The 208,774-nt window shown below is 43.8% G+C and overlaps 4 protein-coding genes across 4 annotated transcripts; 2 read left to right on the top strand and 2 right to left on the bottom strand.

Annotated features, from left to right (window-relative positions):
* Positions 1–263: 263 nt before the first annotated feature.
* On the top strand, positions 264–117,891 carry TMPRSS9 (transmembrane serine protease 9). Its single transcript, XM_083174840.1, has 20 exons — positions 264–434; positions 56,878–57,035; positions 58,971–59,101; positions 61,445–61,512; positions 63,291–63,463; positions 73,583–73,624; positions 75,542–75,655; positions 76,083–76,254; positions 76,752–77,026; positions 79,660–79,796; positions 95,559–95,904; positions 96,506–96,677; positions 97,573–97,844; positions 98,070–98,206; positions 98,281–98,728; positions 100,859–100,972; positions 102,999–103,170; positions 103,334–103,599; positions 115,067–115,203; positions 116,961–117,891. Exons 2-20 carry the CDS (start codon positions 56,891–56,893, stop codon positions 117,120–117,122), a joined length of 3,483 nt encoding a protein of 1,160 aa, XP_083030966.1. The 5' UTR covers positions 264–434; positions 56,878–56,890; the 3' UTR covers positions 117,123–117,891.
* Positions 117,556–123,863, bottom strand: TIMM13 (translocase of inner mitochondrial membrane 13). Its single transcript, XM_083174846.1, has 3 exons — positions 123,559–123,863; positions 121,393–121,461; positions 117,556–118,984 (listed from the first exon to the last, which is right to left on the bottom strand). Exons 1-3 carry the CDS (start codon positions 123,685–123,687, stop codon positions 118,886–118,888), a joined length of 297 nt encoding a protein of 98 aa, XP_083030972.1. The 5' UTR covers positions 123,688–123,863; the 3' UTR covers positions 117,556–118,885.
* Positions 123,864–131,170: 7,307 nt separating this feature from the next.
* LMNB2 (lamin B2) lies at positions 131,171–158,212 on the bottom strand. The gene is made up of 12 exons (XM_083174822.1): positions 157,799–158,212; positions 151,295–151,431; positions 148,479–148,635; positions 146,554–146,679; positions 146,292–146,462; positions 145,465–145,590; positions 145,025–145,245; positions 143,141–143,471; positions 142,345–142,452; positions 142,050–142,169; positions 139,862–139,969; positions 131,171–139,338 (listed from the first exon to the last, which is right to left on the bottom strand). Exons 1-12 carry the CDS (start codon positions 158,024–158,026, stop codon positions 139,297–139,299), a joined length of 1,875 nt encoding a protein of 624 aa, XP_083030948.1. The 5' UTR covers positions 158,027–158,212; the 3' UTR covers positions 131,171–139,296.
* Positions 158,213–198,286: 40,074 nt separating this feature from the next.
* Positions 198,287–202,881, top strand: RPL36 (ribosomal protein L36). The gene is made up of 4 exons (XM_083174815.1): positions 198,287–198,427; positions 200,191–200,284; positions 200,629–200,763; positions 202,743–202,881. Exons 2-4 carry the CDS (start codon positions 200,192–200,194, stop codon positions 202,830–202,832), a joined length of 318 nt encoding a protein of 105 aa, XP_083030941.1. The 5' UTR covers positions 198,287–198,427; position 200,191; the 3' UTR covers positions 202,833–202,881.
* Positions 202,882–208,774: the final 5,893 nt, after the last annotated feature.

Below are 208,774 nucleotides of genomic sequence, written 5' to 3'. Positions count from 1 at the left end.
ACACAGTTTATCATCTACTAGTAAGGAATATACAACAGATGATGACTAATGAACTTAAGCACAGAAGGCAATGTTTGTATACCTTTACCTTTATTTGCTGCACTCCTGAACCTACAGTATAATAACCATTTGTTTTTCTAACAGGCACCTTCTACCTCAGTAGCCCTTGTTCCCAGGACAGCTCCATTCTATCTCTGAATCCAAAAAGATGTGTTCCCATCCAAAGCCAATCCTATGTTGCTCTGAGTTCTGAATATTCATAGACCACAGAGCTTTGTGTCTCCTCCCCTCTTAGCACAAAAAGGATCGACTCAGGTAACGAGTACAGTCTATGCAGCAAGGGAATTTTATGGGACATAGCTGTGGTTTTGGGAACTGTCCTTTTAGGATACAGAAGGACTCCCCTATACAGAGCATAGACTCATCCAGGACAGGTGAGAATGTTATTTTATCTCATTACTGCTGTTTATTGTATGATTGTGTCTCACAGGTTAAATAAGTACTTTTACAATGAGTGACCAGCTCAGTGGTATTGGTTGTCTAGTAAATGTGGCACATCTAAGACTTTTGTGCACGAAGCACAAGGCGCGGAACATACATAGTGGATTTGTGCTTTGTTATACTCCAGACAGTCTGGTTTTGGTTCGCTGGAAAGTAGAATGGAATTTTAGAGCAAGTTTAAGGGGCAGTGATTGTTACACAACCTTTTTTAATTTCATTTAAATGTAACGTATCAATGTGGAATAGGATCATTGGGTCGAACACATGTTGGTCAACAGTCATTAGGTCAACACCGTTGGGTCGACATACTGGAAGGTCGACAGGGGTCTAGGTTGACATGGGACAAAGTCGACAGATGTCAAGGTCGACACAACCATTAGGTGGACATGGGTTAGGTCGACAGTCAAAAGGTCAACATGGTTTAAAAAAAAAAAAAACCGAATGTCGACACAGTCGACATGGACACAATTTTAAGTGCACCGCTTCCCCTCACATGGCTCGCTACGCTTGGCACACTATTTTATTCTCACACCACGCCCTAGTGGATGGTAAGGCATGAAATACCACCTGTCGGCACATGTCGGTTCAAGAAACAGTGAAAAACCCTATGTTGACCTTTTGACTGTCGACCTAACCCATGTCGACCTAACGGTTGTGTCAACCTTGAAACCTGTGGACCTTGTCCCATGTCGACTTAGACCCCTGTCAAACTTGACCCAATTCGACCTAGACCCCTGTCGACCTTCCAGTATGTTGACCATCTTGATATCGACCATATCCCATCAACGTAAACTTTCACTTACAGTATTAATGGGCAAATAGCATAATAGTTCTGCTGGAATAGCAATCAATTTGGGAATAAAAGCCAATAGTGAAATATATACATTGATAAAAACTGAATGTAATAGTAATATAGGGGGAAAAAGAACAATAAAAGGGAAAAAAAGAGAAACATTATACAAGTTTGCACAGAATCTCCTGTATGTAAGTATGAAGAGGGGTCATTCAGTAATTAGTACCTTTTGTAGTTAGGTTTATATAGGATGTGTTTAAGCATATATCTAGAATAATTGGGAACAGATGTATTAAGTCTGGTTAAGTGATAAAGTCGTCGGTGATAACGTAGCAGCCAACCATTTTTCAAACACAACCTGTTCCAGGAGCACAAGGAAAGTTTGCAAGTTATAGTACAATAGTAAACCAAAATAATAAATCTCTCTTCTTTCATGCGTCACTTTTTCTTAGGTATAATCAGGGCAGTAGAGAGCCCAGCAGGGCCCAGGTACTCTTAGGGGGTTTGGCCTAATCATAGGAGGTGTGGCCATGTACCCTAAGAATAAAATGCAGATAAAAAAAATTCTGGATTGAGAAGAGCTGTTGCTGCTTCCACGCTACTTGGGCCCCTCTGCCACACCTTGGCCCAGGTAATTTGTATCTCCAACCCCCTCTCGGCACCACTGGGTATAATAGTAGTCCACTAGATGTGTCGCCATCACCTGTTGCCTCTGCTCAGTTTTGCTTTACTGGTATATTTCAACTCACCCCTGCAGCCCTTTTCATACATTATTTTATATTATTAATAAAAGTTTTCAGTGTCAGTATTAATTTAGGTTGTGTCCTAGCTATTGTATTTTGTGTCTCACCTCCTAGAACCCATTCCCTCACACAGGGCTAGATTAAGAGATAAATGGGCCTGGGGTTGAAAAGGGCCTACTGTAAGAAGCAGAAGGGGTGTTACCATTGTGGTGTGGGTGTGGCATATGGGTGTGGCAAATGTCATCTCCTGTAGCCGATCAAGAATCACACCAGTGTCCAGTGGGTGGGGCTCAAAGGGAGGCCTAGGTTTCCATGGATGATGATGATCCAGTACTGTCGGGGTATAATACAGGCTCATTTCATTATACATCACTTTTATTGTAGAGTGGTATTGAATTAAGAATAGGCTTGTAAATGGCAAATTAATATTAAAGGAGCATCCCTATAGATCAGGGATGGGGAACCTGTGGCCCTCCGGATGTTGTTGAACTACACATTCCAGCATGCCCTGCTACAGTTTTGCTATTTGGCCATGCTAAAACTTACAAAGCATGCTTTATGTGTAGTTAAACAACAGCTGGAGGGCCGGAGGTTCTCCTTCCCTGCTATAGATTGTAAGCTTGCGCGAGAGGGCCCTACTACCTTTTTAACGGTATATAAATACCCGTTTGTTTTATGACTGTTTCCAATTGTAAAATCGCAACAGAATTTGCTGCACTATATAAGCAACCCTTAGTAAATAAATAAATATAATTTGCTGTTATCTGCTAAGGAGTATATGGGGTCAATACATCTGATAGGCGTCTAAGTGGAATTGATTACTGATTGTTATATGTGCGACTTTTTAGTTCTACAATTGGATATATTACTGATATATTAAAAAAGAAAATGATCATGTTAAACAATGTTATTACAATGAAATTCCATCTTCATTTTGTTATATACTATTGTACGTTTTCAAGTGTCAAACAAAGGAAAGCAGGACCTACAGTATCCCTTTATATATGGAATATCATGGGTAGATTTTCTTGCTACACTATGGGGGTTATTCTGCATGCAAATTTGCGTATGTTGTTGTGACTTTATTTAGCCTATTCCCTGGGATTTTATAAAAAATGTATATCAACATTTAAGAAAGACATCCTATCTAGTAAAAGGCTAATGCTGCTCCTCACCTTTTATGGGGGAAATCAAAGTGTTTTGCACACCAGTGGTCACCAGATGAATTCAAGTGTTCTTTTGACATTACTGTTATGGTGTTCCGTCATTTTGATGGGCTGGTAACTAGCGGATACTGTATGTACTGTAATTGCCACGGCAGCTGAAATGTCTTTCTGACTTGTTAATAACTGTAACGACCTTATGGTGGCTACATCAAATCTAAAAGCATGGAGGACAGAATTAAATAAACATAAGTATTGTATCCTCCCACTCAGACAGCAACCTAACCTGTTCCTTTCTACATATTCTCCCACTCTACTTCCTGTTCACAAATTAATTGTTTGCACCCTCATGTGCTTGTTCTCCGCATTTACACCTGTAATCTGTCCATCTCCACTCTTATCTTTCCATCTTTGTTCAAGCACATTTTTATTTAAATTGTGACCCAAATGCTCTCTGACTACTCTTCCATTTCTCAGCTTCCATTTTCCTCCAAGCTCCTTCAGAGGGTTACCTAGATGTGCTTTGCATGCATCCTTTCCCCACACAACCTTGTGGACTTACTTCAGTCAGGCTTCTGTTTCTAACACTCCACAGGGGCAATGTGGGGGATATTTATCAAAGCTTGGAGAGAGATAATATTGAAAGAGATACCAACCAATCAGATTCAGACACAGACTGTGAAATAACAGGAGCGGATTGGATGATAACACTCTCCACTTAATTTCTCCCCAAGCTTTGATAATTCTCACCCATGGTGCTTAGTTATTTGATGGCTGTTACATTAAAAAGACACAATTCTTCATAATATGGACCTATTTGCTTTCTTCTCTGAAACTGTTGACCAATAACCCAATGCTTAATTACCTAGGTTTATGAAACTGCTACATTCATATTATTATTTTCTTGATCAACCTCTTCTCTGTTTTCTCTACCAGTTGAAATAGTTTATATAATTTATAAAGCCAATAATAATGCAACACTGTAAAGCGAGTCAGTGGTGCTCTGAGAGGAGTTAGGGGAGAGGCAGTGCAGTGAGGAGGGTAATGGTGAGGTGGTACTTTAAAGAGGATAATGGGTATAATTCAGGTTGGCTCGCAAAAGCGTAATCTCTATTGGGCAAAACCATATGCACTGCAGGTGGGGCAGATGTAACACGTTCAGAGAGAGTTACATTTGGGTGGGGTGTGTTCAAACTGAATCTAAATTGCAGTGTAAAAATAAATCAGCCAGTATTTACTCTGCACAGAAATATAATAACTACAAATCTAACTCTCTCTGCACAAGTTACATCAGCCCCACCTGAAATGCACATAGTTTTGTCCATTAAAAAAGGAGTTTGCTTTTGCAAACCAACCTGAATCACCCCCAATGTTGAAGTCTAATTTTAGGAGGATAATGACGAGGGGTGGTATAAGCTGGTTATTGGTGAGTTGGTGATATATAGGGTAATGACGTAAGGTTGTTTTTCAGCAGGGGACTTGAAATAAAATATAACTTTTAAAATGATTTTTCATAAGCCAAATATTGCAACATTAAAATATGCAAAAATGTGTGGAAGATAAAGGAATAAGTGTGGGTGTACTAAGGAATATTCCTCCAAAACAATGAAAAATGAAGTATTTGCCCTGACAATCATTAACCTGTAGAAGCCTATGATTTTATCAGGAGAGCTGTCCTTCCAATACTAATTACATATGATAGTACATGTCTTTAGTGTGTATGCGGTAAGTGGTGGAATGCATTGCAGAAGTGATGCCGAATAGTTCCCATTTTCCCCATGTTAAAAATAAGATTTGTTCCAATGTTTGTATTTACGTAGCTTATTGTGTATAGTATGGATGCCTTGATGGGTGTGAGTTTAGGAAAGGCCCTCGGTTTGAGTTGGACGCAAACAAAAATGCAGATGCCTGTTAAGTTCGTGGGTTCTTTGGAGGACCATGCCATGTTCTTATGCCCAAACTAGGTTGTCATCCACAATGATCTCACAATGGCATCCCTTATTGAGATACTCCATGCATCCTTGGATTACTTCCCTGCCATTTGCACATTCATAAGATAGCGTACCTGTAGGTAAGTGTCATGATGTGGTGAACATGGATGATTTCTCATAAATATGTGATTTGACAGAATCCGAGACGGTAAAACTCTGTGCAATAACCATATCAGATCTTAATTGTTCCACAGTCAAATCAGATGCAGACAGAACCATCTGTTTTAGTGCATCAACATAGCACCTATGGGTTGGCTTCTACCACTGGTGCAATGACACCCAATGCTGTTGAAGGATTCATCCCTGCTTTCACTTTGTCCTTCATGGTCAGATGAAAAGGTCTGGAAGCTCATACAATAGGAAAAGCAGCCTCACAAATACCCCTTTCACACCAGCCTAAATTCCTGCAGGTTTGCACCCGCGACCAGCCCGGAATACTGGCCAGTGTGAAAGGTACTTACCCGGCTTCCCGGTCCTGGACGGGAACCTGCTGCTGCTGCCGCCCTTCCCTCTGGGGACATGGAGCTGCCAGCTGCCACCACCCCCTGTCTGCCACTGCCCGTCGCTATGGGGACATGTAGCTGCCAGGTGCCATACCACCCCCCACCGCTGTTAGTACATGGAGCTGCTGGGTTCCCCCGCCCGTTCTCTCCCTCCTCACACCAGAAAATGCAGGTACTAGGCTGGTGTAAAAGGGAATGTCCCTGCATGAGCTGGGGACCATATTCCCAGTAAGTCCCTGCATTTTCTGGTGTGAAAGGGGTATTAAGGGCATGTGACAGGTAACTGGGGCTTTCCCAGTGGTATTACAATTAAACATATCAGTCTTTATTGAATGACATGCACATCAGCACAATGTTATTGACCCCATTTTTATGCTCTCCGGCACACTATCACTGTTATCACTGTCCACTATATGAGACTGCAGCATGAAATTTTGTGGATTGCAGTGAAGCCACATCCATGGTCTTGATTGTCCACCTCACATAAACAATGAAATTCATAGTATGAGAGTAGGTAATAGGTGTTTTGAGTTCTGTGTGCTGGATGAGTTCACGTTACACGACAATACACTTGGCACCAGTGTCATTTTTTTTACTTTGATCACTTATCTGTTATGGCAGTCAATATGTACTTGTCAGCCCTGAGCTTGATTCTCTCACAGTAGAGACCTGTAATTAGTGCGGGTAATGCAAGGTGAATTGTAAGAAGTTCTGGCTGGACGTTACAGTCCTTGCAATGTCCCAAAAACAAAAGCACCACTGCAGCTCAGTCATCTATTCCACTAGTACATGTTATGGATCTTCCTACGCATCTTCCTATGCAACATAGCAATGCCCATAGTGTTGTTGTTATTAGAACATTGCTGATTCTGTGTAGGTCGGCATTAAAATCTTAAACAGTAGCTTGCACTAGTTCCATTCTCCAGAGATTCCATATAGCAGCAGTATAGGGATGGCACACCGAGACAGTCAAGAAACAAAGCATTAAGGAATGTCAGTAGTCTTAAGTCAAAGTTTGAGGGAATCAAGGGTGTGATGGGAAGTTTGAGTGGGCAGAATGGGTAAGGTGGGCAGCAGCTCTGGGACTTTCCTGTTATACCCATTTTACACCAGCTCTGCAAACCCAGGTTTTTGCACAGGAGCGCACAAAATACCAAGTCTGCAGGTGGTGTAAAAGGCCTGACCAGGTCAACCCGGAACACTGTGCCCGAGTCAATGTGACCCAGGACCCGTTCAATGCAATGGAAAAGCCTGCTCTGGGAGATGCTCTCATCTCCCACCGTCAGCTCAGGCCCTGCCTCCAGCCCCACCTCTGGGATGCGGGAGCCCGAGAAAAAAACGTCAAAATCCAAGTCACTCCAGGGAAGCACATAAGTGAAAAACTAAGGTGCTAGGGACAGATGTATCAAGTGGAGAGTAATAAACAACTAGCTAATCAGCTCCTACCTGTCATTTTTCAAACCCAGCCTGTAACTTGGCAGGTGCGAGCTGATTGGCTAGCTATTTATCACTCTCCAATTTATCACTTTGAAGCTTGATACATCTGGCCCATAGTGTGTTAATAAAAAGGAAGCAAAAGCTAAGGGTTAAATATTGGTACAAAACTGAATTTGCTAGATAGTATAATTTTTTGGGGTCCTACACCCCAGATGCAAACTTAGTATTAGGGACCCACCAGAGATACAAGGTCACCTTGATGCTGGTTGGTAGGCAAAAATTTCTTAGCCAATGAATATACTAAAAGCCCCCATTCACTAGTAAGTTTTGGGCCGATTTGGATGTATATGATACCCCCTCCGACCCGATGCGTGGTCCCTTGCGCATCGGGTAGGACCGTACAGATTGAACCTGCTGCAGGTTCAATCTATCAGATCGGACCCATCAGCGGCACATCGCGGGTGATTTTTAGCACCCATAATGTGTTGGGTCCGATCTGTAGGTGTGTGCCAGTGGTCAAGCACCGCTGGCACACACCCATGTGCAGGAGCAGACAATGGTGGGTGCCGCGGATCAGGAAGCGGCAGTGCGGGTAGCGGCTGGGTCTGGGCAGTGGCATGATCCAGGCAGTGGCAGGGAGCTGGTAGCCGCAGGTGCCGGGCAGTGGGAAGCAGCAGCAGCAGAAGAATATATATATATATATATCTATATGTAGATATATATATATCTATATATAGATGTATGCAGTGGTCGAAGTGGGGCGGTATACGGGGGTATGGCATACCCCCACTTTAATCTGAAGATAAAAAAAAAAAAGTTTTTTTTTCCCCCTCAGGATGCTCTCTGATCACTCAGCAGCACATATTGTGCTTTTGTAATACCCCTGTACAACGGGGCAGTCTGGCAGGGGACGTTGATGGACAGGGGGGTGTCCGAAGGTGCGCACTATATTCACTCTTTACTTTTCCATACCCCCACTTCAAAATTTCCATACCCCCACTTCAAAATTTCCACTTCGACCACTGGATGTATGTATATATATATATATGTTGTAAATGCGATGTAATACATTGTTGTAAAAAAAATATTTTATGTATATTACATTTTAGAGATTGTTAAAACCCCTGATGAAGTCTCTCAAGGAGACGAAACGCGTCTGGTTCTGATTGCAGTTATTTTCAAAACAAAAGAATAATACTATTCAGAAAAAAAATTTGCTTTTTTTCCAGCGCGGTTCGCTTTTTTTTTTTTTGCAAGAAGGGCAGTCGTCTCTCCAAAAATAGTCCTCGCCCTATTCAACGCTCCCGTTTTGACAAAAATAAACAGAGAGCTTTGTCCTGTTCGCCGCTTGGGCATCTCTGCTGTTTGCCTTTGCTTTCTTATGGGAAATTTTTTGTACCTCGCCGTTTGTGTATTCAATGCAAAAATGGAGAACGCTGCTCACTTGGTATGGCTATCCGTTTTGCTCTTGGCATCTTTTTTTAGGTGAACTCAACTTACGTACTTTTTTATTGTTTTTTTTTTGGTGTCTACAAATCTATTATTTATTATTTGAAGGATCTATATATATTTTTTTCTTTAGAAGCGCTACATTAATATATTTCATTTTTTTGTGGTATTTATTTCCCCCAAGATGCATTTTTTTTCTCACTGATTATTCTACAAATGATTCACCTCAGTTATTACCCATGATTTACCTCTTCTTCCTCACTTCATTTGGAGATACACAGCTTTTCACACATTAGCTGCTTTGGAATCTTTTTTTTTGCATATCTCTGCAATATTTGAACACTGCCTACAAATGGAGCTATTAACTCCTTGTACGCCGCATTGGTCAATGCTCGCCATCAGGGGCGGCGAGTAGCTGACACATTGAATAGGGTTAGCAGAAGGCATGGCGAGCAGTAGAAAAAATGGAGAATGCACAGCGAACGAAAAATGGAGAACACTGTGCCATGCTCGCTGGAGTATTGAATACACCTGATTGTGTGCTGTGGCACCTTACACTTGCAAGGGTGCCTTGGATTGGAGGTCCAGGGCCAATTCAATGTACATAACAGGCAAAGACAATACTGGTGGCTGCCAATCATGCAATATGTGGACACACAGAAACAGAAACTTTTGTCCTAGGGGTGCCAACAATTTTTATGTATCTGCAATATAACAATGTGTCTAAGCTGGGACAGGTTGTGGCTTGGTAGGTCGGAAGGGGCACTTATGAAGATTAAATTGTCTTATGATGTTTGTGAAGGTATAGTTGCTTGCACTGCAGCATCACCTAATACTGGGAGCTGCCAGCAGAGTTTGAATTTCAGGAATTTCCTAGCCACTACAGATTTGGGGTGTTCTTTGTATATACAGTAGTCTCCAGAAATGTTTGAAGTATAGTAGTGTCCACGTTTTGAATGATTGTCGATTAATGATTGTTAAGTAACTACTGATAATCACAGGTTTTGCCAATGGTGGCAGAACTATTTTTAAATGCAGAGAGTATAGGGGTAATTTTAGGTGACTCACATTACATTACATACTCATTTTTATAAGTTTAAATGCACCACACACAAAAATAAAGCTTTTAATTGACACACACACACACACACACACACACACACACACACACAAATGAATGTTAACCAAACTATACTTAAAATCAATTTTACATGTGACTCATGTTAAATTCTTGTCCTCAGTCATAGGGCTTCAATGTAAATTACTTATACATGTGGAATCAATGTGAATTAATCAAAACAGGCCTGTTTATTTTCCTGATTAAATATGAAGTATTTATACACGCGGTATCTGAAATTGGGATGTGAGAAAAGTGATTGGGCTGTGGTTGAGTAAGGGCCTGTAGGCTGAGGAAGATGAGAAGATGAGAAGATGTGACTAAGGAAGGTGATGCAAGCTTGGCTGAGGAAGTTGATGGGAGCTGTGGCTGAAAAGGTGATGGGCACTGTGGTTGAGAAGTTGATAGGGACTGTGGCTGAGGAATGTGATGGGAGCTTTGACAGAGGAAAGTGATGGCTGCTTTGGTTGAGCAAGGTGGTGGAAGATGTAGCTTAGGAAGCTGATGGGGGCCTAAGGGTGGTGACAAGGGGCTGAGGAACATGATAAGCGGCTAAGGACAGTTGAGGGGCTAGGTGCTGAGGGCCCAGGAATAGAGGGATTGAGGCCAAGTTTGAATCCACTGGCCAGGTCTGGACTTTCTTTGGTAAATAGATTAGCTCTTCAGGTAGAGCAGGGGTGTCCAAACTTTTTGCGACGAGCGCCAGATTTGGTGAAGTGTAAATGTGTGGGGGCCGACCATTCAGCCTGACATTCTTTGAATCATTAATCACATCAGAATGGTCCCCCACTCTGCCCTCATTCACTCTATGTCCCCCAGCCTGCCCCTTCACTGTATTTCCCCCAGCCTGCCCCTCCTTCACTGTATGTCCCTCATTCACTGTATGTTCCCCACACTGCACCCATTCACTTTGTCCCCCAGCCTGCCCCCCTTCTCTTAATGTCCATCCGTGCCTCCATTCATTGTATGTCCCCAAGCCTGACCCTCCACCATATGACTCCCATTCACTGTATGACCCCTATTCACTATGTACCTCACTCTGCCCCCATTCACTGTATGTCCCCTAGCCTGCCCCTGCTTCCCCTTCTCTGAATGGCCATCACTGCCTCCATTCACTGTATGTCCCCCAGCCTGACGCTCCTTCACTGTATGTCCCCCACTCTGCCCCCTCCCTTCTCTGTATATTTCCCAGCTCCTTGTGTGAGCCAGAGGAAGGAGAGGCAAAGCAGGCACTGCAAGGGCAGGAGGTGCTTGGGCTCTCGCTGCTGCCCTCCTCCGCTCTGCATGTTACAGGAGCAAGCTTCCCTCTTGCTGCCCCCCACCCCAAACACTGCTGTCACTGTGATTGTGGAGTAGGGTGATATATACGATTGCAGCAGCAGGGGTAGGACGCCAACACATCTGACTGTGGTGGCCGGCACCTCCTCACTGCCGCAGACAGCGCTCGTCCGGGCCCCACCTTTAGTGTCCTGTGCTTTCCATATCTGATGCTCTGGCCGCTTCCAGCTGGAGGCTGCGGGCCGCTTGAAATGACAGGACGGGACTTTGGACATGCCTGAGCTAGAGTATCTGTGACAGCCCAACAGTTAAGGTCAGTCTTCTGTAGGGGTGGGGGAATCAATATGTTTTCTTTTTTTTTTAGGTATGAATGTGGGTGCAATAAATCGGTGTGTTATTTTTCCCCCCTGTGGAAGGGCAATGTGGGTATGTGTTTTTTTCAACGTAGGACTTTTTTCCCTGTGGGAGCCAATATGTGTGTTTTGATCTGTGGGGACTATTGTTTGTGTTTTTCCCCATGGGGTTCAATGCTTTTTTCCCTGCTTGGGAGAATGTGTGTATTTTTTTGTATATATGGGGGTTGGAACGTTATAAAATGAGATTTCTCAATGCACTATGGGCTCCACGCAACGCCTCTGGGTGATTCTATAGATGATTTCATGCCATCAATGTTACTCATCAATGGCTTCGTTGATGGTTACTCCACCAACACTTGTCCACATTTAATGGTGTTTATCTCTGTATTACATTGCTATACATCAGTCATTAGAACAGGACTGGAATTCTTTCTGTATTGTACAATGGTAATTAGAATGCTATTTCAATACATAATATTTTTTTTTTCTATGAAAAAGGTGTCAGTACTAACATAGAGTTAGAGGTTGATACAAGATTTTTTGTAGTTTCTATTCTGTACAGAAATCTTTAGAGGCATACTTTATTCATTTCTCAAAATATTTCACTGCCTATTGGCCAACTTTCCTGGAATCTCCCAGAATTCCCAGGAGCTCTCCTGGTCTCCTGAAAGAGTTGATCCGTTTCTCACTGTTGCCTGGTTCCCAACTGACGTGAGTAGCCATGGGGCCAAATGTAATAGGGTGAGAGCTTCATAAAGTCAGAGATTTTGGGAGAGTTCTCCCATGTTTTTTAAAGCAGCAATCAATTACATGGCAAAAATCAACCTGGTTTTGCAGTGTAATGGATTGCTGCTTTAAAAAAACTTTAAAGAAAACTCTCCCAAAATCTCTCACTATCTGAAACTCTCACCCTATTACATTTGGCCCTTGGTGTTCAATGATGCAATTCACATAATCATATTATCTTACCCCTGCCTGTAAATGTTATGATTCATGATGCATCCATGAGACAGGGCTGTCCCTTGATTTTACTTATTTTGTTTTTGGAATTTGTTATTTAAAAAAAAAGGATGCCAAGAAAAAGGCACCAGTAATGCATAGCATTGAGTATAATCCAGGAAACAGCACAATCCTTAAGGAGTATTGAAAATTACTGTGTGTTTGTGGTGACACTCCTGTTACACAGATCCAATGTGATCCTTTACAACCAATGTGGTGGCTGACTTCCTACAGCCTAGGGACACAGGAACAGATTCAGAGATGGAGGCAAATTGTACAGCAGCTGCATTAAGAGGCATCATGTGTAAATAGATTATTTCTGCATGCTTGTGTGATCTGAAGAAACACTGCATGGCTAGGCTTAACTTGCTCTACCACTGCTCCACTTCTGCCACTTCCCTTCAACAAAATCTGCACTGGGTCCCATTCCCCCACAGCATTCTCTTCAAACTTCCTCACCTTCACATACAAGACCATCTCCAATTCTGCATACAGCTCCAACCTCATCTACCTTCATATTCGTTCCCACCCTCTACAGTCGGCCGATGACCTCTCATCTACCCTGATGAGGTGTCCTCTCATCTACCCTGACCACTGCTTCCCATGCTCGAGTTCAAGATTTTTCTCATTCTGCACACCTTTAGTGGAACACGCTCCCTTACTTCATTAGACTCTCCCCGACCTTGCAAAGCTTTAAATGGAAAACTTACCTATTTATCATAGAATACCCTTTTGCTGCATAACCTAGTTCTGAGGCTACTCCTCCAACCCTCTGCCTCATGCCTTGACTGTCTCTGCTTTGCTTACATCCTGCCATCAGGCCAACCCACGCTTGCTTGCACCACATGTCATCTGTCTGTTACCCCTTACCAATAGATTGTTAGCTCTTCAAAGCAGGGCCCTCTTCCCTCTTGCTGTCAAATTCCACTTCTCCTTACATTTCACTTACAGCTCTCTCCGTCTCAGTGACCATCTTGCTTACAAACTTTGCTGTTGGCCTGATGCAAGCAATGTTGCCTATCTGGAACCAACTAGATTGCGCCAGAGCTTGGATGTGGGGTACAAAGAGTGAAACCCAAATAGTTGAGTTGGGAAATGGGGGAGATGATGGTGTTGTCAACAGTGATAGAGATATCAATAGGGGGTGTTACTCTGGCTTGGGGAAAGAAAAGGACGTCGCCGAAGACGTTGAGAGCGGCGGACACGGAGAAGATCTGAAGATGCCAGGATGAAGCCAGAAGATCCTTTAAGGCCCGTGGCCCTTGTCAGGCGGGTCCTCCTGACCCATTGTCATTAGATCCAGGGCCCCCAGGGTCAAGGCCTACTCAATTACGCAGTAGGCCTGGGGCACAGGATAACCAGACAGCAGGCACAGCCACGGTGGCTACCATGGTATGGCCGTGGGCAGCCAGAGGGAGGTAAGCTCTCCTTGGCCCCAGGTTGCATGTGCATGAGGCCCCAGGTTGTGTGGGCGCTTTGCCCCAGGCTGCACAGGCGCTAGGCCCCAGGATGCCATCTTATAATTATGGAACGATACTTATATGTTTATTGCAGTCATTAATATAAGTGATTAAAAAATGAAAGGGGTAATTAGATTTTTTATTTTATTTTCCTCCAAGTACTAGTCATTTTACTCTGTGGGGAGCACATCCACCCGAGTTCAGATGTACCAAAGCCCATTCCAATTATTGTGGACCGATAAAAACAGTTCTGTGATTTTGATCCTTGAATTAATTGCGACAGGCTTGGAATTCTCCCAATTACCCCAACTCCCTCCCATACTACAGGTTGTGAAAACATCTGATTTTTTTTTTTTAAATCACATTTTTATTTCAATTGGATTTTTATAAAACTGAACAATGGGCCTTATTCTAATTCATACGCCTCCTGCGCGTTCGAATGAGAGAGCGATGTTTTCTGCTCATGTGCATACGTTGGATGCTAGCAGGCACAGCAAACTGGTAGTTCGCTGTCCCATTCTCACCTATTAGTGAGGCCGTGATGCGTCGATGTTCAGTGACCATCGAATGATTTGGGTACTTGTGTACTTTCACGGCTCCTATGATGTGCGTCGTACAGGGAAAAATCGCATCGCATGTGATCTTATGCGATGCGATGTCATTTTTCTCAGAAATTATGGACATGAGTTGAAATCATGTAAAATGCACCCCAAATGTCATTTTTCACACTGTACCACCCCCACTATCAACGCCAACCTGAAGCGTGGCGAGTGCAGCGAGCCCGCGAGGGGCGGCGGTACGCGTCCTACGACCTTTCGATACCCCCACTATCCACGTCGGCGTGGAGTTGAGAATAGAAAGTGTGGCGAGCGCAGCGAGCCACCGAGCCCGAAGCGTGGCGAGCGGACACGGATACCTGTGAAGCCCGCGAGGGGACACGGACACCTGTGAAGGTATCCGCGTCCCCTCGCGGGGCTCGCTGCGCTCGCCACGCTTCGGGTTCGGTGGCTCGCTGTGCTCGCCACACTATTCTATTCTCAACTCCACGCCGACGTGGATAGTGGGGGTATGAAAAGGTCGTAGGACGCGTACCGCCGCCCCTCGCGGGCTTGCTGCGCTTGCCACGCTTCGTGTTGGCGTTGATAGTGGGGGTGGTACAGTGTGAAAAATGACATTTGGGGTGCATTTTACATGATGTCAACTCATGTCCATAATTTCTGTGAAAAATGACATCGCATCGCATGAGATCGCATGCGATCTCATGCGATTTTATCAAAAATGCATAAAAACACGGGAAAATCGCATCGCATGCCATCGCATGCCACCATATATGGCATGCGATGGGAGCCGTGAAAGTACACAAGTACCATGATTTGGCCCCCACACCCAAGGTTGTGAATGGATGTTTATGCAAAACATTCATTCGCAGCCACGTGGGGGAATCTGCCGAGCAGGGTGGGGGGCGTTTTATCCACACGCAACGCTGCGAATTTTGTAGTATTGCATGTGGACCAGAATAAGGCCTAGTAATACAAAGTTATTTTAAAATACTGTAACTTTAATATATTTAATTTAAATGACCTGTTAGTATCACTATGAATCATGGCATTGCACAGCATACTACGGTACACACAAATTGCAAAAGGAAAGACAAGCAATTATGTTAAAAGTTACAATATATGACACTTCCCTTGCCTGATTTGTGTGATTTTTGTCAGTCTTCGCATATGTGCAAGTGCTAGTCTGCATGCATGAGCAATTAAACTGCAGGCACATCCCGACCGCAGTTTAAGGAGTGACAGGGGCCGGCAACAATGCAGTGGGGTGCAGCCAGCAATGGGGTGGCAACTGACCGACCATTGGGGGGTTGGTGACCAAGAGTTTGCGGGCCACATTTTAGCCAATGCAGGCATGTCTGGTCAGCACAGGGGGTGCAGTGGTTGCATGATGTTACACACAGTTGATGTGCCTGTTTATGCAGCCACGGGGCGTCTTGTAATGTGCAAAGCGCTCGCATAATAACAATGTACCTCACATGGGGGAAATTTACTAAGAATACGAATAAGATTGTTTGTATTCTTAATACAAATGAATACGACTGCATACGGCTGTTTTAGCCGTATGCAAATTCGTATTCCGGAGGGGAATTTACAAAGCAGTCAAATACGACTGCTTTGTAATCCCCGATGTCGTATTAAATCGTATTAGCGGCCGTATATACGCCGCTAATACGAATTCGTCTAGGGCCTAGGCAGTCTGCACGGATCAGTCAGATCCGTGCAGGCTGCGATGTTTAACAAAAAATAGAAAAATAAATACATTTAAAAAACGGCATGGGGTTCTCCCCCCCCCCCCCCCCCCCCCCATGGGTGTAACCAGCACCAGGCTCAAAGTTTGTTAAAAAATCAGGGAACAATTGACATAGGGCTGTGATGACTTTTTAAAACCAGCCCCAGGCTCCAGGGCTGTAGCTGGTTCCCAAAATACGGGGGACAAAATTAATAGGGGTCCCCCGTATTATAAGAACCAGGCCCAACCAGCCAGCAGGGTAATGCCACAGCTGGGGGGAGACCTTTATACAAGTCCCCCCGGCCAAAGCATTAACCCTACCGACCAGTCAGCCTGGCCAAGGGTCCTGGGGAAGTGGGGACCCCCCCAATAAAGGGTCCCCCTCCAGGAATTACCTGGCCAGGCTGAAGCTTGGTGCTGTCCCTGGTACCCTTGGGCAGTGGGTACCAGGCTGAAAAAGTGTCAAAAAAATAGAAGAAACTATTGGGTTTTGTTGTGGAACAAAGAGTCCCAGCAAGCCTGGAATGCATACTGGGACTTGGAGAACCACAAGTCCCAGCATGTGGCCCATTAATGGGCTTGCTGGGACTCTTAGTTCCACATCAAAACCCAATGGTTTCTTCTGTTTTTATTTCAATTGGATTTTTATAATAGTCCTGTCTTGCTGCAGTCATTGGCTAGGTGAGATGCAGCGTTGTTCCTGACTGCTGCTGTTTGTGTTCACATGCACATGTTTAATAATGTGCCTGTTTATATGTTTACTGTTGGGGACAGCTGTCTATTTTGTCAGTCCTGGAGCCCACAAATTCTATTGGCATCCCTGCATACAAGACCCTCTCTAAGGAGCTTATTCTGATCGTAGCGGCCAAACGTGCGTACGTTCCACAACAACGTACGCTCTCCGTACGCGGCCGTTGGGGTTAAGTCCACCCACAAGTCAGCCGCATACGTACGGCCAGAAACAACGTCAAAGGGGAGTGGCGTACAATTGAGCGTACGCCAACGTACACGGACGGGCCAGCCCTTACACTCCGACAACTGGCGTACAACTGAGCGTACGCCACCGTTTACGGACGTCTCTCGTCCATCTTCCCGCCGACTTCTTGCGGAAATCTGAGCGTACGCCAGCTTGCACGGACGGGTCGCTATTGTTTTCAATGGAAAACTCAGCTTATGTCACCGCTCGTGAGAGTGAGCGTACGTCCGTGTACGCTGGCATACCCTTCACATATATGGACCTGCAAATCTTGCCTTTCAACTACAATTCTGACAATTAATTAATTATTCTATTTGTTATTCAATTATTGTTTTCTATTAACTCAATTGTCTACCTTAATAAAGACCATAATAAAACAACATTTTAACCCTCATTACATGTATATTTGTTATGTTCTAATGTGGCATTTTAATCACTATCTATGTGTCCCCATATTGCTGTTACTTTTAAATCAAGTTATGTTGGTGTTTCTGTATATGTACTAAATTATGTCCATAATTAGTTTGTCCAAAATGTGTAACATGTATACCTACCCTGATGTTATGTGTGATGTTTTAATCGAACAACATTAAACATTCATGCATTTTCACTATGTGTTATTTTACTCAAAAACACACACATTCACACATCAATCACTACCCCTCACCTCAAATTACAAATATAACTTACATTACACATCTGTATGTACCTACCCTTACAAGCCCTCTAACATATTTATTATTAAAAACACAGGCAATTTATAACAGAATATAAACTTTTATTTTTAACAAACATAATAAGGGGGGGGGATAAAAATAAATTAAATGCGGGCCTCCAGTTGGGAAAAAAGGATGCTCAAATACAGGAGGGTCAGGAATATCTCCCGCATTATTGCTGCCACCTCCTCCTGGTGCTGTTCAGTGTCTGTAGTGAAGGGATAAAAAAAAAAATTAATATATAACATACACAAATGTTTGTTGTATTTGTACATAATAAAAAGTTGTGAGTTATGTGTGAAGGCCACATACATTTTTAAACTACATTGAAGATGGGTCTGCTGTAAACACAGTACTAAAAAATAATATGTTAACACACACATACTGTACATAGTAAATAACATTAATTAAATTACTCCTTCTTGGATGAATGTATGCTGTATCCCAATTGGTAGTTTGTTTTTGGGGGACTCTCCTCTAACCTCACAATTAGGCTGTGCTATTTAAGGGTTATGACATTGTTGCGGCTTAAGCACTCCTTACTATTTTAAATTTAGGACATTGCTGTACAAATTATAGGCCTAAAGCTATGTTTGTAAAGCATGCATCCGCATGGCCTCACACACTATTAACAAAACAATCTATAAATTTATGTTGCACATCATGCTGGGAAGTGGAGTTACCCAACACCTGGAGCCACATAACTACAACACCACTAATGTCGGATATCTCATTGGATGTACTGTTATGTCAATTATTCAAGGGGTGAGGCATGGCCACACTCCAAAAAACCACCAAGGGGACCCTTGTTCCTGGAGAAGGACAGGCCACACCTCATGGTCGCCCTGCAGTGATATGTTGCAACTAATGTTGATGTTGGATACACATATGTGGTTGTTGTGATTGTTTATGTGTAGAAATGTGTAGGTAAACATTAGACACATTATTTACTTACGGCTACTTGAGCCATCCTGGTCGCCGCTGGTTGGGTGTGCGGTGGTTGGGGGGGTCAGGAGCAAGGGGGATGGGATTGGACTTTGGATGCTGGTAGTGGGTGTGAGTGGGGATTGGAGAGGTTTGGGGGTGGGTGGTGGAGAGGTGTAGGGGGGTTGGAAATGGGGTGGGGAGGGGGTGGGGGGAGGGGTGTGGGTGGGAGTTGGGGAGGGGGTGGGGGTTGGGAAGGGGGTGGGGGTAGGGGTGTGGGTGGTGGTTGGGGAGGGGGTGGGGGAAGGGGATGGGGAAATTTGGTGGGTCCCAGCTTGACCCATTGTCTCCTCGTCTTCCTCCTCCTCTTCCTCCTCCTCTTCCTCCTCCTCTTCCTCCTCCTCTTCCGGCTGCTCCTGGGCTGCCTGCTCCTGGGCTGCCTGGTCCCGGGCTGCCTGCTCCCGGGCTTTTATGCGGGCTCTTGCCCGTGCTGAAATGTTCATGTTGATGGCATAGAAATCGAAGATTGGGTTTCATAAAAAAGGGGGAACGAAAAATTCACATTAGTCATGCTCATAACCTTCCAAATTATCATTGCTGTTATATTTCAGACATTTATCATGCAAACTAATTGATATGCTACACCCAAAAACTGAGCAACTACTTAAACCCCCCCTATACACCCCCTATACACCCCCTATACACCCCCTATACACCCATATACACCCCCTATACACCCCCTATACACCCCCTATACACCCCATATACACCCATATACACCCATATACACCCCCTATACACCCATATACACCCATATACACCCCCTATACACCCCATATACACCCCATATACACCCATATACACCCCCTATACACCCATATACACCCCCTATACACCCCCTATACACCCCCTATACACCCATATACACCCATATACACCCCCTATACACCCCCTATACACCCATATACACCCATATACACCCCATATACACCCCATATACACCCCATATACACCCCATATACACCCCCATACTCAGGAACATATTTATAAAAAGTACAGAAAACATTGCAAAAAAACGCAGTCATACTAGTAAATAAAAACTTACATCGGGCAATATGGCGGCGAAGTGAGGATAGCAACACTGGCTGCCGCCGGCGCAGGTCAGACCAGCGCCGCTCAAGTTGGCCCAGGTTTCTGTCGATGCCGGTCCGGGCGAAGATTAGCCGGCGGGCAGCATTATATGCCCGCCGCTTGTCAATATTGGACACATAAGGGCCCCTGGGCCCCAGGCGCCGGTCCATGACCTCAACCAAGGCCAATAGCTCCTGGGTAGAAAACGCCCTAGCCCTGGTTGAAGTCATAGTGGCAATGGCGCAGTTATTAATTGCAGGTACATATATCACTTTTGGTGCTTGCTGATTGGTGTAAAAAATTGTTTGTTTAGTATTAACTTTATTAATCCTTCTTACATGAACAAACTGGATGCGAATAGAAACTTACGCGGACCGTTCCGATATACACACACCATAACCAACAGCATGCATTCAATGTATAGAGAGGAACTGTATATACAGTGTGCGTAAAAGAATACACGCAAGCGTCTACTAATAAATACGCTGCTAAAAGGGCACAATGCAACATGTTGGTGTATGACAATTTCAGACTCATTACATATGTAAGGAAAGCATTATAACGTGATGTTTTGAAATGTGACTCACAAAGCATACACGAACTCCAACAGATACCAGCTGACAACACTCATCATTGGAATGACAGGTGCACACATTTCACGATGTAGCACGCAATGCTCCACAACCTGTGTATGTGCATATACAGGTGATTGATCAGGTGCGTGGAGACCTGCGTAATTTAAGCGGCAATTATCGGCGGGAAATATCGGCGTAAATTAGCAAGTACATTGCGGGGAAAAATATACGCCCCCTTGTTCATGGCGGGAGATTAACATATAAATATTCAGTCAGATGCAGGCCAGAATTGCTGCAAACATGTCTAACTCAGACGATTCCGCAGCTGAGGACGCTCTACAGAGAGCACAAGCAGAATCCCTGCTTGAAGCTTTACAGAAGAGGGAACAGGAGCGGAGAAGGAGGGCTCAAGAGAGAAGTAGCCTGCAAGACCAAGCGGGCCCCTCACTAACAGGCCCTGTTCAACCTCCACCAGCTTCACAAGGGCCAAGCAACCAGCCAGAACAAGAGGTTGCATCTCTCCAAACAGGTGTGACCCAGCAGGTGCATGGTGAGAGAACTGGGGCCACCAGAAAACGAGCTGCAACATCTAGGGTGAGGACTGAGCAGGATACCACCACCAAAAAGAGAAACCCTGCATTTGTAGAGGCAGAATTAAGAATTTTAGTGCCCAGAGCACGTGAATGGATAGAATTGCCAATCAGGAAGCCGGGTGCCAGTGCAAGGAGAAACCTTTGGGACAAGATAACAGAGGAAGTGAACCAGGTGTCACCAGTGGTCAGAGATTGGCTATCGGTGAAGAAAAGGCAAGTGTGTTTGTCCCCCTGATAATGTCCTATGTGTGTACATATGTTACATGTATGTTTTGAGAATAATAGAAAGGTGTGTTTGTAGATAGTGCTACACTTCAATGTCACATGTGAACACAACCATGTCTAATAACCCACATTGATATATGAAACATGCACCATTGGTGTGATGTGAGGTTATGGGCACAGTTCTGCTCATGTGAAGTATGTGAAGTATGTGATGGGACAAGAGAAAGTGTGTTTTGGAAAGAGTTGTTGTAAAGGTGCCCATACACGTTACAATTATTGTATACAATATTGTATACAATATCGCATCTCATAGCATATCGGTTTAGCGATGAGTACAAAAAGTATGTGCAGCACATACTTTTTGTACTAGATCTCATCTAATCTGATCTCATCGCAAAACCGATATGCTATGAGATGCAATATTGTATACAATAATTGTAACGTGTATGGCCACCTTTACATGTTCCATATGATGCAACTGAAACAAGAATGAGCAAACTGTGCACATGTAGCTGGTGAGAAACTACACATCCCAGTATGCCATCCCATAGTTAAATGACTCCATAATAACCACACTGTCAAGCTATGGTGGAATGTGTAGTTTCACAACAGGTGGAGGTGCCTAATTTGGCCATGGATGATGTCATTTCTGCATAGTGATCTATGTATGTGCATTTAGTGGCCTAATGAATGAGATGAGACACTGAAATGCCTCCTAATGGAGACATTAATGTGTGTGTGGGACACATATGGCTAAAAAACATAAGATCACCCACACTAGGAAATGTCACGTAGTCATGATGTTCACTAGCACAGTGGTGCACATATCTCATGGTGATATTTGTATTTTTAAACTTGTAGGTGGACAGACTTCAAAAGTACACTGAAGAGGAAGATGACTGACCGGTACAACCACAGCATGTCCACCGGGAGAGGTCCTATGCCCGATACTTTGGAGTATACCCCCCTGGAGCAAGACGCCTTGGACGTCATTGATGTGGCCAGGGACGTGCAGTCAGGGGAGGCAGGGGAGGCAGTGCCTCCCCTGTCATAATGATGTGAATAATAAAAAGAAGATATTTATATATCTTCTTTTATTATTTTCATCATTTCTACCTCTCCCCCTGCCTCCTACCATCTTACACTGCTGCATTTGAGGGTGGGAGGCAGCGGGAGAGGTGCCTCCCGCTGTTAACATTAAAACACCAGGCAGCGGGGGGCGGGTAGGGGAGGGCAGGGGGCAGGGTGCAGCAATGGGCTGTAAAAGCCCATTGAAAATGAATGGGGAAGCGGCGCTCATACTGGTGCCGCAATGACAGGGGCACCAGTATGAATGCACGCCCCCAGATGTGATTGGGTCAGCGGATCCAGTGATGGATCCGCTGTCCAATCACACACATGCAGGGCCCACCTGCATAGGATGCAGCAGCGCGACAGCGTGGAGTCCGGCGCCGCTGTCACCGCCGAGGAGAGGTGAGTCCGCCGGGGGAGGGGGGCGCATGTACGCCCTGCTGCCTGTGCCCGGCCGCTGCATATACCATATAGCATGGTATGCGGGTGGGCGGGCGAGGGGGGGGGGGTCCCGTGCGGGGAGATCAGTGCCTCCCCAGGCAATGACCTCACCGCACGTCACTGGATGTGGCCGAGGTCAGGGGGATCTCCAATATGGACAGTGAGCTCCCGGCGGAGGTCTTTGATGCTGCTTTTGATGGTAAGTCACAGTAATGCATTGTATTTTGAAAGATATTTTTTAGTGCGTATGTGATGGTGACATTGTTTTCAATTATTATCCTAGCAGAAGCAGAAACCCAGGATGTACCGGCAGCATCTTCCTCTGCAGAGCCACAGGTGGAGCAAGTGGTCCAGCCTCCACCAAGAAGACACCCCCAGCCCCAGCCACAGGAGACATGGGATGAGAGCATGATGGTGATGCTGGAGAGGATCGAGCAGCAAGGGGTGGATGCTGCGCTCCGTCAGCAGCAGATTGGGGAATTTTTGGAGGATTGGAAGGCCACAAACAGGCAGCAGTGTGAGGCCTTCAACCGCATGAATGACACTCTGGCGGCTGGCATGCAAAGCATTGGCCAACACCTCAGCCGCCAGAATGACATTCTTGCGGAGCTGCTGACCACCGCCAGGTCCCTAAGGGACAATCCCCCATCTGCTGGCCCACCCCAAGCTGCTCCCCAACCTTCCACCTCTGCTGACCCTCCTGTGTCCACTAGGGGAAGACGCCGCAAGCCATCTGAGCCAAAGGCCCCTGTCCCCAAGGCCCCATCTAAAAGGGGGAAAAAAGGGCCCAAATAATGAGACCTGGTTCACTTCCTCTGTGGTTGGACCCCAAATGTTTAAATTGCACTGGACATCCACTTCCTGAGTTGGCCATCGATCCATTTTCGTGCCATGGGCATTAAAGTTCTTATTTTGACCTCTACAAATGCAGGATACATTTTTGGTGGTGTGTATCTTGCTTAGTATTCACCCTGGTTGTTGCAGTACGCATTCTGGTGTCCCCATTTCTTTCACCATTGCATTTGCAGGGTAACACATGTTTGGAGATATGCAACCTCTTGTTCTGGCTGTTTTTTTATTTTTGTGTCTATTTTATTTGTTTATTTGATTTATGACATGAAAGTGTCTACTAAGCTGTGATGCTGAACAGCAAATAAATTTATTTTACCAATTAAAACAAAATTGTTGTATGTGTAATTTCTTGTGTGAAACAAATACTAGATTTATGTGTACTTACTGACCAGGGTATTTTTGAACATTTGTTGAAGTGTGGTCGAAGTTTCCCATGTGTAACCCTCTCCATGGCCATTCCCATGTTCCTATCCAACTTTTCCCTGCTAATTAGTTTGTGTCAGCACATGTGCAGAGCAACTTAATAGGTGAGAAAGCAGTTTGTGTGCAGGTGAGGTAGCTCCTACAGTAGTAGGTAAAAGCAGGTCCAGAACAATGCTTTCCTCATGGAGTGGGTGAGGCAGACAAACAAGGGTCAAAAGGTACATTTGTGTAGGAATGCATATGTGTCCTCCCTAAAAAAAGATGTGTGAATCGGCCAAACATGATAAAATTGCTTGTGAACAAACATGTATAAGTTTTTAAATATATATGATTTTACAGTGTCATAAGCAGATGTAGGAATCCTTTGTTGGAGAGATGTGAGTGCAATAATGTGATTGGTGGCATCTTACATCCAGAGTGTAGTCAAATCCAATTCATAGCAGATCAGATAGTGGTACAGTTCTGTATTTTGGGTACTATACAAAGATTGTGTGCAAAATAGTGGGCATGGGCTTAAAACATTGCTGAAACATCCTTTGTAGGTGTTAGATGTGGTTTATGTTATTGTATCATAAATACAAAACCTATGTTTGTATTAGAGTGAACACGTTGACACATGTCGACTTGTGTAGATTGAGTGTGCTACTGTGTAAAGTCTATGAAAGCACGTAGTGAATGTGTCTAACTGTTTAGCAAATAGCTACCTTAGCATATATAAGCAGGTCTTAAAAAGATTCTTACCTTAAATTAAACAAACCTTTAAATGTCGAGAAGTATAGAAAGATAAGCTTCCAATGTGTTTGAGTGCTGTGTGTGGCTTGCAGGTAATGAAATCATGGTTTGGACTTAATAGACTGCAGCATTGCTTATTACATTCAGGTGTATGTGTTTGAGTAGTAATCAGCGTTAATTAGCAAACCCAGGCGCACGCTGGCATGCGGTATCTGTAGGGGTGGTTTGAGATGGCGGTTGGCGGCCGCCTGTTTTGTGTCCGAAATGAACGGTGCCTTAGTCGATCGTGCGGTAGTAGCACCGCTCATTTTTGGTGCACACCCCCGTGTACGCCCATATTTACACCCATTTTCCCTCATTATTTCGGCCGCTCCCCTCATCACGCCCCTATGCCGCCCCCAATGCCCGTACACTCGCGTATAGGTTTTTTCGCACGTAGAGACCCGTCCGTAAGCGTTGTGGAGTGTTCGCGCCTGCGCATTAGCGAATGTACGCATGCGCAGATCATAAAAAACCCCGGGACGTACGCGTACGGCCCGGCCGCACCAACCAGAATAAGGCCCTAAATCCACTGTTCTTTACATCTCCCATCCTCTCTAGTTAGCCAGTGACCATTGATGCTCCACTGCATCTCATATGGTTATCCAAGATCTTATACATGCTGCCCCCCTTTATTTCAATGAGCTCCTTCCCTTTATTAGACTCTCCCTGATCTTGCAAAGATTCAAACAGCCACTGAAAACCTACCTGTTTTTCAAAGCATACCCTTCCACATAACCTATTACCGAGGCTTCTCGTCGCACCTGCTGTCTGATGTCTGCCATCCTTGTCATGCTCACTTCATGCCTTCAGGTCTCCTTGCCTGCACCTCATGTCACCTGTCTAACTTCAAATCCCTCTAGATTCTAAGCTCTTTGGAGCAAGGCCCTCTTCACTCCTTATCTTACAGCCCTCTTCTCTCGCACTTCAATTACAGCTCTCTCCTACTCAGCATCCGTCTATACCCACATCTCACTTCTTCTCCTTTTCAAAGGGCAGCTAGCCACTACAATTAGGCATAAAACCCATTGCTTCCTACATATTAGCTGTATTGCGTACTGTGGTATTGTGGTGCTAACTGTTACCTGTGCTCTGTTTTAGCATTTTAGTTTCTGTAATGTCAAGTTCTGTGTACCTTGTATTGATTTAATGGGTGCCCTGTGTACGGTGCTGCGAACCACATGTGACACCTTATAAATAAAATGTAGCACTCGCAAAAAAAAAAAATTTGAAGCAAAAAAAAGGAAACACAAACCAAGTGATGCTGCCAGAAATATGCAATATTACTCCAAAGTTTCGGTCCAGTTAGATTGACCTTTGTCACGGATGGACCTCTGAAAATGTTGCCTTATGTTGGACGCTTAACTCTTCTGATAAGTTTCTCCTTGGCAAAGATCTATCTAACTGGATGGAAAAATTGGAGTAATATTGCATATTTTTGGCAGCATCACTTGGTATGTGTTTGTCCTTTTTTTGCTTGAAAATACAAAATGTTTTGCCTGTTTTAAATTGCCTATATTGGGGATCTGTGGTATATATTTGGCACACCCTGGTACGGCCTTTGTAGAGCACTCCCCTGTTGTCATATGGTGAGTTCAGGTTCTTGAGTTTTATTTATATATATAGCCAGAAGTCCATAAATAGAGACAGTAGGTGGCACTCTTTGGCCTTAAACCTCTGTATTAAATAGGTGTATAACATATATATATATATATATATATATATATATATATATATATATATATATATATATATATTACTTTATGAGATGATGGCAACTTGTTAAATAAAAAATGTTATTTTCACCATATTGCATAGTCTCCAGAGTGCAACTGCCAACGAACATCTCTATCTGAACCATAGCGGAGGACACCGAAGCAGTTGATTTAGTAAGCAGAGTGCCAGACCACCCCACAGAGCTATAGATAATTGTTATCATTGTTATTATTACTATTATATTGTATTTATAAGGTTCCACAAGTGCTTTGCAGGCCCCACTGCTGGTTTCAGTGGATTGAACCAGGGACACCTCCCTGCACATATCTGCTCCCCTTCACTGTCACTAACAATCAGTGCAGCCCCTTTTATCTTGTTCTCTCCCATGAGCCTCTACTTCTTGCAGGTACCTCCAAGTGCTGACACTGCCCACTTTTACAATGTAACTAATATAAATGAAGCATGCACAGGACATATTATACACTATTGCTTTAAATAAATACACATGAACAGTTGTGGGGTGCCACAAGGTAATAATAATAACCATAGTTCAATTCCGAGCTACACAAATGCGGCTTAACTGAACCTGGACACAGTTGTCTCTTGTGCAGCCATTTTCCTCACTAATCTCGGTAAATGTTTCACAAACTGCAATAGTTAAATTATCCCGCAAAAGAGGAGTTCCCATGGGTTTTCAGTTCTCTCATTGTTTTCAGACAAAAGCATTTGCTGCTGAAAGGATCAAGATTATAATATGGCAGCAACAGATCCTGCCTCATCCTTTTGTCTGATGATATTTAGCTTCAAGGTCTTTTTTTTATCTGAAAATAGCTTTTATTTCACACTCCCTCCCACACAGCTGAGATACAGACACAAGGAGCAGTGTCCTACCCTTATGATAAAGGGGTCACTCTTACTAAGTGACCTACCAAATGTTTAATAGTGTGCTTCCTTTTAGAAACATAGCATGATGCATGACAATACTTACATTTTTTGGTACTTATGTAGTAGCCGGGCGCCCAATTAATACATACGCTTGCGCAAGGAAATCGCATCGCATGTCCCGTCTTAGTGCCGTGTGAACCATGCGATCTCAGTAGTTTATATGGATGGAGTATGGATGGACGTTTGTCAGTTACCATAGCTATGCTTTCAGAATAAGCTTAAGCTACGGAAATAACATAGTCACTCAGAACTTGCGTAAGAGTAACCGGTCACTGTCAGAAACATTCTGAGGTGATTAGCTGACAGTGATGGCTGCTTCAGTCAGTACCCAGAATGTGACAGGCGTGGCAGGTGAACAACTGGCCATGTTCACCTTGCTAATTCTGAGGTGTTTTTCCAGCGACACCAGCTGCTGCCCGTCGCGCAGAATTGCGTGAACAGCCATCCAATGCGGCTGTCCATGAAGGAAAGCACGTGCCGCTGCCACATAAAGTCATGCAGGAAAAAGGTCAGTCTTCGAGCAGCCCACTGTTTCCCGGGGTGCCGGTTACCCTTCTTGACCCTGGTCCGGTTCATATACTCCTGGGCAGAGGAGATGACCAGTGTACTGTACTGGAAAAGGGAGCTGCAGATGTCCATAAAAACAACTGTGCAGTACAATAGTACAACTGTGTGCCAACATGGATAGTGGGGGTATGAAAAAGTCGGGAGGACGCGTTCCGCCGCCACTCGCCACGCTTCGTGGTGGCGTGGATAGTGGGGGCTCGCAATGCTTTGGGGTGGCGTGGATAGTGGGGGGGTGGCTAAAAATTGTAGTACAATTAATGCCATCGCACCCTAAAAAAATCGCATGCAGTCGTATGCAATTTTGCATGAGGTACAATGGCATGCGATGCGATGAGCCCGCAGCAAAAGAGCAGTGAATAAATTACTACTTTTAGTGCATCGTATGGCACTAAAACGGGCCATGCAATGCGATGTGATTTCCTTACGCAAAATAGCCCACTAAGCAAATAGCCCACTAAGCAAAAAATGGGTACATAAGTACCCATTTTTTTATACGTTTTATGAACAGAATAAATGCCAGTACGCAAAATGGAGATAGGGTTGCTAGGTTGATAATATGAAGGATGGCATACATTAGGTCAACCACTAAAGGTGGACAGGCCTTAGTTCGACACATGAAATAGGTCAACATGGTTAAGGTGGACAGGGTCGGAAGGTCGACAATGGGCCAAACCCCTGTTTTCCTCACTGTGGGGTCAATGAGATGCATGTGATTTGCTCAATGTCTTGTACAGTTGTTACCATTTTGCAGTGTATGGGTCATAGGGTTGACACTAAAGGTCGACATACATTAAGACAATCACTAAAGGTCGACAATGGGAAGGTCAAAAGGTCCACATGAGTTTTTCACTTTTTTTCTCCAAAAAGGCGATATTTCATACCCTACCATCTACTAGGGCGTGGAGGGAAAATATAACAGGGTGGCCTAGAGCATCAACGCACCTTGCCCAAGCAAGGGGATGTGGTACACTGATACGGTGTTCATGTTTCCTTATGTCGAAATTCGGGACAAAAAAAATATGAAAAACTCATTTACCTCATTGTCGACCTTTAGTGATTGAGCTAATGTATGTGGACCTTCAGTGTCGTCCCTATGACCCATACACTGCAAAATGGTAACAACTGAACAAGACAATAAGCAAATCACATGCATCTCATTGACCCCCGTCCCCCACAGTGAGGAAAACAGGGGTTTGGACCGTGAGGCCATGCTCCATTTACAGTGTAAACCTTCACTGTGCAGACGTGCCCTACTGAGTGTCCAAACAGGTAGGAATGCCGCTGCACTGCAGCTAAGGTATATATATATTTATTAGTTGGCTAAAAAAATGAAACGCCTTGGAAATGGTCTCCATGGAAAGACTATTTTACATAAACCATTTGCATTAAATTTGAGCATACTTGGCTCATTAAGTATTCCATATACATAGGCGTTGTATAATGAATGCAATATGTATGGTGCACATGGGCCCCTGAGCACAGGGGGGCCCACACCGCACACACTGAACCCATATTTTAATACTCACCACTCCAAAGTCCCCTGCTGGGTGCTACTGTACATCCATGGCAAAAATTGTCACCAAAATGGGGTGCCTCGCATTTGCAATAGTGAATGTAGTCTCCAGAACATGGCAGGGCCATGTTATTGGAGACCTGTGCATGCACTGTAGACAGTGGCACAATGCCAGAGTCTATGGAACTGCAGAGAGGAGGGGAAGGGAAGGTTAGAGGGGCAGGAGGAAGGTATGTATACTGTCCTTTTCGGGATTCCCTCTATTAGGATGCCAGGGTCGGTATTGGTACCAACAGCATTTTGTCATCCGGTCATCTGCATGTATTCCCTGGGAGTAATGGCTGCTCGAACATACATGGACAGCAGACCAAGCAGTTTTTATTCCAATAATGGAACCCCAATGGGGTTTTACATTGCAAAAAAGATCAGTTATAGTATAGCTGTAGCATAGTTTTGTTGATTTGAACAGTTTTTCTAAATATGTTCATATTAACATGTTTGAACATCAAAGATATTCTTCTGACTGTTGACAATCCAACCCTATATGTGACTGTGAAAAGTCTAAATAATTATTGCCCCAACCATCCCTATATGTTATATTCAGAGGTTTCATTGTATCAGTATTGTGACTAGCACAGGGGTTCCCAATCTTTTTTGAATCATGGCACCCTAGAGAGTATCGGAGTTTTTTCACGGCACCCCTATGCCTCCAAAAAATGAATTAGATTGGGTTAATATGTGACCCTTAGGGTCAGTTATGTGGTAAAGGGCAGGATTAGCATCTGTTTGTACACATATTATGATTGGCAGCCACCAGCACTGGTTTTGCCCATAAAAAATTAACCATAAATAATTTGAATTGGTCCTGGACCACCAACCTGGGGCACCCCTGCAAGTGTCCTGAGGCACCCCAGGGAGCCACGGCACACAGTTTGGGAACCACTGGACTAGCAGGAACCTAAATCTGGAGGCCCAGATTATCTATACACAATAGAACAATGTTAATGAAGGATTGAACAAACACTAACATGCAGGGTGTCGCTATCTATGTTGTCAGGTATGATGTGCAGAACATTAAACCTGATGTTGTCCTATGCAATTGCGGCAATTCACATATCGCAGTCCACTGATCCACTGATCAGATGGCATGTCGCTCAGTTTTTACTTAGCTTAACGTTCTTTATTTTTTACTAAGCTGTTTTTGGACACTTTTTGGACACTCTGATGGCTAATACAGTGCTACTGTTGTCCTGTACATACCTACATTGGTCATTGGTGATTGTTGTCATTTCTCATAGGAGATTTTGAAAGTTCTAGCGTTGTATTTAACTGACAACATATTACTTCATTTTACACATTGATCATGGGATAGTCCAGGGCCAGATTAAGGGCCTAATGGGCCTGGAGCTAGAAATGTTCAAGGGCCTGTTATGAGAAGCGGAGGAGGTGACGCCAATGCCATGTAGAACCTATACACTATTAGCCAAAAATATAGGGGTGCAGCATCACGGGGAAGGGGTGTCATCACATAATAGTACCAATAATGCAGACAGGAGAAGTACCCCTTACACACATAATGCCCACAGGACTAGCCTCGATTGATTGTGTAATGCCCAAAGGAGTAGTGTCCCCCTTCCCCCCCCCCCCCCCCCCAGTGTCAGCCCTGTCTCCCTTGTGTCACATACCATTTTTTGGGGCTGCCAGTGCCCACTGCTGCCTCCTCTCCTCACTCCTCTACACTACAGCCAGTGACAGCACGTCCCCTCTGCACTGCACTATGTTCCCCAGCTCGCTGCTCCCATCCTCAGTCAATCACTGCCATGGGCAGATACAGGGGGAGATTCTCTGAACTAAAAATGCGGTAAAAACCCCGTTATCGGGTTTTTACCGCATTTTGGGATGCTCTAAGCATCCCCTGCCGGGTTACCGCGGCGGGGGGGCATCGTGAGCAAAATCTGACGATGCCCCATAGAAGCCTATGGGCTTCTAACGCGATCACTCGCCGACCCGAACCGACCCACCTCCGCCCCGCACCGACCCCCGCCACCCCGCACTGACCCCCCCTCACCTGTGTTCTGGCAGCACAGAGCTGTGCTGCCCAGACCTGTGACCTCCTTCTCCCTGCATTGTACATCGTCTTCCGGGTGCAGGGAGGAGGAGAGCCAGCACCCCGGGTAAGAGAGGGAGGGGGAGGCGCCGGAACCCGCCGCTCATCGCTGGGTCAACGCAAAAGACAGCTCTTAACGCAAGAGCTGTCTTTTGTGATAATTATCGCATATGTTAGATCATATGCGATAATTATGTTTGCGGTAGCCGGCGATGGGCGGCGGTAAGGGGGCGCGGATGTAAGAGCATCCCCCCCTAAGAACTAAAAGTTGTCCTGGAAAAATTTCTAGAAGTGGCTTTACCTTTATGCTGCTGTGACAATCCACAAACCTCCACATTTCATATAAAACACACTTCCTCCCACTGAGACTGACCCCAGACCCCAAAACCTCCATCAAGCAGATAAACAACTCATTACCATAACCCCCCAAATATCATAAATATACCCCCCACACGCGCCACGTCTAGGACACAGACGGGAGTGCTGATCAGTATCAGCACAGCGCTTTCCCTCTGTGTCACATTGCATAAATGCAGGGACGGATTTTAGCGCCAGGCCGCCCCTAGGCACCAACATTTTTGCCGCCCCCCCCCCCCCCCACACACACACCTATTAGGGGCTGTAAGGGGGTGAGGTGATGGGGGAGCAAGCTGACAGGGAGTGAGGTTACTGGGCGAGCTGACAGGGGGTATGAGGGGATGATCAGACTAGAGTTAGAGTGGTTGGTGAGGTGACAAGTGGAAGCGGAGAGGGTGGGGAGAGGAAGGGGTCTCATTCTTACTCGATAGCTCCCCAGCCCCCACTAGCTCTCCTTTCCTGCTCCGCTGCTGCTGCCTGGTTGCCGCTGGTCTCCTGCTTGTCAGCCGCTGCTCTCCTGTGCTCCACGTGTTAGTCGCGCTGTGGTTGCTGCTGCTGCTCTTTGGACCTCGGATACTACCACTGCTCTCCCGTAGGTACTTTCGCTCCTCTCTGCCGCTGCAGCCGACTGCGGCTATTACTCAGCCGCATAACTGGCCAGGGTAATGGAAGGCCGTCCCTGCACCCAGTAATCCTCACTACTCACCGGGCGTCCTCCCCTTCAGGTGAAATACGAACTTTGCTGCGCATGCAATGAGAAAGGGGATACATTGCCGCCCCCAGCAGGTGCCGCCCATAGGCCCGTGCCTCACTATTGGGAAATCCGGCCCTGCATAAATGTGTCAATTAGGAATGCAATTTTAATACTTATGATTTATGGCCAACCGTGTGACCAGCTGGTGTCTGCCTGGTAAATATCATGCTTTCATGACAGTGGGCCTATTTTTATGTGGAGGCCTGGAGCTGCAGCACCATCTGCCCCATTGTTAATCTGGCCCTGGGATTGCCCAATGCTTAGAGTGATTTTTTTTTCTTTATCCTTTAAAAACATCCACACTGTCTTAAACATAGGTTAATAGGTTATTTTGCTACTGGCTTACACCTGACCCTTACCTCTATTAAACATGCCACAGTCATTAGATCACTTGACAATTGTATGGCAAGAAGCTCCTGCATTGGAAACTGTTTTACTTTTATCTACAATCAACAAAGCCAGAAGTTAGGTTTCATTAAGGGTTCATTTCACGCTGAGCGCAGAGATCATGTGTTTTACTGCATCTGTGAAATGTTATACTTCTCGGCATCTATCTGCTTATTCACAACTTTCCAGTACAACAAACTTAACAAAGATGGTATTTGTGTTCCTTATCCTGGATATTTCAGACACCCCAGCTTAAGATTGCAGCAAAAAGCATATTCTAATATTAATTTTTAACCAATCCCACACATACTATGTTATTTTTAAAGTTTGGTACTTTTCAAGCTTTTACTGTTTTAACCATAAGGTCAGAGTTTTTTAAGAATTTCTTTCAAGTACTTCAAATGAGTTGTTTTATTTTATGATGAAGAGTTTGCTATTTTCTACTAGGGATGTTTGTGATTTTTGACAAATTAATAGCAACTCAAAAGCGTTACCAAGTCGCTGCAATGAGGCTTTATTGTGAGTAATATTCTCTCTGATGTCTTTTTTTTTTTTTTACCTGTTTTGATTCTCTTACTCTCTTTTCCGCCACCTATTATATTCCTGGAAATCGGGTCACAGAAATCATGTCAGGCCTCCCATAATTCCGGTGGGTATCTGTGGGACCAAATGACATGAATTGTGTCACTGTAGCCCCGCCCACTACTGTGCAATGCCTGAAGTACCAGGCAATACATATCATACCTATTTAGCTCCGCCCACAACCTGACCCTTTCCCAACCTGACAGTGGCCCCGCCCCCCTGCCTCAAAGAACTGGCTGCCCTCTCATGGAGAGGGCAGCCCAAAAGTTTGCAACCCTGCCATAGATGCTGACAATAAGACAGGGAATGGCTTCCTACAGATAGCCAGCTCTCTGCTAGTTTCAAACAAGAAATAAATAATATCCCTAAATAATATATGTTCTTTATTTCTTATTTATTTATTGTTGGTTCTTCATATATTGTGAACCTTACACCCTCCCTTATACAGCAGCTATAACTGTATCACTGGTTCTGCTCTTCCTTATCTCTGCTAGTCGCAGCCTGGTCAGTCCTAGAGGGAGGAAACACCTCCCAATGAGAGTGCCTTTTACTAGGAAGTCTGCAACCCTGCAGCCAATAGCTAAAATCTGCCACTGGTCCCATGTAAAATGAAAACAGAGAAGGATGCAAATATAAAACTGTAATTTTTAACATTTACCATAAAACACATATCTGATGCCTTCACCTCTACAAGCTGACTAGGAAACATGCTTTATAAATGCGAGCCGGTCACTGATTTTACTGTAATAGATCAACCCCAATTAATTTGCTCTATATTTCGAGATGTTACAAAATACTTGGAATTAATAACATAGTAACATACTGACACACCTCTTTCTATAAAAATAGTAACATAGTGATTAAGGCATAAAAAAGACGCTAGTCCATTGAGTTCAACCTATCTAACTTGTAACTACTGACTTGAGGAAGTCATATCTATAGGATATCTATAGGATTCTCTTAGTGGCCAAAAATGTATCCAGTTTTTATTTAAATTCATTAACAGTAGTTGCTGTAATTACCCCCACCGGCAATGAGTTTTAGAATGCCTCAGTACATGCCCACATGTCCTAAGTATTGGCATCCCTTGAATTCATTCCCCTTTTAATGCATGCCAGTGTCTGGTTTGCTTTTGCTGCTGCACTTGAGCAATGTGCACTATTACCCAATTTTTCATCTATTCATTTTTGTTCCTATAATGCAGTGGTTCCCAACCTGGGGTACTAGTACCCTCTGGGGATACTCTGCAGACCAGTTGGGGGTACTTGAAAATAATATTGGTAATGGCTGACAATGAGAAGGTCTTTTGATGGCTGAAGAAGACCCGTTGCCATGGAGTCAAATCATGTTGGAGGTTATTCTGGTTGGTGCGTAAATGTCCGAATTCTTTCGGAGCGGACATCGTACGAAGAAACGCCCACCGGTCCTCCGCATTCGGACGGACTCACACTTTAAGAAGAGGGCGTGTTTACGGACGACATCCAAATCTTGCGTGTGCGATGGACACACACACATATTCTGCACGGTCTTACAGCGTCTGCACGGTCTTCCCGCGTCAGAACGGACGGGAACCTGGCTGTACGCACCAATGCGAGGTATTTCTGCAAAACATACTACTATCATCGGAACTCATACATCACACACATGACACACTTATGCAGTTAGGCTACCTCATTAAAAAGGGATTGTTTTAATGGTCATCTATTAATTCTCAAATTGATAATTAAACACTTTACTACCACTTTAGATTAACCCTGACATGTGCCAAAGAACATGCTTTTAAAATCTTATGTTTTCCCTAACTGCAATAAATTTTTCTTTTGATCCCCAAATGTGTGCTGTTATTGGTGAATGTAAAAGTGACATGTATATTTATATTAGTGATAGCAAGTTCTGTCCATTGCTTGCAAATGCAAAAAGTGTAAATGTGTGTAAAAAATGCAGCCGTGCTTTCAGCATAGATTTGTGTGTTTTGTAATGGTCCATTTAAGCTGCAATGGTTCCAATTGAAGCAATGAAAAGAGTGTAATTAATGAGTAATGAGTAAAGGAGTGGATTGTATTGTGTTCAGCTGACATTGGTTCAGGTGCGGGTGTACTGATTGGGCGTTCCGAATGCCTAGCGCATGACCGAGTGGTGTCCGCAAAGCAATACTTGCTTATGGAGACCGCATATTTCCTGCCTTTTGGTTGGTTTGCAGTCGGTGTTCTGTCCGAATGCACGCCTACCAGAATTAGTGCACTCCCTCGTGTATGCCCATGTTTACGCCCAGTTTAGCCCACTTTGAAACTACGCCCCTGTGTACTTCCGAATGACGCCCATATTACGCCCATATTTCCCGAGTGAATGCGGTGCACCTTTCTGTACGGTATTAGTGAGAACGAGTACGGAGACCTTGCGTGGCACATGCGCATAGCGTTGCACACGCATGCGCAGATGGCTAAAAAACGCCATCCGAAAGAATTCGGAAAATTACGCATCGACCAGAATAAGGCCCATTGTGTCATATGCCTGACCAGCAATCCACTGGGAGCTTCCCATGCTGCCCTCAGACATCAGCAGTCATCTGTCCAGCACTGGCAAAGGTGGAGGAAGCAGCGACGTTAATCCTACCAGTGTTAGCGGGAATCCTGGAGATAATACACAACCAGTGTCTAGACACAGAAGGGCATGATTCCTTGCTGTATACTACTCCTCCGCTCCTCCTTAATATAAGGACATGCATAAGGATCTGCATACCGCTAAGTACTGTCCATATTTCCAAAGGAAAGGAGGGGGTTCTTATCAATGAAAAGGCTAATCAAGGGGTACGAGAGAGAAAAAAGGTTGGGAACCACTGCTATAATGAGTTACTTTACATTTATCAACGTTAAACTGCATTTTCCACCTTTCTGCCCACCTTTCCCGTTTAATTAAATCACTTTGTAGTGTGTTCACAGCCTCTCCTGAGTTAATTTCATTACTCAATTTTGTGTCGTCCGCAAATATTGCAATTTTACTCACTATGTCACTTCCTATATCATTAATGAATACATTAAACAAGGTGGGTCCCAATATTGAACCTTGCGGGACTCCACTTTGTACCTGACCCCATCTGAAATATATGCCATTTACCACCACTCTCTGTCCCCGACTGTGCAACCAGTTTTTGATCCAATTACAAATGTTATCTCCTAACCCCAAATTACCTAGTTTCATTAATAACCTTTTATGAAGCACCATGTCAAAAGCTTTAGCAAAATCAAGCAGTATTACATCAACAGATTTCCCTAAGTCCCGCCCCCTTCTGACTTCCTCGTAGAAGCTAATTCAATTAGTCAGACATGATCTATTTTTGACTAACCCATGCTGAGCCTTACTTATCACTTTCTCCTGTTCTAAGAAATTTTGGTTACTATCTCTTATTATTCCTTCTAATATTTTCCCCCCAATGGCTGTAAGGCTGACCGGTCTTTAATTTTCAAGGTCTACTAACCATTAGGTGAAAGGATAGATTCTCAAACAATGTTTCAAAAATAAAAATATATCTTTATGTAACCACACCAAATAAATACAAAAATTCCTATTCATTATCATTTAATATCATTTAATCATTTTGGTCTAATAAGCAGGCATACAAGAAAACCATTGGTTTGTGATTAGTATTAAAAAGCTCATGCTGTACATAAACGTATCTAATGGGTATGCTGTCCACATTAAATTCTTTGGTAGTTAAGCTGGCCACACATTAGGGCAACTACTCTGAGGGGAGAATTTACCCGTGATCCCCCTAAAGCCACCCAGGAACCAGGGCCACATAGGATAAACCATATGCGGTCCTTTGTGCATTCGATGTATCGTATGTGATCCCAGACAAGTCTGTCTGACTTGGGTGTGATGCAGCATATCTCTCCTGCAGCCCATGCGATCCTCAGGTTCCTGTGCTGTGCGCACAAGACCATGCTTCGCATCGAACCTGATGTCAAATACATGCGATTTGGATGCTTTTAATGTGATTTATTGCTGCAATAATAAGTAACCAAAATGCTTGTATATCACTGGTGTATGGGCAACTTTAGTGTCTCTTATATTAATAGTTTAAACCCACTATTGACGTCCCAGTAAGGGTTAACCTGCCTCAATCATAAGAGTTATGGGGAGAGATGTACTAAGCCTTGAAAAGTGATAAAAGGGAGAGTGATAAACCACCAACCAATCAGCTCCTACCTGTCATTTTGTAAACACAACTGTGACATGGTACATAGGACCTGATTGGCTGGTGGCTTATCACTCTACATTTTATCACTTTTCAAGCTTAGTACATCTGGCCCATGGTGTGTACACATGGTGGGATCAAATCGCACGGAAAGCCAAAACGCGTGCATTCAATTTTGACTATATATTACAGATCTGCACTGTATAGTCATTGCTGCACTATTTGGCTATTTGATTTGAGCTGAACGAGAGCACGCATCGTCATCGAAACAGGATCGAAAGGTTAAAAACGTGTTCGATCTCCATTCGAAGTCTATGTGATCCCGATTCGATTTTGACTATATAGTCCAAATCGAATGGCAAATTGTATAGTGTGTACACACAATTAGAGTGACACAATTAATATCGCCTTTTTAAAGAGGTTGGTTAGTATATTAGACAATAGCAGTAAAATGATTCCAGTAATTTAGACCTTTATAGAATTTGATCATTACCATTTGTATCAATCCCAACGTGTATAAGTGTGGGCTACCTTGTAATATCCTAGCAGTGCATTGAAATCTTCTAATGCAACATTAGTGGGTGTGCACAGTATACCAATTCAGTGTCCAGCTCGCAGGGATCCCCCAAAACTGCATTTCCCTTGACCCCAGACCTCCAGCCCACTACTACACATTTCCTTGCATTCGTGGTAGTTCGAGGTGGGGTGGGGCTAATATGACACAAATTGCATAATTTTTATGTAATTTTAGACCCATGCCCTCTCAAATGAGCTGTGAAACATGCCATTTGGTTGCAATGGGGGTAGGGCATAATCATCCGCTCCGTCCGTCCGTCCCCCCTTTCCCCCTTCGAATTGGATCTTAGTGCCTCCTCCCCGGCTTCTCCACAGAGGAGCACACAAAAGTAGGCAAGCATGTAGTGTGTGTGTGTGTATATATATGTGTATATATATATATATATATATATATATACATACTGTAGTGGCCCGCAGCTTCCTGCAAACACCCCCCCCCCCCCCCCCACATGAATGTTGCAAAGCAGGGGGAACAGCCACAATAACGCATAGTCACCTCTCTACTCCAGGGCTGCCCCATTTTACTGAGCCCCGTCCCCTGTTAAGCCGACTTGGCTGCTCCCTCTCGGAGAGAGCAGCCAGACAGTTGGCAGGTATGAAGTACCTCTGCTAAGCAAGTATCCCCACATAGAATGTGTGCTAAGTAATATGACAGAATATAAAACATCATCAAAAATCTTGGTAACAATAGTTGCATAAATGAAATCAGATGATTCCGTGAACTGTACACAACCTTTTAATTAACTATGTTAACAATCACTTTTGTATATTCTGGTAATATTGTGAGCCAAAAAAAAATCTTTATTGAGGAAAAAAGGCAGCTTTGTGTCAAAGATTAAAATTCCCATTTACGTTGGGCAGAATTCAAGTCATAAGCGTACACACTTTCATGCTTGACATTAATAGCTTAATAGTTTAGCACTATCACTACTTAGGACTCAGTGTTCTGTACAGAAAATAACAGACTGATGGACAATGTAAACAGAAGATAATACAGGACATTGTCCCGGCAGGTTGAGGTTAAGAAGGAGGAGTTTATCATAGAGCAGATTTTACAAAACACTTTGGGGTAGATGTATCAAGCCTTGGAGGGAGATAAGTAAAGTAAAGTTGTCCAAAGCAATGAATTACTGTAGTTTCTTTCTGAACATTTATCTAGCACAGTTTAAGAAATTAAACTAAAGGTCCATACACATTGGGCGACTATGCGCAGCGTGTATGGACAGCGATGATCACTATCATCGTTGCGGGGAAAGCCGCTCAGTGCATACACACTGAGCGGCTTTCCCCCTGCCCGGCCCAATGCAGGGGGAGGACGGCTTTGCATAAGTGCTATGCAAAGCCGTTCTCAAAGCCGCTCATCTGCTGGTATAACCAGCAGATGAGCGGCTTTCCCGGCAATGATGTGGGAGCGTGCAGTAGCACTCACCGCTCATCCCCGGGCCATACACACTGGGCGGCTTTGAGCTGAAAGCCATTTAAACATGCTTTTTTGAGCGACTTTCAGCTCAAAGTTGCCCAGTGTGTATGGGCCTTTACTGACTGGGTGCTTTGGGCAACTTTTCCATGTTATCTCTCTCCATGGATTGATACATCTTACCCTTACTTCTTGCCCTTCAGTTGTGAGGATGACAAATAACCATAGATAATTAGTTCCTGATGGTTGTCGGTTTACAAAAAAGGGAACCCTGCAGTATCTGGCACACTCTATACTTGGCTACTCTCCTGTATCCTGTGAACACCCGATTTTTCAACCCCATAAGAATTAGCACTCTTCCAGCATCGAGCCCCCTTCCTAGGTAGTGGACAGAAGGGCTAATTCAGCACTCCTTACACTAGCATGTGAGGGGCCGCCCAGCACAGGACAAGGCTGCCCCACATGCCGGGTACCTCCCAATGATGCGGTTGCAAAATTTTGCAATCGCATTCCACAAATGCCAACGCTTTGCTGTATAGTAATGTGCTCACATCTTAAGGGTAGTCCAAGGCCACCATGTTTTGTGACACAGTCCACCGTGACCCACCCCACAAGCAGAGCAGACATGCCTGCTTTGTCTGGACTGTGCTCCCCTCACACCGTGTGGATGCCCCCATAACACTGTGGCACTGGCCCTTAGATTGCGGTTGCATTTTCCAGACTGTGCCACAGTTTACGGGGTCACACATGCACGCATACGCAGAAGTGCCTAAACTGCAGATCAACAATTTCCACACTTCCACAATTGAACCTGAATTAGGCCCAGAGTGTAGAGAATAATAGGGGGAATCTGATATATATGGCAATTGCATCAATTGGCCATGTACTCTGTTCGAGCAATTTGCCATTCGAGAGGCAAGGGCCTAATGGCTGCTCAAATAGAACTGCATTGCCTCTGTCACTGCCCACATGCATCTCCTCTCTCTTCTCCTGGATTGAGAACTATTAATGTAGACTAGTACGACATGCTCCCAGGAGACCCAGTGAATGACAAGTAAAATATACTATTCCTAAATATACTTTGTAGACATAACCAATTAATTTTAAAGTAGCATTGGAAATAATTATAATACAACACCATGTATTTTTTATAGACTTTGCATATTATACCACATACTTCCATGGCCTGTAAATGCGAGATACAGCATACACAGGAATACAGCGGCCAACATGTGCGATAATGATAAAACCAATTCATTCAGATTATCATCTGGCTCCTTCAATAGGTGAGGCACTATCCCGGGACATATTTAACATGCCTCACAATCCAAGGGTTTATTAAGGATTAGGAGTTTATGTGAGGACATCTAAAAACTTTGTAGAGTTCTGTAACAACAATATTAATTTAGAATGTTTATTACAATGACAACTACTGTACTTGATGTTAATTTATTAATAAGGTTTTTAAAAAAGACAGTAAACTAGAAAGTGACATTTGGTCGTGGCTGCATACTATATTGTATACTATATTGTAAAGTGGAAAGTCACATCTTTCAATATGACAATATAACCTGGAAATAGATGTAACAAAACCTAAATGGAACCTGCCCAAAAACCACAATAGTATCAGGAAACAAGTTGAAAGTCTTAAAGTTGCCAATAATTATCAGTGTATCTTTGCAGATGGGGTATGGTGGGAATGCGTAGAGACAGTGGAAGGTGGAGACATGAGAGATGAATTTGTCATTAATTTGCATTTGATACATCGGGGTACTATAGAAAATATATCAGTTATGTGTTTCTAGATTTTCTTTCTGTTTTTATACAAAGCCATCAGAGGGATTTTGGACTATACAGTACCCCGCATCACCTAGTTGGGGTGTGTTGAACATATAGACCATAGCTGGCCAAAATTGGTCCTAGTGTATGGCATTACTTGAAAGGAAAACATTTTTCAATGTCTCAGTCTTGTGGACTGGATCTGCAAATGCATCCCTATTTGCATTTGCATCCATTCACAGATTTGCAATTAACGGTGATTCTTACTGGAAGGTGACTTTTTGATTGCAAGAAACTGCTTTTTCTATAATAAGCTATCTATGCTGAGTTAGATCCACTGTTGACTAAAATGATATTCAGCATGCCTATATTCTGTGTGTGATGGTATCTGCATCAGCATACAAAATAGGATGCATTTTGTATGCAGATATTGCCACGGTAACACACAGAATATAGGCCTGCCACATATAATTTTAATCAGCAGAAGCCGATTGTGCTTCTTATTCATACTGCTTTGCAAAAAAGACAATTTATTGGGGAAAGTCACTAATTAATGCTCAGCAATACAGAGTAATATCATAGCAAGGTGTGACTAGAAGGGCTGTTTAATGTGGAAGGAGGTTAGATGTATGTGGGCACATCTGTAGTTTGACCAAACCTAGACACCCCACACTTTTGTGGACAACTAATGGATTTTCTTTGTTTGTGGGGTCCATGGGTTCAGATTAGGCAGTTGTTTTGGGCACCCAGTAGCTCTGTGACCAAGACAGTTGCCTCATATGCTCCTCTTATAATCCTCATCTGGCTCAGGCAGATCCTAATTACAAGTATTTAAACACTGGTTAATGGACAAAATTGTCATTCATAAAAATTGCTTAAATCTGTGACAGTATTTGTCAATTTTCCAGTATTTGGAAACAAATGTTCGTTGGGTTAATTGCGCTCATCCATTAATAGATGTTAATTGCAACCAGCCACATTTGGCAGATGATTTGCCAGAGATAACTGGGGAAGCACAGACTGTGTAATGCTTAGCATTATTGCCTCACAGCACTATGGTCATGAGTTCGATTCCCACCATGGCCCTAACTGTGCAGAGTTTGTATATTCTCCCAGGTGCTTGTGTGGGTTTACTCTGGGTACTCAGGTTTCCTCCCACAATCCCAAAATATACTGTTGTCATATGGCTCCTAGAATGAATGTGTGTGGGTGCATGTGTACATGTGGTAGGGAATATAGATTGTAAGCGCCAATGGGCCAGGGACTGATGTGAACGTTCAACTATTCTCTGTAAAGCGATGCGGAATATGTATGCACTATATAAATAACTGGTAAAAAATAATTGTATAGTGGTTTTGAGGGGGCGTGGAAGGCACGTCACGGCAGCCCGGTCAGAGCAGGAAAAAAAAAAACGTACCTTCCCCAGCAGACTAGACGGCGGCCCGGCTGTGAAGGTGTGACTCGGCGAGTGCGTCCCTCACGAGAGGGAGACGAGACACCGGAGGTGAGGGCGGGAGCCGGAGCCTGCGGAGACACACGCTGGACACACGCTGGGCAGTGCAAGCGTGCACGGAGTGGCACGGGGCAACGCAGAGATCCCGGTTGCCGGCATCAAAGAGCTCTGCCCTGGACCCCTACAGTGCTTAGAGGGGAGAAGGGCTAGTGGGACCCGGACGGCGTGGCAGCAGGCACGGAGAGACACACTGTGCACCGACCCCCTAGAGAGACCAGCGGGTGGCAGCACAGATCGCACAGAAAACGGTCCGGACCCCTACAGCAGTGAGAGGGGAGAGACGGAGCCTGGAACAAGCCGCAGAACGGGAGGAAGGAGAGTGGTGGTAGCGGCAGGAGAGGTGAGACGCTGAGCCCCCCTTCCCCTATCCCCCTATTCCACCCATACTGAGGACTGAGGAAGGGGAGAAGAAAGTGAGAAAGGGGTGAGGGGTGTATATGGACCTAAAATAGGCCAGAAATCTAAGCAGCCCTACCACCTACATCTATACAGCCTGAATCAGAAAGCCTGTAAAAACTAGAGGTGTAAAAGCCGCACTGCCCTCCCTTCCCTACTGAAATAGTGAGAGCTGGGAAAAAAAAACAAAAAAACAAGACTGTAATCACAGCACCAAAAAATAAATGAAAATAAAAAAAAGGGCCTGAAAAATGGCTAAAATAGTAAAGAAATGATGTGACTGATGTGACTGATCAACCAGCGCCACCAGAATGTATATTTAAAAGGCGGAGGGAGAAAGAAAAATAAGGAAAAAATAAATTAAAATGTATACCTCTTAAAGGGGAAGAACAGAAATAAGGAGACAGAGAAGAGCAGAGGAAATAAAAAGTGGAAAAAAATATGTCTCCAAAGAAAGCTAAACCCCCTGCAGACACCACAGCCAATTTCTTTAAGCCCTCTACTCTGAAAGAAAAGGAAAAACAGAAAGGAAGACAGTCCACCTCATCCATATCTACCCAATCAAATCTCTCTTCCCCACAAAAATCAAATCTAGCATTGTCAGAAACTGAAGGAGAGGACGAAATGGATGAACCAATTACTCTGCGAAAAATGCTCCAACTGCTATTAGAACTAAAAAAAGATATCAATATTGAATTTTCATCCACAATACATGACATAAAAAAAGAGATTGTTGACCTAGGAAGTAGGACGGACCAAATGGAGAATAAAATTACAGAGATAGTAAAATCCCACAATGAACTTCTTAACAGACAAGAATGCGCCCAAGAAGAACTGAGAGCTCTGAGGGATAAGACAATGAATTTAGAAGATCGACTAAGAAGAAGTAATATTAAGATAAGAGGGATACCAGAAGAAATACAAACTAAAGATCTAGAACAACATGTTCAAAAAGTATTCCAAAAGCTACTTCCTGATACACCGGCTTCAAAAATATTGATAGACAGGATACATAGACTACCTAAAGCAAAAAGGGCTCCCCAAGATGCGCCCAGAGATGTCATTATGAAAATGCATTATCCACAAATAAAAGATCAAATTTTGAGAGCCACGAGAGACAAAACGAACATAGAAACTCTGGGTACTTGGCAGATGTATAATGATCTATCGGTTGAAACTATCACAAAAAGAAGATCCTTAAACAAGATTACTGCAGCACTAAGAGATGCAGAGATCATGTATAAATGGGGCTTTCCAGTAAAACTGATAATAAACCACCAAGGGTCCACAAAAACAATCAATACGGAAGAAGAAGGACTTACTATACTTAAAGAATGGAGAATTGGATCCCCAGAGAGAAGATTGGAGACCCCTCAACTGATTCGGGAGGAATGGACTAGAGTTGTACATTAAGAAAGGACCCCCTTATCTTCTCTCTACCCCCCTCCCCTATAAGCGATCAAAATATAGAACAATGTAAAATAATATAATAATATCTCATCATTAGAAGCAATATCTAAAAAGTCACCAATTTTTTGTAAATTTTTTATTTTTTGGAGCACGATATTCAAATTCATAGGCACAAGCACCTTAGATATAGGTATTTGTTTATTCCTTTTGTACACAGTGCACATAGTGTGTTATGTTACCCACTTATTTATTTATTTGCTTTTCCTTTTCCATGCTTCCTTCCCCCCATATGGACACAAATTATATAGAAATGTACCTAATTAGGCACTGTTCACTGTAAGAGATATAAAAGGTTGAATAGAGAGAAAGAGGTTTACTGTGTAATCGAGCTCCGTTACAGGAGAAGGACACTATTAACACTATTATGTATAATATAGAATATATTCTATGATCCAGCAAAGCGACACACCAAAAGTTGTGCTTGTGTTATGCTTGAGGGTGGGCGGTGCTACATAAGGGAACAAAGTGCACATGAGAGAATAAGTAACCTCTATAGAGGCATACAGAAATGTATTGAGGGAGGTAGGGATCAATATATTTAATACGAAAGGGTGCAAGGTTTTCTCCTTTTTTTTTTTTGCCCCTTATCTTCTCTCTACCCCCTCCCCTATAAGTGAACAAAATATAGAACAATGTAAAATAATATAATAATACCTCATCATTAGAAGCAATATCTAAAAAGTCACCAATTTTTTTTTTGGAGCACGATATTCAAATTCATAGGCATAAGCACCTTAGATATAGGTACTTGTTTATTCCTTTTGTACACAGTGCACAGAGTGTGTTATGTTACCCACTTATTTATTTATTTGCCTTTCCTTTTCCATGTTTCCTTCCCCCCATATGGACACAAATTATACAGAAATGTACTAAATTAGGCACTGTTCACTGTAAGAGATATAAAAGGTTGAATAGAGAGAAAGAGGTTTACTGTGTAATCGAGCTCCGTTACAGGAGAAGGACACTATTAACACTATTATGTACAATATAGAACACATTCTATGATTCAGCGAAGCGATACACCAAAAGTTGTGCTTGTGTTATGCTTGAGGGTGGGCGGGTCCACATAAGGGAACAAAGTGCACATGAGAGAATAAGTAACCTCTATAGAGGCATACAGAAATGTATTGAGGGAGGTAGGGATCAATCCGGGGATACCTATAACAGAGGGAGAGAGGGAGATGGATATATGCAATATTATGTCAATTAAACCTCTCATAGGAGCATAACAGCTCTATCAGAAGTTATTTTAGAAGCTATATCAGAAGTTATTTAATACGAAAGGGTGCAAGGTTTATTTTTTATTTTTTTTTTGACCACTCTCTGTACACAGCCATGAATAATATGGAAATATACCTATTACTGTACCAGTTTATACGCACATAAAGGCCAGAAGTGAGAGCAATAGGTTTAATATGCAATAGTTCCCCTCTCCATCAAAGGGACACTGTTACTCCTACCCGGTACAACACAGAAACAGACTTTAATGGTACTCTGATGCCGACACAACGCAGGGAAGAGGCTTGTTGCTCAGGGGGACTGCCGTAGTAGGGCAATAAGGTGCATGCGAGGGAAATATAATAAAATAGATAGAGGGATAGACAAAGGTACGGAGACAGTAGACGATACAGGGAACAGACGAAGAGAGGGATAGGAATATAAAACCTCAGTACATAAAATATAACCCCCCTTATAGGGAAATGATACCAACATCAGTGATATACATTGTATAGAAATATATGTAGAGAGGGTATAGGTTGATATTTGAATTATGTACTACGCAATACGGTGTGTCCAGAAGTAATCGATGTGCAGTATTGATTCAGCAAGAGCTACTTCCTGGAAAAAAGTATTTGGCTGTGAAGGGGGAGGGTTTTTTTTTTTTTGTTTTTTTGTTTTTTTTCTGCGGGAGGGGAGAAGGGAGGGTTGAGAGGAAGATCTAAGATAGCTACGGAGATGGAGGGAGTGGAAAAAAATAAAGAGACGGTAAAATACATTCTGGAGAAAATAATACGAGATAAACATAAAGGTTAAAAAAAATTAGGCGCTAGGTTGGTGAACCACTACCCCCTGAAAACAAAAGGAGTCTCGATGTGTAGAGACCAAAACGGCTCTAAGAACAACAATAGAGCACAAATTATGTGTCAATGTAAATGTGGATGTGAATGTCGTATGGTTCAGATTTTAGAGTGGAAGTTGAAGTGCCAGGAACAGATATTAAGAACAGGAACCCAGGGGCAGGAAATAGGAAGAAAATGGGAAAACCCAAAAAAGGAAGACAAAAATAAGAGGGATAGAAGCAAAAGTAAAAGAAAGAAGTATGGTTAAGATATTGACGATCAATGCAAAAGGCCTAAATTCAACCCAGAAAAGGAAAAGAGTCCTCCAATATCTACACATGCAGGGAATAGAAGTAGCAGCAATACAAAAGACTCATTTTTCCAGACTTAATGCGCCCAAAATGGGAGACCATAACTATACCAAAACCTATTTTGCGAGTGATATTTGCAAAAAGAGGGGAGTGGCAATTATCTTTAAAAAAACAGTACAATTTGAATTAGAAACACAAATTTCGGATAAGCAAGGTAGATACATGATATTAAGCGGATCACTGGAAGGGCAAGAAGTAACATTTGTGGTAATCTATGCTCCTAACTCAGCTCAAGACACTTTCTTGAAGAAAGTACTGAGACAATTAGAACAAATACCAAAAAGGACAGTAATCATGTTAGGGGATTTGAATATAACTCTAGATCCACAGATGGATAAATCGACAATAAAAAATATTAAAAACTCTAAACCCCTTTTGAATCTCTCACAAAAAGTGAGTAATACCCTTTTTGAGGCAGGATTGTACGACTCCTGGAGGGTGAAAAACCCGACTACAAGGGATTATACCTTCTTCTCTAACACGCATAAGACATACTCCAGAATAGATTTAATATTAACAGATAAAAATACACTACAACAAATTAAAAAGGCAGAGATCTTACCAAAAACTTGGTCCGACCATGCCCCGGTAATGATAGTTTGGGATAACAAAAGAAATATACTCAAGCAGAGAACTTGGACGATACCAAACTATCTGATACACAGACCAGACATAAAACAACAAATAGAGGAGACCATAGAACAATTCTGTAGTACAAATAAACCAGAAGAAACAAACCATTTAAATTTCTGGTGTACTTTAAAAGCAGTGTTAAGAGGGAAAATTATCCAAATAAATTCAAAAGCGAGGAAACAGGAGCAAGATTTACAGATACAGATGCAGGAACAAGTAAAACATTTAGAAGATATACACAAAAAAAAATCCAAAAAATAATAAAATATTAGGAAAATTAAACAGATTAAGGGCGGAAATAGAAAACAAAAATATAAAACAACTAAAAATAAATATGTTGAAATTTCAACAAAGACTATACAACGACGGTAATAAGGCATCTAAATTACTAGCAAATAAAGTAAAAGGGAGATATGTGAGGAAACAAGTAAAAGAAATATATAATAAAAATAGAGCAAAAATTACGAATCCAGTAGAAATAACAAACGTATTTGCAGATTATTACAAACATTTATATAACCTTAAAATGGATAAAGGAACAGCCCAACCAACAGAAGAAGAAATAAATACATTTTTGATGAAAATAAAACTCCCAAAATTAGATACGGAGCAGATAACAAAATTAAACAAACCACTATTAGATCAAGAAATGAGGGAAGCAATTAAAACGCTAAAAAAAAAAAAAGCCACAGGACCCGACGGATTCAGCAATGAATTCTATAAAACATACCAGAGACAAATAGGCCCAATATTAATACATACATTTGAAGAGGCCATAAAGGAGGAGAAATTTCCAGCAGAAATGCTAGAGGCCAGATTAGTGACAATACCTAAAGAGGGAAAGGATCCAAAATATGTACAAAATTACAGACCAATAGCTCTGCTAAATACAGACATAAAAATCTATGCAAAAATTATAGCAAACCGACTGAAACAATTCTTGCCAGACCTGATCAACCCTGATCAAGTGGGGTTTGTAAAGAACAGACAGGGTACAGAAAATATTAGGAGAGCAATAGCGGTGATGGAATATCACATTAAGAAAGAAAAACCTTTATTGGTAATGTCACTGGATGCCCAAAAAGCTTTTGATAGGCTTCATTGGGGTTACATGGAAGAGGTTCTAAAAAAATTCGGAATGATAGGGAAAATTCTAAAAGCAGTATTGGCCCTATATTCAGCCCCGGGAGCACACGTTATGTGTAATTCCTGCATATCCCCCAAATTTGCCATTACCAATGGGACCCGTCAAGGTTGCCCATTTTCACCAATCATATTCATTTTGTCGATAGAGCCATTTGCAGAAATAATCCGAAGCACCCAATCAATCGAGGCCCCGGAGATTAACAAAATGCAACATAAGACACTACTATTTGCAGATGATGTACTTTTACTACTTAAAAATCCCCAAACTTCAATACCCATTTTAATGCAAATAATAGATCAATATGCAAAAATCTCATACTATAAGCTAAATAGAAATAAAACAGAAATACTACCAATAAATATTGGGGCGATAGAATTAGAGATCTTAAAGGAAAACTATAGTTTCCAGTGGAAAACCAAGACTATAAAGTATCTGGGCGTAAATCTGGTGGATAATGAAGCAGACTTGATTGAATGCAATTATTCGGGATTGGATCTATAGAGAAATATCATGGATGGGCAGAATAGCCACGTTGAAGATGTTCTTCCTACCAAAAATATTATACCTGTTTAGGGCAATACCTAGATTGCTCCCAAAATATTGGATAAACAAGTTTAATACAGCTATGAATAGATATATCTGGAAGGATAAAAAGGCAAAAATAGCAAAAAAACATCTGATGAGATCAAAAAGAAGAGGAGGAATAGGTTTTCCAGACTTACAGCTGTATCAACATGCATGTATTTTAAATCAGATCCCAGAAGGCATCAAGGCCAGAGAAGAGAAACCTTGGGTAAAACTAGAGGATGGAATTATGGGAGAGCTAGGTATAAAAGACCTAATATGGTTACCACCAAATATGAGGACAACATCCAAGGATAGCCCCAAAGCATGTAAGGATACACTTAAAGTCTGGGACTTATTCCTGAATACAAAAGAAGAAATTATAGCACCCTTAAAATATCTGGAAATCCAAACAGTAATGAAGCTGATCCCAGACTTCAAAGCTGAGATATGGATCTCCAAAGGTATAAAAACTTTAGAAAACCTAATGGGAGAACAGGGAGTAATTGCATTCATGCAGCTCCAACAAAAGTTCGAACTACCAACCACAGATTTCTATAAATACTTACAAATAAGAAGTTGGATAAATAAACATAAAATAACAGAAGTTCCAAAGCAATTATCAAATAATGTAATTAACAGAATACGGGGAGGATACCAGACAGGGGGCATTACCTTTTGGTATAACAACATGATAAGCAAGGATACGGAAAAAAAAACGAAGGGACAGCTTAAATGGGAGAGAGACCTAGACCTGGAGATAGACGAAGAGCAGTGGGATAAGACCTTTATGATAGTACATAAGATGACCAAATCCATTTCACACATAGAAAGATATATGAAACTAATACACAGAGCTTATTACACTCCAGACAAAATAAATAAAATCTGCCCATCACAGATAAATGTTTGCTGGAGATGTGGGGAAGGGAATGCAGATTTAATGCATATCTTCTGGACTTGTAATAAAGTAAAGGAAGTCTGGGGAGAGGTAGGGAAATTGATAACACAGGTGTTGGATGAAGTAGTGGACATGACCCCTCAGAGGGTACTACTACATGTTAACCCTATAGATATGAAGCAAACAAATGTATATTTCCTAAACCAAGTCTTCATAGCAACAAAAACGGCAATAGCACAGTACTGGAGACAAGACCAAATCCCAGATATAGCAATGATAATAAACAAAATAAATTACGCCTACAGAATGGAAACAAATGACGTGATAGAAAATATCAGACTACTGAAGAAATGGGACGTATGGAAACACTATATTGAGCGGAAAGGGGATGCCTTCTGGAGGCACAATTAAATAATAAAGGTACCGGAAAGTGAATAAAGTGAACCTGCTTCTTAAAATAAGCTAGGGAAACCCAGGCCTGCAAAACACCAAATTTAATCCTGGCACGCGTATAAATGTATGAATGTAGGAAGAATGCTAGATAATCAGTTAGGTGAGAGATAACGATGTCTAGGTAGGAATGATAGGATATGATATGGTATATGTTTTATGTGTTATGTGAGAGATAACGATGTCGTAAAGTAAGTGTTAAGATGTGATAGGTTACATGTCTTTGTTTTTTATGTGCAGATATGTAAGATATATAACCATGTCTGCTGTACGTTTTTTAAATTAAAAAATAAATTAAAAAAAAAAAAATAATAATTGTATAGTGTATGCCCAGTCTTAGTAAGATTCTCTGGTTCAGACAACTACAGGGCCGCCGTCAGAAATTTTGGGTCCTGGGACTGACAAAATCCCCCCCCCCCTTCACACACACACACCCGACATCCACCCCCCCTTTCCCTACCATCACCCCCACCCGCTGACATCCACCCCCCCTTCCCCTACCATCACCACCGCCCGCCTTCAGGTGTCCGCTGTGTATTAATAGCTTACCTACGGCAGCGGCGGAGGTCCATCCGAGTCCCTATGATCTGGCTGCGGCATGCTGGGTGCCCACACTGTAAGTCAAAAGATGATGTCACACCAGTGCGGGCGCCCGGCATTCCCGCTGCACCTGTGCGCTGTGAAGCAGGAGGATCCAGCCAGGCCCTGTGGACTGTCTTAAGTGTCTTTGTGCGGCGGGCTGCGGAGGACCTGCAGCCGGCCTCTGTTTAGCGGTGAGGACGGCTAAAGGGAATGGGGGTGCTGGAGGGCTTCTGCCTGGGCCCTACTGTCTGTAAGAGTAGCGGGGCCCAGGACAGTTGTACCCCTAGCACCCCCCTGTCGGCGGCCCTGCAGACAAAAGACCTCGAAAGATACTTTAAATGCTTTGGAAAGATGTCTCTTGTCTGAATCATAATATTACAATAAGAGGCAAGCTGGATCAAACCTTGTGGAGAGATAATATACTACTACTAACCATACAGCTCCTGTCATTTTTCAATCACAGCCTATGCAGTGTAAGGGACCAACTTAACTATGACAATGTGCAACTGAGCATCACAGTTATGTTTTCTGGCACACGTATTTGCCTATTATAGTGGACGTAGCAACACTTCTTTTCCTGTGCACTTCTATGGTGTGTGAAGCTTAAGTAGCAATGTTCCCCACTATCTCCATCAGTATTGGTGAAACCGAGATCACCTCCACCGACCAAACGCGCTGCCTCGGTGTCATCATTGACTCCTCCCTCTCTTTCACCCCCCACATTCGTGCTCTCTCACAGTCTTGCCGCTTTCACCTACGCAACATCTCACGCATCAGACCATTCCTCTCCACTGACGCGACCAAAATTCTCATTCACTCTCTTGTCATCTCCCGCCTTGACTACTGCAACATCCTTCTCTCCGGGCTACCTCTCACCCGCCTCGCACCTCTCCAATCCATTCTTAACGCTGCTGCTAGGCTCATCTTCCTCTCCCGCCGCTCTACCTCCGCCTCCCCCCTCTGTCTATCTCTTCACTGGCTCCCCATTCCTTTCCGAGTTCTCTTTAAACTCCTCACCACCACCTACAAAGCTCTCTCCTCCTCCACCGCTCCTTACCTCTCTTCACTGATCTCTATCCACACTCCCTCCCGTCCTCTTCGCTCCATCGCTGACCGCCGACTGACCTCTCACCTAATCACCTCCTCCCACTCCCGTGTCCAAGACTTCTCTCGCGCTGCCCCCCTGCACTGGAACAACCTCCCGCCACCCATCAGGCTTTCTGATTCCCTTACCTCCTTCAAGCGCTCCCTCAAAACCCACTTTTTTCGACTAGCCTATCCCTCCTCCTAACCTCTTTTGATCCTCTTATCCTGCCTCCGTTCCCCTCCGTTCCTACTTATCCTATTGTTTTTCGTTCGTCCACCCACCTATTTTTAGTATGTTAACTCTTATGAGTAGGGCCCTCCTTCCTCACGTACTCACCCTACCTCTTTACCTCACCTGTGCTCCTGTCCTGTTCTTCCCTTCCTCTACTTCATCTTTAGTCTCCTTGACAATTTTGACACCTACTTCTGAACTGATGCTGACTTTAGTTCTACCAGCTATACCCCCATTTATACTGTATTTTTCAACACACCCTGTACGTTACCTCGTCATTTTTTTTTTTTTGTTTGCTATGTACGGCGCTGCGGACACTTTGCGGCGCCCTATAAATAAACGTACTACTACTACTACTACTGGCAACTTCACATTGTAGTCACCACATATGATTGCCTTTCCCCATAAGGCTGATTTGGGGTAAATCTTTCTATGTTTTAATTAACATTGGCTAAAATGATCGCCATTATGTTGTGGCCGTGCTACTATGACTTTATGACCGAAAAGAAAAACTATTTAAAGCAAAAGCACAAGTAACACTAATTGTAATTGGAATAGTATTTGGTATAGTAGTTTGGTAAGATAGCTAACATGGAACTGTGCAGAGGGTGTCCATTTTCATTATTTATTATTATATTATACTAGGTGGCCTATGTGAAAATTTTGCATCTTTCAAATGGTTCCTCATTTATCGATTTTGGTTAAGTAAGAAGGGAGAAGTAGGTCAGCGGGCTCTGTTTTAGGTGTCAGGTGGGGAGGGGGGCAGAGACTGCACAGTGGTCTGGTAGCAGCATTGGCGGTAATGTAGCGGTGCTGCTAGTCTTATTAGCGCGTGGAATCTCCCATATTTTTCACACACTGTTCGGATACAGTGCAGCGGAAAAGTTGAGCGTGTAAGCGGGATATTGTAAATTTTTTGATTTGTTAAAAAATAATACAATGTGCAATTGTAAATGATCAATTCTTCAGTAGGGGACAATGTAATCTTTCAAATGGTACCTCATTTATCGGTTTTGGTTCAGTATGAATGGAGGAAAAGGGAGCATCACGAAAAATTACCCTTTAGAAAGAATATATATGATTACATTACTTAAAATTTTCTTAAGGCCCACAGTGGGCGTTTTTGAGCTGCTTTCAGCTTACTTTTACCGTTTGAGCTGCTTTCAGCTTAAAATCCACCCAGTGACGAGCGCTGATGCGCGCTCCTGCATCATAGCTGCCTGACGGTCATCTGCTGGTATTACCAGCAGATGAGCAACGGGGTGTACAGCTGTCCATAGCGTCTTGCTATGGAAAGCCGTCCACTCCCAGCAAAATAGCTTGAACAGGTGAAAATCGCTCAGTGTGTATGAAATGAGCAATTTTCAGCACAGCGGTTTTCCCATCATCGCAAAAAAACACCCAGTGCGTATGGACCTTTAACCTATTATTATTGCGTCAATTGTTTTGCTTTGCTCTGAAATTAAGCATGTTGCTCCTTTAGTTATCTTGTGTGTTTCCGACTAAGCCTCGTATCATGTAAGGAGGTCCATGGCACTATTCATTTGTGCTCATATGTGGACATGACTGAAAAATTGGTATACACAGACTAACATGAATCAATTCCAATAAACAATTGCCATTTAGCAACAAGAAAAAGAAAGAAAAAAAAACTTGCAATAGAGTTATTTCACTAGTCTAGTAACATTAGTGCAGGAGGCTAATTCATGAGATTTCCTTGCTGAATGAGCCTGCCTGACTGATTATATCAACACTGAGATATAGTTACAGTATCTGAATAGTGTATTACTACTACCTGGCAAAGCTAAAGATGTGTGTTTAGAGAGCACCATACTGGATTTCTCAACCAGTTTCCTGATTCTAAATTTTCTGTGGTGGTCTCAGTCGCGGTTCTTATTTCCTTCATTCTTTTTTACCCTCGGTTTCTGAGAGTTGGTGAATCTTCTAACCCCCCCTTTTCTCAGCCTGTGATAAAATCAACAGGGGGAGGAGATGTCTGGAATTTAGGTATTTCCACTGGACAGCAGAGGTAGAATGAAAACCTAACAAAGACCCTATTGTACCCCTATGTTCAGCGCCTCTGCCATTTTACAGCGTAAACAGAGCTCAGCTTTTTTATTCACCTTTTTTATACTCTGCAACGGGCACAGTCCCTAAACATACACAAAAAACTCTTGTGTTGTACAGTATGTATTAAAGTAATATGATATACATATTAATATGCATATCTTTATATTGGTCATAGACTTCCATCTGTTTAACATTTTGTGTAAGCTTTATATTTCTTAATTAGCTTTTCATTTTGGAAAGAATTATCTATTGAATAAAGTTTTTATGTTTAGATAATATACATTTTTATAAAAGGAAAAAAAACATTTTGAAATAACAAAGAGGGCTGTGGATCACTAGGTTGACAGTTTCTAGATCTACAGTCATTAGGTCAATCATGATCGGTCGACATTGAAAAGGTTGACACATAAAAAAGGTATTGACATTTTACCATTCTCAATTATAGTCCACGTGGTTCGTAAATATGAACAAGTTATCTGAATGAAAAAAAATCGTTAAAACCGTATGTCGAACTTTTCATGTGTTGACCTATTGCTTATGTCGACATTTTGACAATGTTGACCTTTTGCCTGTTGACCAATAGCAGCTGACCTATTGATGTCGCCCTAGACACTGTCGACCTAAAAATCTGAACCAAACAACGGTCCAAATGTAATTGGGTGTCAGAATCAGAAATTTAGAGATTTTGGGAGAGTTTCCCATGGATGACAACAACAGCAGCGGCCTCATCATGGGCGGGTTTGTAATCAGAAGCAGTGCTGCACCTGTCAGGCATCCTACAGAGTAAGGTACAGAGGGACAAACACATGCTTTTCATGTGGTATTTTATATATACTGTACATATATTTATGTTTATATTAATCCCCCCCTGCAGTTACCCATTGACCAAGTTTATACTGCCTTCACCCTATTTTTGACCGTGCAATATTCTCCCGTGCAGTTTTCGGCCAGTAATGACAAGTGGGAGGGGGCCCCCTGTCTAAAGTGACCAAGGCTCCCACAAAGACTTAAACCAGCCCTGTGCCCCGCCGATCCTCAGTGAGTTTTCTTTCTGTCTGGGTGGCGGCTAACTACTTGCAGTCTTCTGCACATTTGCAGATAAGTGATCCGGTCTGAATCCTGCCCATAAATCAAACAGAAAAGTGTAATACTTTATTATTACAAATATGAGGGTTATTCAGACTTGCTCGCTGGGCCAACCGATTATTGATTAACTGTGCATGCATACAGATCATAGCGCACACTTGCAATAAAATCTAGCGTCTTTTTTTAATTACAAGGCGTTCGCAAGTTGATTGACAGGAAACCAGAGTGGGTGGTAACCGGTCATTTTCTGGGAGTTTCAGAGCTACCACAAGTCATTTTCAGGGAGGTTGTGCGATGTCAACTCCGGCCTTGATCAGCCTGTTTCTATTGCACTGGCCGAGTAAGTCCTGGGTTTCACATAGACTACACACCATGGGAATATTATTCGCTGGTGAGTGAGTTGCAATTGGATTTGCTGCTAATCACTGATCTGAGATATTTCTCAGGATTTTCACGGCCTTGCAAAGGGCAAGATTTTACTCTGGCAGGCGGCAGCTATCTGATCGTAGGGCTCTACAATTTAATAGAGGATTGATCTGGTCTAAAAATAACCCCAATGTTTCTCAAGCATGTATTTGAATTGTCTAGATGGGATTTATTGTCAAAGCTTGGAAGTGTTCATGACACATGTTTTCTCTCTACAGCTCCATTGTTACAATGGCGGGCCAGCCGTGTGTGGGTGCAGAGCCTGTGTTGGACGTGGACAAGGTGAAGTTTATACACACAACATGCTGCAAATGGACATTGGCCTCTATAATTTTTGGAAGCACGGCCATCAGTGTCACTGCAGGATTATTAATTAGTGAGTATGTTGGAATCTCCCCCATCTAGGGTCTGCCATAATAGGAGAAATGTAATCCAACCGCTCATTAGACTTTATGGGTTCCGTCCCAGGGGCTGATCCATACAAGTAGGTATCAGTTATTCTTGCACTGTGCGCATGAAATGCACAGAACTGGGGACCAGTATTGCAGAATCAGCCCCTCGCAGCTAGGCAACTGGTCATCATCCTGCTATCATGGCGATGGGTTTATTCTATGTGCAGGCCTGAGGCTGCAGCTCTGTCAGCCCTATTGTTAATCTGGGAGCTGGTTGGGTGGAGATCAGAATAAGGGGAAATATACTATAGCCAATGGCATGCCAAACAGCCATCCTGTGATACTCGGCTTGTGACCAGCTTCTTTTTTGCTGGAATGTGCATGCTAAGCTGGGTACATAACCTTAATGCCCTGTACACACTAAACAATATGCAATGCCACTGGTATCAATATCTGAGGTGCAGCCAAACAAATAATATCATTAGCGATATCATTCAATAATGTCACCAGGACCCCCACCGAACATATCAGGTTTGACTGCATGTTCACATAGGGGTTATTGATAACAATCCACAGGATATCATTACCGATACCTTTAGCGTGCATTTTATTAACACAATTTATGTAGTTTAAGACTTGTCTATAAAATCTGTCTGGTGGGAACAAAAATCTGGAAAACGGACAAAAGGTTTGTTTGGAGAAATTAATTAAATAAAACAGATTTAACCAATTTGTCTGAACGACCTTTGTCATTCTTGATTTGACCTGACAGAAAAAAGTTTGTCCAGCTTTTTCCTGACAGTTGCACCTTTCACATGCAATGACTCAGTGACTCAGTGCTGTGTGAATTTGGGGGTGGGGAACAGCACACCAAAACACCGGTGTGCGTGAACAGTCCCATAGCTCTCTGGGCAACACTGTCATGTTAAGATGGGCCAGCCATGGTGTGTGAAAGTCAGGATCTGATTGGTTGCCATGGGCAAAATTGCCTCTTCATTTTTAGAACCCTTGGTGTATGAGTTTTCATCTATTGTGGTATCACACTGTGGGTGAATGTTGAAAATAGGGAGATTTTCACATTTCTGCAGACAAACTATTTAGGCCTGTAAGTTAGAAATTAAGGCCAGCTAGTTAATATTACTATTATCAATGTACATTTGGCGTAAGTGCAAATAATTTTTTGTTCCATAATTAGTGGCAATAAAAAAAAATATATATTTTTTTTACCTCAGATCTTTTTTTTAAGTTGACTGCTTTATTTTATTAACTCAATTGCTCATTCAGCCATATATTTATATCAGAATTGCCCTGGGACAGTGGTGGAACTACTGCACTACAGGGCGTACAACCTCTCTTGGAAGTGGGCCAGGTAATGACAAGTCCTAAGGATTCTGCTCTGCTCTCAGAAGAATGGAGTAGGGGATTCTCTGACTATATATATAACCCGCACAAGCTTAGTGGACCACCACCCCTTTTAAATGATGGTGCATTTGGTACATGCATAGAACCGTCAAGTCTTTGCTTTCACCTGTACCTGAGCAATCTTTCCAAAATACATTGCCATTGGCAAATATATGGGGAGGGTTAGCAGCACAGGCACAGTGGGTGTGTTGCATGTTGGTTCACAAATCTTATAGCCATTATTGATACGCCAGTGGCCACACCCAATCATATGCTGAGAACTTATGAGAATGGGGGCACAGGGTTATCCAGTGGCATCACCAGGCTCTCATTTAAGGTTGGCTTTTGGGCCCAGCGATGCTATGTTCCACCCCTGCCCTCAGAATGTACTGCAATGTATTTATTAAAAGCTGCATAAAGACAAGAGCAAAGTCATATGAAGGTAACATGAAGGTTGATAGCAAAAGGCAAGAAAGAATCATGACATTCCAGAATTCTCTCTCTCTCTCTTTCTTTAGTGTATTTAACAACAACACAGAGCCTCACTGTGGTGCATACTCTGGAATTACAAGGTCTTCATTACGATCCCAGTTTACAAAATAGCACCTCTATGTACTACAAATCAATAACCAATACTTTACAGAGAATGGTAAGTCACATGTCTGATTTCTAACCATTACTAGGAATCAGGTGTAAGCATTTTTTTGTGTTTCGTTTTTATCCAACACATTCTGCTCTCTGCTGACTAGAGTGGGACTCTCCCCAAGGTAGTAATTCTCCTAAATCCTCAATAAACCTTGTTGGCAACAATTTACTCCGGTTGTGGTGGGGTTGGGGGGGGGGTTCACACTTGCAGGAGTCCCAAGTCCAACATCAGTGAATAGCCATGGCGGGAGACATTTCTGCTCACAACCTTCTGAGCTATGCAAAAAGTGTCCCTAAACTTTTCGCGCTGAGGGCAGTATTTTAGTCAGGTTCAGCTGTTTTATGCAGCTAAATCCATTCCTTTCTGTCGTTTCAGAATTAATGGAATTGCTCCAAGGGTTGCCGGTTATATTGAGCACCCCAAAAAAAATGAAATCACCCCACTTTGGTCTGTTTATGAAGCAATGATTAGCCATATCTCCAGCTAAAATTACACTGAATAGCTATTTCAGGGCACTGCACTATTTAGCAAATGGTTAAACAAAGAGACCCATAGCAGCTTTGGTCAACTTACTCATACCCATTTTCCATCACTGCTATAAATGTGGGTTATTGCCGTGATATCCTGGGAGGGGCTCAGTAGAAAAGGATTAACTTGGGAATCCAACCCAGCTAGCTGGCACGGTTGGTCCCAGGAAGGACCGGGTCATGGTGCAGTGTAAATGAGTAAGCCAGGTCGACCAGGGACCCATTTACTACATAAGAAGAAAAGACTATAAGAGATTATCTGATCTCCAAGGGCCGACAGTGGTCACGGGTGCGGTGACATTACTGACTCATCAATAAGCCGGGTCCATACAACACTCCAAAATGGGTCTTAGCTGTGTCGCAACCAGGTTGGACCTGAATACAAAACCCTGTATACGACCCAGCATTTTCATTTAAAAGGGATATTAGGCACATGTGTATAAAAGCATGGAGAGTGATGAAGTGAGGAAATATAAAGTTCCAACCAATCAGCTCCTGATATTTTTCAAACACAGCCTGTAACCTGGCAGTTAGGAGCTGGTACTGTAACAATTCCAGCGTCACTCACATTTGTTATATAAATGAAGATAAAAAAATATTTTGTAAAAAAAAAAAAAATTGTATTACATTTCCTGTATAAGATAAACATTGCATGTAATTATGATGAATAAAAATGATTGCTTGGCAATTTTCACACCAATTTTAACAATATATTTGTTTATTACTTTTTTTTACATGCCACTGGGACCAGCCATACATGTGGCAATATGTTACTGAATTTCACTGAATTTGTCATTTTAATCCCAGTATGTGTGCATGTAATTGCTGCTTATAACCAAAGAAACTAAAAGTGCGTTCACACTGGACGATATATATCAGACGTTCAATTGAATGGCCGATATATCGCTGGTACCTGCAGTACATCTGTGAACAAAGTCGTCCACAGGCATATTGCATCGGCAGTGTAGCACAGCTGATGGCCGATATGTATAATGATCTACTGGCGCATTGTGCTGTGTGTATCTGACGCCCACCCATAAACGCAATGCACAGGCCAGCAGTGATTGGCAGGGCAACTGGGAGGGCACATGCAAATGCAGTATCAGTTTGTGATGTCAGTCACGACTGATCAGGCAGCATATAGGTAGAACATATGGTCTGCTTTGTCAAGAGATATATCTGCAGATAGATTTATTTGCAAATATAGCTATAGGTGTGTATTCAGCTTAAGGTGCATATACACTAGGGTGATTCCATGGCGATTTTGTCACTTTTCCAGCGAGAAATCGGATTAAAAGTGACCAAATTGCATATGTTTGACATCATGTCCATGGGAGCCTAAAAATTGCACAATATATTTATTGTGTCACCGCCTTTCAGCAGGCTTAGCCAGGATTGAATACAATACAATACATTGTATGCAAAATGACTGCATATGGTGGATTGTATGCAGTCCTGCTGCACGGGGGCGGGGGGGGGGGGTTGCGAGGGGGGCACTTCTACCCTTGGAAAAGTCACCCTAGTGTATGGGCACCTTTAAGGCTCCAACAACGATACAAGATTGCGTGAGGAACAAAAGTTAATGAAAAATATGTAAAAATAATGCATTTTTTTCCTGCTATTGTCTAATTGACTGGTTTAATTGTATTGGTAGATCTGATAAGAAATTGCAATATTAGTCTTTTTGTGTTTGTGGAGGATGCCAAATATTAATTCTGTCGATAATTATCTCATCTTTGGTAAGGTTCTCTTTATCACTGTTTGAGCTCATTGTTTTGTCGGTACAGCATATATATTTACATTTTTTTATTTATTTTAGTTGAAATCCAGTTTTAAGAATACTGTTCTAGAAGATAGTTATGTGGGATGTACTGTTTTACACTACAGGTAAGAGTGCTAATACTTCATACATCATTGTGCAGCTATGGATAAGGCCCTACAATTTGTTACCAGGTACCCCCTGAATGCTGGACCAAAGCAAATCAGCAACTTGCAGCAGTGTGGGGTGTCCAAGAGGGTGTCTAATGTCATAGCTGTCACCGGGGAGATGGGCATGGAGAGATTACAGCCTCCCCATATGATAAGAAGAGCTATGGAAAACAATCAGAACAGTCCGGACCCTACTGGGAAGGAGGCTGTAAGCTCTCCCTCCCGGTGACAGCTGTAGCAGACATCTTACAATTTGGCACAATCACCATGCTATAATTGGTTCCTGGGTCACCCGTTTATGCTGCCCATTAACCCTGGTCCTACAGCACTGCTTTAACTTCCCTAGACAGCATGCACCTTATGCATATTACTCCAGAAGTATTGCTGAATAGAACAAGTTTTCATGAGCATAATGTATATTTAAAAGCTCAGCAAATACATTCTGTAAATATTATGTACTTTAAAGGGTTCCACAATTTTCCAAGAAACATAACATATTGGGCAGGGCAAACCAAGCATCGCATTTTGCACACAACACTTATCATAAGCATAATGGTGTTTATTAATACATTATGCTTGAAGAAAATCTCTAAGGACAGCTCTTCCGGCAAGAACTCTCCTTTGCAAGAGTAAGACTTCCATCTTTAGAATCCGTTACCTGTTCATAGGTCAGTTAAAGAAAGCACCAATGGGGGTGCAGGGAGCAGGGCAGTAGAGAGCCTGGCTGGGCCCAGTACTTTTCAGGGGTGTGGCCTAATTGTGGGAGGCATTGCCATGTAGCCTTAGAAAAATATACAGAACAAAATATCACTTTAAGTAGAGCTACTGCAGCTGATATTGCCAGCTAATTGGGGCTCCACTCGGCCCCTCCATTTAACCAAGCCTGGCTAATTTGTTCCCCCTCTGCGGTAAGCAGTAAAACCTCTGAAAACTGCATTTTTCAGAGGTCTGCCCACATTTTAGGTTTGCTGCATCCTGTCCAATAACTTTCCAAGTTTATTGTAGTTTGAAAAAGAATTTTGAAGGTGGTATTCAATTTTATATCACAACCAATCTCCTGTCTAAAATTATATGAGATTGAAAGGGCAATATTCTATTAATCAATTTGTTTGCGCATATCGCGCTCATTATGGTCCGCATTTGAACTTACCACCCCCGGGGAGAGCAAACTGAAATGCTGTTGAAAAACAATTGTATACCGTCCTAAGTATGGAGAAGATGCATCATGACTTGGAAAGATATAAAGTGGAGAGGTTGCCCAAATAATGCAGTCTGGTCCTGTCATTTCAGAGACTGCGCTATATAATCGACAGTTAGTAGCTCATTGTTTGCTTGCGGCAACTTCTCCACTTTTTTGCTGCTATTCCTTGTCACCTTTCTTTAATTGTTCCTTCCTATCAATCGCTTTACAAAATATCTACAAAAAAAATAAAAATCGCTCTGCTGCTTTAATATCGGCATTGCTTACAAACATGAAGTAAGCCCATAGACCCCTGAGTGATTAGCAGAGTATGGTTGTAGACTAACCAGATTAGGCCTGGTTTAAAGTGTCTGGATCTGGAACCTCAGAATGGGTTAGATATATTATGTAATAATGAATAAAAAAATATACTGAAAACTATAGCTATGATAGTGTTACAGTACCTTCTAGACTACAGTATACATATATATTAATGACATGTATTGGAAAGCACAGATAAATAAATGTTTATTTTCTATTTGCAATGGTCCCACAGCAGGGGGAATGAAAGCATTATCGCACATCTCAAGATGCAATTTATTTCTTCTGTCTACACTGATGATCGCAAGCGGATTGAAGACACTCTCAGGCAGGGCCTGGCTTCCTCGCTGAGTGGACAGCCCATCCCAGTGTATACTTATGGGAACATTTCATCTGCTGTGCTTGCAGGTATGTCCACTGTCCAGGAGGAATGCAGAAAGATCTATACCCAGCATATGGGATATATATATATATACAGAAATTCAAACAATTACACAAATGTGTTGATATCCTGCATTATACTGGCAAATTAAGGAAACAAAATGAAGATGAAGCAAGTGACATGTCGTTTCCCTAGGCATGGGCAGTGCCTGATTAATCAATAGGATGATTAGCAGCATAGGGCACCAGGACTGTGGGGGCACCTTGCAGGTGATAGCTGAGGATAAAACTAAGGCCATGCTTGTTAGCTATCACCCATCCCGATGTACTGTGGAAAGTTCTTAAGGTATCACCACACCTATTGTGGTAGATGCAGCAATGCTCGCTTATAGTAATTGTACTAGATTGTGCATAGGTGGCCAAAACTGCATATAGCCAAACAGGGCTGCGTCTCTGCAGTGACAACCTCCAGTGGTTGTGAATAGAAAAGCTGGTACCAGAAATGCCCTCTTATGCGTTTCTCCTCCTAAAGGAACTTGTGGCTTCCTCAGAAAGCAATAGGAGTGGTAAATATATACAAACACTAATGTTTATACCATAACTATCATGATGTCATTCTGATTCTAATTCCTAAATACATACAGTACTAAGCAAGAGGATTCTTTCCACATGGAATACTGTGTTGTCTAACCCATTAATCAAACTAACATTTGCATTACCATAGAGAATTTTTCATTTCATTCTAAAGAGACTTTACCATACCCAACTCATCGTACTAACCTCATCATGAACAGTGACCTTATAATTTTTTAGCAAGTGCATATATTTGTTTTAATTTATTTTTTGTCAAGTGTTGAATGTATATTCTTTATAATATTTGTCTTCATGTTAGCAGAGTCTTGTTTATATATGTTTTTTTTCTTCCGATAAGAGCTGTCCTTTGCGAAGCTGCTCTGGTACTGGACTTCTGGGTCTCACACCCAGGAGGTCCTGCACATGCGCAGAGTGACAGCGCCAGGCGCGAAGCATGCTGGGAGGGATCTGTGATGGATCCCACAAATGCAGCGGTGGAGAGAAGTCCATAGGCTTCTATAGAGTACCAGCTTTTTCTGGCCTTACTCTATATTGCAAAAACCCGATGATCAGGTTTTATTGCATGGGGAAATGCGGTAAAAACCCCAATAACAGGGATTTTACAGCATTTTCCCTTAAGTGCATCTCCCCCTTTATGTGTTTTTTTTTTTTATTTATTTTTTTATGTAGTGTAGGGTATGAAGGGGTGAGTGATGTAGTGTAAGGTATAGAGGGGTCAGTGATGTAGTGTAAGGTATAGAGGGGTCAGTGATGTAGTGTATGGTATAGAGGGTGAGTGATCTAGTGTAAAGTATAGAGGGGGTAGCAATGTAGTGTAGGGTATAGAGGGTCAGAGATGTAGTGTATGGTATAGAGGGTTTAGCGATGTAGTGTAGTATATAGAGGGTCAGTAGTGTAGTGGAACGTAAAGAGGTGTTAGTGATGTAGTGTAGGGTATAGAGGGTCAGTGATGTAGTGTAGGGTATGGAGGCATGAGTGATGTAGTGTAAGGTATAGAGGGGTCAGTGATGTAGTGTAGGGTATAGAGAGTGAGTGATATAGTGTAGGTTATGGATGGTTTAGTGATGTAGTGTAAAGTATAGAGGAGGTAGCAATGTAGCGTAGGGTATAGAGGGTCAGAGATGTAGTGTATGGTATAGAGGGGTTAGTGATGTAGTGTAAGGTATAGAGGGGTTATCAATGTAGCGTAGGGTATAGAGGGTGAGTGATATAGTGTAAGATATAGAGGGGTCAGTGATGTAGTGTAGGGTATAGAGGGGTTAGCGATGTAGTGTAGGGTATAGAGGATCAATAGTGTAGTGTAGGGTATAGAGGGGACAGTGATGTAGTGTAGGGTATGGAGGGGTCAGGGACATAGTGCAGTTTATAGAGGCATTAATGGAGAATCATAGGGTATAGAGGGGTTAGTGATGTAGTGTAGGGTATAGAGCGGTTAGTGACGTAGTGCAGTGTATAGAGGAGATAATGATGTAGTGAAGGGTATAGAGGGGTCAGCGATGTAGTGCTCGGTATAGAGGAGTCATTTTTTTGTAAGGGGGCAAAAGATTTATCTTGCCCTTGGGCACATGGTATGGAGTAACTCCAGGGTTTTTTCCCCTGTTGTGTTCCTTTTTGCTAACAAACCTGAATCAGGCCCAAAATGTGAATGTGAATTAGCATGTGCCATTATGATTACAGGGTCAAACCTTGTAATCATAATGCATAGCAGCAGCACGATGGTGGAACATTCATGTCCCACGGTGGGACAGCTGTGCAGTCTTCAACGCATGTGCCAGCTACACCCTTCATCTCTCATTCGATAATATTGCTCTGCATACCTGCACAGAACTAGGCACGTTTGCTTTGTTTCCCCTGTAAGGTCTCATACAGTGCAACTGCACCCATAAGCCAGCACATGTTTCTTCTCTGTCATCTTGCTCTGCAAACCGTTCATAGGATGAAATCATGACATGACATTATCAATGTAGATTTTACACTGATTGCACATGATGTCTAGGTTGTACTTTCTGCTAGTTACCGTCACAAATTAGGTTTCACACTTTCCTCATGTTGTAGCTCGTTTGTCTATTTTATAGAACATCACTTAGCCCTATGGATAAAGGATGGACAAATATAACGGTGATGCAAGAGAATAGTAGCCAAAGCAATAATACTTAATAAGGAGGTGGTCCTGTGATTTTTCAGATCAATTAAATATATGAACATCATAATTGATTTTAGCAGGGCCGGCCTTAGGCATAGGCAAGCTAGGCAATTGCCTAGGGCATTTGGAATGCCTAGGGGCATCAGCAGCTTCTGCTGATTAAAATGATATGCAGCATGCCTATATTCTGTGTGTGAGTGAGGCTGTATTTGCATATGAAATAGTGTATTCATGGAAATCACTGTAACATAGCATTCCATATGCAGGTACAGCCACAGTCGCACATAAAATATAGGCATGCCGCATATCATTTTAATCATCAGAAGCCCCTTGTGTGTGCTGGTCCCAACAATGCAAATAAGACGAATTTTCAGCAAAAAATGCACCCAACGTTAGCAGAACTGGCCAGGAGCAGCATGGCCTATTGAGACAAGATGTATGCGGAAACATCTGTATCCAAGCAGAGGCAGAGGTTACAGTGTTAGTGGCTGTGTGAGTGCTGTCTGCGGGTGGGTTGGTTGTGCAATAGTGTTCGCATAAGTGTAAGGGGCATTATGTGTGTCATGTATAAATGCATTAATAATGTGCGACATATGTGTAACAGGCATTATGTGTGTCATGTGTATAAGGGCATTAATAATGTGCAACATATGTGTAAGGGGCATTATGTGTGTCATTATGTGTATGAAGGGCATTAATAAAGGTTGGCATAATGTGTAAGGGGCATTATGGTTATAAGGACATTAATAAGGGGCATTACTGTGTGGTATTATCAGGGGTGCCGAGAAAAAGGGGTAGGGGGTACAAATTACCCAGGCCAAAGTCTGATGGGAGGGCCCAGTTGGGGCCCCGGCCCCTTCCCCTTAATCAGCTCTTCTGCTCTGCCCAGCACACACTGCTTTGTGCTAAATTGCAGTGTGGCCATGGAGGTGGTTAAAATACACTATTTTCTCAGGATTTTTTTCTAAGGGAATAATGTGAGGAGTAATGTATATAACTAGGTAAAGTGGTACTACAGTGCGATGTAACGTGAATAAAGGACACCATCGCATGATATAATGTGAATAAAGTTGCACTACTGTGTGGCATAATTTGAACTGGGGGTAAAATTGTGTGGCCATGCCCCTTCCCAGCAAGAACACACCCCTGTTTGGGCCGCACACCAAATGTGTGCACTGTTTCTATTTAAAATATTGCGGGTAGGAGCACCAAAATGATGACTTCTATGATGAGGGTTGATGGTGCTGGGAAAGGGGAGCAGAGTCAGAGGCGGAACTAGTGGTGGTGCTAGGGGGCACCAGCCAAAATCTTGCCTAGGGCGTCATTTAGGCTAGGGCCGGCTCTGGATTTTAGTGAGGGAAATACCAATGTTTAGATCTTTGCTATGATTTTCTCAGGAGCGGTATGTACTAAAGAAGAAATGCACCAAAACCAAATTTTTATTGTATTTCCGAATGTACTAAAGCCAAGCCGCCAGGGCTCAGATGCAGCCTACAGAAGCATATGGGCTTCTTTCTGCAACGTAGACCCAGAAGTCCAGGGACCAGCCATCTCAGGAGAGCTGCCCTCTATGTTACTAATCACATATGTGATTAGCATTGTCACGATGGTTAGCAGGATGTACCACAATTGGTTGGTACATACCACCTATAGGGGTAGATTTATTAAGCTCGGTGAAGTGATAAAGTGTCTGGTTTTTATCATCGGCCAATCAGCTCCTACCTGTCATTTTTCAAACCAAGCCTGTAACTTCACAGTTAGGAGCTGATTGGCCCGTGATAAAAACGAGACACTTTATTACTTCACTGAGCTTACTAATGTGCCCCATAGTGTTCTCAATTTCATTTCATACAAATCTACAAAACCAAGCATTTCCCTACAGATTGCCATCATAGTAAAGGCCCATACACACTTAACGATTTTCAGTTGAAAATCGGTCAAAACGGGTGTTTTGACCGATTTTCAGTTGAAAATCGCCTAGTCTGTATGGGCCAGAGATCCCACACTAGCGATGATGCGCGCTCCCGCATCATCGCTAGGAAAGTGGTTGATCTGCTGGTAAAACCAGCATGCCTGACGATAATGGTTTATTTTGGAACCATCAACGCTCAGTGTGTATGTGGCGAGCGATGATGGTCCAAAGATTAGATGCTGCTGGCCCAGCCTCTCTCCCCCTGCTCCCTCCCCCTGTCCCCTGTCCTGCTATCCGATTCCCATCCACATTACTTAAACGGCGCCGCGCCACCCTGTCCCTGTCCAGCTTAAGATCAGCGGCACTGGTCCCCTAGTCCCCTTGTCTCTCTCCCCCTGTCCCCGTCCAGCTTCATCTCAGTGCAACTTGTTTCCTCCCCCCACCCCGCTCCCTCCCCCAGTCCCACGCTCTTACCCGCCCGTCCGCCCGGCTGCTGCTCGGTCCGGTCCGCCCTGCTGCTGCTCCGTCCGCCCGCCCTGCTCCTTCCGCTGCTTGTTAAATTATCAAGGCGCCGCTGCGGAGGAGAAGAAGCAGCAGCAGCTTCTACATCACATATCTACTGTGCTGTGCTGCTGTCCCTGTGCCATAAGTGAGTCCACTGCCACCAATAAATGTGCGACTAGGCACATATTAACAACACTGCCCACCAATGTTTTAGATCATGGGTCCTCAAACTGCGGCCCTCCAGATGTTGTGAAACTACAAATCCCAGCATGCCTTGCCACAGTTTTAACACTCCCTTATAGCAAAATTGTGGCAAAGCATGCTGGGATTTGTAGTTTCACAACATCTGGAGGGCCGCAGTTTGAGGACCCATATTTTAGATATTATGCTGGTAGTTACCAGCAAACCACTGACTACCAATGTTAAACAATGAGCTGCTAATGTATACATCACTGGCACAGGCCAGCAATATATATGTTAGTGGCTCCACTGCCCACCAATGTAAAAAAATGAGCTGGTAAAGTATACATTGCTGGCGCAGGGCAGCGATGTATACGTTACCAGCGCCACTGCCCACCAAAGTCAAAAAATTAGCTGTCAACGTATACATCGCTGCCTTGCGTGATGTATACCAGCATCACTGCCCACCAATGTAAAAAACCGGAGCAGGCAACGTATACATCGCTGGCACAGGGCAGCGATGTATACGTTACCAGCGCCACTGCCCACCAATTTAAAAAAAATGCACAGCTGGAAATGAAATCGCAGCCGTGTAGATGGGCGGGTTGCATGGCGTTTACTTGATCGCTGGGCTCTGAATATACACCCAGCGATCAGTTCTGAATCAGGCCCCAAGAACAGGAATGCACTGTATAAAATGTACCCTGCTCCGATGCTTGGAATCTAAACCCCGCCCATTATGTAAATAGCCTTATAATGAAAGATTTTCTGCAAAGTATTTCTCCTCCTGAAAATATCTTGTTCTTTGAGGAAAATATCTCAGTGTGTACGCACTACTTTGGTGACAGATATATCTATCAAAGATTTTGGCAAAGTCTTTTGAAATGAAAATCTTCTAGTGTGTATGAGCCTTAACATTTTATAACAGGGTTAAAAAAAACCTGCAAAAGAAGCATGGAAGGAGCTGGACTGACTAGCAAAGGTGTTGAACGTCTGCCAACATTGCCCTGTAATCCGAGCAATGGCAGAGGTAGCAGATTCTTTTTACAGATGCCAAGAACGATTGAAGTAAATGAAAAAATATTGAAAAAAAAGAGAAGAAAAATTACAGAGAGATGATTAAGGAGCAGTCTGCATGGGGAATGTGTAAGGGAGAACAATAACTCTCTTTCTAAGAACAGCAGAAGGTTGTGTGTATGACGTTTACAGGTTTAAGCTTAGGCAAAAGTATATCTCGCCTAAAGGGAAAATATTCTGTGCTGACCATATACCTATACAGGCTTGTCACCTAGACAGAATATGCCAGCATGCACTTGTTTAGAATTACATGAAGGAACAAGACTATAGTCAGGGGAAGTAATTTTGTTCACCACAGTAAACTTGGGAGGGGGAATGAGACCCTCTGTGAGGGCATCAGGAGAACAGCAAATTGAGCATTCAGTAAATTCCTTCTCCATTGTGTGTAATAAATGGCCCAAGAAGATGTAGTAGCAACACTAGACCTTTCACCAAATGCACTGGCTTATGGGAAGACTAGGATAGATCAGATGTGTTGTTTGCTGAGTACTAATCAATATATGAGTGCATCTACATTAAAAACAACATGAAAAATTGTACTATTTAAAGAGATGGGTGGAGAGAACATGTTTTGGAGACATTTACTATTGTTTAGACTTTTTTCCCTCTTAAAAGGACTTGACCAATTCCATCATCCCTGAGGTGTCAGTAGGGTTGCCACCTCTCCCTGATTTCTGGGATTCTCCTATTTTTGGTGGCAATCCTCCAGGAGGCTTTTCCAGTCTCCCAGATTCCGGGATTCTTCTGGAATCTGGGTGTCTAAAAAAATGTCCAGTCCAGCCCTCCACAGAGCCTCTCTCTCCCCAGTGTCAATGCCTCCCGTGCCCGTGTGCTGCCGCAGAGCTCCCCGTAGAAACAAATCCATGCAAGATGATGTCATCATCTCGCAAGCCTGTCTGCAGGCCCGCCGCCACCCGCCCACCCACCCACCGCTGGTGTTGCCGTGACTCCTGTAGCCTGCATCCAGCTGCCTCCTTTCTCACGCACCTTCTCTGGTCCAGTCCTCCTGCCGCCACTGCCAGCCTGGCCTTAGGTAAATTTAAACAGCCAGTCCATTTGTTGGAGAAAATATATTATATGTGTGTATATATATGTATACATAGACGGAGGGGCGGCACTCCAAAGAATACAGACGATTCAAGGAAAAATGCTGTTACATGATTCAGTTATATTGCAACTGTTTTCAAGTACAAAAGAATACAACCAAGTGACATACCTTATACCAAACAACCTAACTGTGAGACGCCCGAGGCCGTTGTGGGTACCTCCCACTCGGCGTACGAAGTCTGCTAACCATGACGTCATACATGTGCGGCACGCAGCAGCTGCCGCAATGTTACCTAGGTAACCATATACAAAATATCAATACACACTTCAAACAGTAAAAAACACTAAAAGCGATAATCATGACAGCCATCATATCGCAGTGTATTGATATTTTGTCTATGGTTACCTTGGTAACATTGCGACAGCTGCTGCGTGCCGAGAATTGATAGGCATTGGGGGCATTAGTTAGAAGGGGGGATTTCCAGGAATCGATAATGACTGAGGTGGCAACCTTAGGTGTCAGAGATTGGGTGTAGTACTGCACAGCTGTAGGAAATCTATTTCTGATTAACTTTTTAATTTATGAGATTGATTTAAAAACCTTCAAACATGGAGGTAAGTGCCATATTCACAGCTTTTGTGGGGAGTAAAGCACCAGAAACTCCCAGTTTGTGGATTTTGAAACTACCCAAGTGCTCAAGTGCTGCTAAAACAGTAATACTAATCTATACGAAATCCACATATATCAAAGACTGGCATATATCAAAGACTGGCTCTCAAGACTACTCTTATTTATTAGTATGGAGAACCTAAACATATCTAGTGAGATGCATTCGATGAGTATTATTTTGAATCTCATCGAATGCATCTCACTAGATATGTTTAGGTTCTCCAAACCATAATGAAGCATATGAATCTGTATTTATGACAGATCAAAATGCAGATTCATATGCTTCATTGCTTCGTTATGCTGTAGCACCTGCTTGTTGCCCATACTACCCTTGAATTCGGACTTTGGCATGACAGCAATTCTCCTACGAATTATCTTCTCCATAAGACATTGAGAAATGGGCTGGATTCCCCTTTGACTTTTATAGCATAATTAGAATTTTGAGTACTACTGTGTAACCGCAGCCCATTCTTATGAGACCACTGTTCCTTTATAAAGTATGAGAAATAGGGCTGAAATGTATTGTTTGCAGGGGATGCCAAAATCCTGACACTGATCAGGGCCCAACTAAGGGGGGAAAGGGTTATCCAGTAAGCAGCAGTGATAGCAAATCCAACTGCACATTTATACAAATATAAATAGAAAACCCGCGCTCCAAACAAAGGGTGCGGTTCTATCTGAAGAATAGTCACCAACTATTCCAATACAGTCATACAAAAAAGAAGTCAGATGAAGCACTCCCACTTAGGATATTCAATTCACAACTTCAATGATGATCCTTTGTATTCAATATCCTGTAGATTTCATAGACCTCAAAAAGAAGATAAACAAAATGCCCTTCTCATTGTGCAGACAATCTGATAAGAGTTACATATCCAAAAATGTACACATTTAATGTATAAACTCCGTACCGGAAAAGGGCACTAGCTTAGGCCACAAGATAAACAGCACAAACTCCTCAATCGTTGATTGCTTAATTGTTGTCCCATTGATCCTCAAATACCTTGGACATGGATATGCTCCACATGTAAAACAAGTATTTATTCATATAACAATCGACAACAATAAAAAGAAATAAGGGTCATAATACCACATGTGACCTTATAATCAAGGCTATGTAAAGGTACTCAATTTTTTTTTCCTTAGGAGGTCCCGGGTCTCCAAGGTAATGGTCACATATGCCTCTTTAGTCCAACCTCAGGTGTAGTGTCCCTTATTAATCCACATGTGCTCAAGTATCGTATGACTATGCTTTAAACCTGGACTGTTAGTGTGCCTTGAGGACAGTGGTTGTGAACCTCTGCACTAGTCAGACCAAAAGAAGCACTAGTGTACAGGAAGAAGTGTTGCAGGACCACATTTTCACACTTCCTTATTAACGGATATGGTATAAATCTGGATATAGATGTCACTCAAATAAGTTGGTGTTGAGGCCTGGGGTGGGACATAGGACGGTGCGGATAATTAGATAGAGAGTGTCTAGATAGACAGTCAATAAGTCTACCCCAAAAGGTCCAAATGCGATAGGTCAAAATGTTGACAGTGTCAAATGTCAACATGAAAAAAGTTGACATGAGTTTTTCCACTTATTTTGTTCTCAATTTTGACATGGACCTTCAATTAGTGTAATTTATGTGCTCACCATGCTTCGGGCTCGGCACACTTATATTCTCCCTCCATGCTGACACGGATTGTGAAGTAAGAACAAGTTGTTAAAAAAAAAAAATCATGAAGAACTCATGTCCACCTTGTCATGTGTCTACCTTATTCATGTTGACATTTTGACCCTGTTGACCTGTTGCATGTTGACCTGTTGGGGTAGACCTATTGACTGTCCATCTAGACACTGTCGATCTATCAACCGGGACCAGAAATGTACCAAAAAGTGGGAAATGTTTGCGCAATTGTCAGACAAACTTTGTTTATTGCATCATATTATTCTTTTCCCTTAAGTATTTGCATAATAACTTGTATTCATCTATGGTAATATTGATCTTTTTCACATTTTCATTAATACAGATAATAAAGGGATATCATTCTACTCTGTAGGTCTGAAATCAGGTAAGATATGATGTTTTCCTTTATGTCTGGTTTAAACAAACAACTTATTTGCCTGATTCTTTAGCGATAATCATTCTGAATTGTCAGCATTTAATATCAGACACAAGTAAACAGCTCACATTGGGGCTAATTCAGATCCTGAAGGGTCTGCATCCTGACGCATAAAGAACTGATTTTCAGCACTGTGAAACAGCGCGGGACCGTTTGACGTGTGCAGGCATGGATTGTGCAACACGTGGGAAGGGGACCGCAATATCCTCCATTTGTAAACATGGAGGCATGTTGCAACCATTTAGGGTGAGGGACTGGGGCGAAACTATAACTTTGTGGGCCCCATAGCAAAATCTAGAAAGCCACCACCACCACCATTGTCACTACAATTCAAAGAGAGGGAGGGGTATGAGCAGGAGTGAGACAGATTTGTCAGATAAGGATGGGAGAGAGAAAAGGGAGCATGGGTGGAAGACTGAAGAAAGTGTCAGAGGGAGCAAGAGGAAGAGACAGGTAGGGAGTGTGGGTGTCAAGGAGAGAGAGGGAGATGATGTCAGATGAGGTGAGAGAGATAGGGGCTGTGAGCAGAAGAGACCCTATAGCACAGGATAGGGTGGCATAGACGGCACCATATGGGTGCACAGATAGGCAGATGGGGAGTAAGACTGATGGGCTTTCCCTCTACAGACAGATGGGGACATACATGGACAGACCAATGGGGGTGCATAGACAGACAGACAGATGGATAAACGGGCACATGGTGGGGGAGAGGGGGGAGGATAGTACAATTACTCTGTCAGCTGTGTGGTGTTGCTACTGCAGATTTGCTTCCAGGCAGTATGCAAATGAGAATTGGAGGTATGGAAATATAATTTAAGCAGCCCTCCCATCTTATTTATTTATGTATTAAGTTTCTTATATAGCACAGCATATTCCATTGAGCTCCTACTAGGTACCCCTCTTATTCCCAACATGCTTTGTGTCTGGTTACATGTGTCTCTCTCCCTTAATCACCCCCCCCCCCTTCCCCACCAGCAACCTCCTCTTTGCTACACTTTCAGACCCTTATTCTCTCTCAGCCCCTGCTTTTCTCACTGCTTCCCTCACCTATCTGCTGCACCTCTTACTAACATCTTCCTCTTTAACCCCTAGCGCTCCTCAATTTTCTTTATCACCTACTTCAGCTCTTTCTCCAAGCAGGGACACAGACATCTCACTGGGCCCCTCCATCAGACCTGGGCCTGGGTAATTAGAACCCCCTCCCCAGGGGCATATTTATAATGGGTGCAGTGTGCACAGTGTCACATGGGCCCCTGAAATCCCAAGGGGAGCCACACCGCACTCATTTTTTTTTTATACTTACCCTCTGGAGTCCAGCGATGGTGGCTGCACCACTTCGCAAATGGCCAGAAAAATGGCCGCCACGCCATTTTTCCAGAGATCTGCGCATGCACAGAGGAGTCTGGGCAGTCTTGTGCTTAGACTCCTTCATAAATTGCCAGGTCCATTTATCAGAAGATTTTCAAATGAGCGGTAGGGTCTGAGCACTCTAGTATGTACACCTTGTGTGTCCTCTTGGCTACTTTTATGCTCCTCCTGCCCTACTGGGTCATATGTATGTCCTGTCAGCCGCAACATTTACTAAATAGGATGTATATCCAACTGCTCTAACTACATCTAAATTAGCCCCATTGTGTGGCTGAAGCTGGCTGTACAAAACCTGAATTGGATATTAGAGCTGTCATTCTTATACTTCCTAAATTCCTGGGTTTTTGTTTTCACTCTTCTGGCCCACACTGGTGCAATCACTATGTCCTATCACACTCCTTTTCTCCTCATTATCTATTTTCTTTGTATAAAGTTCCCAGCAGATGTCCCAGTCATTGGTTATATATAGTTACGGTTCCCCGCTTGCTGCTTCCACAGGGAGTTGCCCTTCTCAAGTATTTTCCTGCAAGAACAGCCAGTGCATCACCAAGCAGAACCCAGAATGTGATAATGTCCGCGACTGCAAAGATGGATCAGATGAGAAGATTTGTAGTGAGTCTCACAGGAAGCCCAGAGAAAACTCCTGCACAAGCATTGCAATACTCTGAGTAACAAATGATGCTGCTTTTATTCTTAAGCAAACTCAAAACCTGCTTATAAAACATGCATTCATGTATATCTGACATGTGCTAATCATCAATTGTAATTTCTTATTTCTTTTACTTGCTAATTTCTGCAATGATTATAATGAGTGTTAGGATTCTCAGAGGTAAACTGGGAGTTCTATTGAAGATGGGATGTTCACCATAGCAGCCAATCAAATTCTACTTATTTATTTAGCACCGTTTAGAAGATAATAGATAGGATCTGATTGGTTGTTATTGGCAACATCTCATCTTCAATAATACTCCCACCTTAGTAAATGTATCCCTCACTATAAGCTTCTACTTCTGTCCCTTATTTATTGCTCACTCTACAGACTGTGGTACTCGACCTGCAATAAAAAAGTCCAACAGAATAGTTGGTGGATCAGATGCATCCAAGGGAGAATTCCCATGGCAGGTCAGTCTAAGGGAGAACAATGAGCACTTCTGTGGAGCCACCATCATAAGTGGCAAGTGGCTGGTCTCCGCAGCCCATTGCTTCAATGAGTAAGTATAGTTGAACGTATTACAACGTATATCAGCTGTATCCTATTACCATTATATACTTTCCAATAGCCCTCTTCTAGGAAAGCACCTGCTACATTACTAAGGTATAGTATCTCCTTCACTATACCATAATGCTCTCGGTTCACCTATCGATTGTGCTCTAGAATTATCATGAATAATCACTACTTCCACTCCTGAAATTCTTTCTGCATCCTAGAAAATGATAAACAAAATCGAATTGTTTTAATTTTTAGAAGTTTAATAATTTTACCCCAATATTTGTGCTGTTTTATATATGTTTTTATTCTGCGTTTTATGTCCATGTATTTCACTCTCTGCGACAGACATATCACAACCACATGTGCCCCTAATATTACATTTATCCTGATTAAACGTCTCTGGCATGTTCCCTGTGTGCTATTCTGCATGGATGTGGCTGTTCTGTTCACTTATGTAACTAAACATGCATTGTTTGTAAATCTTTGGGTATTTGCCAGTTTTCAGGATCCAGCGGTATGGTTGGCTTACATTGGATCTACGTCTCTGAGTGGAACAGACAGCAACACGGTAAAAGCATCCATTAAAAGCATTGTTAAGCACCCGTCATACGACCCAGACACAGCAGATTATGATGTGGCTGTACTGGAACTGGACTCTGAACTACGATTCAACAAATACACCCAACCAATCTGCCTGCCAGCGCCCACTCATGTCTTCCCTATGGGCAAGAAGTGCATCATCACTGGATGGGGATACCTCAAAGAGGATAACTGTAAGATATCCACAGTGCTACTGAGTAAAGCAAAGAATTAAAACATTAGTCCGAGTGCTCAAAGGTGTTGAATATGTCATTTATTAATTAACCATTGACTTTTAATAGCTTGAACTGCATCTATAATGTAGTACAATGTCTAACCGCTTGAGTGGTGTTTTTTCCTGGGACAGGGCAGGTTTGTCCTGCCCGGGAAATACTTGCCACAGAAGGGGCAGCCACTGGCTTCTGCGGCAGCCCCCTGGAGCTGCTACTGAAGGCTCTGGCTGTTTGCAGCTGCTCAATGAATTTCAGGCCACTCTGGTGTTCATGCTGACACACAGTGGTATTCAAATGGGATACGGTCATTTGGTCGACCCATATTAAGGTCGTCATGCATTGGGTCGACAGGCCTTAGGTCAACACCTGAAATAGTCAATATTGCTAAGGTCAACAGGGTTGGATGGTTGACACAAGTATTAGGGGATGGGAAGATCGACAGTCAAAATGAGTTTGTCATATTTTTTTGAGCTGACATGCGGTATTTCATACCCTACCATCCACTACGGTGTGTCCCCCGAAGCATGGCGAGTGCACGCAGTACACGTAGACAGTGTTCATGTCGACTGTGTCAGCATTCGGGGCAAAAACGTGACATCATGTCGACCTTTCCATTGTCGACCTAATGCTTGTGTCGACCTTTCCGACCCGGTTGACCTGTTTCAGGTGTCTTCCTAGGGCATGTCGACCTTTAGTGGCCGAGCCAATGCATGTCGACATAAATTGGGTAGACCCAATGTCCCGTACCCATTCAAACATGGTCCTCAGGACTACAAATAACATAGGTGCACAGGTGTACTCATTAGTTACTTATGGGCAGATTTATTAAGCTCGGTGAACTGATAAGGTGTCTGTTTTTTTTATCACCGGCCAATCAGCTCCTACCTGACATTTTTCAAACCAAGCCTGTAACTTCAGAGGTAGGAGCTGATTGGCCGGTGATAAAAAACAGACAGTTTATCACTTCACCGAGCTTAATAAATCTGCCCCCAAGTGTGAAAACCCATGCAATAACATATAAGCACTGTTACCTATATGCCAAAGTTGCCATTAATTCCTGATACATTTCATACTTTAGTGGGAGATTATCAAAGCATGGACAGATACAGTAAAGGGGGTATTCAATCTTGGGTAGCCGAAAAATTTGGACATACCTATTCACTACAGCTTTTTTTGGGTGGCTTTTCTGCTGATGCAGATTCAACTTTCTTTAAAGTCGAATCTGCATCTGCTAAAAATAGTCGAAAACAGATGCGTATTTGACTAAAACACACGGATCAGTGAGTAATTTGCCGATCCACGTGTTTTCCGACTGTTCCGCTTCTTCTGACAGACGAAAATTCAGCACTTAGATTGAATAGATCGAATGTAAATTTGACTGAGAATTGTCAAAAAAATTCCAAAGTTTCTGACTTTCCAGAGACTGAATCCCCCCCATAAAGCACTAATCAGCTTCTAAAGGCCCACACACACTGGGCGACTTTGAGTTGAAAGCCGCTCAAAACAGCCTGTTTGAGCGGCTTTCAGCTCAAAGCCGCCCAGTGTGTATGGCCCGGCGATGAGCGGTGAGTGCTGCTGCACGCTCCCGCATCATCGCTGGGAAAGCTGCTCATCTGCTGGTTATACCAGCAAATGAGCGCCGTTGAGGATGGCTTTGCATTGCTCTGCGCTATGCAAAGCCGTCCTCCCCCCTCCGTCAGCGCCGGGCAGGGGGAAAGCCACTCAGTGTGTCATCATTGCTGTCCATACACGCTGGGCATAATCGCCCAGTGTGTATTGACCTTAACTCTCATTTTACAGGCTGTGTTTAAAAAAAGTCAGAAGCTGACTAGTTAGTGCTTTATTTCTCTCCATTTTACCACTCACCATGCTTTGCTAAATAACCCCCTAAATGAATTCTAATTTTGAATCTGAATCCTGTGTTTCCTGCTGGTAATTCCCCTATAATGTCAGTTATGTCTATGAGAATCAGAGACAGGACACAGGCTCAGCTCACATTGATAAATGCTTTGGGGAGAAGAATCAAATGTTAATAAAATCAAATAATTTCCATCACACAATCTTCTAGTAATAATACATTTTTAATTCATACTATTTTAAATAAAACATTTTGTTACAAACAAACAAAACAAAAAAACTTTATTGAAAGCAGAAATACATAAATACATATAGATAAAGACATATAAGTCAAATCAAGCCACTAGCGTTAATAGGATGCAACAATTGAAATCCCATCAAGAAAAACATAAAGATGAAGAAGCGGAGAAGGAAAGAATGTAAGGCAATACACATTAAGATTGAATGGTGTTTATCAGATGACAAGTGCAATTTAGATTTTGCATGTAAGATACTATATATAACTGTAGAATAAGTGTGAATATTATTATTATTACTTGTTTAACATTGGCTTCTTTTTCTCCTTATGCTTTTCAGTTGTTTAATAGGACATGTGTTTAAGCCAGGGTAAGCAGGCAAAACTAACATTCAAACTTGTCACTAGCGTGTCAGGAACCCAGCATTTACACTGCCCACCAATTACAGGCAAATGCATCCGCTAACGATGGGTTCCTATGTTTTTTTCTCCCCAATTTCAGTAGTGAAACCTGAAGTTTTACAGAAAGCTACAGTGGCCCTTATGGATCAATCACTCTGCAACAGTTTATACAGCAACGTGGTAACTGACAGGATGGTATGTGCAGGCTATTTGGAGGGCAAGATTGATTCATGCCAGGTAATCAAATGCATCTTCTTGTCTAAACTGGTGATTGTGTGGTTAAACTGGAGCTAAACAATAAGAGTATTTACTCTACATTGCAAATACATTGTAGAGTCCTCCTTCACACCACACCCTGGACCCAGGATAGTGCCGGGTTGCTGACGTAATGACCCGGGCAGGGCCGGTGCAAGGCACTGGAGCGCCCCAGGCAGGGAGGACAAACGTGTTCACGCCTCCACGACGCTCCACGGGTGGCGGGGGGGATTTGGGGGGTGCTGCGGTTTGGGAGGGACCTAGATTATTCGGCCGCGGCGCTCCATGGGTAGGGGGGAGGGGGGCAGGGCGCGTTTGCCGGGTGATCATGTAGAGATCTGCGGGAAACTTATCCCTGCGTCCTTGCTGCTCTGATCCAGGTTCTCTGCTGAAGATAGGGGGGGGAGGTGCGCGGGTGATGCAGCAAGTCATTCCACGGGGGTGATGCTCCGGGGGGAGAGAGTTGCGGCTTGCACTGACCTCCACCCAGGGGGGGCCTGCTCCAAACTGCCACCCTCCAGTGGTCGGCACCCTAGGCAAATGCCTAAAGCTGCCTAATGGTGGTGTCGGCCCTGCACCCAGGTCAAGGTGCAGTGTGAAACGACCAAAGCTTATTACCCGGGTCGAGCACCCCGGCAATTTAACACGGGGTATAAGAAGAGTTAAACCTGGGTCTCTCTCTGTATAATGGGCCATGTGTTCGACTCATGTTTGCGATTTGAAAAGGGTATTAAAGGCATTGTTTTATGGTTGACCATGGTGCACTAATGCAAGTTAGGTGGTTTTTCCACTTATTCTTTAGCCAAGAAAGACCCAAATGAATCAAGAGTCTCTAATAGATCTCCAATAATGCAAGTACTAATAGATTTTGGGGTACTTATATGTTAGTTTGGCGACCACTAAGCTATTTGCTTAGTTTTCCGCGTCCCCTCGCTGCGCTCGCCACACTACATAAAATCAACTCCATGCCGACATGGATAGTGGGGGTATGAGCGTACTAACTATAGTGGGTGAAAAACTAACATATAAGTACCGATTTCGGTTAAATCACCCACAGCTTGTGTATGTTCAGGCTTGTGGCTGCACATACTCAATAGGACTCCAGGGGTGAAATGTAATAGGATGAGAGATTCAGAAAGTGAGAGATTTGGTAAGAAATCTCCAGTTTTTTTAAAGTGGCAATCATTGACACAGCAAAATCACACTGGTTTTGCTGTGTAAATGATTGCCACTTTAAAAAAACTGGAGATTTCTTACCAAATCTCTCACTTTCTGAATCTCTCATCCTATTACATTTCACCCCAGGTCCGGACGTCCTCTCTTCACTAGACAGCTTTTATCAAAAGAGCTTTCCCTCAATTAATTATTCATGCATACAGCGTTAATAAAAATTGGTATTCATGAAATAAGGGATAGAATATACAGCATAGAATACTATATGAAAGATATGAAACATCCCACCAACAGAGAGGTTAAATGCTAGATAGATACACACAGTCAACCAACCAATGACAACAGCAGACATCTTATACCATGCAACAATAAGTGTGCATCCAACAGATTTGTCACAAGAAAAACAAGTAAATTGTACCCAGCCCTCTTCTTTGCCTTTTAGGTATTATTATTCTGTTACCTTTACAATAATTGTCCACAATCATGTGTGACTCCTAGGTAAGTGTGCAATAAAAATGCAACTAAGGGTAGCACGCAATCAGACTATATTCAGTTCACTGTGATTCAAATAAGTGCAAACACTGATAAAGGACTCCCTTAAGGCCCATACACACTGAGCAATTTTGAGCTGAAAGCCGTTCAAACTTGATGTTTTGTGCGGCTTTCAGCTCAAAGCCGGCCAGTGTGTATGGCCTGGCGATGAACGGTGATGCATCATCACCGGGAAAGCTGTTCATCTGCTGGTATTGCCATCATCGCATTGGAAAGCCGTCCATCTCCCTCACTAGTAGGGCAGTACTTTTGTAGCAAGTGGAGTTCAACACATACATAATGCTTGAATATTAATGTAAATTAAATATAATTAAGAACAGGACGTAATGGGAGAATCATACAGAACAATGAAAGTGTCATACCTCTGGGTCAGACATATGATATTATAAACCTGGCTTTGCTCTGAGGTTAGCAATTGTGCAATGGAACTTCCCCAAGTGTCAAAAAAGGAAGAGGCAGTCTTCTCCATATCAAACATAGTCGCCACCAAGTCCATTCGAAAAATAAATTTTCTCTCTATATAAAATTACAATGTAATAGGGATTGGGTCATCTTGTAAGATGAAAATTTTTCCATATCACTTTTAGCAAGCAATAATTTCCTACTGATTGATCTAGAAAGACATTGGTCTAATGAAATATCCCAGTTGGTATCTGAGAATATACAGAAGATCCTTCCTTCTTCATTCCATGGCCTTCAAAACAACTTAAAAAGCATCCCAAAACAATTTTTACCTCAAGGGTGGGTAAATTGTGTCCTCCAGATGGATCCAGAGACAATGATTTCACTATCTGGGTGACACAACTCCCCATGAGATGTTTAAAACCCTCCCCCAGGGAGGAGTGCTTTAAGACAAACCGAACATGGTAGTACCAGAAAACAAGAAAACGTAGTGAACCATGTACAACGCACCAGGCATTTACCTGTCAAAGCTGATCCAAAGAAACACCTTTCCATATAGCCCAAAAATGAAAACACTGGCATGGTGCGCCAAAATAGCGATAGTCTCATTCCCAACCAACCAACTTTGCACATTATTATCATAATAGAGTACCAGCAGAGAATCCATGTGATGAACTAAAGCTCAATTCAAATACAGACGACCACCGCCCTGGGTATCAGCAGTCCCCGGAGCAGGGAAGTGAATGAAGCTCTCTTCTCAGCCCCTTGGAATCTTCCAGCAGTGCTGGGTCTCCTGATGTGTGCTGCAGGTTGATTTTGCCTTAAAACAAATTGCTGCTTTGGATCTAGCATCTAGCATTTGAAAGAACATTTCTCTTTAAAATGTGGGTGCCACCATGTGTACATTTACAATTATGGTCATAATCAGACAAATAGTGCTCTACCACCCATATAGAAAAATCCTGTTTTCCGTAAAGATGGGTAATATTGTCTGTAGATCACGGCTGATCACCATACAAAAGCTACTAAGGGGCAGGCCCAGCTTTAGACCTAGGCTTCAAGGGCAACTGCCTTGGGACCCAAAAATTACAATTACATTTTTGGTTCCCTCCTCTGAGGCTGAAGCCAAACAATACCGAAATTTGTTACACAAACTTTATATAACATTTATTAGTATTATTGTGCTGTGTATTGTTCTACTTTTGTGTGTATTACACTGAAATCCAGAATAAAAAACAAAAATATTAATTTTGTTTTGCTAGGTAATGTGCATTAGTTGTAATAGCTGGGTGTACTCAGGCCCGCCGTCAGCGCCACTGGCCCCGGCAACCCCCCCCCGAGAAATTAACAGGGGTGTGGGTCACTGACCCGTAATGGCACCTGGCAGTGCAACACCCGCTCTAATAGAGAAGACAGGCTAGTGCTGCAGCCTGTCCTCTACTCCCACTGCCTGGCCATTGTAGCGGGGGAGGGGTGTGCAGGACCTGGGCCCCTCCATCAAAAGTCAAAAGTACCCCCTTCCCCACCCCCTCGACGGCCCTGGGTGTACTGCATACTCAATGCTAGACATTTTTTTACAAAGGTCAAAATGACTTCACCAAAATTTTTCCAGGAGCAAAGCAGAAGTGAAAAACTGACACTGCTAAGAAGGAACTTCTTTTAGACATGGGTGCCCTTGAATTTATGGAGAGAGGTTGAGGGAACTATTTCCTATCCCTGTACTCCAATGGTCCTGAATTAAATGCATTCAGAAATATGTGACAATCAATACAAAAGGGTTGAGAGTGATATGTGAGAGACGCAGTCGTTAATGTAGAAGCACAAGAAGTGGTTTGTATAGTCAGCCAGCGGCTGCAGGACTAGGTGTGAATGGAACTGTAAGACAAGCAGGGGCTGCCCTGGAGCCATGATCCTTCTGTGCACTGGGCTGTGAACACTAAAGCCAGCGCTGGTAGTTCTCCACATTTACTTTCAGATGAATAGGGAAAATAAGATTTAAGCATATAACACATTGATCAAAATAGAAATCCTCCGATGACTGGATGCAAAAAAAATGCAAACACATTTTCAAGATAATATATAGCTAGTCTTACTATAGGTGTGTACACACGGTAGATATGCCGCGATATGCGAGTCCCGATATGATCAGATCGCTTCGGGACTCGCATAGCACGGCATGCTGCAGAGGGACAATTTAGACTATATAGTGCAGATCTGCACTATATAGTCTTGCCTGCCCTCTCTATTTGGCTGCCGATTTGCACTCACACGGGAGCGCGCATCGGCAGCGCATCGGGCTCGCAAGCCCTAAAAATGCACACAATCAGCATGCAATATGGCTTCAGATGTTCACTATATCGGCACATCGGAAGCCACATCGCACCGTGTGTACACACTATATCACTTTGTAATGGGACACTCATTAATTATGCAGGTTATGAAGCTAATTAAAACTCACGTAAAAGGCTTGAAGTTAGCCAGCCACAGAACCTGTGTATTTCATGAGTGCCCCATTTCAAAGGGATAGTATGGTACGCCTATATATAGCCATTTTTATATTTTCAATTTATGTCGCTTCATTAACTAGAGAGCAAAAAATAGCTGTGCCCATGGTCTGGCAACTACTGCAGGATTTAATGTGTGGATCTAAATGATTAACTTCAGACCAAACAAAACAAACGTTCTGCAGTAATACCAAGCACTGTTTCGAATGCTAGGGTAAGCATTGCAGGGGATGAGGGGCGTGATCACGGAAGTCTCTGTGTAGGGCGGGAGCCTGTGAGCCCGCTGACATGCTGTGTGTGAAGTAACAGCGGGAGAGAAAGTACCACCGTGCATATGGTCGACTGAAGTACGTGCAGAGCCAGGTCTATAACTAAAAGAAGCTTACGTATTGGAGGTTGGAGAGTGGGGAGTGCTGCGAAGCTGAGACGGAGACGGAGGCTCCGACACCGCCTGACAGCCCGAGTGTCCTTGTGTCCTGTGGACCGGGTGTGCGGACGCGGAGAGGTGACGGTGTGTGACGTCTATGCTGAGAGACGCGGACAGCGCGTGGTGAGCAGGAGCCCTGCTGCAGTTGGACGGGGCGGTGTGGAGAGACGCAGGCAGCGGGCGGAGAGCCGGAACCTCGTCATAGATAGACGGCGAGCTGGAGAGACCCGGCAGACAGAGGGAGACAGTGGCTGACTTACCCGCCGCCACGGTGCACGCAGTGGCTGGGTGGGAGAGACCGGTGGACTGTTGCCAGTAGTCTCATGAGTGGTTGTCCTGCGGTCCAGGTCGATAGCCCAGCTGCTCCTAGAGTCATTTAGTGGGGTGAAGGTTCCCCCAGTGGACTGTTCTTACACAAAAGAGAAGGACCCTGAGTCCGGTGGAGTGACGGATAGCCAGAGGTGGCTTCAAGGTACCGGGGCACAAACACACAAAACCTGTACAAACCAGGGGAACAGGGGAGAAAACACGGGGGGAAGGCAAGCTGTTTTCCAAATATAACACTAGAACTATGGGCAAGACTGGGCAAACTGCGGCTGCTGCAAAACTAGAAAAGTTTGCAAGAAATACCAGCAACCAGCCTAAACCCCCTAATATGGAACCCCGTGAGTCCCTGTCCCCAAATAAATCCCTGATGTCAAAATCAATGGTTGTAGATCCGGTCCCAGAAGCCTCAGTCCAAAAGCTACTGGAAGCTATCAATGGCAGTGAGGAAAGGTTAAGTGGTAAAATTGAGCAGACCCAAACTGAAATTGTACTTCTAAGACAATCAGTCCAAAACATGCAGACCCGAATTAAGGAGACGGAAGATAGAATATCCCAGGTGGAAGACATACAGGGCCCTATGGTGGAACAGATTAAAAAATTAACTGGCTCAGTGGCATTGGTTCAGAGTCAGATGGCGGAAATGGAGGGGCGCCTACGGCGCAATAATATCAGGCTAATTGGTATACCCGAAAAAATAGAGGGCCCCAACCCGGAGATGTGGCTAGAAAAATGGCTGATAGCCCAGCTCGGTAAGGAGACTCTCTCGCTACAATTTTGTGTGGAAAGAGCACATCGGGTGCCTATGAAACCCCAACCACCAGGAGCCCCAGCAAGGACCGGGACATTATAATCCGTAAATCCAGAGGCCAGAATTTGGTTGTAGAAGGGTGCAATGTGATGATTTTCCCGGACTTTGCTAGGGAAGTGCAAAAAGAAAGATTGAAATATGTGAATATAAAGAAAAGGCTAAGAGAGTATAATATTGAATACTCAATGATGTTCCCTGCAAAGTTGAGGATTATTGTGGAAGGACAAACGAAGTTTTTCAGCAGTCCAGAGGATGTGACTGGTTGGCTGGACAGTTATAGACCTAAGGAGGGGAAATAACGAATTAAAAATGCATTACTGCCAAAATAAGATGTAGAAAAGAAATATATATCAGGTCCACCAATGGACGATGGTTTTTTTTTTTTTTTTATTAGTTTTTTTTTAATTTTTTCCCTATTTTTTTTTTTATTTTTTTTATTTTTTTCCCTCTTTTTTTTTTTTTTTTATTTTTTTTTTTTTTTTTTTATTTATTTTTTTTTTTTTCTCTTTCTCGTCTCTCTCTCCCAATGTATTATTAATATGAGAAATGAATATGTCAGTGGGCTCACTCAAGAGAGTGATCATCAGGAGGTTATATTGCCCCAAGTGTTTGTAGTGATTGTTTGTGTGTAGGGGGGATTGGGGGGTGGGGTATGGGTAAAAGGTATACTGCAGAGAGGGTGGTATACAGGGAGGAGGGAGGGAAGGGGTATGGTAGAGAATTGTCTAAAAATGTATATTGTCGTCTGCCTAAAAATGTCCTGAAAATTGATCAAGATAAGAAAAAACCTAGGAAAAGAAGGAAAAAAAAAGCAGAAAAATGGTAAAAATTGTATATTGGAATGTACGTGGCCTAAATGACAGGATTAAAAGAGCTATGGTGATGAACCAAATCAAGAAAGATGGGGCACAAATTGTATGTCTAGGGGAAACGCATCTGGTGGGGGAAAAAGTTTTGGCCCTAAAAAGGGCATGGGTGGGCAGTGTGTATCATTCCTGTTTTTCAAATGCTGCAAGGGGCGTGTCCGTTATAATACATAAAAATGTTCCCTTTATATGTGAAAGAAAGGAAATAGACCCTTTGGGAAGATATGTTTTTTTACATGGTCAATTGAACAATACCCAGATATGTATTATGGCAGTGTATATTCCTCCGCCATTTCGGTACGATGTATTGAAAAAGGCGGTGGAATTCGCTGCAAAGTCAGAGGGGGCCGCTGTACTCTGTTTGGGGGATCTAAATAATGTACTTAATCCTAGCCTGGATAGATGGAGGAAGGGAAATATGAATGTTCAGGGTGGGAATAAAGGGTTACACCGGTTTATGGAGGATATAGGTTGGAGGGACTGGTGGAGGGAGAAACACCCTAAAACATTGACATACTCCTGTTACTCACACTCCTACGAGTCCTTCTCTCGAATAGATATGGCATTTATGGATGATACCCTGTTCCCTCTGATAGAGCGGGTGGAATACATGGCAAGAGGGATCTCAGACCATGCACCCATCATGGTCCAAGTCAAAGACCAACTAGATAGGGGCAGGCGAATGTGGAAGTGCCACCCATCTTGGCTGGAGCAGATGGGTGCTGGTCTTGAGATTATAGAGGAATGGGAGAATTATTTCCACGTTAATGAAGGAACAGCATCGGAAGATATAGTGTGGGATGCTGGTAAAGCTGCCATGAGGGGTGCCCTTATAAAAAGGATCTCACAAATTAAAAAAGGGGCTAGGGAAAAAAATGTAGAAGCTGAAAGAACCAGCAAGGCCATGGAAGAGAAATATTGGCAGGATAGAACGGAAGAGGCAAAAAGGGAGTGGGTCAAGGCGAATGCTGCGTGGATGGATGAAGTCCAGAAGCGTGCAGTGAGACAAGAATCCTTTCTTTCACATAATAGGTATATAACATACGATAGACCAGGTAGCTTCATGGCAAAATTAGCTAGGGGGGAGAAAAATAAATCGAATAACATAATCCAGGTGTGTAGAAAGGACGGAAGTATGGCAGAGACAACTCCGCAAATAGCAGAAGCCTTCCTTCAGTATTTCACAGACCTTTATGCAACCGCATCCTCAAGCACGGAAGAGGAGATAGCAATGTTCCTGCGGGGAATTAAGGTTCCCACACTAAAGGAGGAGGACAGAGAAATATTGGAGGGCCTTATCACAGAACAAGAGGTTAAGAACGCCATAAATACATCCCCGGGAGGGAAAGCACCAGGGTGTGATGGATTACCATCCGAACTATATAAAAAATTTTGTAGCCAAATGACCCCTAAAGTCACAGAGTTACTAAATAGATGTATGCAGAGAGGGCAACTTCCTGAATCAATGGGGGAGGCCATGATAGTTTTGATTCTAAAAGAGAATAAAAACCCAAGCTCTATGGATGCATACAGACCTATATCCTTGATAAATATGGACGCAAAAATTTTAGCCAAAGTGATAGCAAAACGGATAGAGGCGGCTGCGGAAAAACTTATTCACGAGGATCAAACGGGTTTTCGAAAAGATAGGAGCACTGCAATCAATATTCGTAGGTTTTATGTAAATACCCAGATAGACCAAACAATGGGGGGGGAGGCCGCCATTCTATCACTGGATGCCGCTAAGGCATATGATAGTATAGAGTGGGGATACCTATGGGAGGTACTTAGAAGATTCGGATTCGGAGAGAAGTGTATTAACTGGATTAAGGCCTTATATGCGACGCCCAAAGCCAGAGTCCAGGTCAATGGATACGTGACGAAATCATTCGAGCTCGGGAGGGGAACGAGACAGGGGTGTCCCCTGTCCCCTGTCTTGTTCAACCTCGCGATAGAACCATTGGCATGCGCCTTAAGGCAAAATTCCGAATTAAGGGGCTTGGGTCGAACTGAGGGTTCAAGTAATAGGCAGATTATATCTGCTTATGCAGATGATATGTTGATTTACCTGGCCGACCAGAGGAGGGAAATACCAATTGTATTATCAATACTAGAAGAGTTCGGGGAAAAATCAGGAATTAAGATCAACTGGGATAAGTCCAGTGTAATGCCACATCGTGGAGAGAGTCCCCGAAGTATAATATTAGGAGGTGTATTGAAATGGACAGAAAGTATGAAGTATCTGGGTATTTACATATCAAATAGTGCGGAAAACTTTATTAAGTTAAATTTGGACCCTATGATAATATGGTATCAGGGAAAAACTAAATCTTGGGTTAAGTTGCCCCTATCCATATCAGGGAGGGTTAATATGGTGAAGATGGTGGTTTTACCAAAAATGTTATATATTTTTCAACAGTCGCCTGTGCCCATACCCATGAAGATCTTTAAAAAATTGGATAGTATAACTTCCACTTTTATCTGGGGAAACAAAAGGGCAAGAATAAAAATAGATACATTAAATAGAAGTAAAAAGCAAGGGGGCTTAGGATTGCCACATTTCAAACTATATTATATGGCATCACAATTATGGCATCTGAAGAGATGGTTAATGGAAGATGGGGATGAAAACTTGAAAGAACTTGTGAACCAGGCCAGAGAGGGAGACTCCCCAAAGCATATCCTTTTAGATAATTGTAAGGGAAAAACAAAAAAAAAAAAAACACTGATCAAACAGGCAAAGAAAATATGGGATCAAACGAATAAATTATTGGGATATGAGGGAGTGGATCCCGAAACTTCAATTTGGGCTATCAGGACTAAGGGTGAAAATAGTGGATTGAGGACTAAGGAACTTAAAGTATGTTGGGGGCGGTATGGTATAGGAGCAATCCACCAAGTATATGAAGGTGGGAGGATTAAGACTTTTGAGCAGCTGGCAAAAGAATATAACATAGATAAAAATATGTTTTTCCGATATCTCCAATTAAGAAATGGGCTCAGTGCGACATATGGAAGAGAGAATGTAAATATACAAGAGTCCCCGGTAAAAAAAATGCTAGACCCTAAGAAAAATATAAAGGTCTCAGGGATATACAAAATACTTTTGGAAAATATTAAAAACAGCCAGTTAGAAAAAAATAGGAATGATTGGAGTAAGGATATAGGAAATATTAGTGACCAGGAATGGGGGAACGCCCTTGCCTCCCCAATGAAGGCAACGACATCAATAAGGTTTCAGCAAATTCAGCTTTTTATCGTACATAGAGTGTATGTGACCCCGGTTAAACTAAGACAATATGACAATAGCAAAAATGATTTGTGTCCAAAATGTAGCCTAGAACAGGGAACGTTCCTACATATGATATGGCAATGTAGACATATACAAAAATTGTGGCAAGTAGTAGGACAAAAAATTAGACAAATAGGTGTTAGAGAAAGCGTGGTGAATGAAAAAGTATGTATATTAAGTTGTAAAACACAAATGGGCACAAATAAATTCCAAACACAATGTATAATGAATCTAGTCTCACTAGTAAAGGTTTTGATAGTAAGGAAGTGGCTGGCACATGAAAGCCCAAATATTAAACAATGGATAAACTTGGTTAATAGCACAATTGCACATGAAAGGTATATGTACACGAAGAGAGGAAATATACAGAAATTTCACCAAATATGGGATATATGGATTAAGTCAAAACATTATAACGGGGAATAGACACAAGTAAATATGTACAATCATAGCACTTAAAAAATACACTGTGGTTAGAAATTAATGGGAGGAATGGTGGGACAGGATTAGGGGAGGATAAAGAATAGATAGACAATTCTCTGGTGGGGTTGGGGGGGGTGGGTGGGGGGCGGGTGGGGTATGGTAGTAATGTAATATGTCAAATGAAATGTCTTTTTATAGGTGTATTGTGTGTATGTCTTTTGTACTTATTAACAAGTATTTTGTTATGTATGTGAGTAAACTGTGTATGCTTCTTTATATTTATATATGTATAAAAATGAAAATGAGAATTAAATAAAAAGACTATATTTAAAAAAAAAAAAACTCACGTAAAAGGCTTGAAGTTAGCCAGCCACAGAACCTGTGTATTTCATGAGTGCCCCATTTCAAAGGGATAGTATGGTACGCCTATATATAGCCATTTTTATATTTTCAATTTATGTCGCTTCATTAACTAGAGAGCAAAAAATAGCTGTGCCCATGGTCTGGCAACTACTGCAGGATTTAATGTGTGGATCTAAATGATTAACTTCAGACCAAACAAAACAAACGTTCTGCAGTAATACCAAGCACTGTTTCGAATGGTACCATACCACAGAAAGGGGCATGTCCACAACATATTGAAGAAGGTGCTAGGTATAAATCAAAAGCACTCACCTAAAATCACTGTTTAGTAATCACTGTATTTCCAAAGTCTCATGCTTCTTGCATAAGCGTCTTTGCATACACCTCTGCTTAAGCAGCAAATTCACCAGATTTACAATGATTCTCTTCTACTTTCTACCTACAGTATGCTAGGTGCAACATATACACATCTTGAAAGAAGCATATAGGCTAATGCTGCGTACACTCTGGCCAATATATCGGCCATTCAATCAAACTGCTGATATATCGCTGAACCATTGGCCAATGCTTACCAGTTATAAGTCTGTGAACCATACTTACCTACTTTAGTGAATGACACAAATGGTGGGTGGAGGAGGTGAGAGGGAGGCTGACGCTGCCAAGTCCGGCCCCTTTTCACAAAAAGTCAGCGATTTGCGGGTCTCCTTTAAGGGGGTGGGGCTAAAATGACACGATTTACATAATTTAAGCCCTGCCCCTCCCCTGAAATTCCAGCATTTGTCTCTGTAGTGTTGTACTTGCAGTAATTCTAAATCCTCTATACTATGGTTTTGCAGGAGAAAAATGCTAAGGCTCTTATTCAGACCTGATCGCAGTACAAATTTGGGTACTTGTGTACAATCGCAATCGGTACATCTGTCAGAATGAACTTAGGTCTACAGTCATTAGGTCGACCCCATTAGGTCGAATGGCAGAAAGGTCGACCTGATTTAAGGTCGACATGGGCCAAGGTCGACATGACTTAAGGTCGAATTTGCATAAAGGTCGACATGAGGAAGGTCGACTGGTCATACGGTCGACATGGGTTTTTCACTGTTTTTTTATCCGAATGTCGACACAGTCGACATGGACATAGTTGGCAATGAGAATCGGACCCTCGCATCGCTCTCTTTGCTCGCAATGCTTCGGGCACGGTGGCTCGCTTCGCTCGCCACAGCTTTAATAACCTCCTCCACGCCCTAGTGGATGGTAGGGCATGAAATACCGCCTGTCGGCACATGTCGGCTCAAAAAACAGTGAAAAACCCCATGTTGACCTTATGACCAGTCGACCTTCCTCATGTCGACCTTTATGCAAATTCGACCTTAAGTCATGTCGACCTTGGCCCATGTCGACCTTAAGCCAGGTCTACCTTCCTGCCAGTCGACCTAGTGGGGTCGACCTAATGACTGTAGACCTAAGTTCATTCTAATAGATGACCGCTTCCGTACAATCACGGCTCCCACGATGTCCATCGTATAGTAAAAAATCGCATCGAATCGCATGCGATTTTTAACAGAAATGCATCCAAATGCATTGAAATTAGTATCAAACATGTCCAATGGCCCCCAAATGTCATTTTTGAGGCTGTACCACCCTCACTATCAACGCGAACCCGAAGCGTGGCGAGCGCAGCGAGCCCGCGTCCTACGACCTTTTCATACCCCCACTATCCACGTCGGCGTGGAGTTGAGAATAGAAAATGTGGTGAGCGCAGCGAGCCACCGAGCCCGAAGCGTGGCGAGCGCAGCGAGCCCCGCGAGGGGACACGGATACCTTCACAGGTATCCGCGTCCCCTCGCGGGCTTCACAGGTGTCCGCTGCGCTCGCCACGCTTCGGGCTCGGTGGCTCGCTGTGCTCGCCACACTTTCTATTCTCAACTCCACGCCGACATGGATAGTGGGGGTATGAAAAGGTCGTAGGACGCGTACCGCCACCCCTCGCGGGCTCGCTGCGCTTCGGGTTCGCGTTGATAGTGGTGGTGGTACAGCCTCAAAAATTACATTTGGGGGCCATTGAACATGTTTGATACTAATTTCAATGCATTTGGATGCATTTCTGTTAAAAATCGCATGCGATCGCATCGCATGCGATGCGATGCAATTTTTTACTATACGATGGACATCGTGGGAGCCGTGATTGTACACAAGTACCCAAATTTGTACTGCAATCAGGTCTGAATAAGAGCCTTAGCATTTTTCTCCTGCAAAACCATAGTAAAGAGGATTTAGAATTACTGCAAGTACAACACTACAGAGACAAATGCTGGAATTTCAGGGGAGGGGCAGGGCTTAAATGATGTAAATCGTGTCATTTTAGCCCCACCCCCTTAAAGGAGACCTGCAAATCGCTGACTTTTTGTGAAAAGGGGCCGGACTTGGCAGCGTCAGCCTCCCTCTCACCTCCTCTCACCTCCTCCACCCACCATTTGTGTGCGATCGCATGCGATTTTTAAAAAAAATTGCTTAAAAACTGCAAAAATCACATGCCATCGCATGCCATCGCATGCCACTACATTTGGCATGCGATGGGAGCCGTGAAAGTACACAAGTACCCAAATTTGTTCTCAAAATGGGCAAAACCATGTGCACTGCAGGTGGGGCAGATGTAACATGTATAGAGAGAGTTAGATTTGTGTGAGGTATTTTGTTTCTGTGCAGGGTAAATACTGGCTGCATTATTTTTACACTGCAATTTAGATTTCAGTTTCAACATCCGCTAATTTCAGTGCAGTCATCACTGCACAAGTATGCCGCCTATTGGCCTATTATTCATTAATTATTTGGGATAGCTATATATAATAATACAACAAAATATAAATAGATAACCATTGTAGTTTATAACCTAGCCATCACAAAATATGTATATGGGCTAGAGCAGGGGTGTCAAACTCAAATTCATCGGGGGCCGCATCAACAGTTTGGTCACCCTCAAAGGGCCGGTTGTATCTGTAGGTCCCCCTGTATAATTATAATGCCATGACACCACAGGCTGCTCCCCCTGTATAATATAAAATGAATGCCATGACACCACAGGCTGCTCCCCCTGTATAATATAAAATGAATGCCATGACACCACAGGCTGCTCCCCCTGTATAATATAATAAAAGAAATGCCATGACACATAAATGATTATATAGGAGGAGCAGCCTGTGGTGTCATGGCATTATTATTATTATACACGGGGACACCTCAGGAAACAGCAGATATATATATTTTTTTTTATTGTGAGTGTGATCCTCATCCTCACTTACTGTTTCTCCGTCTGTCCTGCAGCTGCTGCGGCTTCCAGCTTTTCTTCACTGCTTGCTGCGGCCACACTGTCCCCGACTCCCGGTCCAGCTTCCCTGTCTGCTCCTACTTCTCTACAGATGCATGGGCGGGCGGCGTCATCGTCATGACGTCCCACCCAGTGTCTGTCACTGCCGGGCATCAGAGGGAACAGGCGGCCGGGCCCTCCTCCACGTAGCCGTGGAGGCCGGCGGCCATGTTTCTGTAGCCGCATACATATGTGCCTACAGGAACATGGCCACCGACAGTGGAGGAACAGGTAAGGCGGACGTGGACGCGGCCCGCAGCACTCCTGTTTTAGACACACTGACCCTACGTGCTATCTCCTCGCGCGGGCCACATGACGAGGTCTGGCGGGCCGGATTTGACACCCGTGGGCTAGAGGGTCTCCTGTAAGGGGGTGGAGCTAAAATGACACGATTTACATCATTTAAGCCCTGCCCCTCCCCTGAAATTCCAGCATTTGTCTCTGTAGTATTGTACTTGCAGTGATTCTAAATCCTTTTTACTATCGTTTTGATGTCTGTAAAAGTGACTTTGAGTCTTGCAGGAGAAAAACGCTATATATAGAAAATGATTATTGTTTATGATGCCATGTCTTTGTGAATACACACATTGCGATGTGTGTGCTGTAGGAGTTTTTAGGAATATTTGCACATGTTCAACTACATCAGGAGTTCCCAAACTTTTTTGAATCTTGGCGCCCTAGAGCATCAAAATATTTTCAAGGCACCCCTAGGCCAAAAATCTTCTTATCGAGAAATTCAGAAAAAAAATATTACATTAAGTGCACTGTGTTTATATGTCACAGTTATCTGGTGAGGGGCAGGATTTGCTCCTGTTTGTACACGTATATTATGATTGGCAGCCACCAGCACTGGTTTTTCCTGGTACATTGACCATAAATAATATTAATTGATCCTGGTCCACCAACCCAAGGCACCCCTGCAAGTGTCCTGAGGCACCCCAGGGTGCCTAGGCACACAGTTTGGGAACCACTGAGCTACATGAATATTGGTAATGTGTCCACCTCTGAAACAGGCCCATTACTGATAACTTTATTTTTATCAGGACTTGTAGCTTGTCCTAAGGGTTGTAGCTTCTAAAATGGGCAACTTGGCTCACAAAGAAGTTATGACTGTATCTTAAATAAGATATTCATATTGATATACTTTAATCATTTAATTACAATTAGCCAATCAATATTCTGCACTAAAATATTAAATGTTCACAAATTATCAATAGATAAAATAACAGCATACAATGTATCCTTACAGGGTGATTCAGGGGGACCTCTGGTTTGTGAGGAAGCCTCAGGCAAATTCTTTTTGGCAGGCATTGTGAGCTGGGGAGTGGGATGTGCTGAGGCCAGAAGACCTGGGGTCTATGTGAGAGTAAGCATGGTTAGAAACTGGATTCAAGATGTCATCTCAGCACCCGCCTTACTGGAACTATATACAAGCTTCATCACTACCACCAGTAGTATAAAGAAGACCACAAACCCAAAAGCCACCACTGCTCGGCCACTGACTAAGTATTCCACAACCAAGTCTAAGCCGGGCGGCAGCAGCACCATGACAGCAAAACCAACTCAGAAACCCCTCAGCACATCCAAGCCTCAAGGTGCGTAGTCTAAGTAAAAAAAAAAAACTAAATGTTTGGTGTGTGGAAACTATTGATCTGAGAGCTGTAAGACTACTCCCTGAGAAGGCAGACTAACAGACTGAAAGGCAGCAGACTTTGATATTTGGAGATAATTCATCAATGGAAGGCATTTTTAGCCAATGAAATCTATCTAACTTATTGTATTGTGCTCATACAACTGTACATTTTTACATTGGTTTACACATGCCACCAAACCTGTTCTCAGACAGTGGAGAGTAGTTTGTTTCAGTCCGATTTTGCACCACTTGTAAAACCAGTCTGTCTAACCGAAAACTATACATTAGATATTTAATGCAATAGCACTTTAGATAAACAACAGAGCACACTCTTTTTTTGTATTCTAACAACAGATTTTAGTTTTCATTCTAGCACTCGCCATCTCTGAAATCCCATTGCAGTTCCTGTTCCCTGCTATCATTTATGGGCCCTTATAATCATGCAGACAGCTTATTAAAAATATCAAAAGGAAATATAGTTACAAAGCTTGGTATCGCACAGATGCTGTGGTGTGTGTACCAAGTAGTTGTTATATAATAAGAAGTAATTATAATCATTGCAGAATGTGGCAGCCGTCCTATGATAACAAAACCCAACAAAATAGTGGGAGGATTAGATGCTGTGAGAGGGGAAGTCCCATGGCAAGCAAGCCTGAAGGAAGGTGCCCATCATTTCTGTGGAGCAACAATAATTGGGGATCGGTGGTTGGTTTCTGCGGCTCATTGCTTCAACCAGTAAGTATTCTCTGCATTACTACATCAGTTATGAGGGCCGCAGCTAGCTGTTAAAGGAATGGGCTGAGATAGAAAAGGCTAAAACTGCAAGAATCCATTCCTCTGTGTGAACATCAAAAGTAACTATGGTATTCTGTCATCGACAATGTGTTATGACCTCCTGATCAGTGGCGTAAGTTTGTCCCAGTTGCCCGGAGGCAAGATAAATTTTGGTGCCACACACACACACATAGCACCTTATATAAATATATGTATGTATGTATGTATGTATGTATGTATGTATGTATGTATGTATGTATGTATGCAATGCATGTTATGTATAATATGTTTAAAATAAAGAGAGTGTGACATTTATGGTCAGCCACAGTAGCGATATTGACTTACAATGAACTGATTAAAACTTGCAGGGGAGGAGAGGTGCCCCCTTTGGAGCAGGAGCCCGGAGGCAGATGACTCCATTGCCTCCCAGAGTTACGCCTCTGCTCCTGATGCAGCAATGTAACAGATTTTAGCATCTCCTGTATAATGGGCAACAGCACTTGGGAATTCACCCAAGCATATCTGAATTGCCCTGTACAAACATGATTTGAGTCCTTTATGCAGAAAAAGTCTACTGAATTATACCTCAGTTTAAATTACATTTTAAAATGACAGCCATTGCAAATATCAGGAGGAAATGGCCTGGTTGTTAAGGTATAGAATACATCTGATAATTGATGGGTTATCAAGCAATTTTGTACAATATCATGCACATCATTTTGGAAACCTGATATGAGGAAAAAGGACTTCCTTTCATAAACGTGACATTAAAATGTTGACAGCCACAGTACTTTCCTTGAAATATATATTCCAAGTCATTATTAATGAACCTGTATTCTGTTCTTCGTATCTTCAGAACTAAGTTGGACCAAGTCACTGCTCACATGGGCTCCACTGCACTTAGTGGAGCAGACACCATGGCTGTGAAGACCAGTTTGAAGAGGGTGATCCAACATCCTCACTTCAATCCACTGACCCTGGACTTTGATGTGGCCGTGGTGGAACTGATGAGTCCCCTGACTTTTAATAAGTTTGTACAGCCTGTGTGTCTTCCTTCTGCCTTGCAGAAATTCCCAGCTGGTTGGAAGTGCATGATCTCTGGATGGGGCAACATCAAAGAAGGAAATGGTAGGAATGGCATATTTACTGGAAGAAATAATTTGGGAAAGACTGTAATGTTGTTATGAATCTTTTGTGCCCACACTGTGGATTATGACAAGCCGTGTCCTATTGGAACTTCATACATAGTTAGGGGCATGTGAACTAGTGGGCTTCTGTTTCTCTATACCTGTGCCATTTCGTCTTCCCCTATGTATATAACAATATGAATTACAGTAGCTATCTTCTGTGCAGTGTCTAAGCCTGAGGTTCTTCAGAAAGCATCTGTGGGTATCATTGACCAGAAAATATGCAGTGTCCTCTATAACTTCTCTATAACCGAAAGGATGATATGTGCAGGATTCTTAGATGGAAAGGTGGACTCCTGCCAGGTGAGATTAACATACATTCTTTATTACGATATGGTAAGAGTTTGGCTACTGACTCAAATTGTATATTTTCAAAGGGAGATTCCGGGGGACCACTAGCATGTGAAGAGAGTCCAGGTGTTTTCTTTTTGGCTGGTATTGTAAGTTGGGGTATTGGATGTGCCCAAGCAAAAAAGCCAGGCGTTTATAGCAGAGTTACAAAACTTAAGGACTGGATATTGGACACTGTGGCTCCTGTACTGAGGACTACTGATAGTGGTATGAACCTTCCCAAGTCTACAAAGTCTCCTACTACTTTCACCACCACCAGCACCACCACCACAAAAACATCAACTATCCGACCACCAACTTCTACTGGTCGAAGGACAACAACAGTAGCTAGGACTACTACATCTCAAATGAAAACTACAAAAAGCACCCCAAAGTCCACTACAACCAAAGCTACTAGCAAAAGGACAACTACTGCCAAGACTAGCACTACTGCTCCAAGGATCACTGAACCACCCAGACCCACTCAAAGACCAGGTAATTGCAATTTTAGTTTAGTTCATATGTGGAACTACTACTGATTTACTGGTTACAGAGACTATAGGGCATAGAGAAGAGGAAGGTGCAGATCTGCCTGTTGCAAGCTCTGAAACACCAGACAAGGCTTCATCTACAGACCATCACAGATTGGTCGGCCAACCTTTTTTAGAGCTTGCCAAGGATATGACCCTTGGACTACCACCAGGTCAACAGTATCTATTTTGCAATACTGTTACTACATGATACAAATTATTATACCCAACCGCCTAAAAGGTATATCAGCATAAAAGTGTAATTATCTTGTATATACATGAAGGTGCTCTTACTATACTCAACATATATTACATATTGCTTTGGAGGGTCAGTTATTCATTCATAAACTATTTGTGAAATAGCAGCAACAGTATGTGGCAGGTTTAAGCAAGCAATCTCCAACTTTAAGTCAAAAAGGTTGTTGCTCTAAGTTTTAGTTCCAAATATAGTCATTTTAATTAAGCACTATCTTGGGACTCTGATCTACACAATGAGAAACCTAAAAAATGATATTGCCTATAGAGAAACCGAAAAGGCCAGCAGTAGTATGTGCTTCTTATCCACTGTATATATGTATTACCCACCCCATCTTTGATGCAAAGGAACAAAAGTGAGCATCCTGGGATTACTATCAACAGTTCATTCAATTTGAACATTAATCAGTGTGTGTGGGTATGAACCGGCACTCAGAGTTGATAAAAAAAAAAGTATTTTTATTCCATGTGATAAACTGTGTCCATGCAAACAACAGCTGGTTTCCCGACCGCTGTTCATTTATTGCATGTAGAAGAATATAAGCACTGAAAAAAATACCATAATGTTAGTGGGAGATAAGGAAGAGAAACAGAAGGGGTGGGGGACAACAATGCATAGAGCAATAATAACTATTATGAAGTGAAGAATGGAAGAACATTTAAAGTGGACATTCCCAACCTTGGTCCTCTGGACAACAAACAAAATGGACATCAGACAAATTGGTTAAAACTATTCAATTTATCTGAACAACCATTTTTGTCAATTTTCCAGCTTTTGGGAGCAAATGGTTGATTGTCATTTGCTCCTATACATACCAGATTTTAATTTTAGTGTGCATCCAGCATAAGAACCATTTTTGCAGATTAAAAGTAGCCATTTCCTTTTCATGATAGAGTCTCAAATAAAAAAGTTTTTCACCCTCCTAAGGTTGGGGAGGATAGAAAACTCCATGTTTTAATATAATCTGCTTAGTCTCCATACAAGGACAGCTAGATATACAATTACCCAATGTGGAATTTAGATTTCATGAGGTTATTTCCACAAAAAGAAAATCTACAACCCTTTTTGCAAGCTCCTTAAACTGAGTTTAAGTGGCCGAAAAACCTATTCTAAAAGATACCTATTTTTCTGCATTGCCATAAATTATGCAATACAGAAGTACTTGAAGTAATCTTCTGACTTTGATTCTACAAAATGTTTCCTGTGAGCAGGAGAAATATAAGTTCTATTCGACTTAAATGGGTTTCCTGTAAACGAGCTGATTTAAGAACAGGCAACATGTTAGTCGTTTGAGATAAGATAGAGTGAAATTCCGGTAGTTCCATTAACGAAACATTACCCCTATAGGTTCTAAGTATAACTAGCAAAGGTTAAACATGTGAGATCAGTTAAAGGTGAGAATATCCACCTCAGTCATTTATTAAAGGAGGCCTCAGGGTTACTTACATTTGCACAGATAGCAAAAATTTTTTGATAGTTTAGAAATTTGGGTGGATTTGCGAGTGGATCACAATTAGCAATTCATTCGTAATTCTCTGGCAATTTTGCATGGGGCGGTTCCTGTCTGGGCAGCGGCTTTCTTCTCACAGTCCACCGCAAGTTCTCACAGTAGCAGTCAGGTCTGAATCAGGCCCATAGGCCACTGTGTAGGATGGCTATATCAAATATTTTCAGGGGTCATAGCATTTAGTCAGGAGTCTGTTGGATGCATAAGTGCTGCCTAAACCTGGAAACGTCCGTTAGAAGCAACAAATATGAAGAAACCAAATGATTGTGAATCTACCAAAAGTGATATTAGTTAATAGATATTATATTGGTGATTTCCTTATCGTCTCTTAGTGCCATGCACATCTTCCACATATAAATGCTCCAACAGACTCTGCATCAGCAAAACAAACCCAGAGTGTGATGGTATCGCAGACTGCAACAATGGCTCTGATGAACAGAACTGTGGTGAGTGTTGTTGTGACCTCCGTTATATTGTTTTAGTACCCTAGCTGTATTATCTTATTGCGTATTGCAAATTGCAGACTACAAGTAAAGGGAGTGTACACACAGGACTCGGCTCTGCGATTCTCACTAAGCCACGTCCTTAATCAAGATGTAGTTAGCTGCTAGAGAAAAGACGGCTAACTACTTCCTGCCTCACTCACCAGATGGTTTCCCTCCATCGATGGCACAGCATGACCGAATGGCCATCCCTACTGTGACAGATGGCTTAGTGAATATTGCCTTCCCGGCACAGTCTATTTAGACTGGCAATACTGATGCTGCAGGGCCGCGCATCGCTATCACCCACTGTGTACACATGTGGTGATTCTGGTTAACCTTCAAGGTGATATTGATGATCTAGTCAACAATCGTCTGACCAAATTGCACCGCGTGTACACCCCTTAAATGATAGGCAAGTTATTCAGCAGCTTCAATTGCCATGGATATTAATGAAAATGTTGATAGTAGCAGGTAGAATTACAGTATGTGTACAACAATAATGAGCACACAATTCTCTAGAATATGCACCCACATATTTTAGTTTTAATGCGGGGTGCCTGGAGGCGATAACAAAGGGTGTTTTACCAGTGTTGCATCACCTGTCACTTCTTCAATGACACCCTTTTCCAGTTTGCGGGGTGGCTGGAGGTGATAACGAAGGGCGTGTTACTGGTGCCACCTCATAGGTAACTTCCCCAATGGCACCCATTTCCAGGTTGCAGGGTGGCTAAAATTGATAAAGAGGTTTGTTACTGGTGCCACCTCTCAGGTTAGTTACCCAATGGGACCCTTTTCAAGGTTGCTGGGTAACTGGAGGTGATAACGAGGGGGTGTGTTGCTGGTGCCGTCTTTCAGGTTAGTTACCAAATGGCACCCTATTCCAGTTTGCAGGGAACTTTTGTGGTAGAAAATGATAGGATACGCCCAACTCCCACCTTCCTTCTCCTGGAGCTTGTGTGCTATCATGAGCGCCAGAGGTGGGTGTATAAGCAAACAACATATATAATGGTTTTGTCCATTTGAGAAGGAACTGGCCTCTAAGAGTGAACTAGAATAAGGCCCTATATGATGTCGATGGTGGCAGCTTTGGCCAAAGAAAATCTAGTTTAGTACTAATTCGAAATATCAATGTTCAAGAATAGCAATAGGTACTTGGATATGCAACCAATGCATAGTTTAAAGTCATAAGTATTAATGCCATACTTATGTATAGTGATGGGATACATATGGATGACCGGCATCCCGAAGAGGGAATCCTGCTAAATATACTTACTCTCCCTTTGCCCAACCTAAACCTCCCTTCTTACAGCCTACCCCCCACCCCCCATGTCCCTCCAGTAGAGCCGAACCCTGACCCCCACCCCACATACTCTCCAATGGGGATGCCGGCTGTTAGTATCATCTTGATCATTTTGATTTCTGATCCTCTGATGGCAGTCTGGATTCCTGCGCCAGATGCTGACCGCAAGGATACTGACTGCATACCACAGTGATATCTTCCAAGATCAGTATACTGCAGAGTTAAAAATAATCATAATAGATGACAGAGGGTCTCTCCAAATGGGGTATCTGGGAGATGATGAGCAATACATAGGAGTATTTAATGTCCACTTCCAATACTGCTAAACATAAATGTGTATAGACAGTTCTATAATGGGTGCGTGTGTGGTGCACTCAGGCACCTGGATCCACGGAAGCCCACTCCACACACCTATCACCTATATATTATACTTACCCCTCTGGAGATGTCCCCAGTAGACCTGAGCCATAATTCACTATCAGAGAGGAGGGGGCCCGTAGTATAGGCGGCATGTGGTTCCTCTGCTCTCCTAAAATGCCCCTTGTAAATGTAGATGTATATGTTTGTTGGTGCTGTGTCAGTACACACAAATCAATCAGATAAAAAGAAATGTTTTTTTAGTTGTTTTTCTTTTATAAATATGGTATATTTCTATGTAACACTTGTTTTTGTCTTTCTCTCCCCCAGATTGTGGCTCAGCCCCTATACTACCTTTTAATAAGATAGTGGGAGGCAGCGGTTCCTTGCGAGGAGAATGGCCGTGGCAAGTTAGCCTGTGGCTGCGGAGAAAGGAGCACAAATGTGGAGCAGTGCTGATCTCGGACCGATGGCTGCTGTCTGCTGCCCACTGCTTTGACATGTAGCTATTGGCAGGGCTTTCCGCATAGTGTATTGCTACTGACTATTAGATAAGGATGGATTGGGGATTAGAATGATGTAAAGTAAGAGAGGGCTAAAGAAGAGGAGCTGAATTAAACTCCAGGGTAGCAGTAAATGATAGCTGTCTTTTCTCCCATTCACAGTTACAGTGATCCCAAGCTATGGGCAGCATACCTGGGTACCCCCTTCCTCAATGGCGTAGAGGGACGGGTAGAGAAGATTTTCCGCATCCACAAACACCCCTTTTACAACGTCTACACACTGGACAATGATGTGGCCCTTCTGGAGCTGCCCTCAACCCTATCCTTCACAAATCTTATCAAGCCTATCTGCCTCCCAGACACCAGTCACAGCTTCCCAGAGGGAACAAAGTGCTTCATCACAGGCTGGGGCTCTACTAAGGAAGGAGGTAATCAACCTGCACATTACTGTCATGTCGAAGCTCACTCCTTTCTGACATCTGTGCTACGTTCCCAGTGACTTATCTATTGCATATTTAGTTATTTATTAACCGTTTCTTATATAGCACAGAATATGCATAGGTGCAGATCACCAGCACAATGGCCACAGTGACAGATTTCCAGTGATTTATGTTGTTTTGCAGCACTGGTCAAAGCAGGACACTGTAGAGGTAAAGCTGAAGTATGGGTGCATGCAGGGCCACCATTAGAAATTGTGTAAAAATAGACAGCCCCCCCCCCCCCCACCAAAACACAGATTCTGCAGCAACACCCCCCCTATGTGTTGTAACATAATATATAGGTGAAGCATTGCAGCCCCGCAGGAACAAAGGCTTCTTTTAAGAAGTCCTCCCTGCGCTTTGGCCCACTGTTGTTGTGCAGCCTGGTGCAGCACTCCAGGTGGGCCCCCCCTCTCTGTGTGCAGGGAACTTCAAAATCAATTTATATGCCAGATTTCTTTCAGCTGAGGCTATAAGGTGTATCCATGTGCAATTCCTGGAGTGGTGGTGACACAGGTCCTAAATCTAAACCATTTACCTTGACCATACTAATAGAACAGAGTGCCCTTCTTTGTCCATGACACATAGACTTCCCCATGAGGTGTATTGGTTATGCTATGTGTGTCCACAGTGGCGTAACTATAGCTCCACAGCCCCCGCGGTGGCGGGGGGGCGCAGAGAAATTGGGGGAGCCGCCGGGGGGGCTGCGGGGCTATAGTTACCCACGGTCTGCGTCTCGCCCGGCTCTCTGCCGGGACCTGCCTGACCGTCATGGTCCCGGCCGGCTCCTGCTGCAATGAAAACTGACAATTAGAAAATGGCTGCCCCCATACTGCAGACAGTTTTCTGTCTGCAGCACAGGGGCAGCCATTTTCTAAGAGTTCGTTTTCATTGTAGCAGCAGGAGCCGGCAGGGACCGTGACGTCAGGAAGGTCCCGACAGAGAGCCGGGCGAGACGCAGACCGCGGGTAAGAAGGGGGGGGGGGGCACCGAATAAACGTGCGGCGGGGGGGCGCTAAATAGTTAGTTACGCCCCTGTGTGTCCATCACACCGTTGTGTCCATCATAATAGAAAAGTAATTGTTCTTCAATGAACCCAAGGATGTGCAACAATAGTTGTAGAGAAATGTTGTCAAGGGCACCCAACACCCCAGAGGATATGGAAGGAGACATGCCTAAGCTCAGTATTTAAGACTGGGGCCTGGATAAAGGTGCCAAAGGGAGTCTGAATGAGGTGGTCTGTTGTCAATATAATGGGGTAAGAGGAGTCTGAATGAGGTCTGCTGTCAATATAAGGTGAAAAGGTGGCCTGGATGAGGAAATACTTGGAGTGGACATATTCAAAGCCTGTATGCTGTACCATCACTGGTTGCACACCCTGCCAGCAACAAGCTGGCAGGGCGTGCCAGCTATGGAAGAGAAGTGCTATATAAATAAAATTATTATTTTTACTGCTGCCTTTGAGCAGCATGATCAAGATGGCGCCGCAAATGACTGCCTAGGAACTGTGCCACTCAGCCATATGTACCCCTGTGTCTCCCCTGTCTCGCACACTGCATAGGGGATGCGGTCATCTGTCAGAATGAACTTAGGTCTACAGTCATTAGGTCGACCCCACTAGGTCGACTGGCAGGAAGGTCGACCTGACTTAAGGTCGACATGGGCCAAGGTCGACATGACTTAAGGTCGAATTTGGATAAAGGTCGACATGAGGAAGGTCGACTGGTCATCAGGTCGACATGGGTTTTTCACTGTTTTTTGAGCCGACATGTGCCGACAGGCGGTATTTCATGCCCTACCATCCACTAGGGCGTGGTGGGAGAATAAAATAGTGTGCCGAGCGCAGTGAGGCACCGTGCCCGAAGCATCGCGAGCGAAGCGAGGGTCCGATTCTCATTGCCAACTGTGTCCATGTCGACTGTGTCGACATTCGGATAAAAAAACAGTGAAAAACCCATGTCGACCTTATGACCAGTCGACCTTCCTCATGTCGACCTTTATGCAAATTCGACCTTAAGTCATGTCGACCTTGGCCCATGTCGACCTTAAGTCAGGTCGACCTTCCTGCCAGTCGATCTAGTGGGGTCGACCTAATGACTGTAGACCTAAGTTCATTCTGACAGATGTACCGCTTCCCTGCATAGCCACCTAAAACTGTACTGTCCCTGCCTAGGCGCTGTGCTGCTCGGCGGGTAGGTGTTCTCTGTGTGATAACTGTACTGTCTCTTCTTATATTGTTACCTACCTGGCTGTTGCAATGACCAGTGACACCGCTGATGGCTGCCTAGGTGCTGTGCAGCTCAGCAAATATATGTTCCCTGCGTCTACAATCCCCAGGGAACACTGGGGCAGATGTATTAAGCCTGGCGAAGAGATAAACTGGAGATAAAGTGAAAGGAGATAACGCACCAGCCAATCAACTTCCAACTGTCATATTTCAAGCACAGCTGATTGGCTGGTGCGTTATCTCCTTCCACTTTATCTCCAGTTTATCTCTTCTCCAGGTACTGTTTTAACTGTTACCTAAACGGCTGTTGCACAGCAATCCAAATCAAAATTCCTAGTATATGCAAGTATACCTGGCCAATAAAGCTGATTCTGATTTGAATTTACAAGGAGATTGCATTGCACATCTGGTGAAGGATAGTTTTCTCTGTTTGTACTAAGGGCCCAATTCAGACCTGAACGCAGGGCTGCAAATTTGCAGCCTTGCTGATTAACGGATGACTACACATTCGCATGCGAAGGCAGTCAGCAAAGTCCTGGCTTACTTGCTGCTGCGAACAGAGGGGTGGTAATTTGCTTGTGTTGGGCGGAGTTTACCTGATCGCTGGGCTCTGAAGATTTGCAGTCCAGCGATCAGGTAAAACTATAATAGTTTTGGTACAAAGACAATGATATCTTATATTTAAATTATTGAAGTGTCATGCACCAGGCATTGTTTGCCTCAAAATAACATTATATGGCATTGTAACATGCACTAGGCTGTTCTCAGGAAATGTCTCTCTATGGGCCTGATTCAGACCTGATCGATGCTGAGTGAATTTAGACGCTGCCCTGCTATAGTAAAATCCTGCCTTGTGAATAAATGCGCGCACTGTGCATATAGAGGTGTACGGCTAGCAAAGAATTTGCAGCTGACCGAAAATGTCCAAAACCATTAGCAAACCGCTCACCATCAAATGATTTTTTTCACTGGTCAGTAGCTAGGAGTCGCATTTTCCTAGGCACTCCCACTAAACGGCCAGTTAACACCTCGAGATGCCGGCTTCCTTTCAATCACCTTGCAATCGGCTAGCAAAGGATAAAACTAGGAGTTTATCTCTAGCAGGCATGCGCAGTGTATTGATAATAGACTGCTGTCTAAATCAGGCCCTATGGTCTTAAACTCGGGCCTTGGGATCCCAAATAGTTCATGTCTTCAAGGTCTCTTTACAGACTCACAAGTGAAATAATAGATCCAGCCATGAAAGTTTTTTAAGTGCCCGTGAGTAACAAGGCCACTTGTGCTCCTGCTGCGTGACCTAGATGTAAGATGTTTGGTGTCTGGAGGACCCAGTTTGAGAGCCACTGCTCTAAATAAAAGGTGAATCAAATTAGCATAATTTCAAAGGGAATATTCATGATTATTAGATACACTATACATAATTTCTCATTATCGGTACTGTTCATACTCCCGCCCCATCATTCACAAGTAATGTAATATTGCATAAAATCTCTCAATCGCCATAGTATTGTAATGATTTGCCTGTGTGAGTCCAATGTGATCCAATCCACAATCAGTTATTTTAATTATTCTCTTAATTACAATTATTGGACACAAGGAGGCAGTGTAAGGGCCGGCATGGTATATGACTTTCCAATGCAGTGTTGATAAAGCACAATTGGGACTCTATAGTCCAGTCAAATAAAAATGGCTGAGAAACACCACATCAAAATGTTTACCAAAAGATAACCAAAATGGATATGAATATGAGGATGCTGGACTTGTTTTGGATGAGACATTAAATAATCCCACCATTATTATTATTATATTATACAGATATCATTGACTTAATGTTCAGTGAGGGTGGTGGGGATGCTGGTGTTTAGAATACCAATGCCAGCATTCTGTCTACTTCCAGTAGACTGGCACCAGAAACTTAACATCAATGAGGATGATGGCCCTGCGGCAGCATGGCCGTACTGACCATCTCTTCAAACGCTTGGTCCTGCCTGCATTTTTTCTGTCAATCAACCTCCAGCCACATTGTGTTTACAATCATTACACAATTTCTGCCGCTATTCACCCTTGTGTATGCATGCTACGATCTGTATACATGTGCAGTTATTCAATGATCGCTTGATCTAATTCGCTGATCAGCAATAAACTCTGAATCAGACCCCTCATTCGGTCTAGTGCCTTGATGGCTAGCCTTGACACTCCAGCTGTTGTTGAACTACACATCCCAGCATGCCCTGCTTCAGTTTTGCTATTTGGCCATGCTAAATCTGAGGGTGAGACCATAAAGCGCTACCCTTGTATGTTTAAATAAAATCACATATCTTAAGTTGAGGTGATGATCCAAAGAATTTTTCACGATTTCTCTGGGCACCTGAAATAATAGTAATGATATCCCCTAATCCCAATTGAATGGGATTTTTTTGGGAGGTTTGGGGTATATCACCAAAAACAGCTCATTGTGCAGTATCCAGAATATACACAAATATTTTATTTCTATACAGGAAACTCACAAGAATAATTTGAAAAAAGACATATAATCACATCTTTATGGCACGGCTGCAGGAATATTCATCCACTCAGATCCAGGACTTGAGTTGTTCTTGTAGAGGGTCCAGGCACCGGTATCCCCAGTCCTCAATAAGCCCAGGATCAATGGAGGGTCGCAGTTCTGCCACAGGATAATTTCAGCATGTATCACACTTACTCTGACGAAGGACAAAGGAGTCCGAAATGCATTAAGTGTGATACATGCTGAAATTATCCTGTGGCAGAACTGCGACCCTCCATTGATCCTGGGCTTATTGAGGACTGGGGATACCGGTGCCTGGACCCTCTACAAGAACAACTCAAGTCCTGGATCTGAGTGGATGAATATTCCTGCAGCCGTGCCATAAAGATGTGATTATATGTCTTTTTTCAAATTATTCTTGTGAGTTTCCTGTATAGAAATAAAATATTTGTGTATATTCTGGATACTGCACAATGAGCTGTTTTTGGTGATATACCCCAAACCTCCCAAAAAAATCCCATTCAATTGGGATATCATTACTATCATTTCAGGTGCCCAGAGAAATCGTGAAAAATTCTTTGGATCATCACCTCAACTTAAGATATGTGATTTTATTTAAACATACAAGGGTAGCGCTTTATGGTCTCACCGTTTTTTTCTTTGCACGTATTGTCACAACCTTTGAGTGTCTATTTTGACAGGACACTTGGTGTTTATCATAAGCTGCTGTATCTTGTTAATCTGCGCTTTTTTGGATAATAACCTTCTTTTGGATACATGCTAAATCTGATGCAGAGCATGCTGGGATGTGTAGTTCAACAACAGCTGGAGTGTCAAGGTTGGCCAACAAGGGTCTAGTGTCTCTAAATGCTCCATGAATGTTGCTATGTAAGTGCCCTCTGTTCCATTGGGCAACATAACTAAAATTATTATAAAGAAAAAATGTTTAAAAGTTGATACCATTTGGTATCTGGTTCCAGACAGGCTCCATGGAAAGTACCCTATTTGTACCCTTTCCTGGCACATTGGTGCTTCCCCTCTGTGACTGGAGCCTCTCTAACCTAACCTACCCTGCCCTGCCCCTCACCACACACACACACCGTGCTTGGCAAATCCTCTTTTCCATTATAACTTTATCTCCTGCTTGCTCAATAAACACGTTCTGCTCTTCCTTCAACCTTCTAGTCTCTCCCTTCTTCTGGTCATTACCTTTATTTTTTAGTTTCACACAAAGCACACCTTGCAACGATAGTTATCTTCAGTGATTTAATGTTCAGGTTAGTGTTTCCATTTTCAGCTTTATATGGTTATGCTGTATTCCCATCTCTGTTTTCATTCTGGGCCTGATGCAGAACAACAGATATGCGAAAATATGCAGATGACACAGATTCCTGGATTTTTATTTAATGCCCATCATACAGATACTTTAATAATCGTCTTCCTGAGACCTCTATGATGGTGCAGAACAGCCATGGGAATTGAGATGGTGGTACCATGTTTAGTGCATACGGCAACAGTTGTAGGAGGAGACGGAAGCGGTACATCTGTCAGAACAGACATAGGTCTACAGTCATTAGGTCGACCCCGGAAGGTCGACTGGCCCCAAGGTCTACAGGGTTAAAGGTTGACATGGGTCAAGGTTGACATGACTTAAGGTCGACATGGGCCAAGGTCGACATGGGTTTAGGTTGACAGTCATTAGGTAGACATGAGGTTTTCAGTTTTTTTTTACCCGAATGTCGACGCAGTCAACATGGACACAGTTGGAGTTGAACCGCAGCCCCTCGCTTCGCTCACAATGCTTCGGGCACGGTGCCTTGATACGCTCGGCACACTATTTTATTCTCCCACCACACCCTAGTGGATGGTAGGGCATGAAATACCGCCTGTCGGCACATGTCGGCTCAAAAAACAGTGAAAAACTCATGTCAACCTAATGACTGTCGACCTAAACCCATGTCGACCTTGACTAATGTCGACCTTGGGGCCAGTCGACCTTCCGGGGTTGACCTAATGACTGTCGACCTAAGTCTGATCGGACAGATGACCGTTTCCCGAGGAGACACACCCCAAACACTATTGTGAATAGGTAGTGAGTGGTATTAATTCAGTTTACACTGTGGGCTTCAGATGAACCAGGAAAGTCCCTAGTTTTCCCTTATGAGCCTCAGCTTCTCCATTACATCTTCACGTATTGCTTATTATTTATTTATTAACAGTTTCTTAAATTGTGCCTAATGTTACCTCGAATTACAGCCTTGCCTGGCACACCTGTTGGTAAAATGGACAATCCATAGATTGAATGTTTGTAAGGACATTGGCTATTTAGTGTGTCACTGTTACAACTGTCTCAAGTTTTATTACAAACACAAAACATAATTTTGCAATATTGGTACCATCTTCCAAGAGAATCAATACATTCCATTGAGATTAAGGAATAACCAGCGGTTGGGGGGGAATATCCAATTTAAGAGACCTAGTGGATACAGACTTTACAAATCATCTTGTTTACTACCAGATTGAATACAAAACTAGCCAGGTGATTTATCATTGTTCAAAATGTGTCAGTCACACTTTCATATAGTCAGGTACAACCTCTATCGAGCCATGTAAGATCAGTACATATATCAGGTCTCAGTATAGAGTGAACTACGCCAGTACATTTTTAGTATGTCTTTTGGGACTACTTTAAGTTTTCAACAGGATGCACAAATCTTTAATTATTCAACAGAGTACATCCATCAAGAAATCTCAAATACCAAATTTACCAGTACTCAAATCTGGTCCTTGGGAGACACTAAACCTAAGTACACACTACACAATTATTGGGCCGATTTGCAAATAGTTGGGTAGTAGTAGTAGTAGTAGTACGTTTATTTATAAGGCGCCACAAAGTGTCCGCAGCGCCGTACATAGCAAAAAAAAAATTACAAGGTAACGTACAGGGTGTGTAGAAAGATACAGTATAAATAGGGGTATAGCTGGTAGAACTAAAATCAGCATCAGTTCAGAAGTAGGTGTCAAAATAGTCAAGGAGACCGAAGATGAAGTAGAGGAAGGGAAGAACAGGACAGGAGCACAGGTGAGGTAATGAGGTAGGGTGAGTACGTGAGGAAGGAGGGCCCTGCTCATAAGAGTTAACATACTAAAAATAGGTGGGTGGACGAACGAAATACAATAGGATAAGTAGGAACGGAGGGGAACGGAGGCAGGATAGGAGGATCAAAAGAGGTTAGGAGGAGGGATAGGCTAGTCGAAAAAAGTGGGTTTTGAGGGAGCGCTTGAAGGAGGTAAGGGAATCAGATAGCCTGATGGGTGGCGGGAGGTTGTTCCAGTGCAGGGGGGCAGCGCGAGAGAAATCTTGGACACGGGAGTGGGAGGAGGTGATTAGGTGAGAGGTCAGTCGGCGGTCAGCGATGGAGCGAAGAGGACGGGAGGGAGTGTGGATAGAGATCAGTGAAGAGAGGTAGGGAATTGGGTAAATGTTCATACTTCATACACACTACTGTTTATACATTTCGTTGAGAAAACATGCACCTACAATTGTGTAAAACAAACAAACAGAACAAGTGCGCCACCTGCTGCTCACTTGGAAACCACCAATGTGAGTGCCACCAACACTCAAATGAGCATAAGCAAAGAAAAAAAAATCAGACATGAACCTCAATGACTCAATGACTTTAACCCACTTCTCTCTCACATACTGTATGAGCGAAATCACTGAAATAATGAGAAATAAACATTCCATAGCGTTATACTGTGATTTGCATTTGTATGATAATGAAAATTTTCAATGCTCGTTCCCATTGTGGTCTATTAAATTAAAAGTAGACAAAGATGACTTAAGCTGGCCATACATCTACATATTTATTGTGAGATCTGGCTGGTTGGAACAAACACCTGATAATATCTGAATGACAGTTTTCTATCATTTTAAAGCAAATGGTCAACGGTCATTTGCTCTCATCCATTATCAGGGTTTTGTTCCAACCAGCCAGATTGGACAATAAATCTGTAGATGTATGGTTAGCTTTAGGGAGCGGGATCTAGCTCAGGACCTCTACATGACAAGAAGGAGAAATATCACAGGGGTAGTTTTGGACTAACACAGGACATTTGTTGGGGATGCCAGGTGATATACATCTGTCTGTGCACTCTTTGGTCTACTCTTTTGGGGGACCAAAATAAGAGGATGAGAGTCCATACCATCCCCTGTACCATTGAATGTTTTTATGTTTATGAATGCATGTGAGGAGGAAACATATAAGAGATATGCAGAGTTCCTGGGCTAGATCCCGCTAACATAAGTCATCTTTGTTTACATTTCATTAGACCAAAATCAGAGGTATAAGCATCGAAAATGATCATCATCACATATCAGCGATGCAAATCAAGTATAACGCTATGGAATTGTCCATTTCTCTTTATTTGAGTGATTTGTAAACGTCCATTTGCCTTTGAGTGATTTAGCCCATATTTGTGAAAGAAGTGGGTTAAAGACATTGGTCCTGACATTCCTGTCTGTGAATTGTTTTCTGCTTATGCCCTTACAATTATCCAATTGGGTGGTGAAGACCAAATGCCTCAGCCTCAATTTCCCGATATAGACCAGTGTGTGTGCATTCTCAGTAATACCACCCCCCCCCCTTCAACTGCAAATGCGAAGAGTGACCCGGCATTTTGCCGGGTTGCTGACGTCACACTGGGACGGAGCAGCGGCGCATCATCAGGAGGTGAGGAGAGCAGCATTTGGAGCGGACAGTGCTGCCTCCTCCATAGTGTGAACAGGACCCAGGTTGCCCTACACAGGTTACCCTTTCACGCTGCACTACAATCAGAGTTTGAGCCGCTTCAAACCTGGTCATGACCCGGGTTGGTGACGTAACGATATAACCCGGGTTGAGAGTGCGGTCTGAAAGGGGTGTAATTTGACCATATATTTAGATGTAAAAATTGTGTAGCGTGTGGGTAAACCTAGTCCCCCCATCTTCGGCTGATTTTCTGCAAAACTGTAATTTAAACGCATCAGTGATATGCCCGGAGATTTTTCAGGGCGAGCTGCGCTGCCGCAGCGAGCTGTCACAGAAAATATCTGTCCATGCCACGATATATAGGCCACCCTCTGTCACCAACCTCCCCTTCTCGCCCCCCATCGCTCACCTGCCCCCCCAGCAATGGTACATCAGAGCCACCGCTGCCAAGCACTCCCTGCCACCGGAAGTTCAGAGCCACTCGGGAGCACTCATGCACTCGAACCCAGGAATGCACAATCCCCCACGAGTGGCCACAAACAGCCGAAGCCAGAAGCAGCAGCCAAAGGAGAGCAGGGGCTGCTGCAGAAGGCAGAGGCTGCAGCTTGAGTGGTGAGTAGTTCTGGGGCAGGACAAACTTGCCCTGGTAGGTGTGTCTTGTCCCAGGAAAACCCACCACTCAAGGGGTTAAAACAAATAAATACATAACTAAATAAAGCGCAGACAACAAGACCTTCCTATTAGTGAAGACAATCAGGACAATTATTCACCAGCAGCTGTTTGATGGCCCGGCACTCCCCTCAATCAACAGCTGCTTAGGTGCCCTCTGCAGCATAAAGATACTAGGTTGGAAATAAGCAGTGGCACTCAAAAGTCTGTAAAAAATGATGTTGTAATTGTTCAAAACAAGCGTCTATGAGCAATAATGTTTCAGGGCCACGCACATCCCTTTGACATTTTTTTTATTATTACGATGGATTAAAAATTAAGCCTTTCATGAGCTGAAATGGATTACAATGTTAGTGGGCTTGTACTTAATTGAGAACTTTAAAATAAATGGTTTTCCATTGTTTAGTTTCTAAATTCCGTGGATTACTGCTGTCATTTATTATGCAATGTTCTTTTTTGTTGACCATCGCTCACTGAGAACTGATTATGCCTGTTGGGCATTTGTGTATTGCTCTGTATTTCATTTATTATTTTTTCCAAGCAGACTTCATTTCTTTATTGCGGCATTGCACCCATCCCCTCCCTGGCTTTATGCACTTCTTATAAAGATAACCAATTCTACTCGGAAAGTTATACAGGTACTTATGTAGTATCTGGGCTGCCGATTTTTTGATTGTATGCCTTAAGTTAAGGCATACAATCAGATGCGATGCGATGCGATATCGCATCGCATCGCATCGCATGCGACCATCGGATGCGATGACCCGATTTTTCCATAGGAATCAATGTTAAAATGGACTGAGTCCATTTTAACATGGAATTCAATGGGAAAAAGGGGTCCTTTTCATACCCCTACTATCCAAGTGGGCATGGAGTTGGATATAAACCTGTGGCGAGCGCAGCGAGCCACCGAGCCCGAAGCGTGGCGAGCGAAGCGAGCCCCGCGAGGGGACGGTATTCTGTGTCCCCTCGCCACGCTTCGGGCTCGGTGGCTCGCTACGCTCGCCACAGGTTTATATCCAACTCCATGCCCACTTGGATAGTAGGGGTATGAAAAGGACCCCTTTTTCCCATTGAATTCCATGTTAAAATGGACTCAGTCCATTTTAACATTGATTCCTATGGAAAAATCGGGGCATCGCATCTGATGGTCGCATGCGATGCGATGCGATGTACCCGATTTAGAAATCGGCAGCCCAGATACTACATAAGTACCGTTATACAATTCTTACACTAACCATTACTTGCTTGTGTACGTTCCAGGCTCAATGTCAAGACAGCTACAAAAGGCTTCAGTCACTGTTATTGGGGATCAGACCTGTAAAAAATTCTACCCCATTCAGATTAGTCCGAGAATGCTTTGTGCTGGCTTCATGCAAGGAGGTGTTGACAGTTGTTCTGTAAGTATAATATCTCTAACAATATCTTATTGCATATAATATAATTATATGCACCCACAGCAGCAAGCGGAATAGTTTTTAAAGAATGTTTTTTTACATTACACATTCATATGCCCCAATTCACTTGTGACATGTTGCCACTGACAATTGTAAGTATACATTCCAGATTAAAAATATTTAAGAAACTGCTGCTTTGTTATTACCTAAAATAAACCTTGCTGCATGCATGCTTACCTGTTATTAAGGGTAATATTTAATTCCCTTTTGGTGAAACATTTGAAAGAATTAGCACCTTATGATTTAGCTTTTTAATTCTCTCAATTTTCTCTTTTGCCAATGGCAAAGAAAAGCCCAATTTCAAAAACACTGCAGTAGACCCCCAAGGTCTGTCCCCCTTGTAATACCTCTGGTCATGATGATGTAGACCATAATCACATCAGCATATTAAACAATTAGCAGAATATAGCAATGTTGCGGGCAGATCTCATGATGAGGTATAATGAAGTACCAGAGAACACCCATATTTTAGAGTAAGGATGCACAAAAAGGGTAGTTTCCTTATAAAATATTCTACAGGAGTGACATTTTAGGCACAGAGCATAATTATTGACAGAGCCAGATTCAATTAGAAACAGGCTAGCAACAGCATAGCAGATTTTTCAGCCAGTTACAGTAGGCGTACTCTCTTCACACTAAGGGGGTTATTCTGATTTACTCTAATGGACAAAACCATATGCACTGCAGGAGGGGCTGATGTAACATATGCAGAGAGAGTTAGATTTTGGTGGGGGGGGGGTGCACTTCAAACTGATATCTATATTGCAGTTTAAAAATAAAGCAGCCAGTATGTACCCTGCACAAAAACAATAAAACACTCAAATCTAACTCTCTCTGCACGTGTTACATCAGCCCCACCTGCAGTGCATATGGTTTTGTCTATTAGAGAGTGATTGTGGCTTTCCAAGTGAATCAGACTAACCGGTACTTGTTGAGTTTCATGGCAGCCGATCTGATGCAATTTTTCTTAACTGTTCATAACCCCACTATCCATGGAGTTGATTTTACATAGTGTTGCGAGTGCAGCGAATCCCGCGAGGGGACACGGATTACTGCGCTTGCCACACTATATAAAAGTACAGACTAACCCCCTAAGTTCCAAGGTCTGTGATTAGAATCAGCCTTTAGTGGTATTACATGCAAAGCCACCACACGCCGTTCTAGCGGCTTCCACAGTAGATTGAATTGGCCACATGGTCCGGAATTGGAACTTGGGAGCTTTATATTATAACGTTACGAACTCTTGTTCCAGGACTTCTATCACTACAATTTAGTGTTATTCTTGACATGATAATTTAAAACCAGAAACTTCTCCATAACAGTTTGTTGAATTAATACAATTTGCGACTTTGAAATTATACTGAGACAAACACATTTCCAATAACTTTCAAAGATATTTTAGTAATGGACATTTTTATGCAGAAAATAGAATAAAAATAGATAAATTGGCCACGAAACCTCACTCCAATTATGAAAGTGCATCTAGAGGACAGTTGGTTTTATTCTCCCCGAAAAAACAACAACTTAAACATAACCTTTTTTTGAGGTCTAGATTCTCTCATTTGTGAATGTAAAACATCTTGAATGCTACCCTAAAGTAGAATTTACCATAAGTGTTATTTTTCATACAAATGAATACAGAAGGGTTTATGTGTATTTCTATAGTGTTCACATCCTAAAGTTTAAATCTGTCTTTTCAGGGTGATGCTGGAGGCCCTTTAGCGTGCAGAGAGCCAGCCGGTCGTTGGTTTCTGGCTGGAATAACCAGCTGGGGATATGGTTGTGCAAGGCCCTACTTCCCAGGAGTTTACACCAGGATAACATCTGTCCGCAACTGGATTGGACAGACTTTGCGGTTATGAGTGTTTGGACTCAGGGAGTGGCAGAGCTACATGGCCAAATGGATAAAACAAGACACTTGCAGGACAGTGGTGTTGGCCTTAGTCAGAAGCTGGGATGAAAACAAAAAGGACATTTACTCATATGCTTTTGAAGCAGAAAATGTAGACTGTTTTCTATTAATAAACGTGACCTGCTATTGTGACACCAAAATGAGAATTTTGTATGAGACAAATATGTATCAGAATTTTGAGCCTACTCACTTGGACACACATTAGGAAGTATGCTTATATAAAATAAGTAATATTTAATGGGTTAAATGGTCAGTGTAAAGTAGGCACACACTGCAAACTATTACAGTGTTAAGTCTATTGCGATGAAAGGGCATTTCTAGATATTTTAAAATTAGGAAAAACTTAGCAACCCAAAAAACAGAATTATATCTCACACATACAATTTTGAAAGAAAATTAGAAATACTTTAATACCAGATTGAATATCAAAGGCCAAAACCACAATCCATGTCTGTACTAGTTAGCATGAGATCAAGAAGTCCTCAAGATGATGCTGACCAGAGCTCCCAAGTGAAAGGAGACACAGTCACTGAGGAAGAATTGCAACTCAACATTCATACACATAGGGAAACCAGGAAGAATACCTGAGGCCCACACATAGTTGATACCATAAACCAGTAATATCAATTTGTTAGGAAATGGTATTGTCACTGAGACATGTAGCATTTTTAGAACAAAAACAAGATGTGTAGTTGAGGGATACACAGATAAATGTAAACATGGCGGGAAAAAAAAAAAGAATAGAGAAGTTCAAATAGAACTGGCATGCTCCGGCCCAAGTTATTGAAAATAATTTTATTTTGCTATGTCTGTGTCCATACTGACCCAAGATTAAATACAACAAAAACAAAAGTGTGGTTTTCTTTTCTAGTTTAAAACAGGGTAGACACAGAGGTCTCCATTTACAATGTTGTTGCTTTGATCGGAGCATGTTATACATTTTCCCGGTATTCTGGCACAGACACATCTATATGGAGAGTTTACAAAACACATTCTGACATTTTGGATTTGCCTTACAGTGTTTTATAATAAACCAGTAAAATGTCACACTGATTACACAGCAAGAGTGTCTGCATCACCACTCATCTGTTATATGCGGCAAGCATATCATTCATTTTTCAAGGTGTCTCACAACTTATAAGGCTTAAAATGGTTCCGAGCAGATGTGGTCTAAGAAGGAATTGGAATAATGAAGTCAGTTACTAAATACATATATTTGCAGACTAAACATGTGCAGCTTTCTTTATTATTTGCAAGAAAATGTGCATGCATATTAAAAACTTTCAAGTCCAATATCAGTGCTGACACTGTGTTCCAGAGAAATATACTTCTCCGAATAAACAGAACAATGCTGGTTACCATGCCAGTTTGATCAGATTCAGGAAGACATTGTCATGACAAATGTCACCTATTCTACCTTGTTAATCTTCTGCACAATGTTACATGGGAGGAAAATAAACTGATCACCCACTTAAAATTAAGTAAAAAAAATTTGTTTTAGAAAAAATGGTAACGCAGATTTAGGTGGGAGATATTCAATCAATGGCATAGCCATTATTTTCCTGCATTTAATCCATTCACTGCTTGTAGCCAATGGCTACATTAAGTAGTAGTCCTGCCTTATTATAAACAGCAGCTGGCTAGACTCGGAGAGATTAACTCCAAGTGGTAGTAAGTGCAGGGTACTGTTGGATGTATTTGTCCTGGTGCATGTCACATATTAGCACGCTCTCGCTGTAGTCTGGAGTTGTAGGCTTTGGATACGGTACCCCAGGCGTCCATGTACCTGTCCATACACATTGCAATGCATTTCTATGGAGGAAGATGAAGAGCATTAGGTTCCAAACACTGATACCCAAACCACATGTACATTACCATAAAAATATTAAACAAAGTTCTTTAGACTTGTGTCGAAGTACCAAAGTATAAAGCTGGGCAGACTGAGGTAAAATGTCTGTCAGCTGGCCAATAAGCTAGGTTAATGTGGTTAAACATTACACCAGATCATCAGTATGAAAAGCTTGAAACAGTGGAAGATATACTTTGTGCTGCAGCTTTTCAGCCAACCTGAAGCAAATTTATCACTAGTCAAACAATGTAACCTCTTCAAAAATGTAACTCAAAAGGGCTGTGTGTGGCAAGGCACCTCTTGAGCAGCAAATTGTAAAGACAGATCCTAAACAAAATGAACTGCACCATCAATACTGGCAAATAGGGCCATGATTTAAAACCGTGGTTCTTCCCCTGGAGGTACACGGCAGACCGGTTGAGAGTACTTGAAATTAATATTGATAACGGAGGAAGAAGTCTTCCACTCTTGTGGAGATAAACCACAATTGTGTTACTGCTGGTTCGGTTTATAGCATCATCAGCGTCTCCATGTGCTTTTGCCCATACAATCATGCCACTGGGAGCTACCCGCATTGCCCTCAGACATCAGCGTTTATCTGGAGGAAGCAGTGGCATTAACCCTACAGGTGTTAGCGGGAACCATGGAGAAAGTACACAGCAAGCGGCCAGAAACAGAGGGAGCCAATTCATGACTGCACGCTACTCCTTAATATAAAGGACACGCATAAGGATACGCATACCACTCACTTCCACTTCAATAATATGTACTGTGGATATTCCAAATTGAGATGAGGGGGTACCCAAACGAAAAGCCTAATCAAGGGGTCCACGAGAGAAAAAAGGTTGGGAACCGCTGGTTTAAAAAGATAAAGCCACACAAAAAGAATAAAACATGACTGTTTCCAGGCCTTAAGAGTGTTATATTCATTACACATAGTGGGGTAAAAATCAACAAGGAAGGAGGGGTGTAAGTTGCTGCCATAACATTGTGGAAACACCACCATCTTGTGGATTTTGTATGCAATCCTATGGGGCTAGGAAAGAAAAATATCTACAAAGTCAGCAGCACCACAAGCGTGGCATACATTATAGCCAGACTTACTTGCTGACACAATTAAGCCACATATCATTGAACTGACCCAAGAATCTCTATATTCAGGAGAGCAAGAGACTCATTCTCATCTTAATTTTCTACAGATCAGTGTTAAACCTATGAGAACAATCAGGAAAAATTATCGTTTCTGGTTTGGTTTGTAGAAGTCTGTTAATATAAGACAATTAATTGTCTTACTCAAAGGAAGGCCTACCCTTGCCCCAAAATTTCCAGGAGGTACACAATTGTTGCTCGAATGTGCATGAAATTACCCAGGCCATGAAGTGTTAATGTGAGGGCACTTGTTATAGCTATAATTTTTTTTAAAGAAAGACTAAATTATTCTAAATATTTTGTTGCAATGCCAAAAACAATAAACAGATATAAAAAAATACCCCTTTCAAGGTGCGGTTTGAAAGCACCAAAACTTATAACCCGGGACGAGCAACCTGGCAACTCAACCCGGGTTATAAGCAGGGTGAAACCTGGGTCATATCATGTATAATGGCTGCTGCCAGCTCAGGCCTAGGATCATGATCTGAAAGGGGTATAAATAGAAAATCACATTACTTTAGAAAGAGATTGGATTTGCAGGTTCCCAACATACCTTGTACTAAAATCTACTTCTACATCTTCAGGGGGAAGGAAATGTATCAAGTGTTTCTTGTTACAAATTCAATAATTGCATTCTACAACAGATTCATAATACCTTTACATACATTTATAACATTACACTCTGTTATGCTGTATAACAGACTTTTACTTTATCCTACAAACTACACTAAATATATACCAGTCCTGGCCAACCTGTGTCTATTCAGCTGTTGTGTAACTACCAGCATGACCTGTCACGGTTCTGATATTAGGGAATGCTAAACCTATTGCAGGGCAGGCTTAAGGTCCATACACACTGGGCGGCTTTGAGCTTTCAGCTCAAAGCCGCCCAGTGTGTATGGCCCAGCGATGAGCGCTGCTGCACGCTCCCGCAACATCGCCGGGAAAGCTGTTCATCTGCTGGTTATACCAGCAGATGAACAGCTTTCAGGACAGCTTTGCATAGCGCTCCACTATGCAACGCCGTCCTCCCCCCTCCGTCGGAGCCCGGCATGGGGAAAGCCGCTCAGTATGTCATCATCAATGTCCATACACGCTGGACATAGTCGCCCAGTGTGTATGGACCTTTAAATGTTTACTTTCATAGCAGCTGGAGAACCACAAGTTGACCAAACCTAGTATATACATTTGCTAAATAACACACACACACTCAGTCAAGTACCTGCTCTGAATTATCCAATGAGCCACCTGGTTTTCCAATGCATTTTCGAAAACATTTATCTGTCATACGCTGCAAAAAGAAGAGGAACATAAATCAGTAAAATTTGAATACAATACAAATCATAGATGTAGAGCAATCTACATTCTAATCAAATATTTATACTACGTTATGCTTTCACAACTAATTCAACATAAACCACAAATGGAAAACCATGTGCATTTGATTGAGGTCACATTATCGTAGGTTTGGATGTAAAATAATTATTGATACCCCTTTCACAATGCAAAGCCGGGTCAGACGTGGGATCGATATCCTGGGTCTGACGCATTCACATTATAACTCAACTCAAGTTTAACCCTTCTTAGAACTCGGGTCGAATGCCTGGTTGCTCAACCCGGGTTATAAGGTTTGGTGCTTTCACACAGCACCTCGATCCAAGTTGTTACCTCAGCAACCCGGGTCTGACCAAGGTTATTTTGGCAATGAATGGGGGTACTTCTTTCTTGTCCCACTGTTAAAAATTCTACAGCACATTTTAGATCATAAACTAACATTTCATGTGCATCTGACACTGTCTGGTTCTTTCCTTTGTGGTATAAATTTGACTAATATTTTAATGGACTTTAGAAAAGATTTTCTTTTGCAGCACTAATGCTGGCCATACACGCTGCGATACGGGCATGCGTTCGGTGCTTAACTAGCACGCATCACATCGCATTATGCGATGCAATGTGATGAAAACTAAGTACAAAAAGTATGTACAAGCACATACTTTTTTTACTGTCCGATGAGGCACCTCAAAGCACATAACGCACAGCCCGCATCGCAGTGTGTATGGGCTGCTTAAGGGCTATCAGTAAGCCAGACTAGCAGGAAATGCAAATGGAACCAGCCACAAAATGTATGAGTATTGTAGAGGCCTAATGCCATTTATAAAAAATCCTACATCATAAAAGTCTGCTGCTCTTCATCTATATAGGGTGACTATGTGTTGTGTGTACTGGCAGTTCCTAGATGGTGCCGGTGCCAACAGCTGTCGGCACGGATGTTACTGTTGTGTTGTTCCGTCATTTTGACAGGCTTGTAACTAGTAAGATAATAAACTAATCTGGCCATAATCTCAGCCCCACTTTTTTTTTACCTTATGGTTTTGGAAGAATTATTGCTCATCATCATAGCAGAATTCAAGACAATTTCATACTACACAGCGGTCTTAAATAATGCACTAAATATAAAATGAGGTCACTGCACCATCACAATTGTTGCAAAACCAAACTCACAAATGTAGTTAAAAATATAATGAAGGCATAAGTGAGCAAAGCAAAGTCAGGAAAGCGACAACTAACTCATGGCTTTTAACCGCTTCAGTGGTGGGTTTTTATGAGGCAAGGCACACCTAGAGTTTTGCCACAGTAATACCCACTGACCAGCAGGCTCCATCTAAGGCAGCGGTTAACAACCGGTGGTACGCGTACCCCTGGGGGTACGCGTCCACCCGCTCGGGGGTACGTGGTGGCCCGGCCTGTAATGGCGGCTGTCAGCAGGGGTCAGGAGTTGCCGGGGACGGATTGCCAGGGAGTCCGCGTTGGCACGGCCTGCAAGATGGCGTGCACCTCCGTTTAACATCTAGGCGGCTTAAGATGTCGTCCACCTGACTCTGGTGATTTGACACTTGAAGTGTATCCATATGGCTGTCAATAAGTCTTGATAAAGGCTCAGGAAAGAGCCGAAACGTTGACCAACGATGTGGCAGCGTGCCTAAATAAAGATAAATGAACATTTGTACCCAGTGTGGTGAGTGGCGTGTGTGTGTGTGTGTGTGTGTGTGTGTGTGTGTGTGTATATATATATATATATATATAGTTAGTGAGTGCCAAGTTCTCTGTTTATTTACTTAGGCAACGTGGTCACAGGCCACTGCACCCCAACCTTGGACTGAGGAGTGCGGTCAAAATCTGTATAATATATACACACACAATAAAAAGATCTGACAGTGAGAAGTCGGACACTATATTTTCCCTGGTTGGCCTGATGATTATTGCTGAACCCCCCCCCCCCTCTCAATTAGCCGGTGCCGGGTCAGGGGGGTCACCGTTATTGTGACAAGGAAGGGGGGTGCTGCCAGTTCCCCCCCATGTCACCAGTCAGGCTCCGAACATCACTGACCTGCAGGAGTTCCTGAGCATTCGCCACTGCGATCTGGACTTTAACCTGCTCCATGATGGCGCCTGTGTCTACCTTGCCAGAGCCTGAGCCGGAGGCGGCGGGGGAGAAGTCATAGCTGAGTCCGTCCATGTCTCCGCTGATGCTGAGTGACCGGCCGCGGCTCAATGTCACACATGTGCCGCCAGCTTCCTGTTGGAATTACAGGCTATCGCGTCATGAACGTCTGCGCACAGCATGCTGGTAGTTGGAGTTCTACGATTCCCCCCGTGACCCCTGTGGAGCATGCGCGACTGGCGCTGGCGGCCGCAGGGGGAGACAGGTAGAGACTAGATCCCCTTCAGTTTTGATTACAGGATGTGATGTTCAGTGAGGGCGGAAGTTGTTAGATGCCCTCACGTTTTTTTATTTTATTTGTAATTCACTTAGGTGTAGGTTATTTTGTTTTATTTTAGCTGCATTGTACCCTCGCGGACTCGCATGCTTCGCTCACCACAGATTTATATGCCCCCTCCAGGTATACGTGGACCCAGGGCATGATGGGAAAATTGTCAAAACTGAAGGGGATCTAAGGATTTGGAATTTTAAATACAAAAGAGGGCAACGCGGGTCAGGCGCGTGCACAGAAGATCAGCCCCCTGCCCGGCGCCCTGTATACTCTATGTTATACCCCTTGGTACTTGTGTAGTTTCATGGCGCCATGCGTATGAGTCCCCTTGCGGGGCTCGCTTCGCTCCCCCGCACTGCGGGCTCGGTGGCTCGCTACGCTCGCCACGCTATCTAAAATCAACTCCATTCCAACATGGATAGTGGGGGTATGAACTATCCATGTTGGCATGGAGTAAATTTAGTTTATTTTAGATAGTTGTGGCGAGCGTAGAACCTGGAAGTAGCACGGCGCCATGAAACTACACATGTACCTACCCCTTCAACATATCCCGGGTTTTTGCACATGAACCTCGCATTAACCCGGGATTTAGCTCAGTGTGAAAGTGTCTCATCACCGCATCCCGTGTTCAGCATTCCGGGATTACTACCCAGGTCCTGACCTGGGTAGATTCCGGAATCGACACGGGATGCGGTGAGTGTGAACGGGTATTCCGGGTCAGCCTGACCCAGATCCCGTTCACTGCAGTTAAAATGCGCCGCTGGGAGGTGCTGACATCTCCCAGCACCGCCCCGACCAAGCCTTTAGATGACGGCCACCCACCCGACTTCATTCCGGGTCGGGTGGCCAGTGTGAAAGCACTTGCAAGCCGGATCACACCCGGATCTTAGAACCCGGCTTGCAAGTGTGAAAGGGGTATAAGATATGGGCAAAGTGACCCCACTAAAGTGAGCGGTGATCAATTGATCACTCAGTGAAAAGAACTGGTTATTTTGGATGGCTCACTTCGAAAAAAATAACATCCCATTTGAAATACAACTTTCATCTTAGTAATTTGGTAAACTGAATATTTCAATTCAGCTAGTAACCAACAGTCAGCAGAACAGTTGAACACCGATAAGATCCCATATGCCACCGGCCAGACCCACTTGTCTGATAAAGCCTCAATGTGTTAACACTATATATATATATATATATAGCGTTGAAGAAGAAGCGTCACTCCAGGTTCTAATTCAAAATTCATTTACTGCTTAGTCAACAGTGTTTCGGGCCGGAGCCCGTCTTCAGGACATACGTGTATGTCCTAAAGACGGGCTCCGGCCCGAAACACTGTTGACTAAGCAGTAAATGAATTTTGAATTAGAACCTGGAGTGACGCTTCTTCTTCAACGCTATTTGACAAGCGCTGGCGCAGCCAGCGATCAGCGGGCACCCAGGTCAAGTTACCCAGTGGAGCAGGGGCAGGTGATGAGTGCCGGACCTTTTTCCATATATATATATATATATATATATATACATATACACACACACGTGTGTAAATTAAACCAGACGGGGGTACCATTCACCTTTTAAGGTGCGCACACACGGGCATTTATTAGAGTGTGCACTGGCGATAAATCCAGTTTTTAGCCCCCTTATGATCACTGGTCGCAGGAGCTGATTCCCTCTGCGACTCCCCGGCAGAGGTTTCCTTTTATCAGCGACCAAATGAAAAGGAGACACTGAGCAATATATCGCCCCGTGTGTACACAGGTATAGTGAGCAACGGCTCACTCTTTTAAAGGAACCATTCTAAAGATCCGTTTAACTCACGCCCGACCCATCTCTAATCTATGTGCCCACCAGCAATAGAGATGCTGAGATTCTGTGAATAGAAAGCGCATTGTAGAGGGCCTCCTGCTGGTTATGATGGTTTATGATAATGTCATATACTCAGCCATAGGCATAGCATATACCCCAACATGACCCTCTCCAGGAGGGACACAATGCTTATGATTGCCATCACCTGTGGTGGAAACCATTCCTTATCAATTTACCTATTTAACACAGGTGATTGCAAACATAAATTAAGAGGGAAGTCCAGAAGCAGAGCATTGTGTCCCTCCTGGAGAGGATCATGTTGGGAGGTATGCGCACAGTGAGTGCCGGGGGTGCACACAGGCACCTCCTAATGACCACCGTCACCCCCCACACGATTGCACGCAAAATTGACTTGCAGCAGCACCTGGTGGCCGTCAGGACTGCAATACTTGCCTGCCGCTGCCAGACTCCAGCCCGCACCCCAAACCGATCACAGTGGCTGGGTGTTGCCGCTGCGGCAGACAGTCCTGAGGCACAGTAGCGGCTTGTTCCCCTTTGCAGTAAGAACCTGGTTAGGAGAGGGAGCGGAGTAGCAAGGTCAGAAAAAGGGACCCAAATGGACCCTCGCGGGCTTGCTTCGCTCGCCACACTTCGGGCACGAAGGGCTTGTTCCTTCACTATCCACACCAACACTGGTTGCCTTTAGTAACCAGGTGGTGAGCTAAACAAGCCACTGTGCCCAAAGCGCGGAGAGCAAAGTAATTCCACGAGGGTCGGCTTGGGTCTCTAGTTTCGACCTTGCTCCTCTCCCCGCCCCATCTCCTCCCCAGGTCCTTACTAAGAAGGGGAACCGGTCACAACCCTGAGGCGCTGGCTGGCTCTGACCGGATGGGCACGAGCATCTTATGTCCTCTTCTGTTAGATGGAAAACGGCAGTGGTTGGCGATTCTATAGCCAAGAGAAGCTCACATGAGAGCTGCTCCATCTGTAGCACACACTACTGACTGAATATACTGTGGTGGGTAGGAGCTGCTGCAGCAGTCAGGTGTCTGCTGCAGGCATCTGTTAGATGAGAGGGCCAAGGTGGGAATATATTGTAACAAACTTACTGCTTGATGCACTGACTAAGGCTTATTTGGTTGGTACTTTCAAGGTGCGTACACACAGGGCAATATGATTGCTGGCAATATATTGCACAGCAATCATATTGCTCAGTGTCCCGTTTTCTTCTGCGACCAGAGATGGTCGATGATGAAAATGACACACTGCCGGGAGAAGAGGCAGGGGAAGTCGCTGTTTGGAGGAACAAGCTCATCCGACCAGTGACCATTAGGGAGCTGAAATCTGGAGCACGCACCCGGCGATTTATTGCACTGGCAATATGGTTGCTCAGCGACCATAATGCCAGCGATAAGTGTACCCACACATCAGACCAACTTTCCTCCAACCATCCAACTAGTTGCTTGGATGGAATAAAAATATATACTGGATACAATCAGAAATGTGCTCACAAACCGAGGATAATGGACAAAACCATTCAGTCAAATTGTTTAAATCAAACAGGTTCAACTACGGTACCGCGTCTGAGCGTCAGTTTTTGTCTTTTTCCAGATTTTGGGAACAAATTTCTGAAGTAAATATTACATTTGCTCCCATCCAGAACCATAATTGTATTCCTTCCAAGCAACTAGTTGGATGGTTGGAGGAAAGTTGGTCTGATGTGTGGCCAGCATTATTCACATTTGCTGATCCCTGTCGACACCGATATTGTGGGGAGGGAGCTAGCATCAGTAAGTGTATACACACTTGACGTTACTGGCCTCATGGGGGCCGACTGCAGGAGGGAGCGATGGTCATGCTGCAGCTCATTAATGAGGATCCCTTTGTCCAAACATGTTTGGAGTTATTGGTCACAAAAAAAAAAAACCTTTCTGATCGATATTGTGACCAATATTGCCTAGAGTTTATGAGGCTTTAATAATACATGGAAAAGTGCTGATTAAAGTTAAATGCATGTTTCTAGTTATATAATTCTCTTAAAGTAATGGTTCTCAAACTGTGGGTCCTTACCCCAAAGTGGGTCTTGACCTTCTCAGCATGGGGTCACGACTCCATGTTGCTGGCCATCAGGCTGATGACTTTTCTAATCTCAGTCAGTGATTTAAGGAGTCTGAAAAATCGGTTGAATTGTCTGTTATTTTAGACTCCTCCCATCATTTAGGGCCTACACAATGCTGCCATGTATGTGCTCACTACGCATGTGATGTGATGACCTTCTGCATTAACTTGCTGGGGTCCTGTAATTATTTTTTTTGTCTAATAGTTTGAGGACCCTGTCTTAAAAGGTTCAGTGCCCATACACGGAGCAATATTCTCTATGTGTTTTGCATTAGATTGCATCGCATCTACTGTAGTTTAAAACGAATGTGATACACTACAACAGCGTGCATTTTGTACTAGGTGCAATGCGATCTAGTACAAAAAGTTCACGCTGCATTCTTTTTGTGGTCTGCGATGCACGGGAGCACATCGCATTGCAAAGCATGTGCAAATAAGTATCATTGGTGATCTTGGAAATTGTTGGTTTCATTTAAAATTTGGGTTAATGGAAAAGGGTTTTTCTTTTTCCCATCTACTGCTGCACTATCGTTAGAGGCCATTTAAAGTGTTATTTATGCGATTGTTTAACTATTTAGTACTGCAGGTTTCCAAGTGATTATTATAGATAGAAGTCACAGGGCCATATTTGGAGCGAGGGGGAAACGGCGAAAGCGGCTGCTAAAACAGCGAGGCTCAAGCTTGAAAAAGCTGCTCCCAAGCAGTGAAACGCGTTGGCCAGGCGACCCAGCCACCCACCCCCTTCATTCTGCTGCATATCCAGACACCACCTTGGCAAAAGGAAAAAGAATTTTGCACCATTTCTTTTCCAGAGGAGAACAAGACCGGGACACTGATCAACCCACTTTCACCTTGGAGTACCCACGTTTGAAGGAACGCCACCTTTCTAAGGTACTCATATATGGTTCAAAGCAGAACCACACACCACAGAGAATCCAAATTAAGGACTTCACCATCTCAGTTCCTACTTGGAGGACACTCTGTTAAAAGGTTTTCATGTCCCAGTGTAAAGGAGGACTAAATAAATGTCCACATTCTTCCTCTCCACTTGCCAGAGAATAAGGTGACACATTTCAGTCCTGGACGCAGCTTTTTCATTATCCCAATTTTTACATTTTTAACCCCTTCCCCATGCAATTGCACAATTATATACTACAAATGTATGTTTTATTAAACTAGTATTGCTACTTTTTTATCAATTCTTGTTCTGTCATCAATCTGCGCAATCTCCCTCCCTTGTTTTCTCGTTATTTGTAGGGACTGACAATCCCTTTATTTGATTGCTGCAGGCCTAACCGCACATTCAGGCGCCCCAAACAGACACTTAGGTGTCTGCCCATTTCTTTTTCGGGCTCCCTGCATTAGCAGCGAGCCTCGCTGTTTGGGAGGAATCCTACCCATCCTCGGACAGCGAGGATTCCTCCGGAGTATTGAATATGGTGAGCGGCCGGCGCATAGATTAAACGGCGAAGATAGCTTGTTTTCGGCGATCTCCGCCATTTAACCGCCTCGCCGGCTGCATTGAAACCACCCCATAGATGTTCACAATTTGGGAAAATCGTTTTTACAGCATTTTCCAGAACCAAATGGTCACAAATGTGGAAAAGTCATCTGACATCGCTGCTTTTTTATATACAATTAAATAATCTGCGTGAGTGCCTGCCAACACTGTACTATCTATTTAATATAATTTAGTTTGCATTGATACCCAGTAGGCAGTTATAGACACACCCAGTAGGCGGCGATAGACAGGCCCCTCCAATTGTGCACCCACTAATAAAATGGGCTGCGCACACCTATGTCCTCAGCCTATAAAAGGTCCATACACACTGGGCATTTTTGGCCAGTGTGCATGGATAACAAAGATGGGGAAAATCGCTGGACTGAAAATTGCTCAGTGCATACACACTGAGCAATTTTTTTTACCAGTTTTAGCGATTTACTAGGGATGCCAATCCCGAAATTAAAAAATGCTCAATCCCAGGATCGGTATCCCTAGTTAGCAGTAGTGTCCCCGTACCCACTCCCACCTTGGTCGACCCGCACATTTACTTATAATGGTGGGCAGCTGGGAGTGGAGGAAACATCAGTGGTTTCAGAGGTGCACAGTGCCTCCGGGTGCATGCACTTCATCCTAAGCAGCAAAAGTGGCGGGCAAAGGAACAGAATGACATCAGAGTGAGCGGTGTGGCCTACGAAGCGTGACCTCTTACTGTCACGCTGCACGCCAGGGTTGGGAACAGCCAGGCAGCGTCTGAGGAGTGCTCAGACACTGCCCAGCATTGGACTGCGCATGCACAATCTAATCCCGAAATCCTGGGATTGGACACTCCAATTCCAAGATTGAAATCCCAGACTTTTTCGGGCCAAATCCCAGGATCCTGACGATCCTGGAATTGGCCACCCTACGATTTACTGTATTACATTCATTCTGTTAAGGGCCTGGAGTCCTATATAAATAAAATGATTTTCCTGGAGGTGGATGACTTTCCATAGCAGGACACTATGGAAAACCATCCACCCCGGTGGTCATTTGCTGGTAATACCAGCAGATGTGTGCCCGGGCCAGCGATGATGCAGGAGCGCGCTCATCGCTCACTGCTGCCCTGTACACACTAAGTGGCTTCCGAGCACAAAAGCAAAATTTACAAAGACATTGTTCCACCATCTTCAAGTGTTTCTGAAGAGATTTTTTTTTTTTGGGGGGGGGGGGGGGGGGGGAGAGGGGGTGTTAAGTAACTGTGTCTCATACAAGACTATTCATTTTAAAAAAATTCGGATTCCCTGATCCTGACCAAAAGTGGCCAGCATCATCAAATTATGGATTTAACATGTTTAATTATCCCAATGAATTGCCACTCGGGCTCTGTTGTATGTGAGCCTAAATTCAAGGATTCTTAACGCCAGTCTGCAAATACCACCAGCAGGTCATGTGGATCTCTTTAATCATGCACAGATGAGTTTATCTATTATGCTGGGTCACTAATGATTCCACATGTTACCATAAAACAAAATACCCGAAACATGACTTGATGGGAAGACTTGAGTTCCACTGGTCTACTTTATGTTTTGTTATAAGTTATACCAGATATTGGTCAAGCACATGCTGAACATTCACAAAAGATCAACAATCCAATGCCATTTTCTGGTCCTGCAGTAGAGCGATAGATTTCATTACGCCATTTTTGTTTTATAGCAAACAAGCAAATGTACACTCAGAGTGTAAAAGTGCTAATCTCCGGTCCTCTGCCAGAAATAACGGATGAAAATCGCACTGTTATTAGTGCTATGTAACTATAATGAGAATCATTTTTACTCAAAAAAAGTTTATTTGCAAGTTTTTTTTTTTAAACAAAACAATCTTATATGTAAATTACAAATTTGTGAATCAAATTGAGAAAAACAGAACATTTAACATGCATATACTGTATAATTAACATAAGGATAATGATCACGTCTAAATATGCAATACTTTTTCCTAAATTCAAACATTCACATTCATGAAAACTTATTGGCCAATTCAATTACCGCTGTTCTATTGCTGTTCAGCTTAGCTGGATGCATCTTGCCACATTTCAACGCACAGCCTATAGAGAAATTAACTACCATAAGTGCACTTGTGTGCAGAGATCCAGTAGCAAGCGTGCCTCTGATTTATTCTGCCTCTAAGTAACATATAAAAAAAATTGGCAAAAAACAACAACTTAAATGTAATAAGACTTTTATAAATATTATAATAATGGTTACAAAGACTACTTTAAGCAAGCACAGAAAATTAAGTATGTTTTCATTTTAATTATGTAGCTCATATACTGATAAAATTCTACCTGCACAACAAGACCGATTCCACAAAAGGCAAAACATTTCTTGTGGTCTTATTTCAATAAAAGCAGTTTTAAATGTTGCCTCAAAAGAATTGTCATGAGTATTCCGCAAGTAGATACATTTTTTAATCCGGAAGAGAAAGCAATGAAACGTTACTAAATGTTAAGTGTAGCAAACATACAAGAGCTAATTATGTTCTGTTAGTGCTATTACAAGTATACTTTAGTGTTTGCAATATTCATATTATATGAATAAAATAATTAAATAGGGATAGGATCTCTTTAATGTAGACTAGACAAGTTTTATTTATTTTTTTCCTAGTCCTTTACCAGTTGTTTCCAAACTCAGTCCTTAAGGACCCCCAACAGTTCACATTTCCCAGTTCAGCTGGCAGGTGAACAGGTGTACCCCCTTACTCACTGACACAAATTTTTAAATATCTACAGGTGGAGCCATTTGTTTCACTAGTAATTCTGTGAGACCTGTAAAACTTTCACTGTTAGGGGTACTTGCAACTGAGTTTGGGATCCACTGGTCTACACCTAATTCAAACAAGTCTGGTTCTGGTTATATAAAATACTGCTTCTCAAACTCAATCACCAAGAAAAAGTTATATGTTTTCAGCATATTTATGATTTAGCACACGTGACTTTACACCTTCGCCGAACTGATTTAGCAATCGGTTCGCAAGCATGGCTATCCATAAAGCCTGTTCTATTACGTACGTCTCTATTTTATAAGGCTAGGGTTGAAAGATGTTCCTATTAAAAAAGGTCACCAAGCAATTGTGGAAAGTGTTCTTCATATTTAGGGGCACTTTATTTTACAGAAATTTTCTAGAAAGACTTAACAGTAGATATTGAAATTTGCTAGCACCAGTGGTCTTCTTAGTTGAAACTTGTACCACCACGTCACAACTGAATGTGGTAAATCAAAAAAAGGAACAGGCCTGCAATATAACTTAGTGTTCCCTACAAATATCCAGGAAAAGCCATTCTTCACAGATTAATCATTTCTAAAATGAGAGTCTTAAGAAAATAAAATACTTAGAAAGAGTGGTGGGGTCAAATGCATTTCTAGCATCAAAACCCGATTTATAATTTTTATCTGATATATACATTATGCAGACCAATTATAAAAAAAATAAAAATAAAAGTGGGGGCACTGCTGTCAATGGCATGGTGGGTGTTTGATAGAACACATTACCAGGCATTCAGCCCATATTTATAGAATGTGCCTTTACTAAACTGCAGAGTAGAATTTTTTTTTTTTTTTTAAGCACTGAAGATTTAGGGATAACGCCAGATTTTCTGTTTCCTCATCTATAACCTAACATTTCTGGTTTACATATATTAAGATTAAACATAAATGATATAATAAAAAAAGGGATCCAGAAAACAGATCTACAACAAAAAGGTTGACACAGACATTAGGTGAATAGTTTCTAGGTCGACATGGGATTTTTCACTGTTTTTTTAAACCAACATGTGCCGACAGGCGGTATTTCATGCCCTACCATCCACTAGGGCATGGTGGGAGAATAAAATAGTGTGCGGAGCGTAGTGAGGCAATGTGCCCAAAAGGGACGGTGCGAGGGGATGCGGTGCACTTAAACGGTGTTCATGTTGTCTGTGTCGACATTTGGGTAAAAAAACAGTGAAAAACCCCATGTCTACCTAGACACTGTCGACCTTTTTGGTTGTCGACCTAATGGTTGTCTACCTTTTTGCTGTAGACCCCTTGTCCTAGTTCCAATAAATAATTTAAAGCATTTCACAATTATGTTCCTCCAATTAGAATTTAGATTGCGGATGCATATAGGAAGGGCAATAGGCTTAAAGACAACTATAAAATAAAAACAATTAAATATGAAGAGTACATGGTTATAATAGAGCAATGGATATGTATAGGGTAAATTGTCACATTAGCAGTTTAATTCACAGTCAGAAATAAGTGTATTTTATAACTACATATACTTCTAAAAGTCCAGTGTTTGGGAAGAGAATACCATCAGCCACTTGCTGGGAAGATAAGGATCATATCTCTGCACTGCAGGCTACAACAATGAATATACCCTTTACTGCAAGCTGAGGATATAAGTGTATAAACAAATGATGTGCAGAGCCCCCAGTCACGCTAAACCGCCTACAGGTTACTGCGCAAGAAAAACTCTACCCATACAGTAAATATTTTTATGATGCAACAGGTACCATCTTCAGATCAGCTCAAATAAGTTAAAAATGAAGCAGATGTTTCTGTTGCTTAGATCTTACCTGATGCTTTCCTACAAATAGAGAACCTAGTGGGACCGAGGGCAACTTCTGAAGACCCTGAAAATATCATGATGCCAGCAACTAGTCTTAACTTTGTTTATGGCATTAAAAAGTCATTTTATGCAGGGAGACTGCAAAACAGGCCTCAAAGAAGACATTGTGGCAAACAATAAATGGTTTTATAGCAGATTTTTTCCATGACAAATACAATGATAATCCCAGAAGCGTTTCTCTAGCTGGGTTCACACTACATTATATGCCATGGATTCACATTGGTGTAGGATGTACCTCCAATTCACTACTTGACCTGCACATCAGGTAGGACCTATGTAACGTGTGATGCAGTGCAGTTACATTATCCATATAAAGATACATCATGTTATCATAACTGATAGTGTAGCAGGTACATGGACACAATAAATTCTTACATAATATTGGTCTATAGCAAGATCGATGGCTCATCCAAGTGTGTACCCAGTTGTACTGCCATAGATGCAGGAAGTCTGTCATGTCAAGGTTCTGGTGGCATAGATTTCACATTGGGAAGCAAGTGGAATATTGCTGGAATTCAGTATTAGCTATGCTACATGCAAGATTGGTTTTCTGGGTTATTAAACTATTTAATAAACTACCAAAACACTACGCTATAAAAACACAAAGTTAATGTTTGTTAATATACTTCTAGGGAACAGAGGGGTAGTTAGGAGGTAATATTACCTCACCCAATTTATATTATGGGTTGACTCAGGAGCACAATTAATTTGGGAATTAAGAGCAAGTAACTGAGCACCTGGGCAAAAGCATGCGGCACTGCAGATGGGGCAGCTGCGTTAATGACTAAAGCTGGGTAATCACCTTAAGATGAATATGTCCAAACCAAATCTGGTTGTGTATGGGAGCATATGATAATCAATCATTGCTCCCAAACTCTGGAAAATGGACAAAAATGATCAGATAAATTTTTTTAATTCCCACCAGACAGATAAATATTTTAGGTGTGTCCAGCTTCAGAAGCGAGAGAGGTGTGTTTAGAATCAAACCTAGATTTCAGTGTAAAAGCATACAATATTTACCTACATGCAAAACAAATTAATGCATTTTCACCCCTTGTATTATGACATGTTTTGTCCACGTCCACCATTATTTTCTCGCTTACTTCATACCCAGTTCGGAATCAGGGCCCCAGTCTCACACAGGACTGTTATTTCACTTCATTTGTTGTTATTACGTAGTTCTGTTTCATTGTAGTATGTGGATAAAGATCAGGGTCCATGGACAATGCACTTTAAAAAGGCAACAGGTGAACAAAGCACTATGGAGCTGGTTAGAATTCCCATAGGAATTAACATTCGCCACCATTCTGTAGAGCATGCAATGCACAATGCATATGTAACATATTTGCAACTTTTTTTTTTCATTGCTTGAAACAAGAGGGTTTCAATCTAATTTTGAATAGCAAAGGCAGTTTCCAATTAAATGAGAGGACTGTCTTATGCCAACATATATGCAACTTTCACAATAGCTCGGCATATATAAATTATATATGGATTACACATTCACATAAGCTGTGTGGAAGAGCCAGTAAATCTATCCTGCTCACCTAAACTTTAAATTCATACCTTCCAACATGACCCATTTTCAGGAGGGACGAAAGAGCTGCTCCCAGGCTTCCTTGGCAGTGGCTCCCCTATTTGCCTCTGCAACTGCCACTGACAAGAAAGTCCAGGAACAGAGCATTTTGTCTCTCCTTGAATGGGTCAAGTGGAAGGGTATGTAAAAGCAAAGTTTGCACATTATATAAACTTTGCTGCTTTTTGTCTTTAAAAACACTGTACAAAAAAGACTGCAGAAAGTCTCATAGGGGTGTGTGCTCTGTTCCTGCACTTCCCTGGTAACATACGATTGCCATCACCTGTGGTGAAACACCTTTCTTATCAATTACCTAGCTCACCACAGGTGATGGCAATCATACATTACCAGGGAAGTGCAGGTACAGAGCATATTCTCCCTCATGGAGAGGGTCAAGAAGGCAACCCTGAGGCACTTGTACAGTGGAAATGGCCCTGCCAGTTTAACATGTGGCATCTAAAAGCAGAGGGCAGATGATGTGATGACCCACCTGCCAGACAAACTTCTTGTTTTATTCCAAAAATCAGGTGTACACAAAAAATGTGCTTTGGAAAAATAAACTCAAAGAAGTATGGGAAAAAAAAAATAGTGATTAGACCCAAAGATAAACTAATGTATGGAATCGCAATGATAACTACTTTTGTGTATGCTCCATTTAGCAAGATAAAGAGGTCTTACTTCATTCTTAGACAGTTATGCATTTTTTTGGACAGAGAATATATTAAATATACAGTTTCCAGATATTCTGTAAAGACAGTTAGGAAAATATAACACACTTTCCCATGATTTGTGGTTCTTTTTTTCAGTTTTATAGCCAAGAAATGTACACCAAAATGTAACAGATCATTTAAGTTGAAAAGCGAGTCCATATTTGGGGCAACTAACAAACATTTCTTCTGTGGCACTATTCCCCCTAAGTATATATTACAGTGATGGTGTAGGACACTAATAAGTTTCTCTGGAGCATGGGTTTATTTTTAACCCAAGAGTGAGAACTTCTCGTGTATGTAATTGGGATCTGAAATGTTACAGTGACTAGTGGAGCCAGATAAAGGAATAGCACTGGTATGTAGGGATCACCCTGCCTGTACCTTTGTGGCATTCCCCAACACCTAAATAGAACCACTTAAGTTGAACACGGAGTAAGCAATCAGGAGGTCAAGAAGCAAATTCATTTGCTCCTTCCCCATCACTGGACCCATGGGCATTTACCTGTAGCGAAGGTGCAATGATGCCCAGTTAGCTGTTTATGTATATTGGGTTCTGAGCACAGAACTAGATAGGACATAGATAAAAATGATGGTGGTAAACAGTTCACAAATGTAAACATCCAAAATTATTTTCCATACAAACTAACTACAATATATAGAGATTCCAATATCAACTACTTAGCAGTTTGCTTGAATAGAAACATTTATTGCAGTGTGTGTTAATGAGATTTGACAGTAATTATAGACCAATCCTGTCTCACATTTAGTAGCAAAATAACAGTATTAATCGAACATGAATTTTCCTGATTAACACATCAACGTGACTTTTATATGAACATAATATTTTGGATCATTAACGTATAAGCCACCAAGGTAGAAAAGCAAACACTATTCAAGAACTTAGAGTTATATAATCACCAAGTATTTCCTCTCAGCAGGTATAGCGGGTGTGGTGTGACTGCCTGACAATCGGGAACCAGACAGTCAGTATACAGACATCGGAATCCCACCTGCTGGTGCCGAACAAGGAGGCGAGCGGAAAGAATCCCCTTGCAGGCTCGCCACAGGTTCTATTCTCCTTCTATGGGGGTTGTGGACCCCCAGAAGGGAGAATAGCCCATCAGTCTGAATCCCCCATCAGAGCACCGGCAGTCAAGATTCTGATGCCTTGGAGATGGAACCATCCTTATTGTCAGCACTTTGTAGGTTCTACTGCCAGTGCAGTCTAGGAACCAGAAATATTATAGGACTATCTCTCTGTAATAAAAGGGTATTGCAGCAGGATGAATGTTAAGTGCAACACACACCCCAAATGGAAGACATGCCTAAAGCACTTCCTCCCCTCCAGACATCTGATGAGATGGAGCTAAGCTATACGTAGCATGCACGCTGGGAAGATTTTACAATGGATGTAACATTTTCTCTTCTGTTGCATAAAGTGCAGCTCGTGGCCAGTAAGCTTGTATAGTACATGGCTTCACTGCACAAGTTTCCCAATTAACTTAAAGCTGATTGCTTCAATTAACATGGAAACAAAACTACTCTAAAAATGGCAGCAATATATTATCTTGGAAAGACTAAGTCATATTTTTAGAACCAGGATAACCATAGCCCTAAAGTAACCAACATCCCTCCTCACCACAAACTCTACAACCAGTGTTCCCATGCCAGACACTGCATATTTGGGTGTGGTATATTTCCCCGACAGTCGGGATTCAGACAGTCATTACTCAGACGTCGGAATCCCGACTGCACAGCGCGGGGAGCACAATGAAGACCCTTGCGGGCACTCTGCGCTCGCTACACTGCGGGCACGGTGGTGAGCTGCGCTCGACACCTATTTTATTCTCCCTCTATGGGGGTCGTATACCCCCACAAGGGAGCAGCCGTGATTCCAACATCGGAGGAATGACTGTCGGAATCCCGACTGTCGGGGAGCTGTACGGCACCCGCATATTTAGAAACACAGACCACACCCCAATATAATTTGTCCACGGTTGTAAAAAATAAAAAAAATTATGTTTATGCAAATAGCGTTGCCAGTTGGCCAATGATTTGCAACCAGGAGTTCAGCAGTGCCAATACAGGTGCAGCTCCACACAATGTGGATATAAGCATGCTTACAGGGACAAGTTATCCAAACCAAGGTGATACTGGGGATCACATGGTGCTGCTAGCTATGGAAAAGGAAGGACGATGGGTTGAAATTACCTGCGTTCTAGTAGAATCCTGCCCTACCATACTGCAGGAAAACAATTCACAGCACAAATTTTGCCAGGATATCTTGTTTTCTGAACTGCACCAGCCTTTATACTTATGGTGCAATGGTTGAGGGGTCACTAAACATTGTTGTACTAATGCAATTCTCAGGTGCCGATATATACACAAAGCACTTGCAGATTTAAAAAAGTAAAAAATATAAATGTGTCGATATCAGCTTTGCAGGGGTAAAATACAATGGTTTACACTTAAGACATCTGTGCTTGGTAAATCCTACATTGAAATAACTTGGCAGGACATCTAACAAAAGGGATGTGGCCGGTGACAAGTCAACTAGCCACAGATAGCAGAAGCTTGGCTTCTGAACATCTTAGCCACTTATAAATTTGTAGAACATTTTAAAGTTGTAACATGAACAAGGTAAAAAAAAAAAAAAAGTTTCATATTTTAAAAGTAGGCCGTCAGTGTCGCAAATAGGTTAGCCAATAAAACTGCACTGATTTCTGTGCAAACAAGCCACACTTTAAAACTTTTTCTCTACAAGATTGCTGCCATTAGAAAACAAACTTCTGTTCTTCCTGAAAGGTATATAGTGTTAATAAAACATAAAATAATAATAATAAAACCTTTGCAAATATTCCTGGCAGCAGATTTTTTTTTTTACATGAAGTACAACTAAACCATGCGTAAAAATAATAAAAGAAACAAAAAAAAAGAATCCAGATATAAAAATAGATTTCTGTTACTCTGGCAGTTAATCCAACATTGTAGAGCTTTATTACATCACACAACAGCCTGTAGATGTTGTACGTGGATCACCCTGTATAAACAATAGAAGAAAAAAAAATTATAATCAAGAACAGTTTCATGAATTAGAACTTTCTTATGTTCCATCACACACTATGGGTGGCAATAAAGGAAACAACCTGCCCATTAATTGTTGAAATTCCAGCACCAAAAGGATTTAAAATAAATAAATAGGATAGAACGGAGTGTTAACAAGGTAGGGGAGACTACATTTCCCATGTGAGCATTGCGGTGCCCCAGGACACTATGCTGCACGTCGGCTTTCTGTGCAAACGTGGTGCCCAGCCTGGGGTACATCTGTGGCCACAACCTGATCACGGAGGACGGTTCGCTGCCATACTGAAGCAGGCACTGGAAAATCAGGAGCCACTGCAGCAGGTCAAGGCACGTGCTGTGAGGGGGTGGGTAATTACCCTGTGCTGCCAGCCAACAACCCCACCTGCCAGGTAATTCACCCAGCTCTGAAATCCAAACTAGTAATGCCCATTCTCTTCCGCTCACATCTAAAAAAAAAAAAACACGCAAACATCTCTAACCTGCTGATGAAAAAGATCTTCTTCCCCAAAATCGGCTTCTTCGTCCTCTTCTTCATCCTCCTCTACACTAGTGAGGACAGACTTTAATACAGTCCTCACTGCCAGTTCCTGTTGGAATAGTGTGAAGAAATAATCATGTCACACATGAAATGTATAATAAAAGGTTTGCACAGTGCATAACGTATACATGTGTCATTTAAAACATTTTTTAGCCTTTATAAAAGAGAAGAAAAATAGAAACTGAAGTGTGCAATTATTTGTTGCACAGACTCTCCTCTCCAGGCAATTTCCTGTTCCCTGTGCCCCTAGATAATCTATGAATAATTTGATTGCTAAAATGCTAACTGCAGAGCATACATGAACTACAGGGATAGAAAATAAAAAAACAGAACCCTCTCTTGGCTTCACACAAAAACTGGGATGTTTAAAAGGCCAACAGAACCCTAAAAGCCTGATCCATAAATGCCCTATTTATCTCATATTTTGCCAGATCTATCAATCACCTGTGTATATAACGCTGGGCGGAGTAACAGCCCCCCGCCCAGCGTTATACACTCAGGATGATTTGACAGACTGCCTTAGAATATTCCGTCCCCAGTGTTATACACACATACAGCCACTCCCTCCAGCTGTAATTATATGCTGTCCGGCAGATGCGGCAGATGCGCCACATCCCCCCTCACCCCCGCCCGGTACCAGGGGCTGATTGGGACGCCGGACTATATCCCGGTGGGCCGGGTCCGCCTCCCCTCACAGTGGCTGCTCTACCCCTGATACCATTGGAGCTTTCAATCCGGAGCAGCCACAGCGTGACAATGGCGGGCGGACGTGTGCGCGGGCTGGGCTGAGGCTGTTAAAAGGGTTGCAGAAAGCTATGAGGCTGGCTGCAGGAGCCTGTCAGTACGACAACCCCTCTCAATGTCATAGCCTGGTAGCTCTGCCTTCTTTGAGCTCCTCAGCCGCTTAAAAAGAGATGGCGCTGACCGGCTATGACAGAGTGGTGTCAGCCAGCAGCAGCTGCCGTACTGACAGCATCCTGCAGCCAGCCATATCCAATATGACAGCAGGCAGAGTTAGTGTTTGCTGGTAATTTTGCTGCCGCTGCAGAGGAGAGCGTAGGAGTCTGAGGCCCCACCCAGTGAAAGTCCGACTGCACCCTGCCATAAGCAGACGAGCAAAACACCTCAGCTCCGTGAAGGCTGCTGCACTGGCCTTATGGATGGCCACTGTATCTGACTTCTTCTCAGTGTTGCTGCCAAAGCAGTGCAACAGTGAAGGTGAGTTCCACCACCTCTCCATGACCACTTTAAGCCCTGTGCGCGCACACACACACACACACACACATCTGCCCCACGCACAGTGTTACCACCCCCTGCCACCTCCACTCCCCATGTCCAGTGCCCCATTCCCCCCTCCAATGCTGCAGGCTGGGAGCCGCAGCGCCCAACTCTACCACCAGCTCCCTAACCCATCACATCTCCATGAGGACAGGGAGTCGGCGCCTGCCAGGGTTAACTTTCAGGCCGCATCGCTACAGCCAACAGCAGCGTGCCGATGCTGCCTGCTCCTCTTCTCCCCATGCCACCTGCATACCTCTCCTTTGCCATGCCAGGAATAGGGACATCGCCGCACGAGCGCCCCAAAAGGGGGCACGGCTTATGCCAATTACGGCGCAGCGTATAAGCCACGATGGCTGCCGCCTTTGCCAGGAGTGCGGGTACAATGTGGAGGGTCTGAGGTATGTCACGTCTCCGCGTACACCCACCACCACTTTACCGCCCCAACATGAACCTGTGTAAACACCACACCTGACACTCACACACCCAATTCTCCCCCACCCACGACACACCGGGATCTCCCCCATCCACAACATGCCCACACGCCGTCTACACATTTCTTTTCACTTATAAATGCTATAAAAGGTGCTCAAAATTAAGGGGAAGGAGCCAGGAGACAGTGTGAAGAGTGCCCGTAGGGCGCGATGAATCGCCTAGTATTAAAATATCTTGCTAGTTACAAAAACAAAAAAGGAAAAAATCCTCTGACTTAAGGGGAATGCTGCTAAGAAAAAAAAATGCTGCTAAGAAAAAAAAAAAAAAAAAAAAGGGGTTAGGCTATTAAATTCTCCTGCCGTTAAGCCCCATAATGTTGCAGTTTTCACATTAATCAACCAATAGTTTAGACTGACCTCTTCATCACTGTTCACGAGGGAGATTTTGACGTTGCCATCTATTCCCCAGGAAGTCTGGTTCTTCCAAACCAAGACAGAAGGAGGGCTATGGGTGACTCCTGCATCAGCACTGTAGATCTAGTGAAACAGAACATTAAAAATCTAGTTCTTTAAACAAATACACCTCACCGAAGACTACTTGATGACGCACAAGATTTTAAGTAATAAAGGATTAAATAAAATAACAATTGTATCGTTAAAAAACCTTTAATAAAAAAATATAACTGATAAAAAGAAACACACAACTCCTCACCTTAACAGACTGGCCTGCTTTCAGCACATACTTGGGTGTGAATTTGTAAATGATGTCTTCTTTGTCACCAATTTGGAACTTTAGTTTCCAGCTGCCCAGAGATTGGTCCTAGCAGGTAAAAGATGTACAATGTATCTGCAGGGGTAATAACATTTCTCTCCAATTCTTGTATTTATTACCCATAAGACACTAGAGTAGCACATACACTACAATCATGGTAGACAACAATATGGGGTTTTACATTCTTCATGCAAGCAAATCATAACAAAACATATTGCAGCACAATAGCTATTCATATGCGCTTCTCTAGCCTAAAAGGTGGGCAACAGTCAGATTAGACTTTCTAATGAAAAGCTCCATACCATCTCCATTGCTATAGGCCAGGACTGTAGGTACAAAAACAGACAGGAAGCATACAGCAATCAACGTCCACCATCACTTCGTTGTAATTCCAAGTTACAATAGCACAGAGAACACTATAGCAGAGGAATAACTTCCAACAGATAAAGGTGCAGAGCAGCAAACTGAAGATCTGCACGCAAAGCTCTGCAACTGAAAGCAAGGTATGATCATGGCCATTCATAAAATGATGGTGACTGCGATAATGCAATGCTTTAATGTAGGAGTACATCTTATTTTTATGTATTCAATTTATCACTCCGTATTGATTCTATTGGAGTTTCTTCCTCTAGGAACAGGAACTGCTGTACTTGCTATTGCTGAAGTTTTAATCTGCAAATATGAGAAGTGGGCACAATACAATACTGACACATTCAGAGTAATTTTGTCAACTTACCTTGTCTGAATTATTTTTCAGGTGAATATACTTTCCCTCGAGATCAATCTCCTCTATGGTGATGTTACCAGAGGCACTCGACTGTTGTGATACATGGAATTTACTGGTACTACGTCCACTAGTGATGCCAGAGCCCTCTACTGCACTGCTTGAACCACGTGTAGAGATCCTACTCCAGCTACCAGAAGTCTGAATATTGCTCCCTTCTTCACTTTCTTCAGCTTCAACACGTTTTCTCTTGGTGCGAGATGGGCGGTTGGTTGAAGAGCTGCTGCTGGATGTGGCTCGGGAAACTGTGACGCGAGACTGTGGGCTTGGTGACAACTTCAACCTTTAAATTGAATAAGAAATCAAAAAATGTGAACGGTCTAAGTTGCCCACATATTTCTAGAGATCTATGTGACAAAAGCACGACTGATCGTTGGATAATTACTGCCATCCACAGGGAAAGATTATTCAATTAAATCAGGGCTCGACAAACTCCAGGCGCCAAGTCGCCCTGTCAACCAGCTTTTTTGGGGGAGGAAGCAGAATCTGGTCGTGGCTGGGTGTGCATGCGGGAAGGACAGCCGGGCAGAGCGATGGTCAACTCTCCCCCCTGGTTGTACAAGAGCAGGTCTGCTGCAGCGCCGCTATTTCAAAACTACTCAAGCCAGCATCGCAAGCCAGAGTCTGCAGTTCAGGAGCCAATCAGGAGTGGCAGCTCGGCTCCTGATTGGCTGTCGGACAGAGCTCTGAATGACACACAATCTGACTAGTGTTTTGAAATGGCCACACAGTGGCGCTGGAGTTCTCTGCGGTGCTTCCCAGACAGTGACATGGCGGCTGTAGCTTAGAGCTCTGATCAGCACAACGTTACATTCCTGTGCTCAGCCGGCAGAGCTGCAGTGGGACTGCAATAGAGTAGCCTGTGCTTGGAATCACCTGCATCACCTTCTGGTTTACGCTGGTACTGCCAGTGAATTATCTCCACATCTGTGAAGGCAGCGGTGGGTTGCATAATTCGGATTATATTACCCAAGGATATACTTTTTTCCTATTGTGATTTAGTCTGTGCATGCCTGCTTATGTCATACTAAGGTAGCCTTATAAAGGGTGTGGACACTTTAATTCAGGGTGATCTCTACTGTACATAGAAAGTTTTACAGAACCCATTCTCTGTAACTGCTTTGTGTGCCAGCACCTGCTGCACTGCTACGGGTCCTACTTCTGTGTAGGTGTCATTGAGGCTGTTGAGTGTGCCCAGGTTGACGACAGCTCTGCCTGGCTGTTCCCACCTCAAACACATACATTAATGGCAGGGTGGGGGAGGAGGCTGTCATTTACCTGGTAGAGTAGGTTAACCCCATGACAAGGAGCATTTACCCCTGGCAGAGCAGGTGAACCCCCTGGCAGAGCATGTAACTCCTGGAAAAAGATCATGCAACCCCTGGCATCAAGCATGAAACACATAGCAATGAGCATTAAGGCAAGCAAAACTTATGTGGCATAATATGTAATGGGTATTACAGTGTAATGGGTATTACAGTGTAATGGGTATTACAGTGTGTGGTATATGTAATAGGCATCATGGCGTGTGGTATAATAAAAATAATCTGTAACCATATCTTGAGTTTTCAACATAAGATGACAAGTTATTTCTCTTGGTTTTTTTTTAGAAAAAAATATATAATAAACTCTTCATACAAAGAGTTGAGCTGAATAATCAATTCGAAGCATCCTTCATTTCCCGCACAGTGGAATTGCCCCTTAAATCCATTTCAGCTTTAATACACACATGTAAACCATGGCAGCCTATTGGTTCCTGGACCACTGTCCTTGGTATCAACTCCCTGGCTATATGGGTACAACACACAGTCTTCACTGTCTGAAAGATCTTTTTACCTCTCCTCTTCTCCTTCCAGCAGCTTACGGTAAGCATTTATCTCCATGTCTAATGCAAATTTCACATCTAGCAATTCCTGATATTCAGTCAGCTGCTGCTGTATCTGGTCCCTCAGGGATGCAATTTCACTCTCCTTATGGTCCAGTAGTCGGCGGTATTTGTCACGTTCACTAGATACCAAGTCCTCCAATTCACGTATACGATCCTCTGCTGCATTCAACTGAAGTGAACATATTTCAAGAGTCAAAAGAACATACATACATAGAGGTTGATTATCTTATGGAACTGCCTATAACACCAAAGAAAACCCTAAAAATAGAACCTTGATCATTTACTGTTACCAAGTAAATAAAAAACTCCCACCTTCCCCAGTAGAACTACCTAACATTTTAAGAGACAAGAGCAGCATAAGCAAAACAGGTTCCTTCCTGTGCTGTACCTGCTTCTGAAGACCGGTCAGCTGGTAACTGAGTGTCTCCATCCTCATTCGGGCCTCAGACAGTTCCTCACGAGCTACGTCTGCAGCCTGGTCATTGTAATCCGATGACCGCTTGATGTTGTCCAACTGTAATGAGCAAACAGGTATCTAACCAAACATAAGGAAATCTCTAAAAAAACAACATGATTATAGCAGTCAGTGGAAGCTAAACAAAAGGGTTATAACGAAACAGTCTGCATTTTAAGAGGAAATAAGAGTCTAAAGGGCCCCATACATCAGCAATTAACTCTGACAATTTTCAGATATGGAGATGATTGCCACAATTAATTTTAGATGTGTGGGCTCCCCCTTTTGCCAATCCCAATCAAAATCGCCAATCGATTGCTTAATCAGATTTTTAAACATGCTTAATAATCTGGTATTATCTGCGGATCTTTTGTATATGTGTGGGCATTCCCAATTCGTCTTCTTCATCTATTTACATTATCAGCAGCTGAAATGACAATCGATTGGGCAATTTCCAGATATGAAGATGCAATCTTTAGATGGAAAAATCTGCCGATCAATGAAATAAATCTGTAATGTGTGGGCAAAGTCAGATAGATTGTAAAATCCATTTATCTGGCCAAAAAATTCCTGGATCTGGAAATCCATAAATTGTGATTGCTGATGTATGGGGCCCATTACTCCATACATGGAAATTTGCAGTTTGTGTTCTGCATAAGAGGATTCCTTTCCAGATGCATACATTTCAATAGTTGTTACACACACACAAAAAAAAAAAAAAAAGTAGAACATAAAACAAAACAAAAAAAAAAACACAATACCTTTGCCTGGTAAGTCTGCTCCAGCTCTTCTTTGTACATTTGAACTTGTTCATCATGCTGTTTCCTGAGCTCATCAAGGGCCTGTGCCAGCTTGGACTCATAGTCATACTTTTGGCCTTTATCTACTTCTACGAAACTACGCTCATGACGCTTCCTAGTCTCACGGAATTCCTGCAGATGGCAACGAGAAATTAGAATACAGTTCAGTAACCATGTAAAACCATGGCATGCAGTAACGAAAACCATGTAGCATTTGTCTCACCTCCTCGTGAACATTCTTCCTGAACTCCAGTTCCTCCCTCAGACTCTGGCAGCGATTTTCAGAGTCTACACGCATCAGAGTCTCCTTTTCCAGTTGCTTCTTAGCAACAGCATGAGCATCTTCAGACTGTTAAAGCACTGTATTAGTCATTTCATGTGAAATACACATACAGCAATAAAGTAACATTAATACAACAATGTAAAAAAAGTGACTGTATGAAATCGCAAATGCTTTTATTTAGACAATTTGTATCCATTTCAATGAGACCACTTTTTAGCAAGTTCATTAAAAAAAGTCGAAGTATTAAATAGTCCTATAGTTAACAACAATTCTTCAGTGAGTGATAAAGTACTATCTGCTTTAACCCACTAAGTAGAAGTGCAGGTGACTCATGATCTCAATGGTTTCCAGGTTCCCTACTTAAAAAGTAGCAGCCACACATCTAGTGTTCTCTATTACAACACTTGAAGTGTGTATTGGTGTTAAGCTTCTAGATAGCAGTCTTCATTGTAGAACTTTGCACCTGTTACAATCTGGGCAGTCACTCTCTGCTTTATTGTTTCTAGCACAGGCTAGTCTGTATCTCAGTAATGACAAAGAGCAGAGTGTGTTAGAAGCACCAGAGAAGAAAAGGAACGCTGTTCCAAGCATAACCCTTTTTAGTCTTAAATCCCTCTAAATTTACATAACACATCGGTACTTTTGTTCTCATAGTCAAGTAAAAAATATTTAAATATATAGACCCATTACATCCTATAAACTCAATAGCACATCATCAAATCAATTCACAGGAACCAGCCAGTAATCAAAGAATATTATTTAGCTGGTGGTCCCACAAGTGATGCCTGGAATCTATGACAGCATGGTATTTTCCCTTTGTGGAAAGGACCCATATGCAATGTGAGGTGAGGGAGGAAGTTGTTAGATGCCCTTACAGTGTCCCCCCCCCCCCCCCCCTCTCTCTAATTTAGGTTGGTGAAAGCTAATTTCTTTTAGTTCAGCTACAGTGGATGCTCACCAGGCTTCGGGCACAGTGGCTGGCTTCACTTCCCCTCCAAGTAAATGTTGACCCAGTGCATAAAGGTAAAGGTCCTCCCGGTGAAGAGGATTTAGCTGCTACCATGGCAGCATACCAACTCCACATCCAGAGCTATGCCTAGTGTTCCCGCTAGGCTGTTTTAGCGGGGCGCTGCGCCCTGCCCGATTTTGAAAGTGAAAAATGCGCCCTGCCCCCCTGGCAGCGCCCCACTAAACCAGCCTGCCTTTGTCCCCGCTGTTTTGACCGGGGAAGCCCGGCACTTCCCCGGCAGTGTACAGCCCCCTGTGCATGACGCCGCCGGCCTTTGCGTGACGCCGCCGGCTGTGCCCACTCCTCTGCGTGATACCGCCGGGCACGCCCCTTTTGTGACGTTGGCGGCCCGGGCACGCCCAAAATAGTGACATAGGCGTGCCCGGTCCGACCCCTCCGCCCTAGTTCCTAGAAGGAACACTATATGCCCTATCTATTCATCATTAAAGCTTGAGCACAAGGCAGCAATAACCATAGAGTACATTTAATAGGCGCCAACAGAAAACAAAAATTATAGAAATGAAGGGTGAAATTTAATAGGATGAGAGAATCAGAAAGTGATTTGGTAAGAAATCTCCAGTTTTTTCAAAGCGGCAATCATTTACACTTCAAAACCAGTTTGATTTTTAAGTGTAAATGATTGCTGCTTTAAAGAAGGAAATAAAAATTGGAGATTTCTTACTAAATCTCTCACTTTCTGAATCTCTCACCCTATTAAATTCCCCCGTAAGAGTAGGGTTGTGGATATCTTCTAACGATATTTTATTTATGCTAAGACAATTGCTCATGAACTAAATAAACACAGGTAGCTCTATGGCAGACAGACTGATATGGGAGCAACAGTATTGCAATATACCTTTGCAAGCTGAGCACGTATATCAGCCAGTTCAGCTTCCAGATTTCGCTTTTGATCAAGGGCTGCACTCAGTTCTGCCTCACTCCGGAAATGCAAGGCCTCCAGGTCCTTATTGCGTTGCTGAGCATGAAGCAGATCAGTGTCTTTCTTTTTGAAACTGGGGAAAGAAACCAAAATGCATTAAGACACCATCAAAAGTTAGAACCATTTGGTTGAACACTGGGAAGGACAAAAACAGAAACCTTCTGGAAAAAAATAATCTGGGCTGTCATACCTAAAAAGAGAGTTTGGGGCTGTACACCTGCCAACCCATAATGTAGGTGTTCTAAAGTAAGCTAAGGATGGACAGGAACCTCCCATGGAGCAGAGGAGCACTGTATGTAGAAAAGGCACAGACCGTAAATAATGTCACTCTAGTGATCCCAAGCAATTCAGTCATTTGTGGATTATAGAATACAGGTGCAGGCAACTTTCCACCCCGTCGCTGCACAAACGAAATCTGCACAATATAACCTGCATGTATCCCAAGATCGAAGCAGTCCGTTTCAAGAGTAATTCCATAGGTAACAATCAGCTTTTTACAGTGACAAACTCTTCATTAGGAAAATGCCACCACTAATATGAACAAATCATCATAGCTCCACATCCCTCAATAAATCACATATAAAATATGTTCCCCTATGGCCCTTATTCTGGTTCACTCACAAAGGCAAATTCCTCCTCAAATGGGACAAAACTATATGCACTGCATGTGGGTTTGATGTAACATGTGCAGAGAGTTAGATTTGGGTGAGTTATTTTGTTTCTGTGCAGAGAAAATACTGACTGCTTTATTTTAACACTGCAATATAGATCTTACTTTGAAGTAAAACCCCGCACAAATCTAATTCTCTCTGCACAAGTTACATCTGCCCCACCTGCAGTGAACATGGTTTTGTCCATTTGAGAAGGATTTTGCCTTTGCGAGGGAACCAGAATAAGGGCCTATGTGTACACACAAAATTGATCAATTCAGCTGCATGCAGTAACAACGACTTTCCCTGAATAACTCAATATAGTGTAGAATTTTGCCGCCACCACAGGAGGGTGCAAGCAGAAACCTGCTAGTCATGGAAACAAAGTGCAGGCAACTCGCTTCTAATAGAGTTAGTCCTCCACTCTTCCATAATTCAAACTTATTACATTAAAGCAAGTAGATGGAATACGGGGTATGCAATGTGGGATCACGGTTGTCGATCCCCGCCGACAGCCGTGATCCAGGCCCGTTTGCGGTCAGATCGACCGCATAACGACAGACGGGATTCAATGTCCCGCCTGCCGAATGGCGCAAAGTGGGCGTGGCCGCAAAAACGGCCGTGGATTGTCAATCTGCGGCCCGGATAACGACAATCCACGGCCGTTATCGGCAGAACGGGCCTGACCGCTTCTGAAGTTGGGCCCCTTCTGCCGTGATCCCGCATCAATGCGGACGTTAATGACAGCATTGAATAGGGAGCTGCCGCTATTTCCCACGTCGGAAATTGCAGCAGCAGATTGCATACCCCCCATAATCTCTAAACTTTTCTTTATTCATCTCAGACTCTAAGAGGGGTATTCAATCTCCCGACGGGGGAGATGGCTATGGGACCCTATTCAATGCTGTCTTCCCCGACAGCATTGAACAGGGGGATCTCGGCAGAAGGATCCCAACTTCACAAGCAGTCAGACTCGTTCTGCCGAGAACAGGCAGGAAGTGACAAGCTCCGGGCTGCAGCAGCACAGCTAACGGCCATGCCCCCTTCTCGTCCCGCTGCAGGTAGGACATTGAATCCCATCTGCAAATTCTCGCTCGAGCAGACCGAGAACGAGACAGGGTCACGGCTGTCGGGACAGCTCAACAGCCGTTACCCAAGATTGAATGCCCCCTTTAACAGACAAGATTGGGCGGAAAGGAAAACCAATTAAATTTGATCAAATGAGTTGGTGGTGGCACTGACATGCAGCAGCAGGAATAAGCGGCTGCACTTCATTCTCCTCCTATCCATCCCCCCCCCCCCCTCCCCATTTCTGGTCTTAGTAAAACTGGGGTTTCTATTCTTCAATGTTAAAAACATTAGTTATTGTACGTTCTATTCTAGCCTATAGTTTATGCTCTGCAATGGATTTCAGTTTAGTAAATCTGCGGGATGCATTTCTGACAGAAAATAAACTCGCCGCTTAATACAGCTAGCATCCCTTGGCTTTTTGACACATCATATAGCATTATGATCTCTATGGTTTTAGAAGCTTATTTAACCACTTGAGTGGTATGCGCTGCCGCAGCGGGCTGTCCCAGAAAATGTCCAGGCATACCACTAATATAGAATAGGTGCGTGCCAGTGCTGTCCAGGTGTGCACCACCTCTAGAGCCACTCACCCCCTCCTCCTGTCATCACCCCCCACTACGGCGATCATACGCCAGAGCTCCCCTGCCGCCATTACAGCAGTGACATAGGCGGCAGGTAGGGGAGCCACAAACATCCCGAGCCTGCCACCTGCATGGTCAATAATGAAATGACTGGCAGATGGGGTAGCAGCAGCAGGGAAGCGGAGTTGAGCAGGGAGGCCTTCCTATGATCTGTGGTTGGTTTTGCTAGGGCATGACAAACCTGCCCTGGTAGGTTTGTCCGGCCTAGCAAAACCCACCACTCAAGGGGTTAATTCAGACAAAAACATTTTTGAAAACTGCCCGGGAGGATGAATGATCTCCTTTGCAAAAGACAAAATATATACATATTTTAATCATATGCAGCACATATTAGGGAAGAAGCGTAAGATTTAATGTAAAGGGCACTTACTTCTTAGTTATCTCATCAAGATCTGACCGATACTTTCCCAATTCTATCTGCAGTCTGGCTCTGTCTTTAGCGGTTTCATCTAGAACTTTTCGAGTATCAGCAAGCTCCGTCTCATACAGGGACTTGATGCCACTGACCTGAAATATTAAGACAAAAAAAAAAATGAATATTGGAAAGTTAGGCTGTTACTGTTCAACACAGATATGCTTTGCACTGAAGAAGTATACCAAGAGCATGGCTTATAGACTTATAGTACAAAGAGGCTGTTCTGTCCGCCTACCATAGTTAAAAGAGAAGACCTCAGTGATAAAGTAGTAAATAAATCCTGTAGAACTTGCCAATGTTCAATGAGCAAACATATAAAAGGTGAGGACATACACTAGTGTGATTTGGCCCGATTTCACCAAATGCCGATGGATTGGGCAAATCGCATGCATTTTCGATTTACTGTGTATCGGATCGCAGCCCCTTGTTCCCAAGTGCTGCATGTAGAATCCGTCGAATCGTACAGCTGGGATCGCTAAATTAAGAAAAATTATAAAACTATGCTAACTCGTTTAATGGTGCACTTGCCAACTAACTTATGGCTCTTAAAGGAGGCAGTCACCAAACATGGACAATTATCGATAGGACAGCGGATGTGTATGGCCCAGAGTACACATGCACGAGTCTGTCCTGCAATGAAAACCTGCTAACTGTGAGACCCAGGAGTTTACTGGTTTGCTGGACCCAGCAAATCCCCAGGTCACATGCCTGCATTTTGTATTATTGCACCAAACCCTCCGCATTAACGTTGGTCAGGAGCAGATTTTAATTCATAAGTTACCAACCATTTTGCTCCCCATGCAGCTTTTAGCATATCACAGATGGAGGCCGCAAAGGGTAGTTAAGTCAGCGAAAAAGCTTGTTTGGGGCAACCGCCCGCCTGTCCAGGTTCAAGAAGTGTGCTAGGAAAATTGTGGCGCATAAGCGGCACCTTGGTCACAACCTGTTTGAAGCGCTTCCATCAAGAAGACGCTACAGATCCATCCATGCAAAGTCGACTACAACTGCTAAAAGCTTCTTACCAGTAGCTGTCCGTAAAGGGAACAATGTCTAATGCATAAAAAAAAAACAATATGTTGAGCCATATGCGCTCATAGATGGATGAAAGTGGACACTTTCATCCTGCTCGTGTAATGCTAGTAATGTGTGTGTTATGTATTTTCCCCTACATGCTGTATTCTTGCTTGGCGATGCAATGTTAGCGCAAAAAACTCCTAGCATATGTGAACATAATTGGCCAATAAAGTTGATTCTGATATAGTTCATTCACACCGTGTGTGTGCCCCTGCTAAGAAATAGAACTGTCCTTCTATATTTCACCAACAGATGGCAGACATGCAAATAGTGAACGTATCATATCTGCACAAACCATAACTTTAGGAGTTTTCTTCAATGTGAGATAACTATTATCTGTCATCTACATGTTGTATACAAACTTATACATGTTTACTAACAAAACAAAGTGGTCTATTTGCTGGAACACAAGTCTGTAAAACAACAAGTGTAAAATGTGCAACTATAAACGAATCATTGCTACAATTGCAATGCAAAGTTGTATATATCTCTTTGCTGGGTGATGGGTATATTTTGAAGCTATTCATACAACAAATCAAACTGATGGGTAACATACACAAGCTTTTTGTCATAGAAACCTTTGCCTTATTTCCTGATAAGTGAGAGCAAAAAGTCAATTCAGGCAAATCTGCTGAACCTTATGATTTGGAGCTACCCTCAGAACTGCCAAAGCAGGAGGTGGCACACAATGGAGTTCTACAAAGGGTTAACAACATTTAAAAAAGTAGCAGTCACCTAATGCAGGGGTCTTCAAACTATTTTGCTGTGGGACACCATCAGACAAAAACATTGACAGGACCCCAGCAAGTTACTGCAGGAGGTCATCACATCACGTGTGTAGCCAGCAGACAGCACATACATGGCAGCATTGTGGAGGCACAAAATGATGGCAGGAAACTCCAATAACAGACAACTCAACAGATTTTTTTAGACTCCTTGTATCCCTGACAGATTAGAAAAGTCAACAGCCTGATGGCCAGCAACATGGAGTCGTGACCCCATGCGGAGAAGGTCGGGACCCACAGTTTGAGAACCCCTGGCCTAACATAAAAAGAGCAATTATTTTGCCCTTCAGGCCAACAGTCATAGGAACGCAGACAGGGTTTTTTTACTAGGAACCAGTAGCATTATTGAAGCACTTAACAAATGTTATTGAAGGCTATGGATATCACAGGTATATATGGGTTTGCGCTGTCAGTGTCCAATCCCTGTTGTCTACATCAGTGGTTCCCAACCCTGGTCCTCAGGTACCCCCAACAGTGCATGTTTTGCAGGTCTCCACACAGAATCAGTGAAATAATTAGCTCCACCTGTGAATCTTTTAAAATGTGCCTGAATAATGAGTGCACCTGCTGGGTGACCTGGAAAATGTGCACTGTTGGGGGTACTTGAGGACCAGGGTTGGGAACCACTGGTCTACATAGTACAGTATATTTAACTAAGGCATGTGAAAGTAAAGGCCCCCATACACTCCGCACCGGTATGATACATCATTTTGCAGGAATGTATCTTATGCAATGCCACTGACTGCCATAGGATCCAAAAATCCTTTGGGCAGCCATGGCGATTTCCATCTCGGATCTGCTGTTCACCGGACCACGCAACGGAACACACTTTTCACATAATTTATTGTTCCGATCCGTCAAATCGGGTGAAAAGAGTCCAAATGGGCACCTTAAGCATACCCCCAGGTTGCTTTGTGAAGGTATTTGTAAAAACTGTCCAATTGTCTTCTTACGCATTTACCTTTACATTGCAACCCATGTTTGTAAATATTCTCGCATTGATTTAGTTTTAATATGGTCTTATACGGCCTACACACATGCTGATATGAAGGCATTTTCTAAGCAACTTTGCTTAGTTTGACAAATTCGATTAGAAAATGCCCCTACATCAGTGTGTGTGTAGGGGCTACAGCTACGCGTGTCGCTGACCGAGATTGATGAGCAGTGTCCATCAATATCAGCATCGCCAGTGTTCTCTCACCGGAGGACACTGGCGCTGTCACCTTGCTCAGCACACAGGAGCTGACAGCTCGCTCTGTGTGCTGAGCGACAGGAGCAGAACAGCCCCTACACACATCGGCATGTGTGTAGGGCCAATTACAGTAAGTCAGCGTTAATAACTATAACTGAATATAAATGCCCTTACACACTAGAGGATATTAGCAATATGAACGCTGATACCCACAGCTCAGATAGTGAGGCTCTGCCCAGGATGATGCGAAAAAAGCCTTCACCAAAGCTTAGTGATACATACAAAAAAGATTGTACACTGGACATTGTGAACACGCCAGTGGGTGTACAATCTTTTTGTGTGTGTGCACTAGAGGATATTGTAAACAATATCCTCTAGTGTGTGTAGTAAACAATGTGCACGGTGATTGAGGTCTTCTGAACATGGCATTTAATTTGGCTACATAAGAATCTGTTCAGCAGGTCCCAGTGACATCACTGAACAAGATTGTTTACAGAAATCGTTCAATGGGTACACTCAATAAATTGTTAATTATATCGGCGGCTGGCCCTCTCGTTTAGTGTCCTAACAAATCTGCCACTGCACTTTTGTCTATGTGCTCTAGATTAAAAAATTCTCTACAGGTGTCCATACATGGTGCATTTTGGCTGTGCGATGCACGCTCCCGCAGGCATTTCATCGCTCAGTTCAAAAAGGATGTGCTGCACATCCTTTTTTAACTGAACTAGCTTCGGATCGCATCCCAAGCAAATTGCTAATGGTCCCTGAGCTACAATATTGCAATGTTTTTTGTAAGTGATAAGTCACAAAGCATGCGCTCCCCGCAGCCAGCCCTTAATGGTCGCTGGAACATGCCCGTGCGATTTTGATTTTTCCGTGCTGACTTGTCGCTGGGGAAAATGGAGCGATATAGTCGCTGAGCAATAATAAAAGTCAAAATTGCTCAGCGACCATATTGCTCCGTGTGCACACACTTTAAGACATTTGTCAAGCAGTTCGGCAATTTTGCACATCTTTTCTACACATTCATTCTTTGCAAGTGAATGGACAAGAATTATCTACTTAAACCAGAGGTACCTAAACACAGTGCTCAAGGCACCCCAACAGTCCAGGTTTATGGATATCCCTGCTTGTGCACAGATTGCATAATTAAACTGTCTGGGTGCCCTGTGCTTAAGCAAGGATAGCCTTAAAACCAGGAATGTTGGTGGTTCACAAACAGTCCTCAAGGTACCTCACTTTAAACTATGGATTGCACCCCCTTGTCATCCTAGGAAGGATTAATTTTGAGTAAGTGGGGAGCTGACAGAATGGTATGTGGGCATAGTCCATGCCTCATGTGATCCAAAGCCTCCTCTGACAACAGAGCCCTGTGTGGCAGCACAGTTGCCATTAGTCAAGGTCCAGCCATGTACAATGACGCAGCAGAGGTGGGATACGGTCAATAGGTCTACAACAACTAGGTCGACAAGCATTGGGTCAACACAGATCTAGGTCAACATGGGGGGGAGGGGGGGGGGGTGTTTCACTGTTTTTTGAGCAGACAGGTGGTATTTAATGCCCTACCATCCACTAGGGCCTGGTGGGAGAATAAAATAGTGTGCGAGCATACGGAGGCACCATGCCCAAAGCATTGCGAGTGAAGCGAGCAATGCACTTCCAACTGTGTCCATGTCGACATTTGGGTCAAAAAACAGTGAAAACTCCATGTTGACCTTTTGACTGTCGACCTAGAGGAGTTGACACAATGCTTGTCGACCTAGTTGTTGTAGACACAATGATCCCAACCCGCAGAGGTGAGTACCTAGGATGGTGTTTAACAGTAATGAGCAATAAGTGGCCCTCCAAGCTGTCACTAGCAGTCTCCAGTGACTTCCTGCGCTTGTCATGTTTAGAACTTACTGTATAATGCAGGGCTGGGCAACACTGGCCCTCCAGATGTTGATGAACTACACATCCCAGCATGCCTTGCATCAGTTTCAGCATGGCCTCATAGCAAAACTAATGCAAAGCATCCTGGGATGTGTAGTTCATTAACATCTGGAGGGCCGGTGTTGCCCAGCCCTGGTATAATGCCTACTGACAAGTTACTAGAGATGTGCAGGTTCAGATTTACTTGTTTCTGATCACAAGTTCGTATTTTCTGATCAGCTGTCACGTGTTTTGGCGAGCCAATAAGATCTGAGTAAATCCGAACCTGCACAACTCTCAGACAGACATCTTCCATTGAAGAACTGTTTTAAATGAACTTGCTTCTGTCTTTAAGCATAATGTGTGACCCATTTAAAAAGGTAAGATGGCTGCACTCCTGAACTGTAGCAGATCAGATTTCCCATCACTGGTGTGCAATATGTTTTGCAGCAGGACAGACAGTATATACAGCAGTCATTTTTAATTCTGGTCACTGGGAAAATGGAGAGCTCAGTAAAAGTGTCACTCTGAATTATCACATACCAAGTATTTATTTTAAGTAAAACGGTGGGGTTTTATGGTTTTATGCTGGGGATGTCCTGGTACCTTCTTTTTTGACAGGGATTTCCAGTAGGTTATGGGTCACTGGGTCGACATAGCTTAGGTTAACACATGAAGTAGGTCAACAGAGTTGGAAGGTTGACACAAGCATTACGACAACAATGGCAAGGTCAACAGTCAGAAGGTCGACATAACTAGTTTCCGTTTTTGTCCCAAAAGCCGAACATGGACGCCAAAGTGTAGCGCTGCGCCAGGCACACTATTCTATTCTTCATCCATGAAAAACTCATACTTGCGTCGACATTCCAACCCTGTCGACCTATTTAATATGTCAACCTTAGCCATATCGACCGTATATACCTTCCAGCCATTCAAACGTATGTCCTTTATCCACATTTGCCTTTATGTCAGCTCAGCAGTGTTTAGCATGCATCTCTGGGATAGCAGCAGGTGCACAGCATGCCCACCCGCAACTGCGTGCAGATAGCGCGCATCAGTCACACGCAGCTATGTAACTAGAGTCCCGCAAACCCGTCTGCCGGGTGTAGCACATGCGCCCTCCTCACACATGGGCAGAGGAGGAGGGTACACACCGCACTACTGCCGAGACTATCATCCCCGTGCACATACACAGAGCGGGACAATGCGCCGCGCTCATACAAAGGCTCATAGAGGAATAGGGGCATCAGGAGAACTTATAATACACTGAGCAGGCACCAGCTGGTCACCCCGACACACACACACCTAGTGACTGACCCGTGACAGCCAGACACCGCTCCAGGCGCAGGGTGACACAAAGACGCCGCTGGCTGCAGTCACACCCTCCCCCAGCAGCCGCCATGTGCACGGGCTACCTCCCACAGCAGAACACTTCTATTTCCCGTCCCCTCCATGCATTGGCCGCAGGGAGATAGTCCCGGTGCCTGCCGCACTCACCTCCCGTGTGGTGACCTCCTCCTTCTCAGAGATCTTCACCATCAGCCGGTCATTCTCCAGTTCCAGGGAGCGCACCCGGTCTATGTACACTGCCAGGCGGTCATTGAGGTGCCGCAGCTCTTCCTTCTCCTGCAGGCGGGTGATCCGAGTCGGAGAGAGCGGCGTGGACGATCCCCGGGCCGGGGACTGCAGTGCCGCGGTAGAGCGGCTGGGGGTGGAGGTGGACATGCTGTAAGTCTGGGTGCCCTCCAAGGTCTCAGTCAGTTGCTACACACAACGGTCTCCGCGCGGCTCCTTTCTCCTCAGGCAACGGTCACTTTTTCATTCAATGGCGGGAGCGACCGGTGCCAACCAAACGCATTAGCAGATGTGTTTGACGTAATCTGGATCGCTTGAAGCCGGTGCGGCCATATTTAGTGGTGCAATCGTAGGTGCTTGAGTGAGCGGAGACTGCCCTATTCCAAAATGGCGCTGTAGTTTGCCTTATTAGGGATTTGCAGAAGGACGCATGCGCCGGCCCTAATCCTAGGCATTTGGGTCTGTGAGTGTGTGTGGTAGGCAGCCGCTGACTGCACTGCTTCCTCCAGCAGCCCCGCCTGGCGTCCTGTGACTGTCATTCATTCTCCTAATAGTACGCACACATTGTGAAAGCAGCACCAGTCCCTGTCACCCGGCCCTTTGTTCACAACGTGATCCGACCCTCAGCCAGCTGCTGTCTCCTGGTTACCGCGCGTACAGGACCTTCTATGTATGTTTGCTTGGTTGTCCCCTGCCATAAGCATTGCTATATGAAATTAATGTCACCATGCCATGTGCTACGGTCAGTGTACTTGTAAAGTCTACAATCACTATGTTGGCGGCCTACAGTATTTACTGCATCTCGGGGTCACACATGAGATTAAATATAGCTTACAGTGAAACGGACAGGCTGCCTGTAGCACTATGCCAATGACTTTCAAATTGTTAATCAGATCAACAGGAAACTAATAGACGGTCAATAGGTCGACAGTGAAAAGTTAAGGTGCCCATAAATGGTGCTTTTGCACCATGAGATGCGTGCTCCCACAGGCATCGCACAGTACAAAAAGTATGTGCTGCACATGCTTTTTGTACTGCCTTCTTATCGCATTGCTCGCAAATTGCATGCATTGCAATCCGATGTGTTCCAGCCCATAAAAGGTGCGAAAATCGCACCGTGTATGGGCACCTTAAGCCGTGTACACACGGCAGCGATAGGTGCTGATATCGCTGGGAATATGGTCACTGGTGACCATATTGCCAGTGATGGGAGTGTGCCCTGGCGATAAATCGCCTGGTGCGTGCTCCTGTTTTCAACCCCGTTCTAATTGCTGATTACCTCTGCAGCACCGCCCTCAAAGGTTTCTTTTTATCAGCGACCGTCTCTGGTCTCCGATGAAAAGGGGGCATTGAGCGATATATCGCCCCCTGTGTATGCACCCTCAGACTCCTGAGAAAGTACACAAGGTCAGCACAGTGAAAAGGTGGAAATGATAACGATTGAAACAAAAAAGTTTACACTTTTGTTTTGGAGTGTCATTTTGTGTTACCCACATGTGACACAGTTAGTGCACCGATACGCTTGGCTTGCCTTGACATGCTTGGGCAGAGTGTCTCACTGCAATCGGCACAGGTTACTATTCCCAATCTTGGGGTGTTCGGGGTAATTTATTTCAGTGCAGAGTAGATATTGGCTACTTTATTTTTACACTGCAATTTAGATTTCAGTTTGAACACACCCCAACCAAATCTCACTCTCTCTGCACATGTTACATCTGCCCCACCTGCAGTGCGGGTGTGGTAAGGGGCTCTTACAGGGTGGATCCCGACGTCGGAATCCCAACTGCCGGTGCCCGACTGCCAGGGGGAGCCCGCAAAGATCGCTGTGCTCGCCACTCTGTGGGCTCGGTTGCTCGCTACAGATTCTATTCTCCCTTTATGGGGGTCATGGACCCCCACAAGTAAGAATAGCCCCTGTGAGTCGGGATCCCCCCAGTAGGAGCATCGGCAGTCGGGATTCCGACGTCGGGATACAGACTGTTGGGATCCCCCCTGTCAGATCGTCAGTGCACATGGTTTTGTACATAACCCCTTCAGTGGCAATCCCGAGAATTTTCCGGGCTGTGCCTCAGTGTTCAGTCTGGCAAGCCCGGAAAATTCTCGGGATTGCCACTGTTTAGAGCCGAGCAGCGCTGCTGAGTTCAATCACTTCGGGAGTCCCTCCCCTCTGCCACACCTCCTCCTCCCTCCTCCTCCCCCCTCCCCTCCGGGTTTTCTATTTAAGTCCTGGCGCTGGCTTATGACAAGCCGGCTGCCGGGGACAGGGATGGGGTGCGGTTGCACAGGTCCGGGCAGCCACTGATTGACAGTTCAGCAGCGCTGCCCGGACCCAGGGAGGTAGTGGTGTTTTTTTTTAAGAGAGCACTCCCCTTAAAAAACTCACCCAGTGGGGGGCAACCCCAACCCCCATCACCACCACCACCACTAAAGGGGTTAAAGAAGGAGTTTGCTTTTGCAAACCAACCAGAATCAGGCTCTTAGTCCCAGGGTGCGATTAGCGCATATTTTACCCACAAATGCCAGCCAGGAACTCAGTTTTTTAATGGATTGGTCGACAGGATATACACGAGCTCCTGGGTGGGTGTAACTGCAGCAGTGGCGAAGGGGGGGACGGACGACAGGATGATGGCAGGCACAAGGCACGGCAGCGCAGGAGGTACTGGGGTGGAAGGGGAGTCGCGAGCTGCAGATGTAGAGGACGGCAGCCCTGTCACGGAGTCCTTCTGTTGGACCCTTCATCCCCAGCAGCAGCTCTCTGCAGCTTCCCGCTGAGAGCCTAGGGCTGCTAGCTCATGGATTGTCAGTGCTGCCGGGGGTCTGGGCTATGCAGAGTGTCCGCCTGGGCGCAGTATGGGCTGCAGCTCCCTCCCTCAGCCCTGTCAGTGTGTGACCAGTATACCTCCCAACATGACCCTCTCCAGGAGGGACACAATGCTCTGCTCCTGGACTTTCCTCTGAATGTATGATTGCCATCATCTGTTTTAAACTGGTTAATGGACAAGAAAGGCGTTTCACCACAGGTGATGGTAATAATAAATTGAGAGAAGTCCAGGAACAGAGCAATGTGTCCCATCTGGAGAGGGTCATGTTGGGAGGTATGGACCAGGTTGCAAGCTCCCGCCACCACCGCTAGTGCTGCTGCTGCCTGTGTTGCACCCGGACGGACGGCGGTTGCGGCGCAGAGTGACGTGGCCGGGGACGTTGCCGGGCAGCGTCCCAAGCCTCACTCTGAGACGGAGCGTCGGGACGTTGTTAGGCAACGTCCCCGAGCTTCTGCCCGGCGGCCGCGAACGCGCGCGCCTGAGGTCAGTCAGGCGGCGCGAAACTCAAATAAATAGCCGGCATCTGCTGGGCACAGATGCCGGTTATAGCTTTTGCTTCTCTAAGCATATTGCTTTTGCCTCCCGGTCCCCGTGGTCCTTGGTCCCCGGTCTTTGGCTGAAGTACTCTGCTTCAGCCATCTTGGTGTTTCCAGCCTGTTTTTTTAAATTCCAGCGGTGTTCATTCCCAGGCAGTTTCTGGAGTTCCTAGCTGTGTCCATCCTCAGCCTGTGAGCCTGCATCGGACCCACAGTCTCCATCTTCCGTGGGTCACGTAAGTGCTCCAGTGGAGCCCTGGTCTTTCTTTCTCCTGGCCCGCTGGCCCTCCGTGGCTTCGCCCCTCCATGGGCTAGTTGTTAGTTTCCACTCTTGTGTTTTTTATCCTCTTGGTTCTTTACAGGATATATTCTCTTGTCCCTTGTATTTCATTAGATTTCTGTTTAGGTAGGAGTATCTCTCCTTCCACCGGATTCCTGCTTTGGGGACTCACTGTCCCTCTGGTGTGTCTTGTTTGCGACTCCCTTCCATCAGCTGGTGTCTGCGACTAGGTCGCTCTCCCGTCTTGGCCCGGTGCCGGCAGTTAGGGGCCATTTCCCAGTTAGTTCCATTAGTCAGCTTATCCTCTTGGGTTACCCCGTGGCGATCGCTTTCCCCTTGTCTCTACCTAAGACCTGGCTGCATCGGGGTCGGATCGGGCCTAACTCGCTCCTTCGGGCTTAGCTCTGCAGGGGTTTGCCATCTGCCTCGGGGACTCAACAGAGTGAGTGTAGTACCCGCTGTAGCCGTCCTAACCGGCGGTCCCGGCTATGGGCTTACGCCTGATCTCCTTGTCTTCCGTAACCAGCCGTTGTCTCCAGCGCCCAGGCAAGGGCATCATAACAGCCTGGGTGTCGCAGCCCTCTCCCTGCCCACCGGTGACTGCTGCGGCGGAGGAGGAGCACGGTGTGAACCTTTATCTTTGGTCTCCCATGCACACAAATGTGCAGGACCATTTTGTGCATGTGCGAATGCCTTTGTCTGATTGACAGACAGAGGCATTTGTTGTTAAGGGACTGAGGCGATAAGAAAAACATGGGAGTGTCGCAAGTCCCAGGAATGTGTCACAGATGTAGTTTTCTTGGCCTTGCAAGCCATCCTGCGATGCAAATCTGAGCAAGGCCAGGCTTAGGATACAGTCATCTCCTCTATAACTGCGATGTGACAGCAGTTTTAAGCAATCGCAAATGCAGGCAGGATGTGGTATGCACCTACTCCTGCATTTGCACTGTTACGGATTGCATGTGCTAAACTGCTGTGAGCAGGGCTGGATAAAGGACCTGCTGGATCTGATAATGTTCAAGGGCCACTATAAGACCCAATGTCTTTCTAAATATATACAAGTACAAAAATTGCATACATTACTAAAATAGGAATGCAATTTTAATACTTATGATTTATGGCCTACCATGTGAGAGCAGCAATGGATAGACTCCATGTGCACAGCGTCTATTCAGTGAGACAGATGGGGCTGGGGGCATGACCAGCAGGTCACAGAGCGTTGGCCCTGCCCCCACAGCAGTGAAAATGGGGCGTGGTCTTGCGGGAGTACTATGTTCGCTATTGTCAGGTGTGCATGTCCATGTTGGGAGGTATGTGTCTGTCTGGTGATCATCATGCTGTCATTATGTGAAGAGCTGGAGCTGCAGATTCAAACACATCCTGGCTGTGAGCAGTTTATCATATGCAAGCCATGCTGAATCAGTCCCTATGTATACATATGAACATTTTAGCTTATCTAAATAATAATAGAAGATGCCCAATAACTTATAGAGGCTACAGACGGTGAGATTTCCACAATTTTTCTATTGGATTTTGCTTCTAGAAGCTAATTCTAATCAAAATCGAATAGAAAATCAAATGAGCATCGAACGGTTTTTCTATATTCAATGCAGATCCAATCCCAATGCGCGCTCCCGTGTAGTGTAAATCAAACAGAAAAATAGTCTTGGCAGGCAAGACTATATAGTACAGATCTGTATCAAGGGGTGTACGCACACTTTGATTTTGACAGGTTTTCGATCCGATATTGCTTATAGATGCAAAGTCGAATCGAAATCAAATGGTTTTTAAGATGCTTTCAATACACATTCGATGCGTGCTCCCTTTTTTTCTGTATCAAAAAGAAAAATAGACTGCAGGCAAGGAAATATCGAATTCAGTCCAGTACATTGAATGTGTACACTGTGCCTTGAATGCAAATCGAAATAGATATCGAATGCAAAGTGCAGATCGAATGTGAAATCGAATGGAAAGCAAAGGCCAAATCAACAATGGGTGGAATTGAGAAAATCGAAAGCATATCGAATTGAAATTGAATCGAAAGTAAATCGCTGCATGTGTACACACCTTTACATAATCAAAATCGAATGTGAACACTGTAACCAACCCATATACAGACACAGACCCAGATCGAATAGGGGTCGAATAGAAAGTGAAATCTCACCGGGTGTGCGCACCATTACAGTTTGGGGATTTAGGGGCCCATTTATCAAGCAATATTTGCGGCTAAATCCCTGAAAACGGTTCGGGGGTTAACCACAAATATTAAGTATCACTGAAATGTATTAAAGGGGGACCGCAGCAGGAATCTCCGATCCCTGCTGCGATCCCCCCTGCAGCGCCGCCGGCCGCATCCCCCATAGGTTTCTATCAACATCGGGCAGCCCGGCATCGCACTCCATGGCTATCGCCATTCTGATATGGCGATAGACCATTGTAGCCTATACACATCGCACTGCCCGAGCAGGGCAGTGTGGTAAGAGGGGTCGGCAGGGGTCAGCGCATAACCGCGCATGCTTCCGGGTCAGGGCTTCGCAGGGACGGGCTCCTTTCGGAGCCCTGTCCCTGCGCCCTCAAGCGTCATACATCCCGGTGATATGATCGCATTTTACAATGCGATCCTGGGCGGTAATATTCCGCCCAGATCGCATTGTAAATGCGATCTTGATAAATGCGCCCCTTAGTTCCACTATATCAGATCAACTGAGCTGTATGTTAAATAGAGTATTTTGCAAGGAATTAAATGCCAAATATTTACATGCATGCAACAACTATGTTTACAAGTACTGAAAGTGTAATTAACTGTGGTCACATGCTGAACTTGTTTTCCAACAAGCAAAAACAAAATTCACATTTATTGATTTGAAAATGAGTAGCTGCAGAAATCCATATCCTGTAGTTCAAAAAATGCAGTGATGTCATCCTGCATTATCTCACAACCCTATAGAATATAAAGGAACGCCTCTCATTTAAAAGCCTGCCTAGCTGCTGAACACACACACATCACTGGAGGAAACTACAATTCCCAGTACTACAGTATATATGTGGGATTGGAATGTGAGATTCTTGGAACCTAGCCCAGTGTCTGGAATCTGTACTTGTGCATCGCTCACGCTCTTGATATTTATATTTGAATCTTGGCGCCTTTCGGAAAGGGACATAAGCAATCAGAGACAGCTACAGGATGAGGAGTCGGTGGGTGGTGGTTTATAGCCCAGGTACTGGTGTAAACACACAATCTGTTCATATATATTACTAGCTGCTATTTCCTGCAAGAAAAGCAACATGATGTTACCAACAAAATTGTAATTGTTTCAGAGTGCAAACCTGCTTGCTGTGTGTTTTAACTGTTTCTTTACACAAGGGAGTTTATATTTGCATGTGTGTTGTACCAGCAAGTGTCCACCCAACAAATATAGACTGTCACCACCATAGGCGTGCACAGACAATTTCATTAGGGTGTGCACCATTGGAGGGGCGTGTCTTATTTATATATGTGGGCCTCAGAATAAATCATTTCTCCACACAGATACACTGGGAATGGGGCCACACATTATACCACACAACCTAATGCATTACACATTATACCACACACGTAATGCCCAGTACATATAATGCCATCACACATTATAACACATATCACCCCCTGCCATCCATAAATCAATATCTCTATCAAACCCCCCCCCTTTTGTAGCTTTATACCTATCACTCCCTCCTTAATCTTTATATCTTGAGACCACCCCCCCCCCCTTTCCTCCCCACCACATTCAATGTAAGATCCATGTACCTTTAACTTTGCTGTAGTGTGGGTTTTTCCAGCTTGAGCTACTTTGGCTTGGCTTGATTTTGTATTGCAAGAATTAATCTTGGGTGGACTTTCAGCCTGGAGAAGCTGGCCGAAAAGGCAGCTGATAAAATGATGCAGGTATCAGGGAGGCTTAATAGCACAAACATTATTGCACCTCCCTCTTCCTGCTCACTGCCCTCGTAGGATGCGGAGCCCTGTCACCAGCCTGCAGGAGGGATATGAGTAACACTGCTCGCGCTACAGCTCAAACCAGGACACCAGGCTTCCTGTTGCTGGTGTCAGTGCCTGTCAGCGGGAAAAGCGCCTATACTGCACCTGTACCCTGTAGACTCCGTCGGACACCCGGACCCTCGATTGCTCCCAGTATGTCAGGCAGCTTAATCCGGGCAGGGAAGAGTGCAGGTGCAGAGTGCAAACCAGCACTCGCACACCGGGCAGGGCGCACATCGGCATTTAGAAAATGGGAAGCCTGTAGGTTGCAGGCTGGGGGAGGCGCCAGCAGCGGGGGGAGTGCCGGTCATTAGGGGGTGCCTGGGCACCCCCGGCACCCCCCGTGCGCACGCCTATGGTCACCACCAGTTTCACCATGGGCAGCAACTCTGGTGATCTGGTTTAGGGTATACTTCATGTTGCAGCAGAATCTACTAGTGCTGCGATCACTCTATGCATGTGCTAGAGTGCCGCTGAAATCCCACTCGCAATGGGGATTTCATGGAAAAGGTAAAGGAAGTCATTGTTTGGAGGTGTTATCGGGGAGTTTATCAGGGAGTGGCTGCAAAAACGCAGGTGCTTCAATGCACTCAGCTGCAATCATATACACAGAGAAACATGGTGCTAGCATTGCTAACATCCACTCTGCATAGACATAGGACTATCATAGCAGTAGATGTTTCCTTTTATTGCAAGTGTGGATTAATCCACAATTGTGGATTAATTAATTTGCGACTGCTCAGTTGAGCGTCTCTCTCTACATTCTTGGGCGGAAGTTTCACTTGGTAACCTTAGTAGCTCTATAGCCTACAAATCACACCTGCCTTTGCATACAAACATAAAATAGTGCCTTGATGATGTGTATAAGTTATGCTGGGTACCCACTTCAAAATGGGGGTTATTCTGATTCACTCGGAAAGGCAGAATCACTCTCTAATGGACAAAACCATATGCACTGCAGGAGGGGCTGATGTAACATGTGCAGAGAGAGTTAGATTTGTGTGGGGGGTGTACTTCAAACTGATATCTATATTGCACTGTAAAAATAAAGCAGCCAGTATTTACCCTGCACAGAAATAATAAAACACCCAAATCTAATGCCTGGTACACACCAGGACGACTAGGGCCCGATCCCCTCAATCTAGATCCAATTCCGACCAATTGGATGTAGATTGTGTGGTGATTGGGCCCTTTTGTCCTGATGTGGACCGATACCGATCCGATGCGCGGTCCCATGGGTCGGTCGGTCGTTATTCAGATCCTACCTGCTGCAGGTAGGATCTGAATAACGACCATACTGCCGGGTGCGGGTCGCCATCGGATCGGACCCTGAAGAAACACTGACGACCCGCTCACAATGTGCATTGTTGGGCGAGTCATCGTGGTGTGTACCCCACATAACTCTCTCTGCACATGTTACATCAGCCTCACCTGCAGTGCATATGGTTTTGTCTATTAGAGAGTGATTGTGCCTTTCCGAGTGAATAAGAATAACCCCCCATGTGTGTACCCAGTGATATTGGCGGTGGCAGGATGCCGCCACATGTTTTTGCAGATTTTTGACTGTTGAAAAATGTGGCACCTAATTGAATACCTCCAATAGCAGCAAAGCTTGCTGGCAACTTATCAAGTGATAAAAAGCTGCAAAATGAAAGAAAGCTCAACAATCTGTGCTGTAGTTAAAAAAAGAAAACAATGGTACTGGCAAGGCGAGGGAAGGGCTAGTGATGGGATATCATTATTAAAATAATAACTTACAAACAAAAATGTTATTTGTAATTTGTAATATTAAATGTTTTATATTTATGTTACACAATTTAAAAATAATATCATTAGAGATGTAGCAATTTTAAATTGCATGTCAATTGAGGCAAACCCCTGCAATTTTGGTGGGTGGGTGCCTCAGACCAAATCTAAGTTCGACTGAGCCACCACCTTCATTAACAAGGTATGGCGGAAAGGCAACTAGCCTTATATTAAATGTGCCCCAGAAATGTGTGATTAAAAAGGCACAAATATTTATTATGGAAAAAATGGGCAAAGGAAATGATTTATTATTTAAATGTGGTCACATTATTAATATTTAAAACAGGGCACAATTATAAAATTCATAAAATAAATTCATAAAAAATCCATTCAAAAAAATATCAGCGTTAGCATTTATTTACATATTGCTCAACACTTGGGTGTCTACTGCTTGGTAGTGTTATGCGTTTGTACCAAATTTCTCAGTGCATATGTGAACTAGCACTGTGGATAAAAGAGCTGAGATTTCTCATGTATCTGTTAGAAAATTCCTGCAAGGTTTAGCCCTTTCTACAGGAAATGTGAATGTTACAGTATACTGCTCTCTTCCCTAACAGGGCCCCTGAATTCCTGCACATCTGTCTTCTGTTCTGCAGATGGATATGATTTCAGTCCATATACACAGTACTTGTTATTAGATAGTTTGAGGTCTGTTAATGAATGTAAAGGTGGAGATATATAAAAACATGCCAATATACGGATTATAATGAATTTGCAAATGTACTGTAACTTCCAATTCAGTGTCAAGCATATATATATATATATATATATACACACACTATATATATATATAATTATATATATATACATACACACACTATATATATATATATATATATATATATATATATACATATACATAATATGACATCAACCCCTTCAGTGGCACTTCCGAGAATTTTCTGGGTTTTGCTCCAGTGCGCAGACTGTCAAACCCAGAAAATACTTGGGAGTGCCACTGCCTGCGCTCCCTCTAATCAGGCAGCGCCGCACTCAGCTACAGCGGCTGCCTGGCTCCTGCTGTGCCCGGCCCTGCTTCCCTCCCCCGGCTGTGTGCTGCGTGACCTTGTAACGTCAGGCCGCACACAGCCGGGTTGCCGGGCCGGGAAGTGGCTGACGGACAGTTCAACGGCAACGCCCGGACCCGCGGGTTGTAGTGGTGGTTTTTTTTTTTAGGGAATCACCCAGTGGGGAGAACTCCCTAAGAAAAAAAAAAACACCACTGAAGGGGTTAATAAGCATTGCCAAGTGCTAAAGAATTGAGCATTATGTGTTTTATATAGACTGTAAGCTTGTGAGCATGGCCCTCCTACCTCTTTCTCTGTCTGTTACTACCCTGTTTGTTTTATTAATGTTGCTTCAAATTGTAAAGGAATATGCTGCGCTATAAAATAAACTGTAAATAGATAAAATAATAAAGACATTTGATCTATACTATCATTGCATTTGTTTGTAGTTTCTTATTAAAAGGGGACTCCACTGTTAAGGGAAGTGTGAATAATTTGCTTGTCATAAACCACAGAGTTTTGTGGTTTAAGCATTATCATGCAATGCTGTGGTTGTCTCTTATGCTTCACAAAATTTCCTCTTCTACTTTCAGTTATCACCAGAGCTACACGTTGCTAAGTAATGGAATACACATACATAAACTTTGCTTTTATAGTTAAACTTTCCAGTAATAGATTCTCCAATCGGAGCCTTGATTAGGCATTTTGGTGCCCCTTGCTTAAAAAGAGCATTGGTGCCCCCCACCCCTCCTCATACAAACAGAGACAGTGCTCGTTTTACATTACAACTTACATTAATGTGCATTATTCACATTATACCACACAGTAGTAGAAATTTAGTGGTGAGTGTGTGTGTGTTTGCTTGCCAAAAAAACCCTGTCTGTGAGTCAGTGGTGTAAATAGAAACTTTGTGCCCCCTGGCACATGCATTCATTCTAATTATTTTACTTACATGCACATTGCCAGGGATTTCTTTCTTGCTTATTGCCAGGGGTCTCCCGCTCGCAGGTGTGTAAGATTTCCTGGAACCTGGCTCTTCTGGATAACACTATACACACTGCACTTCCTTGACAAACGCTCCAAGGCGGCAGCCATTTTTGGAGGGCTATTTTCAGCAGATTCCATGCGATGGTCAGACAGCAGAGACCATGTGCTAGGAAGGTGCCTGCTCCTCCAAGCCACTGCTTGAACTGCGGTGGCAATGCTACACCACTGCTGAGTGTGCATCCTGAGATTACTCAGATGCCGTGTAGGCACAGCTTCTCCCCTGTTGTAGCCACTTGTTGAGATCTTGGTGATGCGGCAGTAGATGGAGGCAGGTGTTGCGCCTTCCTCAATGCCAGGAGATGGTTTTGAGGTCCACTAGCCTCTGACAGAGGAGGTGGGTCTATATACTTAAGAGATTGCAGTGTCAAATGTGGTGGCAATCAGTTACGCCCACAGTACATCTGCACTGTTTGCGAAGCACCAATCACACCACCCTAGTTACGGCGCAGGCTCCGATGATATTATGTCAAACTATTATGAAAATGAGTCTATTTATGTTGACAATGCTAATGAATGTAAACTGCAAACTCCTATCTTCTTGTGACAGAGTTATATTTTGAGCATGTTAACCTGGGTACACACTGGATTGACAGGCATTTGTTCCAACATCAAAACGGTAGTACATCTACTGTGAAACTAATGAAGCTTAACCTTAAGGGAACCTAAACCCAGAGGGGCCATGAAACAACTTTTTTTTTAATGAATAATTTTTTCAAGAAAATCAATGGCGTTTAAGTGTATGTTATGTATTAAAATGATTATTTTCTTCACTTTAACACCAAAATTACATTTTCACCGCTTCTTACACACTATGACAACCAGGTCAATGGTGCACACAGGGGAGGGTTTCTCAGTACTCAGAAACCAGCAAATGGACCCCTTAATTAGTGTACTGCGTCCCTCGCATGGCTTGCTTCCTATGTCGTTCTTCAGGCCTGGCAACTCACTCGTCTTCTGCTACACTCGGCACACCCGATTACATCTGCCCCACGATATTTGTTAGAGGAGTTGTGGCCACAGAGTTCCTTTTTATATCTGATTTGGGGATTCGATTTTAAAGCCAGGTACACACTACGCATTGTGTGTACCTGGCCATATTATTGTGGCGGGGACCTGGCACAGTGCCGGAATCGGCAAGTACATACTCTTGCCCATACCAGCAGGGGGAAGGAACGACGGGCGGAGCGGGGGCCATGCTGCAACCTCATTAAGAGATCCTCCCTCGTCTTTACTGAACAGATGATGGAGGAGATAGTTTATGATTCGTGGGAGTGCAATCTTGAGTTTACACACTAGACTAGAAAGTAAAAGGGCCCTTCTGAACGATATCTTTACTTTCTCGTCTAGTGTGTATGGGGCTTTAACTCAAATCAATAAATAGACCCCTTTACCATACTCTTATCCCACCTACTCTAACAATGTAATGTATCACGTTTGTGATGTAGCCTAGTCCCAGATTGCTAGAGATTGTGAAAATTCCCACTATTACTTGGCACTTAAAATATTGTTACAGATACACTCCTACAGGGGTTTTCTTCAGCTCTGTTTCTCAAGCAGCACTACAAAAAAAGAATGCAGTTGTCATATGGATATAAACGAGTTTTGTCTATAGAACATCACATATAGCAGATTTCATGCTCTGACAGCTGGTAAAAAGCAAGGAAACAGCTCTTACAACAAGTGCTTAATAGATGTCGCTTATTTCCTTACACCTGTCCAAGTGGCTATACAGCTGCTACAAAAATCTGTGTACTCACTACATTGAAATATTAAAGAGCTTCTTTCTATATCTGTTCTGCTAATGCCTGAAAATCTTGTGTCACACTACTACTCTATAGTCATAAAATAAACAAAACCACACAATCCAATAACTAAGGTGCCTAATATCCTCTCTCTTATTGCTGGGATAACACAAATAAAAATACAAATGAGCAATACTTAACTGCACTACTGGTCCGGAGTAGTAAGAGATGAATTACCCCCTTACTAGGGGGGGGGGGCGGGGAGGCAGAGCCGGCATCACTATTAAACGGCTGCGGCAGCTCAGCTCAAGGATTCAGGAATTAAAAAAGGCGTTCAAAGAATCAACTTTACTTAATGATGATGACATGCAAGTTCTACACTATCTCACTCCAAGGTTGGATACATCTCCTTTTTATGAGCCACAGATTCCTCTTCCCTGGTGTGACACTGGCCATAACTTTTGACAAGCCCAACATTTCTGATGTAACCAACCCAACAGCCTGTGTCCTTCCCTCTAATCCACACCAGGCATATATAGAAACAGCTTCACCTCACCTCCCACTGGATGAGGAGGTTGGCTTAGCCCTGTACACACGGGGTGATTTAAGCCATTATCGCTGGCTAAATAGTCGCTGAGCCAGTGTCATTCAGTCAAATATAATGGATGACCATCAATAGCTAAAACTATCAATGGTTATCCATCAAATAGTTTGCCACTATCGATGGCTGGGTGCAGAATCACCATCAATGGCAACCATCAATGGTGTCTGCACTGATGGCCACCCCTAGGTGGAGGTCCTGCTTTGTGCTGGCTAGCATGATCAGAGCTCTCTTCTCCAATTGGGTAGCTCAGCCATGAACTGGCAGGAGCCTAAGCTAATGAGCTAGGACTGGAGTGGTCAGTGAAGGCAGAGTGTCAAAAACCCCAAAAAGTCACAAATAGAGCAATGACTGAACAAAATTGGTTTATTAATATTATTAGTTTATTATCTAATAACCATTAAAATGAATGAAACAACCTTCAGCCTGGCACAAGCTACAACACAATTAAAAACAATTCAGAAATAGAAATACATATATTTAAACACGTCACTGGAAAGTAATCTTGACAGACATGTACATATGTTCTTAAATAATTAGCAGCATGCAATTTAGTAACGGTCAAGTCCACTGGCATATATTAGCTGTTATTAGTTGTAACACATATTACTCCTGCCGGCCGCTGCCCTCACAGCCACCCACCACCCCCAAACTTGGAGGAACGGGCGTTGATTATATAGAGGTGTACATGGTCCCAACTCATGTGGTAAGATTGATAAATGGCTAAAAATGCTCTCTTTCCTTCGATCGAGTCCAATATTCATCTGACTGAACAGGCCCATATCGAACAAAAGTGCAGTGTGTACGCACGTTCGATCGATATTCTGTCCATTCTTGCAATAATACTTCATAAGCAGGAATGCCCATGTGGGTGCTTACTAGCTGCCTGGTCTCTCCTACAGCACTGAATGTAACCACCATCCCATTCCTCACTTTCTCATTAAATAACCTTGTTTTCTGCCAAAATATGTAATACATTTTTAAAGAACACACTGTGGAGGTCATTCTGGTTGACTCACAAAGCTGCGAATTTTGCAGTGTTGCGAGTTAACTAAATACTTGCCGCTCGCACGAATGCCCACCCACACACATATTTTCCCTGAACGCATGTGAATGGATGTATTGCACCCACGTCATGGCCAAATCACCATGGAAACGCCCAGCATTTTCATGGGGATGAGTTCACAACGGTATGAACCTAAATGACCTTCTGTATTTTTTAAAATAATTTTTAAATATGTGTACCTTCATCACCTTTATTCCTATAACATTACATTTTACATGGTATATATTAAATATATCTGATAAATAACAACCTCAGATCTTTTTCTATAACCTATATTAATTTTACCCAGTCTTCTAGACATACTTAGAACACATGTAATTGAATAAAATACAACTTTGAAAAATGTTTATTCAAAAGATATGTTCACACACAGAAATATGACATAGGCCCATTTGGTGGGGCGGCGCTGACCTGATCGCTAGGCTGCGAGTCTACGCAGCCTAGCGACACAGGTTTGAATCAGGCCCTTAGTCATATCTGTGCATATGAACACTATAAACATCCATCATGCATAACAAGGGAAGAGGCAACATAAAATTATCTTTAAGAGACTAAAAATAATTCCACAATGTTGACAGTTATGTCGACATTGGTAAAATACTGATAGGCAACATGTTGACATTCTCAGAATGCCAACATGTGAAATGTCCACATTGTCAGAAGGACGATGTTAAAGTGGGACCCCATAGAAGCTGCAGCCATCAGGAGCAGGTGAGTAACTGCTAGGCCACTATGTTGATATTCAAACTTGTCGACATTTTATCTAATGAATGGTCAATGTTGACATGACTATGTTCAATGTCGACATATCATATGACAACCTTTCCAAGGCAGTACAGTACCCTATCAAACAGTAGTGGAAACCTAAATTTGACATTGATAGCATAAAACCATCAAAGGTTTGCACCCACAGATGGGTGCCCTTGCTGTCGGGGATGCAGGGGACGGACCAATCATGGTTTGGCCATGATTAGTGGTCCAGTGTGGGGGGTAAGCTCTGTGCACCTGCTAATGGTTACAGTATAAATGGTAGACAATGTCTTATTTATGTTGACCTTATTCATGTCTACCATAAGCTTGTTAATGTTGACCTTGGGTATTTCGACCATTTCAAGGTGTCGACCTAGTCACTGTCGGCCATTAGTGGTTGAATTAGTAACGGGTGACCTAGACATCATCTACCCAGTGACCACATACCCCTGCAAACATTGACTCCTGGTAGCCATTGATGCGTGGAATATATTTATGCATTTCATATTAATATTTTACAGGGACAAACTGAATGAGCAAGTTCAGTCCCTTCTTCCAAGCAGAAAACTCACTTCTGGATTATAGGGAGTAAATTCACTAAAGATGGGAATTCTAAATATTCCTACGGTTAAGGTGCCTCTCCAGGCTGGGGTATCGGATAGCCATACATTGTTGTGAGAGGTTGCAATAGTGTATGGATGAAATCACAGTGCAACTAGATTGGTTATAGAAATACATCTAATGGGGAATTGTAATCTTACTATATAGTGATTGTAGAGAGACACCTAATGGTAAAAAAAGAGAAGGCAATATAACAATAGAGATTAGTTTAAAGCAAAACCTATTGAATTGCAGTAACCAGCCTGATTTTCACTTGATCTAAATTGGCAATTAGTTTAAAGCAGGGGTTCTCAAACTCGGTCCTCAGGACCCCACACAGTTCATGTTTTCCAGGTCACCCGACAGGTGCACAGGTGCATTCATTACTCATTGACACATTTTAAATGATCCACAGGTGGAGCTAATTATTTCAGTTGTCATTCTGTGAGGAGACCTGCAAAACATGCACTGTGTGGGGTCCTGAGGACCGAGTTTAAGAACCTGTGGTTTAAAACACAGGTTCTCAAAGTCAGTCCGCAGGACCCCACACAGTGCATGTTTTGCAGGTCTCCTCACAGAACCAAGCGAAATAATTAGCTCCACCTGTGGATCATTTAAAATGTGTCAGTCAGTATCCAGTACACCTGTTAAGTGACCTGGAAAACGTGAACTGTGTGGGGTCCTGCAGACCAAGGACCTTATTCTGACTGACTCGCAAGGCTGCGAATTTCACAGCCTTGTGACTCCATCAGACACTGCCTGATGCCGCAGTGCTGGCTGCCCCCCCTTGCACGCGCAACCCCCCTCATGCCTGCGAATGCATGATTTACATATTCATCCATTCGCAGGTGGGGAGAAATAATTTGAAGGTTGACGACCATCAAACGATTTCTCCAGCACACCTCATATGGTGTCTCTAAACTGTGGGCGCCCTGTGCAAGGACAGGGTGGGCAGCTGACATCCGGTAATGTCAGCTGCCCGCCCCCCGCGTCATGGCCTCATTAGCCTGAGAACACCCAACATTCTCATGGGAACACCCATGAAAGGCTGAGCATTCCCATATGCTAATGGGGCTGCCCGGCGCCCCCTCCCTTCTCCGCCCCCCACCCACTGCTTTTTGAAAGAAAAGCACAATTTTTTTTTCAATGAAGATAACATTAAACAGAATTATGCTCTATACATTGTTAATGTGTTAAATGACTATACTAGCTGCAAACATCTGGTTTGTAAGGAAGCACTCCCACTAACTAGATTGGCTTGATGGGCACTTCTTCCTTTCCAAACGGTCAAGCTACTCCCTCAACAACTCAATGGGGTTGAGATCTGGTGACTGCACTGGCCACTCCATTACAGACAGAATACCAGCTGCCTGCTTCTTTCCTAAATAGTTCTTGCATAATTTGGAGGTGTGCTTTGGGTCATTGTCCTGTTGTACAAATCTCCCACTTAACAACACCAAAGCAGCCCCAGACCATCACATTACCTCCACAATGCTTGACAAATGGCTTCAGGCTTCTTCCAGCATCTTTTCACTTATTCTGCATCTCACAAATGTTCTTTTGTATGATCCAAACACCTTTTTTTTATCATTTTTATTTACTTTTTTTACCACAGAAAACAGAGTACAATACATACATCACACTACATACATACATAGCACATCACAGCATAAAATGTTCACGCCAGCTGTTTTTTACACTCACAGCTCCAATTTAACATCTCTACCCCCCTTTCTCCCTCGCCCCTTTTACTTGACTACGTTATGCTATCGGGATCTCTATTCGAATCCCCTCTGCCCGGAAGATTACCCCCTTTCCCCCTCCTTCTCCTCTTTTTTTTTTTCTCCTACACCTTACTCCATGCCATCCCAACTCTTTGCTAGATTCCTCCTTCTTCCAATTTGACCCCCTATCATAGAACCGCCTTGTTCCTCTAGTTCCATGTGGCTCCCCAACCTCACCTTTTTCATACCAAATGCCCTTTGAGGCCCAGTTTATTTTAGTTTCCCACCATACAAAAGGATTAGACTCCACAAAAGAAGGAAGAGAGGGAGAGAAAGAAAAAAACAAAAAAAACAAAAAACAAAAAAAAAACAATAATAATCGTGTGTGTCAAAGCCTGACGCTAATTTTGAGTCAGGCTTTACTTACAAACCCTATGTGGACATGTGATCAGTATACTCTCCGAGAGCCTTCTATTCTAAACCTTCAGGGCTCTCTGTACCCAAGTGTCTCTTGTGTAGCCATACCTATTCCCCCTCCTGCTAGTATGGGATAACGTGCGAATCATAAATAAATAACTATACGTGACATCCTACCCCTTTCCATACGGTCCGAAAGGGACCCCCATTCCCCTATCTATCCATATTAATCCTCCTACAGACCCTTCGAACCCTGAGTGTACAAGTGCCTATATTGTCAATGGCTCAGTGCAGAGCCTATAAGAGTGTCCCTAACCTAATTTCAAAATGGTCATGTACTCTATCGTGTCCTTCTGTGCTCTTTTAAGCTAAAGTGTAAAAAAAAAAAAAAAAAATTAACTTTCTCCCTCTTCCTTACATATTTGCCCTCTCACTACTACGAACTTTAAAGTAGCCTGACCTGTTCCAGGGGCTCCAGATTGCCTGGTACTTAACATACGAGCCTCTAGAAGCATATACATATTTTTCATGCTCACTTGTCTGGTTTACAAGGTTGACCCATTCTTCATACTGAGGAGCCAGGGGGGACATCCACCGTCGAGCTATTATCACCTTAGCTAGGGCCACAATACTTCTTACCAGCTGCCTCATCTCACAACTAATTACTGCTTCCTTCCAAATACCCAAGACTAAGTTTATTTTAGTTAAAGCTGCTCTCTGGACCCCTATCTGAACTAAGGTTTCCATTATCACACCCCAGAACCTGGCAACATCCCGACAGCTCCACAGTAAGTGGTCAAATGTAGCCGGCCCCGCCCCACACTTAGGGCAACTGTCTGATGCTGACCCTGAAAATTTCTTTAATTTGACCGGAGTGATATATATCCTGTGGAGAATATTAAATTGGACCTGTTGTGTCCGCATTAGATTAGTTGACTGCCGAGGACTTGCCAGAGCCACCCTCCATCCGTTCTCATCAATCTGGGGGATATCTTCGGTCCATTTGACCCGTAGAACCCCTAGCTCGTCGGATTGAGAGAACGAGTGAAGGAACTGGTACATTTTGGACATACGTTTCCCTTTAGCTAGTTGCTTTATAAAAGATTTACATGGGGCCTCCACCACCTCCCATGAATCTGCCCTACCCCCTTGGGTCATGGCACTTCTTACTTGGAGATATCTAAAGAATGCTTCCTTAGGTAAGCAAAATTCTGCTTGTAGCTGGGTAAAGGATTTCACCATCCCATCTTGGCACCATTGTCCAATATTTGTAATACCATAAGCACTCCAAATTAACCCTCCCTGTTGTTTTTTAAGTTCCAGCATTCCTGGCAATGAGAAAATGGGGGTGTCTGGGTCCAGACCCTCTGCTTTTGTTAGTTTACAGGTCCATCTCCAAACCCTCACAGCTTGACTAATCAGGGGAGGGAGATCTCGAGAGAGCCCCCTCACAAAGAGTCTTTGAAGCGGCGAGAAGTCTGGATCCACACACTCGATAAGGCTACGTAATTCATCAGAGCCCTCCTCTGGCTTGACCCACGCACAGATTTGTACCATCTGTGCGGCCATATAATATAGTTTAAAATCTGGAAGGGCCAAACCCCCTTTTTCCCTATCCCGGCAGATAATATCCATTCTAACTCTGGACAATTTGTTCCTCCATATAAATGATGAGACTATACTCTTTATCTTCCTGAAGTGTTCATCCTTAAGGAAAACTGGGGAGTGTTGGGCAATGTACAGGAACTTAGGCAATATTGCCATCTTAACCAAGTTAACCCGACCAATTTGTGAAATCTGAAGCCTTGACCAACTTCTACACTTCGACTTGAGATCATTAATAAACGGAATAAGATTATCAGGGATAAAATCTACTGAGTTCCTAGCTACCACAATTCCCAGATACCGAAACTTTTCCACCTTTTTTAACTGTACATCTAGCGCTAAACTTGTCCCCCCTTTTTTTCCTATCTGCATATAGTTGGATTTGTCCCAGTTCATTGTTAGCCCAGAATAGCCCCCATAATCCTGAATATAATTTATCACCCGTGGTAAATCTCCGGGCACTGCCAGTCCAACCAGAAGGTCGTCCGCATACAATGAAACCATATTTCTACTAGGCCCGCTTCCCCCGTTCTCTCCCCCCAGAGCCGCCCTCAGGACGCACGCCAGAGGCTCCACCACCACCGCAAACAGCAGGGGGGATAGAGGACATCCCTGGCGCGTACCTCTGGAGAGAGAGAAGGGGGGAGACGTAAACCCATTTATAGTCACTCTAGCCTTGGGGTTTTGGTAGAGCAAAGATATCCGTTTAATATACCCTTCCCCAAACCCGAATGCCCGCAGGACCCTCCACAAGAACGGCCATTCAACCGAGTCGAATGCCTTGTTCGCATCGAAAGATGCGAACAATGCATCCGACCTCCCCAGCTCAACCCCCTGGAGATAGGTATACGCTCTTCTAAGATTAATTATAGTGGATTTCCCAACCATAAATCCAGTTTGATCTGGATGAACCACTTGCTGTATTACTGTCTGAAGCCTAATTGCTAATATTTTAGCATAGATCTTTGCATCGGCCGTTATGAGTGATATAGGCCTATAAGAATCGACTCTGGTCGGATTTTTCCCACTTTTGGGGATCATTATTATAGCAGCCTCGGTCATTGACTGAGGAATACACTCCTCGGCTTCCATGTGCTGAAAGACCTTCAACAAGCGCGGGCCTAGTTTGCTTATATATTTCTGGTATACCTCCCCGGGAAGACCATCCAAACCAGGGGCTTTACCCCCTGGAAAGGAATTGACTGCCACCTTCACTTCCTCAATTGACAGAGGGGCCTCCAATAATTCTCTTGAGGAAGGCAACAATTTTGGGAGATCTAACTGTGCCAGGTAGTCGTCAATCTCGTCATTACTACAATCTATTTTAGATTTATAAACTTCTGCCAGATGCGTAGAGAAAAGCTCAGTGATCTCAGAGGTCTTTGTCACCACTTCCCCTGTTTCTAGCTGGATCATAGGGATAATGTTAGGGGGACTCTCCTGTTTCATTAGGTGGGCCAAAAACTTCCCTGTACGATCAGAGTTGGCATACCACTTATGAGACCCTGCTCCCAACCTCCGGCAAGTCACCTCCTGAAGGTACTCCACCCACTCTTTTTGAGCAGACTGCCATAGAGACCTAGCTTGGTCAGTTTTGTTTAACAAAAAAGCATTCTCCAAATCAACCGTTCTTGTCTCCAATTCAATAGCCCTTTTACGATTCGAGATCTTCAAATAGGCTATCCTTTTGATAATGACCCCTCTCAAATATGCCTTGAAGGCGTCCCATACAAATATATTTGGGGAGGACCCTACATTTCCCTCAAAGAACTCCTCTATCATAGCCTCCATCCCCTCCTGTTCTCCCATTTGCGCCAGCCAATAGGCCTGTAATTTTCAATATCTAAACCCCATCGGGGTCTCAAGATCCACCTCCATTACCACCGGAGAATGGTCCGAGATCCCACGGGCTTTATAGTCTACGTGTTTAATTTTTGTCAGGGCATTGTCAGAGACAAGAATCAAGTCGATCCTGGAAAATGCTTTATGAGAGGAGGAGTAGCAGGAGAACTGCTGTACATCGGGATTTCTCATTCGCCAAGGATCCTTCCACCCTATCTCTTCTATGAGCTCAGAGAACCTATTGCCTTCACTTCGGATTTCCTTTTCAGACCTGTTCCATCTATCAAGACGCGGCTGGAGGACCTTATTAAAATCCCCCAGACATATTACCATATTATCAGGGAATGATGCTGCAAATTCCACGGCCATTCTTACCACATCGTAGGAGAATGGGGGTGGAATGTACACTGAAAGTATACAAAACCGCACGTGGTCAATAGCACATTCCAAGAATATATATCTTCCGCCTTGATCTATCTTAACAGTTCCCGCCTCAAACACCACCGTTTTTTTTATAAGGATTGCAACCCCACGAGAAGAAGAAGAAAAGGGCGCTTGGAAACTATGACTGATCCAAGGACGTTTTAATGAGCCCTCTCTTTCCTTCGTCAAGTGGGTCTCTTGTAGACAAATAATGTCAGATTCCAGGCACCTGCACTGTTTCAAGACCAGGGCTCTTTTTACCCTACAATTCAGGCCTCTGACGTTCCAGGTCAGGAAATTAACCATTTATACTACAGAATGACAAATGATAAACAAGTCGATTTTTTACAATTATCCCGACCTCTTTGACTCGTACCTAATAGCCCTCTTGGCCTAAGCGGGTACTCCTGACCCCTTGGGGACAAACTAGAAATAGATTTTAACTCATTGTAGCTGTGATAGTACACACACAAAAACATACATACGGACCTGCACATACACCCCCTCCCCCCGCCCCCACCCTGTATAACCAAACCCCATGGTATACCTATATCCCTTCCACCCATTCACAAAAAGTCCCTCCCCTTATGCTAACTCATACACCCCAGGGGCAATTTACTAATGACCACCAAAGAAGCCTGCCCCCCATCCCCCCCCTCCTGCACCCCCACACCACCCTTCTCAGGATCTGTATCTGGTGACTAAAAGGAGCCCCAGGATAACCAGAGAAAACTTCATGAACAAATAAATAGCTCCCTTCCCCCCACCAGATTACCTTTCAATAAACCCCCAGAGCTCCCCCCCAATAACTAATATACACAAATTGTCGTACGAAAATATGGGAAGACGAGAGAAACGAAAAAAAAAAAAAAAAAACAGAGAAAAAAAAAAAAAAAAACGCCTATACTCAAGGCCTTATATATTCTAGCATATAACCCATCCACAGACTGCGCGTGGAGTCACAGACCAAAGACAACACAAAGGTAGACATAATACGAAACAAATATATAGCTCACTTCCCCCCGCCAGCTTCCCATTGGGTGCACCCCAGGATCTCCCATACTGTAACTGAAAGAGGCAAGTTATCATGCAAACCGAAAAAAATACTACCTATACTCAAGGCTTTAAACAGTCTAGCATGGAATCCCACCATAAACTGCTAGTGGGATCAGAAAACATCTATCAGTACAGGAGTCACATAATTATTTTGCCAGAACTTGTTTCCTTCCGGGATATGTGGCATCAAGCCACCTTGCCGCCTCCCCGGGAGTGAAGAAAAATTTCGTTTCCCCATCCGCCACCACTCTCAGCTTTGACGGATAGAGCATCGAATATTTCAATTCCAACTCCCTGAGACGGATTTTTATTTCCCTAAATTTTGCACGGTCCTTCTGAACTTCTAAGGGGAAATCCGGGAAGGCAGAAATCCTGCTGCCATTATAAGCAAATTCCACCTTGTCCCTGGCCAGTCTCAAAACCGTGTCCCGGTCCTTGAAGTTTAAAAACTTCGCGATCACAGTTCGGGGAGGACCACCCGGAGGGGGGGCCCGACCTGGAATACGGTGGGCTCTCTCAATTACAAACTGAGCTGAGAAGGCCTTGTCCCCAAAAATCTGGATTAGCCACTCTTCTAGAAACTTTTCCGGGGTGTTCCCCTCTACCCTTTCTTTGAAGCCGATAAAACGGATATTGTTCCGTCTGAGCCGACCTTCCATGTCCGACATTTTGTAACGTATTTCGGTTATTTGGCCACTCATAGTTTTAACCTGGGACTGCAGAGGGCCAACCATATCTTCCACTACTGAAATTCTGGTCTCGGCCTCCGTAACTCTCTCACGTAGTACCTGGGCATCGTTCCTAAGCAAGGATATGTCCGACTGTACTTTATTAATCTGCTCGAGGAGGCGGGTTTCACATGTATTGATTGCCTCTAGCAGTTGTTGCAGAGTTACTTCAGGTGGCGCTGGATTTTTGTTCTCTTTAGTGGGGGTGGACGAGGGAGTACTGGACTGTGTACTATTACCCGCCTGTGACCTAGCGTATTTCTCTAGCCTGGCCGCCGCCGCTGTCTGGCCTGTTTTGCCCATAGTTCAAGTCAATTCAAGTCAACCACCTGAGGTTATTTATCACAGGACGTTTAACCTCTAGGCCAGCTCTGTTTTTGTACCCCAGCAGATTTTTACTGTACAATTTTGGTGCCCTTCAGTACTGGCACCTAGAGCAAGAATAGATAGAACCCAGACTGCAGGGTAGTTCTAGGCCCGGTTTTCACGTGGAGATAGACTGAATTCAACTGGGAACTCAGCCTTTCACTATTACTGTCCTTAGGGGATTTACACTGAAAGTGCCCCAAACAATTTATGAAAGTGCCCCAAAGCAATTTATTGTCGGCAGCCCTGCTGTGTAGACAAAGGTCCTAAACCTTTCCGCGACCTCGAGCCGAGACCCCCTGCAGGCAATTTCAGCCGAGGGACACAGTGGAGTCCTTCCCCGGACACCTGCCTCACACCCAGGGCCGGGCGGGGGACCTCTTAGAGACTTGTTCAGGCTGGCCACGCTAGTCTCCCAGTTAGCAGCAATGAGCCGCAGAGTACCTTAATGTACCTCCGGGTACCTCCGTATGGCGCTGATAGGTTCTCAGCAACGGCTTCTCACAGGTGAAGTTCTCCTCCTGTCCTTCTGTATCTTGCGACCACCCGACTGGTAATTGCCGGAGCAGGCAGTCCCGAGACACTGCGCCTCTCACCCGCAGGTTCTCGGTGAAACCCCGCCCGCACCCGGCGTCAGCTGCCCGAGTCTCTGCGTCTCTCACCCGCAAGTTCCCGGCGATCCACGTCCGCTCCCGGCGTCAGCTGGTTGCCGTAGCCGGCTGTCCTTGTTGCAGCGTTTCTCCCAGATGGAGGCGCCCACACCCGGCGTCCTCCGTGGCACACTTAGACCGGCAGCACCTCGGGCACACTCCCAGGACCCCGCGCCACACGTCACCAGAGCCAGACGCCTTCTCTCACCAAGGCGCACCCGCCTGACCGCGTGCTTGGCGGCAGGGTTCCCCACAAACGGTAGCTGTAGACGGCAATTTAGGGCTGGTTAAGACCTATTCCACTGGAGCTTCCCTCAGTTCATGGGAGCGAGCTCTTTTGGCGTGGTGTGCAGAGGGGAGGACAGGCGCACACTCTCACTCACGTCCTGCCGTGGTCACGCCCCCCATGATCCAAACACCTTACACTTCGATTCGTCTGTCCATAGCACTTTTTTTCCAATCTTCTTCTGTCCATTGTCTTTGTTCTTTTGCCCATATTAATCTTTTCCTTGTATTGGCCAGTCTCAGATATGAATTTTTCTTTGCCACTATGCCTGGAAGGCCAGCATCCCGGAGTCGCCTCTTCACTGTAGACATTGACACTGGTGTTTTGCATGTACCATTTAATGAAGCTGCCAGTTGTGAGGCATCTATTTCTCAAACTAGAGACTCTAATGTACTTGTCTTCTTGCTCAGTTGTGCACTGGGGCCTTCCATCTTTCTACTCTGGTTAGAGTCTGTTTGTGCTGTTCTCTGAAGGGAGTACTACACACCGTTTTAGAAAATGTTCAGTTTCTTGGCAATTTCTCTCATGGAATAGCCTTCATTTCTAAGAACAAGAATAGACTGTTGAGTTTCACATGAAATTTATCTTTTTTTGTCCATTTTGAGAGTATATTCAACCCCAAAACTGTGATGCTCCAGATACTTAACTAGCTCAAAGAAAGGAAGACCAAGTTTTATAATTTCTCTAAAGTGCAATCCCATTTTCAGCTGTGCTAACATAATCGTACATGGGTTTTCTAATCATTCATTAGTCTTCTAACTTTCAAGCATTCCCTGAAAACTCACCTCTTCAGGCAAGCCTATCATATTTAAGTTCTACATGCATAACCCTCCGAGGCACTTATGTATTATATAGCTTCCCTTCTGGAATTGTAACTGCTATGCTATTACTGGTGCCTGTCCTTATGTTTCCCCCCTACATCCCTATAGATTGTAAGCTTGCAGCAGGGCCCTCCTACCTCCAAGTCTGTCTGTTGTTACCCAGTTTGTCTTATCACTGTCTACTATTGTAAAGCGCAACGGAATCTGCTGCGCTATATAAGAAACTGTAAATAAATAAATAAATAAATTAACAAACACAATGGCCCTTATTCAGATCTGATCGCAGTGCAAATTTTTTCTCAAAATGGGCAAAACCATGTGCACTGCAGGTGGGGCAGATGTAACATGTATAGAGAGAGTTAGATTTGTGTGAGTTACTTTCTTTCTGTGCAGGGTAAATACTGGCTGCATTATTTTTACACTGCAATTTAGATTTAAGTTTTAACACACCTCACCCAAATGTAACTCTCTCTGCACATGTTATACCTGCCCACCTGCAGCACATGGCTTTGCCCATTTTAAGAACAAATTTGTACTGCGATCAGATCTGAATAAAGGCAAATGTACCATAAGAACACTGGAATGATGGTTGCTGGAAATGGGCCTCTATACACCTATTTAGATATTCCTTTAAAACCAGACATTTGCATCAAGTATAGTTATTTACCACATTGGTTCTCAGCCTGGGTCCTCAGTTCACGTTTTCCAGGTCTCCACACAGAATCGCATGTGAAGTAATTAGCTCCACCTGTGGCTCTCTTAACCCCTTGAGTGGTGGGTTTTCATGAGGCAGGACAAACCTACCAGGGCAGGTTTGACCTGCAGCAGCGGCGGCGGAGGGGAGTGATCTGCGGCGGCATGGAGTGACCTGCAGCAGCAGCAGCGGTGAGGAGTACCCGGGGGACGGACGGACAAGTGATGGGGAGGCAGATGTACAGTATGTAAGCGCATAGTGCGCCAGTGCTGAAGGCAGCACTGGTGCACATCTACATAATGTATTGTGTGACAGCACAGCTGAGCCGGAAAATTTCAGGGCATGCCACCAGAGCGGTTAAAATGTGTCAGTGAATAATGAGTACACCTGGAAAACATGAACTGTTGGGGGTACTTGAGGACCGAGGTTGAGAACCACTGATTTACCACATTAACAATGTAAGATTATATTTCAGTGCTTTTCTTTAAAAAGATCTGAGTGACCCCAAACTTTTGAACAGTAGTGTGTATATACGTACGTACGTACACTCACACACACACACACACACACACATCCAAATGGCTTGCTCTCTTGGTAAGTCCAAGGTTTGGATTCAAGTCATTCCAGGCATATTATTACATAAACAAAGATGGGTGCACTCAACAGTCTTATAAAGCAGATAGGTATCTTGACAAAGGACCAAAACTTTGAAACACTGTACTGCCATGCTGCCTGATTAACGGACTTCATAAGACTAGGGAGTGCATTCATTTTTGTTCATGATGGTCTAATGCATTTTTAAATTTTTAATTCAAAACACATGCAGTTAACATTCCACCTTGTTTCTTTTGGCTTGCGATGCAATGTGCGCTCCCACACAAAACATATCGAAGGTCGAAAATGTATGTGCATGCCGTACTTTTCGTACTAGATTGCATTGCATCCAGTTCAAATCGCACAACGTTTTAGTGTATTGAATGCAATTTGAACTAGATGTGTTGCACGCATTGAGCACACATCTTGCCGTGGGCACCTTTAGCAGATAACATGTAAAGCAGGGTTGCCTACCTGACCCTCTCCTTCAGAGAGAAAAGGCTCTGTTCCTGGGCTTCCCTAGTAATGTATGATTGCCATCACCTGTGGTAAAACACCTTTCTTATCAATTACCTAGCTCCCCACAGGTGATGGCAATCATACATTATCAGGGAAGTCCAGGAACAGAGCATTTTCTCCCTGAGGGGCAGATTTATTAAGCTTGGAGAAGTGATAAACTGGAGATAAAGCGGAGAAAAGGTAAAAGGAGATAAAGCACCAGCCAATCAGCTGTGTTTGAAAAAGACAGTTGGGAGTTGATTGGCTGGTGCTTTATCTCATTTTACCTTTTCTCCGCTTTATCTCCAGTTTATCTCTTCTCCAAGCTTAATAAATCTGCCCCTGAAGGAGAGGGTCAGGTAGGCAACCCTGATGTAATCAGCACTGTTAGACCAGTATCAACAAGTTCCTTAGTAGGATAAGCAGCAGTCTTAAACTGCAGGTTAGTAATACTCACTGATGTACACATGGGTTAAAGGCAGGGTGGTGGTTTCCAGTGTCAGCTGGGATGCCAGCAACTAAGGTTATTACTAATATATTAATTGATTACTCTCCAGACTATGGCCCTTATTCTGATCGGTGCGGCCGGAGCCGATTATGCGGCCAGGACCGTGCGTGCGAAACCCCGCCTTCCATACGGATCGCCAACTCCGTCCGTATGCTGTAAGAAGCTGTCCGAACGGACCGCACGTGTATTTTTCACGGAATACGCCTCCTCCATCTAAGGGAACCTCCCCCATCATTCGATGGTCGCAGACCATCGAATGCAGGACCGAGTGCTCCACCAGCTCCCGCAACCTCAGACCACACGGACATTTTTCCGTGCAAAAGCCGAGATCTGGGCGGGCAGCTGACATCCGGCGATGTCATATGTCCGCCCCCTACACGTGCGTCACGGCCGCATTACCATACGTACGCCCAGCGTTTTCATGGGAACTCCCATGAAACGCGGGGCGTATGCATATGGTAATGAGCCCAAATAGCCTTTCACGCCCCTCTCCACCCCCTGTTCGCACATGCGCAGAGACGCCTCTGCACATGCGCAGACACAAAACATCGGCGGGCCGAACGCACGCGGATATATCCGCACCGATCAGAATAAGGGCCTATATAACTTGTATTGTATTCATTTATTGTGATTGATTTTGTGTTCTATGTATTGGTATTTGTAAACTAACAATATCAAATGTATTTGTAATTTTTGAGCAAGTCTTGTGTCCTATTATTGAACAAGCGGACCATCCATAACACTTCGGTCTTAGGACCTTATTCTGGTCCACACTGCATACTGTATTTTGCAGCATTGCTTGTGGACCAAACATCACCCGCAGTGCCTGCCAACCCCCCCCCCCCTCGCACTCTGCGATACCTCACACAGCTGCGAATGGATGATTTGCATAATCATCCGTTTGCAGCCAGGGACAAGTCATTCGATGGTTTGCGACCATCCAATGATTTCTCCAGCGCCCTGTGCGGGAAGAAGATGGGCAGCTGACATCAGCTGGCGACCTCCTGCATCACCAGGCCATTACCATGGGAATGCCCATGAAACGCTGGTCATTCCCATGGGCTGTGCCCCCCGCCACCGCCCCCCAGCCGCACTGCTAGGTGCAAACGGGATGGCAAAAATGTAGTTCACTGTGCCTGCTCGCACCCTGTGTCTGCACATGCACAGAAATGCACCGCCACATGTGCAGACAAAAAAAAAACATTAGACCCCAATGTGAACGTGCAAGGGACTGAATCAATTAGAATGAGGGCCTTAGGGCCTTATTCGAGTTCACTCTTTCAGACAAAATCCTTCTTAGATGGACAAAACCATGTGCACTGCAGGGGGGCAGATGTAACTTGTGCAGATCTAATTAGATTTGGGTGGGTTTTACTTCAAAGTGAGATCTATATTGCAGTGTTAAAATAAAGCAGCCAGTATTTACCCTGCAAAGAATCACCAAAAAAATCACCAAATCTATTTCTATCTGTACATGTTACATCTGCCCCCCTGCAGTGCACATGGTTTTGTCCATCTAAGAAGGATTTTGTCAGAAAGAGTGAACTCGAATAAGGCCCTTAATTACTAAAACTCTCACTAGATTAACCCAGTTGCATAATGTATACAATTCTGTCTAATTGGAAAGCTTGGCTAACTTGCAGTCATTTGCAGCTGTGGGTTGTATCAACTACAAAGACAAGGCATGGCTAAACTGTAGCCCTCCACCTGTTGTGAATCTACACATCCCAGCATGCCTTGCCTTAAGGTGGCCATACATCTACAGATCGATTGTCAGATTGGGCTGGTTGGAGCAAAAACCTGGTAATATCTGAATGACAGTTTTTGGCGGTTTTCCAGCATTTCAAAGCAAATGGTGAACTGTCATTTGCTCTCATCCATTACCAGAATTTTGTTCCAACAAGCCCAATCTGACAATCGATCTGTAGATGTATGGGGCCCAATAGTTTTAGCATTTCCTAATGGTTGACAAAACTGTGGCAAGTTTAGCCATGTGTGACATAGACAGGGCCGGCGCCACCACTAGGCAAATCTAGGCATTTGCCTAGGGCGCCGGCCACTGGAGGGCGGCATTTTGTGCCGCCCGGGTACCTGTCCTACGGCGCTGTGTATTTAAATCTGGCGGCGGAGGCAGCGGGGGTCCCTGCAGTCCATTAGAAATCACGAGCGCTATCCGCCGGGCTATGCGGAAGCGCTTCTAGTGTGAAAACTCTGGCAGCACGGCGCACGCTGATCTCAGCCAATCAGCGTGCTGCCAGTGTTTTCACACTAGAAGCGCTTCCGCATAGCCCGGCGGATAGCGCTCGTGATTTCTAATGGACTGCAGGGACCCCCACTGCCTCCCCCGCCAGATTTAAATACACAGCGCCGCAGCAGGACAGGTTTCCCCCCCCCCCCCCCGCACCGGGGCGCCCCCACCCCGACTCGCCTGGGGCGCTCCGGTGCCTTGCCCTGGACATAGACCTTCACAGCGCCAGGGTTGTCAGGCATGGCTGTATGGTAAGAATGGCTGTTATGTCTAAAACCCCCATCTACTAGCGTTAGGTATTTATTATTAATAAATGTAAACATCTTTATTATTATTTTATTGTTAACCTTTATTCAGGTTACCTAGCGCAGTACTTTATTTATTTTGTTATGTTGAAAAATACACCTACATCGCCGTGCAACATGTGTTAATTATAAAAAAAATATATAAGCACCCCAACATACGGTCTAATAACTTGTATTATGTTAACAATGACTATACAGAAAGATGTTTATCTTTATCCAAAGACACACAAGTGAGCCCCTTACATCCTGCCTACAAAAGCTGCCAAGCCGCAGTGCAGTCCCGTGTCTTGTGTAGTGTACATTATGCTGTACAGATAGGCACTAGCATATCCAGTGGCATAACTACAATTTGGGCGCCCCCTCCCCCTTACCGCTGCATCTGCCGCCGCCTAGTCATTTGACCAGCACATCCTCCCGGCGTAGCGCTCCTCCTGTTAGAATGTCACTGGCAAAATGGCCACTGCCTTACAGCAGACCATTATTTCCGATGCAAGAGCAGGTTGCTGCCTCCTCTTAGAGATGGCCATCGACCATCGACAATTAGAAACCATTGATGGTTTATGGCCGATGTTGAATAGTTTTGCTATCAAGCTTAAACGAATAGTTTTGTTTTTGATTTTTTCCCAAGGTGCCGGGACATGGAGCATAGCTTCGCCCCTGACACCCACATTTTGATTGGCCCACAGACCAATCAATCAAAGAAAATGGATGACCATCGATATGTAAAAACATTGATGGTCATCCATTGAATGGTACTACACTATCGAAGGCCAATTGCACTTGTGCCATGGATGGCAAAGGCAACGATGGCCATCCTTACCTCCTCTAGCATCCTCAATAATGTCTGCTGTGAGGGGGCGGCCATTTCGCAAGTGACATGCTAACAGGAGCCAGAGGAGTGCCAGGACTGCAGACAGCAGGACGCTCTGCTGGTCCCAGCATCTGGCAGCAACAGGTAATGGGCGGCAGCCCCATTCACAATAGCTTCCGCAGACCCCGCGGCGCCCAAACTTTCCTAGTGCCTCCAAGCCACCGCAGGGTCTGCGGAACTATTGTTACTCCACTGAGCATATCATATAATGCATGTGATGCATCAATGGTTGTTTTGTGGTCAATCATTCAATAATGCCATTTTCTGAGGTTTCTGCATATTTGCACCAAGCTCCTGAATGTAATACAATGCCGAGCTTGCATTCAGTGAATAATACCATCTTCAAATGGCATTACCCAATAGAAGCCATTGTATACAATTTAAGACTCAAGGCCCCCTTACACTATCATGATTTGGGACAATTTCACACATTCCAGAGGGAACAGGATGAGAAATCATCACAAATCGTGTGTGTGTGATGTCCCTTGAGTTGGAGGTCAGAGCAGCATGCCGGTCTGACCTCCGACTATCCTCCTGGTGGTGGGGAACAGGGGTTGCATGCGATCCATCACATGTGAAAGGGCCACATTTGATATATCACATGCGACTCTGCTGCCCGGGCGGCTCACAGGGGATGGGCTAGCCATACACTGCTGCGAGAGATCACAGTAGAGTATGGCCAGCTTTATACTGCTCCTCACCTCTACGTTGGTTACCAGCAGCAATTAGATGCCGTCCAACAGAGCATAAGGGGTGAGATTCTCCAAACTAAAAATGCCGTAAAAACCCAGTTTTCTGGGTGTTTACTGCATTTTCATATGCCGCTGGGGTTTCACTGTGGGGGGTTACGCCAGTTCTATATGGCTTAACCCCATGGGCTTCCTATTGCGTCCCCCACGTACCCCCCGCCGATCCGCGATGCCCTCCCTCACCTGTGTCCAGGCAGCTTCCTTCTGTGCTGCCCGGACCAGTGATCTCCTCCTCCCTGCACAGCTTCCAGGTGCAGGGAGGAGGAAAAGGAGTCCTGATACAACAGGGTAAGGGTTCAGGTAGGGCGAGGGGACCTGCAGCACATCGCCGGCCATCGCTTTTGCGTTAATAATTGCATATGTTACTGCATATGCGATTATTAACACTGCGAGTGCCGGCGATGTGCTGCAGGGGCTATTAGAGAATCCCGCCCTAAGTGTTGGTCCGTTCAGCCGCCGATGCCGACATTGTTACAATGTTCCATCATTTTGAGGAAAAGGTAACTAGTTAGTTCCTAAACATCACTAAGCATGCAACATCACTATGCACGTATCAAACCCTATTGTTAGATATGAGACTATGGGCGGGATTCTCTAAAAATCGCCGGCACTCACATTGTTAATAATCGCATATGCAGTTACATATGCGATTATTAATGCAAAGGCGATGGCCTGCGATGTGCAGTGGGTCCCCCCTCCCTCCGTGCACCCTCAGCCAGCTGTGAGAGGGCTGCTCTTCCTCCTCCCTGCACCCAGAAGCGGTGCAGGCAGGAGAAGATCACTGGTCCGGGCAGCACAGCAGGCGGCTGCCCGGACACAGGTGAGGGGGATGCGGCACGGGGCGGCGGGGGACGCGAAGCTCATAGGCTTCCATGGGGTTACACCATCTAGAACTGGAGTAACCCCCCCGCAGTGAAGCCCCCGTGGTTTTTACGGCATTTTGTGTTTGGTTAATCTCGCCCTATGGGCGGGATTCTCTAATAACCCCCGGTGCACTTTGCCGGCATTCGCATTGTTAATAATCGCATATGCAGTAAAATATGTGATTATTAACTCAAAGTCGATGGCCGGCGATGTGCAGTGGGTTCCCCCCTCCCTCCCTGCACCCTTACCTGGCTGTAAGGGCTCCATTTCCTCCTCCCTGCACTCAGAAGAGGTGTAGGAGGTCACTGGTCCGGGCAGCACAGCAGAAGGCTGCCTGGACACAGGTGAGGGGGGGTGCTTCGCAGATCGGCGGGGGGTTTGGTGAATCTCGCCCAACATCATACCTCCTAACATGATCCTTTCCAGGAGGCACATGCTCTGTTTCTGGACTTCCTTCTTAATCATAAATTCAGTCCATGAAAAGAGCATTGTGTCCCTCCTGGGAGGTATGCTATATATGTTAAAACAACATAATCTGTTTACAGTAGAGATGTACAGTGACCACCGTACAGAAAGCAAAGATGGATCTACTATTAACCCCTTCCCGACATTTGACGTATATACGTCATGGCCGGGATGTACTTCCCGACACATGACGTATATATACGTCATGACTTTAAACTGTCACCGTGTCTAGGGACGCTGTGACAGAGGGACGATGTCTGCTGTCCCTGACAGCAGACATGTCCCAGCATGCCCGGGGGGGGCGGCGATCGCTGCGATTGGCTGTTCAATGTGAACAACCAATCGCAGCGTTTTCCCTGTGTTACCGGCGAATCAGACGCTCGGTAACACAGGGATCAATCACCGCCGGGTGTGAGGGGGTGTGAGGGGGTCACCGGTGATGACCACACCTCACCCCACCTCACCCCACCTGCCCCCAAGGCTGTGATTGGTCCGTCGGACCGACGGACCAATCACAGCCATGGCGCGTGATTTAAACTAACGGTGACTGCGCTGCAGACGCCATTCCGGTCTGGAATTGCGTGCAGAGCGGTCACCGTGCCAATCTGTCGTGATATACTGACCTGATACTTACCTGATCACCGCTGGTAGCGTGCTGCCAGCAGCTGGATGCTTCCTGGATCTTGTGACTTCCTGTGTGCTGCTGAGTCACAGATAGTGAGAGATAGTGAGAGATAGTGAGAGATAGTGACAGAGAGTGATAGAGAGTGCTATATTTTGTGTCTGCTGCCCCCCTTTTGTGCTGATCAGTATATCTGTGCTGATCAGCAACTTTTTGGGGGTGCAGGTTTTTTTTTTTTTATATATATATACCTGTCAGTTGCACCAAAGGTTGTGCTGCCTGTGCAACTGACTGCTGCCCCCCCTGCTGCCCCCCCTTTTGTGCTGATCAGTATAAACTAAGTGATCAGCACCTTTTTTGGGGTCCAGGTTTTTTTTTTTTTTTTTATATATACCCTGTCAGGTTGCACCCACAGCCCCTCACTGCTAATCAGTGTTGCATCACTGCATCACTGATCTGCAGTTTTTTTTTTTTTTGGAGAGTGCAGTGGGGTTTTGTTTTTACACCCACGTTGCTTTTGTGGGTGTCCTGTGGCCGCTGAGCGCTGATCAGTGACATACATCACTGAACAGCATTTTTGGCACAGGGTTGATATAATTTTTTTTCTGCAGTTTTTTTAAATTGTTTTTTTTTTGGAGAGTGCTGTGGTTTATTTTTTTTAAATTGTTTTTACACCCACGTTGCTTTTGTGGGTGTCCTGTGGCCGCTGAGCGCTGATCAGTGACGTACATCACTGAACAGCATTTTTGGCACAGGGTTGATATAATTTTTTTTCTGCAGTTTTTTTAAATTGTTTTTTTTTTGGAGAGTGCTGTGGTTTATTTTTTTAAATTGTTTTTACACCCACGTTGCTTTTGTGGGTGTCCTGTGGCCGCTGAGCGCTGATCAGTGACGTACATCACTGAACAGCATTTTTGGCACAGGGTTGATATAATTTTTTTTCTGCAGTTTTTTTAAATTGTTTTTTTTTTGGAGAGTGCTGTGGTTTATTTTTTTGGTACTTGTTTCCTAGCACGGCCACAATCGTATGGATCGTGTACCTTTAAGTTAAGGTACACGATCCATACGATGGAGCCGATTTCCTTTGAAATCAGGTCCATTTGGCCGGCTAGGACAAAATATCGGGGGCATCGCGTCGGTCGGGACCGTTAACAATGGTCCCGACGCGACCGACGCGATGCCCGCGATTTCCCCATAGGCTTCAATGTTAAAAAATATTTTAACATTGAAATCGTGTCGGGAAAGGTAAAATATCGGGGGCATCGCGTCGGTCGGGACCATTAACATAGGTCCCGACGCGATGCCACCGATTTTTCCATAGGCTTCAATGTTAAAAGATTTTTTAACATTGAAATCCTGAAAAAATTTGAAAAATGTGAAATGGGCCAATATGACCCATTTCACATTATAGATGTCCCCGTCGTCACCCCACGATAGACGCCAACCCGAAGCGTGGCGAGCGCAGCGAGCCCGCGAGGGGCGGCGGTGCGCGTCCTCCGACCTTTTCATTCCCCTACTATCCACGTCGGCGTGGAGTTGAGAATAGAATAGTGTGGCGAGCGCAGCGAGCCACCGAGCCCGAAGCGTGGCGAGCCCCGCGAGGGGACGCGTATAACTTCACAGGTATACGCGTCCCCTCGCCACGCTTCGGACTCGGTGGCTCGCTGCGCTCGCCACACTATTCTAACTCCACGCCGACGTGGATAGTAGGGGAATGAAAAGGTCGGAGGACGCGCACCGCCGCCCCTCGCGGGCTCGCTGCGCTTGCCACGCTTCGGGTTGGCATCTATCGTGGGGTGGGGTGTACGCCGTGACATTTGGGGGGGTTGGGAATATTTTACATTGAATCCAATGTAAAATCGGGTCCCAGGGACCCGATTTACATTTCATTCAAAAAAAAAAATCGGGTCCAAAATCGGTCGGTCGCGTCGATCGCATCGCATGCGACCAAATCGCATGCGATGCGATCGACCCGATTTTTCCGACACGACCACCCCGATGTAAATCGGTGTGGCCGTGCTAGGAAACAAGTACCATTTTTTTTAAATTGTTATTACACCCACGTTGCTTTTGTGGGTGTCCTGTGGCCGCTGAGCGCTGATCAGTGACGTACATCACTGAACAGCATTTTCAGCACAGGGTTGATATAATATTTTTTTTTTTTATTGGGATCAAATTCCTGTATAAAGTATTTTTTTTTTTCTGCACTACATACACACTACACACTACATACCCCCCGTGTTGAAATAAAGTTTGTACCCCCCCTACACTATACACGTGTTGAAACATTACACTTACAGAAACACAAAAATAAAAATGGCATCCCAAATGTCATCCCAAATGTCATCCCAGTCATCCAGAAGAATGTATTCAGCGGAGGAGGCATATGCCATGCTTGCCTCTGACTCTGACACAGCCAGTGATGCAAGCGGGGAATTTGAAGGATTCGTCTTAACCTCATCTTCCTCCTCTAGTGATGAGGGACCCCCTCAAAGACGCCCCCGTAGAGCAGCTGAGACCCCCCCCCAAATGATTGATCCCGTATGGACCCCACCACCGGACAATTTTGAGCCCCAGGTTCCTGAGTTTTTGGCCATCCCAGGAATCCAATTTGATTCAACAGGTCTCAGAGAAATTGACTTTTTCAAATTATTTTTCTCTGATGATTTTATAAATTTAATGGTGGACCAAAGTAATTTATATGCCCAGCAGTTTATTGCTCAAAACCCCACGTCATCATTTGCTAGGTGGACCCCTGTAGATGCAGTAGAGATGATGACGTTTTGGGGTCTGGTGTTACATATGGGCATAGTAAAAAAGCCAGAAATTAGGCAATATTGGAGTACAGATGTTCTGTACAGCACCCCACTTTACCGTATGGCCATGACTCGGACTCGTTTTGAGACAATCCTTAAATTTTTGCATTACAACGATAATGCACAGTGCCCACCCAGAGATGATCCCACCTTTGACCGGCTATTCAAAGTCAGGCCGGTCATTGATCATTTCAGTGCCAAATTTGCAGAGATGTACATCCCTGAAAAATGTATTTGTATCGACGAGTCCCTTATACATTTTAAAGGAAGGGTTAAATTCCGCCAGTACCTTCCCAGTAAGAGGGCAAGGTATGGCATAAAAATTTATAAACTGTGTGAAAGCACCTCAGGGTACACCCACAGTTTTAGGGTATATGAAGGGAAGGATTCAAGAATTGAACCGCCAGAATGCCCCCCCTCCCTCGTAGGTGTTAGTGGAAAAATTGTCTGGGATTTAGTGCACCCCTTCCTGGATAAAGGTTATCACCTCTATGTGGATAACTTTTACACTAGCATCCCCCTGTTTAAGGCCCTTGGTTCAAGAGGTACAGCAGCTTGCGGTACTGTGCGCAAGAACCAAAGAGGCCTCCCAAAAACGCACATTGCCCAAGTACTGAGAAGGGGTGAAAGCAGGGGAATATGCACCGAAAATATGTTGTTGGTCAAATATAAGGACAAGAGGGATGTCCTTATACTGACAACAATTCATGGAGACAGTATCACCTCCGTCCCTGTACGAGGTACCAGTACCCACACCTCAAAATCTAATTGTATCCTAGATTACAATAAGTACATGGGCGGAGTGGATCTTTCAGATCAGGTACTGAAGCCGTACAGTCCCCTGCGGAAAACAAAAATCTGGTACAAGAAGCTGGCCGTGTATATCATCCAGATGGCACTGTATAACGCTTACGTGCTATTCCGTTCTACCAGCCAGAGGGGGACATTTATGCACTTTCAAGAGGAAGTCATAAAGGGCCTAATATTTGGGAACCAGCAGGCAGAGGGCCTCAGTACTTCTAGTACTGTCCCCCGTATTGTACCAGGGCAGCATTTTCCTAACGAAATCCCCTCCACTGCAAAAAAGGGCAGGACACAAAAAAGGTGCAAAGTTTGCTATAAAAAGGGAATAAGAAAGGATACTATTTTCCACTGTGAATCTTGCCCCGACAAACCCGGCCTATGTATAAAGGAGTGTTTTAAAATATACCACACATCTATGGATTATTAGGTTCATCATTTCACCGTGCTTCGGGGGTCTTGCTAATGCCACATAGCACCCACCATTCATTCCACCACAATCTGAGCTGCAAAATCCAAATATCACTCCTTCCCTTCTGAGTCCTGCCATGCACCCAAATGGTATTTTTTGGTCACATGTGAGGCATTGCCGTACTCGGGAGAAATTGGGGCACAGATTTTGGGGTGCTTTGTCTCCTTCATTCCTTGTGAAAATGAAAAATTTTGAGCCAGAACTGCATTTTTGTGTAAAGAATTTAATTTTTCATTTTCACTGCCCAGTTGTACCACAATTGGTGAAACCCCTGGGGGTTTGAAATGTACACTATACCCCTAGATGAATTCCCTGAGGGGTGTAGTTTGCAAAATGGGGTCACTTGTGGGGGGGTTCCACTGTATTGGTGCTTCGGGGGTCTTGCTAATGCGACATAGCACCAACCAACATTCCACCAGAATCTGTGCTGCAAAATCCAAATATCACTCCTTCCCTTCTGAGTCCTGCCATGCACCCAAATGGTATTTTTTAGTCACATGTGAGGCATTGCCGTACTCGGGAGAAATTGGGGCACAGATTTTGGGGTGCTTTGTCTCCTTCATTCCTTGTGAAAATGAAAATTTTTGAGCCAGAACTGCATTTTTGTGTAAAAAATTTAATTTTTCATTTTCACTGCCCAGTTGTACCACAATTGGTGAAACCCCTGGGGGTTTGAAATGTACACTATACCCCTAGATGAATTCCCTGAGGGGTGTAGTTTGCAAAATGGGGTCACTTGTGGGGGGGTTCCTAACTTTTAGCATCTTATGGTGCCTAGAAACCTACATGGTGCCTAAAAAATAATCTCATAAAAAGGAGGCTCCAAAATCAAGTAGGTGCTCCTTCTATTATGAAGCCTGTGGTTTGGTCAACGTGCACACTAGGGCCACATATAGGATATTTATGAAAACAAAAGATTTGGGGGAATCAATTTTTAGTCACATTTCTCTAGTAAAATCTACTGTGTTCCTTAGAAAAATGTATTAAAATTGCAAATCTGCAAAAAAAATGAAATTTTGAAATTTCACCTACACTTTGTTTTAATTCCTGTGAAACACCTAAAGGGTTAACAAACTTCCAAAATGCTGTTTTGAATACTGTGAGGGGTGCAGTTTTTGAAATGGCATCATTTATGGGGGTGTCTCACATACAAGTCCCTCAAAGTCACATCAGAACTGAACTGGTCCCTAAAAAAATCAGTGTTTGAAATTTTCTTGAAAATTTGAGAATTTGCTATTCATATTTTAAGCCTCCTAGTGTCCAAAAAAATTAAAAGGATGTTGAAATAATGATGGAAACATAAAGTAGACATATGGTCTATGTTAGTTATTAACTATTTTGAGTGGTATGATTATTTGTCTCACAAGCAGAAAATTTAACATTTTGAAAATTGCTAAATTTTCAATTTTTTTACGACATTTTGGTATTTTTCACAAAAAACCACAGACTGTATCGACCCAAATTTACCACTAACTTGAAGTACAATGTGTCACGAGAAAACAATCTCAAAATCACTGGGATAAGTAAAAGCAAAAAAAAGTTATCCCCACTTAAGTGATACCTGTCAGATTTGAAAAAAAGGGCTCTGTCAGGAAGGCAAAAACAGGCTGCGTCGGTAAGGGGTTAAACAGCTCGCTATTTTCGGTGAAGATCGATCACTTCCATAACATTGAACTCATATATACAGTCAATGCATTGTGATATCATCTCTATGGTAATAGTCAGGCTAGAGCGACAGTAGCAGACCCGCTCTAGTATATTTCAGGGTCTGGAGGACTAAGGCTCTGTATGAAATAGGGCACTTCCGGTTCCGCTCCTTCCTTCCGGTGTGTCCGCCATACGATCGAGCAGGTATGCGCCGTTTACCGGCATCTCTAATCCGCCCTACATCACCGCCATCCCAAGGCTAGGCGTCCAGGTGTATGCAGGGGAGTCAGGCGGGATGTCGGACGGACCTATCACGGTGTTATAGCCGTGGCTGAAGCACCCGGGGAGCACTGTATGATGCTCCAGAGGTGCGATGCCATGTCCGCTCCGGTGCCAGGGTCCTATCCCTTCCCTATACGAGTCCCTTGTTCTTTGTGTGCACGGCGATATACCCCTATGCCCAGGCACTAATGGGGCTTCTAAAAGTGGACCCCTCAGTGTGGTGTCCCCATCCTCTCCTCATGTTACCCTCTGGCATGGTGCAGCAGTGGCCGTGTAATAGTTGGTGCCCCTGCACAGCTGCCAGCTCCTTTGCCCGGCCACATTCACCCTTGCGGGTAGCAGTAGATGTGCTGACTTGGTGTACCACACTGATGTCAGAGGCGTCACTTGGGACCCGACACTTGCTGGTGTCACTAATAACAGAACCAGAGTGTTCTTTTGCACTTTATAGTTTCATAGACTAATTAGACCCTGGGGGAATACTACTAATCTTTTTATGCATTTTGTTGCTTAGCAGTAATCTTAATATATATATATTATTTAAGATATCACTTATTTTGAGCAATGGCTCTTTAAATAGTTTGGTTTGTTCTCAAGATTGCTGTCTATGCATGCTCCCATGCATCATTAACACATTCCACTATCCAGGATGCCTAATGTTTATTATTAATGAGGCATGCTGTCAGAGGGGCTTGGGTGATGTCATTGACTATATTGTTCAGAGATCATTCAGTCTGTATGTACAATGTCATTTTCCCTGGAGTTTAAAGGAAAACTCTGTGCTGATATTGCCTGTGGAACATACTAGCTAGTGTGTACAGGGATTATTGGTGCATACACACTGTGCGACTCCCACGGCTGAGGGTTACCTGCATCAGCAATTGCATACACACACATTCACCAGCATGGCCCTCATTAACTATCTGCTCCCTCCTCTGTACATGCACAGATGGGGGGCAATCGTTGACCACCTGCGGGAGTGTGTATCATCTGCTGGTGGAGGCGTATAGTGTGTCTACTTTGTTCAAAGTTGAATCTGCATTGTCAAAAATAGTTGCTGAATTGTGGAATTTGTGTGTTCTTTCCGACTGATTTTTTTCCGACAGTTGGAAAAACGGACTCGACATTTTATAGGTTGAATCTGGTCAGATGGATATTTCCGCCTAGCACAAAAATCGCCAGGGATTGTCCCACATAGGATGCACAATTCCTGAGCTTTTATAAGTGTTCCATATACACGCACTAGACTGCAGTCATCAACTGCAATTGAATCAGCCCCATAGTATGTATAGGCTGAACATTTTCTAGGGCTGTAGTCCATTGATGCGCAAATGTCTAAGCAGCAATAACAAACCGTATTAAAGGCATTGCTGTTGGCTGGTTATTTATATTCAAACTTATGTGAATAAAGTGAAGGGTGGGCAATTTACAATGGCAAACTGTTATATGATGTCATAATTTGCATACTGTATACTACAGTGATGGCTAATCATGACACTCCAGATGTTGAACTACACATCCCAGCATGCACTGCTACAGTCTTGCTATTTTGCATAAAACTGATGCAGGGCATGCTGGGATGTGTAGTTCACCAGCAGCTGGAGTGTAAAGGTTAGCCATCACTTGTGTACTTATAACATTTCTTGTACTAGTATTGTCTGACAGGTGTGATTTATACTTTGCAGAATGGCTATCAGGTACCCCATGGCAGTGGGCCTTAATAAAGGCCATCGAGTGACCAAGAATGTTGCAAAGATCAGACACTCTCGCAGGAGAGGGGTGAGTATGCGATAACATTTAGTCAAGGGACTTCAAGACTTGAATGTTAATTTGCTTGTCTAAGGGAGGTCTTTTTTTGTTCAATCACTATTGTGCTGTGGCTTGTTTGCTCTCCTAGAATAGTCCAAAAAACGCAAGTAATTAGCTAGTCCCCCAATATTTCTCATTCCCTTCTGTGGGACATGCACAAGTCTCTGAATTTGTGTTTTGAGCTGTGTGAATGGTTTAGAGCTCTCCCACATCTGACTGCACTATTGAGGCTTTTTGTCAGTTGACATCTCTTGATCTTAGGAAATAATTTTTTGATGTAATCTTAAAGTATTTGTACTTTGTACACCTCGCAGCGCCTGACCAAGCACACAAAGTTTGTCCGTGACATGATCCGCGAAGTTTGTGGCTTTGCTCCATATGAGAGGCGCGCCATGGAGTTGCTGAAAGTGTCCAAGGACAAGCGAGCTCTCAAATTCATCAAGAAGAGGGTAAGGAAGCAATTGGAACTACATGGTTACAAAGCTTATGTATGTGTCATGACTATATATAAAATGGAGTGTTTCATGTTAGTCATTTTGCTGTTAATCACAAAATAATGATGGTTGAAAATAGTTTCAAATGGGAGACGTATGAAAGCTAGTTCATAGAGAAATGTTACACAAAACCCTCCCTCCCTTCAGCCTGGCCCTAACCTTTACTCCCCTGCCACATGCAGCCTTAAGGCCCCCATACACTATACGATTTTGGGACGATTTCATCCGATTTCGGCACTTTGGGCCGATAACCGGATGAAATCGCCCCAAAATCGCAGGTGTGTGATATATGATCCGATGCGCGGTCCCGTGCGCATCGGACCGGAACAGGGAGGTCAGACGGTCAGCACATAAGATCATCCGACCTCCCTGTATGCTATGCATATGCCTGCCCACCTGACAGGCATATGCATGCAGACACCGGGGGGCGGGGGAGCACGGCGGGCAGACACACTGACCTGGCCGTGCATGTTGTGATCACAAATAGCAGCGCGGCCGCTACGGGACGGGACGCACAGTGGCGACTATTCGATTTTTAAAATACCTGTCAAATGACGGCCGTTCTGTGATTGGCTGAGAGCTCTCTCAGCCAATCACAGAATGGCCGGTCATTTGACAGGTATTTTGAAAATCTAATAGCCGCCAATGTGCGTCCCGTCCCGCAGCAGCAGCGCTGCTATTTGTGATCACAGCATGCCGGCCAGGTCAGCATCACTCGCCACCCGCCGGGAACTCATTTGTGAGCCGCTGCCCGCCCCCACTACTGCCGCTGCCCGCCCCCACTACTGCCGCTGCCCGCCCCACTGCTCCTCACCGCCCTGCAGCTCCCCATTTGTTTTACATGTGATAAATCGCAAGCGATTTATCACATGTAAAAACTGGCTCATCAAGTGCCAAATTGTATGTGAGCCTCCCGGGGAGCTGCCGGGCGGCTCACATGAGAATTGGGTCCGACTTGTCCTAAGGACAAGTCGGCCTAATGTATGGGGGCCTTTAGTCCCCCCCAAGGGCCTAATGCTACTGCTCCCTGCATACTTCTGTTCAAGATGCCAGCAGATGGGATTTTGATAAGGACAGCCTCAGTGATGGCATTTTGGTGCTGGTCTCCTGGCGGGAGTTGGCATGCTGGTTTTGGTATTTCCTACTGGCATACAGTATAAAAAAAATCTTGCTGTACTGAACTCTACATTCTGAAGACTGTTAATAGTACATTAAACCTGTCTACGTAATAGCTTTCCCAGTTGTAACTGTTGGGTTCCAGATAATAAATATTTTTCATTATTTGGTAAAGGTGAAATTGTAGATGGGAATACATGTGCTATTTGTCTAGACCTGTTTCATTCCATAGCAGTTGTGAAGCGCCATCCAGTTATCTAGTATTATAACCTGGCTCACCGATATCATGGAGGCTGTATAGGGATAGATGGTTAGGGATATACAGTATAGTGGATAAAAGCTTACAGTCACAGGATGTCAGTCATTTAGCCCCTACAGTTTTAAAGTGGAAGTTCTTTAAAGGGTAAACTCTGTAGGCTGTTGCATATACCCCTTATGTCCCATACACACAGGACATTGAGCCTCCGTACTGAGCGAAGTAGTATAGATCGCTCGGCACGCAGCGATGTGTGCTGAGCAATCTGTCACAGCCAGTGTTCTCTGGTGAGTGATGACTAGATTTATACTACAGGCTATGAATGATCTTGCTGCCGCTGACATGCAGGATGGAGGGGGTTATTAACGATGCAGCTGAGCGTGCAGTGTTAATGATATGGAGTGTGCACGCTAGACAATATTGCTCAAAGCCATTTCTAGTGTGGATGGGGCTTTAGAGTGCAACAATAAAAAATCTTTACTCCTATAGAGGTTTATAAACTGATTTGAGAGGTCCATTGTTTGGAACTGCACTAATAGGTTAATAACTCTTCTCTCCTCAGATTGGCACTCACATCCGGGCCAAGAGAAAGAGAGAAGAACTCAGCAATGTGTTGGCTGCCATGAGAAAAGCTGCAGCCAAGAAGGATTGAACTGTATAGAAATGATTCTGCCACAAATAAATACTTTCATAAAAGCTCATGCTGCGTGTAGAGGTTGATTTTGCTTTACTCTTGGGCAAAAGCTGTGACTAAAGAGTTAAGTGCAATGGTTTTTTTTTTTGAAGACTCATGAATGGATTTGTATGGTGTTTGTGATTTAGGATGATTGTGTTAAACTTCTAGATGACAGATCTGTTAGATACCTTTTGCTGTAACATTTTGGCTATGTGAAGTTGCTGGCAGAGTGCATGAACCGTTGAATGTTTGAAATCAGTGAAAGCTTGGAAATGAAGAAAATAACGGATATGTTCCATGAACAGGTCTAAAGGTGCCCATACACAGTACAAATATTGTATACAATATTGCATCTCATAGCATAACGGTTTTGCGATGAGATCTAGTACAAAAAGTATGTGCAGCACATACTTTTTGTACTAGATCTCATCGCAAAACCGATATGCGATATTGTATACAATAATTGTAACGTGTATGGGCACCTTAAGTTCCAAATACACATGGAATCTGCCAGAAAATGAACAGATTTGTGTTTAGCTGTTTTGAGTGATGCACTTCATATTAGTGTTATGTTTTCTCCATATTCATACATCCTACGGTACATCAGTATCTGGAATAGCTGTTTCTCATAAAATCTCCTGCTAGTCAATTTGGCCACTAAGAGGTTAATGATTATGGTATTTAACACAGAACATATGAGCTATATCATTTCTACCAATATTGTAATCTATTGGAACTAGTTATACATAAAAAGAAATGTAGAGAACATAATGGATGAATGTAACTTTTCAGTGAGATAAAGTCAGAGTACCAGTTGGGCCCTCACTGGCATTCTTTCAAACACATCCTGTAACATTTATTACCAGTTTTTTATATAGCACACATATTCCGCAGCGCTTTACAGTGAATATTTGAACATTCACATCAGTCCCTGCCCCAGTGGAGCTTACAATCTAGATTCCTTACCACATGTACACGCATAGACATTCTAGGGTTAATATGTTGGCAGCCAATTAATATATTTTGGGTGTGGGAGGAAGAGAATAGCCAGAGTAAACCCACGCAAGTACGGGGATAATATAAAAACTCTGCACAGTTACAGCCATGGTGGGAATCGAACCCATGACATCAGTGCTGTTGGGCAGTAATGCTGACCATTACACCATCCGTACTGCCCCAGACATGGAGCTGATTAGATGGTACTTTTGCTTGCCACTCTACAGGGATCAGTAAATACTTCCCTCTAGTCCACAGGTTCTCAAAGTCGGTCCCCAGGACACCACACAGTGCATGTTTTGCAGGTCACCTGACAGGTGGACTCATAACTGACTGACAAGTAGCGTGAATTATGTCACTTGATTCTGTGAGGAAACATGCGCTGTGTGGGGTCCTGAGGACTGAGTTTGAGAACCTGTGCTCTAGTCCCTTATCCAACTAATTTCACCCTTAGATTTAAATCAAGTTCTACTGGATTATCTAGGTCAGTGGTTCCCAACCCTGGTCCTCAAGTACCCCCAACAGTGCACGTTTTCCAGGTCTCCACACAAAATCACAAGTGACATAATTAGCTCCACCTGTGGATCTTTTAAAATGTGCCTGAATAATCTGTGCACCTGCTGGGTGACCTGGAAAATGTGCACTATTGGGGGTACTTGAGGAGCAGGGTTGAACTAGATAATGGGGGTTAATGTTCTCATTTTAGGAAAGTAGAATGCCTCTGACAGGTTCCTGTGCCTAATGCTCATGTCTTTAAAATATTGTCATTGATACTTTACCAGTAGTTAGATGTTTTGAATTTTTTTTTTTTTGTATTTGAGGAACTTTGAGTTAAATGTTCTACTACAGCACTTATATAAATCAGTCCTGATTGTAAATTTTCAAGGTCTCAAAATTATAAATAGATCTGAACAAAATATGAAATACTTTGTGCTTTACATAGTTGAATGTGCTAAAAACAAAATCACACAAATTATCAATGGAAATCAAATTTATTAACCCATGGAGGTCTGGATTTGGAGCCCCCTTAAAATTAAAGTGGAAAAACACACTATAGGCTGATCCAACTTTGATGTAATGTCCTTAAAACAAGTCAAAATGAGGCTCAGTAGTGTGTGGCCTCAACGTGCCTGTATGACCTCCCTACAACACCTGGGCATGCTCCTGGTGAGGTGGAGGATGGTCTCCTGAGGGATCTCTTCCCAGACCTGGACTAAAGCATCTGCCAACTCCTGGACAGTCTGTGAATGCAACGTGACATTGGTGGATGGAGCGAGACATGATGACCCAGATGTGCTCAATTGGAAACAGGGCTGGGGAACAGGCAGCCCAGTCAATAGCATCAATGCCTTTGTCTTGCAGGAGCTGCTGACACATTTCAGCCACATGAGGTCTAGCATTGTGTTGCATTAGGAGGAACCCAGGGCCAACCGCGCAAGCATATGGTCTGAGGATCTCCTTTCGGTACCTAATGAGTCAGACTACCTCTGGTGAGCAAATGGAGGGCTGTGCAGCCCCCAAAGAAATGCCACCCCACACTATTACTGACCCACTGCCAAACCGGTCATGCTGGAGGATGTTACAGACAGCAAAACGTTCTTGGCATCTCCAGACTGTCACATGCTCAGTGTGAACCTGCTTTCATCTCTGAAGAGCACAGGGCACCAGTGGTGAATTTGCCAATCTTATGTTCTCTGGCAAACGTCCTGCACGGTATTGGGCTAACGTCCTGCACGGTATTGGGCTATAAGCACAACCCCCACCTGTGGATGTCAGGCCCTCATAGAGTCTTGGTTGTGGTTTGTTGGGGGTACTCGGTCCTGCGCGCCTCCTTCGGCTGCCTGATGATTATCACTAAGGTCACCCTCAGACCTTTAGGTTATGGAATACTAGTGGAGTGGGTGTGATAATCGTACTGGGCGCCAAAGTTAAAATATAATAGGGTTTATTGGTACAAAATGTTAAACATATCAAATACAATGCTGAGATTGAACACATAAAACACAAGAACGTGTGAAATTCTTCTTACCCCTAAGGGTATTTGGATCCAGCAAGGATGGAAAGAAGTGGCAGGATGCAGTCCGGAATGTGCACCCTGCTCTGGGCTCCAAATACCTTAGCACTGGGTTGGTCCTGATGAATATTGTGGATACCAGTCACTACCGACGCGTTTCGAGCATCAGGGTGCTCTTCTTCCTGGGCGCAGGAAAAAGAGCACCCTGATGCTCGAAACGCGTCAGCAGTGACTGGTATCCACAATATTCATCAGGACCAACCCAGTGCTAAGGTATTTGGAGCCCAGAGCAGGGTGCACATTCCGGACTGCATCCTGCCACCTCATAGAGTCTGTTTCTGACCGTTTGAGTAGTAGACACACACATTTGTGGCCTGCTGGAGGTCATTTTGCAGGCCTCTGGCAGTGCTCCTGTTACTCCTTGCACAAAGGCAGATGTAGTGTTGCTGCTGCTGGGTTGTTGCCCTCCTGCACGTCTCCTGATGTATTGGCCTGTCTCTTGGTAGTGCCTCCATGCTCTGGACACTACGCTGACAGACACCGCAAACCTTCTTGCCACAGCTCGCATTGATGTGCCATCCTGGATGAGCTGCAATATCTGAGCCACTTGTGTGGGTTGTAGACACCACCTCATGCTACCACTAGAGTGAAACCGCCAGCTTTCAAAAGTGACCAAAACATCAGCCAGAAAGCATAGGATCTGTGAAGTGGTCTGTGGTCACCACCTGCAGAACTCCTCCTTTTATTTGGGGGGGTCTTGTGAATTTCCTATAATTTCCACCTGTAGTCTATTCCATTTGCACAACAGCATGTGAAATTGATGATCAATCTGTGTTGCTTCCTAAATTGACAGTTTGATTTCACAGAAGTGTGATTGGTTTGGAGTTACATTGTGTTGTTTAAGTGTTCCCTTTATTTGGCCCTAACTGTGCGGAGTTTGTATATTCTCCCTGTGCTTGCGTGGGTTTACTCCCACAATCCAAAAATATACTGGTAGGTTAATTGGCTTTCAACAAAAATTAACCCTAGAATGTCTGTGTGCGTGTACATGTGGTAGGGAATATAGACTGTAAGCTCCACTGGGGCAGGACTGATGTGAATGTTCAAATATTCTCTGTAAAGCACTGCGTAATATGTATGCGCTATATAAGAAACTTAATAAATAATAATAAATTTGAGTGCATTTCATGTGTTTGTACAGCATAAATGCAAGATACTTCAAAACACAAATCAATTAAATATTAAAATATTCCGAAATACGGAATAATCAGTTATCCAAAATTCTCACGGTCCCAAGCATTTTGGATAAGGGATACTCAGCCTGTACTTGGTTTGTACCCATTTGTTAAGAAAACCTTCATGAAAATAGGATTTCACAAATGAATTGCCATTAACTAGTCCCCAGAAGAGCCACAGTACATCTACCTTGGTACACACCTGGTATATTTAACTAGTCAATTGTATTTGCTTAAATATTATGCTTCTTATCTTAACCTATAATTCTCTTACAATGCCATTCCAACCTCCATCATACTTCGACAATACAAAAGAGAAGCCTTTTACCGCCTGCCCTAGCAGTGCTGCATTCTGGGAGCAGCAACATTAGCAAATGACTGCTACAGCTTACAGGGGTAGTACTGGTTGGTGAGAATACTAGCGCCTGCTCATCAGGCTCCAGTTGCTGATGAAGCAGTTTTTTTTTTATATTGCTCATTCAACATATTGGGAGCTCTCTCTGAGGCATTCAACCTACGTAAGGATTCTCCAGCTGAGGTGTTGCCTTCATGTGCAAAGGTCATGGACCAAGTTGCTGTGGTATACAGAAAATGGAGGGGGTTTGCTTTAATTTATACTGATAAGGAGCATCTACTAGCTCCTCCCCCTGCAGTAACTAGCTTTTGTTAGATCCTCATTGGAAAGATTCATGGAGTCATCCATTACCTGTTCTAGGAAGCACCAGTTTTTGTCATCTATTTCCCATGTGAGGAAAGGGAGGTTTTATACAAAGACTGTTATCGACCAGTCTACTTTGGATAAGAACTCCACCACTACTCCAGAAGGTTGTGATATTCAGCTTTTTTAATTATTTTGGGTGAATCTGAATTTCAGAATGGCTGCCGATTGTTGAATTTACAGCCAAATCAGTCAATTTAGCAGCAGTTTCCAACACAATATGGCCTTTCTGACACTCAGAACATTTAATATCAACTGTCAAGTTACAGCAAGAACAAGTCGAAAACAGCCATGAATGACCGTCTGGAACGTTCCAAAAGTCTGATTCGGAATTAAATACCTCCCGAAATGATGCTGCAGGCTCTGAGAGGCTTTTCTTAAATCATTGTTTTCTCTTACAGACACAATCTTTTTACCCTAACTTGGCAGGGACAAAGGCCAAGCAAGCCAGGAGTGACTAGCTAGTAGAGACCATCCAACCTGGGGTGGTTACATATGGTCTGCTATACTTTTGTAGATAACTAATTTCATACAATCAATATATATTAATATCATTAATTTAGCAGCTATGCTTTATTTAGTTAGGTGACACAATCTAGCAGCAGCATAAATTAAAATGATGCGGTCACTTCCTTTCACTACAGTGAGTAATAAGATTACTCTGCTAATCCCCTACTGTATTGTTCTATGTACTGTATTGCTGCTGAGAACAATAGGAGAGCCATGCTGAGCCATGGCCTAAGGAAGATAAATGAGAGGGGCTACATCTGTACCTTCTACATCACGTGATTTAAACTTTAGCACCTTTTCTTAGTAATAATCATAGAAACGCACAGAGACACAATCACAGGTGAGTCCAAGCATAGATAGGCCTACACGGTACTTATGTATTATCTGGGCTCCCATGTTAAATGCACCCCATTTTTTCATACCCCTACTATCCAACTACGCATGG

This window comes from Crinia signifera, chromosome 1 (assembly GCF_055691185.1).
Source record: "Crinia signifera chromosome 1, ASM5569118v1, whole genome shotgun sequence".
NCBI classification, from domain to species: domain Eukaryota; kingdom Metazoa; phylum Chordata; class Amphibia; order Anura; family Myobatrachidae; genus Crinia; species Crinia signifera.
This window is presented reverse-complemented; position numbering and strand designations above follow the sequence as displayed.

Excerpts from the sequence above, each read along its gene's own strand:
- TIMM13 (XM_083174846.1), bottom strand. The coding sequence starts at position 123,687 with ATGGACGGACTCAGCTATGACTTCTCCCCCGCCGCCTCCGGCTCAGGC. Across the intron at positions 121,462-123,558 it reads ATGCTCAGGAACTCCTGCAG|CGTATGACAGATAAATGTTT; the intron begins GTCAGTGATGTT and ends TTCTTTTTGCAG. Across the intron at positions 118,985-121,392 it reads CATTGGATAATTCAGAGCAG|AAATGCATTGCAATGTGTAT; the intron begins GTACTTGACTGA and ends CTTCCTCCATAG.
- LMNB2 (XM_083174822.1), bottom strand. The coding sequence starts at position 158,026 with ATGTCCACCTCCACCCCCAGCCGCTCTACCGCGGCACTGCAGTCCCCG. Across the intron at positions 146,463-146,553 it reads GGAAGAATGTTCACGAGGAG|GAATTCCGTGAGACTAGGAA; the intron begins GTGAGACAAATG and ends TGCCATCTGCAG. Across the intron at positions 145,591-146,291 it reads AGCAGACTTACCAGGCAAAG|TTGGACAACATCAAGCGGTC; the intron begins GTATTGTGTTTT and ends TGCTCATTACAG.
- TMPRSS9 (XM_083174840.1), top strand. The coding sequence starts at position 56,891 with ATGGCGGGCCAGCCGTGTGTGGGTGCAGAGCCTGTGTTGGACGTGGAC. Across the intron at positions 57,036-58,970 it reads CACTGCAGGATTATTAATTA|TGTATTTAACAACAACACAG; the intron begins GTGAGTATGTTG and ends CTCTTTCTTTAG. Across the intron at positions 76,255-76,751 it reads GCAGCCCATTGCTTCAATGA|TTTTCAGGATCCAGCGGTAT; the intron begins GTAAGTATAGTT and ends GGTATTTGCCAG.
- RPL36 (XM_083174815.1), top strand. The coding sequence starts at position 200,192 with ATGGCTATCAGGTACCCCATGGCAGTGGGCCTTAATAAAGGCCATCGA. Across the intron at positions 200,285-200,628 it reads GACACTCTCGCAGGAGAGGG|CGCCTGACCAAGCACACAAA; the intron begins GTGAGTATGCGA and ends TACACCTCGCAG. Across the intron at positions 200,764-202,742 it reads TCAAATTCATCAAGAAGAGG|ATTGGCACTCACATCCGGGC; the intron begins GTAAGGAAGCAA and ends TTCTCTCCTCAG.